Raw genomic sequence first — 288,358 nt, 5'->3', positions numbered from 1 at the left:
TCAAACAGTATGTACTGTATACTGCATACTACCTACTACATACTCAAACAGTGTGTACTGTATACTGCATACTACCTACTACATACTCGAACGGTATGTACTGCATACTGCCTACTGCATACTCAAACAGTGTGTACTGTATACTGCATGCAACCTACTACACACTCAAACAGTATGTACTGTATACTGCATACTACCTACTACATACTCAAACAGTGTGTACTGTATACTGCATACTACCTACTACATACTCAAACAGTGTGTACTGTATACTGCATACTACCTACTACATACTCGAACGGTATGTACTGCATACTGCCTACTGCATACTCAAACAGTATGTACTGCACACTGCCTACAACATACTCAAACAGTATGTACTGCACACTGCATGCTACCTACTACACACTCAAACAGTATGTACGGTATACTGCATACTACCTTCTACACACTCAAACAGTATGTACTGTATACTGCATACTACCTACTACACACTCAAACAGTGTGTACTGTATACTGCATACTACTGACTACACACTCAAACAGTATGTACTGTATACTGCATGCTACCTACTACATACTCAAACAGTGTGTACTGTATACTGCATACTACCTACTACACACTCAAACGGTATGTACTGCACACTGCCTACTGCATACTCAAACAGTATGTACTGCATACTGCATACTACCTACTACACACTCAAACAGTATGTACTATATACTGCATACTACCTACTACATACTCAAACAGTGTGTACTGTATGCTGTATGCTGCATGCTACCTACTACACGCTCAAACAGTGTGTACTGTATACTGCCTACTGCATACTCAAACAGTATGTACTGCATACTGCATACTACCTACTACATGAATGTGTAGATAGATAATGAATGGAGATTGGCAGTAAATGAGTGTGAAAGGGTGAATGTGACATGTAAAAAGCACTTTCAGTGGTCTGAAGACTAGAAAAGCGCTATATCAGTGCAGTCCATTTACTGCCTATTGCACACTCAAATAGTACTGCATAGAAAAAACGGAAAAAAGTTAAGGACACATAACAATTCATCCCAAGGGTGAAAAAAGTGTCTGTATGACTTTTAAAGACAACCCATCCAATAGTTGGCAAGACAATTTACCCAAAACCTGATGTATGGTGACTGTTTATGAACTGTTGAAGGATCGTTGTAGTAATTAGCATTGATCCTCTATGAACAATGTTTATTTATCTCATCTGTTTCTATTGATTTATATCTTCAGCAGCAACTAATGGGTCGAGGCTGAGAGCCACAGACAAGACAAGACAGGAAAGTACACAGAAAGTTCATCTTTAACTCAGACTTTGTTGACATGCACAAAAATATTGAATTCTGCGTGACTTATCCTTTCATAATCTTGTATATGCTCCATCACATGGACGTAAACAAATTAGGTTGCTTTGATGATCAAATTTGAATTCAGACATCTTTCAGAGATGAAGATCCCAGCCGCACAGAAGCCAGAAACTCAAATCTAACTGCCTGCTGATGGTGAATTACTGAGACAACTTCCGACTCCCTGTTACATCACATCCAGAGGAAATGAATGAACATCTGATCACTTGTTGATTATGTTGCTTACAGAGGTTGATGCAGGGTAAGCATGAACACATAGGAGGTTTTAATGAGTTCTTCAGGTTCCTCTGTATCCTATGCTGCCTTTCTGAAGTGTCATCCCCCAGCATGCTTTGCATGTTTTATTTAAAGGTGAACTATGAGAAGAGAAAAAGGCTCCAGTTGTTTATGTTTCCCTCACATGCTGCGTTCATGCTGAGTTCATGCTGAGTTTATGGTGTGATCCTAATTAGGCTGAACACAGCAGCCTTTGCTTTCATAACTTTACCTTAGCTACGTCATGCACACATATAGCTGCATACTCCAAAGTAAGCAGGAACAAACTGAATATTAATGAATACATTTTTGTACAACATGTTAAAACACTCGCCGTTAGGTTTCATCGGTTCCTATGGTGATCCTCAATTAGCAGAAGCTTCCTGCCGTTAATTTCCCTCTTTATCCTCTGCATGTATGTGGAACAAGAAGATAATGATTAATGATTGTACGAGACCCTGATTATCCCTTACTCTTTACAGTGATTATGGTGCTTCATTGTTACAGACTTTAGCTGTAAGGGGAGGTCAGACGAAGAGCTCACTCAAACCTCCTGTGTGAAGTCGTTTGTCTCTGTGCCCGGTAATCAGGTGTGTATTGTGCTTCTTGACGATAAGATCAGTCCATACAGAGTGAGTCCACTGCCTGTTGAATGTGTGTTTTCCAGAGAGGGTACAGGGGAGCTGATGAGAATGACGCAAGATTTTTTTGCATTTTACCAAAACTTCAGAAAGCAAACATGCACAGCTGATGCTCCAGACAGATGCAGGGCACACAAACTCCCAGTTTAAAGCAAGTTTATCTCCGGTTTAAGACACCTAAACTGCTTTTACATCCACTTGTGTTCCCGTCATGTCCTACACCAGTCGTCTTCTCTGCAGCTAATTGTTAATTAATCTGCAGCACCTCATCACAGGCTGCAGCAGAGGAGACTCTTTTAAACATGAATTGACAATTAACAAAGACTTCATAACAGGCTGCTTTTTTTCCCTCCCAAGGACAGTGTTCAGAGGCTTTCTCTGCCTCCGTGCAGATAACGTGAAAACAAATGCAAAGCTGCAGAACAAAAGCAATTTCTCTCTTTTTATTCAGCAGCAAGACAAAGGAGTTATTGACAGGCGCAGACAAACGGTCGGGTTTACTGTCACACACGACTCCAGACTGAACACTGCAGGCAGGAAGCCTCTGGCAGCCATCTGCTTTTTCATGAATTTATCTAATATCGCAGGATTGGGAGGTAATGAAAGCCCCGGCTGTGTCCGTGAAAAGGACACACTCTGGGGAGGGAATACACAACAACCTCGTTCTGAGCAATTTGTCTCCATTAAAAAAAAATCGTCTCAACAGGAGCCTCTGTGAATAAATCAAACCCTGATCGAACATCCTTCATGCCAGACGCCCACGTGCGTTTTGTCGTTCCTCGCAGCCGTTTAATAAAACAAAGGCTTCTCTGCAACCTTTGAGTGTTGCGATTTCCATGGCAACCACATGTACTGTGGCCATAAGGTTTGTGAACGCAGCCCAGATTTCAGCGAGGGCCACAGTGAAGTGAAGCTGAGGAGGACATGCATGTGAAAAAGAACACGCTTCATTTTAAAGGCAGATTGCATCAATTTTTAAGGAACACGAGAGGAAGGCAAAGCCTGAGTTTATAATCTATTTACTGTGTGGGAATCATTTCCTACTAGCTGGGAATTCCTGAACATTAGAGATGAACTAATCCTTGTCCTGACATGTCAAAAATAAAAACTATATATACTAGATTATTAATTAAATTTGCCACATAAAGCATGGACGTATGTTTGTATTTCATCATCTCTTTCTACGTTTGTTTATGATGTCATGACGTACGTTCTGTGAAAAACACGGTGACTGTAATGAGACTGCAGCAGATCATTACTTGTATAATCCTGATATATGAACCATAATAGCTATAATCTTACTTACTGTATGAAACCATTAGATTGTACAGAATGTTGGGTTAGGAATTATTTAAAGATGATTGAGGAACAGGACATCATAATAAGCAAAAACACCAGCAGCAGGACAGCATTTCTTCAGTATATTTATGTTGCAAAATCGGATAAAAACGTTTTTTATTTATGACAAAACTCAAGCATAGCGTTAGTTCAGGCAGTTCTATATTAGCTGTCAACAGCGAGCCCAGTCATCCTCGATAAGCTGATGGCTCAGCTGACTTCCCCGATGCTTCTATTGGAAAACGACATTCAGAGCGCTCTATTGAAACAGCTCTCGCCCAGCTTCCTTTGCTGCTTCCTCTGCTGGCTGATTTGCAACCCACCCCCAACCCAGCTCATCCTATCATGCTGCGTCTAAAATTAATCATTGTCATTCCTGCTGTTCTGTTCAGGGGGTCTTTGCCGCTCCCTGCTATAGCCGTTCATGATGGCTCATGACGGGCAGGAAGGTGTGCTCTTCCTCGCACTTGCGAGGAAGAGCAGGGGGTCCCAGAGCAGAACCATACCGCAAAATAAAACTTGTACAAAGTAAATAAAGATTATTTTGACAAAATGGTCCTGACTGAAGTGTAATTCTTTCATCAGTTATGCTTTATCAACTTACATAACCATTATACATCTATCCATCATCTACACCGCTTATCCTGTTCAGGGTCGCGGGCCGCTGGAGCCTAACCCAGCTGTCATTAGGCGAGAGGCGGGGTTACACCAGTCAATCACAGGGCTGACACATAGAGACAGACAACCTTTCACGCTCTCACTCACACCTATGGGCAATTTTAGAGTCACCAATGAACCTAACAAGCATGTCTTTGGACTGTGGGAGGAAGTACCTGGAGGGAACCCACGCATGCACGGGGAGAACATGCAAACTCCACACAGGAAGGCCAACTACATCCGCAACAAGATTCGAACCAGTACCTTCTGGCTGTGAAGCGACAGCGCAAACCACTGTACCACCGTGCAGACCAGATGTGCCATGATGATAAGCAAAATACAAATGTAGTCTTTGTTGGACCATCTTTATTGATGCAAAGATTTAAGGGCCTTTCAAACAACAATGGAGCCTCTGAAGAGTCCTCTAAAAATAAAAAGACTTATGTTCAGGGAGAAACGCCTTACTGTTTATACAACTGTTTTGCTAACGTGAATCTGGAGTCATTTCTGAAAGCAAACATCTCGTATATAAAGTATTTTACCATTTTAATGTGCAAGTTAAAACCTTAAACACACAGCACCCATGTGAAAAACGTGGTACACAGCGCGATCAAATTACTATGGATTAGTAGATTGCTGATTTTAAGTAAACATGAATATGGTCCCAAAGAGGCGGGCTGCAATCAATATTCAGGGAATGGAAATGCTTTTCTAAATTGATTATATCCACAGAGGAGGAGAGCAGGGCAGAGACCTCCTCTCTGTAAACTGATTAGAGCTGTCAGTCAGCAGAGACGCAGGACTCTCTGTGACCACAGAGGAAATCAGAGCTGAGCGTTTAGAAACAAAACGCATCACCTCATCTGTCTGTGTCTGAGGTCTGCGAAAAGGTCAGCTAAGACTTCAGTTGCATATCAACCTACAGACAGCAGCTTTGCAGATACTTCATTGTTCCGTGTTATAACTTTTGCCAGGCATGAAAAAAAGGGCCGAAAGCAGAGCTGACACGTGGAGACTCTTGATTTTCCTGGCTGACGGTCGCTTTCCTTTTCAGACTGTTTGCTTCATCTGAGCGTCGAGTTTGTTTCTTTTTCTTTGGATTTTCACTTCTCTTTGAAGTTGTATCTGTCGTCATCCATCTTTTCTTTGTTTGTTCAGCCATAGTAGATTACTGTTTACTCGCAACAGAGAGCGGAAAAGCAGCCGCTTAGCTCCGCCTACCCTCTCTGGCAGACCAACCACAGCTGGCTGATGGAAAACGCGTCACTAACTAGGCGCCGCTTGTGGTTTTTTCCGTGAATCTCGCGACAGTCACCCAGTCTGCAATAATACTATGTACTGCAAATGCAAAGGCTTTCATCAGTTGCACTTTTCTGTCCCAATGCTGAGCAAACAGGAGTCTACGGGTGTACTTTAAGTTGCACGAATTAATATTCATATTATTGATGGTTATATGATAATTGGTGAAGTGTAAGTGTTAGCAGACAGTTACCAACTCTGCGGTTCTCATCAGCAGCATAGAGCATTAGCCTCTTTGAGCTCATGGTTTTGGTTCCACTAAATTTCACTGATTTGTTTCAGTCCCGTCACTCTAAATGCTGTTCAAAGACCCCGCTGCAGCTTCTTTAGGACAAAAAGGTTGGATTAAGCAGCTGTACGTTGCCAGCTCCAGACCAAAGCTTAAACCAAGAGGTTAAACTAAAGAGCCAGACATTTCCTGTTTCTTCCTTAGATGTGGGTATAGGCAGGTCAAAAAGGAGAAAACTGTTTTGTTAGCCTTCAACAACTACAAATCCCACTCTTTGTTTACACCAAAATAGTGTTGCGTAACAGAATCCCATGCCGAGGGCCCTGGGACCAGTGAGAAGTCACTTTAAAAAGATGAGACAGCGTTGAGTCATCACCGACCTCCAGACACATCCCGGAATCAACGTCAGCACAAATCAACCAAACTCCTTCTGCTGGTTCACCCTGAAGACATCATGAGGACGGCTCGGGAGGGCGCGTGTCTGACACACTGCTGTCGTCAGTCTGAGCGCAGTCTTGAGCCTCCGCCACACCACAAAGCAGCACAGTAAACAACAACTGCAGGAGTAAAGGACCTGCAGGCTTGATGATGTAGGCTACTCGGCGAACTGTAGCGTAGCTGGTGAGCCAACAGCTTCACACTAGGAAGCGCTAACATGCTAGCAGTAGCCAGTCACAGTAGCCGTTGCTAACTGTCAGGTGACAAGCTAACCAGAAAGTAGTTTACATACTGTTTTCATCCTGTTCTTACATTTTAATTTAATGCATTATCTTACACACTGGCTTGCAACTCTTTGGACGTCCATGTAGCAGCTAGCAACATATTGTGTTCACTACTTCCCAGGTCGTAACCACAAGATTACCTGTTCCACTTTGAATGCAGCAAAGAAATATATTTTATAAAGTAGTTTCTACTCTTTAATGACGCCAGCTCAAATAATCATTTTGAATAATTTCACATTTCGTAGCGAGCACAGGAAGCTTCAATCAGGAGGGTGACTCATCGAGAAAAGCACAAATGACATCTTTAGAAAACACTTAATGCAATATCTGCAGATGACATGGCTGTCTCAAATCACGACATAAAAACAGCAAACCAATGTATTTCCTCTCATTACCCAGCGGGCCGAGTCAGGGCTGGAGGACCCAATTAAGAGAGGACAGGAAATGACCTGTCGCACACAAATTAGACTGAGCAGCGAGAGCTTCGACTAACAAACACAACTTTACCCTTTTCAAGAGGAGAGGAACTGCCTTAGTATTCTGTTTGAGGAAATAATAGGGAATAATCTGCCTCGGTTGGAGTTTCTTTGATAATGTGGAGCACGCTCTGAAGTGTGCTGTGAAGTGCGGCCAAACGCTCTCTGGGAGCAGGCGGTGACGAGGTCCCAGACCCGGGTATCATTAGCAAAAAGTGAAAAACGCAAACAGCATCGGACATCTGATTCTCTTCAAAGTCTCGTTTTTCTTTCTTGATGAAATGTGCAGCCACACTTTCAGTCTGTTTGGTCTTTGGGCTTGTACTCCACAGAGAGGGGCGGGCGGTATCAGAAGTCGATAGCTGGCAGTTTCCATCTCTAATACGCAGGAAGTAAAGACTTTCTCTACAAAACGCAGAGTGTAGTACTTCAGCCATGTCTGACCAGAAGCAGGCCAGAGTGTGAATAATACATGTAGTCTGAGGATTCAACCCAAGGAAATATTCTTCTATTTTTAGCTAGAAAAACCTGTGCAGAGACATTTAAAACGTGGAGGAGGAAAAGATGCTTCACATTCAAATACAATGATTGTGGTTTTTCTTTTGAGTAAAGCTAATAAATCGCTTGAGCAGGGTGTAAAAAATGCTCGTCACATAAATCTGTATTTCTGATTTCTGTACACTTCAACACAAGATCTTTTTGGTTACCATCCGTAAAAGTTCAGCAATAAAACTGTCTATAGTCTGTAAGACTGTTTACGTTCAGCTAAATGCAGCTAACAGGTTTGAGCTACATGCTAACATGCTGATATATGGCAGGTACAATGTTAACCCTCCATCCATTATCTGGGCGTGAGACGGGTTACACCCTGGACTGATGGCTAGTCTATTACAGGGCTAGAGACAGACAACCTTTCACGCTCACATTCACACCTACGGGCAGTTTTTCAGTCACCTAACAAGCACGTCTTTGTGCTGTTCTCCACACAGAAACATCACAACCGTGATTTGAAACCAGGAACCTTCTAGCTGTGAGGTGACCACAACTGCAACGAACACCAGCATTTTAGAGTTTAGAATTAGAATGCTAACATTTGTAAATAGAGCAACACCTTTATCCAGGTAATCCAGGTATTTGCAACCAGCATTGGACAATTTGAATTATTTACCTTTATGGTGGCGCTAGGTGAACATTCAGGAGATTGAATAACCAAAGTTACTACAACTGAAAATGAAAATAAATGAGCAAATTATTTAGTCGACCAAACTCCATGCCAATCCATCCAATATTCGCCAAGACAGAGTATTTCAGATTGGACATTACCATCCAAGAGTTGTTGCTAGCATGGCTTAGATCAGAGGTTACCAAACAATACTCTATTACAAACTTTCCAATTAAGTCCTGAATGTAAAAATGAAAAAGCCACTTCACCAATGATTATTAAATACTTGACTGTTTTGAGGACCTTGTAGCGGTTATGAAATTCCAGTTATTCTCAACTAAACACTGAAAAGAGTCCAAATCAGAGCATGTTCAGCTAATGCTAAAGTTACTAGTTCATGCTACGTTAGACGTCACGTCACATAAACCTTACTTTGCCAAACAGGCACATTTTAACTACAAATGATTAAAGTATAATAAGTAGGATTTGCCAAGAAAAATAAAATATAGACTTTTACAAATATAATATAATATAAATCATCACTTCTGGGCCTCTACACATGTGTGTTGGTGAGTATGTGCGCAGACCCTTGTGAGACCCTTCCCTCTGCATCTATTCTGGTGTTCTGCTTTGCACGGGACGTTTTCAGGAGGGGCGCTGTTGTGGTTCCCTGAGGCAATCACAGCGTATAGGTGAGTGTGGTAGTGGTTCAAATTAGCAGCTGGGCCCCATTCAGACCGGCGAACATGGTGAAAGAGTGATGCAGAGGTGGGCTTCTTTCCGTTGGACAGAAAGGTGCCTCAAACCGGGTAGGACAAGCTAACCGGCGGTTTGCATGCTAGGGCAATGGAAACCGGCGGTTAGCATGCTAGTGCAAAGCTAACCTTTGATGCGGTCGGTGTCAGCTCGGCGGGGTGGGCGTGGTCTTGCACGAGAGAGTGAGAGTGAGCTTCTGGTGACGAAGAGCCCAGGAGGAGGGGCCCAGTTTGAATGTGTTGTTGACAAAATGCAAGGAAAAATCCTCCTCATTATGCCTTTAACATCACATAATTGTAACAATAATGACTGTTGTCATCAATAAATCCACTAACATTGTCTTGGTTTTAAGATAAGGACTTACAGTGAGGCTCTTACATATACAGGTGAAGTTCTTGTACCACCAGTTCTCGTACGTTAACTAGGCAAAAAAATTCTGACTAATCTGTCATCAGTGTGCGATTGTTTCATACTGATCCATACAACTAATCTATGATCCACAGCTTCAGCCTGGTCAACCTCTTCTTTATTTGGTGAACCTGGTGATGGGCAGCAGGGTCTGAAAAATTAAACAGACATAACAAACCCAGCGACCTCGTACACCTGAGGCGGCGAGCAAGAGAGAAAGCTGACTGACAGAAAAGAACAGATGAGGCACTAGGCAGTGAGCTCGACCTGATGCAGACGTACAGTGTTTCCTCAGGTGATGTGTACTGCCTATTAGCAAATATCTCCTTATCTGACACAACTGCTAACTTTTCTGGGCATACTGTTGTTGTCTCATTTTGTGAGTCGCTGTTACATTAATATGTTTGTTATTCTCTCTCCCAGCTCACAGCTCGGCCGATATTGTGCATCTTTGTATGATAACGAATGTGTACAATTTGTCATTTTCCCCGCAGGTGCACCTGGTAGTCTTGTTTTTACGGCTTTGTTTCTGTCTGGTTTAGTTTCATATTCTGGTTTAGGTTAGTTGCGATCTGTAGACTGTATAAAAAGATGGACGACATGACATCTCCCTAAAAGTGAAGCCAAACCCTCTCTGTCGCCCCCTGCTGACTGGCTGCGGTATATATAGATCATAAAGCCCGCCTCCTCCATGTTAACAGATGGGACATGATTATAGTAAGTTCTTATCATGCTGATTTATGTCCAAGTGTTAATTTTTCTGTTATTTCATACTATAAAAAGGGGGTGTGACCTCATGATTGACACAAGAAGCTGTTCTGCTGCAGACTGAGCCCACCTGAGGGCTCCAACACGGCAACATGGCAGCAGCCGCTCCGGAGTTAATGTAGCTTGACTCTAAGAGGAGGTTGAGACACATTTTTCCATGCCTACAGAATCTATATTTATATACAGAATCTCAACTTTCCTAAGAATTCAGATGAAAAATGAACATAACACCAGAGAATGTGAGGGAAGAGATTGATGATTGATCGCAACATCTGTCATCCACATCTGCTTCAAGATTGGATGCAGCAGAGTAAGATTAAATGCACTCTGCTAGCATGATGTAGCAGCCGGTGTAACTATTGACATGTCTTTCATTCACAAACGTAAGCAGCTCTATGCATCCAATATGGCTGCCACGGGGCTGTGTTACATCACCTGACAGCCTGCTTTTGCCTCCATCACTTTAGCTTCTAATTATTGCTGTGCAAGGTAACACACTGGCTATTTCCATTGCCTTGTCAGGATGTTTTGACAGGTGCCTGCTTCCCAGCGTTGCACTGAGCTCATACATGAATGGATGTAGTGCTGAGGAACTATTGACATTACGTGGGATTTGTTGATGCCGTGTTATTTCCCCAGAGGCCCCTCGCTCTGTTTTCTCTGCAGCAAACATAAGCTCTGAGATTGAAGGTCTTTTGACATCACCAATACCTCCTGACATGCACTGTGCACGCTCTGCCAAGTCAGAGACCAGCCTGTTATCACAGACAGAGTGAGAGAAATCTACAATGTGGAGCAAAAGATTATAGTGATACAATGATCGAGATTCTGTGTGCATGTGCGTGTGCATTTTTAATCAAACATCCAGCGTATAAAGCAGCCGGAGAAGCTATAATGTACCGCAGCAACGTCCATAAAGTTCTAAACATTTGAAGTTTTCTCTTTCATGCAAAGAGAATATTTAATTTCTAAACACTGCCGGCTGGTAATGGGGGAATAGTCCGTTGCTGCTCTGAGGGTTTTAAGAGATTTCTCTTACAACAAGGAAAAATATGTCTGCTCACATTCTCTCCACTTTGCAGCGCTGGGTTTCCTTTTCTTGTTGCCCTGGTGTATTGACGGCTGAACAGAAAGAGAAAATACTCCTTCAGACAACAAACACACTTGAAATGGATTTTGAGTGATTCACTCGAGCTTACAGAAGGCGTCCCGTATAAATACTGCTGAGGACGGATCAACAGGAAATAAAGATCAGTCCGTTTGTAGCCTGTTAAAACTGTCAGGTCAATATTAGGATGTATTTTCCCCTCAGATTTCCTGTTAAAGTCTGTTTTCTTTGTAAGTTCACCTCATCGACTGGAATGAGAGAAATTAAGAGGCTTCTTCCGAGCTGTTTAAAGCAAACCAAGTCGTGATGCGGTCTGTGAAGTCTGGTAGATTGATAAAAATAGGCAGAAAGGCCTGTTCTGTCAGACGAGTGGGACGTGTGCTTGATGTAATATCTTTTTGAAGCCTCAGTCGGGAATCTGCTATCTTGTTAAATTATTTTGACTAACCAACAAGCTGGAGAGGAGGGAGGGGTTAGCATATGCTAAGCTACAAGCTAAAGGGTAACAAAAAAAGAGACATAAATATGCAGAGAGTGTAAAGTTGAAGATGAATGTTAAAAAGGTATAAAGGAATTAAAAAAAAAAAAGATGTTAAAAGGTAACATGTACAGGTCACTAGATGGCATATAGGCATCGTGAGGAACATTAAATACAGGCGAGCGCTGAACGTTAGCTAAAGCTGTTAGCTCTTTGTTTTCACATAAAGGGATTTGGGAACACACTCCTCAACAACAATGCTAACACTAGCCTGGTAAGCATTCGTAATTTAAAGTTAAACAGCGATATTAATTGGAATGCTAACTATTGCTTCCAAAAAACATGCTTTAAACACATTTTCAAAACATATTTACATCCAGGTTTCTTTTAGTCCAACTTAACGCTGAACAAGACATTTTTCGGGCCACTTTGGTAGTGACTTGTGAAACACACGGTAGGCCCACCCTTAATTATACCCACTGTTGTGCAAGTTCACACTTAAATAGAGCTTAAAAAATGCTTTTAAAGCTGGACCGAGCTACTCTTTTCAGTAGTAGCAAGGATTTCTTGTAGTCATCATTCACTTGAAGGGGTCAAATTTGTTGCTGATGTGACTGACCTTTGGACTTTTGCATGAAAAAGAGATTTTTCCCGTTGGAATCTGAACTGATTTGTCCATTAAACTCCTTGAAATGTTCAGAAGAACTGGTTTCAGCATTACTGGTAGCTGCACTGTTTGAATTGCTAGCAGCATTAGCCATGATGGATGCATGCTGGGGGCCGTAAATCCGGCTTCAGCTGCCGTAAAACACAGTGCACGGCCACTTGAGGCTCCAGAAAACAAGAAATAACACGACAGCAGATTCCAATTTTTACAGCAGAAACAAACTGTGTGCACGTTTTAATTATATTTAGCCTTAAATCATAGGGGCCGGATCACTTGATTGACAGGTGGATCCTGCTGGCTGTCTGCTGGACGTCAACACAGACACAGACACTGAACTTAACTTCACCTGTTTGTGTTGTTGGAGCCTATTGGGGATTTTTTCTTTCAAAGTTTGGACAAATAATCTCTCTGTGGGATTTATGGAACTTTATGGCCGTGCAGGAAGTCTGAGCTCCAGCTCATGCTCCATGCTCGTGTTATTGTATTGATAGATTTTTAGCAGCAAGTTACAGATATACTGTGCTCGCTTTAGCTGCTTGTTAGCCTGTTCAGTGTTCAAACATAGCCACATCAAAAATGTATTTAATCGTCGGCCAGTAAACAGGAGTCAGGAGTTGTTGGCTTTTCCCCGGAGAGACTACAGCGGACCGTTGTGATTAAGAGACCGGTTATTTTACGTTTCCCGTTACATGTCGACTCAACGCTCTCTCGCTTGCCCACTACTTATTTACTCTGAAAAATAAACACCTGCTGTCTGTCACCACCACAAACGGAAATGTGGGAAACACGAACTCAAACTAGCTCATACATTATTTATACAGTCTATGGCTGATAACCGCTAGCTACGCTGAGGAGCATATAGCCTAGCTTCATAGCCGAAGCTGGCTGATTCATGCGGCCCGCCCATAGTCCTCAGCCATAGGCTGTAGCTCGGTCGCGCTCCGCCTCTTTGCCTGCCTCTGGATTAGCCAGCTCTGGAATTTCCAATATGGCGACCCCCAGCGCCGGTGCAATTAGGGCTTCAAAACGCTCCTTCAGAAACCAATGTGTGACGTCACTGAGACTAAGTCCATTATTTATACAGTGTATGGTGAAAACGACACGTCGCATTGCTGAGGGCTGCGTTACTTGCAGACAGATGTTACATTGCACTCTTCAAACACACCAGACTCCATTGACAAAAACAGTAATTTTACCACGCAGAACACAAGATTTGTTGGTCTAACGCTGCCTAGATTGTTAAGTTAATTTGGTGTTACTGTGTGACTTTAGTGTTTAAAATGTTAATGTTGTTACAGACACAATATTTTTGTAACACACAATAACACAGAAAAACTAACAAATCGAGGAAGTGGTAGACGAGTAACTCTTGGGTTCTGCAAGGTAAAATCACTGTTTTTGTCAATGGAGTTTGGTGGCTTTGAAGAGAGCGATGTAATTGGTGTTTCTGTTCTGTTTCAGTTAGGACACTTCAGAGTTTGTTGCCGACGCTCGCTTGCGTCGCATGCCTCGGGACACGGTGTCACAAAGAATGCAGGTTAAAGGCACTTCCACATAGGCTTCTCATTTCACACCTGGAGGCCACTTCCACTTCTTATATAAAGTCAGTGTGCGAGGCACAGCGTTATGGCTTTGTGTTAAATTATTCCCCAAGTTGTAATGACAAATAGTTATTTCCTCCAATCACGCTACGTAACAGACACACTTGGTTACGCAAGGTATGCTTGTCCATGCTGGATGCTTAAAACCTAAAAGTAGAGGCTCAGCAGTTCAGTGGTCCACTTCACCGGGGAGCTCTAATGTACTTTTACATCACAGAATGGAAGCACAATGTTAATCTGGATTTTTTTTTAACTCTGCATCCAGAAAAGCCCTTCACGCTCACACACTCTACACACTAGCATGCACACTTTCAGCCCATGGGAGATGGAAATAGTCAAGCAAGATATAAATGTGATCTATTATTTATAATGTATCTGACGGATGTAGCAGGGAGCGAAAAGAGCTATGTTTTTAGGTCAGCGTGTGGAATCCTTTCTCACCATGTAGAATCACAAAAAGCAGCAAAATAGTTGAATCCCACTCGTCTCTAACCGGAGAGAGACACTACAATCCCATTTCTTAAGAGCGAGCGTGTTCCCGCTTTACAAGTACCAGCCCAGTCCATTACCGTGCCTCCGTGTGTCGACGTTTATGGCACAGAGAGACGCAGGGAGCAGCTTATTGGAACCATAAAACACCATCACTGTCACATTGATCCAGTTTTATCCACTGGCTGACTGGTCCGGGCACCAGCAGCCTCTATCAATCAGGGACCCAGGGGCTGCAGAGAGGTCGTCACCGCCGAGGAAAGATGCATTCAAATGTTTTCATCACCATTTGCCAAGTTAACAGACTGCAGCTTTTGGCAGCAGATGTTAACAGAGAATTATGTTTTCTTGTATTTATTTATCGGCTGAAGGTTAGCCGTTAATGTATGCTCTTTTACAGCTGGGAGTTTCTCACACTTGCGCTTTGAGTTTAACCGTCTTGTTCATAGGCCTTTAACGGACACCTGCCTTTTTCATGCTCACTTCTCTAACCTCTAAGCTGCTCATAACTGTTTAAAACAGCTCTCTGTTTCCTGCTTTGTTACAGTATTTAAGTTTAGACTGCTCACCTGGCTCTAAGGCTCTGCAAAGTGCTGGAAGGCCAATAACAAACAGAGCAAAAAACGAGCTTTCACGCGCTACGTTAGGCCGGAGCCAGGGCAAATTCTTAACTGAGGTCCAGCAGCAGTGGATTTGTCAAGTGATTTTTTTCTCACTTTCCTGCAGTGCAGAGCAGTTTTAAATGCATAGCATATTTAATCGGTGTGCTCTCGGTCATCTCTCTCTCTCTCTGCATTTTTGCTTTTTCATTTCCTTTCCACGCGCTGAGATAACTCTGGGACTCAAAGGTCTCCTCACTTCGAGATGGGGATTTTTCTTCTGTAAAAGAAATAATAAAGCCAAATACTAGCTGAATATACAATGCCTCATTTCCATTTTTCAACTTGCTTGAATATGTTCGTTTTGATTTTCCATGGAAATAAATTGTGGATTGTATGTGGTTGATTTTGTTTTGATTGAAGATACTTAAGCCGCTTCACCACTGGCTATAAAACCCGCTAACACCCGGCTGCACTGACTTACTAACATTTACTAACATTGTCTCTGGCACGTTTGTGACATCAGGCGGTGACGCAGCAGAAAAGATACCTAAAGGAGTATACTTCATACTTCAAGCATTTTTTAGCAGGTCTTCCCGGGTCTGAAAAACGCGCATCAACGCACTAATTTAGAAGGGAAAGGGGTATTAAAGGTAGAGTTAATGACCAGTCAAAATCAAGAAGAGGCGAGACTTCAGAGATCAACTTTGTCAACAACGTTGGCGGAGGAGAAGCTAATCCTTTCCTTTTTTCGAGGGTACAGTTTCGCGGTGTAGAGCTGCTGCTAACGCCAGCACACGATTTCTTTACATTGTTTTTGTGTTTTATTTGTTAAATGTTCCTGAACAAAAGCAAACAATAAGCATTCATACCGAATTTAAAACAGACTTAACCGTCACTGACGAGGGAAGCCAAAGAGCTGCGTACAACTTTCATAACATAGCAACAGTAAGCGGCGGTAAGAAGCTCTCTGAAATTAAAGGAGCAGTTTTCCCCTGGAAAAAGCCACTGTCAGTCAAAGCTGGTGTTCTCTATAATCGATAGAAGCAATGATATTTGAAATTGGCGCCATAGCTGTAGAGGAAGTTGTACAAACGGCTCGTGGTTTCGCCCATTCTACATTCCTACAACACCCAGCGTGCATTGCGCCCCTCCCTCTGAAAGGAACGGCCCAGCGTGAGATGCTGGAGTGAAATACTACCGTTTCGCTGCAGGCAACGACTCAGAGCGGGACAGAATCCGAAATACGACAAGAATATACCGGTGCATGGTCTAAAAAATCACGATTTTGAACGAGACATGACATCGGAGGCGGGCGTCCTAGATTGAGGAAGTGTAGTTTAGCTCCCTGGCGGAGGTTTTCCAGGGCCCATTGGAGAAGCGGATAGCGTCCTCTAAAGGCACAGAGTGAAACTGCATTGTTTCCCTACCATAATGACATTAGCTCCCTATAATAGCATGATAGCACTGAGGTTGAAAATCAGCGAACTGGCCCTTTAAGGTTGTGGAAGCCTCCAGCACGAAAAACGCAATTAGTGGACACAGGCTCTAAAACCTTTATTTTTTCACATCCAAGAAGTTGAAAGTTCTTCGATTAGGAGTCTTAATATGTTGACGTTTCCTTGTGACAAAGTGTGTATGAGGAGGACCCCCCACAATCTGAAACATCAAAGTATCCTGTTGCCGGTCATCTCTATGAATATTCACATCCCGTCTCTTCCCCCAGATTTCACACATCAAGTGTGTGAAGCTGCTCGAGGAGGAGATGTTTGCTGAAGGTCAGGTCACAGAGAGAAATGCAGAGTGTATATAAATGTGCTTTTGCAATCTGTTTAGCATGCACGCCTGCAGAAGGCTGAAACCTTTATTAATAAATTAAAGAGATTGTGCTTCAGTGCAGAAAGTCTCATGCTATCACTAAACTGTTTTCTTACAGTAAAAACACAGTACAGAGCAGGTGCAGATGGCAGGCCTGAAAGCTGATAAATGACTGCTCCTTATCAAGAAATGTAATGCCCATATATGAATATGAATGAGGCTGAGATGCAGTTCAATATTTCCAATCCGGCGTCTGCAGTCGAGACCTCTTGTAGAGCGAGGGTCGAGGTTTTCAGCAGGGAATTCTCTTTACAGGAACTAAATGAGGAGACGCATGGCAGGAATACAGAAGACGGGCTTACACTGATCATCCATCGGTCCTTGTGCCAGCAGGCAGCTCGACAAGGTGAGAGAGGCAAAGAGGATTTGTTTGAGCGGAGAAGATGAGCGCCTGCTTTAGTGGATATCTGACACTTTCTAAAGTTACTGAACACCTTCAGTTTGTGATTCAACTTTATTGTATTCTATGAATTCAAAGGCTACCTGATTAAAATCTCTGGTATTTAAAGTTTGGAATAAAGAGAGAAAAAACACATATACTACTACTATACAACTACAGGGTATTTGACAGATGGACGACATGTTACACAGATCAGTATCTGTTTATTTTAAAGGAGGCTTTGCTCATTTTGTGGTCATACTATAAAGACTAAACAATGTAAAAACCAAATGTTAGTTATTCAAAGAATATGATTATGGTCCAATCAGGGCAGCAAAACGTTAAAGTTGAAATAAAAAGAAAACATTATTTTTAACAGCATAAAAGGGTAACATCTTTAACTTTCTTTTTTCACTTTCAATGCAGTTATTACAGCTCTGCATAGTTCTCTATAGAGTTATAATCTCGGTTACATTAAGGGTACAATTTATAGACTTTAGTAATGCTTAACTAATGCATGACTGATGAAGATTTAATGAATAATTAATGCAGGATGTATCATGAGTTCCTGTTGCTCACCATTAAGAAATGATGAAGTCACTGTGACTTTATGTGATTAGTTTGCACTTAATAGACTTAATATACTTCACACATTGATTGATATGCGACCATTTACAAGTGAGTATTACGACGTCACGTCAAGGAAGTGATGGGGACGTCGTGTAAAGCGATGATTTAGTAATGATGACAATCAGCAAATACTGCCTTTTAGTGATGTTCATGAAGTAATCATTTACAAACAACGTGAGCAATGCAACAGCATCCACCACAGACAGAACTCGCTAAGTTTGTTTTCTAACTCGCACGTTTTCTAACAAGCTATCCATTGTTAGCATGTAAAGCTAGCTAACGTTAACGCACTATAAGCTTTGATGTGTTAGCCTATGTATTGAGTCATTTGCGGAACAAGTTTATTTGTCATATGCTTCACACCACAACAAGTGTTAACCCTGAGCGTAAATACGACACACATGACACAATACATAGGCTAACCCAGCAAAGCTAATCTGTACTGGGTTAACGTTAGCTAGCTTTACATGCTAACATTGGATAGCATGTTAGAAAACGTGCGAGTTAGAAAACAGACTTACCGAGTTCTCTCTGTCGTGGATACTGTTGGGCTGGCAACAGATTGAGGAGTGCACAGAGTCACACAGGCTTCAGTCATTGTCGGTTAGAGGCGGCCTGCGCTCAAGCTTTTATTTTGGTGTACTTCCGCTAACCAGCAGTGGACATTTGCATGTTAGCTAAATATTTAGTTTTATCGAGCACATTTATATATAACATCTAACATTTAGATTTAGATATAATATTTAGAATGTTATACATAAATGTGCTTGATAACTACTTTAAGAGTATCGTTATTAGTGCAGAGAACTTTATTTTGAAAGGAATTCCTGCACTGAAACTACGCATGCATGTAAGTACATTTTAATCTCATTGTTAAGAGCGTAGACTCCCTTTACAGAGTGTCAACGCTGCTATTGAAGGCATTCATTATAGCCAAATAGATGGTGACAGTTAGAAATACCTCTCTCAGTTCTCTCTCCCAAGTCATCAAACACAGCAGCTTGGCAGTTGGTCTAACACTTCAAAACACGAGGAGCTCGGTACCTCTAAAGCATTATTTTTGGCAAGCTGTTCTCTAGTGTTGATGTGCTGTTGGAGTCAAGAGACGTTTGTGTCTCAACATGACCAAACTGTTAATTATTGTTGTGCATCTAAAACGAAATGCAATGAAATGTTTCTAATTAAGCTTTATTTTGAAAGTCAACGCATTTTGTTTTGAGTCTTTGCATGATATTAAATTGTATATTCCTTAAGAGGGCTATAAGCTCGACTTGACCGAAATCCAAAAGGCCAAATGTGTTAATGTCTTTGCAGAGTGAACTGGAGTTTAAAATAAGTCAGCAATATTGTTGCATTATTGTTATCATCAGGTACAGTTTTTTTAATCATATTACTAAGAAACAATGAAATCCAGTTCAGCTAAATGGAGCGACGCCTGCGAGTTACTTCAAGCAGGCAACGCAAGCCGAGCGTTTAAACACACCTGACATGCGTCATTCTCCACAATCACCTGACAAACACTTACTGCAGTCTATGTAAGCTGCAATATTCCCGCTCTCTCCCTCTGCTCTGTCATTGCCACCGCTGCCCTGCACCTGCACATCCACCTGCAGGCTCCGGCTAGAGGGGGTTTAAGATATTACCTCATCACTCCTAAAATTTCTGCATGTAAAATAAATCTGCGAGGAGTGATGAGGTTGGAGCCTCGACGCCAAACACAAGCTGTGTTCTGCTGCTGCAATGAACATTTCAAACTATTACAAACGTGAGTTTTCTGACTGAACTTGAGATAACTTTAGTGTGCACATGGACTGTGACCCTTCTGTGCTCATGTACTTCTCTGCACAGAGTACAACGCTCTGCGGCCGGACACGAGCTCTGCCGTCTATAAAAAGAGAGGCTCTGCCACATGGTCGAAGTCTGCGGCACATCAGACGGACACACACTGGACAGCAGGGACTGTGTGAGGCTGGAAGCATCGAACCCAGATGGTCCAGTTCTTTGTGAACTGGCACCGAGTATCCTAATTATTATTCGTGTGAAGAGAGGCTCCTCTTTGAGTCCGATAGCTTTGGCCGACATGGCCCGAGGCGAGGCCAAGACTGACCCTGAAAACACTGCGAAACAACAGCAGTATTCTCCCTGCTGGAGACACACACACGCACACACACACACACTTTCTGGCCTGATAATTAAGACGAATTTAAAATGGAAACATAAACATACCAGCATCGACCTCTAACACCTTCTGCTTGAATATACAAGCAGAAAAAGCTCCTAAACATACAGAAAAACACACACGCCGACACATAAGTACACATAACGCACAAACACACACAGTCACATGCTGGGACTGAAATAGCAGCACTTAATTATGTCAGTGAATGAAACTTTTATATTCCACTGTCTTTTTATGGTGTTGACTTCGCAGCTCTTTAGTGTCTTTGTTCACTCACACAAAACACAGTTTAGCCTACAATGGACACAGTGTGCGAGCAGTGATGGACACATGCTCTACAGTATGTTATGTACAGTATGGACATAATGCGCTGTTGTCTAACACTAAATATTTACTATTTCTGACACAAGTCACGCTCCTTCATGCAGTTAAATGTCCTCCAGCAGCTCAATAAAAGGTAAAAGACGTGCAGTGTTTTTCCAGCACATTCCCAATGCCTCTATTTTAATCGTCTCCTTACTGTTCCTCAATGTAGAAACAACTTTCTTAAATTACTTCAAAACAAAATAGGTTTAAGTTATAGCCAGGATGTGAGATACAGGGGGTCCAAGACCCCTTGATTGACACTTGAGACCCCCTGAAAGCCTCAACAGCAAAATCTCTCTGGAAAAATCTTCAAACAATTATTCGTCACTTGCAATTGTCTCTAAAAATGTATTCACAAATATGAATAGCCGACAGAAAAATATTGTTGTGGTGTTTTCTATTATAGCATATTGAATATAACATATATTATAATATATAAAAGGGAAATACATCTTTTTTCATGAAAAAGTAATTAAATAATGGATTACTTGAATTGCAGAAGTTAAGTCACCGCTCTCCAATTGTGGTGAAATTCAAATGCTTTTATTTTGAAGTCAGGAACATTACACATCGCACTGCGGTTACCAAATCTATCCCAAAAGTGCTCCAGAAGTTTAAAGAGAGCTACTTTCATAGTTCAGCATTTTGGGAAACATTGTTACTCATTAGGAGTTTATTTATGTCTGTCTTTTAAGACGGGGAGCCGAGAGGACATTAGCTTAGCTTAGCATAACGACTGGAAGCAGAGGAAAACAGCGAGTCTTACTCTGTCTAAACGCCTCTAAAGCTCTCTAACATACTGTTTCATGTTCATTTAATCTGTTCACAAACAGAAGTGGAAGCGTCCCAATTGTTGTTTTTCAAGGAGTTACATGCTGGAACAGTTTCTTCCTTCTTGTCACCCTGAGCTTGGAACGCAACTAGCTTCATCTCTGGACTGTCACTGCTTGCTATAAATGAACTTCAGAGCGAGCCAGGCTCGCTGTTTCCCCTCAGTGAATGTGTAAAGATGGACGAAGCGTCTCCACCTCCTTTCATTGTAAAAAAGTGATGCTAAAACGCACACTCGGGTGCTGCCATCTTGAGCCAGAGTCTGTGACGTAGAGATCGGCTGGTGGAGCTGCAGTATTGATGTCCAGCCCCTTCCTCTACCCAAAACACACCTTTACCTTGTGTCCTTGCCGTGCCCTCAGGTGGGCTCAGTCTGCAGCAGAGCAGCTTCTCGTGTCGGTCTGAAGCAGATATTCACGCTTATGGAAAGTTCAATGACTGTAGTGTTAGTGTTAGTGACGTTTCCTCTCGCCGTTCCTCCTCCACTCTGCTACTCGGGAACAGAACGCTGCAGGAGCCCCATTTGTCAACAGAGCTGTCAATCATGAGGCCACACCCCCTTTTTATAGCATCAAATAACTAATTAAAAATAAACTTGTCAGAAAAATGAACACTTGGATGTAAATCAGCATGATAAGAACTAACTATAATGTAAAAAAAACGTGTATTTTGATTTTATAGTAGGCTTTATGAGCTATACTGCAGCCAGTCAGCAGGGGGCGATAGAGAGGGTTTAGCTTCACTTTTATGGAGCCGTCATGTCGGCCATCTTTTCATACAGTCTATTTATGCTAAGCTAAGCTAACCAAGAAACAAGAAAGTGAATAAAGGGGCGTAGAAGACAACATCCTAGAGCCAATAGTACAATAGTTCTTGTAGATGTTCTTGTAAAATAGAATTTGTTTCTTTGTGTATGTTACTGAAACATGGGGACACACTGCGTAACTCTGACATCCAAGTCAAGACGCTGATAATGTATTATGTTCAGGAAAAAGGATAATCAATATGTATCCAGCAACAAACAGAGAGAGAGAGAGAGAGAGAGATGGGCAGAATGTGTGAGTGAAGAGTCAAGGACATGGCAAAAGGTGGCGTTAGCAAAGGGCACAGTTAACCATCCAATTAAATTTATTACCTGCATTAAGCACATTTGGCAGTCTGGGATGCAGAAAATGAAAAATGGGGGACGAGTGTCCTCAGGCATGCCCCTCCAACACACACACACACACACACACACACAAAAACACACACACACTATACTACTCAATCAAAGCACCGGCAGCTGTAAGCACCATTTCAAGGGACGCCATTATGCAAGGAAAATGTCATTAGCGATTTCACAATTTCACGCATCGGTGCAGCTAACATGTCTGTGGAAGATGGCGGGCGCGGTGAAAGGTAGAGGGCCCAAACTCTGAAAGCCAACCTGAGACTGAGAAGGAGGAAAGTGAATTCTCTGCAGCAGACGCCCCCTCCCCTCCCCTCCACTGGTACTGCACATCACTCAGACTGGAGCCACCAACGGGCTGACATCCTGTTTGAATGATCTCATCCTTAAAACCCATACATTACAATAATGGTGGATCAAGCTGTTGTCTTTATACCTCCCATTTTTTTCTCTGTATCCGAGGAAATACTGCTAAAGGCTCCAGCAATAAGTGCTACTTTAGAGATCATAATGGCAACAAGCAAACAAGCTATAACAACAACACACTACGGAGAACTCGTGACTGTGGGCAGTTTAATAAATCCATAACAGCCCTCATCTTTTTTGTCTACGATTGGCCGTCGTTGCTTTTGTATGCAATTGCTGAAACCTGTGAACCATGACACACGTGCAAACATCCATCCAGAATGTATAAAATTAGTTGACATTGGCTCTAATAAATTTAAAGGTTGTTTAAACTTGATGCCTCAAAACTAAACCAACAGGTGGCATCATGGTGGCCACATCAGCTTCTCTCATACAGAGACCCAATCCGGATCTGCACACTCAAGGATTTGCAGACATTGAGGCGTGTTCCTGCAGACTTTTCAACATCAAACTGCAAACTTTCCATAAGTCCGCCTATCTGCAGACTTTCCTACAGGAATTACCAAGAGTTCATGTTCAACTTGGTGACATGATTGTTCAGCCCACCAGTAAATGGGGCGGCTGTCGCTCAGTTGTAGAGTCAGTCGTCTTTCAACGGAAGGTTGGTTGTTCGATGTCCGGTTCCTGCTGACTACATGTCGAGGTGTCCTTGGGTGAGACACTGAACCCCAAAGCCACCACCCTAAAGTATACAGGGGGCCCCCGCAGCCCATATAGGCCTGTCAACAACTATTGAAAAAAAAAGGATCTATCGGGGCTACTATTTAAAGACATGGGACGTGGATTTCCGGGAAAGCAAGTGTTCTGGTTTCCGTTTGTAGTATGCTTGTAGTCTGACTAATATTGACCAATCACGTATCCGCAGGCTGCGACATATGCAGGAAAAACAGTCCGTGTGGAGAGCAAAACCATAATGCACTGTAATGACATCCAAGCTTCCATCAGCGGCTATCTGACGATGATTTAGCTTCTTATTACTCTCTATAAACAGACATCTGCATGCTAACAGCTAATAATCTGTTCTAGATCTAAAATTCAACTTCAGATAAATTCCCTGTCACGGTGTCATGGAAGCCGTTCAGCGTTCAGACTTCCTCGACTGCATCAGAAAGACCCATTAATTAAAGTAATTAAAGTAAATCACAAGAAAAACAGGTTATTTATCTGTAAACAATGCAGCACACGTCGTTTCCCATTTACCCCTGCATGTTCACCAGTGTCTGCAGTGGATATATTGTCGCCAGACTATAGCCGATGGGATCCGAGATTGATCGGGGACATTTTCCTGCATACGCCGCAGCCTGCTGATACATGATTGGTCAATATTACTCTGACTACAGGCATAGTTTAAATGGAAACCAGAACAATTTCCTTCCCGGAAATCCACTTCCCATGTCTGTAAGTAGTGGCCCCAGTTGTTGACAGGCGGGGTGTACTTTACGGCGGTGTTCCTCTTCCATATGGTGTTTACATTATCGTGTCTATAATCCAGTTTTACAGTAAGTACTACATTAACCCTGCTGAGGACCTGTTGTGTGCTGCATTTAAAAATACAATAAAAGTTAAAAAGACAAAAATCTGCCTCACAAATGAGAGTCAAACGTGGGCAGGAGAGACGGAAGACTCTTCCTCCACAGAGAGCCAGACTCTGCCAGAGTTTGTGGATCAAAAGAGGTTATAATTAAGCTCAGTCCTCAGAGACGTCTTTAAGGGATCAACCAACAAGCTGTCAACGCTGTCAGTCTTTTGGAAGCAGCACAGAGCCATAATTTAGCCGAGCTGAATGGCTACAGTGGGGACACTTTTGATAAGCAGCAACAAATTAAATATTATGCACAAAAGCTTTGCAGGGAGGGAACGCGGCGCTCAGACTGAAATGAGCAGCCGGAGGATTTTCAGGAAGCTCCTGCATATTCTGTAAAAGTGACCCATCTACTCAACCAACAAAATAAAACGAGGCATTTCAAATATCTGTGATGTGCTAACTCAAACTTTCAAGAATAATGTCAGTTATTTTCACTCCTGTGTTACCTGCTGTTACACAGAGACAGTCAGTCATCAGTATTGCTGACATCGGGCTAGTCTTTGTTAGCCATGCTAGCTTGCCCACTAAGGTAATCAGTGAAGAACATACTGTGTGAGTCCTTCCAAAGTAATTACGCTCTCTGCTGTGTGAGGAGAAAAGCTTTAAAAGGTTGTTAATCAACTGAATTTAAGAATTCAACATTTAACTTCGGCAAAACACTTTATTGTCGTGGTTTTAATCACTGTTTGACGACGAGTTTTAATGTAAAGGTAAATATACATTATGAAGAACAATACAAACTTGAAGCAAGCCAATTTCCCTCGAAAGAGGTCATTAAAACAACTTGTGGACAATCAGAATTCAGCACTTAATAGGAGTTACTGTACCTTTAAATTATGAATAACAGTTCTTGTACCTCACAGCCGTGTGTCAAACATGGTGAGAGAATGCCGTGCCGGTCGCAAAAAGAAAATATTGTGTAGGCCAAACAGCCCTGACCCATCGAGGCATGGACTCCACCAGACCTCTGAAGGTGTGCTGAGGTATCCGGCACCAAGACGTTAGCAGCAGATCCTTTAAGTCCTGTAAAGCCCGGTTCAGATCGAGGATTCGCAACGCAACAAAACAGAATGTTGCAGAGAAAACTGCAGCGGTGTGAACTCGTTAGCTTAAGAGCGTCTGAAGCCGTTGCGTGGAGTTGCAGAAGATTTGACTTGTCGAATCTCCAAATGCAGTTTTAGAATGGAATGATGTACCTATTTCACTTCAGCCAATCAGGAAACAGCACAAACTGGCGTAGGCACCCTGCCTCTGGCGCTGCAGTAGCCGAAGACGGCTCCAGATCCTCTCTTTCCAATCTCTCTGTCTTCAACGTTTATTAATCAGAGTTACAGCGAACATTGTGAGCACGTCACTGTCACTGTCATCCACTTCTTTTCATAATGATAACAGAAATCCAGCTAGATAATTCATGTAACCTCGGCCTAATACTAACGTACTAATGTCGTTGCTATGGAGACGGTCAGCTGCGTTGCGTTGCTTTGATGTGAACTGCCCAGTTTTGGAACGCTTACGATCAGATGTCGAGGGATTCTTTTGGCAGTTGCATCCAGTCTCGGTGCGAATCATTGATCTGAACTGACTGCAAGTTGCGACGTGGGGCCTCCATGGATCGGACTTGTTTGTCCAGCACATCCCCCAGTTGCTCTATTGGATTTAGATCTGTGGAACGTGGAGGCCGAGTCAACACCTTGAACTCGTCGTGTTCCTCAAACCAGTGAGGCAGGGCGGATTATCCTGCTGAAAGAGGCCACTGCCATTAGGGAACACTGTTTCCATTGATCTGCAACAATGTTTAGATAGGTGGTACGTGTCAAAGAAACATCTACAAGGTTTCCTAGCAGAACATCGCCCGAAGCATCCCACTGCCTCTGCCGGCTCGCCTTCTTCCTATAGTGCATCCTGGTGCCGTGTCTTCCCCAGGCAAGTGGCGCGCACGCACCCGACCATCCACATGATGTAACAGAACACGTGATTCATCAGACGTCGTCTAGCCATCACAATGGCCTTTATCAAAGTCGCTCCCATCCTTTACACTTGCCCATTTTTCCTGCTTTCAACACATCAACTTCGAGGACAAGATGTTCACTTGCTGTCTAACATGTCCCACACACTGACAGGGGCCATTGTAAAGAGATAATCAATGTTATTCACTCAACCTGTGCATACAAACCAAACACAAAAAGTGGATTTAGCTGAATTACGTAAGCCGGAAGTGGTACCAAATAAAGATTTGGATGTTGTAAGACCTCCCTTTATTGCTGGGAACAGACTTCCTATCACTATTAGTTAACACTCAATCATTTTATAGTGATCAATACCTGTTTGTATTTTAATATTTGACACCTTTTTATTATGAACTTCCTGTATGGTCTTTAACATTGTAATAAAGCTCACCCAGCCAATAGTAGCTAGCTAGCAGTGTCGCTAACTCAGTTTCTCTCATGTGACGTTCGCTTCCGGGGTTTTGTGCCCCAATGAGCCTCTCCTGTTTGAACCCCCTCCCCTGAAAGCTTTGTGGGAAGACAGACCAACTGTTTCCTCTTATCTTTGCACATTCATCGCCTGTAGGCAACAAAGACAAACATGGTTGTTGGAGGTCAGAGAGAGGCCGGCCCTGCCTTCAAGTTTGTCCAGTTGTGTCAGACACAAACAAGTCGTTTGCTCACCTAACTTTTAATGATGACTTGACTTAATGTTTTGCGATGTGTAAGAATAAAACTTTTCCTTGATTCATCATCATGGTAATGATGGATAAGTGGCTCTTTTAACACATTAAACTCAGCCACCAAACAGCACTCCATTTGTGCATTTCTATTAACAGTTTCTATTATTAGCTTCTCCATCTCCTCTCTGACTGAATCCTTAGTGGTTGTTAAACTGTGCCAAGTCAGCAGGGGCAGAGCAATCGAATAAATAATCCATAATATATCAAAGATAATTATAGACACACGCGCGCACGCACACTCAGCGTGATATTCAAGGAGGAGAAGACAACGAGCAGGCTGTTGGTTCCTAAGTCAGTGTTTGATTGATGCTCATATCACTTTAATTATGTCAAATTTATTCCCCACTTTGGCAGACTCCCGTTTCACAGCAGTGTTAACAGCTCCACTAAATCACATGTGGACTTGAAAGCAGGCTTGTGTTTGTGTCACGGGATGGAAAAAAAGGGCTCGATAAAGCTACTGTATCATGTCTACCTTCAGGCTATGTTACAACAAGAGGGCATTGAGGGAGAGTGTTTCTATAAGCGGCTGTCCCGGGGGTCGCACACAATCGGTGTGACGTCAGAGCCCACAGCTGTGGTGCGAGAGAGGAGGAATCAGCAGAAAATCCTCCGCTGGCTCTCAAAACTTCACTGAGGGAAGGGCAGAGGGTTTAACACCCACGGGTGACAGCGTGACCTCTGCCTGCTGGAGGGTGACCTCATGAGGAGCTTTCCAGGCACATTTAGATTTGATTGTACCGTTATCGTGCTAAGTGGAGACGAGTGTTAATCTAAAGCTGCTCTGGAGAGAATTATCTGCAGTTCTTCAGAGTGAAGTTATGTGGTTCATTTTAACTAAAGAAGAGACTCTCATATGTATGTAAATTAACCTGTGATCCCCTCATGTCAAGCTGCTGTCACAGGATTCTGGATGGGACACGAGTAAACCGGTGCATTGCTCAGGAAACACGAGGAAAATATGTAACACCTGCTCCTGGCTCTCGAGTTAGAAGAAGACATAGCACATTGCATCAGATCTTTACAACCACCACATCTTTTGCAGCCCTCACAACAATACATTTTTTAATCAATCAACCTGTATTTATACTCGAGAGATCACTGAGGGGCAACCCTGATTTATAATGGTATCGAGTCCATTACAGAAGCAATTAAAAGACAGACAACAAAGTGTTAAAAGAACCAGATGAGAGATGATGAAAAGAAATGGGGGTCCCTGAGGGTCCACGAACCACAGCCTGGGGGTCTGCGAAATAATTATTATAAAATTGTGCTTTATCATTAAAAACTGCATGTCTACAGATGACGACCATTTGCACCAATGAAACAAGCATATTGTGTCCGTTACGCCCACCCACGTTAGCTTTGGACCAATAGAAACTGATCTGATTGTGACACATCACGTCAATCTGTCATGAATCACTCATCTCACTCAGGTCACAACGAACCGTTCCTGAGAGTGCTACTAGCTTGGCTTATTAGCCTGCTAGCTAGCTGGCGAGCAAGGAGAACTATTTGAATCAGTCCACATGGTCTGGTGATGCTAAGCCCAAACTAGCTAAAACAGGTATATAGAGTTTGGTTTTATTGAGAACAGTGACGGGAGACCAAAATGTGTCTTCAGGTGTTAGCGAACGAAGCCAAAAAGCCAGCCAAGCTAACGCAACATCTGATTACAGAGCACCCGGAATATAAAGGACAAAACTAAAGATCTTTTCCATCGAAAGAGAGAGGAATACACCCATCAGAACCCACAGATGGTAAACATGGCTACAGCTTCAGAGGAAGCACAGAAGGCTTCTTATTTGGTGGCTCAAAGGATTGCTAGAGCTAAGAAGCTACACGCAATTGCACAAGAGCTCATACTTCCAGCGGTGGTTGAAATGTGTGAAGTCATGCTTGGGAGGGAGTAAAGATTTACAATACAAATAGTTCCAATGGCAGCTACTGTAAGAGTGTAAATGGTAGTAAGCACATGCATAATCGATGTTACGATTATGAGGGGGTCCTTGGAAAATTTTCTCCCCTGTAAGGGGTCCCTGGCCCCAAAAGGTTTGAGAACCCCTGCTCTAAATTCTGAATCGACACAAAGATATGACAATTAAAAGGAGGACTAAAATACAGGTGTGTAAGAAAAACCCCATAAAGTACTAAAATAATTAAGTTCAGAATAAAAATTATAAAATTATAATTTAAAAAAATTAACTCATGTAAAACAATTACAAATATATGACGGAGTATTAGGGCCACAGTAAAGAAAAAAAAAAAGAGATTAGAGAATAAAGTCATAATTTTATTAGAATAAAGTCGTAATTTTAGGCTATTGTTAGTTAAATATTATAAATATCAGAAGAGCAGCCGCCTTCACTAAAATGAGGAACGTGTGAAGTATAACTTCACAGTGAACATCTTGTGAAGCTATGCTCGCAAATGATGCACCGGAGGCTTCACACAACTTGAGCCATAGCTGTATTTATTGAACACACTCGGTAGCATTGAAGCATAGCATACATGTACCTCATGAGGACATGCGAGATCTCCGGCATAGTAATGTGCAAGCACACTAAACAGCTATGTAAAATTACGACTTTATTCTTGTAAAATTACGACTTTATTCTCGTAATATATTTTTTTTTTTTGTTGGAAAATTACGACTTTATTCTCGTAATATTATGACTTTTCTTCTCGTCAAATTACGACTTTATTCTCGAAATAGTAGTGATTTTTTTCCCCTCAATGTGGCCCTGATACTCCATTGTACAAATAGAGGTTGGGATGTTTAAAGTCTGATTTGTAAAATGTCCAAAAGGTAAAAGTACTTCAAGGAGTTGCTGTAGGTTGTTCCTCGAGGCGCACTAAAACTAAAATCAGTCTTTTCAAGTTCTGACCTAACTCGAGGAACATTAAGCAGTAACCAGTCTGAAGAGCGTGACTGATAGTTCCCAACTGAGAAATGAATCAGCTCTCTGAGGTAAGATGGTAATTTACACTTTTCATTGGGAGGTCTAATAAAGGGGGTTTCTGCAGGAGAAGTTCGTGCAGAAGAAATGTAGCAATGCTACAACAAAAACAAACAAAGGAAGAGGCTGACAGCTTTTAGAGCTACTAAACTGAATTGTTTTTGCAATAGCCTGTACAATTACTGTTCATGCAGAATGCAGGAAAGACTTTAACAACGGCAGATGCAGATAGAGGCATGAATACACACTCTGGCTGTTTGTAGTAAGTGTCCAATTTTTAAATTACTGATAGTATTGTGCAGTTGCAGCTTCACTGATGCTCATCAGCTCATAACGAGGATGCTGTTCTGAATGAGACATTATGTTCTGGGTTATAAAGACAAATAGCCGACATGTTGTTTAGAGCTACTTTTGTGCTATGATGAAATTGGTCTTGGGGATCAGATAACTCTGCTAATAAAGCTTGAACACATTATTCCTGCAAGTGCTACGATATACGAGTCATGGGGCCTCTTTGATCGGCTGAGCATTAACTTAAAAGTGATGATTTGTACATTCAAAAATTATTCGTTAACAAAAACTCCCTGCGAAGCATGATAAAAGTGTGATACCTCACAGAGGGACAATTAAAGATGCATGCTGACCAGTGTTCTCCGGCAGCAGCCTTCATGATGAAACACTTCAGATGCAGCCTGATCAACAGCAGATGGGCTGAACGGTGAGCTGCACTGTGTAATACACTTCAAATGTGTGTTGAATACAGTCAGAGACGTACGACTGCCATCTGTCTGAATGTTTTCAGGTCCGACTAAAGAGAGCCGGTACTTCAGAAACCTTAGAAATAAAAGCCTGTGTACGCGCACCTGTGGTGGGCCACATCAGGTTTGACCTTCCACTTTTCAGCGTGCGCCCTCGTGTTTCCACACTGACCGCACAGAAATTTCATTTTCAGTGTCTTTGTAGAAAGTGTGAAATGAGGCCGCTGAGCCGACTGCTGGGTCCAAACCAACAATGATATATTTGCAGAGGCGATTGGGGGTTAAAGTAAACAAACTGATTGGTAAACAGCCTCAATTATTCATCAGTTTAATGCAGCAGAACTTAATCTGTGAGGCCTCTGCTGCCGTAAAACCACCGAGGCACAGTCAGACATTTAAATCCATTCAGACCATAGATGGTAATTTGTAATTTGTTCGCCACAGGCCAGTTAAGCTGCCTAATTGGGGACCCAAAGCGAAGGTTTTGTTATAAACAACAGATTGGATAAAAGCAGAGATACTCTGCAGATACTGTTCAGAGGATTACTCTTAGCAGATGTGAATATCACATCAAAAGGGATTTGAAAGTGTCAGTCGGTGCTGGATTTATTCACTGTGGGAGCAGAGGGGAGAGAGGATCTGCGGCGCGGTTTCTTTGTGTTTGTAAGAAAAGAAGCAGCTGAGCTTTCTCAAATCTGAGATCACAATGTCAGCGTGAGACACGAGCGAGAATGCAGATCAGAAACTAGTCAGCTGATACTTCTGGTAGTAACCCTGATACTAAACACACAATGCAAACAAATCATTGCTGTTTCTTTAGCTCTGGTGGTTGTTGTATTGGATGTATTGGATGCTCATTATTAGCTCGGGTAAAAAAATGAAGGAAAAGAAGACGTGTGAACAGCTCAGACATGTGTGAGCATGGGGGTCAAAGTTCAAGGCCAATGTTGTGACGAAGTAGTCTGTCCCGAGTTGCATGCAGAGTGCTTACTTTGTTAAGGCAGCCACAGTTAAATGAAGCTCTGGCGTAAGTTCAGTCAGGAGGACTTTTATATTACACTGCTGCTTCTGTCGTTCATATCTCAAACCATTCTGCTCCCTTCACGCATGCTCACTCTTATTTTCCTGCACGCCTTTTTAAATATGGCTTTCCTCTGCCTCTATCATTCATGCCGTCCATATGAGCGACCCTCCACCTTCCCATCACTGCCCAGTCTCCATCATCATCTTCATCATCTCATGATGAAACTTAGATGATCATCAGCCAACTCATCCAGGCTACTGCCATTAGGGAGTAATCCACATGACAACATCCACATGAATGGCAGGACCCAAGGTTTCCCAGCAGAACGTTGCCCAAAGCATCACACTGCCTCCACCGGCTCGCCTTCTTCCCATCGTGCATCCTGGTGCCATGTCATCCCCAAGTAAGCGACGCACACGCACCCGGCCATCCACATGATGTAACCGAAAATGTCAGACCAGGCCAACTTTTCCCATCGCTCCATGGTCCAGTTCTGATGCTCACTTTCTATCAGAACCAGCGTTAACTTTTTCAGCAGCTTGAGCTTCAGTAGCTCTTCTGTTGGATTGGATCAGTCAATAAGGGCCAACCTTAACTCACCACGTGCATCAATGAGCCTTGGCCACACATCACCCTGTCAACGGTTCACTGGTTTCCCTTCCTTGGACCACTTTTGGTCGGTCCTGACCGCTGCAGACCGGGAACACCCCACAAGAGCTGCAGGTTTGGATGATCTGACCCAGTCGTCGAGCCATCACAATTTGGCCCTTGTCAAAGTCGCTCACATCCTGACGCTCGCCCATTCTTCCTGCTTCCAACACATCAAATTTGAGGACAAAATGCTCACTAGCTGTCTAACATATCCCCCCCACTGACAGGAGCCATTGTAACAAGATAATCAAGTTTGGAACATGACGGCAGGAGGGAGGGTTGCATCATGGGAAATGTAGGATGTTGCAGTGTTATTTTGTGTCACACCGCGGTGAGGGGTGTCTCGTCTTGGGATTTTTTGTCTTGTGAATTTCATGTTTTATTTTGAAAAGTAACTCTCCTCTCGTTTCAGGTCACTTGCCCTTCCTCTTGTGTCACCGGTCTGACGTCTCCCCTGATCCCTGATTGTTTCCACCTGTTTCCCATTACCCTCATGTGCCTTATAGTCCGCGTCTCCCTTTGTCCTGTGCCAGAGTATCTCGTTTGTTCGTGTGCCTCCAGCCCCATGATCACAGTACTTGTCTCGTTCTTGTCCTCAGCGTCTAAGTTAGTATTCGATTTCCCTTGTCTCCTCTTAAATAGAGTGATTTTGTGTTGTAATCTTTTCAGAGCAGTGTTTAAGCTAGCCTTGTTTTGTAACCTTTTTTTCCCTCTGTAGGAGTGGTTTTGTTTTCATAGTTTTTTTCAGAAAGAGTGTAGCCTAAATTTATAGCCTTTATACCCTCCCTCCGTTGGAGTGCTTTTTGTTATTAAATTTTCATAGTTAATATTCCTCGTCAGAGTAGATCAGTTTTCAGCCTTTTTGTTTCCTCCCTTTGGAGTGATTTTCTGTTGCGTTTTGAATTTTACTTTTTCCTGTTCCTTATTTCTCAGATAGTCTAGAGTTGATAGCCTTTTTTCTTGTCACTCTGGTTTAAGAGTTGAATAGTGGATTTTCAGAATAAAAGCCTGCTTGATCTGCGCAAACCTCTGCATCTGAGTCCTCTTTTTAGTCCAGGCCTGACATTTTGGAGCTTTACACATATTAGAGACTAAATGCCATCAAATCACACTTTCAGCAGCATCACTTTTAACAGTGTCAAATGTTCATTTATCTCTTCTTAGTCCCCAAACTTTATGGAAGAGGTGTGCTGCCCCTTTAAGTCAATCTTAACCCACTTAATGTGCCCTGGCAAATGTTTTTCCATATTTATTACTTCTTTACATAATTAAAGAAATGACATCCCAGGTCTCCGTTTGAAATGGAAAATTTATGGTGCCATCAACAAGACGACGCCCACCTTTCATTTATTCTCATTCACACCGTACCTCCATCCTTAATTAGCCGCGTGAAAATAATTAAAGACCTGCTTCCAAGTCTAATGAGAGAGTCGGAGGAATTAAATAAGAAGCTGATAGCCACACACATTCCAACATCAATCCAATTATCCCCGTGCCCTTGTCAGTTTTGTCCCTGTGAGAATGGACAAAACAAAGCGAGCCCACTCCCTCTGAAACACATCAAAGTGTGGGAACGGGCAGCGTGCAGGAACACCTGATAACTCCTCCGGGTGCACAATCGGTCCCCGCGATGCTGCGGGGCTTCGATCGCAGTGGGAGGGACAGGGTTATTAGATTTTATCGGTATGTGTGCCATGCTGGAGGGATTTCCATCCTGAGTGCAGAGCGGTGGGGAGACAGACCATGGATGTACACGCTGCACAATGACCTGCATTTAAATTCAGTCCTAGCTCCCCTGTCAGTCCTCCGAGACACACACACACACACACACACACACACACACACTTCACACACACACTGAATCTATATGAATAGTCACGGAAATGCACACAGGCAGAGACAGACCCCTGACATTTCCGTATGGTAAAAAACTAAATATGCATGCATATGCAGGCTTCCAAAGATCTAACACACACACACACACGCACACGCACGCACACGCACACACACACACACACACACACACACACACACACACACACAAATGTAAAAGCCTGCATATAATTTTAAATAATCAAAATGTGGTTTTGCCCTAATGTGATTATTTATAAAAACACTCTGGTGCACACTGCTACACACAGATTTAACTAAACAGATATTTTAATTCAGCTCACTTTTTGTGTCGGGGTGAAAATAAAGCAAGATTATACATAATTGTTTATTTTAATACTGTAAAAAGTTCTTTGGCATATGGGGGGAAAGTTAAGGCTTCTGCTTGAGTCCGATGTTACAAGTAGACGGGCTGTAAACTTTTGTGTTGTGCAAGTGACTAGCATACTTCATGCCAACACTGAGTTTCAAAATGTAGACTATCCCTTTAAATGTAACATTTAAGAGGAGCTAAACTGTCTCAATCATAGACTGTATAAAAAGATGGCCGACATGACAGCTCCCTAAAAGTGAAGCTAAACCCTCTCTATCGCCCCCTGCTGACTGGCTGCAGTATATGTCATAAAGCCCGCCTCCTCCATGTTAACAGATGGGACATGAGTCGAACTATAAAATCAAAATACACGTCAAATACATTTTTCTCAAACATGGTTTCTGTCATTATAGTTAGTTCTTATCATGCTGATTTATGTCCAAGTGTTCATTTTTCTGACAAGTTTACTTTTAATTAGTTATCTGATGCTATAAAAAGGGGGTGTGGCCTCATGATTGACAGCTCTGTTGACAAATGGGGCTCCTGCAGCGTTCTGTTCCCGAGTAGCAGAGTGGAGGAGGACCGACGAGAGGAGACGTAACTAACACTAACACTACAGTCATTGAACTTTCCATCAGCGTGAATATCTGCTTCAGACCGACACGAGAAGCTGTTCTGCTGCAGACTGAGCCCACCTGAGGGCTCCAACACGGCAAGGCCACAAGGTTACTAGGAGTTATTTGATGCTGTCAAAAGGATGATTTACAGCTCTGTTGACAAATACAGCTCCTGCAGCTGATCTTTTCCAGATTAGCAGAGTGGAGGGTGAATGGAGAGAGGAGACTTAACTAAAACAATCACTGCAGTCATTAAAGTTTACATATCTGTGAACGTCTGCTTCAGACCAACACAAGAAGCTGTTCTGCTGTTAAACACGCCGGCGAGCGAGATACTTGCTGGGTTTTTTTCGGTAAGTTAAGTGTTTGGTTAGCGGAAGTGGCTACAGCGGCTCCACCCGCCGATCTCTACTGCGCAGACTCTGGCTCCAAATGACATCACCATGGCAAGATGGCTGGCCCGTCAAAGGCGCTATTATGGCTTCAATTTCGTACAATGAGAGCAGATGGAGACGCGTCGTCTATCTATACATACAGTCATTGATTTCATCGGGCCAGCCAAGTGAGTTATAGTTATGTAAATGATAAAATGCTAATTTGACGTGCATTCTTGATGTAATTTTTTTACGCCCAATAACCATGATGGCAGAATTGACCTTTAGGTGCAGTAACTACACGGTTTACAATTCTTTGTGTCAGTGAAAAACATTTTGAAATTGATTTAGTTATAATATAAAAAAAGATTTAACACCTCTATTTAGAGAATGTTATAAAGTGATGTCATATTTCAGTCTTAACATAATGTTTCATCTCACTTCTTTCCCTGGTCCCTTAACCAGATAAACTTGCATCATCATCTTTATTTCATGTCGTTATCTGTCTTTCTGTCATGAGTCAGTGAAGGTAAATGACCTGAGTAACTAATTAGCACTCCACCCCAGAAGAGCCCACAGGTGGTTTATTTCTACCCTCTCATTAGAACCGCAGAAGCCTTTCCTTAATGAGCGCCCCTGCTGACAGCAGGAAACGTCCTCCAATGCAAAGGACTGTTGAACGCGTGAGGCACCAAAACTACTTCATTATATTTTGTCTTTGTCATTCTACATTGGACCAAGCAACACCGGCGTAAAGCCGCCCCAGTGTGTGTGTTTTAAATAGCGTTCCGACGTTGCGGAAGCAAAACGTGCGCGAGGTGTTAACAAACAGCACATGCTTCAAATACACACACTGCGCTGTTTCGCCCTGCAGGCGCTGCAGTTTATAAGACGCCGTTTCGCCTCTGTTACTACCTCCAATGCCGGCTCAGAGGCGGAAGGACTTCGCCCTACCATTCAGCCTTGGTGCGTTTTACATAGAAGACGAAACGTTACAGAGGCGTAATAATCCCGCCTTGAACTGGCAGTGTAAAAAGGACTAATGTCAGTCCCCAGTCTTGTAAACTGTCCGTGTGACTTTTTGATTTAGAGTGATTTGAAATAGTGCCTCCTTAAAAAGATATTTTCAAATCAAATTACAGTTTGGGAAATGTCAGAACCAACAATCCACATCCTCCACATCCTCTTCAGTTTTGACAAACTCAGCACAAAAGGCAAAACTCCAAGCATATTATTTGTCTGCTGAATTTTAATTTCAGATGGACTTCAACATCTTTCATTGTGCTCACACATACGTACATAATCACATATATTCAGACTAATGCACACTCACGAACCAGAGCTCAGTGTTCAGTGTCACTTATTCTGAGGCGAGCCTCTGTCTAAGCTCCTCGAGGGGACTGGAAGCCTCTGTGTGTGTGTGTGTGTGTGTGTGTGTGTGTGTGTGTGTGTGTGTGTGTGTGAGTGATTGCACTGATCGTAAACAGCAGCAGCAGGGAAACAAATGGGTGGTCTCCCAACAGCTTCATCCCCGTGCCCAATCGATGATGCACGATAACGCAGCAGCGAGGCCTCGGGGGAGACGGATGGACTCGCGTGTCTGCAGCGGAGCCGCTGTCAGACACACCGGCAGCAGAGCAACGTGCTGTTTTGCATTTCTGGATGAGGCGGTGTTGCAGTTAATTAAAGAGCTCAGAGGTGTATGAAGTGCAGCGTGTAGGCAGAGCAGGCTGTGCGGTAGAGAGGAGTGGTGGAGATCCGGCTCACACACGGTTTTTAAAGTGTTTTTCAATCGTCAGCAACCGTTTTTATCCACAACTTTCACAGCCAGGCTTTTTGTTTTTTCATTTCTTCTGTACCTGTTTGATCCACCCTGCTTTGGGGAACGAGGGAGCAATAAACATGTTTTCCCAAAGGAATGCTGAATTCCCAATCCGAGCCAGTCACTAACAGTCACCTTGCTTTGTGCTTCTTCACGAACGCTTGCAGCAAGCGAATGCAGAACCTCAATGCACGCTAAATGCAGAATTTTCAGTTCTTATTGCATTCAGTGGTTTCTAATGTATTATGTGCCATAAAGGATCTGCTTGGAAGCTCCACCTCCTTTTCTTAGGGGTGTCATGCATCAGGGTTTTATGTTCTATTTCTCGGCTGCTCGATTTTCTGCCTTCATGTGAGAGTAGGAAGGAGATGGTAGGTGGGTGGATGTGTGGATTCTCAATCCACTGCGGCCGCACCAGGTCGAAGACTGACATAAATAAACTCCATATTTAGACATCCCAGTTTCTTCTAAATTCATCCAAATGTGTCCGGAGCCTGTTAAACAATGTACTGTGCCCAGACTCCGAATGAATATTAAAATGATCTCTAATGATAATTTGCTTTCTTGGTTTCATGTAGCCATTGGGCAAAACAAAATCCAATGAAAGGAACAATAAACAGACACTCAGGCCATATTTACACCAGAGGCCTCTACGAGCCAGTTAATCATACCCAGGGGAACCTTCTGGTTATCTGGCTTCAGTAACCCCGACAAAAGAGATCATGGTAAACACATGACGATGGTTATCAACTCGATAAGTCAACCCAGGGTTTCCAAGAGTGTGTTCACATAAAAGGAGCGGAGTCTGCAGTGTTTCACCAACCACAAACAGGGACAAGTCTGCCATCAGCTGATCAGCATATTTTACAAACTCTGAGCAAACGATGATATTAGAGAGAAACTAAGAGGTTAATCTAGACTAAAATCCACTGAGCTGCAGCTGCTGAATGCAGGAAGGACAAATTAAGTCTGTAATATCACAGCTCCATCATTAGAGCACCATGCTGACTAATGACACCTGTGTATTACCAGGGATGGGACCATGTCATTTTTGTTCAAGTGCCAAGTAAGTCTCAAGTCATTTGGTCCAAGTCTCAAGTAAGTCTCAGGTCATTTGGTCCAAGTCTCAAGTCATTTGGTCCAAGTCTCAAGTCTTTTGGTCCAAGTCTCAAGTAAGTCTCAGGTCATTTGGTCCAAGTCTCAAGTAAGTCTCAGGTCATTTGATCCAAGTCTCAAGTAAGTCTCAAGTCATTTTGTCCAAGTCTCAAGTAAGTCTCAGGTCATTTGGTCCAAGTCTCAAGTCTCAGGTCATTTGGTCCAAGTCTCAAGTAAGTCTCAAGTCATTTGGTCCAAGTCTCAATTCTCAGGTCATTTGGTCCAAGTCTCAAGTAAGTCTCAAGTCATTTGGTCCAAGTCTCAAGTAAGTCTCAAGTCAATTGGTCCAAGTCTCAAGTAAGTTTCATGTCATTTGGTCCAAGTCTCAAGTAAGTCTCAACTCATTTGGTCCAAGTCTCAAGTCATTTTGTCCAAGTCTCAAGTAAGTCTCAGGTCATTTGGTCCAAGTCTCAAGTAAGTCTCAGGTCATTTGATCCAAGTCTCAAGTCATTTGGTCCAAGTCTCAGGTCATTTGGTCCAAGTCTCAAGTAAGTCTCAAGTCATTTGGTCCAAGTCTCAAGTAAGTCTCAAGTCATTTGGTCCAAGTCTCAAGTAAGTCTCAGGTCATTTGATCCAAGTCTCAACTCATTTGGTCCAAGTCTCAGGTCATTTGGTCCAAGTCTCAGGTCATTTGGTCCAAGTCTCAACTCATTTGGTCCAAGTCTCAGGTCATTTGGTCCAAGTCTCAAGTAAGTCTCAAGTCATTTGGTCCAAGTCTCAAGTAAGTCTCAGGTCATTTGATCCAAGTCTCAGGTCATTTGGTCCAAGTCTCAAGTAAGTCTCAAGTCATTTGGTCCAAGTCTCAAGTAAGTCTCAAGTCAATTGGTCCAAGTCTCAAGTAAGTCTCAAGTCATTTTGTCCAAGTCTCAAGTAAGTCTCAGGTCATTTGGTCCAAGTCTCAAGTAAGTCTCAGGTCATTTGATCCAAGTCTCAAGTAAGTCTCAAGTCATTTGGTCCAAGTCTCAAGTCTCAGGTCATTTGGTCCAAGTCTCAAGTAAGTCTCAAGTCATTTGGTCCAAGTCTCAAGTAAGTCTCAAGTCAATTGGTCCAAGTCTCAAGTTAGTCTCAAGTCATTTGGTCCAAGTCTCAAGTAAGTCTCAAGTCAATTGGTCCAAGTCTCAAGTTAGTCTCAAGTCATTTGGTCCAAGTCTCAAGTAAGTCTCAAGTCAATTGGTCCAAGTCTCAAGTAAGTCTCAAGTCATTTTTGCTCAAGTCTCAAGTAAGTTTCAAGTCATTTGGTCCAAGTCTCAAGTAAGTCTCGAGTCATTTGGTCCAAGTCTCAAGTGTCAGGTCATTTGGTCCAAGTCTCAAGTAAGTCTCGAGTCATTTGGTCCAAGTCTCAAGTAAGTCTCAGGTCATTTGGTCCAAGTCTCAAGTAAGTCTCAGGTCATTTGGTCCAAGTCTCAAGTAAGTCTCAGGTCATTTGGTCCAAGTCTCAAGTAAGTCTCAGGTCATTTGATCCAAGTCTCAAGTCATTTGGTCCAAGTCTCAGGTCATTTGGTCCAAGTCTCAAGTAAGTCTCAAGTCATTTGGTCCAAGTCTCAAGTAAGTCTCAAGTCATTTGGTCCAAGTCTCAAGTAAGTCTCAGGTCATTTGATCCAAGTCTCAACTCATTTGGTCCAAGTCTCAGGTCATTTGGTCCAAGTCTCAAGTAAGTCTCAAGTCATTTGGTCCAAGTCTCAAGTAAGTCTCAGGTCATTTGATCCAAGTCTCAGGTCATTTGGTCCAAGTCTCAAGTAAGTCTCAAGTCATTTGGTCCAAGTCTCAAGTAAGTCTCAAGTCAATTGGTCCAAGTCTCAAGTAAGTCTCAAGTCATTTTGTCCAAGTCTCAAGTAAGTCTCAGGTCATTTGGTCCAAGTCTCAAGTAAGTCTCAGGTCATTTGATCCAAGTCTCAAGTAAGTCTCAAGTCATTTGGTCCAAGTCTCAAGTCTCAGGTCATTTGGTCCAAGTCTCAAGTAAGTCTCAAGTCATTTGGTCCAAGTCTCAAGTAAGTCTCAAGTCAATTGGTCCAAGTCTCAAGTTAGTCTCAAGTCATTTGGTCCAAGTCTCAAGTAAGTCTCAAGTCAATTGGTCCAAGTCTCAAGTAAGTCTCAAGTCATTTTTGCTCAAGTCTCAAGTAAGATTCATGTCATTTGGTCCAAGTCTCAAGTCTCGAGTACTTTTATCTATGACAGAAGTAAGTTTATGTATAATCGTGCAATTTGTGTTAACTACATTATTCTGGGCAATTAAATGCTGTTAGAGAGTTTACCACAGCACGAGTGGAGATGGTCGTTACTATATGTAACCTTAGTGCTATGAGAGCGTACGTTGCTTTGTATGGAGCCAGCCAAATAACCTTTGTTTTAATGCATGTTAGGCTGATTAGAGGGGCATTAGTTACTGTGTGGTGTTTATATTTGTTGTTATTTATGTTAGATGTTTGGATGGATAATTCTGTTTAGATAAATGTAGGAACGTACAGTATACTGTGCTTTCATTTCTTGTTTATTGGCAGAACCCACACATACACCCACACACCTGTTGTCAATACAAGCCTGTTGAACCAGCCTTCCTTCTCGACCCTTATTCTCATCCTGTATGAAGTCCATGCTGCAGAAAGAGCGTCCCGGCCCTAAGAAGTGTTCTGGCCCACACTCCAGGTTGAGAGCGGTGATAGATATGACTAGTGCCTCACAGTCCTACCCCTGACTGCTGTCTCACCTACAAATAGTAATGAAACTATCAAAACGTTGTCATATCATCTCCTTTTAGATATGGTGAACTTGTAAACAGTTGCTTATTGACACATCCAGCACTTCTGGAGCAACATTATCTTTCATTTTGGGTCGTGTTTGTAGTCAAATGATGAATCTAAGTCAAATATTCAGTCTCTTTTAGCTCTGGTTTTGGTCTCCACCAGCTCCAGAGGGAACTATCGTGTTCTTAAGCAGCTAAGAGCTTCACTATGTTCATAATGAACTCTCTAACTGTGTCTGTCTGCTGTCTGGAGCTGAGCAGGTAGTACAGGGTGAGTTTTTAGAACTTTTGAAGTGAAAGCGATGTTGGAAAAATGGTGAGAATCATCCCAAACAGTGCCGTCAAAAGTGTAACTCACAATGAAACTCACTATGAAGCTCGATATTTCTTTTGAGCGATGTAAACAGCCCCTTGAGTCACCACAGGGCCCTGTCGAGCTCTACTTTAACATAAGAAAGTTTTCTCATCAAAAATCTTCTTGGAATTCTCTCTGAACGGGGAAAAATATAACACAAACAACAGTGGAAGAAAAATGGCTGAATCTTTGTTGCTGCCAGCGTGCAGACTGAAAAACGATCCCCCTGGTTGACAGGATGATAAGAGCAGAGACTGTGAGGCGAGGTCACCTTCAGATAAACTAAGCTCTGCTAAATCATTTATCACAGAATATGATAGATGGGAAAGTGAGACCTTGATGTCAGGAATCGTGGGGCACGACTGGGAAAACGAAAAAGTGTTCAAGCCCTGCTGGAGCTGTGAAGCCAACACCAAACAAACAGCCTGGAGTCGAGCTGAAATTTCAGACAGATTTTGTGGCTCTGGATTTAATTTGTGGTTCAGTAATTATTCACCAAAAGGGAAACAAGATAATCTGAACAAATACAAGTTACCAAAACAAGAACTAAATGAATAAGGAAGCCTCAGGCATTTGGAAGAAAACAACAAATTAATTTGGTGTTTATTGCTCAGGCTTCAACTCTGGATTCCCAATAGGAGGAGACAGTTTGGTTTGATTTGAGGGTACTTTTTGGATACCTTTGCAGACCTAAAACTTGTATTAACTTAAATTAAACATGTCGAAATAAAATCAATAGTTCACCTGACTTAATTGATTAAGTTAAGAGGTTTTCAAATTTAGAATCAATGGGGAAGTACGGGGCGAAATATGTGAGAAAAAGGGAAATAATACCAGTCATGCATTTGAAAATACCTGTCTGACACGTCTCATATCAAAAGACATTTCAATCACAGACTTTAAATTTTGCAAAAACTGGGTCTAGCTGACTAGATTTCTGTTAAATTTATTACCCATCATGCTCCTGGTGGAAATGTGCAAGAATAAAAAACAATGTTGCAGAAACAGAAGCAGCTTTTGGCTGCAGCTGCCCTGTAGTTAGCTGTGTTAGCATAACAAGCTAGCATGCAGCTAGTGGGGCAATTTCTTCTCATTACCAGTTTACTGCAGCTAACTGTGGCCTAGCTTAACAACATGTCTTAACAGCAGCCGAGAGTCAAACTATCTACTATCACTAGTAGGGGTGCAACTATTAGTCGAGATTGTTGACAAAAATCGATGACGTCACGTTTCATGCTGTGCATGGACATAACATTGGGTTCTGGAACTGAGTTCCCTGAGGGGTGAGCCATCTTACATCCTTACTATCTCTGCTGAGAGTTGCGCGTGCAAAACAGCAACCAGGAAGTGACTGGTAAACCAAACATAGCAAAATGGCAGCAGCTCATGCAACACCATCGCGTCCTAAAACGTATGCCTCTGGAGTTAAAAATGCCCACATTGTTGTGCGTCACCACTTCCTGCGCGCTGGTGCCTCATGGTATATGGCAGGTGCCCCCTTTTTTTTGTTGCCCTGCCCCTCAAACAGGTCGAGTACGCCACTGTCTGAGAGCATTTCAGCCTCAACGCTGCACAGAAAAGGATCGCCTGCAGAGAAGGCATGTTGGACTTGCGAATGATGCAGACTCACCCAGATAAGATAATTAGCTAGCTAACGTCAGCTATCTGTCGTATTGGCTTGTAACATTTATATAACATGTACACATCTCTCTTTTAAACTGTGACATTTAAATTAAGTTACAGACACGCTGTGTGATTCTTATTTACATTTTCAGCCCCACACCTTAAAAACATTTCCCATAGAACAATCTTTTCTCCTTCTCATCTCTTGTTCTTCCTCCTTTTATTGATCTTTTGCATCAGTTGGAGCCAAATCTGCAGCAAAGTTTATTAAAACATATTTTTGAATGAAGAACTCATTTATTGTCTTTATTGTTAGTTAGTTGCTTAAAAGGACCTCCAACTATGTTCCAAGCTGATAGCTAAATAAGAGCCATTAAGTTATTGTGCAGTCAACTGATTAATCGTCTAACTAACTAATTGCCGCCTTAATCACTAGATACTTGAAACCTTAGTGCCTAAAGGTCTTTTCAGACGGGGCGGGGTTGACGTTAAAAGTGATTCATTTTAAATGAGAGGCGAGCGGGCAGGTTGGGAGGCGCGGGCAATCTGACAGTCCCGTGAAATTGTCGCAGTCGTGCTCGTTTTGCGCACACGTCTGCGTGCTGCCAGTAGTAACCACAAAAACCACAATGATGAGAGACTGTTCCTTGCTGTATGTGAGTCCTTGGAGATATACAATCACTTTATAAACAGTTACCTGGACATAAACAGGAGGGCCTTTGCATGGCAGAGCATCAGCACAAGACTGGACGTATTAGGTAATGCAACGTTAGTTTTAACTTAAGCCAGCTATACGCTGGTAATCTCTATTTTCAGATTCTACATAGAAATGTAGAATCTGTAGGCAGGGACGCGGATTTCCGGGAAGGCAAGTGTTCTGGTTTCTGTTTGTAGTACGCTTGCAGTCTGAGTAATATTGACCAATCACGTATCAGCAGGCTGCAGCATATGCAGGAAAAACAGTCTGTGAGGAGAGCAAAAGCAGGCGGAACGAAATCCTCCGTAATGACATCCCGGCTCCCATCAGTGTGATCTGACAATGAATTACCTTCTTATTAATCTCTATAAACAGACATCTGCAGCAAGTTCAGCTAACTATCTGTCCTAGATCTAAAATTTTACTTCAGATGAATTCCCTTGACGCTGTGCCACGAAAGCCTTTCAGCGTTCAGATTTCCCGACCTCCTTAAACACATCAGATCGATGCGACCTCCTTTCAACAAACGCGCATTTTCAAAGTTTTCTTCTCCTCTTGAGGACAGACCGTCAAAGGTAAGACCCGTTTATAACAAGTGAATCTCAAGAGAACGGTTTCTCTTCCTGTAACAATGCAGCACGCGGAAAAGAAATCTTGACGGGAGGTCGTTTATCGCTTACTGCCCGGCACGTTCACCGGTGTCACCAGAGGCTGTTTCGTCTCAGACTATAGCCGATGGGATCCCAGATTGATACGTTGGTAACAGTTAAGTTTTGCTAATTAGCTAGTTGTTATAGCCTATAAAGAAAATATAGCTGTACCGACAGGGATACAGTAGTGCGCAGAAACCGTTTCCATGGTTGCCACTCGTAGAGCGCCTGGCGTTTACTCGCAGCGCGCTTGTTTTCACGAGGGGCACAGTGAGACCCCGTGATCCAAGCGGGTACGCAGGCGGAGTGTCGCCCCCCGTATGAAAAGACTTTAATGCTGCATGACGTGTCAGAAATCACTATTATTACAGATACAACATAAACTGCGTCTATGAATACATTACAAACAGTCTGCTTATAGCAACTCAGCTAATGGTGCCAACCTGCCAGAGTGAAAGAAATTAATAATAATCATTCTCTTCTTCTACTCTTCTGCATTTGTCATTCACCTCATATCAGTCCGGTACTAACTACATGATGTCTCAAACCAACAGGCCAACAATGCGTTGGATTTGAGTCTGATTCTTTGTTCCAGGCAAACTTTTCAACATCTTTTTAGGAAACTTTTGGATTTTTTTTTCCTGCAGCACTCAGCACACACTCGATGATTTCCAGCACTAAAATCTCTCATCCTCTTCAACTTTCATTTTGTTCTTCTCTATCCTTTGTCTGTGCAGAAGTGTAAGGACTTCATTACAGCTTCCACGAGGTCTCCGCGGATCATTTTAGCCCTGAGCACCAGCCGCTGATGCTAGGGAAATGTTAATTACCTTGCCAGCCACATTCAGACACTCCTCACACACACGCGCGCAGTCACACACACTTGGAGAGCTGGTGTCTTTGCCTCTTTGCTTCCTCCTTCCTCCTTCTCTGACTGTGGATTTTGGGAGGCAGAGATTTACCAACCAGAGACAGCAGGGCTCATCCCACAGGCACAAAGTGTTCTAGAAACTTCCACAGTCTCTCATCAAGACTTCTGTTGGTGGACTGTGGCCATTTCTGATGCTAAAATAGAGACAGAGCATGGTTAATTTTGGGATGTCGACCAACGAAGTAAAAGCTGCCACACAAGAGTTAGAAAGAACACTGTTAGAACACTGTTAGCATTATTAGCAAAAGTACTTTCTGGAAAATGTAAGTGGCACCGCGTTTGTATTTCCTGCATGAATGTTTGATTTGTCTGGCTCTAATGTTTGATCACTGTTGTAATCATGAAACTTTACTCTTCCTGTTTTGTGACATAAACCTGAGTTAGCTTTCTATGCTAACCTGAGGTGGACCTGTGGCTGTCGACAGTGACGTGATAGTTTAGACTACAGCCAAGATACACTTGCTTTTAACTACCCATTCGTGTGTGCATGATGGCTGCCCCGTGTTCCCTGTATCTGTTTGGAGCGTCGACTGTGCACGTCCTCAAAGATTAGCGCTACACGGACACGAGAGGCAGCATGCACATAAACAGTAGGGGCAGTGTAGAGGCAGAGGGAATGTGACCGGGTCGACACAGCAGCAGGGACAACAATGGCAGAAAGTTCTGAAGTCACGCTCATAGACTAAGTCTGCAATTATCCACATCTGTACGATGTGTCATTACCTCTGCACAGCGACTGTCACAACAGCTGGAGACAGATAAGTTCTGTTTTAGAAGTCGACGTGGAAACCTGCAAAAATAAATGGGAACAAGTCCAGGACCGTTACGTCCGTGCACGGAGGAACATGTTGAATGAACGGAGTAGGGGCGACGCAGGCCTTAAATTCCACAGGATCCGTCTCCGGCACGTTCCGTGTGCATCGCGACCTCCGGAGTTGATCGTGCCCATTCAAGTCAATGCTCGTGATTCCACAGCACGTGCCGCGGTTCGTCTCCGGCGCGTCCCAGAAGAGTGCTCTATTGAAGATACGCGCCAGTTCGGTTTCTGACGGAGGCCGCTTCAACCACGCATCAAGCTGAACAGAGCAGATCGTTCCAAACAGGAAGTCACACACGAAAACAGCATACAGCATCCGGTCATTTCAAAATAAAACACCATGTTCAGACCGGTACAGAATCCCGTTTCTTTCCCGCTTTCACAACAACAACACACTGAAATCTTGAAAAAAGAACACTTAACTAAGTAGTGTATTGACTCCAAATGAGCAGAGAATCAACCTCGGAGGTGCAAACTGAACTGTTGTTTGTGTGTTGCTCTGTGTAACATTGATGTTATCGCGGGATTTCGCAATTCTCCCGCGATCTTGTGATCTCGCGAATCCAGCTGCTTTGGCCAGCGCTCCGCTGCAGATCAGACACACTTCCTGTGGGCGAGGGCTCGCGCCGTCTGACGGACCAGAAGTGCGGCGCAGACGGAACTGGCCGGACTCGGATCCTGTGGGATCCAGGTGTAAAGCTGTCGCTTTTTCTGCCATGATGTCAGAATGAACATCATAGTAACCTCCTCGAGTGTCGCCATGTCTGTTTACATCCCACACAGCCGGTTGTGTACGCGAATGCAAGGTTAAAAAGCAAATATATCTCCAGCCTAATAATAATAATAACAGTTGAGGGAGTCACATAAGATCAACAAGCAAGAAGGTTGAAGAGGATTTGCTGCTACAAGGAAGAAATAAAGATCATTGCGGGACTTAAAATGATGGCTACTGAGACTCTACAGTCAGATAGACGGCACAGATTTTAAAGGTCAGTTTACTTTGCATGCATGGGCAGCACTACTCAGCCCGTGGAAATGGTTGTGTAATGTCCCCTGTGGATGGACAAGCTTTCAGAAGTTTAACAAATCATGATATTGTGATATCGTCTGGGTTTTGTGTGAAAAGAGGATCCAGAATGAGCTTTAAGTTTGGACGTGCTTCAGTTTTAAACACTTGTTATATCATCTCTTTTAAGTCCCCAAACTTTGACTCATTTGCGGTTCCAAATCACTTTATAGTGAAACATACGAGGGTAGCCAGATGAGTTTTCCTGGACTGTCAAGCTGGTGACCTGAGACACATCAAAGATCCATCCATCCATCCATCATCAACACCGCTTATCCTGTTCAGGGTCACAGGGGTGCTGGCGCCTATCCCAGCTACCATTGGATGAGAGGTGGGGTTACACCCTCCACTGATCGACAGTCAGTCACAGGGCTGACACACAGAGACAGACAACCTTTCACGCTCACACCTACGGCCAATTTAGTGTCACAAATGAACCTAACGAGCATGTCTTTGGACCGTGGGAGGAAGCTCCACACAGAAAGGCCCTCTACGTCAGAACCGGGATCCAAATCAGGACTGACAATCAATTATTCAAAGGCTCACTTGCTGCTCCTTCTGACACAAACAATGTGCTAACAGTAGTTAGCTGTCATGACAAAGGGAAAGTCTGTCTTTTTTAAAGAGCTCCATTTAGCTACTCCTTCCTTCTTAAAGTGATAATCTCAAAGATTTTCCTGTAAATAAATGTCTGTTAAGTCTCTATCTATCGCCGAATGAGGTAACACAATGGTGATAGAGCCTACGGCCCACTGATGAGAGCCTTTGCATTTGCAGTGTATAGTATTATTATGGACTGGGTGCATGTGGCGACTCAAGTGGCCCCCAGTTAGTGACACGTTTTCCATCAGCCAGCAGTGGTTGGTCTGCCAGAGAAGGTTGGCGGAGCTAAGCGGCTGCTTTTCCGGAGTAAACACTAATCTACTATGGCTGAACAAACAAAGAAAAGATGGATGACTACAGACACAACTTCAACAAGAAGTGAAAATCCAAAGAAAAAGAAACAAACTCGACGCTCAGATGAAGCAAACAGTCTGAAAAGGAAAGCGACCGTCAGCCAGGAAAATCAAGAGTTACAACCGGAGCCACTGTCTGGATATCTGGGAAGTGTGCCGCCAAAGAGAATAAAAATATGCTGTGTTCATGGCATCCATGGTGTAAAAAGTTGCAATAAACACCTATAATGTGTTCACACGCACACGCATCAATGTGAGGCCTTTTTATGGGCCTCTATTTGGTTGTTTTTAAAAGGTTATCCTCGACATTCAGAGCGATTACACACAGTTTCACTCGGGGTCCTGTGCGTACAAAATGCTACTTACACTAGCAGGTCAATAATCTGCTGTTAGAGCAACAAAGAATCAGTTATAACTCTGATAGAGACATTGTAATTGTGTCCATTTCATTTCTACCTTGATATTATTCAGCTGTATGAATTCAGTTTGAAGCCAAAATAACTTTTGTTTCTGTAATTGGCAGAAAAATAACTAATAAAATAGTTTTGGCATTCAAACTGTTTCAGCTCCACTGTTTTTGCCGTCCCATGAGATAAATTGCGTCTGTAAAACGATTAAACTACTTTTATTCTGCAGTGGATCTGAGCATGTAAATGATGACATTGTTAAACACTGTATTCAAAGTGTTTTGCTTCTGTCAGCTGAACTCAAAGACATTGCTACATGCTAACTGGCGATAGACAGAGATGTAGTAATGCATGCTTCTTATATTTAATCTGAAACTGCCATATATAAAAACTGAGTCCTGACATGTAACTCAGTGTGATCAGCCTGCCACACTGGTCATAAAGGAGAGGGAGAACAGAGAACAGCAGCTGCTGAACAGAACTGCAGCGTCTGCAGATCAAAGCGGAGCAGCACGGCGGTAAAGACGCACAAAGATGGCTTTTGTTTCCTCTTCTCTGCTGACAGAAAAGGACTGAAGTCCACATCATCACGCTCACCCGAAATTGACAGCAAAATTAGAGGCTGGCAGAGAATGAGAGAAAAAACACACGGAGTAAACAGACTTTAAAGGCAGACGATGGGAAGTGACATCACTAAAGTCAGACAGACGGACGTCTTTAATGATTGATCTCTTTTCCAACAAAGTGACCCTAAACTCCGCCTCCTTTGAAACTTTACTCTTGCACATGTTCTTGTATGTTTGGTTAAATATAGCAGTCGATCTCACAAAAAGGAAACGGAACAATCGTTATCAATCTGCAGATCATTTTGTTGCTCCCGTTTGCAAAGACTCAAGATGATGTTTAGCCTGCGTGAAACACACAGCCATTAGCACACAGTATGCTGCAAACAGGTAGCATGTGGTTACAGACTAATGAGGTGCATTAGCTACGATCAGCACTTGAAGCTCATGATGCTAAACTTAATTTGCCCACTTCCTGGTTATATTTCCTCACACAGCTTGAAAACATAGCATGCAGTTTATCTAAGGACTTCAGATAATTACATATAGTGACTTTAGCGTATATACAAAAGAGTCCATGTGGCTGAAGAGGTTAAAGTCTTTTTGATTATTTTTTTTGTCTTTATTCGATAGGACAGCTGAAGAGAGACAGGACATGTGGAGAGTATAGAGTGGGGGCTGACATGCACCAAATGATCAGCAGACCGGGAGTCGAACCTGCGATCAGTGCAAAGAGGACTGTAGCCTCTGTACGTGGGGCGCCAGCTCTACCGACTGAGCTAAACCAGCGCCCCGAAGAGGTTAAATTCTTATATACAGTGTTAGGCCCCCGTGTGCACGTAGCACCTTTTTCTGAGCGCCAGCGTCTTTCTTCAGTTGTTCCCAATGAGGACAGAATCCCAGCGTCTTTTTTCAGAGCGCTCCGTCTTTTTTGTGCTCGAGTTGAAAATCTTTTCACTTTTTTTCCCGGCAACCAATCAGATGGGGCACCACTCGTCACCCTGGTTACCACCAAACATGGAGGTGAAATGATATGACAAGCCCGATTTTGGGAGCAGATCGGCCGGACACTAGATGTTGCTACAGGTTTTGTCGCCCTACGCGTTGTTAGCTTGTTGTGAGCTGTGTAGTGAGTTAAACTCATTATTGTCATAGAAACAAAACCAGCGTTCAGCGTTTTTTTTTTAACAGCACAAATGCTACATCCCTGCCAATGACAATTTTAGCACCTTGTGTCACTGAGCCGCTTTCATAGTAACTTAATAAACTGGAAGTAGAATTTTACCGTTCTGACAGTGTCAATAAGTGAACAATTAAGAGTTTTGTAAAGTAGGATTCGGGCCGGGCTGCAGTGATTGTCTCCTGGATAGTTAGGTTCCCTTTTGTTTTCTGTTTCATTTTGATACTTACCCCTGTGTCTCGTTTAAGATCCTCCACTTCCTGCTGTCCTGTGTTTCCCGTCTGTGCGATTACCTGCCCCTTCCTTAATGTGGTTTCCTGCGTCTAATTGTCTCTGTGTTTCCCTCCTTCAGTGCCAGCTGGTCTTAGTACTTGTGACCACGTACGTGTATGTTAACCTAGTGATCTGACCTTTGTGTTTTTGGACCCTGCCTTTTGCCGGACATTTTGGATACCTCCGCTTGTGTTTTTTTCTTTGTACCGAAATGTTTCCCGATTAAACGAACTTTGAATTTGTCTTCCGGTCTTGGAGTCTTTGCATTTGGGTCCTTAGCTTGGTTCACTGTCATAGCGATGATGGCATTAGCTTATAAAGCTGTATTTAACGTGGTCTCTGAGTGTACATTCATTTTAATACGAGCATAAATGAGTCCGCTTGTTGACAGCGTGTGCAGTTTTGCACATATGTGGACTCATTACACGCGTGCACACTTGCAGACAAAATAGCGGCCTCACAACAACAAGAGGATGATGTTGTTGACGAACAAAGAAAAATGGCATGTGCGACCACTACAAGAAAAGGACGAAGGACCCTCAGTGTTTTGTGGATGCACATGAATGAATTCAGCTCAGGGTGAATACAAAAGGAGCAGCAGGCCGGCTGCAGAATAATCCGATTTCATTGAAATTATATCATGTCCCTCCCAGATAAATATTATTTTATCTTCAGATAACAGACAAATCAGTGCTGATGGTAAATGTAGTGAATTAAAGCAACTTATTCATCAGTGTGTGCTGTACTGACCGAGAAAGCCGAGTTCTCCTGGTCTCAGATCCCTGCTGGCCGTGCGGGTACCAGGAGGATGCATTGCAAGCACGTTGCTGCAGCACCATCCTTGCTCCACTGCATTTCTTCTGGCTTTAATAAACACTGCTCAATATCAAGACAGCGAGGAAACTGTGGAATGCATCCTCGTCTAGAACATCCTCTGCGCTTATATTTTGGGATGCCATTCATGCTTTCTGTAGCGTAGTTTTTGCAAAACAAGCTGAGGTAGAGAAGAGAGAGAGCCGGGTTGAAGTTGGTTGTTGTTCTTCCAGGCCATCAGCTATGACAAATGACGGCCCTGGTACCAGAATAACAACAGATTCTGCAGCTTTGCCAAACCGCTTCCAGAGACACAGAACATTGATAACAACAGCATGAATGTTTCCTACTACATACCCAACTAGAATAGATAAAGACAGGGTTTAAAACCTCCCTTTAATGACCATCTTTATAAAGCGGTAAACGCCCTGCATGTTCCTCTTCCTGCCACATTATGAGAATGTCGCCTCTCCTCGTCTTTAGCTCACAGAAATGAAGCCTTCATGCGTGCATGTGCAGCTGGTGTGTGTTTTAGCCTGTGAGTCTGTCCAGCACATCACATATGACCTTCCACCACAATTTGTCCTCGTCACCTCCTCATTCTCTCAAGTTGCCCTTTGACCCCCAGCAGGAAATATGTCCTCCCCAGATCCCCTCTCTTCACTCGGGCCAAGCTGATAGCCGGAACCTCTCCGTCCTCTGGCAGTCAATCACAGGACTCCGCCACACAAGTGCAGCGGTGACCACATCCTCATAAGTCATCGCCTTCCCTGTAATTCTGTTGCCGGGAAAGAAAACCGGGGGATTTATCGCTGCTGCACGTGTGTCTGATAAGAAATTAATGAGGATGATAAAGTAACTGTAGGCCTGCGTACTTCCTGAGCGATCAAAGGAGCGTGAGATGACTGCTCGGGTGAGTCAGAGCGAGCCTTCATCCTCTCTGTGCAGCACACTCAGCGTTTCCACTGATCTGTCAGCCGTGCTTTTCCTTTTTGGGGGAATTTGTTGCATTAAAAAAGTGCTGTGGAGGAGGCAGCGCGGAGAACAAAGGACAAGTAGGAAGTATTATTTATAAAATCTTCTGACTAAAGCGTGTTATTTCACGTTACATTCTAATGCAGGTTTGTGGTTTTACTTTAATGTAAAATGTGTCTAAGGATACACTATCCTCTTTTATTCCCCTCTGCAGACATCAGGTCAGGTTCCCCGCTCACATACTGCGCACACATGTCCGGACAATGTGGCACCCGGTCGTCTGCACGCTGTGACGTGTGGGGGAGTGCTGGCGGTGGGAGCGGACGCCTGCTGTCCACATGTTTTATGACTCCAGCTGACAGTAACTGTAAACACACTCTGCTGCTGTTTTTATGGAGTCTGAGACAGCGCTGAAATAAGAAGCAGCCGGGTTTAGTTTCAGTCTCATTACTTTCGCGGTTGCCTTATCTCCAGTTCATGAATATAATCAGGGAGAAGCTCTGAAGTCTGCGCTGCTGAGGAGACAAATCTGTTCCTGGTTGATAACACTTGTTTATTTGTTGGTGCAACACCTGCTTCTCACTCCGTCCTCGTCTAATACAGCAGCTTGTCAGAAAATACTGGTACCACAGCAGTGTCAGGACTCCCCAGTAAAGTCTGCAATAATACATTTATAGACTTTCAAAATAAAGCTGCCCAAATACCAATAACATATGAGCAACGTCGGGTACGACTTTTAAAATTAAGTTTCCTGAGAAACATTTTCTGACTTTTGTACATCCAACAATTAACAAGTGGTAAATAAGAGATTTGGTTTTGTTTAGGCAACACAACTATTAGCTTAGGTTAAAAATCCTCGCATTTCCTGAACAATATTAAATTGAAATTAAGTTGATTGCTGATCTGCGACTGTGAGCGCCCGCCCCTTTGTATTTAGTTTGTTAATCAAACAACCAGTCAGGGCTAGCTTTCCACATAACTAGCCAATCACAGTGACTCTGTACAAACTAGTGTCATCTGGCTCCAGCAGCGTGCACGCAGTGTCAGTCAGAAGCTATGGCAACTTGTGGTAAATGTCCTGTACCCCCTTTACTGACAACGGCATACTGCTAAAGAAGCAAAAAGAAGCAAAAAGAAGGAAGAGCTTGGAGGAGAAAAAAGCTACAAATACCCATGTGCCATCGGAATTAGCACGCTGACGTGGGTTTTTCAGACCCAAGCTAATAAATGCCGATTGTCTGTTTTCCCATTGCCAGTGAAGTAGACCCCTGTTGGTCTCTTTTCTGCTGCGTCACCGTCTGACGTCACAAACGCACCGGAGACAGGGTTAGTGAAGATGTTACGGTGGTTAGGTCTTCATTATGTCTATTACTCATTCAGTCTGTTTATCAAACTCAGCGCTGACAAATTTGGAACGATGTTCGAGCGCTGCTCGGACGGAGACGGGTGGAATTTGTAGCTGAGATCACAAGGAGTCGCAGAAGTTACCGACAGAGCATCGCATCGCGCCGGAAAGGGGGCGGAGATTAGCATGTCGACACGGGTTTGTGTTCCCATCAATGCCGATCGGAGCCAAGGCGATAATTACCCGGATCTACCGCAGAGTGATTTAAACCGGGTCTGAATGATTGTAACCTTTCACACTAAGCAAAAAAGCCGAGTGTTAGCAGGTTTTTTGACCAGAGGGAAAACAGCTTAAGAGAGCTCTAAATAAAAAGAGGGATCAGACGAGTGTAAGGGGCTGAGGAGCGAAGCGAGGCAGAGGTTGTCCTGTTCCTTGTTGACAGATAACGATAGCTCTTACGGTAACAGCTAACGGTAGCACTAAGCTACAACACCTAGAGGTAAGAAGGTGGTCCACACCAAGAATCATAACTGTCATGATAACTTTAGTAGTATTTGAACATTTTGCCAGCAATAAAGTGTGATTTTTGGAATAAACAGCACCTCTCCTCTCTCTCTCTCTCCTTGCCTCGGTGCTGCAGGAACGGCTGCGCGGGACACACAAGTTGCAAAATGCGTGTTTGGTGGAGCGGAGTGATACGGAGAGGCAGAATGTTTTTTCCATTCAAATGTTCATGTTGCCTCCTGCCACTTTAAGGGATAATATAGCAACATAACTAAGTCTAACCAAGCGGCCGTATTAGACGATTTGGGAGTGACAGCGGGTTTGATAGTACACAATGAGTTAGTACACTATAGATACTCTGTGACATGAGTTGACATGCGGTTTAGGTATTGTAACAGGTCTTTTTAAAAAAACTAAAATTGTGTTGGTCCCCCTGTCCCCCTGTGGTTCTCATGCCCCTGGTCACGGCTTCATACTGCAGTCTAAACTGTTCAATAGCAGCTCAATTTTGTATTTTTACACCAGCTTCTTAGAGTTGTTTTTAGCCGCACACAGCACTCATAGTGCTTTTATTTTCAGATACAGATCAATACACAGTGCACTAGTGAGTGTTTCGAGCACAGTGTGTGTGGGATGGAGTCAGAGTCAACTACAGTGTTCATTATGACCGACCACGTCATCCAGTGTGGCTCACTGTTGTTTCTTCCAATAACTTAAAGACCCCCGTCTAGTGAAAACAAGTGTTTAACCTTGTAAACATCTCCATGTGGTGTTCTGCATGTGCTACAAGACGTATCAGGGACAACATCAGCAGTCGTCTCCATGGCTGGGCCTGTCTGCTTTTAAACTGCAGTGTACCAAGGACAGGCTGAACAACACGCTGGCAGGTTGGCAGGTTTGAGATGTCACAAACCGAAGGAGCCAATCCTGTTAATGGACTGGTAATGGTAATAATGGATTTTTACAAGGTCATTTAAAAAAAAAAATATCAGACACAATTTATTATTTCAAGCAGAGCATTTTATATATCTTAAAACAGGACTGGAGCTGCTCTTTAACATCTGTTGGGCGATAATGGAGCTCTACTGAAAAGAACAAAGTGACCCAATTTGAAAAGGTCTGGGGAAAAATAATACATGCTCTTAGTTTATAAAAATAGGTCTACATCAGCCTGGTTATGCTTTTTAGTTTTTTAGGGTGTGTTATGCATTTCCTTTCCCGTACTTCTTTTGGTTTCTAAGACAGATTGTCGTCACAAAGGGGATTTTAATAGACGATACTTTAAACTGGATGAATTCATTTATTTTTCCTTTCTTTGGATGGAAGATTTCATTTCAGTTTGGGATTTTTGGAAGGTGTACTCACAAGAGAGGAATAGTATTTGAGTTGTAAAATTGGTCATTTGTTATTTAACCTTTCGGCTGTCATAGTTTATTTAAGTGGAACAGATGAAAAACTGAGGTTGAGCTTGTGGGTGTGGAGTGTCGTGTGTATGTGAATTTTATTGATTTAATTTAGCTCTTTGTGTATGCGAGTGTTGTTTGGGTTTTGTTTTGTGACATTTGTGTGTGGAGTTTTGTTTTCCAGTCTTGTCTCAGCATGGGGACGGTGTGTGTTTTTGTTTTTGTCATTGATAATATGAAAAATAAAAATAAAATATTATAAAAAATAAATAAATAATGGAGCTCTACAGCTCAGAGGAATAATAAAGCAGCTTTATAAACACTGAATACAGAATGCGAGGTAAATTTGAGACGCCACATAGTTGCATATAAATCGATAGAAAAGATGTGAGTGGCAGCAAACCAACAAATTGGTCAGAGCTGTGGAAAGGTAGAGAAAAGAGGCATCCATGCAACAGAATCACTCTCATTCTTTACATCTGTTTCACCAGGAAAAGCCTCGCTGAGATTAAAAATCTCTCTTACAAGAGAGTCCTGCCCAGCAAAGATTCAGACATAACAATTACAAACATAGGTCAACAAATCGGAGGTCACACAGCGGTGACTTATTAGCATCTACAACCTGATGCATCTTCCTCCAATGCCTTCAGGCTACTTTTAAGATTTACATCAGCTCCCCCAGAAACCAAATCATCCTGCAGCAGATTCCAAGCAGCTGCTTTCAAGACGCACTTTGGGGACAGAGCAAAAATATGTCTTGCGAGTGGGTCACAGAGCGAAGACTGTAGCCTCCAGCATTTTTCAGATGGAGTTCTGGTTGATACCGAACCAGCCAGAACTCCGACCACGGGACTCTGTGAGTAAGCTAATAGCTTTGCATCTACTAGACTACTAGCTTAGTGTCCAAAAACCCGAACAATCTCTTTAAGTAAGAAGGAAGCAGGTTAACGATCGCCTTATAAATAAGGACATGCTAGTGATTTGGTACAGGTTGACGGTGCAGGTCAGCCAGCCCGAGCATACAGGGAGCAACGATGATATGTATGAACCTCAATTCTCCACGGCATCCTGAGAGCGATGGCATTGAGAAGATGTATGCAAAAAACACTGTGTTTCAATCAGGGGCGTAAAAGTAACAGCAACAAGTCGTCTTTATGCAGCAAAAGAAAAACATGAGGCCGGCTCAGAGGCTCTTTGAGTTAAAGCTAATGTCTGGACAGTTGCTGCACGTAAACATACTTCAAAAATGGTCCTGAGGTTATGAGAATAAGGCAACCAAAACTTCTATGCAAGAAAAATAAAGCTTTTTTTCACAGGACCGGTGCAAAGATGTCAAACATCGTGCATAAATATCCGACAGCAGGTCCCAAAACTGGTTCTATGAGTGTGTTTGTTTGGTTGTAGCCCGGGTTATCCTGCTGTGCTCTCCTCCTTCCTTCTCCAGCTCCCGTCAGCGAGCATCCGCCGGATTCTGATCGCGATAACGTTTGACAAAAGCAAAGAGGAAAGCGTGAACAAGCTGCTTCTTTATTACAGGAGCGGCACTTTGCTTCATGGGAGGACTGTGGTGAAATATTGACCGGAGCACGGCCTCAGCTGACCGCTGCACAGATAACAGTAACTAAATGATGGATCCTTCAGTAGGATCCCTGAAGAGAGCCTTTAGAACAGATCTCTGCTGTCTCCCAGCCTGAACTAAGTGCCGGCAGTAGCCTGGGGGATGTTAACTCTTATCTATGATGTATCAGCTGTATTCGTGACTGCTAGCAGAGCGCTACAGCCTGTGTTCCAGCGCCCGGGGTTATAATCTCACTGACTGTTCAGGCTGCAGACGGCTTCCTCAGATCTGCCTTTTTTCCTCCCTCGCTCTACCTGTCAAACACTGCAACGCCGCACTTCCCTCCAACACAAACGCCTGGTTGGTGCTGATGGACGGAGGCAGCTGTAGTGGAAATACAAAACGTCTGAGCGAACACACAGCATACTGTTTATAGAGGGTGAAACCAGAGCTGGAGAGCAGATTAACGACTTTACTTCCCAATTAGCCCACTCAGCAAGAGAGGAAATGATCTGACCGGCCTTCTGCTTCCTTTCTTCTCCGAGTGTGTGTGTGTGTTTCTACACAAGTAGGAGTGTGTGTCGGCTCTCTCTGATCTAATTCTAAAGAGTTCAGCGCTGCTCTCAGACAGCTGCCCACTGGCCGTCACATGTTGCCTTCACTTCCTGTTCATGTTAAAACTGGGAGGCTGTCACAGGTCTGGAGGCCTCGAAGGGGGGACGCACAATAAAACATGATTACTTAGAAGTCTGAAGTATTTAGTAGTACATTTAAGCAGGTTCATTCGACGTACTTTTTATTTAAATGTTTCTATTTTTAAGGTATAAAGTCATTGTTTAGTAGCTAGCTAGCTATGTATGCTGCAGCACAGCAGACCTGTTCCCAGAGTTATTTCACATTTTGATCCATTAGTCATTATAACCATTGATAAATATATTAATAATTCAATTGTCCTCATGTTCCACGCAGTTAATGGTGAGCAGCAGTCAGTGTTAACCAGAGCAACATCTATCCATCCATCCATTATCTATACCGCTTATCCTGCTCATGGTCATGGCGGGCTGGAGCCTATCCCAGCTGTCATTGGACGAGAGGCGGGCTTACACCCTGGACTGATCACCAGTCAATCACAGGGCTGACACAGAGAGACAGACAACTGGGAACTCGACTTCCCAGTCGGGGAAATGATCAAATTCAATGTTGTCAAGTTTCTAACTATCAAGTATGTACGCAGCGCAACCTGGGAGTCATGATTGGACGACTCAAAAAGCTCCCACAGATACAATTCACTGCCATACTTTTTGAACAGGTTATATAAACTGGCCAATAATATCATTATTAGACGGGCTGCTAACACCTTGTCTTTTCTCTTTATAAAGCCCGGATACTACAGGTAAGAGTGCTGGATCTTGGGTGGAAAAAAAGTGACCTGACTTGCCCAAGAAAAAATGACTTGCGACTTACTTGGGACTTGAGCAAAGATGACTTGGTCACAACACTGCTACATACTTATGTCATATTACATAAACATATTTATGTGCGATAGCTCCTAGCTCCAGGTGTGGTGCATGATGGCTCACAGGCTTGGCTCACTGGGACACTTGGTGGAATTGAGCCATCATTAACAACATTTGTCCCCCCTGTGTTCTTCCTTTTATGACCACCCAAAATATCTGCCATAAAAACGGTGGATTCCCCTGACTAGAGGCTGGTTTACACGCTCCACTATCCATCTGCCCACTGAGCAAATAGCTGCACCTGCAGAGCTGTGAACTCTAGCTGTAACACTTGATTAAAATTGATAAACCCTATGAAGCTTATGAGCCACTCTTTTAACTACACCAGGTCCAATGTAGCAACGAAACGGCAAACAAAAGCACGAAACACGAAAGGACAAAGATGGATTGAATGAAAGAATTAACTCTACACTATTAATTAATTGAAGGACTGAGAGCAGAACAAGCCAGAATAAAACATTTTAGACTTTAAACTCAGCTGTCAGCCTCCTGCAGATTCATTACCACAACCTGTAACTTCAGTTCCCAAACATTTACAGTTTCATTTAGCAGACGGTTTTGTCCAAAGCGACGTACAGCTGAGAGATAATGAAACACAAGCAACGATCAAGACAGGAGGGAACAATGTGAACAGAAGTGCCAACAGCTTGAAGTGCGATTGGATACCGAGGGAATGCACAGGGCGTAAAGAAGAAACTACGTCATCAACATACCTGCCAACATTAGGAAGTGAAAAAGACAGATTTTCCGGGGTAACCGAAAATTGGCCTATACCCAGCAACCCTGCTAGTGCTTGGCACAGTTAGCATGCATGCTAACATCATAGTTCCCACTGCTAAAGTCCGTTCTATACACTCTACAAAATGCATGGTATGTATCAATGCGGCTAGTGGCGATAAAGGGGAATTTCTCACACCAAGTGGGGTTTCTTCTTCTTTGGGCCCGTTACAGCCGTTTTCAGCAGCAAGCTAAGCGGTAGAGAGGTAGTGAGGACGGACGCACATGCACGCCAGGTAGAGTGGTTTGTGCATGCTTGACGCTGCCTCCAGTTGGGTTGCCAGGACACATATCCCACATAGAGGTTGAGGAACACCCGTTTGACTGGTATCAATGTGAAAGAGGGAGATAATCGGGAGAAATTGTTCTGGATCATCTGCACAGGTTTGATGTGCATGCAGGGAGGCCCGCCAGTCGGGAGGTACAGTTGTCAATGTGTCGTATTTAAAGAAATGAGTAATTTGCAAGGACCTAGTAATTTCATTCAAGATCAGAAGTTCCTTTTTGAAGGGAGGAAATTACTACTTTGTGCACATCAATAATCAAAAACGTCCCCTTGTTACATGACGGACTCTGAAGTTGTCAGACTCTCCGCCTCCCTGAGATAATTAATCAACAGAAGCGGAGCGAAAGAGTTCGAGAAGTCAGCGTGAGCGTTGGCGCCACGCTGATCCGATTCATTAATTTGCAGAGCTGTAGGTGTTTGCATCTATTTATACGGCTCAGTGAGAGTGTTAAAAGTCACACTGATGTTTAACACTAAGTTTTTTCTACGTGGAGTACAAACTCTCAGAAAAACAGCTATATTGCACAATGCTGACAGAGACACAGAGCTAAGAATAAGCCTGAATCATTTATCGGTGCACTTTTGCTTCTGCTGAACTCTCCCGTCTCCCCTCCCTGTGGGGATTCTCCTACCTCATCAGGTTCCCAGCCGCTCCGGTGCTGTCTGCCTGACAGAGCTCTGTCAAAACCCGGCCTCGTCTTCATCCCCTTTTGTTGCCATAGAAACCGTCAGCCGTGGAAAAGTACAGGCGAGTGGATAGTCTGGGAAAAGGACAGTGAGGGGCAGAGGTAGACGGCCGCGGCACACTGCAAGAGCTGCAAACATAAGAGAAAAGAACGAGATGGAGGATGGTTTGCTTTTTACGATGCTGAGGTTTATGGGATGGAGTCACATCCTGATATTTCTGGGGATTTTAGCACTTTAAAGCGTGAAATCATCACAGGGAAAAGTAGATCATTAGTCACACAACTTCCCCAAAGTCAGCAACAATAAAAACACCATGACAAAAGATCCACAAAGGGCAGAAACTACAAAAAGTTCTGTTAACGCTTATTTCTGTCACTTTACTGTGGAGGGAAATGAACAGGATGATGTCTGTATGAAACAAAGTGCTTGTGCAAGGTCTCTTAGGAAATTCAGCTGCTCATCTCAGCAGTTAATGGTACGAGTAACACAGACTTTTAGTAGGAAATAAAGGAACAAAATCAGAAGTAGGCCGAGTGAGAATCTGGTGAAAGAGGTCAGAAAAACAGTTGTCCAGTGGTAGAATCAGAGCATTAGACACGGGACTCGTTCATGTCAAACTACAACGCAACGGCTGCCAATCAGGGCAGGAGCTCACACCTGGAAGGAGTACGTTCTCTCATATCGTGCAGATCAATTGTGCATGATGCATACTCGTTAGTGGTCATTCTGCTCCGCTCAGCAGTGTAGCCAAAAAGTCAGAGAGGAATGCACAATGATGCACAATTTAAGATATTGAAAAAGAAGTTGATGCTCATGTTTTACTAGGAAAGAAAGACTCTCAAGATGTTTGTTAGACATTAAGGAAACACACTGAATGTTAACATGACTTCTGTTTGTCTCCACAGGGAGCTTTGACATTAATTCTTCAGCAGATGGCTGCTAACATGAAGCCAAGAATCATGTTTAGTAGGAGACGAGACTCAAAGTGCCCTGAATTAGATAAATTAATGAGCTAATATGGAATAGAGTTAATAAGAGTTTATTGTAGGTTATTTTTAGTTATTTCAAAATGATCTTTTTCTAACAGCTTGTGATGAATAGTTTTAAATTGCATAAAATAAAACATTTCAGATAAAAACAGCTGGTATTAAAAATGAAGAGCAACCAACTCTGTCTTTATAAAAATAAATATGTCAGTCCCTCCAGGAAGTTGCGATGATACCTACAGATTCACACACATTCAACCAACCCCAAATTTGACCAATCATCCTCTTTGTGTAGCTCTGTGTAAGTTCTTAACCAACCAGAGTTAGCCTCGATGTCTGTCGACCAATCATCCCGCTGCTGTCAAATTTCAAATCTGCTCTCCTCTCTTCCGCAGACAGTTTGTCGTTTCAGCTCGATCACTGCGACCCTCTTCCACCTCCAATCCATCTCATCAGTGTCCCAGTCCAGCTCCTCAGCTCATCCTGTCTTCACGTCCTCACCTCCAGTGTCTAGACACCATCGGGGGGTTTCCTATCCTGCTCTCGGCCTCTCTACATTTTCAGGTACATGAAGACATCACGATGGAGTCTAATCGCCAAAGACTTTGCACATTTCATTCTTTCAAAACGTGTAAATAAATAATTGTTCGATCTTAATGAAGTCTCTCCTGATTTAAATATATTTAGATATTCATTCAGGCAAGGCAAATTGATAGAGCACCATTCATACATAAAGCAATTCAAAGTGCTTCACATAATTAAAAACAAAGCATTAAGAACAGCAAAAGAAATGTGAAGCAAAAATAGACACAAAAATCAATTCGATTAAAAGAATGAAGTAAAACTTTAGATCAGAAGTTCTGGAGTGCAGCAGCACAAACGAATTAATGGGTATTTAGAATATTGATCCCCAAGGTCTGCAATGTTGCATAAACTTTCTTTAATATGTTTGGAACGCTGCCTGCTGGAGACATTTCTTTATGCTGTGATGCAGACAGCTGATCCGTGCTAACGAGGCTCCAGTGTGATCGTCTCTCTTTCATGAGCTACCTGAGCCGGCCTCGAACTACAGAGTCTTCAATTCGGATCCCATTGGCTACAGTTAAAATGCTCGTTTGTTGAATGGAGGTCGGATCGGTCTGATGCATTCGAGGAAGTCGGGAAATCTTAACGCTGAACGGCTTTCGTGACGCAGCGTCAAGAGAATTCATCTCAAGTTAAATTTTTGATCTAGAACGGATTGTTAGCTGTTAGCATGCAGACGTCTGTTTATAGAGATTAATAGGATCTCGTTGCGCCTGCTTTTGCTCTCCTCACGGACCGTTTTTCCAGCATACGCCGCAGCCTGCTGATACGTGATTGGTCAATAGTACTTGGACTACTAACGCCGGAAACCAGAACACTTGCCTTCCCGGAAATCCACGTCCCTGCTAAGAGAGATTACAAAGATTTAATGAGAATCTTTCCAGCGATTCCATGATAATAAATCCAACACTCGATGTCTGCTTGTGATTATTTATCATTGTTTCTGTGCTGAAAACTGTTAGCCGTCCACTTTGATGTAGATCAGTGGTTCTCAACTGGTCTCGCCTCAGGACCCACCACCACCTCTTAATGACAAATCGCAACCCAAAGTTTTTTTCAACCACTCAAATATATTTAATTAAAAATGGTGAAGTTTGGACCTGAGAGCGAGCGAAACATCACAAAGGTGGCAGTGCAGGGGAAGATGTTCCTTACTTACAGGTGATAAAACTGCAGCATAAATGCAACTACTGTCAGGCTCTTCACGCTTCATGAATGTTAGCTGGGATTACCCAGTCACTACACTACTACTGCACACACATCAACCGAAACCCATGTCCTTCAAAATAAAAGCGCAGAATTGCCAGAACTTTTTTTTCTCCCAAGCACACTTTCACGACCTACTGAAAACAGCTCCACGACCCACTTTTGGGTCCCGACCCACCAGTTGAGAACCACGGATGTAGATTATCTTGAGTGCAAATGGAAAGCATTGTAATGAGCATTTCATGACTATTAACTTTAGCTTCATTCGGTTATTTGGCATCTTGACACAGAAATCTACAGGAAGTGATGTCAGAAGACACACAGCCTTGCTCAGCCGATAGCTGGCTTTCTTGGAGCGTCTGTCCCGGTCGCTCACAATGGATGTGAGATGTGTTGCTCAGAAAACAAAAGCTGCAGCAAAATCAGACATTTTTGGCCGAAACACTTACAGATTCAAATCCTGGAGGGACTGAAATATTATACAGAGCTGAACTTCACATATATTGTATCTGTACATGTTCTGATATGGTTATTGATTATTGCATTTGCAGCATCTTATTTGCTTAATTTAGAACACTTTGGGTGTAAAACAAAGAGAAACTTAGTGGTTGAATGAATAACTTCAGGTAAAGAGCAACACCTTGCATGAGACTGAAAGAGGAGTCTGACTTCTTCAGCTTCTCGTTGACGTTGTTCAAACCAATGTTGATGTTTTTCTCTGTGGAATAAATTCTCCAGGTGATAACCAATTCAGGCCTGCAGCTCTGTCAGAAGTCTTTACACTCTCAGTGTAGAAAAGAGCACACAGCAGGCCTTTGGACAAGTCATAGCAGGAAAATCTCAGGTGTAATTAATCACTGTAACGACCACTCACTTACATTTAGATCTCCTGTGTCTGTCAGCTGCTGCTTTAAACACGATGTCAAGTAAAAATGTCTCCTGGTACAAGTGAACACAGGTGTTTTTATTCCACCTAATTAGACGTCTGACAACAGTCTGAGCGCGGCCGACCTGTGATTGACATCCCTCCGCCTGTCTGAAAGTCAGCTCGGTCTACCTGAGAGGGTGGACAGAACTTCAAAGATGATTTCCTGTTTGGTTTAAAGCTTCTGCAGGTGTCTGCTACAGGGAATCAACTTGAAAAGTTGTTTTTAAATACAGCAAAGACAATTTTTTTTAATGTAAGAACACAATCAGGAGAGTTTTGCTGGAGTTTCACAAGAAACTGTGAACAGAACAGATAAACACAGGAGTCAGGGGAGGGCTGCTTTCACTGTTTCCTGACTGATTGTGATGCTCGATGCTCGCTTTGGCCTTCACCTGCTTTTTAGACATGACGTTAGCTCCACTGAGCTGGTGAGAGTTTTAGGAGAAGTGTTACACCAGTGTTAATTTTGTTAATGAAAATAATGACGAAAAATATTCGTCAATGATCTTTCTTCCATGACGATGACGAGACGTTGACGAGCTAAAAATAGATTGTTGATAATAAAAACTCTGATAAAACAGATGTTTTGTTTTCGTTAAGACGAGACGGGACTAAAATGTTAGTGGTCGGCTGTCGGACATTCAAAATGCATATTTTCCCCCACAGTGCGTCTACTCTGTCCGTCAAAATACAAGCAATTCATTCCTGAAACTGGGTAACAGGTATCACAAAGGTGGTACGCGTCATTTGAAGCTTCTTCTGCACAAAAAGGAGCGACCATCGGCTGTCTGCTTCAGTCACACTGTTTAAATAAGAAGCAATGATGGACAGTAATCTTTAGATGTGGTGTCTTCATCGTTCATTTACTGTACGGATGATCTGCTGAGATTCAAAGTCTTAATTTTACCTGAAGCAAACGAACAGAGAGGAAACATTTTGACTAACAGTAATGACTAAAATGTGACGACTTTTTATTGAATAAAACTGGACTTAAATGTTTTGAGTTGTCGTCGTCTAAAACTGGACTAAAACTGTAAAGGGTAAAAAAGACTAAAATGTGATGACAACTAATCAGCATTTCCGTCTGAAGAATAAGACTAAATCTAAAATAGTTGCCAAAATGATGAAGGTGGAACAACCCACAAAATAAACCTAAATTAATGTAAAACACCTTAACACCCTTAAAACCATCTGATTTATTAAGAGACATACAAACACCTACATCATTAACTGAAGACCAGCTGAGGACAGAAGCATCAAAGACACCCGTCTGAGGCAACAAGGCCGCTGACCGCTGTCTGCTCATGTCACCGCTTAAGTTTTAAACACAGAGACCAGGACCAGGTGCACCTTGTTGACAGTCAGATTCACCTGCAGAGCTGGCAGCTGACAGAAGGAGAAAAGGGACGAGGGAACATACAGCTGTAAGGCTGCGTTCTGTCCCCTCTGCTCTTCTCCCTGTACACCAACAGCTGCAAGTCATCAGTCCATCAAGCTCCTGAAGTTTGCAGACGACACCACCCTCATTTGATTCATCTCTGATGTGTACAGGTGGGAGATTGACCACCTGGTGACCTGGTGTGGTGACAACAACTTACAGCTTAATGCTCTGAGGACAGTGGAGATGGTTGTGGATTTTAGAAAGAAAGCAGCCACACCCGACTGCTCCTGTTGCCTAGCAACAGGTAGCTAGCAGGCTAACTAGCTAGCATAACGAACGTCGTGTAACTTAACCTCTTATTTTAAAGATATTTTGTTTCAAGGGCCCTTTCGTTTACTTAAACATGTGTAACACTTGCTATTCGATTGAGTTGAAACCAAAAAGTTCTACATTTTAAAGTGTATTCCTCGGCCGATTAAAAGTCCGCCATTTCGTTTGACATAGTGCGCAATGCATCTTAGGATACGATGGGCCGCGAAGGATGCACCCGATGGATCCTTCACGGCCGGGGAAACGGAGGACGCATTTGTCGGCCGCATCTGAAGGAGCCTTCGAATTGGGACAGCACTTCTGTGACGCAATCGGCCTTCAAATACGGCCTTCGTATTTAAGGCTGCAGCCGCTGGATTGGGACACAACTGTAGTCTTGTAAATAGTGACCCAACAAAGTCTTTAATACATTTTAAAAACATTAAAGTCACAGACTACTACATTTTACATAATCTTATCGTAGGAAGATTCCCTTCAGTCAGACTCGACTTGTTCTGTCTTCTTTGAAAAGTGATGTGAAGGAAAAATATCAGTATTTCCTATATTTCGTTCCTGGCAGAAAATGATTCACAGTTTATCTGACCAATAGTAGAGTCACACACCACCCCGCCCCCTGTGACAGTCAGACGCCCCCGGATATGAGAGAGGAATTTCCCAAAATGTCAAACTATTCCTTAAACACGGGGAGCGAGAGCAAACATGTTATGTCAAAGCACATATAAAGGTTTCAATCTTATCCATGAAGCCTTTGTTACACAACGGCAGCCACCACAGTGTAATGTAGACATCACGCTGTCATGCATTTATCATTTCGCTGCAGGCAGCTGGGGTTTTAGGAGGCCTGCAGTTAAATCAAAGCTTAGGTATTTAACAACCTCTCAGTGATCTGAAAAGCATCTTTCCAGGAAAGCAAAGAAAGTTGAGCGTTGCATCAAGACTGACGGAATAAGTGAATTTAAAGTGCACAAATTAAATGTTCTGGTGTCATAAAACATGTTTTTTCAGCACTAATGAGCTGCAAGTTCACGTGATATAAACACAAGTTTTCCATTAACGAGCTAACAGGCTAACAAAGCTGAAGCTAGGCCAATCAGCTCCCTTTTAAACACGAGGTCATCGTATTCACAGAAAGCTCAGTGTTACAAGTCTCTCATTCATAAAAGCACTTAATGACAGACAATCTCATCAGCAGCTCACACGCTACACATTTGTTATGCAACCACACAAGTCTATTTAGGGCATCTTCAGAGGGATTTGATCATCAATAATGAATGGCCTGCCCCTGTTTCAGAGTGGGCTGGTTTACTCTTGATCACACGTTCACAGGAAGCAGCACTGCTGCAGCCCGAGAGCTAATTTACCAACATTAAAAAGGTACTATATATATACTGTGGTGGTGCAGCGCATACACAAGCTGTTACCCTGTTTGGAGTTTTATTTACCAATGTGTGAAGTTGTGATGTAACTGTCAGCTGTCCCATTTTTATAATGAGAGTCTTCATTTGAACTCATCTCCTACGTGATCACAGAAATAAACAGTTGAGGAAGTAATTGAGGTTTTTCCTGAACTCTAAGACTCTGAGGTAAAAGAGCACATCCTGTCCTGAAACCACAGATTTCACTTCACTGAACATGCGCGGTTTATTTCCTTCCTGTGAGCGCCGGTGATTGGTAAATGGACTGTACTTATATAGGGCTTTTCTAGTCTTTGCAACCACTCAAAGCTGCTTTTACACTACATGTCACATTCACCCATTCACACACACATTCACGGCAGAGGACACTTCGACAAGTGATTGTAGCAGTCAGGGATCGAACCCCAAGTCTTCCAATTGAGAGACGAAAGACTCTACCGCTGAGCCGCTGCATCCTTCGAAGTAATACGTATTTGAAGGCCTATTGCGTCACAGCGACCATTGAAGGCTGTCCTATTGTACAGGCTCCTTCATGTGCGGCCTCCATGAAGCATCCATCGGGTGCATCCTTCCTGGCCCAACATATCCCGAGATTCAATGTGTGCCAATTCAAACGGGATGGCAAAGTAAGTGATGCAAATGTTAAAAATAACAAAAGGGGCCTTGAAACAAATTATCTTTAAAGTCGAGGTGAAATGAAAACTGACATTTTAATCCTTTTAGATCACATCCCCGGTAATATTGTGCATCTATTTGACAAAATAGGCCAAAAAAAATACAGAAAATCAATTTCTTCGTATTCTTATATCAAAATCTGATCATTTTTTCTTCCGGTAAAACTAAATTTCATGCATGCTTACGTAAGTTAGCACCAAACTATTTCAACCAATCCATCTGCAACATTTAGCTGCAGAGCACCAAGAACGCTCGGTCAGTTAGCTAGCTACTGCGCTGTGCAGAACGTCTGTCTACGCCCACTTCTCAACGATCAAATCAAATCCCTCTAACGATATGTCTCGCCTGCCTGCTCTTAATTGTATCTATTACTCATTCAGTCTGTGCATCAAACTCGGCGCCGACAAATTTGGAACGATGTTCGAGCGCTGCTCAGACGGAGACGGGACAAGGAGTCACAGAAGTTACCGACGGAGCATAGCATCGCGCCGGAAAGGGGGCGGAGATTAGCGTGTTGACACAGGTTTTGTGTTCCCATCAATGCCGATCGGAGCCGAGGTGATAATTACCCGGGTCTACTGCAGAGTCATTTGACCCGGGTCTGAATGCAAATTGTAACCTTTCCCACTAAGCAAAAAAGCCGTGTGTTAGCGGGTATTTTGAGCAGTAGGAAAGCGGCTTACTTCTCTGTCGGTCCATCACTCTGTCACGTTTCACTTTGTCATTGTGTTTTGTCATTATTATTAAATGATATATTATAAAGGTCGCTTTAAGGAGTTTGTGATGATGTTTAAGGAAAAACATCGCAGTGAGTGAATTTGTTGAGTTTCTTTTGTTCAGCGTGACTTTTTTAACATTAAGTAAGACTTTAAAGTTGTTCTGAGTGCTGCAATATTTTGCTTAATCCACATGCAGAGACTTCAGAGGAGAGTGGATAAATTATACATGCAGCGTGTGCGCGCTGACTGCATCACAGTGTGTCTCCGGCTCCCAAATGTTTCATATTTTGTAAGAAAAATGCCATCACCATTTAGAGTCATCACTGTTTCAAAAGGTTACAGCACATGAAAAAAATCAGCACGAGGCCAGACAGTGAGGATTTATCCAGCGATAAATCTTCTGTTTTGTAAAACAGCATGAAAAGAGCTGTTGTTGAGGGGTTTGGGGGTACGGTTACAAAACTGATTTCCTGGCAGAGGGTAGATAAATAGTTTTTTTGCAGTAGATTTATGTCTGCATGCATTCAAAACTGTTTATTGGGAAGGTCTCTCACCGAGTATCATCTCCAGCGTCAGCTGTGATAAGTGATGTTTGAACTCGGAGGAGAGGAGCGTCTCCGGCTCCTCTTTTATCCTAAAGACAGAATATTAGACGCTGCAGTACAACGGTTCATCGCTCCTGAATATTTAAAAGTCGACACACACATTTAACTTTAATGTTGGATGGTAACGGGGGAAGTGCACCTTCTTTCATTGCTTGGTACATTTTTCACTGATTTCAGGACATTTTCCATTAAAAGACAAAACAAAGAGCATCTGTCTTCAAACCGCTCTGATTATCAGGTTTGATGGTGACGAAAACGAGCCTGTCCTTCTTTGATTCATCTGGTTCTATATGTGCTCCATCTTTGCTGAAATGGTTTTATGTAGCCCGACGAGAACAACCGAAACCTCCTGTCATTTTGTCCTCATGAGGCCCGGGGCTTATACTACAAAGCGGGTTCAACAGACCCAGGGTCTCTTTTCCTGACCTGGCTTCACTTAACCTGACAAAGGAGATTGCACTGAGCGGTCACACGACGCTGGTTATCAACTCGATAAGTCAACCCAGGGTTTCTATGAGCGCGCTCACATTAAAGGGCCGTTGTTTGGAGCAAGTCTCGGGAAGTCTGACGTCAGCTGATCGGCACATTTTACAAACTCAGAGCAAACTGTGGTTTTAGAAAGATATGAAGAAGTTGAACATAATCCAGACTAAAATCCGCTCAGCTGCAGCTGCTGAATGCAGGAAGGACAAATAGCTAAAACAAAAACGCAGACTGTGTAAATGTGCAAATGTAATAATATTTGTAACACTCGTGTGTTACATGAGATTAATACGTTGCACAGATTTATTTTTGTTCCGTATTCTCTCAGCCGTATCAAATATATAGACAAATATAAAACCACAATTTAAAGCAGTACGAATGCTTAATTTCATATCATATAAGTACAAAAGTACATCAGGCTTCATTGTTTTTATCAGTCTCTGTCGTAGATGAACATCAGTAAAGCTTGATGAATATCTTTCATGAATAGAATCACGAAACCTGGCCCTCCAGATCCATCCATCGATCATCTACACTCGTTATCCTGTTCAGGGTCGCGGGGGCTGACACAGAGACAGACAACCTTTCACACTCACACTCACACCTACGGGCAATTTAGAGTCACCAAGGAACCAGACAAGCATGTCTTTGGACTGTGGGAGGAAGCCGGAGTTCCCCGGAGGGAAACCACGCATGCAAGAGAACATGCAAACTCCACACAGAAAGGCGCACAACAGCGCTAACCACTGCACCACTGTGCAGCCCTCCTTCACGGCACGGTGTCATGCAGATGTAAAGCTTGAGATTCACCTTGTCTGATTATAAGCTCCTGTGCTAGTTAGAGGAGTTGACACCAACACTTCACCGCGCTCAGAGCCTGACATCGGGCACAGTCATCTAAAAGTAGCGCTAGCTGCACAGCTAACTTAGACTGGAGTTAACAGAAGCTACAGAGGTTATAAAACGGTGTTCTCTCCCGTCCGACAGGTCCGGAGCACTTCGGCTGTGACTGGATTCGCAGCCTGTTTATTCTGATGAAGACCGTTTGGGCCGTTGCAGCGGGATCGCCCTTGTCGGCCACCGTACTGGACTGACCGCTTCAGGTCACCGCGAGGCTGTTGAGTGCAATTAAAGACTTAATGACACGCTCTGGTTAGCCTGTATATTATAAATAACCAATTAGCTGTATGCAGAGTTGTCAGTTGACTCAGGTGTCTCTCCTCCAGCTCTAACTCAAAGCACAGAGATAATCTCACATTGAGATTCACACAGTCGGTCTCTTCTCTCTCTACAGCCTCTGAAACATTCATAAACGTGACAGCATCGTTCCTGGGAGAAAAATGCATGTACCTGTCTGCGAGACAGAATATTAAGAGGCAGGGGGTAAGAGAGCGAGAAGAGGGAGGGATGAAGAGAGGGAGGAAGATACAGGAGGGGGGATGACAGAAAGAGGAAGTGATGAAGTGTGTTGGATTACAGGGTGACATTGAAACAAGCCTCTCTGTCCCTTTTTTCCTCCATCCCTCTCTTCCACTTCTCACTCACGCTGCACTCCTCACCCCCCACGTATCATCCACCTCCCTAGCTCGCCACCCGTCCAAGTCTGTGAGTGTCCCCCCGGCCGCCTCGTGGAGCGCACGAGTGCCCGTCAGCGCTCCGGAGTGTCACAAACATTTTCCCAAGGCAGACGTGAATGAGATGATTGTCCTTCGCTGCAACGCCGCACGACAGGGGGAGAAAGAGGAGGGGGAGGGGAAGGAAAAGGAAGGAGGTGAAATGAATATGAGAGGACAGCTGACAAAAGATGAGGAGAGGGGAGGAAAGGAGGAGGCAGGGGAGGAAATGAAAGGAGAGGAGAGACAGGGAGGGAAGAGGAAATGAGAGGAGAGAAGGAGGAAAATTACACGGTTGAGTGAAGGGATAAGAGGGCAGGGAGGAGGTAAAGAGAGGGTTAAGTGGAGACGAAGAGAGGGACGGAAAATGGTGGGAGGAGGAGGAGAAATGAGGAGAAGGAAGGATAAATTAAATGAGGAATAAAGGTGTAAGGAGAAAAGAGCAAGGAAAGGAGAGAAGGGAAATAACTGGAGAAAAGAAAAGAGGGTACACATGAATGGATGAAAAATGAAGACAGGCATTGTTTTGAGGAGTAAAGGAAATGGAGCCGTCGAGTTTGTTTCTTCTTCTTTGGATTTTCACTTCTTGTTGAAGTTGTATCTGTAGTCATCCATCTTTTCTTTGTTTGTTCAGCCATAGTAGATTACTGTTTACTCGCAACACTTGCAGAGAGCGGAAAAGCAGCCGCTTAGCTCCGCCTACCCTCTCTGGCAGACCAACCACTGCTGGCTGATGGAGAACGCGTCACTAACTGGGCGCCGCTTGTGATTTTTTCTGTGAAAGTCGCCACAGACACGAGTGCTGTGTTCTAAATGCCATGCTATACTAGCAGTACGTAATGATTCGGCCTAAATGTAGTATATAGTATTAAGTATGGCATTTCAAACCCAGCCCCAGTCTGTAATTCTGCAAATGCAAAGGCTTTCATCAATGGGCCATAGGCTCAATCACCTTTGTGTTACCTCATTCAGCGATAGAGACTGAACAGACCTTTATTTACATGAGAGTCGTCCTGCGTCTGGTCCCTACATCACAAGGCCAGTGTTCTGCTGTCTTTAAGCCTTCCCAGGAAGAAATCCTCAGCACACAGAACTGTATTATAAAAGGATCCTAATGCTGTTTTTATGAGCATACAATGACATAACCTCTCTCCACAGTTCATGGTTTTCATTTGTCAGTCTTCCTCCATATTGAAAATATTCTTTTAGCTGATTTCCACATGGAGAAACTGCAAACAGAGCAGGTCTGAAACCCTGCGCCGCAGTCACGTAGAAAAGTGTTTAAGAGGAGAGATTAGTTTGTGTTGACAGTAAACAGAGCAGCCGGTCTCACCTGATCCCTGTGATAGAAGAAAAGCAACACCTTCCCATAAGAAGGATCAGTAGCATGTTATTAAAGTACAAGCTGAATTAAGATGCTCTGATGTCAGAGGAGTTGATATTTGGAGGCGGAGCTTCGTTGTTACACCACCTTTGTGTGGATTATGGAACAAAGAAAGTCTTTCTTTTCAGACACACAGAAGTTCAAGGCAGATCTTTATTGTTGGCGGTTACATCTGAGACGTTCTGTTGATATTGGTGGTTGTGTTTTTTCAGATGTGTGGTGTGTTCAACAACGCTGCTTTGAAGCTGAATCATCCTTTAGTTTTAACTTAGTGTACATAATAATCCTTTTATTTTTCATTTTGGTTTGATGTCTGAATGATCAGGAAAACACCAACACTTACAGAGTACACATGCATGTGTCTGTGTGTATCTGCCATTGCTTCGAGAAAAGCATGCAAATCGAACGATCCCAAGCCCGTGCAGTGGAGCCGACTTCACACTGCGCCTACTATTATTCATGTTTTGGAGCAAATCTCAAGAACGACCCTCTCGCCTACATTCCTACGGTGTCAGCCCCGGCCGTGCAGCTCAGAGGATGAGCTCGCCGATGCTGCACGCATGTGCAGATTTCGGAAAAGACATTATAAGTTATATGTTTCACATTAAGTTTGATTGTAGGAGTGTATTTTGTATCCTGTATTGTTATGTCTGTCTTATTGCTGTTGAGTCTGTTTTGTATTGTCTCTTGTGTAATTGTTGTTAATTTAATGTATTTTAAAGGCCCATCTAGGGACGGGCACTGCAAATTAGCCAAGGCTATAAATGCTGTAGTGTGTGGCATCCGTTTACTTGCTTCATACTTGTCCCTATACAAATAAACATTCAATTAAATAAAAAGCAGTCCACTCCGTGGTTTGGTGCGGTTAGCTTTCACACCTGATTCGTACCGTACCCGAGTACACATAAACCGAACTCGATACCAAATGGACACGGATCAAAGAAACGTGCCCGAGTGCGGTACACAGCGTTCACACTAATCAAACGAACCGACCTTTGGGGTCAAGTGTACTCAGGTCCCGAATGTGAAAGCCCCCTTAAAAGTTATTGTTCCTGAATTAACACTTCTGCTGGGATCATGCCAAACCAGATTTTTCTTTTGAACACATTCTGAAGGTTTGACCCCGATCAAAACCAAAACTGGATTATTTGATCGGATTTCGTTTTAACGATCTTTTTAAAGATTTTATCCAATATGATCCGGCCAGATTACTTCTGACAGGCCTTAATAAGGATGATAAACTCTTTTTAAAGATGGATCAAACCTTTTACGGCTTTTATCGTTAGTCACTGTGCTGCTCTGTAACGAACATGTATTCATATGAAAATGTCACTAATAACTGCCCTCATATCTTGTCATGACAAGGCAAAGAAAAACAAATGTAGAGGTGGAGAACAAAAGAAAAATCAGTCCTGGGGCTCTTTTCTGTCTCCACATTGTTTAACAGGCACACGGCGATGTCAAAGGACGCGGCTCACTTTCAACACACACACACACAAAGCAAACACACCCAGATCATATGTCTACCTGCATACGCAGATAAAAGCCGCAGCCTTACTTGTGTTGCATCTGCGGGGTGCTGACTCACCGCGTGTCAGGCTCATTCGCATTCCAGCAGGCCGAACAGTGTTTGAGTCTATCCTGAGGATACGCTAAGCAGAGAGGAGCCTCCTGCAGGGAGGGGAGATAAAGATTAGCTGTAATTGGAGAGGATTGAAGGGAAATGTCAGTTGCCTTTCAAGGACAAAAGGTTGTGTATTCGTTCAGATTCGGTAAATGTCAGGTCAGCTACTGTTGTCCCCCGAGCTGCAGCGCAGGACACGTCACCACGGGGTCTGTGCGTCTTAATCAATCATATCAAACACACTTCTTAAAGTGAACCAGGTCAGAGTCAAGCAGGCAGGAGGAACACGAATACATCAAACTGGTTAAGTAATAAAACTATGTTAAATATATTAGAGTCAGGAGGTAAAGGCCAGGGATACATCTGCCTTCTTCATCTATCCGATTAACCTCACTTGCATGTGGCCACCGTCCTAAAATCTCCTCTTTAAGAAGGATTTTAACGTCATCACAAAATGATAATGCGACTTATCTTCCTTCAGAAACACCCCTGTTGATATGCTTTCACTTCCACCTACATGTAAGTGACAGACAGGAGGGTCAGTGCAGACTTTCAGCCACCACAGTCGTGGGCTGGTCTCGCACTGTTCTCTCAGAGCTCTGACACAACAGTCACCAACAGCTAACGTCAGGCGCTGGTGAGCATCTGTGGCTCTAGTTTTTTGCCGTGTGTCCTGCACTGTTGGGGGCAGTGCACTGTTGGCAGTAGTCGGCCCTCGTCTGCAGCTTTTGGACGATTGAGCGTGATGAATTAGAGATGGAGGGCATTAGTGAGAGAAATCGTCTGATTGGCCGTTCAGCAAAGAGAATCAGGGCACAATATTAGAAACCAAAACAAGGACAGGGAGCAAACGACTTGTCCTTTCTTATTCAACAGGCAAAACAAAACTCAAGTGCCCCCTTTTAGAAGACGATAAGAAGAAGGAAGAAACCACCTGAGAATAAGTGAGATTTTTCATAATGATTTATAAACCGCAGTCCTGTTTACCCTTTTTATGAATGGTGTGTAGTATACCATCTGCTGTGGTCTTTTTTACGGTGTGTTCAAGAGCACTTGTTTCTGTCTTCGATGTGGTTTGATGTATCTGAGGCCATGTCTGCACATACACAGGTCTTTATTGTCTTTTTCTTGATTTGCTCGTATGTCTAAATTAAGGCACCCTCTCATTCAGGTGGATTTCCAGTGCAACACATGAATACTTCAGCTACGTATCAGCAGTCTGCATGGAGAGGCAGCAGCCACACAGACAAAGGAGTCCTACAATCCGGCTGCGGCTGAACGATCACGTCTCGTGCACACTTCCTGCCTCAAATCAGGCAATTTTTCACGCTTAAGTCAACAGTGTCTCAGCGGCTGCTGTGTTCCCTCCTCGACTCTGCCGTTACTCTGAGTGCACGTGGAGACAGACTGGAGAGCAGTCGTAAGAATACTAACTTTGAATGCGTCTCAAGCACTGAGGGGTTTTTATTAATGAAGACGGGACATCTTCTTTTTATGTCATTTTTTACATGAGGCTATATTGATAGAATCAGAAAACTGTCCATTCAGGCAGGAACTCAGACGTTTACTGACACGGGGACACATTGAACCGGAGTCATGTGGCTGAAAGGAGAGTCTACCTCCAGGAATATTTGTGGCCTAAAATGCCTCATTTGGCTACAGATTTTTGAAAAAGTTGCAATGCAGGTGTCAGTCCTTTTTTTGTCTGTAACATGTTACACATCTGCTGTGAGGCGATGGGGACAAACGCTCCAATAAAGCCATCTATTGGCTGAGCGAGCTGTGTGTCTTCTGACATCACCTCCAGTCAATTTCTGTGTGAAGATGCAAAATTAAATGTGTAAAAACTGAACGTCACTAAAGGAAATTACCATGGAATAGTAATTTCACACCGCGCGTGCCTATTTCAATGCTATCCATCTGTCCAAAGAAGAATCGACACATTATTTATTACATTTAAGCTGTTCTACTTGTTATTTTAGGTGCTACGCTCGTATAAAACCACTGATAGGAGACGGCCCCTTTTACACGGCCAGTTCAAGGCGGGATTATTACGCCTCTGTTACGTTTCATCTTCTATGTAAATTGCACGGAGGCGGAATGGTGGGGCATCGGAAGTAGTAACAGAGGCAAAACGACGTAAGTTTAAACAGTGGAGCCGGCAGGGCGGAACACCTCGTGCAATGCCAGAACACTACATGCATGTGAAAACACACACTGGGACGGCTTTATGCGGCGATGCTTAGTCCAATGTAAAATGGCAAAGGCTGCATGATAGCGGGGCTTTGTTACCGCACTGAGGCGGAACCGCAGTGTGAAAAGGGCTAGAGACTCACATCTGTAACAAAGCCTCTGATTGGTGGAAAGTTAAAAGGCACCAGGAAGTGGCTAAGGGAACTGGTAAGAGATTGCAACATAGAAAAATAATCACAAGAAGACATTGAGTGTTGTGAATATAAATTCACTGTATAAAGATTCACTGTATAAAGTCTCATTAAAGACTCTGTTGGTCGAGGCTGGATTAAGAAGCTCATGAAAGAGAGACGATGGCACCAGAGCCTCGTTAGAACAAATCCGCTGTCTGTCTCTATAACGCAGCATTCTGGAGATTTAAAGGAGCAATCCGCCCCTGGAAAAAGAGGCAATAATATTTGAAATTGGCGCCATAAGTGTGGAGAAAGTTGTACAAACAGCTCGTGGTTTCGCCCATTTCTACATTCCTACAACACCCAGCATGCATTGCGCCCCTCCCTCTGACAGGAAAAGCCCAGTGAGAGACGCTGGAGTGAAATACAACCGTTTAGCAAGGCAGGCAAGGACTCAGAGCGGGACAGAATCTGAAATAAGACGAGAATATACCGGTGGATTGTCTAACAAATCTTCCGGTCTGCAGTCTACATTTCAAACCTGACGATTTTGAACGAGACATGACATCGGAGGCGGGCGTCCTAGATTGAGGAAGTGTAGTTTAGAGAGCTCCCTGGCCTCCACCAGATGATGTGTTCTACGTAGTCTAGCCGGAGTCTAGTCAGAGGTTTTCCAGGGCCCATTGGAGAAGCGGATAGCGTCCTCCAAAGGCACAGAGCCAAATTGCATTTTATTTTCCATGATGGCATTAGCTCCCCATAATAGCATAATAGGACTGAGTCCTCAGGCACAGTAAGCAATACTTTCCGATGTTTATACAACATTGCAGACCTATGAAGATCAATATTTGGTTGTACACATCAATGCCGGATGGGGAAATAGGATGATTGGACAAATTTGCGAGGTGGCGAAAGAAGCTGCAGGGATTGGTTGAATTCACGTGAAGAAGAAGATCTCCTGCTGCGGTTCAACCTTCAGAAGTTTAGTCAGAAGAAACTATGAAAGATAAAATGTGAAAAAGTACTTAATTGGAATCATTGCGAGGAATCCAAATCCCTCTCCACTTTAATTTAGTTGCTTTTCTTTTGGCCACTTTAGGGGAAGTAAGATCTACAGCTGTTCAAACTCAAAAACATTAGTTGGCAAACGCGTCCACACCAACTCTATATTGTGTTTTCAATTTGTCTGCAAAGTGGTTCTGCGTGTCCATTTGCATTGTTTTCAACTGCTGTGTGGCTCCTGGGAGCAGATAATCCCAGTGTAGCAGCGGTGTGTTATCTCATGCAAAAGAGGAACTGAGCTTTTCACACACACAGAGGGCGATCACCGATTGGCTGAGAGACAGCTGTCCCTGCTGCTGCCGGCCTGCCGCTGACCTTGAGGGAGCCAGAAGGAGGTCGAGTCCGGTGAGCTGCCCGACTGCTGGTATCACTGGCAGACACCATGTCACCTGTGTGTGTGTAGACGAGTGGGCGGCTGCGTGTGTGTGTGTGTGTGTCCGCCTGTCTACGTGTATTTGTATTCAGGAGTCTACAGCTCACACCACCTGCATATTCATACTGATAGGGGAGAGGATATCTACTCTGTGTGCGTGTGTGTGTGTGTGTGTGTGTGTGTGTGTGTGTGTGTGTGTGTGTGTGAGAGAGAGGGTTTGAGGGTCATAAATTCACACTGTGTGCTTCCTGGTTTGCTGACCTTGTGTCTTCCAGCTGCTGACAACAAAGGAAACATTTTCCGCAGAAAGAAGTGCGTCTGAGGTGTTTCTTCTCGTACCTGCTGTGCTCACTAAACACCTCACCAACAGCCCGAGGAGCGAATGCAAATCCACACCCACTTTGCAAATTTAATGAGCTGTTTTGTACGCTTTTATTTGGTTGTTAATAGACTCTCTTCTGTGAAGCATCCTCCAGCTAAACACACATTTCTTTCAGAGCTCTGACTCTGCAGGGTCAGGCTCCTTCCTTTACCCTGTTCACGGATTTCAGTCACAAGTTTTTGTTTAGTCATATTTCTGCCTTGTGGATTTTATTGTTTCTGTTTGGATTATGTTTGCAGACGTGTGATGTGCTGAATAAGGCCTTAAATTCATGATGCAAATGGCACAAATGTCACAAATTCACTTCCCTAACCCAGATCCCCTACCTATGATGATCTTATCACAGTCTATCAACTGTAAGCAGGACTGTTGTTGAAGTGGTGTGCGTTGGCTTAGCTAATCCCTCCTTTCAAAAACAAAACACGAGAGCAAAAGGCAGGATTATAACGCCTCTGTTATGTTCTGTCTTATATGTCAAACGCACAGAGGCTGAATGGTGGGCTGAAGTCGTTCCACCTCTGTCAGTGAGAAGGTGTGACATTTTGCAGACATGCTATGAGAGCGATGATACAATGAGGAAGAAGTTAGCAGATAACCGACAGTAACCTCAAAAACGTCTGCAAACACACACAACGAGGTGCAGGACGGCCACCATAGGAAACAGGGCGTATGAGACGTTATTATATTATACAGCAGCTGTTGCTACGGTTACAAATTTTACAAGCATCCACGCCGCGTCAAATCAGACCGGGGCAGCAACACGTTGGGGGCATAAGGAAAGGTGGCATCATGACAGGCCTTCTTTAGGGAGTTGTTGGGGGATCACTGTATGAGGTATTTATGATTGTGGTTGTTTAGACAAAGTTTGACTGGTTTCACTTGTTATTTGATTTGTTTATTCAGTGTCGTGTTTGTGTGTATGGCTGCTCACTGTTTGTCTGAAACGTCTTGAAAAAGAGATTTCTAATCAAGAGCTTTTTCCTGATTAAATAAAGGTTGCTTACTGGCTGCTTACTTTGCTAGTGATCGTTGTCAACGGTCACCAACTAGTAGCCTAATGAGAAGCCTGCTGTTGTCCACCTCCGTCTCAAACCAAACACACTGAACTGAGGTGAGTTCAGTGACGAATGTGAAGAGAACGTGTTGAAATAGGTTATTAGTAACATTTATTCTCATAGCTTTACAGTCATTCTGTGCGTGAGCTCTCTGTCGGGGTTTTATGGAGTTCTCAGAAGCAGCAGAATCAAGGTGACATTTCTGCTCTTATCACCAACTTCCTGCTCTAATCGCTGAGAGAGGCTGAGCCGAGCAGCTCTGCCTCTGCCCGGCGCTTTGGCAACAGGTGCTGCAGAGTGTGTGTGACACTGTGTGTGTGTGTGTGTAGAGGGAGCGGGAGGTGGTCTAGGAGTAAAGCCAGCAGGCACAGTGAGGGTCAAAGGGCAGGGAAATGTAGGAGAGCCAAATCTACACGCGCTAACTTTCTCACAAACACACACACACACACACACACACACACACACACACACAGAAGGGTGTGGTTGGAGCAGCACAGGGCTGCTGTTGGTGCACAAATAAAACCTCTTTTTTCCTTTCAAGTTTACTCTGTAGTGGCGGGACTGTTAATCAGTTTTGGACCAAATATCTGAACAATAAATGTCTTGCTGAGTCATCATGATGATGACTCATGTTACGTTGTGATAGTGGAAGGTCAATAGGCTCCCTTAATACATTACTAACTACAGGACGAGTAGCTCACATGGTTCTTTTCAAAGAGGAAGGACAGTTACCTTAGTAGGCCGCTATGCTAGCATGCTGCTAAGCTAGCAAAGTTAGACACAGAGGTACAGATAACTGTTTAAAGTTAGAACAGGTCAGTGTGAGTTCCAAGTTCAGCTCATTAATATATCTGTTCCAGGTTCATTGGAGAGAACAGATACTGCGCAAATACAACATTCAGACGGGACATCCATTGGACTGAGATGTTTACCATCCTGTAGGAAGGAAATGTTTTCCTGCTGTGGGACTGTAGATGGTTCCTATCATGCATTGATCATTTATACATCAGCTACATAATTTAAGCGTCTCATGTAAGTGTCTGTGAAGGCTGTGGTCGTTTAATTGTTGCTGCGTGTGTGAGTCTCAGTTTCAGTCACACAGAGGCTGCACCCTGGCTTACTTCAGCAGCATGAAGCCCAAACAGAAACAGATTTTCTTGTGATCAACTTTAATTAACGGCTCTTCAGTTTGCTGAAATAACAACATCATGATGCAGATTAGGAACAAGTCAGCATGAAGCTTTGTCAGGTCTGTCCTCAAGAGGGGAAGAAGCCAGAAATAGATTATCACCTGAAAACCTACAGAGGTTATTTGTGTTTGGATCTAATGAGGACGATCATAGACAGAGCTTTAATGTCCTTGTGCTCTACATTAAAGCAAATGTGTTCAGTTTATGGAGTGAAATTGTGGATTTCTCTGGATAATGATAAAAAATGTTGCTCAAATATTTTTCAGTTTAAAAGAATGTATAAAGAAAACGTAATGGGAAACTATGAACGTACTGAGTAAATCATTATTTGCTTGTTTCAGTCTTGTTACGGCCGCTGCCGTTCACCTCCCTGTGTGTGTGTACTAATTATGTTGGAGTGTGTCTGACTGTGTGTGTGTGTAGCTGCCTGAGGAGTCGTAACTCTTTTTCACCTGCGCTGCCGGCTGGAGGAGATCAGCAGCCGACCTCCCCTTTAAGAGTACGGCCAACTCGTCATTCAGCACACAGCATTTTGGTTGGAGTCAGCTCGTCGCTGTGCCTGTGCCTCTCGTTTGCTTGTAATATTGAAAACTGTACGTTCTAAGCAGAACCAGTGTTGACTGTGTTCTGAGGCACTCTGTTATGGCGCCTGGACTGGACCAGGGATTAGTTAGTTAAGTTGACATATCACATACACAAGATTTAATAGTTAGTTAGATTTTATTTGTGCTTTTGTTTCAAACTAAGATGAGGTTTATTAGCTCTAGTTAAGAGTCCTCTTTATGTTATAGTTATTGATCTGATCAGCACCTACAATTTTCAGTTGTACATCTTTTGCCTCACTTTTTGTTTGTTATAAAACGATCACACTTCTTTAATAAATAAATAAAAATAAAAATAAATAATAAATTTGTTTTACCAAGAACAACTGGTTTTATGTTGCTTCCCGTTCCTCCTACGAGCTGGGTCGCAACATAAATGTGTTGTTGAATGTTGATATTGTTTGTTATCAAGAAAGGGGGCAGGAATTATAAGTTGTTCTTCTTCCTGCTCCTGTTTGTTCATGGACAGTGTTTAGTATTTGAGAAAGTGTATCTTGTGTGTTGAAGTAAGCAAATAAACTGAATATGAATGAATAAAAACTACTTTAAAAATGAGAAGTTTGTTGAACGCAGGTCGGAGCTATCATTTGTGATGCATTCATGGAAGTCGGGAAATCCAAACGGTTTTTGCGACACAGCATCAAGCAGATTCATCTCAAGTTGAATTTTAGACCTAGAACAGATGGTTAGCTGTTAGCATGCAGATGTCTGTTTATAGAGATTAATAAGGCGCTAAATTGGTCGCTGTCAGATGACGCTGATGGGAATCAGGATGTCATTGCTGTGGATTATGTTCCGCCTGCTTCTGCTCTCCACACGGACTGTTCTTCCTGCATACGCTGCAGCCTGCTGATACGTGATTGGTCAATATTACTCGGACTACAAACGTACTACGAACGGAAACTAGAACACTCCCTATACTAAAAATGTAGAATCTGTAACTAGAGATTAGTCCCACGCTATCTTAATATTTAAGTGTTTCCATTAGTCAAGGCTTGTCTAAAGAACAGCATTCAGTTATTTCATGCTACAGCCCACTCACTGGCATCAATCAATGGTCCAACCTTTGCAGCTGCACTGGAGACTGTGCAGATAGGCACGTCTTTGCAGCTTTATTATTGTCCGTGGACCCTCTCCCACACTGAACGCTAAAAATAGGCTTACAGCCCAGGATTTGAAGCGTTAGGTGGTGTTTGCCTGTTTGGTTTTGATAGTCCTGTCCAGTATTCACTCTACTTCAGGAGGATGGAAGCGAAAAAAAGTGGTTATTCACAAAATCAGGGACGTTTGAAGTTCAGGGGCTGGCTGCACAATGTGAGCATCCATTAGCAAACACACCGGGTGTCATTAGCATTAGCCTCCTCTCCTACCATGAGATTATATCAAATATTCTTCCTTTTGAATCTGAGAGACCCCGAAACGAGCCACTACGTCTGTGAGTCACAGAGATGCTGAGAGATGACCTTGTACGCCAAGGCGGCTCTGCCTCCCAGACATGTTTGTATAAATCCAGTCGACAGCCTTACACACTCACACTCACGCACATTGAAACGGGCAGAATGACGAGCTGAAATACTTCCTGAAAACGCCAGCTTGCATTACTCATCATTTTCAGTTTGTCTCATCATTTGGGTCATTTACATAGAAAGTATTCAACACAGTTTACAACTGAGCAGATGGCTAAGTATTTCTGACTTTATATCCCTATACCGCACTGCACAGACTGCTAATGGCTAATTACGTTAAGTATAATGGCTTAATAATGCTGGAGAGTGACAATGGAGGACTGAAGAATGGGATTATTCATTTTAGTGCCCCATAATCCTCCACTGCAGGACGACAAAACATTTTTTAATAGTTTTTATCAGATCGACACAAAGGCAAAAACAAGTTAGGTTTGACTCTGATGCTCGGTCTAAATAAAGCGATTTTACAAGCCTGCACAGTTAGGACGGAACAAAACAGCGTGTGTGAGAACAACCTGCTCTCCTCTCTGCTGATGAGCTCCTTCAGCGTCTGACGGAGCCCGGCGAGTCGATTAACGCCAGATGTCCCAGAATAAAGGGCCTTTTTCTTTGTGTACCTGTTATCTCCTCTCCAGCCACTTTGACTGATGGAGATCTGACGGGCAGCTTCATCCGCCTCTCTGAGCGTTCTGTGATTACGGACGTGACGGCGATAAGAGCAGCAGCTGAGTCCCTGTAATCTGAGTAATGAACATCCTGAAGATGATTGTAGCTTTTATGCAGCGGTTAACAACGCCTTGTGTGCCGTCTGAAAAGTTTTTTGAAACAGAGAGAGCAAACAGAAGAATATACAACCAGCACAAATGAGACCATTATCCCACTGGTTTCTGCAAAGGTTGGCATGGCAACCAATCAAGCGCATGGAAAGCAAAACATTAGCAGGGCTGGAGGCAATCTCTGACTGTCAGATTGCTTGGACAAAATTACATGCATTAAAAAAAAAAACCTAAAAAAACAACCAAACAAATAAATGTCAAACAGTTACATGGAGCATGCTAACGCTTAGCATAAAGTGCTATAGCCTGCATGCGTCCGTTTCAGCACATTCAGATTCAGCAGATGCTGCATGATGCTGTGCATGTCTAATGAATGAGGCATATACTCATGCAGACTGCATATGTTTCATGCATCATGTTCACACATTAGCAAAGTGTGTTTATGCGTCATGCATAACAAGGCTGAATAACCAAACGGGCAACGTGAGGATCTCTGCAAGTCAGACGGGTAGACCAGGGGGTTCTTTTCAGCCTGGGAATATAATAATGTAGTCTGCTGTGCTCAGTGTATTCAAATGGAAACTTGGAGAAGACGGCTTAGATAGACCATGAAATCTTTGCACCTAATCACCATGAAGTGTAGCATTACAGCTAAATATTTAAACATTTTATGCGAAATGTTGCTCTAATCATTATTTTCATGCTATAGCAATTTATTTATGTATTCTATTTGGTGATATTTGGTGGTATTTGTGGAAGTTGCTTTAAAAAGTCAGCCCAATCATTTTGGTCTACCTGTCCGTCTACTAACTGTCTGCCTACCTGTCTGAATCTGCTCATGCACCTGTTGCTTGTAAGTGCTAAAACTAGCGATTTTGATGCGACCAGAAAACGTAAAGCCTAGTCCACACTAAAAGATTTTTAAGATCTTAACAGATGTTGAAAATATGAGAGTCCACACATGACGACAAATAACGACAGATTCCCTCAAGATCTGGTATGTTCTTACCGGTTTCTTCAAAGTTGCCTTCCCCGGTTTTAAGGATGACTCAGTTTACATTGTGCAATGTGAAAGTGCTAACTCAAGGAGACAAGCCCACACGGAGTTATCATTTCAGTCTGCAGCTCCACTAAGCTCTATTGTTTAGGCTGTACATCCTGCAAATATGCTCTTTAGCTTCAGTCCAACCATTCTTATACATTTCTGCAGCGGCTGTTTGAGAAGAAAATCGAATTAATCACAGTACCCTGCACCAAACAGCAGATCGGCAAAGTTAGCAACTAGCTAATAAATGTACATTTGGATTTTAAGCTGCTAAAGAGCCTGATATGTTTTCTAAGAGGTTGCTGAAGATGAAAACAGAGCGAAGAGGAGATCGTATACTGGATTCACGTCCACCAGGTGGCCTGAATCAAGGCTCCAAAACACTGTTAATACTGCCCTGTGTGTACATAGACTTTTGTTTGCTAACTTTCATGACATAAATGCAGAATCTCTCCTAACAACAACAGCATGAAACACAAGATAAAAATGTGTTTATCAGCAGAAAACTATTACCAAACTGTCCATCACCAAACAAATGCAGTAACATTTAGTTTGGTTGTTCTTATGCAGCAAAAAACATGACAGAAAACTTAAAATATGACTTCTTATCATGCATAGTCACAAGCAAAGAAACTGGCCATGAGTTCAGCAACTTTAACATGAAAATATTCCTGCTTGTGTGACAGATTTGACTCACCTGTATCTGCAGGACTGGACGCTGCATCGCCCACATGATGTCCTCTTGAAAAGCTGCTGGTGGTAGCTGTCCGGCTAGTTAGCGTACAGGATAATAATGGTGCAAATTTTTCTAATTGTTACACCATCCAAAACAACAAATCAATACACACTTTTCGGAGCATCTTGGCCTGTTGCAGCTCACCATGTGCTCAGTCCTGGTCTCTCCCGGGTGTGCTGCATCAGTGGCTAACGAGCCAGTTGTCATCTGTTCCCACACGTTCTCTTTTCTGCCAGACTTGTGTTTTAGAAATGCACACAATTAAATGGCAAATTGATGGCAACACTTTGAATTCATACACACTGATAGGCAAGCTGCTCTGCCTGTGCACTGTCTAATGCTAATGCTAAGCAGATAGCTTTTTACCCTCTCGTGTTAGCCATTGAAGCATTAGCATAGAGACCGAGGAAAGGTTACTTCACTTCAACACCTCTCACTTATATTCATTTATGGATCAATAACATCTGAGGCTCTGTTGTACTGCAGCACTCATCATGTCAGTCAGCCTAGTCAGATACAATGGGTCCTGGAAGGTTATTGATTACTTGGAATATCCTGGGATTTATAAACACATGAATGCAGTGCTATTAAAATCAACAAGGCATGACTACTTTCATGCGCCGTTGGACAGGCGGAGCTGTGCTGCACATACAAATGGTCTGTTTGTCGAGCTCGACTGGATTTTTATACCCACATTTTAGCATTACATGCAGTATCTGAGTCGGTCTGTCCGAACAGATTTCAGTCCAGTTCTGCGGGGAACATCTGAAGAATTCATCTTGAAGGCTTGAATTTTTTAATGTCAAGGAAATCAAAGATACTGTGTGAGGGAGAAGCTGTGTCATGTCTCTGACAAGATGCCACAGGGAAGGTAGGAAGAGAGGATTTTATTCAACTCGCCGTGCGTTCTTGTCTAGAGAAGAGCAGGAGGCTCAGAGACTTCCTTTTGATCGCCTGTCCATTGACCACAGCTACCACATGACGTAAACCAGCCCGGCCAGAGCTATCTATCTATTCAAAGTGGTTCACGATGGTTCCCTCCCTCAGTGGGCCAACAAGATCCGCTTAGAGCGGCTACATTTTCTGACTTGTTTAATAGTTTGGGGATTTGAGACTATTTGGGGCATCCGGCTGAGCCAGCAGTTTCTGAAGCTGTCTAACCATCCTGACAGGCACTTCTGATGAAGCATACTGGTTGCTCAAATGGGATTTCTGTTATTTTGGAACCTGCGTCAGATCAAGTAGGTTTAAACCATTTTAGAAGAAGCAAGTCTACAATAGCTGAAACATTATCCTCGGGGGCAAATTCGCCTGATTTAAAGGGGGTGTATTATGCTTATTTCAAGCTTCATATTTTACTCTGTGATAGCTTAGCATAATTGACAGTTAAAACTCCTCATTTTTCTCACACTGGTGCTCTGTGCAGGCCCTCATACAGCCTGTGCTAAAACGACTCAGTCAGCTCTGTCCCTTTAAGAAACCCCGCCCCTACAAGCCCGCTTTCTTGTGATTGGCCAGCTCTCAGAACTCAGCGTTTGAGGCACACCTCCTACCCTGTGGCCGTGTTACAGAGTTGTCGGCAAAGAGTAAACCTCTGGCGCTCTTGTCTTTTGGAAAAGTAAAGTCTGATGTCTTTCCTTCACAGCCAGAGAAACACAACACATTCTAAACCAACCTGACGAGCAGAGCTGCTGAGCAGAGCGGTGGAGTGAAAAACATATCTGAGGCAGACTGAGCAGCTGGGTGGGCGTGTCCTTGAACTCTGCCTGGGGCAGGAAGTTCTGCTGTGTCTCGGGCAGATACCCAAATACAGAGTTCCTCCACTTTGTGACATCACGAAGTGAAGCGCCTGGAGAAGTGTGTCTGAAAGCGAGCATTCACAGCAGCATGCAAACTGAGACTGTTTTAGCATTCAACATACTTTTACCTACAGATCTGAACTTTTCACCCTTGTGTAGTCTGAACATCCAACACTGTAACATCATATTTGTCTTGAGTCAGCATAATAAGCCCTCACTGAGTACTTACAATTATATTGTTTGTTTTTGTCCCTGACAGGCTCAGATTGTTATTCTAATAGTGTGACCATATAAAGGAAAAGATCCCTCGGTAGAAAGACCATTTGGTTAAACAACAAGATGCTGTTATTGCAACCAGAAACAGCCGTTACATTACTCTCTTTAAAGCCACCACACTTTTTGACATAACAGTAATTTAACCTTGCCTAAACAGCACTTAGTTGGTTTGCTTGTGTTACTGTGTGTTACAAAAATATTGTGTTACATCAAAATTAACCAATTAAGCGTGTTTTCACACCTAAAGTCTGTTTGTTTGATCCGAATCAAGGAAACTGGAGGAAACTGCTCTCTGATTGGTCAGAATTTTCACGTGGGAAAACTCCCTGAAGTAAACAGAGAGAGATGACACACTCCTCAATCACACTCAACACGATCGCAGACTTTAATGTTTTGTTTTCTGAGTTTTTCTTACTTTTAACCGACATTGTTCCACAGATCAATCAGTTCCATCCTCCTTTAGTTTTTCTCTTAACACTTTGAATACCTTTGTGTTCTTGTCTGTTTCAACAAGCATCTCTATCAGAGCCCTCACCTCGTCGCTCCCCGACGTCTGTCCTCTGCTCATCTTGCGGCCTGGCTGCGTGGCTGTCTCTGCAAGTGTCAACCACCATTAACAACCCACAATGCACTGTGTTTTGGTTTGCTTCCTATATTAGGTCCTACTCTAAGTTTGTTCTAACCTGAATCAAACGAAAGTCAGAAAAGTCTGGACCAAAGCTGCCAGGTGTGAATGCACCATAAGTCCCCCGATAACACAAACCAATTTAGACTCAGCGGTAGATCACAAAGTCCCATCTTCTGCAAGGAAATAAGGACTCTTTGTCAGTGGAGTCTGGTGGCCTCGAAGAGAGCGATACGACGAGTTTCTGGTTAAAAAAGGAACTTGCTTTAACAAAAAGGTCCATCTCTGTGGGAAGCCTTACAATTCAGAAGGTAGTTCATGTCCATCACTGATTTTATATCTATTACTATTTTAAAAACTAGCTTCAGACCGGTCGATAACACCACAAATTGTTCTGAGGTTTCCAGATGGCAGTAGGTCAAAGGTCAAACTAGGTCTTATGTTGAATCAAAGGTGACGAGGATTCAGGACAGATCCCATTAATCTGGATTAAAAACTCTTCAGATGTCCCGTGCACCTGCTTTCACACGTTCCTCCCTCTTCCTCCCGATCACAGAGAGATGGAGATGTGAGGAATAAGTTAGCGGTCAGCCTACATGCCAAGACGGACCTACAGAGGCCCCTTATGTAATGTTTGGAGAACAGCTGCTGCCGGGGTTCAAAGAGAAACACCGCCATGTTGGACAGGTGTCAACAACAAGAGAGGCTGTAACTTAATCACGCCCCTGATCCTCTCTCCATTTATGTAGGTTAATATACACACAGCTACAAAGAGAGAGATGATACGGGTCATGCTTTATTGCAGTTGATGGATCTGCTTTAAAAATGTTTAAATACCAGTAAAAATACACTCACCATTTATATAATTGGAAACTTGTAACTGCGTTAAAATTATTGCAAAATGTTTCTTAAACATGTCCCAGTGGCCTGCAGTCGTGCACACACGTCAAAAGCGGAGCCAAGAAGACGTACACAAAAGAAACATCGTTAAAGTGATCAATACATTTCTCTAAGCCTCACATTCTGAAATCACTTAATGTATATATATATAGATATATTTATATATATATACTGTATTTTTAAAATTGAGCCTTTGGGTGCAGTAAAAATTCAAAACTCAGGCAGAGCTGTGTGGTATTGAATTTTTTTGTGCCTGCAGCAGAATGTCAGTCAACTTCACACCAGCCTTGTTTAGTCCGACTGAAGCGAACCCTGGAGCGTTTGTCCCCTCGGTGCGGTTTGTTTAGGTGGTGTGAACGCTGGAATGAAACTCTGGTGCGGACCAAACAACCGGACCGTGGTCCACTAGAAAAGACGGGTCTCGGTCTGTTTCCAAACAAACTACTGTCCAGTTTGATTCTGGTGAGAACGTAAACAGACTTAAAGCAGGACCAAATGCAGGAAACAAACCATACAACTGTGCATTGCAGTGTTTACGGGTGCTGACATTTGCAGAGACACGCAGTGAGATGAGTAGAAGACTGACGTGGGGGAGCTATGAGGAAATAGAAATATGGGCTGACCAAACAATTTCACAAATGCTTGTGAAATGCACGAGAACACGGAGGTGTTCAAACAGTTCAGTTGAAAGCTAAAGGAGAGTGGAACTGATCGATCTGTGGAACAATGTCGGTTAAAAGTAAAAAACTCCATCAACAAAACATTAAAGTCTGTGATCATGTTGAGTGTGATTGATCAGTGCACTCTCTTGCTTTGTTTACTTCAGGGAGTTTTCCCACGTGGAAATTCGGACCAATCAGAGAGCAGTTTCCTCGCGCATCCAAACTTTTGGTCTGCTGGTAAAAGCTGTCGTTTGAACACAAACCAAACTTTAGGCAAAGTGCAACTTTGTAACAATTTGGTCTTTGACTCTGATCAAACTAACAGACTTCAGGTGTGAATGCACCCTTAATCAGCAGCAAGAAAAAATGTAAACACCTTTAAGAAATGGCTCCAAAAGCTAGATTCAAATAGACTACTTACAGAACAAGCTACCTGGTACTGCAGCTACCTGGTTAGCCTGTTGCTAACATACTGGTGTCAATAATAACTCTTATCTGGCTACCTAAAGAGATAATGTGGTTTATTCTTATTTGTTACATTGACCCCTTTCTCATAAAATCATGCTGCTATTTTGATCCATTGAAAAGTTAAACGTCTGTGAGTATCCTTATGACAAAGTAGTCAATATAACTTATATATATGTATATGCTATATAACTATATAGCTTATAATAGACTTGCAATGCTTCTAAATTCGCAGACGCAGCAACTTAAGAACCTATACAATCAAATAAACTCATTACCTTTTACCCATAGACTGTTTTTAAGAAGTAGATGTAACCACTGTTATGCCCCCCATGGTTTGTGGCCTCCTGTTTTTAGACGTTTGTCAGTCAAAGGTAGAATAAGGCATTATCCTTTTATCACATCTTTTTTATTCTTATTTACCTTTAATGGATCGGACAGCTGAAGGGAGACAGGACATCTGGGGAGAAGAGAGTTGGGGATATTTCCAAGTGAAACAGGACGTGCAGGCGGGACATATTATTGGAGGGATTTGATTTGATCGTTGAGAAGTGGGCGTAGACAGACGTTCTCCACAGCGCAGTAGCTAGCTAACTGACCGAGCGTTCTTGGTGCTCTGCGGCTAAATGTTGCAGATTGATTGGTTGAAATTGGTTGGTTCTAGCTTACGTAAGCACGCAGGATTTTTTTTTTTAACAGGAAGAAAAAACGATCGAATTTTGATATAAGAATACTATATATTTTTGGCCTATAAACTCATCAGGAAAAAGTTTACTGAGGTAAGAAATAGAGAAGTAGTGCAAGTTTCTGGATTGGACCTCGTTTTGCAACCAGTGGCGTCGCCCCCTGCTGGCCATGACAAAGAAAGCAGATTTAAGGCACTTCTGCACCGGCTCAGCTTTTAAAACCAAAAGGCTACGTCCACTTGTGTACAGTGTATGGTTTTTAAAATGTACAACTTTCATGTTATTGCCACTTGTGCACACAGTGGCAGCTGTTCAAAGCCTTTTTAGCTGAGTAAATGCAAGTGCACTTCTATTTAGCTCTACTACCAGTGAGTCTTTGCTCTTGTGAACTGCAGAACAGAGCAAAAGCAGTGTTCAAGGACTGTGGTAGGTCCAGATTTCAATATTCAGAGAGACGCGCTACCGCCTGACACAGCGATGTTCCTCTGCAGCAGCAGCAGCGAGCCCGTCATGTGTCAGAAAGGATGCCGTCATGTGCGCGGCGTTTAATTGAATTAGCTCAGCTTTAGACAGGAGAGCGGTCGGAGCCACACGTGCATTTGACATTACGCGCTGGCAGTTTATCTGAGCGGCAACAACTGGCAGTGAAACCCAATTCTCCACACGGAGGCTACTTTTAGAGCAGGAAACAGGAGGTGAAAGGTTCAGTGGTTATACAGCATGAAAGGCAGGAGGCCGACGGAGCAGCAGCTAGTTAAACAGGTCACTTAAATGACCCCGCTGACCCCGCAGGGCTCTGACATTCATCTGTGCAGGAGCAGGAAAGAAAGCACACCACACACCGTGCTGTTTTCGTTTTTTTTAATGGAATGTATCTTTTCGAGGTATGAAAATAGATCTCACGTTGAAATAAGAAATTGGACAAGGGCAGAGCTATAACTGTGTGTGTAATGATGGCAACAGGAAGGCATGTCAGAGAAGCATCACACCAGTCGCATTAGATAAAGGGCACAGCTATTACCCAGTGTGGGAGATGACAACAACACAGAGGCATGTGTTGGTTGGCAATGATACACTGGAGAGGAGGGAAAGCAGTGGGAAACACTTCCAGACGACAGGAAATAACATGAAACGGAGAGAAGTAAAATGTTTCCTGACAGCAAGACATCCCTCCATCATGAAAACAACAACACTGAGGCCATGACTGAGACGGTTAGCGGCACAGTCTACTAAACATCGCCCTGTGTAACAACACAGCAAACACATAGTTTAGTCTGTCTAGGAGTATTTCACGCCTTGCAGTAAAAAGAAGCTGTAGTTTTCCAACCATTTCTCAGAGGCAGAGCTGCTACAGAGACAGAAATAATCTGATTGGTTGAGTTAAATGTCAGTGGGTGGAGCCAAGTCTTTGTTAGCTTAATTTAGCTAGTTGGAAAGCTTAAACTGCTTAAAAACTTAAGAGTAGGAAGAAAATGAATTAAGTGTGATAATGGAAAGTTAGCAACTAGCTAACTAGCAACATTTATATTTTGTACTAAAACATTCCCAGCCCTTGTAAAAGAATCATTGAAAATTTAATCAATCAGACGTTGATTCATGAACGCTCAGGACTAGCCTCATTACTGTGAAGAGATTTTGCCCCAGTGGCCTGCAGACGTGTACAGCAGGAAGACTTGCACAAAAGAAACATCTTTAAAATGATGAATACATTTCTCACACTTTTATATTTTTAAAATTGAGCCTTTGGGTCCAGTAAAAATTCACAACTCAGGCAGAGCCGTGTGGTATTGAATTTTTTTGTGCCGGCAGTAGAATGTCAGTCAACTCAGTACAGAAGGACTCTAATGTCCTATGCAGAAAGTAGTGCTCACACACCTTCAAGAAATGGCTCCAAAAGCTAGATTCAAATAGATTACTCACAGAACAAGTTAGCGAACTGCTACAGCTACCCAGTTAGCCTGTTGCTAACATACTGGTGTCAATAACAGCTGTGTCCCGATCCAGGGGCTGCAGCCTTCGAAGGACGCATTTGAAGGCCGATTGCGCCACAGCGGCGCGTCGAAGGCTATACAAATTCAAAGGCTCCTTCAGAGACGGCAGACAAATACGTCCTCCTTTTACCAGGCAGTAAAGGATCCATCGGGTGCATCCTTCGCGGCATAACGCACACCAATTCAAACGGCCAAGGAATACACTTTTAAATGTAAACGTTTTTGGTTTCAACTTCAGTCGAATAGCTAGCGATAGACATTTTTGAAACATTTCTATCACTAACTATTAAACAAATTATCTATAAATTAAGAGGTTAAGAAACGTGACTTTAGTTATGCTAGCTAGTTAGCATAACTAGCGATAATAGCGTTGTTTGGTAACGCAAGGGTAAGGGCGGGGACAGCTGGTGACGCAAACAGGAAAGACCTCTGTAGACCAGACCGTCTCGTTACAGTTCAGCTTTAATGGTCTACGCAGGCTATGAATGGCGCATCCTCCGCAGACCGCCTCTTTCGAAGGCTGCAGCGCGTGGAATGGGACACAGATAATAACAGAGCTCCAACAAGCTAGCTAGCTAGCATGATAACGGTGAGGTGGCAAACTTTCCAGCTTATCTCATTAGCTAAAGAGATAATAAGTTCATGGGGTTTATTCCTTTTTGTTACACTGACTCCTGTCTCAACTGTCTACTAACCATGCTGCTATTAAATGCAAGGCTAGATAATGCTTACTTTCTACAGACGCTTTTGCCCAAGAAGTTAAAACACAAAGGAGATTTGGAGGCTGCCCATATTCCAAGCCAAACACATTTGTAAATTATCCCCACTGAGAAAGATTCAAAGCAGCCAATGAGGTGGTCTTTAAAGGAGCACGACCTCTGAGATTTGCTACTTAGTAACCTAAGTTATGTTCGGTACATGACCTAAGTTAATGTTGACTTCTGGTTTACACATGGGACACTGAAACAGGTCTCCTGGGTAAAGATCATAGCGTGGGCTAACTTCCAGTCTTCACATTTTTGACACTTGTGGTCGAACCAAACGCTCAAGCACAGGCTGCTTGCACAGACTACCTGTACGGCCTATAACGTTGAAAACAAACTGCGGGTAGTAAGACGGAACCTTATTCAGATTTAAGACTCAAAAGAAAGACAGATAGCTTCTGTATCGACAAACACAGTCAAATAAAATGATGGAAAATTATTGAAGTACACAATGAAAGATGCACAATAGCTACTAATAAATCAAACAGTCAAACAGAGCAGGTACAGGTCATGCAGGTGTCTCATCATATATCTATAGTATGGAAGTATAGAATATTCTGAGCTGTGACTGCATGAGAGAGAGAGAGGTGATGAAATGATTCTTTGGTTCAGTTGAAAAATGAAAACATGGACGATGAAACATTTAACCTGTAATGATCTGACTCACCTACAACCGTTGTTAAATATCTGTTTGTTATTCCCAGTGGACTTTGTGTGTAACTTGTAGGAACCTCCACGCGAGTATTTCATGTTCCACTTTAGCAACAACCACACTGAACATTCATCAACAACATAACGTTTTATAGAAAATATATATACACTTATAATAAATAAGGGATAACCAATCGCAGGGTAGAATACAGCTGTTTCTCACATGCTCTTAGTCCATCAGTCTTTGTGAAATCAGTCTCTGTATTGAAAAGGAGGACGGACAGGAGGGGGCGCTGGTCAGTGGAAACCACTACATGGAAGAGGGGTCTCCTGGAGAGCGGAGCGCGGCGGAGGGGAGCTGCAGCCCGGCTCGATATTCGTCCTCCGGCTGAGTGTCCAATTAACCTGTGGATGCAATCAATTAGACAGACTGCAGACTGATGGGGCCCGACACAGGAGGCAAAGGAAATCTAGGGTCGCTTGAAACATGGACTCAATATAATGGGACCTCCTCGGGCTGCTCGTTTCATTTCAGCTGTCTGGGTCAAAACATTGTGCTAAGAAATCTTCCCCTCACTTTATCTAAAAAGACAGAGGACATTTTATTATTTTAAAACATAAACACAAGCCTGCATGTACGAAAGAGTGTTCGGGCCAGCCGTCGGAAAGAAGAGAAGGAAGGTTGTTTTTTCATTTTGCACCTCGAGAATTAAGTCAAAGTTTTGAGAATAAAGTCAAACTTCCAGAATCATTTTATTATCTTTATTATAGATATTTTGCTGCTTCTCTTTTTGAGAACAAAGTAGAAATATTCAGATTAAAGGTATTATCTTGAGGATTACAGTGGATGTCACACATGCACCACTGTCTGGATATCTGGGAAGTTTGCTCCCGCAATTACCGTTTATCGTCATAGGTGCCGCCAAAGAGAACGAAACTGAGATCTTCGGGATTAGCACCAAGTTAAAATACAACTAAGAATAAAGTTACAGAAAAAATAAGTTATTGAAAGTTCAACTTAATACTCAACATTTTGACTGCATCCTTGAAATGCAAAAGACAAAATGCATGGCTCTAATACTCTTTCTTACGTCTGCAAGTGTGAGACAGTGAGGATTACTGCTCAGCAGGGCTGTAGCCACGACTCTGTAAGTACTCAGGGTGTGATGTACAGCCACCTCGCCCTGTAACCCTTCCTCTGCAAATCTTATTCACAAAAATGTATGTATATCACACATCCTATTACACCTTATCTAACCCGCCAGTCACCACATTTTAGAGGGACATACTCAATCCTTTAAATTTCTGATTAATTTATTCCCTCCAGTTTACTAAAACTAGTAAAATTAAAACACACTAAGCTTTAAAAGATTCTTGTCAGTCTAAAATAAACAATACATATGTTAATTTAAACTGCTTAAATCCTCCAATTCTTGTTAACATGACCTCTGACCTCAATTGTAGCTACAGCCCTGCTGCTCACTGAAACGACAGGAAACAGAAGCTCTGAATTCCAAGAGTAATACTCAAACATCTGCCCTGAAGGGTTACTGTCCAAATGCCTTTTAAACCATTCACTGAAATGTGATTTGATCGGCAATAAAAAAAAGTCTTTGAGCAAAGTTGATTCTGTTTGAACATTTCTGCTTCTTAAAGAAACAGTGCTGTTTAGTAAGAGTGGTGGGGGTCATGTTACATTGTCTTCTTTGCAGGATAACTGTTTCTATGTTTTGAGACTGACGCCTGCAGTGTTTTACAGTAACTGAATTATAATATGAGGCCACATTATATCAGATTATTTAGTCCATTGATTTGTTTGGCTGCAAACGTCAGCCTGACAACAAATCCCCACGTGCCACAGAGAGCCACGTGCACGGATAAATTGTTATCCAAACAGACACAAATTAGCATAATGACCGATTTACACACGTTCGAGTGAGAGGAGCTGTTTGGGTGATCAGCTGCACTGAAGCTGCAAACACTTGGCTCTGATGAGGCTGAGACTGTGATGCAGTCCAGATTAGAGTGTCAGAGTAAATATGGGAGTCGGTGTATGAGCATGAAATAAATAACACCTGGGTTTACCTGGACGTCAGTGAGTTTTGTGCGCACTCTGTGCGTCTTTACGCTTAATTCGAAGTCCCTGTGGCATATTTTGTGCCAGTTTTCATATGTTTGACTTTAACACTATGCCTTTAAACATGTCGATAAGATGATTCACTCCTATTTTAAATTGATCATATAGACGACTATACATCTTCCCAGTTATTACGCGGCCTGTGGAATCTAAATGTACATGTATCTGCGCGTAAAGTCATATGTTTTGGATACGGAGGAGCCCTCCTTGTATGAAATGTGAGACCTGCCTGTGAGTGGATATCCGGCAGGTTTCTCTGCGGAGGATTTCACCTCCATGAAGGGGTACTTAAAGGCAGGCCTGAAGCTGGGGCTCCAAACTTTCTTTACGTGAAAATAATCCACATTTTGTCCCCTTCTGGAAGAATACTCGCTCAGTGTTTGATCTGTGAGGACTGAGAGCTAAGATGAAAACAGACGTCCTCGTTCATGGCACAAATATCCAGGGAATATAACAAAACCAGAAAAAAGGGTCCTTATTATGCGAGGGGATCCCCAGGTGGTCCCCGGACCTGGGGACCCCCTCCTCAATCACGCTCTCTCTGTATCTGTCTTACCGCTAATGGCGCACCAACGTCCGCGGGACTCGCCGCAGGTCACGCAACGTTCGGCGCGCTGCGGACCGTCTTCTGTCCGGGCATCTGCACCACGAGCAGCTGCTGCTTCTGCCGGGTGGACTTGACGGCCAGGATCGCCTGCCGGTTCTTGTACTGGACCATCTGCAAGGTGATCTCCGCGTTCCAGCCCTCGTCCTGCGGGCACCTGAAGTCGATCTCCTTCCCCTCCGTCATGACCACCGTGAAGTACACGTACTTGCCCTTCCGCTCCACGCAGTCCACAGTCTTCATGTTGGCGAAGTGCAGCTCCTTGACTTTGCCCGGGTCCCCGTGGTGGTGCTGCTGGTGGTGGTGCTGCGGCGGGTCGTGCTGTTTGGGCGGCAGCAGCAGCACGCCGTCCTCGGTCAGGACGCAGTGCTTCTTCTTCCAGAGCTGCAGCAGCCCGTCGCTCCGCTTCTCTAGCAGACCCTCTTTGAACACCTTCCTCCCGTTTTCCAGCATCTTCACCTGGACGCTTCGGGCTCCCAGCTCCCCGGCAGCTTGACGGACTGATGGGCAGATGGAGAGAAGGACGGATGGACGGAGGTCTATCCGGGAGCAGGTGGAGGCATGAGCTGCTGCTGTGACTGCGGTGGGTGTAGTAGCGGTGTCGCTGGTTGTAGTGAGGAGGCAGCCTGCCTGTCTGCCTGTCTGGCTGCTGGTCACAGTGTGTGAGGGGGGCGGGAGGGGTCTGCTGGAGAGGAGCACCGCCCCCCTCAGTGACACCCAGCCCCCTGAGACACTGACAACAAGAACAGCCTTCTAATAAGAACAGCTGCTTTATTATTCTAAAATCTGGATTTAGTATTTTAGAAGAACATTAATATCACACCCTATTTACAAATGAGTTACTTTATACTGCCACGAGTTACAGTTTATACTGTGTGCTGTATTAATGCAGACACTAATAGTTCTAACTCTCTGTCATACTTACATTTTTATCGTTAAAAAGACTTTCATGCACAGACATGACGCTTACAATACAAAGAAGTGGACATATCGCTAGTTTCTGAATGGGACATTTTAATGTGGAATAAACAGTTGGTAGACAAAGTAACACCTAACACTAATTCCATTCATTTCAATAACCATCATGTAAATTAGGATAAATTAAATAAGATATTGTTTGTTGTTTCACTTCATTAGAGAGGTTCATTAAATTATGTAGTTATTCACGTTTAAAACAGCAGTTTGATGTGTTTGTTTGTAGACAATAAGTACGTTTATTTCAGCGCAACTTTGTGCTTCTCTTAAGTTAACAAAAAAACCAACAAACTTTGTAAAAGAGTCCGTCGGTGATCACCGATGTAGGTGCAGTAAACAAGTCCGGGCAGGTCTCTCTCACTGCCGTGTTTCGGGGGGATGCGCTGAGACAAGCTGCGTTCAGGTATGCTCAGAAATGTGAGTGATGAGACACGTGAACTTTTTTATAGTGGAGGGTTTTAATGTTGCTCACAGTCGGCACTATGTTGTGGTGACATGATCCCGCTGCACGTGACCTAGTAGAGCAGAGCAGCCTCACCTCCGACTCGGTTCCCGTCGTTCGCACCAAAGAGCCGTTCAAAACAACCGGATGGTTCGCGAACGTCACAACACTAGCCTGTAGCCACTGCCGGGGGTGTCAGACGAGGCGGTTAACTTCGCTCTGCCAAGTCAGCCTTTTTTCTACATTTTATCCGGTAACAATTCACAGCGAGTGATACTTTGAATGGTAAAAGAAAGCAGATGTTTTTTTTGTTAAAAAAACACAACTTACACGCACAGGACAAAGAGATAAGTGTCCACAGGGGGCGCCATACAATCAACACAAACTGAAAGTTCCTCACAGGAGCGTTTGACATAATAGTTAAATTAACTATGATCAAAATCCAGTTACTTTATAATAATGTAAAAAACTCAACTTTACTGATGCAGGACTCATGACGATTTAACAAAGCAGGATGCATCATGAAGTCCTGTTGCTCACTGTTGAAATGATCAAGATAATATGACTTTATGTGACTAGTTCACACATAGACCAGCTATATATGTATGCATTCGTTGATATGCAGCCGAGTTGCTGGATTTCAGCATCTTAAACTTTAAACACGTATTCGCTCTGAAAGCAGAACAGAAATATGGAGCTTTAGTTTTAATCATGGTTGCACGAATAGTTACATAAATAATACACTGTTATGTGACTGAAGCCCATCTAACTGGAGCTATATAAATGAATGTACGGTTACGTTGTTAAATAATCACTGAAGGAAAGAAAATACATGTTATTCAGTCGAGGTGATTCGATCATATTTTATTGGAGAACAAAATAAATTCACGTCACATCCTGCAATAATTCATGCATTAAATCAGGATGAGTCATGCATTAGTGAAGCCTTACTTAGGACTATTATTTCTACCTTCATATTAAGTGTTACCGTACTTACACTCAGTCAGATCCTGAATGCAGATCGTTTTACATATAATGTATTATTTTAAGCTTTTTCACACTCCAGGCTCGGTGTTATAATTAATACAGTCTGAGCATCTAATGTAACTGTGGGAGCCGGTCTATTTTTAAGCTGCTTCACTGTTGCTGCCCTCTCTGGGGTTAAGTGAATCTAACGGCTCTCTCGGTGTGCGTGTGGTATCTGATGTGGTCACTCTTTATTTCATTACTAACCAGATTCCCCATAGAGGTCAGCGAGTGTCAAGTACTGCACACTCCCACAGCAATGGCGCCCTCTAGAGGCCTGTGGTTGTACTTAAATCTGTCTATACTATGTTCAAAGGATCAGCTGCTTGTCATGTGTAAATATGTGTTAAAGTTAATATGCAAAGAAAAAGTAGTTAAAGTTTGTGTCCACATTTAACCCATTAATGTCTTTAGTTGAATTTAAAGTACCAGCTGAGTTTAAACCAAATCCATTCACCTTTTTTTTTTAACTTTCAAAGTATGAGGCCACTGCTTTTTACATTTTCAAATAAAAGAACGTTTAAAACAAAAAGGTTATTTCATTTTAAACAAACACATAACCTGGATTCTTACAACTGAGACTCAAACAGAATCTGCTGCGTTTTCTTGGACCAGTTTTGACGTTCTTCAGACCGTCTGGACCCTCTACAGAATATTTCCGTACAGTGTTACTGTGGTGGTTTTCATTAAGAATAAAATTACTATTTCAATCTCAGATTTTCATCCCATCTCAACATCCCTGACATCAATTTACACACAAGCACGCTCGCTCTGTGTCTCAGCTGATGCCGTGCGCTGCATGCATAGGTACACAGGAGTGTGTGGAGTGAGATATAGAGCTGAGGGAAAGAGCTGTCTGACGTCAGTGTGAAGCGGTGACAAAAACTGAAATACAGCGTACACTTAAAGTGAAATGTTGGCTTATATTTAGGACTCTATGTGGCTAAAGTATGTGGTACTCCTGACCCCGTCTGCAGCTTAGCTTCTGTGTAGGAACTCCGGCCGGCTTCTCCCAACAAGTCAAGTTTTCTTTGTCATTTCAACCATATACAAGAATACAGTGAGGACATTTAGTTTCTCTAGGACAGTGATGGTATTTAAAGAAGGATAAAAACAAGGTTACATACGGTGCAAAACTCAGTTAAAGTTTTAATGTTTAAGATTTTCATGTAAATAAATGTCTGTTAAGTTACTGTCTATCGCTGAATGAGGTAACACAATGGTGATTGAGTCTATGGCCTACTGATGAAAGCCTTTGCATTTGCAGTATTACAGACTGGCTGTCTGTGGCGACTTTGGCAGAAAAAAAGTTAAGGAGCTAAGCGGCTGCTTTTCCGCTCTGCAAGTGTTGCGAGTAAACAGTAATCTACTATGGCTGAACAAACAAAGATGGATGACTACAGATACAACTTCAACAAGAAGTGAAAATCCAAAGAAACAGAAACAAACTCGACGCTCAGATGAAGCAAACAGTCTGAAAAGAAAAGCGACCGTCAGCCAGGAAAATCAAGAGTTACAACCGGAGCCGACCGTGGACGTCACACATGCAGCACTGTCTGGATATCTGGGAAGTGTGCTCCCGTAGTTACCGTTTATCACCATAGGTGGCGCCAAAGAGAACGAAACTGATATCTCTGAGATTCTAACTTTAAAGCTCTTTGTTGTCTGGAGTGGCCGCAGCGTGACTTCGCCGCGTCGCCATCTTGGTATGGGCCGTGCTGACTGTATGTCGTACACTTACTATTGATATGTACCTCATAAAACCGTAACACTCCCTTTAACCACTGACCCCAAAAATCTGTGTTTACCAACTGGGGACACGGCTTTATTCCTCGCATAAATCCTTCCCAATCAGAGAGACTGAAGTCCGGTTGGTGTCCCTGAAAGTGGCTAAAGTCAAATATTTGCTTTGTTTGGTATTTAAGATATGAAAAGAATATTACACGTACTTTTGTGAAGTATAGAAGGATACATATGAAACTTCAAAATGTTAGTTTCTTTGTTTAGCCTCAAAAAAAATCTGTAGCCTTTTCTTTAAAATACTAAATAGTCGTTTCTTATTAATGATTTAATGAGCCCCAAAACAAACTGAGTCAACCACACTACACATGTTTAACCAATTTATTCATGAACATACACGTACAGTTATTGAGTACATTAGTATTTTTGTAGCATAGCATTTTGCCTTGACAACAGCTGCTCAGAAGGACCCTACAGAAACCCTCTCGCGTCCTTTTCCCGATGATGATGTGAATACTCCCTGCAGAATGAGAAGTACCCTGCTCTCCACTGTGGACACGATGCTGCCCGACGCAACCGACACGTGGCCGTTTCCACGACTCAGAAACAAAAAGGCATTGAAGAATGGACAGGGAGGAGGGCAGGCTACGGTTTCTTCTCGGTCCCCCCTCGTGGTGCTAAGTATTGCTCTGACATGCTTCTCTGTGGCCTTCTGGGTAATGGAAGGAAGGGGGAATGGGGGGGGAAGGAGGGTGGTGGTTCATTGGCCAACATGATGGCCTTATCACGCATCCCCTCTCTTTCTTTCACAGTGATTAATAATGACGCGAGACCTCAGGGGTCCGTGTTGGTCACATTGACGACACAAGAGGTAAGGAGAAGGGGGGGTTTTGTTTTTTTCCTCGTCGTTTGCTGTGCTACATCTGCCCAAAGCCTCTCTGGACAGGCCAAGTGTGCCTCCCCCGGTAAAGAAACGCTTCCAAACCAGTGAGCACAAGTTGGACTCTCCACAGAGCGCGGTTACAGCACCGCCCCCTGTGCACGTTGAGCTAGGAGGGGCGTGAAACAAAGTGCTGCTCACAAGGAATACTCAGACAGCTAACCGATGACAGGACGCCACTGGTACACCACACACTAGTACAAAGTGCTATAGAAAAGACGACAGCCACGTCACTGCGAGCCTACGAGGAGCCTGAAGCACTGGGTTATCTAAAAGGCCCTGAACTGGCCTTATTTTTCCACGATTGAAGAATCCTCTGGAATGTTAAAGAGACTCGACCAGGCTGTACCAAAGCTCTGGGAGCGATCACTCATTTTTGTTCAATTTAAAAGTCCAGTCAAAGAGGAGTGGAGCCTCGACGACGGTGCCAGCCAGTCTGCTTACTGGAATGTATCAAGAGCGGAAAGTATTTGAGCACAAGTGGCGCAGGAAGTGGCCAAAAACACCAACTCCAGATCCCATGCTCAGCAAGATTAGATAGTGGAATAGACGCCCGGCTGCAGGTCACACGTCAGTCTGTCCTCCGCCACTCGACCTGGAAATGCTACAGTGCTTTTACAAGTGCTAAAGGCCCTGCTAAGAGTTTAAAAAAAAAGATTCAACCAGAACAGACCAACCTGGAGCTTTGGTAGGAGGAGGAGGAGGAAGTGAAGGGGGGAGGGATTATTAGAAATCGACGCGATGCAGTCTAAACCACAGCTGTTGTCTAAGAGCAAATACAACAAAAGACTTCACAAGAACCCAAACTAGTTTTTTAGCAGTGAAGAAACAAGTTCATGCTGTTCGAGGGAGATTTTTTTCCTGTATTCTATCTATTTATTGTACAGAGAAGGAGGAAGAGAAGGAAAAAACAGGTCTAGTAAAATACTATGTATATTGAGCGACACAGCTCCCAGTATATTACCATGAGTTTTTGTAACAAAAATCTTGAAACTTTTTTTTTTCTTCAAATTCTCTACCAAGAAAAATACAAAACATTATAAGGCGGTAAGTAACTATTTTTTTTAAATCTGTTTTTTTTGTTTGTTTTGTAATTTGAGAAGCCGTTACAGTGCAGTTGATCCTCAAGGCAGCCGGGCCGGGCTTCACTGCTGCTTACACTCAGCTGGGGGGGCTGCATCCTTCTGGAAGGAAACACAGAGGAGGGGGAGGGCGGCGGTTAATACGACCAAAACATAGAGAGACACACACACAGAGCAAAGCCATTTCAAGACCTAAACATCCGTCACGCAAATCTAAAGTACATCTGAAAAGTTTCCAGACGATTTCGAACAAACTGAATTAACAGATATGAATGTGGGACTGTGACGCATCCAGATCAGACGGACTATGACACCTATGGGCTGTCGGAGGAGCATCCTCATCGATGAGAGTCTGCTTTTAAAACACTTTTATACTTTATATACAAACTCACTGGAGGTGAATAATTTGACAGTTTTAGAAATACACCTGCTTTCAAAATAAAAACACTGATGCCTCTGTTGAGTATGAAGCTGGAGTCAGGAGTAGGGATAAGCACTGGGAACTATTCGAGTGTGATCCAAAGATCATGATAAATGCGGTCTGTGCTGTGCATAGTTGTTGTAGACGTGATATGCCAGTTTAACCTGGCAAAGTTTGCACCTGTCTCTGTTTCTTTAGTTTTTTCGAAGGAGTTCCTCACAGAACTCTTTGGCGGCTGCAGAAGTCTCTGCATTTTTCTCCGGTTCCAAATCTCACAGCTCCGCACCCGTTTTACCGGCACCTGGCGCTAATGCTTTCTTCTTTTGTTATTTAGTGGTGGTAAGCAAACAGCTTTCAAATGCGCTACAGCCACCGTGTAGCAGCAGTACCACATTAAGACTAAGCCCTGGTAAGAACAATGGAACAAATGTATTTTTAAGATGAGATAGTTGTTACAGAAGCCCTTATTTCCTTATTTTCTTGAGATTGACTTATTTTTCTCGTAATCAAAGCTGGTTCTCGTGATAACGGGATCTAGGAAACAGAACAGGCTGGTCACTGTGATATTTCAGACCAGGCCATGCTGCTATCGCCCACACTGATGAGGTCAGTTTCTATGTTTGTTTTGTGCTTTTGCAGCTCAGAGGATACAAGTAATGATCAACTGACGTCACGGTGGTGCAGCGTCGTTATAGAGATAAATAAGTCGAGATCTCAGGAAAACGACCAGAAATTACTCGTTATAACGGGAGTAAATATAATGTGCGGATGGATGTCTGCTTAGGGCTTCTGTAAAGAGTCGCGTGACCCAAGTTCAAACGAGTCAATAAATAATTTAAAATATAATAGTTTATGCAACCATCGTCTTCTCCTAAATAATCAAAGAAAAAACCTTTATAAAAAAAGGTGAAAGAAACGGGAAACGGACTACTGAACTCAACTCGTGCTGCTAGGACAAGCGGCAGCTAGCGCTGCGATGCTAACAGCCTGACCCTGCTTACCCTGGGTTGAGCACATGATCCCCTTCCAAGCAAATTTCGGGTGCTGCCCCAACACTAACTCGATAACTTTGATGCACACAGAGCAACAGCATGGCAGGCTGTAAACTTTGCAGAGTCTCGAAATGAACTCAAACCATAAAACTAACTGCGGTTAAGGGGGAGATAGAAATGAGAGGGGTGTGACGACTGTCTGGTGCAGAAGTGGTTTAGCTCACCGAGTGTGAGGTCATCTACGTCACCCTGTCAGTGATATGCAGCGGTTCACTCTGATTGAGTCTTCAAATTACCGCACTGTCAGCCCCCCTGCAAGGAGGCGCTCTGCAGGACTCCAGGTTTGTCACATGAGCAGGACCTACAACTAGCTTCCGGCTCCAGCTTCATATTTAGCATAAAGACATGGAGGATATTGATCTTAACATCGAGCTCTCTGCAAGACAAAAAAAAGACAAACTGTCAAACTATTCTTTCAGCCAGTCAGATTGATGCTTGCAGGCTGAAGCTGCTGGGCTCTTAAGTGTCAAGTGAGGTTAATCTAGACCTTTTAAAAAGTACAGAGCAGCAGGAGAGACTTTCCGATATCAGTACAGCAATTCCTTTCTTACTCTCCATCTGACTGACTGTGTGTTGTGTTTAGTATAGCACGGAAAATAAATGGAAACACTTCAAACAGAGCCTCAGGCCATTGTGCTAAAATCAATTAGCTGCCGAAAACAAAGGAAACACTGGAGTAAATAAAAGATGAGAGGTGCACAGAAAGATCATTAACAGCCCATCATACTGAGGGGAGGGCGTCCTTCCAGCACACATTAGACACTTCTGGAGGTGATGGCACACCGCAGCTGCTCTCCATGGCCTGACGCCACACTGACTGAGCAGTGTAAGGTCGTTTTAGTCATCGTGCATTACGTTCGGCTGCAGATGAACTCATCACACTTTGGAGTCTAAAAATAGATCGATGTGCGAGACACCAAAATGTGAGAAGTAACAGCTCTGCTACGATGTAGCATCTCTTAGAAGACTTGTTCTTATGCGCTGAAAGCAATAAAGTTTCTCATTAAAACCAGAAAAGAAACAGGCCCTCAGGGAGATGTAACATTAAGTTGGCTTTTATTGTACTTTGGTGATCTGCCAACTTTAAGTTAGGCTTCATTTTAAACACAAACCGCCCTTTAGAAGCAGATCGATAGAGAAAATGCAGCTGAACAGATCTAATGTGAACAGGAAGGAGGGTAAAAACCATGAACAGATGGACACGTGATGTTTAAATGGGTTTTAAAAACAAACATCCAAGTAAGAGAAGCACAGAATTCATGGAAGATCCTGAGAATAACTGAAAACTAGCCCGCGTTTGTGGACGTTCAACATGGTGGAGACGAAAAGAAAAGGGAGGGTCGGACTGGCTTCAACATACAGAAATAATACAGGTGCAAATGCAGAACTCACTATGGGTTAAACTGCAAAAAAAAACAACAGCAAACCGGTGGGTTAGTAACTGAGGAGGGGTGCAGCACGGCGGCAGAGGAGGAGGGGCGGAGGGGGTGCGGAGGATGGAAAAACAGGAGGAAGAGGAGGGTGAGGGGGGTGTGATGGTAGTAAGCTGACAAGTCACAAGCTGTACCTACCAGGATAGGGTTATTTTTCTACTGTCACCACTTAAACCTAGTGAGGAAAAATTTAAAGAGTAGCTGACAAAAGATGCCAAAGTGACCGAGATGAAGAAACATTAATGAATAGGAGAAAAATAAAAAGCAAAAACTAGCAGAATACAGAATGTCAAAGGCGTTCGTTTGTTTAGCAAAGAAGCAAAGGTCATGCTCGCTTATAAGGTGGAGAGGAAACCGTCAAGTCTGCTCCAGGCTGGTTCAAAAGTAACACTCCAAACCAAGTGAACAAACGGTTACATCAGGACATTTGTCTTTGTCTTATTGTTGCCTTCTCTTTAATCGCTGGTATTTGCTGCTTCACTGCCCTCCTGATGGAGGTAACGCAGCTGAAACTATAAACAAACAGGAGGTTGAGCTTATTTATTTGCCTCAGCGGGATAACTGCAGGTTTCACCTCCATTAAGTGCGCTTTCATTTACCTTTTTTAAATGGAGGTTTTCATGGTACCACGCAATTAAGAAGCTGAAGAAAATATATGTTGATCAATTATATTTCACTTGTGCCCTCATCGTGTCTGAGGCTACATCCACACTGCTGTGTTAGTGTCAAAACAACTACTGCCTCAATAAGACGAAAGTTTCAGGAAATTATTACCAATACGAACAGGCTTGAAAACACATAACGTGACCATTCACGTACACTGGACATGTGCGTGCAGGTGTACACAGGCACAAACAGCAGCGATGCATGCACGTCTGATACTACGGCCGTTCACAGCAGTAGTGTTAAATGTAACTGCACTCAAAAGCAGCTATCATAGACAAAAGGGGTCAGCAGGTCCTGTAATTACTTGTGCATGTTTAGTTAACCTTTTCTAATCAACGCTGATGTCATTTGAGAACCAATGAGGGAAGGACACGTCGTGACTGATGAGACCCAATCAGCAAGCAAATGTGAGCGTCTGCGTCATCATTCAAACAGTATCAGTAACAAAAGCTTCTGCCCATCGATGAGAGCAACCCCACTGGGGACTTTGCCCAGAAGTCGCGGCCCCGCCCCCTTTTAGATGAAAGCTGTCCCTTTAATATGGTTAGCGGTAAATACAAATCCTGGAGTCTTTGACGCTTTAATAACTTAAATAATATAACGCTATTAAGAGCGCAAATCCAACAGTCAGTCAGGCAAACAGATACATGTATATTATGACTTTTCTGATCAACGATCAGCGTCGTGTCCTCTCATGTCTCATGCCTCTATCATAAATGATGAACGACCCCATCCTGCGATATTAATAAAGCTGTAGTTACGAGAAATATAATAATATTGTCGAGTATTTCCTTACACAAGCTCAGTGTAACCAGGCGTTTTCTATCCAAATAATTATTTTACATTTAGTTTTTGCAAGAGGCTTTGGTGGAGTGCGCACTTTACAAGGATTTTTGCCCGGTTTAATGAGACGCGACATGAAAATCGTCGATTATATTCGCGAATGTGTGAAGAATCTAAAAACAGCGAGAGCTGATTTAGGGATACCAGCTGCAGGGTTGCAGTCTCCTGCTAAAGGAGCTGCTCAAGGACCCACAGTCTCATGCAGGGGGTGAGAGGAGTTGTCCATGATGGATGCCAGTTTTGATAACATCCTCCTTAATCAATCTGTGTATTTTATGATGCTTTTGGCAATGGTAGCAATGCTGTTGGACGGCTGTTGGGCTGGTTTTGTCACTCAGACCTGGCAACCCTGACCAGTTGGTTCAAAAACCAGTAGGGAACACGACAGTATACCACACCCAAGCTCTCTGCATGAAGCCATAGAGCTCTTTCCTTTACCCTCCTTTGCCCTTCGTGGAAGTACAGAAAGTCTTAAATTGTTTTTTTCACTGTTTGAGACACAAAACTTGACGCAGAAACTTGTTACTGCAAGTGATTTCTAATCTACTGCCAGCACTTTAACGGTGCTTGTTTTGACCCAAAAGGGGGCGTGGTGTTCTGGCGAACGGGAAGTGACGTTTGGCCGTTCTCATCTGTACACACTAAAACAAAACGCAGAGTTTTTAAACTAAAGGGGGTCATCAGCGTTTCCTACGACTGTTTAAAGGACTCTTAAACACAGCAGTAGTGTGGATGTAGCTTTAGGCTAACTTAATCTGTGCGTTGATTAGAGTTAGGGTTCTGGTTCAGGTTTTAGTACCAACATGCAAAAGTCAGACTTCACTGACCGGTGAGAATTAATTCTGAAAGTTGAGGATCTGTTAGGGCAAAAGGGTGAGAAGAGAAAAATATCTACTGGGGTTTTTTTTTTGCCTGGATCACAACAACAAAATAAAAGCTGAAGCAAAACCAAAGCTGGTGTAAAATGAGATGCATTTGACAGTATGTATTCTGTATGTTGAAATCTTAATAAATTTAGGACAGCTGTTCTCGACCTGCAGCTCAGGAACCCAAACAGCAAAACTTTGTTGCATTAATATTTAAGTTAACTTCAACGACCTCCAGGAGGAGCTGCTTTACTTTTTGGACGGGGCATCCCGAGCCAGCAGAGTTGAGAAGAGCTGAGTCAGGTCTTTTGAGAGACACCAGAGATTTTCAGAGGGGGAGGGGCTCTGTGTGTGTGTGTGTGTGTCTGGAGAGGTGATCTCACCTTGGGATCATAGTCGGGGTCGTTCTCCTCATCAGCCTCCTCCTCGCCTTCCTGCACACACAGCAGAGACACTTCAGACGACCAGGTCAACACATTCAACCAACATCCACATGTCAGGGCTCCTACACATTTCACGTCTCCGGAGGTTTTTCAGAACATATTCCCATTTTATATGTGCATGAAAGGTTTTTCTAAAGGTTATTTTTGGGCCATATGTGCCTTTATTTAGAGGACAGTGGATAATGTCAGAAACCGGGAAGAGAGAGTGGGGAATGACACGCAGCAAAGGGCTGAGGGTGGGAGTCAAACCTGGGGCCGCAGCATCGAGGACTGTAGCCTCTGCACATGGGCCGCCCATTTAACTGCTGAGCTAAACAGACGGCATAAAATGTTTTTTAATTTAGAAACTGTTTCATCCAGAAACTAGCTGTGTCCAAATTCAGGGGCTGCATCCTTCGAAGGACGCATTTCAAGTCTGATTGAGTCACAGCGGCGCGTCGAGAGTCGCGAAAACGACTCTCACCAGCCTAAGGAATAAACTCTTCGACTCAGCTCAGTCGAAGAGCTAGCGATACAAATGTTAAAAACAAAGGGGGCTTGAAACTTCAAATGATCTTTAAAATAATAGGTTACGTGACATTAGTTATGTTAGCTAGTTAGCCAGCTAGCTACTTGTTGGTAGGGGGAAAAAGGAGCGGCGCTGTTAACGCTAACATGTAATCCTCCCTACTAGGCTACGAACGACGCATCCTTTGTAGCCTGCGTCCTTCAAAGGATGCAGCCCCTGAACTGAGACACAGCTCATGTATGCTGTTATGTTTCCAGGCCTTTAAACTCAGGATTGTCTCGTCTTGAAACTTGCCTTTACACGCTAAAGCCGTTCGATCCACTCTTGTATGTAAAAGGTTTAACAATGTTTCACCGTCAAATAACTTAAAGAGGACGTTAAAGGACTGCTGCAGCCTATACACGTCTTACTTATTAAAATATAATTTAAAGACATTATACCGGTGTTTCCCACATATTTTAGTCTTTTATAAATAGGAACCAAAAATGTGTTAAAAATTTCAGTGTGTTTTCACTGTGTCCATGGGAACATCCAAGAACGCCACCATCAAGGTTTCCTTATGGAGAAAATTCTGTTTACTTTTCTGCTATTTGTTTATGCATAACAAAATAATGCTGCACTTTTCTCTCAAATTAATTTGGTTGCAGATGTAAGGCACTTGGAGCAGAGCTTTGTCGTAGTGTGTGACGTGCAGATGTAGAAGCAGCTCTGAGTCAGAGCGTGTTTAGTCACAGGCCACTTTACTTGCATTAGCCGACATCAAGCTCTAAAACGGCGCTTAACATCTGCTGGCTTCAACAAACGCATGACTAACAAGCAGTCTCAATGTTTTCGTTCTGAATATCCAGGACTCTTACTTTTCTTTGATATCTATACCTGCACATCTCTTGCATGCTCGTTTTCATACATTTATTGTGGCCCTAAACGGTCTTACCTCATCATCGGCCTCCTCTCCCTCTTCATCGTACTGTAAAACAAACATGAGGAGTACAAGGTTAACTTAGCTTCATGCTAATCCAGCTACAAAGAAATGCTTCAATGGAACAGTTGAAAATTATCTTCATTACTATGAAGGCAAATTATACAGTAAACTAATACGTTCCTTATAACTTGTAACGGCTGAAAAGAAAGCTAAGCATGTTTTTCTCTCTCATCTGTCAAATGTAGCTGCAAGCAAAGTGAAATGGTGGCAACTGATCCAATATGGCCCCGTTTACAGCCACACTGAAGAGGATGCCAAACTTTGAGCGGAGATGCCAGCACTCACATCGTCGTCGTCGTCCTCGATGGCCTCTCCTGTGAAGTAGAGCACAGCCCGAGGAACGATCCGCTCGCGGATGAAGTGGCCGATTTCAAAGTCTGCAGCCAGGACCGCCTCAGAGTCCTCATCCTGGAGACAGACGGGTGACTCAGAGTTCATTCATGCACTTTTAATCACCACTTCAAAACAGGGCAAGTTGTGTTTTTATATGTATATTTAAGGAATTCAGAATTGTACAGAAGTTTGTCACAACTTCAGTTTGAGTTAGGACCAGATTTGACTTTTACCTGTCGTTTAATTTAATTTTAAGGAATTTAACTTCATAATTTAACTTTTTTTTAATGCACAATGATCTATCCTCGTCTATGATCTTTCCATGTGCTGCTATGAGAATCACTTTGGGACGCAGGTTTACACAGTATGTAGGTGCTTTAAATAAAGGTTGAGTAGATTTGTAGCTTCTCAAATAGTTAGATTTCTTAAAGGGCCAGTTTGCTGATATTAAACCTCCTGTCCTGTGTCCTGTGACGGTGGCTTTTTCCAGGGTGAACTGCTCCTTTAAGATGGAAATCCACATCTTATACTGACCCAAGCTTTGACCCAGAGAAATCCAATATGATTAAAGTCTTTCCATCGATGACTATTGAAACAAAATGCGTTGAATGGGTACTGTAAGAATGGCATGGTTGTTGTTTTCCTACATTGCACTAAAAAACATCCTTTTTAGGTCTTATGTTACAAGTTTCCAATTCAGACCATGACAACGACATTATTCAAGATTTATGGTCCCAAAACTAAGAAACCCAAAAGATTCTTATCCATGGATTTTACTTCTGTATGTTTTATGTATTTAACCTTTATGTTACCAGGAAATAATCTCATTGAGACACAACATCTCTTTTACAAGAGGTACCCAGTCATTGGCTTCATCCTTCAGCACAGCCCGAAGAAATGAAGTTTCTATTTTTTTCCTGAAACATTTGTACTTTCTAGTTTTTAAACACCAATCAAACTGGAGGAAAGAGTACAGCCGGAGAATAATCCACATGTAGTCATACAGTGAGTATTTCAGGCAGCAGGACAGCTTATGTGGGCTTGAGTCAAAACAAACAGCTTGTGTTTAAGGTATAAATGAACATGTCAGCCACTGCAACAGTGTGACTCACTGATGTATACTTAATGGTCTTCATAAAACAGCGGAGCTCTATTGCGCACAGAAGCCTTATTAAGCTTCTAAGCACTATACCAGTCAGGAGGATCAGTTCATTGTTGGTTCGGTCTTTTCGTGGGATCTGTAGATAAATACTTTATCACAACATTCATCCCTTTAAGCTGCTCGCAGTGCAAGTTAATTGAATGTTGAGTCAGACTGGTGCGAGTAGTGAAACTTAAAGCTTTAAAGCTAAGGAATAAAACGACTCGTTTTTTGCTGAGCAAAGCGGGATAAAGGCTTCAGCTGAGGACTAATTAACGGGCTGATAAAACATGGACATAAAGACAAAGAAGATCAGAAACTTACCAACTCTCCATTCTCTGGAACTGTAAACAAGAGGAGATTATTCCAGTTAGTTCAACTGCACACAAATGTAATGATAAACCATGGCCCTTAACACACCCGGTATCAACATGTGCTTCTCGTGATCGGATCACAAGTGGACAGCCTTAACTACAGGAATGAAACACACCCAGGATGGATTGGAGACGCATTCAGATCCGATCACTCAGGCCACATACGGAGGTGGTCTGGGACGCATTTACTCACATACGTCTGGTAGTGTGTACGCACATGTGACCTGGGCCACATTAAGCACCACCCACTCTCCCCGTAGCCACGTGACCCCTCCTTTCATTCCTGTCTGATTTAACATTTCTCCGCTGCGTCTCACGAAAATCTTATTTTTATTTATTTCTCATGTCACTCCAGCGTGTGTGTAAACGTAGATTAATGCATGAGAGCGGAGTGTGCACGGAAATGCAGACAGATCGTGTCTGTGTTTATTCAGTGAGAGAGAAGCTGCATTTAAGTTTTTAATACGGGACGATGCTGAACCAACGAGGGGGGGGAAACGGCGCGGTTCGGAGATATGATCCACCAGCATTTTATCACACTTTGATAACTGCAAGTGGATCACTGGATTTTTAGAGTCTAATAATGCAGCGCAGTGAGGATACAGATCTGTGCGTGTCTCTCATGTGCTGCCCCTAACTCAACAGGGTTGCGATCTGTCCGTATTTCCGTGAATAACCTTTATAAAGAATAAACTACACCTTGCTGTGAATGAGATCTGTGATCCGCGTATAGTTCAGAGTTATCATGCCGTGCGGGGAGGAGACAGATCTGTGTCATATCTGCTCCTCTCCCAACGTCTGTGTGTTTCTCGTGCTCTGTACCTGGCTCAATGACGTCTGTGCACAGTTACTATAAAGTCTCCACATGCTGTCATATGTCCATATGCTGTGTAGTTCATATATTTCACTGAGGAGCATCAGGCTTCATAATCACAAGTTTCATTTCTGATCATCACTTCAGTCCGTACCCGCTCCCTCCCTCCCTCTGTGCTCGTGCGCAGCAGCTTTCCCCCTCTCTGTGCTGCGTGTCTGCATCATGTTTTTGTGTTATGACATTTTTAAAAAAGGTGAACGAGGCTCCGTGTTCATTTGCATACAGAGCAGGAAAGTGAGATCCGATCGCAAGTGGTCAGTGGAGACGCATTTGAAGACACAAGGTGTGAACACTAGTACTAGCTGACCACTTGTGATCCGATCACGAAAACCACGTTAATACCAGGTCTGTGAACGGCCCATGATTTAGCTTTAATCATCTTACCCTCTGGTGGAGTGAAGAAGTTGAAGAAGGAGTCGTTGGGGACCGTCTTGGTGACCGTCCTCACCGTGCCGCGGCCCTTGTGCTTCTGTTTCTTCTTGATTGTTTTCAACGTGACGTTCTTGCCCTTCGTCCAGTCGATCGTGCAGCTGTGGTGAAACACGAGGAGGCGGCAGCGGCAGCGGCAGCGGCAGGAGGAGGAGGAGAAAGCAAGGTCAGTATCCCAACATTTTAAATGTCAATGCTTAATGACATTTTGGGTTTATTTTGAGAGTGTAGCTGGAGAGGTCGTTGATATCTACTCAAGCGATGATTCAGACAGAGAAGAGTCAGAGACATAATGGAGATACAGAGAGGGTACAGGTAATGATGGTTGTTAAAGGCTTTTATCATAATGAGACCAACATTATAAAAAGCTATGAACAACTTTGACATCAAATAAACAATCCTGACAGTTCCCAGCTCTTTGATCTGACGCAAGACCACTCGAATTAGCATGACAATCATTGTCTGTCTGTCTGTCTGTCTGTCTGTCTGTCTGTCTGTCTGTCTGTCTGTCTGTCTGTCTGTCTGTCTGTCTGTCTGTCTGTCTGTCTACTCCTCTAAACTCCATCTCCACATTGTAGCCTGTTAGCGACCTAGCTTACTCACTGAGGAGACACCACTGAATTAAACACGATATACACGTGAACAGGTACCGCTCACGACAGTTAAGAGTTAACGGTTACCGACAGGTTCCCATGCTGAGGCGAGGAGCAAGTGTTAATTTCGGTAACGAAAATGATGCAGAAAAATGTTCAACAACCTTTTTTCGATGATGAAGACGAGACGTTGACGAGACGGGACTAAAATGTCAGACATTCAAAATGCATATTTTTCCACACTGTGCGTCTAACCTGTCAAATCACAAGCATTCATTCCTGTAACTGGGTATCCCGGTTAGAGATAACAGGTATCACGAAGGTGGTTGTAAACTTTCCGTTAACTCAGGCTTTCTGCTTCAGTCTCAGTGCGCGCTCACAGAAAACGTCATTTGATGCTTCTTCTGGACAAAAAGGAGCGACCATCGGCTGCTTCAGTCAGACTGTTTAAATAAGAAGCGATCATGAAGAGTAATCTTTGGATGCCGTGTCCTCATCGTTCTTTTACTGTATGGAGGATCTGCTGAGATTTAAAGTGTTAATTTTGGCAGCTTATTTAGCTTGTTTTGTACCTGTTTGCTTCAGGTAAAATTAACATTAGTTTGTGAGTAGCAAGATGTTAAGTTTGTCTTCTGACAGCTGATTCACGTCAGAGCTCCTGCGCAGGCGAGAGCATAATGTAACGCACTTAGTTTAACAGTACCTGTATTGTGCTGAACATCAGAGTCGGTCACATCAAACAGAGTTATGTTGACATTTTGTGCAGTTGTTATTTATAACGTGATGGTATTTATTTATTCCTGTGCAGGTCTTTCAAAAATCTAATTTAAGGCTTTTATTGTTAATTGATTCCATCAGTCTGAGCTCAGACTACATTAGATAGAAAGATGTTGAAATCAGGTTGCATTAAGCACAGAATCGTCCATGTTTTTGTCTCCAATGTCAAACATTGGAACACAAACAAGAACTTATGGCCCATCACTAAATGTAAGATACTGTTGAGATTATTGTGTTTGCTTGTCAGGAGCAGTGTACCACCTCACCCGATCTCACTGTGATCTCAGGGGGAGCAGAGGTAAACAACAGAGCCTGACGTGGTGCACTATCAGTAATTTGCAGTGAGGAAAAGCAGATGGCTAAACAAGTCTGTGTGGGGAAATGGATGAGAAGAAGCAGCCCACAAGGGTGGTGTTTTCTTCTGCTGGAGCTTTAGGTGAGATTTTAAATGACAGTTTAAATGTCTGTCAACATTAATGTGCAAGGCGCTGTCGCCTCACAGCTAGAGGGTTCCTGGTTCGAATCCCAGTTCGGACGTAGGGGGTCTTTCCGTGTGGCAGTCCAAAGACATGCTCGTTAGGTTGATTTGCGACTCTAAATTTGGCCGTGAGGGTGAGCGTGAAAGGTTGTCTGTCTCTATGTGTCAGCCCTGTGATTGACTGGCGATCAGTCCAGCTGTAACCCCGCCTCTCGCCCAATGACAGCTGGGATAGGCTCATGCCTCCCCACAAGCCTGAACAGGATAAGCGGTTAGATAAAGGACGGATGGATGGATTAATAGGTGAGCTAACAGGGTTAGAATGTTTACGGTTGCTTGGAAAAACTCTGCGGCTCGGTCTTTGCTACTGTGGTCTCACGTAAACATCTACATTTTAAATGCCAAACATGTTAAAATTACTGGGCCCGCCCTGATAAGTCTGCAAGACTTGCGGGAGGTTTAAGACTGGAGCCACAAACCCCTCGGTTTATCATTCATACAGACTGAGCCAGGGTACCTGCACAATTTTTACTCCTTTTGCCCCGAGGGCTGGATCTGGGATAAATTAGGAAAATCTGTATTCTCAGCACAAACATCCTGACTTATTTATGACTTTGACAACAGAATACAAAAACATGAATGAGAGGCAGCAAACTGAGGAGCTGCACTCACCCTGTGCAGCACATGATCTCTGGTCCGTCAAAGGAGAAGGGGTCGCTCTCGTCTGGCTCTGACCTCATCTTGTAGGTTTTCGTCAACACTGTGTTTGTGAAGAAGTCGTTGGCCTCGAAGTGGAACTCTAACGTGAAGCTCTGGATGGGAGAAGAGACAAAATAAGGACAGTTAGTGACAGTTAAAAGTAAGAAATCGGTTAAAGTAGTTAACAAGAGTCTCTCACTCACCATGGGCTGCCCTGGATCTGAGAATTTTACTTTAATATCTTGTAAATGTTTAAGGATGGGTTCATCGTGTTCCTGAGGAGAAGAGCAAACCACAGCGTTTAGGCGATCATCCAGCATGTATATTTTTGTCATATTCCTATACACAACTCGGCCAGCAGGTGGAAGCAAACCCTGAGTTTTCATCGCTGGGAGCAAACACAGCCTGTGACCCATTTTCAGCGGCGGTGTGGAGGAACCTACCTGCAGCATGTCGCTGAGCAGGTCCACATTTTTGAAAACCGTTAACCAGAACTCGGGGATGCCTTTGGGGTCTTCCTTCTCCTCGTCCTTCTTCTCCTCCTCTAGCTTGGCCTTCTCCTTCATCTCATCCTGATTGAGGGAGACATTTTCTCTTCAAAATAAAGCTTGCTCAAAAATTTTTCACCCCATGTGATCGAGCTTGTACACCCACAAAAAAAACTCAGTCAGGATTGGAAACTAGATGAAGAGGAAAAACAGCCTAGCCATATTTAATATTACCAAAAAAAGAAATCTGTGACAGTGATGAAACACCATAATCCCTTGTTCTTTTTAGGCGGCATGCAGTGTTTGCGATTTTGTGATGTCTTCTGTTCTGACCGAAACTCTAAGTGACATGCGTGTAATGTGAAAACAGAAGGAAAAAGGTGCGAGACAGGAAGCATGCAGGTGTATACGTCACCTGTACCTGCTTACTTACTGTCAGCTCTTCCTCCTCATCTGCCTTCCATTCGCACTCCTCATCTGTGGGTTCATAGGCTGCTTTCACTATGTCGCTTCTCTGCAAGAAAGGGAGAAGAAAGTCAAGTTATACCCACTGCCCTTAATGGTTTATGCCTTCTGTTCTGCTGTTACATTTGCAATATTATTTTATTCTTATTTGCGGGTTTTAATAATGCAAGTTCTTTCAGTGACATGTTTGTGGCTCCAGTTTGTTTACATGAAAACAAATAACCCTCTAGCGCTGCTGCACTGGTCGCTCTTGTATGATGTAAACATTCAAGTGGCTTTTCAGTCTTTCACAAACATCAAATTGATTTCAAACTAATTCTGCCAAAACAACCTTTAGACTGAACATGAAGTTTAAAAAAATACTCTGATCAAAGCAAATACACTGCCAGACGTCAGTGTTCTGAAATCATGCGTTTTAAACAATACAAACTCCAATATATTTACGGTAAGTAGTACAGAAACGTACCGAAGCTTCGAAAAAATAGAGAAAACATCTGAGATCAAATCTACCACAAGACAGAGATCTGTGGTTGAGTGATATAGGCAGGAAGTGAACAGAGCGAGCGCAGTTAATGAACAGAAAGCTGTGAAATGGAAAAATAAGACATAATTTCTGAGTGTTTCACAGCCTGTTACGCTCTAGACAACAAACTAACACGCCTACACCTCCGCACAACCCCGCAGGAAGGTACAGGGTTTAGTTTGTCTGCAGCTGAAGTCGCTTCATCCTGCCGACTGTGTGCATCTTTCTGCTCTGCCCTCCATCACCTGCAGCTCATAGCAACCACACTAGGGCTGTCAGTTTCCCCAAAAATCAAGTTAGAACGAATTCAACGCGATATGGAATTTGTTTGATCACATCATTACAGTTCAAACTATTAATATTTCACCAGGTTCGAACGATATATCGAATTTAGATTGAAAAGTGACAGCTCTAAACCACACAGCGGACTGTTCCATCGCAGGTCAAAAACACCAACGTTTTGGCGTCTTATAAAAGACGAACAAGTTACGTTGGCGTCTGTTACAGAGAGAGAGAGCAGAGCAGAGACGGCGCTGTCACCTGGTCTCTACGGTTTCATTTAATCCCGACCTGCAGACTGTTGGCTGTGAGCTGAACACCCCTGCATGATTACACCCAGACATGTCCCAAACAGCAGAAATATACAGTTAAATAAGGGCAGATTCTCTGCAGATACAGACACAGCTAAACACTTTTTATGTTTATGATTGATAATTGAGAGGGGAGGTGATAATTTAATATGAGTCTAAACAATATCAAATAGTTAGGGATGCACAATATTGGATTTTTTGCTGATATTCGATATGCCAATATCGATATTAGACACGTTTTTTTCTACATAATTGCAGAGAACATCAAGTCTCCCCTGTAGTGGAATTGATATCATGCCTACTCTTATTGTAGTGGCCAAAAACTGCCGTACCGCAGACATCTCGCACCTTCTTCACGCTTGACGGAAGAGGCGCTGTACAAAAGGTCACATGTCTGATCACTCGCGTTTCTGAGCGCACCTGAATGCAGCATCCGCCCCCGAAACGCGGCAGTGAGGGAGACATGCCCGGACTTGATTACTGCACCTACTACAGAGGTCATCAGTGATCGCCGACAGACTCTTTATCGTGTGTGCGTCCATGAATATGTACGTTCATTTTGCACTGATGTTTATGTTACAATCACGGACAAAGCCGACGCCAACAGAGTATATTTTCGGTGTGTTTGATGTTATTAAGTCGATAAAATGATGAGAATGTTAGCTAACTGTTAGCTAGTTAGGAGTTGTGAAAGTTGTTTAACTTCTATTCACTGGCTCGTGTGACTTTTTAGTCTTTATTTGTATAGTGTTGATAACTTTGCACAGGCAGTGCGCGCACACGCTCGCCGAGTTAATGTTGTAGCATTACGCCAAGCTTCTTCAGGGAATCATTGAGCATTTAGGCAGAATTAAAGCGTTTTTCTGCTGATATCTTCTACCAATTAAAAGACATATCTGCCGATGGTGATATGTCATTTTCAAGCCATAATCTGCAGATACAGATAAAGTTTTTACTTTTATTACTGTAAACAGTCTGTCAAAGGAGGCTGTTTTGTGATTACTAACTTTCTGTTGCAGCAACAAACAAGATAACACAATTCTTGGTATCTAACAGTTCTTTTTTTTGTTGCCATGGTAACGAAACAGGTATAGAGTACCGTTTCTTTATTTACTAGTGTCGTATCAAAGTTTTAAATTCTGGTATTGTGACAACCATAGATGTATGGTGTGTTGTGGGTTGAGGCGGGTGGCTGTTTTGACTCAGTGTACAGGAGCACAGATGAACAAAGATGGCCGCCCACTCAAGGAAACAGAGCGAATGCATGAACCACATTTTATGGACAGACAAAACATTTATCAACTGCCTCTTGTTCACTTGTCTAGTTATACAGAAAACTGATAATTCTGTGAAAATAAATCTTAAAATAATTTCATGACACATTTAATTTTAATGCTAATCTTGGAGTTAAACTGCATTTAGGAAAGGTGCGCACAAACAGTACGGCTACAAAACAATTAGAGTTCTTAAAGTCACAGTAAAGAAAGTGCATGAATTACGTACTTTGTCGAAGAGGGGCTGGTAGAGGGCTGCGTACTTTCTCTCCAGTTCATGTACTTCTTCGTAGAACTTTGCCTCGATGTGGGCACATTTGACCTGCAGGTTCTTCAGGGCGTTTACACGTCTCTTTACAACCTTTGGTAAACTGTGGGAGGACACACAGAAGATGCAGGTTAGACACTGGAAAAATACACACATCAGGTGAAAACAGCTTTATACAAAGCTAAAGATCTTTATGCACATCAATCATTTTGCTGTGTATTGTTTCCGGGCTTTTACTTCTAAAAAAGGAACAGGAAATAACGTGCTTAATGGTGAGCAAATGGTACCAGAGCGGGCCCCAGCTCAGAGGTTAATCTGCTGAGAGCTTTAGATCAGAGGAACACACTGCAGAGCGGCTCTGTCCCAAGAGGATCTCCAATAAGTCAGGGTGGCTTTTCACACTCTGTAAACAAACTGAAACTATGCCAAGAAGAGGTTTTATTGAGATGTGCTTCATTCAACTGCAGAAATTATGTCTTGCTTGTACACAGATTTATTGGTTTGCGCTCGAGGAGTTCCCAGCCCGGTTTCTGGTGTGGATGATTCTGTGGGATCCTCACGATTTTAAAGCTGCTGAAATTTGTCTTGAAATAGTAAAAATGTAAATATTATATCAAATTCGAGTTCTTATTTTGACCTGCCTACTTCTGCACACCATTGTACAGCATTTTACATGATGTTGGAGTCGTCCAAAGGTGCTTTTTCGACAGCAGGAACTTTCCCCAGGAACTAGGAACCTTTTGGGGAACTCTGCATGAACCAGGGTCTATTGATATACCCACTGAAAAGTCCCTGCTCGGAGGGTCGTACTTTTCAAAGGTCCAGGAACTTTCAGGGCGGGGCCTGTAGTGCTGATCGTTTCTGATTGGTTCAGTAATCTCAGTCATCTTCGTCGTCTTCTTACCACCACCTACTGGACTGGCGGTGTAGTGCAGTTACTTTTATTGCTTCTCATTGGTCTGATTTGCACAATCTTCCCGGGACTTTAGGCCGCTGTGGAAACGCAGACAACAATGGGCCACAGGAACCATTTAGTTCCTTGAAGAGAAGTTCCTGGAACTAAACGCTCCTGGTACTTTTGGTCGAAAAGCAACTTAAGTCAGAAGCCGTATTTATTTCAAATCGGTCACTGAACTTAGCGGTGATGCCCTAATTTATTTTCCAAGCTTTAAATGCAACGCTCAGTGATGTCTCTGTAGCTAGCACCTTATTATCATGGAACTAAAGTACCTTCAGCAACACTCAACATCTACCTACGAACATAAATCACATGAAGACAGTATTTTGCACGTCGCGTTAAGCTAATTTTTGTCAGTCTCAGATTATTGTTCAAGGCCACAGGCAACAATTCCCATCTATTCCTTTGCAGTAATTCCAATGATAGTGGTCACCTGGTTTTGGGAACTCCAATGAGCCTGCACAGAGTCAAGTTTCTCTGCAGTAAGGTTAAAAAAAAACCTGCACTATCCTGGCAAGGGAATACAGTACATGTTTGCTCCAAAGCGCTAGGATGTCGTAACTGGTGGGTTTGTTGGTGCCAACACTTGACAAGTTGATCAAAGAGCTGCTTGCTGATGGTTTTGCGGAGTAAAAGGAGCAGTGGGTGGCAGAGCCCTGCAGCCAAGACAAACGGCAACACTCGCAAAGCATCTCAGAGGCCACCACCACTGTTCTTTTAACATTTAGTTCATCCAAAATGAGGATAAGCTTGTGAGGCCTGTAGAAAATGTATTCACTGCATCTTAAACTCTGTATAAACTATAATTGAGCACTGAAACACAGTGGCAGAAACTGACACAAATGGCTGCAGCTCAGGAGACTCTTCGGTAAACTCGTGAAGTTTGCAGATGACAGAACAGTAGCTGCCCCCGAGGTGCAGTCATAACAACCTGCAGCTAAACAAGACTGTTGAGTTCACTGCCCCCTCATCACCACAGTCAACAGCTGTTCTGGAACAATCTCCCAGTACCCGAAGTGGGCGTCCAACATTAACATAATCTTTGAAAACGGCCAGCAGAAGATGTTCTTCCTGCTCCAGCTCAGGAAGTTCAACCTGCCTCAGGAGCTGCCGATCTAAGTCAACTCCACAGAGATACAGTCTGTTCTCTGCACATCCGTCAATGTCTGTCTGAAGTCTGTTCCTGTCTTGTTTGGTGACTGATCTAGACCAGACAGGACTGAAGAAAAAAAGCCTTCGGGGCCAGCATGCCCTTCTTCAGGACTTATCCATCAACAGAGTCAGGAAGCATTACAGCAGACCATTCACACCCTGCACAAAAACTGTTACAACTTCACCTTCTGGAAGGTGCCACAGAGAGTCTGAATCAAACTAACACTGAATAATAAGTTGCACCTTTAAAGGTTACATCTACAGGTTGCTGAATGAGTTAGGGTTAAACATGTTAAAGTGGATTTCACTGTCAAAAACCAAGCCCTGTATATAGACATGTATACTAAACATTACCAACCATTTCAGGTTAATGTAATCTATTACATTACCCACGTATTACTGCAACATGTCAAGCTACTACTTTATTGTTGCTTGGTGCAAAAGGAGTACTTTCAATTTTCTTGTTTTCCATCATTAATCTACCACAAAAGTCTGTCTGATATCACATTAGTGCAGCTCTTCACCAGAGCACAGAATGAACTGACACTGAGCTGCAGAGACAGTTAGTCACTTGGCTGTAAACCGCAAACAAGTACGAAAACTCACGTCTAAAAGTAAACCCTCGCAGCACGTTTGTGTAACCACAGCGTTAACCAGCACCGGGACGAGGTGACGCTGTTAACGGGAATACTCACTTATAAGCCACCCGGCGTAACAGATTATGTCGACGGGATGATCGAGGCTCCGTGACGTCAGCGGCTCCGTTCCGCGATGCTGGGGCTACATAAACAGACGTGCCATTTACTTTTAGCGGCTACACCTGCAGCACACACAGCGCCTGAGGTTGTGTGCGCCGACAGGAACGACAGGAATCAGGAAACGTTTTTAGTTTCATAAAGCGACTGTGGGTGATCGCGCTGATTAGACATACAATTGAAAACGGTCAGAAATGGTAGATGACGTACCGTATTAGTGAAGCAACCGCAGCCCACAAGTCTGTTTGAATCATTTTATTAAGAAAAGTGTCGCTCCTCCTGAACGCTCTACTTTTTCATGCGGGTGTCAAGTCTGAACCAAATGTGGTAAAAGCAGGAGGGGTTTTGTTTTGTTGGAAGAAAATAGACTGAAAATGTATGATTGTTAATTGTTTATATGAATTTACACACATCGTTTCTGGTATAATTTCCTGTATTTTTTTATTTGGCTATAAATGTCACAGAACAAAAGTTCATTGCAATGTCACTTTTTAATATGGTGCAGCCCTAAAACTGATTCTGATCAATTATAATCGGATTTGAAATTACATCTTAAAGCATTTTGTGAACCGCAAGTAATTGCAGACAAAAGGCCAATGCACAATTTCCTGCACAGTAGCCTGTTAATTTGCATGGTGGCTTTTTAAGGGACGATATTAGAGTGTATTTTATGAGAAGGCTTTATAATCCAGTGTTTGCAGAGCAGACTCGTGGTGCTCAAAGCGACAGGAAAACGTCTCTTTTTAAAGTGTTTTTACATTTTACCGCCTTATTGCCGAGTTAATGATTCTGTTAATCAGGTGAAAAGTCAACAACTAACAGCTAACACTCACACCTGCTGGTTTCTTAATAAACTCCTGCGACCTGACATCTTTGAGGCGATAACATAAATATCTCATGTAGAGGATTTTGTCTTTGTTTACTCTCAGGTCATCAAATTAAGCTAAACAATGGCCGGGTGTTTAACAGCCTTCAGCCTGACTGCCTGTTTAAGCGGCTCTATACAAAGTGATGCCTGTAAGCTAACGTGGGCTGAGACCTCACATCATCCTCATGTGCGCAGCTCGGCCATTAGGCATCAGGTTGAAAACTAAAATGCATCCTCAATTCAGGATTCAATAGTTTTATCTGTTACCAGAATAATGCTGCTAAATATGAACACGACTGAACTTCTCTTGAACTTGATTTGCATAAAAGCGTTGCGACTCAAAAAGGCAGACCTTCCACTTAGACTAATTATCATGTAAATGTGCGATGGGAAAGCAAAAACATCCACTTAGCACTCAAATGCGTGTAAATGATTACAACCCACGACTGATGGCCTCCAGCAACAGTGTTCAGCAGCGTGGTTTAGAAATATCCACTGTGGAAGTTACTCAAGTTTAAATTTCAACACAAAGCTTTTAGCTTGATTTCACGTTCTACACTATTTTAATCTTTAAACACAAATACTTGACAGAAAGTAAAGACATTAACAGACTTTTCAGAACTAACATGGCACACTTATTTTCTGCATCTGTCGACGGTGCGCCTCTGCCCCGCCCCTTTTAACCAGCAGCAGATCCTGATTCTGTTCGTTTAAAAAGTTAAGAGCACAGACTCTGTCAATGCTGGACCCCATTAATCACAAGCCACATATCGTCCTCACGCTCCAACACTGAAATTGCATTTTTCAAAGAGCAAATTAACGTTTCAAACAACCCACCCTCGCATGATCAGGCAGCACAGATATGCAGTCTCCCTGTTGGGGCAGATCCCTGAGTGCTGCAGTGTTTGCTTTAAAACGTCAGCAGCACTGAACTTTTATAATTTTATAACTGTTTTTGGAGGCAAAAAGAGACCTTACTTATTAAGAAGACAGGAAGTATAAAAATAAAATCTGTCTTTGTTAAGTGGGGTACAATCTACAAGATCATGAAGCTGATGTCGGGCCAGATTCCCGCCTTGAGACAAAAGCGAGAAAAGTCACGATTTTTTGATGGTTCTTAAGATGTTCCTGTAGTTTGAGTGATTTTTACTTCCCCTGATCTGCTCGGAAGAACGTCGTGGCCACACCGATATTAAACATGTTCAATATTTACGATCCCATATCGTGCTGTGTGGGGGGGAAACCCCGAGGACAGCAGAGCATGCATTCTGTGGATTGTCACGTGGAACCAGACGATGGGAAGCAAGTTGACTGAAGCTCGTCCGCCATGTTTGTTTACTCTAAAGTCTTGTTTGACCACGAGAGACTTAGTGAGATTTCCAGCTGTGAGAGTCGGAGAGTTGTTGGTGAATGAATCCCTTAGTGTGTGGTCGGGCTGCTCAATTAATCGAATCTTAATCTCAATTACGATTTTGGCTTCCAACAAATATAAAAAAACTTTTTAACACTGCCCCTTTCCCTCAGCAGTGACCTTTGCCCCGCCCATACTTACTCTCCAGGCGGTAGCTGCATGTAGTTCAGTCCGAGCCGAGACGACGGAGAGAGAGCCTTTGGTCAACAGGAAAGGTAAAAGTAATTCTGTTGTTGGGGAACACTTTGTTGCTGCTCCTCATCAGACTCTTTGAAACCAAATACTGTGACAGTACACGGTGGTGTCTGCACCACAAAGGAACACGACCAGTTTGTTTAATCACCTGAAATTCAATCACCGAGTTGCTAATGACTTTATTTTAATATTAATTTATATATTATAAAATTAATTTATTTATTTATCATTTTACAAGTTTTTCAGGTGAATAACGTTTGCAAAAAACGTTAAATAAATGGTTGCTGTTCCAAAGTCGATGAGGAATCGTTTTCAATAATCGAGATCTCAATTATTGACTAAAATAAATCGTGATTACCTTTTTTTTCATGACTTCGTGGCCTTTAAACAAACACAAACCTTTAAAAAGGCAGTTTATGTTTGGAACCTTGTGTTTTTTTTTAATGATTATGGTTTTTGCCATCATCGAGCAGCCCTCGTGCGTGGTGTGCTGTTTGGGTCATATCGTTGCTCTCCACACACGATAGGAACAAAACTGTTCAATGCATCATTATTGGTCGTCATGTGTGGGCTCTCTAAGAGATTTTTAAAATCTTAACAGATGTGAAAACAGAAAATGTTAGTGTGGGCCAGCCTTTACGGAAAATATTTCTGTTTATTATCAAATCCAGTTAGGCAGAGGAGATGCTTTTAATGGCTGTGAAGTGGACACAGCTGCATAAATATGTTCAAGGACTAAATAATCACTTAAGACTAGTTCAGGCCTCACCTCTCCATGTACCCCGACGGTGAGCCGTTCAGACCGTCCAGCCTCTCCTGCAGCGCAGCCAGGATCTGTGGATTCTGCATCATCTGCACGGTCAGCTGACGAGCTGAGGACACAAACGCACACATATAAAGTCAACAGTACAATATGAAGACTGTTAAATCAATTCAGATCAGATGAGAGCTGAGCTGATGTCGGAGTTCTGATTAAATCCGTGTTTTGGCTACACAAGAACACAACTGTATGAAAACTTCATCCTTCCTGCACCTCTCATCAGCGTGCGTGTTTACCAGAGTATTTGTGCAGGGTGGAGCAGAGTACGTGAACAGTTTCCTGCTTAAGAGCATTCAGTCATCTCTCACATCTATTTAAACTTGTTTGCTCCCTGCTTATTTTGCCTGCAGGGTGTTTTGAAGTAAATAAAACCCTGAATGTCGTCTGGTTTATAAATTGCATGGACTGAATCAGCACTTAAAGGCTGCTCTCCCTTTGTGCGAGCAGACAGGTGACAGATGGTATAATCCCAGTGTCCGACACGTTGGTTGCACCTATCAAAGCTCAGCGAGATCGCTGCTGGCAGGTGAGAAGATTAAAGAGATTGGAAGTCACTTTTCTCTGTTGGCATTTTGCTTGTAATGTGTTATCAGCTAGCATAGATCAGCTGTCCAAGGCTCAGCATCCAGTCAAATAAATACACCTACGCTTGTCTGAATTCACACAACACAAGCTGTTGGCTGGATGCTTTGATAGGAAATGCTGCTTTTGGTGAATACATCAGTGAGGATCAGCTGCCACAGGCCTGCTTTTCTACCAAACACTGTCCCAGCTGAATACTACTGACGACTAGAATAACAGGGACTCTAAAAGGGATGCTTTACCGTCATTAAATAAACCATTAGGCTTCTAAAACCTCATGTAGCATGCACGGTCACATCTGAATCCAGGACAACATAAAATTAGAGTGTTTTAAGATTATAGGTGGATTATGGCTGAAGTTGCATCCCCCATCTAATGAGCTAGGAATGCATAAAATTGGGATTTGTAAATACCTTATTATTATGCCATCACTCATTGGGATGGACCACAGGCAGATGCAGACATAAAATAGAACACCTTTCTACGTGTGCAAACCGTGCAAAATAAGAAATCTCAAAACTTAAAGTGACAATGTTGAAGATTTCCATGTGAATAAAAGTCACTATCTCCGAAAAAGGTAACATAATGGTGATTGAGCCTATGACCCACTGATGAAAGCCTTTGCATTTGCAGTATTACAGACTGGCTGTCTGGTGCAACTTTCACGGGGGAAAAAAATCACAAGCGGCGCCCAGTTGCCAGTAAACAGTAATCTACTATGGCAGAACAAACAAAGAAAAGATGGATGACTACAGATACAACTTCAACAACAAGTGAAAATCCAAAGAAAAAGAAACAAACTCGACGCTCAGATGAAGCAAACAGTCTAAAAAGGAAAGCGACCGTCAGCCAGGAAAATCAAGAGTTACAACCGGAGCCGACCGTGGACGTCACACATGCAGCACTGTCTGGACATCTGGGAAGTGTGCTCCTGCAATTACCGTTTATCGCCACAGGTGCCGCCAAAGAGCACGAAACTGAAATCTTCAAGATTCTAACCAAGTGTTTTATAAGACATGACGGTATCGGGGAGCTGGTTTTGCTCAGTTTGTAGAGCAGGCGCACCATGTTCAGAGGCTACAGCTCTCGACGGACTGATCGCAGGCTCGACTCTGTCTGCTGACCCCCCCCCCCCTCTCTTCATCTGTCCTATACAATAAAGCCAAAAAAATTATCTTTACAAAAAATGAAAAAATGACACCATATTTATTTTATGCAAGATTTTTTCACAGCCACTGACTGTATAGATTAGATTCACTCAGCATAATTCCACTTTATCTTATTGAACTTATTCTGCAGCATATCGTTAGCATGCCAAAACGCTCGGCTAAAATACCCTCAAGACTTTGATATTCAAAATGTGGCTCGTTTCCTCCATGGGCTTCCATCCACTTGTACATGTACACTATAATAATGCTCTAATGATGGCCATGTTACATCACCACAGATGCTGGAATACCTATAAGCATATTCACCGTTACTAGATGTCAAAATATGTGCAAAGACTACAAATTTAAAAGTCAACATAGACTCTTAGCTCAGCGCTGTACTGCTTTGCTAGCGCACATTCATCCTGCTAGTGTCCGTGCATCAATGTACTTATTCATTTGGTGTTAGCAGGATATAATGCATCCTTGTTTTCTGAAAGTGAAGACCAACAGTGAACTCAAGGATATTGTAAAATTCACACGGTGGTGGCAGCAGGCTCAGTTTCACCTTCCACAACCCCGTATTCGCTGAGCTGTCCTTTGCCTCTGAATTTGTTCCTGTTGTCTCACAGTCGTTGAGATGTGCAGTTGAGATACGCGACGTTTCTTAACCACAGTTTGCACTGCATGTTAACACTGGCAGGCTGTAACTGTGTATTACTCATGCATTTATAATCTGCCTCAGCTTCCAGGCCTCATGTAAGGCTTTCCTCAGAGTGTGGTCTCGATGACGGATCAGTCGTAGGCAGCCAGAACGAGCTTTACTTCAAGTGTGGCTTTAAAAAGATTAATCAAACTGGCTATAAATAGAGAAACAGCTATCTATATCCATCCACAATTAGCTGGGAGTAGGCTAATATATGAGAGAGACTGTCTGAGCATCAAAGGAGACATAAACAGCATCAAGATCCCAAAATAAAAATGGATTAGTGCCTCCCAGCTCTCAACTACAATCCAACATCATGACATGCAAATAACTGTGCTGTTCTAATACCAGGCAGAGGCACGCAGAGTTCAGACTGCTAATCTGCTGCTGGAATTAGTTTTAAACACCTGAATGATTCAAACTTAGACTAAAAATTCCACATTTAGTATTTTTTAAAGTTTTAGTGCAGCTTTTAACTCCAAGCATCTGTGCTGTAGCATTTTTTAGAGACACCAACCTTTGCTGTTTTCGTCTTCTCCCGTCTCCTCCTCTTCCACTTCCTCCACGTCCTCCATATCTGCCGGGTCCATCTCTGCCTGGTCTTTGCTGCTCGGGGAGACACACAGACGGGAGAGGAAGACAGAAGGGGAAGGTCAGCCAAGACACAAGACACCTCAGACTGTTTATGAGTGCGCTGAATTAACACCGGCCACAACTACTCCTGGCATGTGTCGTGCAAGGCTGCCAGCAACTTAGGCCACCATGCCAGCTGCTTCTGCAGAATCACCAAATATTTAACTCTGTTTTGATTAAAAAACCAGACAAATTAAGCCAGAATAGTTTATTTTCAGTGGTGAAGACCCTGACTCACTTTTTATCAGTGGAATCTCTACACATTTTTTTGCTGCGTCACCGTACGCAGAGCAATGCAGGAGCACTATCATGGTAAACTTAACGAAACGACCCTTCTGTGTTCATAGTTTACAATGTTTTACACCAGTAGCAGAATTATCTCCTCATTTTTTACAGAACAAACAGACAAAGTGATTAACGGGAAAACTGAATAAAGCAGTTTCATGTTTAAAATCTGTGCATCTGCTACGCTCTGAAGCTGTTATTTTCGTGTGTGTGCGTCCTTGAGATCTGAAAGTCGCATCATTTAAGTCGCATCGCATTTCATATAATTTGTCTTCCCCCACCAACCAGACCCTCCGCCGTTTTCCAGCACTTTTTGTCTGACTGCCGAGGTCAGCTCTACACACTGTCAGTCTGTATGTGTGGAGCATATTGGACCTCCACTGACGCGACTCTGTCTGTACGGCTCTGGGTACTTTGTTCGGGGAGTAGGCGGGGCTGCTCGTCCGCTGCCCTCATAGACGTCCTCAGCGCGCTCCTGCTTTCAAACACGTTGTCATCGGCCTCATAAGGACAGTCCTTGTAATACATTACCCACAGAAGCGCACATTGACCTGATGAGCTCAGCCACATACTAGGTTTGACCTAGTCTTGTTTTCAATACCCTTAATACTGTATATCCCGGAACTTATGGCAAGATACTGCCGAAGCCTTATCTCCAGATAAACTTTACAGTCAAAACCAACACTGATGTGACTGAAAACACAGTGAAAAAAGTAGCATAGTCCAATCTTCCTATTGAGGAGCTAAATCTGTGTCGACTAACACAATTCTGAGTCGGGTGCAGCCCGAGAATGTTGTTTGGTCTTAGATTAGCAAGGAAAGACTTAACACTAAGCTTTACAGCATCAACTGCAGAATGATCAGAGGACTATTTGACTAGGCAGAAGTTGCAGCTGCCCTGCTCGCACGCCTTTTCCAATAACACATTTGATTGTAACTGAAGGAGGTCAGTCTGATTGAACAATATTGCCACCCTCAGCAGTTAAAGATCCATGTGCACCGGCTGAACTCCAGCAGTAATCAAAACTGCAGGCCTTTGTTTTCCTACCCATGACGCTGTTCCAAGCACTGAAACACGACACCCTGCTTTCAGATGCGGCGCAGCAGAGCTCACTCTGAACACAGATTCATCAACACGCCCTCCTGTCTGTCTGCAGGACGAGGTTAAAATCAATGTTCGGCAGTGGATGAGCATGTGTGTGAGAAGGAGGGAGACAGCATCTTAACTACTCCTGTTTTAACAATGTTAACGTCCATCGCTCCAGTGTTTGACGTGTTGTGTATGCAAGTCAAACTGTGACAATGCAACCTTTGCCTGGGCGTGACACCCAGAACAGCTCCAGGCTTTGTAAACAACCGTTACCCTTTTAGAGTCAGAGCCTGCCGCTCCTCCCTCTATCGGTTTAATCATGTTGTACATCTGACCATGCCAAAATCAGTCGTGTCACAGCCGGGGATCCCTGGCTGCACAAGCTTTAGACGGTTTGAAACAGGAGCAGCACTGGAAGAAGATTACTTACTTGTCAATGTCTGCCATCTTAGCTGAGTCTCAAGTGATGCTAAAGGGAGAAAGAGGAGAGAGTGATTAGTTAACTTGAGGACACAGACTCATTAAATTTTGACTAACATTTGACTGCAACAAGATCTGGGTCAAACTGTGTTTGCAAATAGCTCCTCCTGCTAATTTTAAGCTGCTTAGAGAGAGACTACTACAGGGGTGATGCTAAAGTTAGCAACACATAAGAATGACGGATAAAAGCAGCCTCATCTTTTTTTAACAACAACAACTAAGGTGTTACAAGCGCAGCCTTTGCTTTTGTGCCTCAGAGCTCGGTAAATGTTTCATCATTGTACATCTTTGCTCTGTATAGTTCTGTATATTTTAGAGATGTCCTTAGTAGGGATGCAACGATTATTATATCGAATAATCACCACTTCACGATCGTCACGATTATTACGCATTAATTAATTTGATAAGCACGGCACATTAAGCCGGTGCTGCAACACAGGGGTCACCTTGTTTTCGCTCCGTGCAGGGTGCACCAAAAATAATGTACCGGCCCGTGTTGTGAGAGTGACAAGAGAAACACCCGGTGTAACAGAGCCTTTGTGATCAAATACACTTTACGTTTTAAAGTGCGGTTAAAGGAGCAGTCCGCCCCTGGGAAAAGCCACTGTCAGTCAAAGCTGGTGTTCTCTGTCATCAATAGAAGCAATAATATTTGAAATTGGCGCCATAGCTGTGGAGAAAGTTGTACAAACAGCCTGGGTTTAGCCCATTCTATATTCCTACAACACCCAGCATGCATTGCACCCCTCCCTCTGAAAGGAACGGCCCAGCCAGAGACGTTGGAGTGAAATACTACAGTCTCGCTGCAGGCAACGACTCAGAGCGGGACAGAATCCGAAATACAACGAGAATATACCGGTGCATCGTCTAAAAAATCTTCAGGTCTGCAGTCTACATTTCAAACCTGACGATTTTGAACGAGACATGACATCGGAGGCGGGCGTGCTACATTGAGAAAGTGTAGTTTAGCGAGCTCCCTGGCCAGACTACGTAAAACGCGTCATCTGGTGGATGTTTCCCACGGCCCATTGGAGAAGCAGATAGCGTCCTCCAAAGGCACAGAGCAGAATTGCATTTTTCTCTACCATAATGGCTCCCTGTGATAGCATGATAGCACTGAGGTTGAAAATCGGCAGCTGGCCCTTTGATAGTGAAACCAGTTAATCGCGGCGTCCCTGGTCCTTAGCTGATTATTTGGTTCTCCATCAGGGCCAACAACAGAATATTTAAACAGTGATGTTTATGAGTTTGTGTTTGTATCCTGAGCAGGAATATGGAGAACGAAACTGCAGCACCAGACTTGGCTACTGGTATTGTTGTCAATGTCGATTTGTTGGGTTTATATGTAAGGCAACACAAACTTCACCTCTGGGACAATAAGGTTAACCATTAGGGCAACATGTCCGCAGGCGCTGATAAAAGCACAGAGTTTGTTTACCAAAAAAAACGCCGGAAGTAGTTTAATTTTGCAGCATCTGACAATGAAAAAACCACTATGTCGTTATTCCATGGCCATTAAAGGCAGCAGCACAACTTCTCTTTTCCAGACGCACAAAGGGCAAGAAGTGTGCGGCAGCGAGTTGCAAAAAGACAAACGCAATCTGAAAAAGCACCTGCTAAAAAACAGCCATCACTGGCAGTATTATTTCCCCATAGTATCCTGTACGAGAAGACGGGGGCCATGATGGAAGACATAACAGATATGGTGCAGGTGGTACCAGCAGGATTATATTTCACAGTACACAAAAGAACCAACCCGCATGTACGCTACCTTGAACAACAAGGTTCCCACATATGCAGTCAGGAGGAAGACACTGATTCATGTATTTTTGCCATTACACTATTGAAAAACACCATTAAACTCATATTAGCTTCATGCAAAGCAAAGACCAAAGTACTTCCATTGTTTTCAGTAATTTGTATAAAAAGATAAATATTTGATATACAAGAAATCTGCTAAAAATACTGCTGCGAGCATGGACTCCCATTCAAGAGGAACCTTATCCAGTCGCCAACACTTCACTGACAGCCTGAATCCAAAGGAAGATCAAAGCGAAGCAGAACTTTTCTTCAACTGGCAGCTGAACAAGTTTCTCTTTGAGATTGTCTCAACAAACTTTATATGTCATGTCAGCAATATAAAAACATTCCTTCAAATGTATGCTGCAACGAAAAAAAAGTCTGGCTGTCACTTTCAAAGACTTTCTCCAGGATGTGGTCTGACTCAGCTCTTATGCAAACGCCTCCTTGAATTTGAGTTTATAAAACAGGTATTACCAAAAGCGAAATTAGCACCTGCAAGGTTAACATTGGCTGTGGCAGGGTAAAATTTAAAGTCAGCTGCTCCTATATCAAGCAAAAGATTATGTTTATCAAGCAATTTTCACACGAATAAGGGTCGAGGATTAAATATTTAATATTTCTGCAGTCAGGTTTTCGGTGACTCAGTGTTTACAATTCTAAAGCTTTTAAGTCAGCAACTGAGTGGCAGGTAAAACAGGTAAAAACATGCAATGACCTGCCACAGTGGCAAGCGAGATATCGCGCTGAATTTCAGACACTGAAACTAAATATACTTTCCAGTTAAAAACAGGAGGTACAGTTGTAAATCATAGTTGGGCGCTCGATTGTTCCAATCATAGTTTCCCGAGTATTGTCATTGAAAAGATGTAGTACCGTAATATTCGGCGTATGAGATGCACTTGAAAAAAAAAGGTATGTAAAAGTGGGCTGCGTCTTATATACCAGTATAAAATGCAGAGAGAGGTATGTTACAGTGTTCTGGTATCTTACCCAGACGATGGCGATATAGTCAAGCTAAAGCTTTGTCACGGACATGCGCCATCGTGATCGCCGGTGCAGTCGCCATCCTCACAACAATCAACGTTACCGTAGGCTGAGCTCAACTACCGCACCGGTAGCTAGCAGGATTATAAACTCGACAAGGTGAAAACAGATGGTAGGCTGTAATCTGTGTGTTTTGAATGAGTTTCAAATTAAAATAAATCGAAATCATGTTTAAATAACTTCTATACATGTTATTTTTTTATTAATAAATAGCTATATATAAACACCTTTTTCCCCCTCTGGGACACCCCAAAAAACAAACTGTTTTTTAATCTGGTGCGATTTATATTCCAGATTTTCAGGTAAATATAATTTTGGCATTGGGGCATTCTTGACAAGCTTTTTTGTTGATATTTGCGTTCGTCCCTCATTTTAAAGCTTTCCACTAAAAAGCTAAAGCACTGCTAGCCACAACAACAAGCACACAGTCAGCTGTGGTTCACCATTATCAACCCCCAAACAATGAGTAGTGTGCACTGATGAGTGATTAAGTTTAATTGTGAGACCCCTTATCTAAACGTATCACAAACTTTAAACAGAACCTCCTGCTCTCAGTGGATGAAGAGCAATTTTATAAAAACCCTGATATTGGGTAAGTGTGCTTACAAAAGAAGTCCCTGTATTAAGTAACCCCGACTATTACTCACACACCCATCACCCCCTCCCAGAGCCTTTCCCTTTAGATGAGATGGATAACTACGGCAGTCTTTTCAGGGGGGGCAGATAAGAGAGACTTGGAGATCGGTGCACAAAAGACAATGGGGTAATAGATCACGAGTAGAAGTGAGAAAGGTGTGAAAAACTTACAATCGCTAAGGTGGCTGTAACTCAAACCCAAAGCCTGGCAGTGCTGGTTTATGGATGGGGGAGATATTTGCTAACAGAAATATGTGCAGTTCATTTGAAGTGGAGCAGTATTCAACATTTATGCTTACCTCACCTTCCATACCGGCAACCTCCATCAACAGACCACCAGGTCACTACCAACCTCAACAGGCCTCTGTTAAGCATGTGTTGATTTATGTTAATTGTTTGGCTTCCTTTTGCCCCACCTGTCTTTAACTCCCACATCAACAAACCACTAAATCCGTCACACCCTCTAAACTGGCCCAACAACAAAACGGCAACCAAAGATGCCGAAAAAAACTCAAATACAAGCCAGTCAACAATGGGGACAGTGAAGAGCCCCTCTAAATCATTTGTCCCCTGATACATGATACAACCTGGACCTGCAGCTAATCATTACACTAAATGTATATATGGCCTAGTACTAAATTATAAGAAAATCCAGTATAGTAAAGTATAGTGTGCATTCAATATTATATCTCCTTATATCTCACTTTCTTTTCTCATAATTAGGAATAAATCAAAGACTGACTTTGGCCTACAATTCAGCAGGGAAACTGAAAGAAAATGTGTCAATTAATGCTGGACATGCACCAAAGAACCTCGAGCTATATCACTGTCCAAGACAATTTCCCATCAAAACCACGAGTTTTCCAGTCATCTTCGTGCTGTGGTCTAAAGGGGTTACAAAACTCAGTGTAAGCCGTCTTAGGTCTTTTTCAGGACTTGACGTTCACTACAACAACTACAACATAGTAATGGTAAGCCTTGGCTTATGCAAATATATAAGTAATAAGTAAATTGTCAACAACCAATCGCTTTGCTCTCTCCACGAAACAGGACTCAGTAGGCTAAGTAGACAGTAAACAAGGAGGGGACTCCAGAGAGGCACAAACCAATGCACACAAGTTCTATTAGTTCTGTTCAACCTCGCTGGCCAGAGTGTCACACTGCAACTTAAACCAGTAGGGCATTTACCTTTTAATCCAAATTAATATAAGCATGACAAAATGTATATTTTGAATCAAACGTCTTTGGTTGGTAGGCACGGAATAAACGGGATAATGTACAGTGAGCAGGTTGTTATAAAGGAGTGGAACACCGACAGGGTGAGCAGGACGCTGATGCAAATCCTTTCTTAATTACTGATTCATGAAAAATTGCAACTGTTATTAGTAAAGACAGCTTTAAATTTAAATTACATATTTAATTATGTAGATTGGCACGTAGAGCATCAATGTAGCGTCTGAGAACAAAGCAAATGTCATTTCAACAAAGGTTCCGAATCCTGGTCTTTGACTGCCACCTTCCTGCTGACATACCATCCTGCCAAGTCACTAATTGCATTCACCTGTCATCACAAGGGTATATCAATACATTACTAGATGATGACACTTCACAGATGCACAGATCTGAGTCCCGAGGGCCCAAAAACGACAAACTACTGGATGATCATGAAATCTGCTCGAGATAAAACCGAGGGGAAGCCTAAGATCGTCTTGAAATGAGCCGGACGGATCCTCGTGCAGCAAAGCCGTCATATCAACAGCATCTCTCTATATATTAGCTGGCCTACATTCAGCTAATACAGCAAGATTATTCAGCTACAGAGCTGATGTGACAGTTCACTGAGCTCTGTGCACAGTCACGTGGCAGATCAAATTGTTTCTCCCTCCACACTGAGATAACTGATCAAAAGAGCCGTCTGTGCGTTGACTGTGATTTGTGGCTTTTATCAGGTCCTATTCCTCAACTCAGAGCTGCATACTGTCTCTTTTTAAATATGGAGACGTACTATAAAAGCTATAAGGACGGTCCTAATGCATGAGTATTAAAGAGTTATCAAAGCATATGCCCCATATCACACTGCAACATCTAAAGGTGACACACAATAACCCCCGCCATCTTTTATTCTCCATTATTCTCTCAAATTATTGATGGGAACGTACTGCAGAAAGCTCTTAGCAGCAGCACGCATTTCCCAAATATACTCTTACGTAAAATGTGATGACAGGCCGTTTCAAGTTCAGGTCAATAGTTGCTTTTTAAAATGGACAAAAATAGTAGCAGGTGGACAATGTAATTTGGACAAAGTGCTCTACTGGGAGACAAGGCTCCAGCATTTTTTAAAGAATATAAATGATGACTGTTAGGAGTTGCAAGTGCATGAATGTCATGTTTTAAAGCAGGAGTTGCAGGAATAACGGCACATGCTCATGCATTCTTATGCAATATTCTATTTTCCAAACGTTGTAAATAATCTTGGCCTGCCTGTGGCCATCAAACTCTTCAACTCCTGAGTGTCTGACACAGACTTTTACTTTAAACTGTGCACTCTTAATGTACAGCTGGATAATTGTGCAATAATTAAACTGCAATACGTTGACATAAATACTGCCTTATACTGTAAATAACACTTGTTTCATACAACTATTTTGCAATGCAACTCTTTATTCTTTAAAACTTTATTCTGAAACTCATATTTAAATCACCATATACCCACTTCTCAGCATTTTATCTATATTTTACTGCATATATAAAATGCACATATGACATATTTCTTACTTCTATATGTATGCCATATATTTCTCCATGCTTCTCTCTGCACCAGGGCAGCTGCAACGCCCGAATTTCCCCCCAGGAAGTATTTCTGATTCAAATGACACACCTCATGTATTTCACAGCTTTTACCGGTCATGTTTTGCATGCTAACAATGACGGCACACATGAGGAATTTGGCTTGGTCAACTAAAGCTACTTAGAAAAAACATTCACACCGCTTTAGCAATAAATAATCAGCTTTAAATTGAACATGTATCTTATATAATAGAGTCACATTCCAGCACCAAAAATCCCACTGAATGCAGCGCCTAGCTGTTCACAGGTCGAACACAACACTAACATTTATTACCCCACTATACATGACGTGCACAGTGTCTATCAGCCAGCCTTCTAGAAACTAGGGTACAGGTTTGGATGTTGCACCAAGCAAGATAACTCTAAAATAGCATGTCACAACTGCTCTCAACATTTTAAAACAAGAATAGGGCTGGGAAATATGACAATATACACTCACCGGCCACTACATTAGCTACACCTGAAAAATCTAATGTAATCCAATACACCAGCTCAGCCTTAAGGTTTGCTTTTACGCTGCCTGTAATGTAGAGGCTTCTTTCTAAGCGGTCATAGAGGTGTTAATTCAATGATGTTTCAGCATCAAGGTCATTAATGGTGGTGGGGCTGTACTGAGCTGCATTATATTCAGAGGTGTTGCTAATACTCTGGCGCCCTCATGTATGTAAATAGGGAGGCCAAAAAATTAGACACACATCTCAATATAATTTAGCTCACCACAACACCACCTTTAACTACGGTCTCAGTTATAAACATCACTGAATTTACACACTTCAGACTCTCATCGAAACAAAAACTAAACTGGTACTGAACTGTATTAGTCTTCAGGTGAACCCAGTGAAGTGGCCGGTGAGTGTATACCATGTGTGTTTTTCTATATCTTCTCTTGCGCGATGTCACAAAACCAGTAGCTGAACTGCTTTACAGCTATTTTTTTCATTTTGACGACGCTTTCGGTTCAAATCCTCGCACGTGGGATTGAACCAAAGAGGGAGGCGCTGTAACATGCACATAAACGTGCAGAGAAGGAGTCACACTCAGCCCAAGCGCAAACTGAAACTGTACTTTTCATATGTCAAGTGTTTCATTCACCCAGGATTATCCAAAAATAGGCTTCACCATGTGGTTATTTCATATAGACTAATTTGTTAAATTACCAGAAAACATGCTACATCGTGAAAGAGATAGGAAAAATCCTATATTGTGATAGAGCCCAGGCCTGAATAAGAATGATCAATACCAGGGATGCATGATATTAACGGCACGTTATCGGTATCTGCCAATTCTGGCTCATTATACGCCGATAAAACAACGCTTTAATTCTGCCTAAATGATAGACGATTCCCTAAAATAGCTTGACGAATATTAGTTTTATTTGAAAGGCATTATGGCATTTTGAACATAACATAAGTTTACATACATTTTTGATCTTGCCCAGTGAATGTGTACATTTTAAAAAGCACTATGTGTTATTTCTGCATATATCAATATCAGCAAAAGGGTTAGAAAATATCGGCATATCAGATATCGGCAAAAAAATCCAAAATCGTGCATCCCTAAGCAATACTTAAATTGTTGTAGTTTCAGTGGATAACTTGAAAAAATGTAAGTAGCAAATTTAACTTCTTAAATCACTTGACTGCAACAAAATGTACTTAAACTACTAGTTTAATTACATGTAGTTCACTACTCCCCATCACGGATAATACATATAGAATAGACCGTTTTACCACCTCAGCTCTGTGACAAAAAGCCAACAAATGCTTTATAATACATAATATCCACGAGTGAATTAATGTTTATCAGGTCTGGGTACATGTATAACTGTAACAGTGGTTCAATAGACCTTTTCCTTTCTGGGACAGGCTTTTTCCTCTAATCCTACCCAGAGACCACGTGTTGCATGCTCAGGTCCATCAATGACTGACAATACGCCCTGCCTGCCTGCTCACTCTGGAGCCACATTTTTTAACTTTATTTAGTCCAAGCGAGCCAGACAACCTGTTGAAACATTCACCTTCCGAGGTCGAGCAACAAACGTCCACTCTCTCCCTCCACAAACAAGCCGAACTCAGGGCCAGTATAGGAGCTAACTTTAGCCGGCCTGTCACAGCACTGCCTATATGTGTACGGCTAGTTAAGCTAGCTTATGTGCTGCTAGCTTGATGCGCACTCTTGGGTTGAGCAAGTGGGAGGAACAGCTTCTATGGACACGGTGCTGTGGCTCGGAGATATGGGCCAGTTAGGAAGTGATGCCAATGCACCGAACCCGTGGTTAACCTAAGCAAAATGATCTGCCATACAGTTTTGCCCAACAGCTTTGTCATGCAGACTCTCATCCACAGTTCCCCACCCTGAGTATCATCCTCCAAAAAATAAGGTCAACTCCAAAAAATACAAGATACAAGACACGTGTCAACAAATGTCGAAAAACGCCGACATTGAGAAATTATCCGACATGTTTTCTTTTTTATCAACGCAGTGATTGTCAAAACAATCCGTGGGAAACGTGCAGACGGGATTATCCTTTTTTTTATTATTTTTTTAATCGCGTGTAACGTGAACACACATCATGGTGGAGCCAGTCTCAATGGCTGCGGCCGCTGTCTGACTCCACTAGCATTAGCAGAGCGCAGCCGTCTTCCTTTGCCGCTGATAATTCAAGCAGCAGGACATAAAATTTAACTTCTGAGACGACGCACAAGTTCGGGGCGTTGTCGCCGAAGCCATTTCCATGTGCTGTCCCCCTTACCTTCGCTCTCTGATCCGGAGGCTGGGCTGGTGAGGCGGCGCTGCGCAGTGAAGAGGTCCCGGGGAAGAAAGAGACTCCGCTCCGATGGCGGTAAAAGGGGAGAGAGATCCCGCCGCCTGCGCTCATATACATCCTACGTCATCACGTAAACCGGCAGTCACCGAGGCAACGCTGCTCATGGGAGGGGCAGCAGCGAGGGTGCCCCTATAGGGGGGAGCAGGGGATGAGGATCACAATCACTACAACCATCGTCTTCTTCTTCTTCCTCCTGTGCTTCTTCTCCACAACTTCCTCTTCATCCTTATCCTCATAATCATCTACCATCTCCATAACACCATCACAGTATTTTCAGCAGCAGTAGCTCCGTCGTCGTGCTAGTGTCTTTTTTATCTTCTTAGCTGGTACAAGTGCTCATCCCATCATCATCATCATCTTTGTGACCACCATTGTTATGGCTATCATCCTAATCTTCACTTTCATCAGCAAGAGCACAATCATCTCCATTTTTAAACACCCTCAGCCATCGTCATCATCAAACCCTCATGTTCTTCATGTTCCCATCAAATGTTCCCTTAAATATCCTCAAAGACGCTTTTTTTCTACACTTTGAAAACATCACCACATATAACCCTTATTTTCCTTGTGCACTTCCTCACCAGTCATTTATGATACTAAACAGTGTAAGTAAATATGTATAAAGTCTTTTGTGCCATCAGGGATGTGGAAGTGAAAGTGTGTGATTGTCCTGTCAGTTAGAGAGAAGCTGCTACCTCTCTCACGCACTGGTGACAGACAGTGAAATATTGAAGTGGCACCTGCCTAAATGCTGCGTGTGCCAGCTGTTAACTGCCTTCGTGATGATTAACTTGGGTGTAATCACACTTACAGCTCAAACGTCCTCTTTAATTTGTTGTGTTGTATTTAGTTCGTTAGACAAATATCATCACAACAAAGCCTTTTCGTGTCATTAGCAGCCTGATTATTGGACTGATTTTTGCTGTTTGAGTTGCAAGGGAAGTCCTGTAATGCACCGTCCCCCCTTGATATTACTGCAAGTTAAGAAACCTCTCAGGTTTTGTCCAACAGGATTTTGGCAAGTAGATAATCATCCTCAATCACAATCCTGGACCAACATTGTGTTTAAGAAATCGCAGCCCTTTCACATCTTGTTCAAATTTCCTTTGGCCTTTAAACTCTTCCAAATACGAGTATAAATCGGAACATTTTATCACAAACATCTGCATTTGTTACTTCAGTCTAATGTATTTGAGGAGTCACCATCATTTATGGCCGCCTTCCCAACATCATGACCTTTTTTAATTGGACAGTACATCTTAGAAAAGCAGTTCATTGGTGTATCCATCAGTGCCTATCAGGCACGACAGATATGACATATCAAAAACAACATAAAAGGTGAAATTGACAAAAGAGGGAAACTGTGGAGAAGAGGAAAAGGAACTCCATGGTGGCAGTCTTATAATATGAACATATCTTTGCACGGGAACAGTCAGTAGAATTATCTTGCTGTCTCGAGATAACAACGCTGCACCTCCGTAACGTCAGATGCTCATAACTCGTATCCCCAGAGCTGCAAAAAGCATGAAACAAACAGGCTTAACTTACCTCATTAGTGTGGGCGACGGCAGCATGGCATGTTCCTGCTCGGTAATGTCACAGTGACCAGCTACTGTTTGCCAGAACATCTTCCCGAAAACAAGCATTGTTATCTCAAGATAATGACAAAAATAAGTCCAGATCTTGAGAAGACAACCTGAAATTATTCGTTATCACGAGAAAACAGAGCAAATAAAATGTATGGATGCATGTCCACTTAGGGCTTCCGTAGCTGGTCCTTCAGGGGGACACATTTTCCTTTTACGCTGCGACGACATATCGGAGCCTGTACTTTAAAAATGTTTAACAAGTACTTTCTTCTTTTACAAATCCAAGCCAAATCCTCGTTAAAGCAGAACAAAATCCTTAACCGCCGTAAATCAGTAATATGTCATCTTTATAGTCTCACAGCTAACTACTGCACAGTTAGGGAGTTAGCTTGTTAACCAGGTAGGCTATGCTAATAAGTAAGCTAGCTTATAAACCATAATATTGTTCCAGATAATTGTGTTAAGTTGAATATTATTTACTTAAAGATAATTGTACTTACTTTACTTAGCATAAAGGAATCTGGAAAGAAGCGCACAATGATTATGGCTGTGATTGGTCAATTTCAATGTTGCTTGTTTGTCAAGGTTATTTCCTGCAGATTTTAAAGAATTTTAAAAACGCTCATAATTTTAGGAGGTCAAAGCCGTCATTTGGTGCAACCTGAGTTTAACTTGCATTTGTTAAACCGGACATAACTAACAAAACTACAGCGTTAAATGTTCCAGAGAGAAAATAAATGGCACTAGCATTAGTACCTGTTCCCAGGGGTCCTACTAATCTAAAGTGTCACCTTGTGTTCATCGTCCAAAAGAGAAATTTGCATTTGTTTCCAGGATAAAACATGTACCTGAAGTTGTTAATACATAGAGAAAACTCCTGAGCGACATCACTGATACGACTCTGAGTGATGACGCATCTGAAAACTCTGATGGACTCGCACAAAATGTCTCTCTCTTGACCCTGAACAAAGCCAGAGGCAGAGACTGTGAGGATTCCAGTGTGATTCATCCATCAGGCAGCAGCAGCCTCAGTGTTACTAACACCGGGCGCGCTGCTCGCCGCCATCTCTCTCCGAGCTCGGATGTCTGGCACGAGCCCAAAGGTCACATCTGTCATCCTACGCTTTCCCACCAGAGGAAACATTCCCACGTGTGTCTCCATGTCAGAAACTCATAACTGAATATTTCCCTGAGTCATGCCAGCTAGTAACTCAGGAATAGACAGCGGACAACATAAGTGGAGGTGTTCGGGGATGATTCTTTAACCGTGTGATCCCGTCCCCCAGGAGGTCGCTGGGGGAGATAGAAAAGAAAACCAGTTAATGAGACTCTAAAATGTGTTATCTTGTACTTGTACTTACTTTATTTATTCATTTATTCATATCTAAAAATATCAATTAATATAAAATTTGTTTAGTGTTTGCTAAACATCGATAAAACGTATAATTTTTGAGTCTAAAAAAAGACCGGCTGCCGCCACTTTTATCTCTGTGCTGGACTATGATGATGTTTTATACATGCCTGCCTCTTCTTAAAGCTTCAGGTTCATCACTCATTTCAAAGCCCTCACTCATCACTGTTTGCTGTACGTACGTGTTGGATGGTCTGCTTTGTCCACACGTAGACTAAAACATGGCGTATTCTGATTTACAAGTTCACTTAGGTATGCTTCCCTCGTACCATCTAAGCTACATCAGACAGTACTTACTGTCCGTCCCAAAGGTCAGAAGTGAACTGGGGAAAAAGGCGTTTAAGATGCTTTTAAGGTGCTCTTAAATAACTCGGAGGCAGACACATCTGGCTGTAGATGTTCTGCTTGATGTATTTACTATTGTGGTTGTTTTAGACAAAGTTTGACTGGTTTCTCTTGTTATTTAATGTCTTTTATTGTGTTGTGGGCATGTATTCTGTGTTATGTTTGTATGTTTGGCTGCTCAGTGTTTGAAACGTTGTTAATGTGCTGATGCCTGTCTCGGCCAGGACACTCTTTGAGATTTTTAATCTCAAGAGCTTTTTCCTGGTTAAATAAAGGTTAAATAATAATAATAATTATAATAAATTAACTGTTTATTTATACATTTGCAGGAGATGATCACATGTGAATAACATTCTCTGAGTTACAGACAAAACATTTCATTACTAGACATTCTACGGAAGCCCTAAGCGGACATTCATCCTTACGTCTTATTTACTCTGTTTTCCTGTGATAACGAGCAATTTCTGTTGTTGAGATCTCGACTTATTTATCTCGTTATCTCGACATAACAAAGTAAAAACAGAACAACAGGCTGGTCACTGTGCCATTACAGACCAGGACACGTTTGTGTTGTGCCTCTGCAGCTCTGCGGATACGAGTCACGATCATCTGATGTTACGGAGGTGCAGCGTTGTTAGCGTTGAACATTTCGTTCATTTTTATGATCGCCATTTTCCAAACCACAGACCATCCAGCTAATTGAGTGCACCCATCTTTAATGCTTTAACGTCTCAGCCATGCTATTAACTCTCACCATACAGTCCTTGTTCCTTCTGTCCTCTGTGATTTTTAAGTTCAAGGACTTTTCCGACATTGTAGATGATAGTTAAGTCGTGAATGGACCTGCACTCATTCAGGAGATATTTTACATTGGTTGTTGTAGACAGTCACTGACTTGTAGGCGAGAGGAAATACTCTACTGTACGAAAGGCATCAAAATAAACAGACAATCAAAGCAAACAGTGAACAAACTGTGTCAACAGCAGACAGAGAGCTTTCACAGTACCACCCACACAGTTTGGAAAAAAAGGATACAAGCGCTAATGAACACCTGTCACCAAACATCTCCTGCCTTCAATATAACAGCCTGAAAACAACCTGATCATTTACAGAGATGATCTGATGAAGAAAGTGTTACTATCTGACCAGGAGTGTGTTGATACTTAATATCTGAGATACTCTCATCACTCAAACAGTCCTGTTAATAAGCTGCTTTTTCAGCAGGCAAAGTAATCTCTAAATTCTCATCTAAATTCTCTGCATGCTGTTTTAAACCATTAGCAGTGGTGTCTGTGTTTCAGTGTCGTCTGAAATGCTGCCATGGATCCGACTCGACTCTGACAAAGTTGCTCTAAATGCATAGTTAATAACAAAGACATGATCTGAGAGTGTCCCTGATGTGTTGCAGACGGCGGAGAGTTATCTAGCACACTGTCGCTGCCTTATTTTCATGCTCATATAAAGAGAATGGCATATCTATACTAAGACTCCTCAAGTCTAGCGATGGCTAATCTTAAATGCTAATAGCAAGTATTGCGCTGTTTGTCCGTGGCAGTACTGACACAATTAATCAAGATATTTTAAGTATCAAAATGTGACACACATGGATGACAACACAACAGGTCTTTCTAACCCAACTTCCGTTTTTATTTGCACTTCAAAAAGGCGTGTCGTGCGCTGTCAGATATTAAATAGATCACAGGAATCCATTCATGTAAATGTACAACAAACCTTATGCATCCATCCAACCATACATGAGCGAAATGTTGTTCAAATAAGGTGCTTCAGAGGCTTTTAAAACTTGACTAGAATAAAACTGCTAAAGTCAGCAAGCTAACATGGACAATGATAATGTTAGCATGCAAATATTTAGGATGTATTATGTTGTTTACAGTCATATGCTGTGTCTGAAACACTTAATAATGTAATGTGTACAACTTGCACTTACGTGCATACTGCATGGATTTTCATCAAGGTAGCGTTGCCTCAAATCAACAAGAAACATTCATAACATTTGAGTCGTATTTTTCTTCTTTTAAATTGCAGATTGTTACCATGCAGAGCTTTAACTTTGATCACAGTTGTCGCCATTTTTTCCACTTGACTTTTTGTCTGCCCCTTAATTATTAATTATTAATTGTCAGTGTAGGCGCAGTCGAGAACTGAAATTGTAAGGAAGAACTTAAATTAAGACAATGACTACGTCTTAATTCAGGGGCTGCATCCTCTGAAGGACCTGGTCCACGAAGGATGAGTCATTCGTAGCCTGTGTAGACGCAAAGGCCGAACTGAAATGAGACGTTCTGGTCTACGGAGGATTTCCTGTTTGTGTCACCAGCTCACCACCCATACCCTTACATCACCAGATGCGGCTCCTGTCGCCTAGCAACAGGCAGGTGTTTTTAAGATTAATTTAAAGTTTCGAGGCGTTTAAACTTTCACATTTAAAAGTGTATTCCTTGGCCGTGTAAGAGTGCACCATCTCGAATCTCGGGATACGCTGGGCCGCGAAGGATGCACCCGATAGGATCCTTCGTTACCCGGGAAAAGGAGGAAGCATTTGTCAGCCTTCAAATACGTTTAAAGCAAATTTCATTGAAATCCCATTGAAATATTTTTTGGAGTAATGTCAGTTAATGGACCAACTAACCAACCAACTGACATTGTAATCACTAGTCTCACTAGTTACCCTAATAAAGAATAAAATATAGGCCTACATAGTGTATGTTTGAGATCCAGTGCAATCTCAGTAGAATATCTTAGGCCAGAGTTATTCTTGCTCTTTAACCTTACCTAGGTTAACCTAACCTTACCAATTACCTGTTCGCATACACAACCTGCTGCTTCATGAACATTAACGCACACAAACTTGATTATGCACTATTTTACTGGATACATGTAGAGGGCACACCAGAGAGCTCAGGCCGTATGCAACAGACATGGCGACACTCGAGGAGGTTACTGTCATGTTCATTCTGAGGTCATGGCAGAAAAAGCACTGTCTGCACCGTCCCCGCTCCGTCTCTCCAACATGTTCCTCCGTGCACGGACGTAACGGTCCCGGACTTGTTTCCATTTAGTTTTGCAGGTTTCCACGTCGACTTCTAAAACAGAACTTATCTGTCAGCAGCTGTTTATCAGGCATGTTTGTCTCTGTGCAGTGGCATCGACACATCGCACAGATGTGGATAATTGAGGACTTGGTCTATCAGCTCGTCTTCAGAGATTTCTGCCATTGTTGTCCCTGCTGCTGTGTTGACCCTGTCACATCCCCTCTGCCTCTACACTGCCTCGACGTTCAGGTGCATTCATTTGATTCATTTTTGAGGACGTGCACAGCCAACGCTCCAAACAGATGCAGGAAACATGGGGCAGCTATCATGAGCATGCGAACGTGTAGTAATAAGCAAGTATCTCTCCGGCTTAAGACACAAATCCGAGTCTACAGACTGATGTATCAACTCAGAGTTCAACATTTACCAAGCAGCATTTTGGCTTCTGTGTGGGACAGGAGCAATGATCGGAAGAAAGGCTGTGAATTAGCTGAAAAAAGAGGAAGTCAGACGTATTAGGAGAGCAGTTATTTTGAAATAATTGGGAAATAAATTGGAATTTGCAAAGTGGTCTGGGTTTGGAAACACACCCTTGCTCATATTAATTAGCCGGGCCTCCAAATGTTATCGAAAATGTCACAGCCCTCCCTCAGCAAACTATTTCAGTCGTGGCGTCTCGTTCTAGGATCCACTATCACATTGTTCATGGACGTTCACGAGAGCTATCAAGTTTGAAGTGTATGAATAGTCCCGCTTTGTTTGCACACTGAGACAGTGACCTGACTGTGAGAGGAGGGAAACGCACACCCGATAGTTACTGCAAATGCATTCAAGTTGAAAATTAAAGTTTCACCATCCCTCTGCATTATTAACAGACGGAGGACACTGCGACGGAGGAGAGACACGCCTGCGAGCTCCTGCAGCCAATTAAGCGTGAAATAAAGAATAACTTGTTGACAGCGTGCGAAAATTGTGAAGTTATTCCTCGCCGGCTTTGAGGATATAATTACTTCTGGCAGGAACGAGGAGATTCAGGAGGAATGCAACTGAAATATCAAACATTTCTGTCCATTGAGCTCTGCAGGATGGAGAGCATTTGCCCTTTAAAGAGTCAGCCTGTGGTGGGCACTTTCACTCCTCGGTAAACTTTGACCTCTGTGGTTGAATCAGCAGCTTCTGAATCCAGTGGAAAGCAGTGACCCAGAAGGAAGAGGTCACACTTTGTATCGGATGAGCTCTCTTCGGTGAATGGAAGGCGTTCGACGAGAAGCCCACACTGGAAAGTGCTCTTTATTTGTTGGAGAAGTTTTCCCTCCACTCACATCTCCCCCCGCCCCTCTGGTGTGCAGCACAAACTTCACAGTAACTTCTGGTGCTTTCTCTGCATTTCTTTACATTAAAGGCCTTAAAAGCATCCTGTTTTGTACCAGTCTGAGAGTTCATGCATCCCTGAAAGAACGAAAGTTGTTTTTCCAAGACTTTTTTGTTCACCCCTGTAAGAATCATAAAAGTTTTATAAACTGAATGTTGGCGCTCTTGTTACAGAAAACACTTTCTGTTGACTCATACAAATATTCTATCATGAGGAGGCGTTGGTATAGCTCAACGGTTAAGTCGTGCGCCCCATATACAGAGGTTAAAGCTCTCAAAGCGACGCCCCGGGTTCAACTCGGCCCCTTCCTGCGAGGTCATCCTGTTTCCAACACTATCCGCTGTCCTCTCTAAAAGGCATTGGAGGCCCAAAAAACATGTATACTGTATATATTCTGTCTTGAGGTTTATGCACTGCACAAATCCAAGAAGTCAATTCAAACCGTTGTCATGGTTTGTATTCATGAGGAATGTGTGTGAGCTTTATCGTGGATGTGATGGAGCCAGGTTTGATCTCTGAATCATGTGGGTACAACAGTCTCTGTGTCCGTTAACCATATTCCTTTGATGAAGCTCAGAATGCTGGTATAATGTTGGACTGCTCAGTTTCAGGATGTTAGTCGGGTAGATTTAGGCTTTCTGACAATTGTTATCAATTCACCACTTCCAGGTATAATCCATCCAGCGAGCTCTGGGCCTACCCCGGGGTCTCCTCCCAGTTGGACGTGCCTGGAAAACCTCCTCAGGGAGGTGCCCAGTAGGCATCCTAATCAGATGCCCGAACCACCTCAACTGGCTCCTATCAATGTGAAGGAGAAGCGGCTCTACTCCGAGCTCCCTCCGGATGTCTGAGCTCCTTATCCTATCTCTAAGGCTGAGCCCAGACACCCTGCAGAGGAGACTCATTTCAGCCGCTTGTAGCCACAATCTCGTTCTTTCAGTCACGACCCAAAGCTCATGACCACAGGTGAGGGTTGGAACGTAGATCAATTGGTAAATTAAGAGCTTCACCTTACGGGTCACTTCCTTCTTCACCACAACAGCCCGGTACAACGCCCACATTACTGCTGACGCTGCACCAACCTGTCTGTCAATTTTACCAAGACCATCTCTTGGGGCAGTACCTCTCTCCCCACCCAAAGGGAGCAATCCAACGTTTTCAGACAGGAGAGACACTGAACAGTGAAACTCAGTGAAACTGGCTAACCCATCAGCTAAGATCAGAAAACAGCTAACGTTAGCATCAAGCCACTTACTAGATAATATTACAGTTAGCTAAGAAGTGGCTGAAAGCTAATCTTACCGTTTGGTAGTTTTACAGGATGCAACAGAAAAGGCATAAATTCCAAGCTAGCAAAATGTTAGCCTGGAACAAATAACCAGTTCATGTAGCAACTTGCTTACTTTATATTACCTCAGAGGTTTTTGAATGCTAGCTGTTGACTAAAGGTAGCTAATGGTAAATAGTTAATGTACTGTACTTATATAGCGCTTTTCTAGTCTTTACAACCACTCAAAGCTTCTTTTACACTACATGTCACCCATTCACACACATATTCACACACTGATGGCAGAGGCTGCTACGTAAAGTGCCCAACTGTCAATCAGATATCACATTCATGCCCGTTGGCTATGCCACCGGGAGCAATTTGGGCCATAATTACGCCCTTGTGCCATGGTTACGCCCTTGTCCCATGGTTATCCCCTTGTGCCATGGTTACGCCCTTGTACTATGGTTACCCCCTTGTGCCATGGTTACCCCCTTGTGCCATGGTTACCCCCTTGTGCCATGGTTACGCTCTTGTGCCATGGTCACGCCCTTGTACCATGATTACGCCCACGTACCATGGTTACGCCCACATACCATGGTTATGCCCTCGTACTATGGTAAAGCCCACATACCATGGTTACGCCCTCATACTATGGTAACGCCCTTTATTACTACAACAAGCAGTAGGCTCGGCAGTAGAGCAAGCTAAGGTGGGTTAGCTTAGCTCCTTACCTGGCTCTCTACGTGTTTACTCTCTACTCTGTTAAACTAGATCCCTGTCGCCCTGTATGGAAGCATTGAAATCTATTTGATTTCCCCGATGGTTGTTTCACTTCACCAGGGTTTTCTATTGAAACAGCGCTGTAAAATAAAATATCAATAAAATAACAAAATCAGAGCCAACATCGTCTATTGTGTCAGAACTGCAGCCTAATGACAACACCTCAGACGAAACAATGTTCCTTAAAACTGTAGAGAAACGCCACAAACTCCTCAAGGGCACCTGGCAGAGCAGCAGAAAATGCATCCCGTGGACATCAAACTGCAAACTGCACACACAGAGCCTCCGTCCTCACAGCGAGCCTCCCTAATGGGCTGTTTAATGAGACCATCAAATGCTAATGGGACCTTAGTTGTGACTCTTGGGCGCCCAGGCGGGGCATTCAGCCTCAGAGCGTGTGTGGGTGAATATTCCACCTCAGCAATTTTCCATTCAGGACTAGACATAACATTTGGCCAGAGTGATCGCTGTGGGAAGCACAGAGGGATGTTAGTGCACGTTGATAAGCGCTGTGTCACACCTACGATCACTGAAGACTCACCGGCCAGCTAATCATAGCTAGAATGTATCAAGTGCTAAATAAGCTCTACCTTTTGTGTGTGTTGGCGCGTGTCTCATTTGTATTGCATTTAGCTGTACTAATTCTTGTCACAGAAATGCACCATCTGCTCACAATCTGCTCCCAGATTCAGCCCTCTGATCTCTCCTACCTGGGAACATATTCCTCCTTTATTATCTCGATGAAGGACACGCTATAGAGAGTCCATGAAAACAAAGTCTCGATGAAAGGAAATGTTAATGAATGAACAAAAACAACGGTTTATGATAGTATACACAGTATTATACAGCTACACTACACTACAAGGTGCATTTACATGTGATATAATTTGTTTCAAGGCCCCTTTGGTTTGTTTTTTTAGGATGTGTATCGCTAGCTATTCGATTGAGTTCAAAGTATATTCCTCGGCCGCTTGAGAGTCCGCCATCTCCTTTGAGTTGCCGCACAATGAATCTAGAGATACACTGGGCCCCAAAGGAAGCACCCGATGGATCCTTTGTAGCCCGGGAAAAGCAGGACGCATTTGTCGGCCGCATCTGAAGGAGCCTTCGAAATGGGACAGGCTTCAATGCACCACAGTGACGCAATCGGCCTTCGAATACTCCGAAGGATGGAGCCTCTGAAACACAAAACACATGTCGACACGTTAATCTCCGCCCCCTTTCTGGTGCGATGCCACGCTCCGTCATAACTTCTGTGTTTCCTCGTCATCTCAGCTACAAATTCCGCCCGTCTCCGTCCGAGCACCGCTCGAACATCGTTCCACATTTAGCGGCGCCGAGTTTGATAAACGACTGAATGAGTAATAGATACAATAAAGACCTAACCACCGTAACATCTTCACTGTTTACTAACCCTGTCTCCAGTGTGTTTGTGACATCAGACGGTAACGCAGCAGAAAAGAGACCGACAGGTGTATACTCCACTGGCAATGGGAAAAGAGAGAATCGGCATCTATAAGCGGGTCTTCCCAGGTCTGAAAAACCAGCGTGGGAAAGGGGTAAGAGAGAGGCAAGCAAAGAGAAAACCAAGCAACTAAAAGGCGGAGTCGTCACACTGTTAAGTCGTAGTTAGGCTTAAAGTAATGCATTGTAAAGGGCATGACCACTTTGAGTGACAGTTGGGTGCTGCTAGCTTTCTGCTAGGCAAGCCCTCCATGAATTCGAGTCACTGACTGTGACATCTTGGGAAGCGCTCTGGTCCAAACATGGTCACCGGTCAACGGTAGTCCACAAAACAATCAGCGCCATCAAGGTAGCTACTTCCTTTTTTCCCCTGGAGTCTATGGTGCTGATAACGTGCATAAAAACCATAAAACAAAGTATGTAAGGTTGAAATATCAACATGATGGTGGGACTACATGAAAACTCAACATTGAACTAAACTAAAACATTACAAAACATCCAACACTTGATGAGATATTTTACTGACACTGGCTGCTAACAAGCAAAAAAGCCTGTTAATCAGAGCTCAGAAGTATGACATCACATTCTTCCAGCAGAGCACAAATATGAAGGTCCCCACAGCTCATAATAGGAAGCTTATAGAGATCATAGTTGAAGGGCCTTTAAATACCAAGTTCATTACTAAGGATTACATGAAGACCACTTCTGCACCAGTAGACTCTTAAGTCTGAGGTCATATTCTAAGTGTTTTTTCTCTCTGGCTCTGCAGGATAAAAGTGATGACAAACCTGTCAACAATGCAAAGATGTGACTCCACATCTTCTGAGAAGCTGTAAGGCGAGACGGCCAGCTGAGGTGCCAAATTTAAATATTAATGGCAGCTATGTGCTTTTTCAAGCCTTTCCTCGGGGACGGACGCTCCCCACTTCTCTCTCGTCTCCGCTTAGATAAAAATGAATCAGTATAAAGGTGTTGGCTCCTCTGATGGCTGAGCAAACACAGCAGGAGGTGACGAGGAGGGAGAACAATGTTTCATCTCTGTGTCTCAGTTTAATTTTAGCCGCAGGGCTGATGTTAGCACAGCAGCAGCCCGGTGGTGACAAATAACCTCGAGGAAAACTGACAAAGAGAACATCCTGTGTGATTTCTGGAGGATTTCTAGAGAGTTGTTTGCATTTGAGTTCCTTTTTTCTTGAACAAAATGGATATATTCAAGATTAAACATTTCATTAACGTGTTTAATCGTTACTCCAGCTTCCTCCCACAGTCCAAAGACACGCTCGTTAGGTTCACTGACTCTAAATTGTCCATAGGTGTGAACGTGAGCATGAAAGGTTGTCTGTCTCTGTGCGTCAGCCCTGAGATTGACTGGTGACTTGTTCAGGTGTACCCCGCCTCTCAACCAATGATAAGAAGAATAGATAATGGATGGATGGATGTTTAACCGTAGATTCTTCGGGGAACGGGGGATTTCTCCCTTCGGGTGAGAGATATACTTTCGGGTCTTGTTCCTGAGTGAGGGTAAAATGGATCATGAGATTTGACAGACAGGTTGGTGCAGCGTCAGTAGTTTAGCGAGCGTTGTACCTGACCGTCGTGGTGAAGAAGGATCTGACCAGTAAGAAGAAGCTCCTAATTTACCAGTCGAGCTACGTTCCAACCTTCACCTGTGGTCATGAGCTTTAGGTAGTGACTGAAAGAATGAGGACGTGGATACAAGCGTCCGAAATTAGTTTCCTTCAAAGGGTGGCCTTCATGGTCAGCCTTAGAGAGAGGGTAAGGAGCTCAGACAGAGGGAGCTCGGAGTAGAGCAGCTACTCCTTCACATTGGAAGGAGCCAGTTGAGGTGGTCCAGCCATCTCATTAGGATGCCTTCAGGGCGCCTTCCAGTGGAGGTTTTTCCGGCACGTCCAACTGGGAGGAGACCCCGGGGTAGACCTAGAGCTCGCTGCAGGGGTTATTTATCCCACCTGGAGCCGGAACGCTTTGGGATCCCCCAGGAGTAGCGAGTAAACGGTGCTAGGGAGAGGGGTCACCGTGCTTACCCCTTGATCCCACAGGATCCTTCTGCGGCGCGTTTCTGGTCCGTCACCGGCACGAGCCCTCGCCAACAGGAAGCGTGTCTGGTCCGCAGCGCAGCGGAGCGCCGGCCCAAGCAGCTGGATTCGCGAGATCACATGACCGCGGGAGAATTGAGAAATCGCGCAATAACATCAATGATAAACAGAGCAACATACAAACTACAGTTCAGTTTGCCCCTCCGAGGTTGATTATCTGCTCATTTGGAGATCATTCTGTCATTTTTGTGCCTCTACCATGGCTGAGTACACTACTGAATTAAAAGTGTTCTTTTTTCAGGTTTGAGTGTGTTGTTGTTATAAAAACGGGAGTCTGTACCGGTCTGAAAATGGTGTTTTATTTTGAAATGACCGGATGCTGTATGCTGCTTTCGTGCGTGACTTCCTGTTTGGAACGATCTGCTCTGTTGAGCTTGACGCGTGCTTAAAGCGGGCTCTGTCAAAAATAGACCCGGCACTTATCTTTAGCAGAGCAGAGCGGAGACACGCTTCTGGGATGCACCGGAGACGGGCCGCGGCGCGTGCTGTGGAATCACGATCATTGACTTGAATGGGTGCGATCGACTCCGGAGGTCGCGGCGCAGACGGAACGCGACGGAGACGGATCCTGTGTGATCAAGGGGTTAGCCTGCTGCCACCACGACCTGACCCCGGATAAGCGTAAGAAAACGGATGGATTGAATGGGATGGGACGCCTTTGCTTCTAGTCACAAATGAAATGTTTAATAAAACACTGTATAATTAGCAACTTTGTGGACAAGCGTTGTTAGCATGCTAACCGTGCTAGCTAAGGCAATAACAGTTTCCAACCATACCCACACAACTCCCTGTCTTCTTTGCTTCCCTTGCTCCAAGGCACACAAATAAATTTAATCCAAAAGTTTGACAACAAGTAACATTTTAACAATAACTGACTTATTTCCAGGATTTGTCCTTGAAGACAGCCTCTGTCCTCCGACATCCCGACAGTTGTACTCAGCCTGTTCTGCTAACAGAAGTGCCGAGGTGACCAGTTACCTTCCCCTCACTGCTCTGCCCTCCTGTAGATGTCTCTGCTGACAGCGCTGTGATGGGTGTAACCCACCAGGCCCCAGACAGACTGGATCCCAGCCTGTGCTCTGTCTGCCACCACAAGGCATCATGGGAATTTAATTTTGATTTGCAAGATTGAATTTTAGTCACACAGCTCTGCTGTAAAACTTGTGACAGTGACTTGTAGCAGTGCAGGAGCTCAATCACTGCATGTTTGATTTTCTGTCTCAGCCTCTGTGTCGGTGTGATGAACGGCTGGATGTGCACTCGCTTTCTCTTCCTCCATGAGAGGAGGAGGAGGAGCGAGGAGCATCACTCAGGGGACAACAGGAGGCTAAGTTATGATGCTGCATCACAATCGAGCATTATCTCCAAAATGTCACGCTTGAAGCTTCGCACGCGCACGCACACACGGGCGAGGATCGGTCGTGACATCTGGGTTTCCTGTGAGCACACACACACAGCAAACGGGGAGGAAAATAGATCAAGCCTGGCAGGAGAGAGAGAGAGAGAGAGAGCGCGAGAGCAAGAGAAGGGGGAGAGGGGAGAGGCAAGTGGCAGCCGCCTGCCATCCGCAGCTTACACAAGAGGCCTGATAAATACTTAACTAGCCTGTAGCACATGGCACAAACCCCCTGTTGTGTAACAAAGCAGTGAATAAGGCTCGGGAGGCTGACAGCGGGGTGCAGGTCAGAGTGGAGGGATGATGGTTGCTGTGTGTGTGTGTGTGTGTGTGTGTGTGTAATACGATCTGTTGGCTCTCCTCTCCTCTTTGTCTGTGTGAAGCTTCCAGCGATGATCTTGTGGATATTAATCTGATGTTGCGTCACAGCCTCATGTGTGACCTGGATGATGTGGCTCTCACTTCTTATTGTAGCAGCAGACACGTCAGGGCTGCTGAGTGAAAACCCCACAAACTATTGATGAACAGATAAAGTTTTAAAATCTAGACCCCATTATGCTTACAATTATTGGTTTAGTCGTATCTTTTTAAAACAATAAGCAGAAGAATTCAGGGCTCAAATTTGCAACAACTAGACCACAAATTTTCTCAACAATATTCTTAAAGTTCAGGGAACAAGAAGGACTGCTACAGTGAATCAAGCGTCTCTATTTGTGGCACTGATGCAAGCATCATAACAGCAGTGGTGGATCCCAGACTGGCATATACACTAGGTGACACCGCAAGACACATATGATTAAAAAAAACGTAAACATATATATCTATATTCAGAGGGGGCGAGGCGAACTGTTCGAACTTGATATGCAAGGCCCTGCTCATTGACGTGCATGCCTGCTAGCCTCGCACACCTGCTCAGCCACCACATCTCTGGAAGAGTTGACAAATATATCCAGCGATCCTCGCAGTGACTTCAAATCTTCCCTATTTTAAAATTACTTTCCTTTTCTCAGCATCCGACTCGTGTTAAAGAAATCCTGACAAATCGTTTCCCCTTCTCCTTCGTCCTTGCAGTGAGCAGCCAGATGGAGCACTCACTACGTAACGATGCAACGATGCAAGAAAAAAACAGCATAATTTGTCAGTTTAGATTTTTGAGTATGCATTAAGGAATTGACAAACAGGAATTTCATTTCGTAATCATGGTGGGTCAACAACAGTCTTGAAAAAAAATTAAATACAGTAAAAAAACCAATGCAGGATGCAAAGCCAGGGTTGCCAGGTCTGCGGTTTTCCAGCGGAATTGGGCTACTTTTGAAGTGTTGCTGTGCAAGCCCTTTAGAGGCGTGAGGCCCTGCTGTGCTGTTGCACACTTCACACAGCCTAACGAATCTGTCTATATTTCTGTCTCTATTTCATGGGTATTTTAAAAAAATGGCATCTACAGGGGTATTAACAGATATTACTGGATGTTTGTGAAATTGATAGTACTTGTCATTTTTTTGTTTTTTCAAGCATGAACATTTCAGTCAGACAACTCACGTTGTAATAGTTTGAAATGTTTCTTGCAGCAGCAGAACAGCTTGTGTTTGGTGTCTCGGCTCCGACCTCATCACTCCTCACAGATTTAATTTACATGCTGAAATCTGAGGAGTGATGAGGTAATATCTTAAACCCCCTCTAGCCGGAGCCTGCAGGTGGATGCTCGGGTGCGGTTGGGCTGAAAGTAAGAGCGCAGTTCTGGTGCAGGGCAGCGGTGGCAATGACAGAGCAAAGGGTGAGACCGGGACTCTTGCAGCTTAAATAGATCGCCAATTGGGAGGAAGTGTTTGTCAGGTGACTCTGGAAGTGACTAAATCAATTACTAAATCAATGCAGCTCGAGTTGTCTGCCTGAACTAGCTCGCAGGCGCAGCCCCATTAGCGGTGGTTTAGCTCAGTGGTAATCTCTATTTACAGACGTGGATTTCCGGGAAGGCAAGAGTTGTGGTTTTCGTTTGAACTACGCTTGTATTCCGAGTAATATTGACCAATCACGTATCAGCAGGCTGCGGGGTATGCAGGGAAATAAGTCCGTGAGGAGAACAAAAGCCATCCCGGCTCTCATCAGCGTCATTTGACGACGATTTAGCTTCTTATTAATCTCTATAAACAGACATCTGCATGCTAACAGCTAACAATCTGTTCTAGAGCTAAAATTCAACTTGATGAATTCCCTTGAACCTGTGACCTCCGTTCAACAAACAAGCATTTTAAAAGTTTTCTTCTCCTCTTGAGGACAGACCTGACAGAGCTTGAATTTTTATGTCTTATAAATCTGCATCATGATGTTGAAATTCCAGCAACGGTAAGACCCGTTAATAACAAGTACATCACAAGAAAACGGTTTCTTTTCCTGTAACAATGCAGCCGGGAATAGGAAGTCTTAACGGAAAGTTTATCACTAACCGCCCAGCACGTTCACCCGTGTCCCCAGAGGCATCATCGTATCAGACTGTAGCTGATGGGATCCAAGATCGGTTCAGCGGTAAAGACACTCGCCCCATGTACAGAGGCACAGCCCTCGACCCAGCAGCCCTGGATTCGACTCCGACCCTCGGCCTTTGCTGCAGGTCAGTCCCACTCTCTCTTCCCACACCTCCGTCTCTATCCGCTGTCCTATCTAATAAAGGCAAGAAAAGAACATAAGATCTAATTTAGGTCCTTATATAGATTTTACTGCATTGTTTCAGCAGCATATACTTCACCGGATTCCCTTTTTGTCTACATTAGTAAAGCTTTGGGGAAAACACACAGGCTCCAAATTAGACGCAAAATCAGACTAGTGTTGCAGAGGAATTACACGCTGGGAACAAAGAGGGAATAAGGACTATGTGAGGAAAAACAGAGGGGGTTCAATCCGTCACTGTCACTGCAACAAAATGATGTCGTATTCATTATCATTAAAAGACTGTCTCTCCCTCTCTCTGTGCTCAAAAATAGCTCTACAGTGAAATGAAAAAGCTCCTCTTCCAGAGCTCTGGTTTGTGCCGTCAAGCTGCTCCGTAATCCAATTCACCACTGTCGCTACAATGTGTCGCCACAGTCGGCGGGCAGCGGAATAACCCGGCATCACTCCTGTAAACCCCCCTCGGCTGACATTATCTGTGACACAAGCTGCCCGGGATGACTCCGGAAATATTAAAAAGCCATTTAGGGAGTCGATACTTAATATGTATGTTTACTTCCAAAGAGAGGAGTTGGAAAACCGTGACTCCGTGCAGCTGTTTACTGTTCCCTCTCAGTAAGGATACGTCTCATCTGCGTCACATTTAGGGGGGGAATAATCAGAGTTATTTCCAGCTGTGGCGTAAAGAACAAAACCTGCAGGACAAAAAGAACACGGTGAAATACGATAGAGCGTCTGAAGATCCCGAAAATGACAGTGGAAATGAAAATGTATTTTATTAAATGTGATGCACAAAGTGTACCAGTTCTGTAGAGATGTTGAGTCACAAACATCCAAAGAGGATTAAAAAAAGCTCTGGAGGTTCAGTCTCCAGATGTCTGTCAGTCCCTGAAGCCCTCACGTATCAGTGTGAATAAAGAACAAATTAAGCCCAGAATAATTTGTTGACGACAGGAAGCAGGATGGCATTTAGCTCGCGCTCCTTTAAAGACAGAAGAGCCTTGAAGAACAAGCTGAATAAAAATATTTCAGCTCCGGTAAAAGGATGTGCGTCTGACTTACACAAAAGCGGAGTTTCAGTGAAGCCTCCTCGAAGCCGGAAGTCATTTTTTCGAATTTACCTTCATGCATTATTCATGTGCTGGCGGCTGCGTTGGCCGGCTCCTGTGCCATGGCCTATTTACAGAGCCACTCGTGAATCCATTAGCTGTGAGCGCTGGAGTGCCAAGGCTCATCTATAAGCAGCTCCACAGGCGCATGAATCCATTCATAACCTCCAAGACAATCAAAACAGCAGCAGCAGGCCTTCCTCTTACCTGGATCATTATCATGTCATTATCCCGACGATAAAAATATGAAAACAGAAATTCAAAAAGGGAAAGAAAATTAGGGAAACGGCCGACTACATTCATTGACTTTCAAGCAGTAACACCCTGTTTGTTGGTGTGCTCACAGATGCTCATCCTCCTGAAGAGATAAATGTTGAAGTTCTGGAGATCCCCTGGCTCCTCTCTAGTCTTGCAGCAAAGTAAGGTCAAATTTTGTTGATTAAATACATCAAATTACTTTTTTTGTGCGTTTTTACAAATTGATTGGACTGGCCATTTTACAAGTCTCATCAGCGGGAGATTTTCTGTGTCGGACATGTTTTCGACCACTGGAAATACTGGTTTTGGTTGAAACAAGGGTCCGTAACGATGACTGCTTTAGACACAATATACAAGCGAGCAGAGAAAAGTCTGAATTAAGCAGCTACACTGGGTGCAACGTGAACAATGTCATCAGCATGCCCACCTGCTGTGAATGGACTTTGTCCTGAACTTAGCTGTCCTTAGCTGTCATGCTAAAGAGCAGCTCCAGTCATGTTTTAAGACATATAAAATGCTCTGCTTGAAGTAATAAATTTTGCCTGACATGTTTTTTTTTTTTTTTTATTAAAATGCATCTCCTCCTTCTCCCTTGTCAAAAGTTCCTGAATCTGCATAGTCCCCGCCCACTATGCACATTTCCAAACACCCCCTCCGTCGCAAAAACAAAACACGTCTCTGCCATCGTTTAGTGGCAATGTGTTGAAACTTAGCTAGCTTGAAATGTAGTAATTAGTAGTAACATTAACGTTGGTAGTCAGTACTGAGTTTGCAAAAATGACGATGATGGTTACAGCTGGCTCACGCATCGCCGGAGTGGTTGCCATAGGTTACACATAACGATATGCACAGCGTCACCCCGTCCATTAACGGGATTGGCTCCTTAGGTTTGTGACATCTCAAACTGCCGATCTGAAAACGTGTTGTTCAGCCTGTCCTTGGTACACTGCAGTTTAAAAGCAGACAGGCCCAGCCATGGAGAGGACTGCTGATGTTGTCCCTGATATGTCTGGTAGCACATGAAGAACACCACATGGAGATGTTTACAAGGTTAAACACTGGATTTTACCTGGAGGGGGCTTTTAAGAGCTCCAGGACACTTTTTGCTTTTTTCATGAAGTACCTGGCAAGTAGAGTGATACATTCATGCCGGTAGTGAAAGGTACGTTTGGTCTGTGCCAAAAGTATGTGTGGAACAAAATAATATATCTTAATTCTGACTCGTGCAATACAATTATCAATTGGCTGTTACCAAATATCAATAATTTAATTTACAAATATTTGGCGCTCTAAACAGATTTCCCTGTGATGTTGACTCACAGCCTCACTACTTCATGACTCCTCACGGTGACGCTTACGACATGAATGAAGGTAAAGTAAACAGAAATTAGCCGAAGAAGTTGATAATTTATCGTGATGTATCGTTATATGATGTCTTGCAATTTTATCAATTATCTGTATCGTGGTATCATATCGCAAGTTATTCCCACCCTTAGCCACTAAGCCTGTAGTGTGTGCATGAGAGCATACATGTGCATGAATGTGTGGAACTCTAAAGAGCCCCAGTTTGGGCGTTAACCGTCCCGCTAAGCTCTCATGGACGTCGACTCTTATTCTTGTTAAACGTGTGAATAAAGCGATTGAACCTTCCCTCACACGCCCCGCACGACTTTAACCTGAACTGAACTGCAACATTGCAGCATTGTGAGACAATGAGTGAGCGGTTGTCCACAGAAAGAGCAGCCCGGGCCTCTGAGGAGACGAGGGACAACCGGCTCTTAATCCTCAGGTTCAATGAAAAGCGCCACGTCGGCTGGTTTGGGCGGAGAGAGAGCGGGGTCATTGTCAGTGACAGGCGTGTGTTCGGCCGGCTGTGGCCTTCAGAGCGCTCTCACGCTACATCCAGAGTCTCTGCTGAACGCTGCAAACCTGCAGGCTGCTGGACGGTTTATTAGAGTGAAAACCGAAAACACACTCCAAACAATAACGCGAGAAAACAAAGGCAGTGATGCAGATCTGAGGTCAGTGTCAAAGTGGGAGAAATGAGTCACTGTTTTCACACAGCTGCCCACCAAGGCCTTTCTCCTATAAACAACTTCTCTTATGATTCCAGAAATAACAGCTGAGAGGTCATTTATCACCGTTATTATTGGTGTGGGTTAAAGATAATTATGCCCTTTAACACATCTGTATTCATCTGCTAAAAAGGGTTTTAGAAAGCAGCTAGAAACGACTGACTGAGCACTCAAAATATGACCTCACCTCATTCATTACTTCATTAAACACTTTTCTAAACAGTGTATGGTCTCAATCTTTAATAGAGCATGGTGTTAATTATGTAAAGGATGGTCCCATTCAGGGTACAACAGACGTTAAAACAGGGTTCACGCTTCAGGGCGTGGCTACCTGTGATTGACATGTAACTACCACAGCAACCTTAACCAGTGCTTATATCAGTGTTGTCACCAAGTCATCTTTGCTCAAGTCCCAAGTAAGTCTCAAGTCATTTTTTCTTGGGCAAGTCAAGTCACAGGTTATGTCAAGTCGAGTCGAGTCCTTAGTTAAGGCAAGTCAAGTCCCTTTTTCCCACCCAAGATGCAGCACTCTAACCTGTAGTATCCGGTCTTTATAAAGAGAAAACACAAGGTGTTAGCAGCTCGTCTAATAATGATATTATTGGCCAGTTTATATAACCTGTTCAAAAAGTATGACAGTGAATTGTATCTGTGTTATCTTGGCACAGACGCAGCCATGATGATGGTCTGCTCTGAGACCGTGTTGAGGAGTAACGAGTACGACTGATGAGGCTTCTATCTGGGGGCTTTGATGTTATGTGTTGCCATAGCGAGGAGTTTGACGGCCAGTCCTCCAATCATGACAATCACATACCGGGGAGCTTTTTGAGTCGTCCAATCATGACTCCCAGTTTGCGCTGCGTACATACCTGATAGTTAGACAGAAACTTGCTTGATAGATAGTGACTTAACAGACATTTATTTAAATGAAAGGCGGCACCTGTGGTGGTAAGCTGTAACTACAAGTGTTTTTGGACCTTGGTGTAACAAAGCTGACTGAGGACTCTTTGGTTTAACGGCACATCACATTTGTTTCCTTTCTTGGGTGTTTGCATGATCTGTTTCCTCATCTGACGTCATACAACTTTTCTTTTCTTGTTCAGAACAATTCTATCCAAACAGAACACCCACCCTCTCCGACAGAACAACCACCGCTTGGCCATGGATGTCGCTTGTGATTTTTCACGTAGTATACAAAAGAGTACTGCAAGTGCAAGCGCTTTCATTGGTGGGCCACAGGCTCAATTACCATTGTGTTAAATCATTTTATTACACGGCTGTGTTAAATACTTGATCATTCCAAGGTCTGCTATTTCTCTGTAGTAGGCCGTTGCTATGAAGAACAGACCGTTGCTAGGGATGCGGCACTAATCACAGAATCCAGAGGACTAACTGTAATCATATCAATCCGCTGAAAGAAGTCCGGTTATTCTGACGTTTGTCTGTTTACAGAGGGAAAAAAGAAAAGCAATAAAGGTTAAAAGACGCAAAACATGAAGCAAACAGAACACAGTACGGATACGGAGGTGTTTAAAGACGGTGAATGGAAAAGAAAAGGTCAGCAGACTCTGACAGTGACTAGACAGAAGACCTTCTCTTCACCGTGTCTAACTTCTACATCTGACGAAATGTTTCCATGTTGTGTGAGTAAAAACAGCTAGCTTAGCTCATTTTAAGAACCGTTGCTATGGATGCAGCTCTAGTTCTTTTTGAAAATAGAAACACTAAATCTACATAAAACAGAAGTAGCCGTGTTTATTTCTGGAGCTCTTTCAGCTGAGGACACATTCATCTACATGAGACAGATTTATAGCCGTGCCCACATCAGCCACTGCCTTTTAAATAGTCCCTGCTCTTCAAAAAGGACAATATCATTTTTGTTTCTCTACCTGCCAGAGCTTCTGCTACCTTTTTGTGCCCACTTTTAAGTTTAATGCTCCTCATCTCATCCTGTGGGGACACCTGGAGAGTTAAGGGCTCTGTGCTCTATCACAGGGGGCGCTGACCTTTCATTAAATCGATCCTCTCTTTGTGTTTTATGCAACCTGGAACCTCTGTCTACCCAAACGTCCTCGTGGTCCCCACCATCTGCTGTTAAAAAAAGCTAAATTTAATCAAATTAATCTCCTGTGTATTTAATCTGGACATTGGTGCAGCAGCATGTAGCTTCTGTGCTCCACAGTACGAGAAGCATCTGGAGCTTCAGTAATGAAAAGCTTCCCCAGTCCAAAAGCTCTCAGCGGCGTCCTCGCTTCACCTCTCCTCCCACATGGACTTCCTCCTCTCTCACTGACTCATCCTGCCATTGATTGTTAGCTTTCAGCGCTCCACCACCAACGGCAGAGCTTTATACATTTTGCATTGAATCTGATTCAACATAATATGCTGACATTCTTTTAATCTCCTTTAAGGACAAACTCTGCGTCTCTGCTGCGATGTTTTACTGCTGCGTTTTTTCACAGCGAGGAAGAGCCTCCTCCTTTATCGCATTCAGATTATTTATTGCATTTATTGCACCAGAATAGGAGGATGACAGGTAGTTGGTTATTGTACCACAGATAGATTACTGAATGGGCTGCAGGGTTCAGGAAAATGGCACCTGAACTGGAGCCTCTGTGTAAAATGCGAGCAGTAAGCGCTCAGGCTCTGTGGAAACAAACTGCAGTTCCCTGAACGGCCACTTGAGGCTGACTAAAAGTGAGTCAATCCCCATAAAGCACCATGTTAGAGTGCCTGACTTAAAATTTAGAATTTTCAGTCCAGTAAATTTAAAGGTTTTAATTAAAGGTATATATTATATAATATATAATTAAATTATATTAAGCTTTAAAGTTATGTATAAATGAGGGTTAGCATTAGCTTTACTCTTATTCAGTGTTTGTGTTGTTGGAACCTTTCGGGATTTTTCAGGCAAATATCAGACAAAATATTTTAATGGTGTGTTAGCATGCATTAGCAGGTATCTGTGTCTGCACACACCATACGTAGCTTGTAAGCTTGTTCAGTGTTCTAATAGTGATTTATTTGTGGTGGCACATTCATGGGAGTCAGGATTATTTTTGACATTTCTCTCCGGAGAAGTCCTTATTGATGACAACGTAAGTTCTGTTACCAGGTTCAATTTCCCATCAAAGATCCAGGTGATCAAGTGAGTGAGCTACATTTCACAAGCTCTCTTAGCTTTTAGTCTAATAAATCAACAACTCCCGTCAAATCCCGCCACATAAAGAAATGTCAAAATCAAGAAGGGCCGGGACTTCTGGTATCAACTTTGTCAACAACAACAACAACAATGGCGGATGAGAAATTTTTTTCGAGGGTCCAATTTTCAGTTCCAGAGCTGCTGCTAACGCCAGGACACGATTCACTTGTTTTTATGTTTTATTGTTACATTTCCGCAAATGAAAGCAAATATTAAGCATACAGAACGATTTAAAAGACTTAACGGTCACTATCAAGGAAGTGCTGCTAGAGAACTTTCTTAACCTAGCAACAGTAACCGCCGGTGGGAAGCGCTTTGAAATCAAGGTTGTGGGCGCTGCTAGCACAAAAAACGCTGTTAGTGGACACAGGCCCTAATAAGCCAGCTACGAACATGCCATAGACTGAATAACTTTGATAACTTTGCGTTAACTAACCCCTCTGTCTTCTGCAGCTCCACAGTCTTATCCAAATATGGTGACATCCACATTTCACTCCCACTGCAATGTTACTGATTTAACAGATATGCCCCCCTTTATCCAAATCTGCCCCCTTATATTCAAAAGCTTTTAATGCTACAATAAGGCTCCATCTGCTGCTATAATTAGACAAGTGACACATCAGAGCATGTGACGGTGATTTCAGCTGTTTGAGGTTCAAAGTCGCGTCACGTCTCTGTCGCTTCTTTCTTGTTTTCCTTTTACGGACTGTTTTTAGAAGGTCTTCGTTTCTCACCTGCACTGATCACATGCCTCTGAGTCACAAAGCACAAATTAGATTCCCTGCTGGACCTACTTCTAACAGTAATACAGATTTTAATCAAGGGAAAGTTAAACTAACACTTTTCTGCAGCATCATCACGCTTCAGGGGCTGGCACTGTGGCACTCTGACCTTCCCTTGCCTTGCTAATTGCAGGTGTTTTTCAGTAATTAATACCAATGATATTTTCCCACATGTAACTTCTGCACCCTTTTACAGATCAAGGATTAAAAAAAGATCTGATTTCAGAGCCAGACAGTTGCGATGGTTTGTTGTTGACCAGCGCAGACAGCAGCGTGGAATGACTTCCTCAGAACAGAGCTGACAATAACACCACTTCCTGCTTTCACAGGTTGTCAGCTTGGTCACATAAACAGATCAGAACCTGTAACGTGTGAATAAATACAATGATAAAATGTGTGTGATAACTTTCATCGTAAAATGAGCCAAAACACAGGCCAGGAGTGTGTGACATAACCTGTAGGTTGCCAAGGGAACCTTTAAAGACGGCATCTGAGTTTGAAGGTATTCGAGCGTTTCAGGAAACTTGCCGCTGCAGGGCAGAGTGATTTGCTGAAGCACCTGTCAATCAAGCAAACACACAGCAGAACGTGTTTAAAGTGGGGTTGAATGAGTGTTAGTGTTATACCTACAGTGCATGGCAGTAACCACGACAACTGTTTGGAAAATCCACCTGAGTTCAGGAAGGAAGCAAAGTACGCTTTACCTTACCAAGAATCGCAGGCGTAGTGATACTGGATTTATCAAGAGAGTAAAAAAAACGACGCAGTATATGAAACTCTAGCACAATGATTTTGTGTTGGAAAATCATCATCGCCTGTTGGCGCCTGTTGGACCATCGCCTGTGTGTTTTTGTACGGTAAAACTTTTTTGGTTTCATGACCCTGGCATCTCACTGGAACTACTTATGCTACATTCAGAAGCCAGAACACCGACCACGGGACTCGGTGAGTAAGCTAATAGCTTTGCATCCACTACACTACTAGCAAATTACTTTTAGTTCCAGGAACTTCTCTTCAAGGAACTAAATGGTTCCTGTGGCCCATTGTTGTCTGCGTTTCCACAGCAGCCTAAAGTCCCTGGAAGATTACCCAAATCAGGCCAATGACGTATGAAGAAACTGTAAAAGTAACTGCACTACACCGCTAGTCCAGTAGGTGGCGGTAATGCAGCTTTAAGCTGGTTTGCCATTCGGCCATTAAAACTCAGAGAAGAAGAAGGTATCATCATTTGTGCAACACTACAGTTAGCCTGTTAGCATGGAGGGGATTCAACTTGTGCTGTGTTTGATGCTTTATTGCATCGCAAATGAAAAGCTCACGTCTCACGTCTCGGCACACAACCTCACGCCGTGCGAGCACACACACGGCGTGAGGTTGTGTGTGTCAACAGCAAGTAGGAGATGTGAGTTTTCACGTTGATTAAATTTAGATTTCAACACCACCAGAAACGGTTGATTACATACCGTATAAGTTACACAACAGCAGCCCAAAGGTCTATTTGTATCTATTTTATAAGGAAACGTGCCGCTCCACCTGGACTATCTGAACTGTCTTAAGTAAAAGGGGGGATTTGTTATGTTAATGGAAAATAGACTTAAAAGTCCCAAATAAGTTCTTGCTGTCGAAAAGCTCCTTTAGTGTCCAAAAATCCGAACTATCCCTTTAAGGCGTCTCACACCTACCTCAGCCTCCTCCTCCCCCCAAAAAATCTGAACTATTCCTTTAAGTATGGAGCAAAAGGCTGTATGGCCTCAGTCTAGTTGTTACCCCTAGCGTCCAGTCTTTGTGCTAAGCTAAGCTCTAGCTCCACGCACAAACAAGAGAGTGGCACCATTTTTTCTGCAAGAAAGCAAACATGCACGTATCAAAAATGTGTAGCTATTCCTAAAAATGTTTGCACACCAGTAACCCAACAGCCGAAGGACGTAAAGGCTGCAGCAAACATTCATTCAGCTCCGTCTAGATAATGTTTAAAGATGCATCAGCTAACGTTTCCCTTTTTCAAGGCCAGACGACTCCATGAATGTCCAGTGTATGGTAAAATAGAAACAATAAATTCCTCTAATTTAACCAACAGTTAAAGTGGCACAAATGTCAGTCCTTGACATGTCTGTCTCAGGATGGAGCGTAACCAGATCGAGCAGGGACCAACAGAGGTGTCTGATAAGGAGCAGAGGAGTCAGCAGATTGTCGACCACAAAGACAGACAGACGACAGACAGACAGACAGACAGACAGACAGCGTTTCAAAATCTCTGAGTCATCGCCCGGCTTCCTTTGATTACTGCCCCCCTCCTTCTCCAACACTCCTCCTCCCCCTCTGTTGTTTCAGCCATCAGTCTCAGTGACAGCACATGCAAATAAAGCAGTTAGGAGTCAGACAGCAGTCGCACACAGAGGTTAAGTGGGAGGAACCTTCAAACCGCACGAGTACAAGAGGGAAACAGTGACGACTCAGACAAACCAGGGAGCTCATTCAGCCGTTAAGAGGTCCTTATATCTGTGGCCGTATGACAGAAGGTCTCTATAGGCTTGTCCTGTGGCAGAGAAAGTGCAAAAACAAAATCCTCTGAGCTGAATATAAATCAGAGCGGCTAAAGAGTCATCGAGCCGTTTTATGTAGCTTTTAATTATTTGCTGATTAATAAGAGACGATTCATGCCGTGACGTCTTTGCAGGTGAGACAAAAAAAGCCTCATCACGCTCGCAAAAGAGACGACAACAACTCGGAGACAAAAGGAATCAGTTTTCACCAGCGATGTGAAAGTGAGTTTCTATTTATAGCAGCGAGCTCCACTAATGCAGCCGGCCAGAAGAAAGACGATGAAGGGAGAAAGACAAGAGACGTTGTTTACTTGGAGTAATATTTCCCCATCAGGCCCGGTTCAAAGTCAGAGCGTGTACAGTGAAGCCCGGCCCACACTGAAAGAGAGATCAGACAGTTTTGCTCCTGTAGTGCGTGGAGAGCAACAATATGACCCAAACAGCACACCACACACTGATTCATTCACCAACAACCAGAGTCCGGCTCTCACAGCTGGAAATCTCCTGTAGTCAAACGAGACTTTAGAGTAAACAAACATGGCCGACGACGGGCAGGAAGAATTGGTGATGACAGTTTCTCGACAAACTGTGGATGAAGTGGTGGAGACGGCGTGAACACGGGCTGTTACTTTCGCTTTTGCCGCCTTGGCTGCGGTCGTTGTGCTTCCTTCTTCAGTCAGCTTGCTTCAGAATCGGCTGTCGGAGCGGCCATGACGTTCTTACGAGCAGATCGGGGGAAGTAAAGTCACTCTCAACATCCCTCACACCACAGGAACATCTGGAGAGATCATCTTTAGAACCATCAAACAATCAGGACTTACTTTTGTCGAAGGGGGGAATCGGGCCCAAATTTGCCTGATTATCTTGTTGTGTGTACCCCGACTTAGAGAAACTATAGGCCGGAGCCTATCCCAGCTGTCATTGGGCGAGAGGCGGGATTACACCCTGGACTCATCCCCAGTCAATCACAGGGAAGACACATAGAGACAGACAACCTTTCACACTCACTGGGAATCTACACCGACACTGGAGCGTCAGACGAACGTGTGCAACACGTAAGCATCTATTTTGCAATCTACAGCAAAGATGTGTCTCAAAGTCAGCCAATTTATGGCCGATTCCTGGCCATAAACAGGGGCGGCAGTGACGCCAAAATGTGTGCAGTCTGCTGGAAACAGTAGAAGAAGAAGACTTTGCAACCGACTTGTAGACTTATTTCTTAATTGTGCATAAATTCTGTATTTCTGTAGGATGTAGAAGTCAAATGAGAATGAATTAATAGATTTAGTTTACCCACATGTTGAGGAAATGTACTTATTCATAGCTGTTTCAGATTAATCTTGCCTGCTCATCGAGCTGATCAATAACTTCAAAAGGAAACTGAAATCGAAGTTGGCCAAAATGAATGAAGAATGAATGTAGAATGGCTTTCTACGCTTCACCGAAAAAATAGACTCGACGTGTAAAACGAACGGAGCAGCAGAAAATGGCTCGCGTATTGTGCCCGCCTCCTGCACAGCGAACACGGCTGGGGGAAATTGCAGAACTGAATAACATTGGAGCGGCTCTGTCCCGGCACACGCGCGTCAAAAATACGCTTCAAATACGTTGCCTGTGCAGGTTCCCTGTCACACTCACAATGAACCTAATGAGCATGTCTTTGGACTGTGGGAGGAACCCACGCATGCACGGGGAGAACATGCAAACTCCACACAGAAAGGCCCACCACGTCTGAACTGGGATTCGAACCAGGAACCTTCTAGCTGTGAGGCGACAGCGCTCCCCTAAAATGTTCTCCCTCTTTATGAAGTGTTGCTCCGACTTAAAGGGGCGTTTAGGGTTGAAATGTAGTTGTTTAATACGTTTGAATCATAACAGAGGAACATTTAAAAGATGAAAGCTGATACGATATTTCTCTGTTAATATTTAATAGCACTTATCACTCTGACTCTGCTTCCAGTGTGATGATGGCTCCAAAAACAGACCTATCTGAGAACATGCCCAACCTTTGTCTAAACCTCAGTGTTTATGGCTGATTTAAGCAGCTCTAATTGCGTCTTTGGCCGGTAATGCTGCAGTGCTTTTCACAGGAAACAGACGACAGACACCCACACGGAATCTGTAATCTGTCGATGTTCGCTGGCTGCAGGAAACAAAGACACGACAGGTGGGAGAAACAAAGCAGGACGACGCAACAGAAAATAAACATTCAGTTTGATGTTCACAAAGGTGGAGAGTCAAAGTATAAGAGATGCTTAATAGAGTCATAATGAAATGTGTATCTCCAACATCCTCCAGAGGTCAAAGGTCATCAAACCACACAACTCATGCTCTGTTTGTGGAGGAGCAGATCCACAGCACGAACTGTCTGAGGCCTTTGTTTAAAATGCTGCAGAGGTGAAACTGAAGCTGAACACACTGTGCTGTGTCGGTCATCTCGCCCGTCAGATCGGCTTTGTTTTTATTGTGATGCCAAGCTAAATGAGGGAAACCTGAGACAGGGCCGGGGGAGTCTATTAACAATACAGAGAGCGATGTGTGCAAAGAGTTTGTCTTTGTCGTGTTTGTGGATCAGGAGGAGAAGAGTGTCAGACGAATTCACAACCTGCAGACATTTAAACCACTTTAATTATCTCATTCCAAGTGAGAATCATTTTACCAAACTCAGAGGGTTGCAAGCTGCTTTAGGAATGTTTACGTCCGCCCGTCGTCCACTTTTTTCAGATACTTCACCAACAATCGGATGGATTATCATAAACTTGTGAAGACATTTATGATGCCCAGAGGATAATGAAGCACGAACAACAGGTACAAGTTCATTTATCCAGTGAAACATCTCAAAGCTACCTGATGGATTCATGGACATTCAAGGAGGCCATAAGATGACTTTCCCTTGAATGCCACCATAAGGTTGATATTCGGGGATTTTGGAAAGATTGACACGACGTTCGGCACAAACATTAATGTCCCTCTCAGGATGAACTTATTACTTGTGTCATCCCTGTTTTACGCCATCATCAAAATCATCATCAAAAACATTCCCATAGCCTTAGCTGTGATTTCTGTTTAGTACTGATTAGCAGATGTTAGCATGCTAACACCACAGTGGCCGACGAGGGCAATCGTGCTGCAACGGCCTCAACCTTTCCATCAGAAGAAACAGGCTGCAAATACAGAAGCGATGCATATTCAAAAACATGCACAAGTAAATGGACTGTACTTATATAGCGCTTTTCTAGTCTTTGCGACCACTCAAAGCTGCTTTTACACTACATATCACATTCACCCATTCACACACTGATGGCAGAGGCTGCTACGTAAAGTGCCCAACTGTCAATCAGATATCACATTCATACCCGTTGGCTATGCCACAGGGAGCAATTTGGGGTTCAGTGTCTTGCCCAAGGACACTTCGACATGTAGCCTGAGGGAGCTGGGGATCGAACCTCTGACCTTCCGATTGAAAGACGACCGACTCTACCACTGAGCCACACCCACACAAGTCCAAAACACATGCAACGACGATAAAAAAACAAACATGATAATTCATTCATTCATTGTCTTGTCTACCTCTCTCTCCCCGTCAATAATAAACCTGTACCATCAAGCGCCCCCTACAGGCCTGGAGCACTTCTGTTGTGTTGACTGGATTTGCATCGTTTCTGTATTTGCAGCGTGTTTGATGTTAATGCATTTGTTTCAGCTTTTTTTCATTTGTAGCATGTTTCCGTCGTTGCATTGGTTTTGGACTTTTGCGTGTGTTTCTGAATTTGTAGCTTCTTTGGAAACCGATTTGGGCCGTTGCAGCAGGATTGCTGGTGTCGGCCACCGTGTAACACCCACCAGAAAAGTAATAAAGGTAACATGGTGCCCACTAATCATCAACAACAAACATTTGCTCTATAATACATACTTTGATTTGATTGATTGATTGATTTTAACACTGAGTATTTAGGAGACTCATTTTATAAACTTATTACAAAACAGCCGACGTTATTGATGATCGGAAACCGCTTCATGTTGTCCATGCAGTACAGCATATGTCCGTTTGTTTCTGACATGCCTTGTACATTTCAACAAAAATAGCAAAGATAGGTTTTCAGAAGATGCTGTACAACAATTCTGTGGTGTGAATATGAAGAATACGAACACCCAAGGATGTTTTATTGCTCGTTGCTGTCAAGGTTGAATTCTGGGCTGACCAGCACGGGCTGGGTGGTGTAGTGAAAAAGGATAAAATACTGGACATGCCCTGACTACTGAGCATGTGCAGAACTGATAGGGCAGTTGGCATTGATTGGGAAATGACAAGCATGTTAGTATGCTGATGTTAGCATTCTTCAATGACAGCAGGCCCAAGTGCAGCCTCACAGAGTAGCGTCGCCGTTTAATTCTCGACATGTTGAGCTTTGAGGCACGATGGTGGATGAGGGGGTTTATTAAGATGTATTTCATGTCACTCTTCTGTCAGCACATTCAGATAAAGTAATCTGCAGAACCCTCGGAGCTAAACAAAATATTCTACTACTAAATAATACTTTTGGGGTGACAGATTTGTAGTATTTTGACAGCCCTTCAAAGCCTTCCTGTGCTTTGTTGAGTGTTAAAGTTTCCACAGACATAAATACGGCAGAACTGGCTGAACAGCAGAACCACCATCATCCCGTGTCAATCACCTGTCATGTGTGATTGATTTTCCAACAAAGCAGCATGTGAATGAAACGCAGCAGCATTTTCACTGCAACTATTTAGCATGCAAACACTATTCAAATGAGCAGCTGATGTGAAAGTCAGAGCACAACAGCTCCTGTTTGTCCGTCAGCAGCACGCCTGAGTGACACACAAGCTGCTCAGCTGTCTGAGCTAATGTCGCTCAAATGTCACATTTAAAGGATAAACATCAGCGGTGCCTGTAAACAGACGGTCCGTAGGCAATCCATACGTTTCCACAAACACGTATGTTGCTTGCACGGCTTCCTGCCTCCTGTCAGCACTCGCTTTTTGTTCTTCTTCTTACTGCAAATCAAAAATATATACATGCACCAAAGTCTGAGGAGAACCCAGGAAGGGGTTACCCTGAGCCGCAGCAAATCTGCATTCAAGGTGTGTGTGAGAGCGTATGCAGCGTTCAGAGAGACGGGGCAGACGGAGAGGCAGGCAGCTGTACTTATAGGGGTTCCCCAAAGCAATTCCTCTTTCTAAAAATAGCTGCAGCTCTGCCAACCTGGACGAGAGGAGAAAAACCCATCACCATCCAAGGCATGCACTCAAATGAAGAGAGAGAGAGGGAGAGGGGGAAGACTCATCTCACTGCAGGCTGTTACTGTAGGGCATGTCAGCATGTGGTGAAATCTGATTAAAGTGAAGGTCACACATTGTGGGGTGTCGTTAAAGGTCCACAGATTCACTTTTCACCTGGAAAAATAACCTCAGCCAAAGAATGATGCCATGGAAAATGACACTAGCAGGCTTTCACTCGTGTGTTTTGCAAGTCCCCTCATTTACCCGTCACCCGTTTCTTATCTCTGACCCAGATGTTAGCGAGGAGCAGAGGAGCAGACGGGATGGGGTGTAAAGAGCCGGTTATATCGACAGCCCTGCCCCGAGAGTCAGCGCGGTCACTCGATAAGAGTGTTCATGTCTGTGTTGTCTAAGGCCGGCAGAGGAAAAAAAAACAGAAAATCATACTAAAAAGACAACTAAATGCTCCACTAATCCGGCTGTGAATGAGAGCGGCTCGCTGCAGCAGTTCTTTTATGCTCTGTCGATTCCACAGGGGGATAAACACAACGCTGAGCCAGCACCCAGCACAACCTCACCAACCCCGCTGCACTGCAAGCGCTGCACATTACCTCATGTTATGTCTGTTAACCCATTTAAGCCTGCTGGCGTATAGAGCTGCCAGAGTGGGCCGAGGGCATTCAGGCGATGTAACACACCCTCTGTTGGTCAACTGGAGGTCTTCAGCTCCTCATCTGCAGCTTTTAACAAGGCAACATTTAGAGAGAAGAATTAGTTTAAAGAGAAAACCCTTCCTGTTCGACACTAGTCAAGTTAGAGGGTAGAGAGAGGGGAGGCGGAGCTAAGCGGCTGCTTTTAAGGAGTAAACAGTAATCTACTATGGCTGAACAAACAAAGAAAAGATGGATGACTACAGATACAACTTCAAAAATAAGTGAAAATCCAAAGAAAAAGAAACAAACTCGATGCTCAGATGAAGCAAACAGTCAAAAAATGAAAGCTACCGATAGCCAGGAAAATCAAGAGTTACAACCGTGGACGTCACACATGCAACACTGTGTGGATATCTGGGAAGTGTGCTCCTGCAATTATCGTTTATCGCCACAGGTGCCGCCAAAGAGAACGAAACTAAGATCTTCTGCTAACCAAGCTTGCGCTAGCATTATCTGAACTGGTTGTACTGGTTGTAAACTGGCAGTTGTAAATCTCTTTCCTTTCCGGCTCGTCCAAATTCGTCACTTCTGTCTTCAGAAAATACCAAGATGTTGTCTGTGTTCGAAATGCCATACTATACTTACAGTACGTAGTGATTTGGCCAAAGTGTAGCATGCAGTATGCATACAAAAGCTAAATGTGCAGTACGCCAAAAACACCCGGATGTCGTACTGATTAGGAAAAAACCTCCAGTATGCATCGGAGCAGTCTACCTCGCCTACTGTATCCCACAATGCAAAGCGCTGGATCGTCACAGCAGCAGTTGACATGGCAGACGGCAGCAGAGGAGGAGTAGGGGGCGCTATAGCTAAAGAAGCAGCTCTTTGCTATTGGCGGGCTGTTGGTTACTTCTGCTTTCCAAAACCAGAAACTGGCGCCTGGAGTTGCATACTGCAAAATACATTTGAACAGCTCCGTACTACATACTACCGCCGAACGCAGTATGCAGTATATAGTATCCAATGTCGAACACAGCATCTGACTTCCAAACTTGGCTTCAAACTTCCTCAAATGCACCGAGTCAAATCTCCAAGGAGCGAAAATAATGTGGAAAATGTGAGAAAAATCAATGTTGTTCGATGTATATTTGAACATTCAGGCTTTTTAATATGCAAATTAAATGTGAATCATTTACTTCTTAATAAACATGTTTTTTTATGGAGCACTTATTTGCATTGATACATACAGACTAAATACATCGACTGTAACTCTGAAGAACCACCCACATGAAGAAAATGTTGGCTCCATTATCCGTCCCTTCCACATAATTGAATAACCTTGTACTTTTCCACACAATGATTGTGGCTCTGAATGTAAAATGTAAAAAGCAGATCATTATGTAACAACTCACGCACGTCTACCATCTACCACAGTATAGATGTTGTAAATATTAATACGCCTCGCCTGATGAATAAATAAAGCCTCGGCTATAGGAATGCAGAGAAAGCTAAAGTGTGCACACTGATCAGGCTCTCTGTATGATTATGTAAACGTACCTGCATGTTTAACTGACCTCGTTTTACAGTGTCACACGGTGCCGAGTGTCCGCTGATGCACACATTCACCTCAGAGTCACGCCCTGCAACATCAGCCTGATGGTCTGTTGTCAAGACGATGCCAAGGGGGCGGAGTCTGAGGAAGATGACATAACAGAGAGGAGAGCAGATTACATAATCATAAACAAACACGAGGAGTTTCCCGTATCATCCACTACAGCTGCCTCCTCTTCTCTCCATCCTTCTTCACTTTCTTTTACTATTTGCTCTTCATATTTTTCACTCTCCTTCATTTTACTCACTCGTCCCACTTATCATCTCTCCTAATAAGCGTCTCCACATCCTTCTTTCCTTTCCATATTCTTTCCTTACCTGTTCTCTTCCTTCGTTCCTTCCCCATCCTCTCCTCTCCCTTTCTTTTTCTGCTTCTCCCCTTTTTTCCTTTTATCCATCCTACATGGCCTCTTCTTTCTTTTCCTCCATTCATCTCTTCATACCTTCTTCTCTTTCTCTATTCATCCCCACCCTTCTTTCCTTTCCTACCTTCCTCATACCCCTTCCCTTGTCTTTCTCCATTCCTCTCGACCTTATCTGACCCAGAGTCTTCCTCCCATCTATCCTCCCTTCTTTCCTTACCTGTCTTCTGCCTTCTCCATCCTCTCCTTATCCCTCCTTCCTTCCTTGCTTGTCACCTTCTTTCCTGTCTTCCCTCCTTCATGCCCCTTCCCTCTCTCTGCCTCCATCTCTTCCTCTATTCTTCCATACCTTTCCTTTCCTACCTTTCTTCATGTCTTCTCTTCTTTGCCTTCTTTCCTTCTCAATCCTCTCCTTCTCCCTCTTTCCTTCCCTGCTTCTTACCTTCTTTCCTTTTTTTTCATTTCCTTTCCCTTGTGTACCTCCTTTCTTCTCTTCCTTCATTATTCCACATGATTCCTTTCTTTCTTTGTCTTCTCTTCTTTCCTTCCCCATCCTCTTCTTCCCTCTCTTTCCTTCCCTGCTTGTCACCCTCTTTCCTCTCTTCCTCTGTTCTTCCACATCCATCTTTCCTTAGCATCCTTCACATCTTCTCTTCTCTCCTTTCCGTCTCTGCCTCTACTCTCCTTTTCTTTCTCCCTCCTACGTGCCCTTTCCCTTCCTTCCTCTTCCATTCTTCCACATGCTTCCTTTCTTGCCTTCCCTCTGCCTTCTTTCCTTCCCCATCCTCTTTCTCCCTCTTCCTGCTCTGCCTCTCATCTTCTCTCCTCACCTTTCTTCTACATGCTCCTTCCCCTTTCTCCCCCCCTTCTTGCCATCCCTCCTTCTCCCTCACCTTCCTTCCTTGTCACCTTCTCTGCTTTACATCCTCCATCCACCCCTCCCTGTGTCCTTCCTCATTCCCTCCTCCCTCAGTCCTCTCCTGCCGTGAAGGAAAGCAGCCAGTCGACAGGATGATGTATCCTAGCAACAGGGACATCCCGCCCATTCGGCATCAGGATGAACCAAATTTAATTTTTGGATGGAGAGGGGGAGGCTGTGATTGGAGGAGAAAGGAAGAGAAGGGTAAACCAGCAGCTGATAGCAGCCTGTTCTGTTCTTTATTGTAACCTCTCTACATTCACGTAAACATCAGAGCAGTCTACTCTGTAGATCAGAGGGCAGATTTACTCTGTGTGAAGATCTTGTCCTTGTGTCTCTATTTAAGACTTTTCACAGTCAGATGAACACGTTCAGAACTCAGCAAAAACAAGCAACCGATGGAAGACAAGTTTCCTGCCCCCCGATGGATCGCATGTTCTACTCATGAGACTCAAATGTTGAAATCTGTTCTCGAAAGGAAAGCCCAAAAACTTAGACAGACAGGCAGGCAGGCAGGCAGGCAGGCAGGCAGACAGACAGACAGGCAGACAGACAGACAGGCAGACAGGCAGACAGGCAGACAGACAGACAGGCAGGCAGACAGACAGACAGACAGACAGACAGAAGGGGGGGCGGGCGGGCGGGCGGACGGACGGACGGATGGACGGACAGACAGACAGACAGACAGAGAGACAGGCAGACAGACAGAAAGACAGTTAGATAGGCAGATTGACAGACAGACAGACAGACAGGCAGTCAGACGGACAGACGAACAGATTAACAGACAGTCAGACAGACAGATTAACAGACAGACAGATTAACAGACAGACGGACAAATTAACAGACAGACAGACAGACAGACAGACAGTCGGACAGAAGGACAGACATGCAGACAGACGGACAGACAGACGGACAGTCGGACAGACAGACAGACAGACAGTCGGACAGACAGATTAACAGACAGACACAGACAGACAGACGGACAGATTAACAGATAGACAGGCAGACAGACAGACAGACAGACAGACGGACAGACAGACAGACAGACAGGCAGACAGTCGGACAGACAGGCAGACAGACAGACAGACGGACAGACAGACAGTCGGACAGACAGACAGACAGACAGTCGGACAGACAGACAGACAGACAGACAGACAGACAGACAGACAGACAGTCTGACAGACGGACAGACAGACAGACAGACAGGCAGACAGTCGGACAGACAGGCAGACAGACAGACAGACGGACAGACAGACAGTCGGACAGACAGACAGACAGGCAGGCAGACAGGCAGACAGACGGACAGTCGGACAGACAGACAGACAGACAGTCTGACAGACAAACAGACAGGCAGACAGACAGACAGATTTACTAGAAAGTACATAAACAGAGCAGAAAAAGATTTTCGTCAGCAGGGTGGAACGTTTGCTGCTAGAAACGATGAACACATCGCCTTTTATACTCTGAGCAGATAAACGTACTGGGAAAATTAAATAGTTTGACGCCTGCTTGATGAATACAGTTTTAAGCTCTCACACCTCTTAGTGCTTTTATTCAGCTGCAAAGCTCAAACTACAGGGACGCTCGGTCTGCTCTGAGAACAGATTGTATTAACCCCTCCTACATGCAGCTCTGAGGTCAACCTCTCCTCTCTGTAAGAGCTTCTCAAATAAAACACATAAAAAACTTTATTACTAACACCTCTTCTAAAAACTGGCTCTGAAAATCATCACTATTATATTTGGCTAACTTGCTGTTAGCTTGTATCCAGTCATATTGTAGAAGGTCTGCTTTGCATGGCTGGAGTATGTACGGACAAATATCGTCTTATTATAACGATCCTGTAGCCACTTCCCATATTTGTACAACTTATAGCCAACTTTTTTAGTAATGTACCCAGTTTGAAATCATTATAAAGGGGGCGGGTTTTGAAAGAACAAATAAATCTTTATATGAGTTGACTTTTGAAGCTTTCTGTAAGACCTGTCTGTGAGAAGCACCAACAGAAGCAAATGGAAGGTTAGCTGTATCGTTGTCTGGGGGTTACATAAACAGAGAATGACTATCACACTTTGGAGAGACGTTTCATGAACTTAATTGAGGTTCAACTCCAAATAAAAAGAGTTGCTTGATTCCTTCTCTTTGCTTCCTCTTCCTGTACTTCCTTTAAAATCACTATCTTTCCCCTCCTATCTTCTCCCTTCTTTCCTTTAAGTACTCTCTCCTCTCTCAGCAGAGTGTTGATGCCAAGCAGCGGGGAGAGTCTGGAGGGGACAGAGCTGGGATTGATATCAGATGTTTGGTTATCTGAGATGGACAGGAAGGACTGTTCTCTTCCATCGACCTTCTTCAAGGTCCTTGACTGAGGAGACGACACTGGGGGGACGCCGCGCCGATGGATTTAAAGAACCGTCAGGATATCTACGAGGGCTGCGTCACTACATCACTTTTAAAGACGGTGATAAAAACGAACAGTGGTTTTCTTACATTCTAACAACAAGAGGATTTCACAAGTTAATTTCTTCTCCTGAAAGATTTTCATTGTCAAGCGTTTGATGTTATTATTCTCAAACCTAGAACAAAAAATGTAATAATGTGTGTGATTTTGATACGTCTTGTACTCCTGGCTTAATCCCTTATTACATCAGAGAGTTGACAATTATAATTATGTTTGTTATTTTTTAAATTAAACTTTATTCAAAGGATTTATTGGAACAGTTTTAGATTAATTTTGCATCAAAGTTGGTTCACGTTTGATCTTTTTGTTGTCCTTTGTAATGCCTTTGGAATATGTTATAAGAGGAGCCTAAAGTCTTCTCTTACCCTGATGCTGCTGCAGAACAATCACATCCTTCTACATGTTGTTATTGGAGCTGCTGGGGGTCTGGTGCTTCCCACAAAGGCGCTTTAATAACTGCTGAAGGTCCAGCCTCGACCCGCAGAAACCTGCAGACTACAATGACAGGTGTAGTGTGTTGGAAACTGGTGCTAAGCTTGAAGAAGACTCTATCTCCCTCTAAAGGTCACTCAGCTGTTCTACAGTAAACTAAAGGATTTAAACTGTGGAGTGATCATTACTCTTACTTGAAAAGTACAACAGCTGTTCATGTAAGAGGCCAAATGGAATTATAATCATTATTGCATTTGATGATTTAAATATTTTACACTAGCTAACTAAGGGGGCGAGCACTGCGGCCTCACAACGAGAAGGTTCCTAGCTGTGGGTTCCCTCCAGGTACTCCGGCTTCCTACCACCGTCCAAAGACATGTTCGCAGGTTCATTGGTGACTCTAAATTGCTGGTGAATGTGAACGTGAAAGGTTGTCTGTCTCTATGTGTCAGCCCTGTGATTGACAGGCGATTAAGTCCAGGGTGTAACCCCGCCTCTCGCCCAATGACAGCTGGGATAGTCTTCAGCCCCCAGAACAGGAATAGATGAATAGCTAAGGAGGGCATGTATATTATTAAAGCAACACTTTATCCTTTTTCTTTTTCATTATTCCAATGTTAAAGAGCAGCTCCAGTCATGTTTAACGACAATACATTTGTCTGATGTGTTTTTTTCTGCAAAATACGTTTAATTACCTTGTAAAAATCCTCCCAAGGCCTCTCCTCCTTCTCCCTCATTGAAAATTCCTGACTCTGCGAAGTCCCCGCCCACTTTGCACATTTCCAACCGCCCCCTCCGTCGTGATAACAAAACATATCTCTGCCATCGTTTAGTGGCAACTTACTAGCTTGAAATGTAGTAATTAGCAGTAGTAACGTTAACGTTAGCAGTCAGTAGTGAGTTTGCAAAAATTACAATGGTTACAGCTGGCTCGCTAAAAGTTTATGAAACTTACATATCTGGGGCGCCGAGTGCCCAATGCGGAGAGGCACAGTCCTCGATGCTGGAGGTCAACCCCACTCTCTCTCTCCATCTCTGTTCCCTCATTTCCAGCTCTATCCATTTTCCTCTCAATGAAGGCAAAGATATGGAAGCCCTGAGCGGACATACATCCATACATATTATTTTATTTCTGGTTGTTTTCTCGAGTAGTATTGTTTTTAGTTTTTAACTCTGTCTTGTAAGGTGACCTTGAGTGATTTGAAAGGCACCTATAAATAAAATGTATTATTATTATTATTATTAAATAAAATGTATGGATGCATGTCCACTGAGGGCTTCCGTACAAAAAGCCCCATAAATAATAACAAAATAATCAAACCCCCCACCCCGCCTGTCACATTTCAGTTGCATCATTAAAAATGGCTGCTCTGAGGTCATTCTGGTGTTAATAAATTAGTTCCACATATTTGACCATCTGCCCAAAAAACTAACTATTTTCATACCATCCGGTGAGCAGACAGATGAGAGCAGAACTTGATTTTGAAATGCACATGAAAGTCAAATAAAAGATATTTTTACTGACGAGATTAAATTGTTTATTTGATGATAAGATGGAAATCAAATAAACAATTCAAACAAACTTAAATAAATCTGATTTAAATGCATCAAATCACAAACCAATTCTCCTCTCTCTTTGTGTCGGGCTGTTTCAATCTATTTTCATTTTTTGCTTCATTTATTTTCTCTGAAGTTATTAAGATTCTCCTCTCGCACACGGCTGAGTCTCTGCCTGGATTTGGATTGGGGTTTAATTTTGTTTTCCCATGTGCACTCGCTTTGACCTCCTTGCAGTTAAATAAATACAACTATCATTGTAATGGCCGCTTTTTTGGGAACTGATTATTTGAACAATGATTTTTACACTGAACACACGCAGAAGACCGCAGGATGTCATTTGTTTTTATTCTGTGTTATGTTACATGTGACCATAAGCTTCCAGGAAGTTATAGTTACAATGATACAGTAAATATATTCAGGTACTTGGATAGGAAAACTGTCGCAGTGTGTGTGTGCGTGTGTGTGTGTGTGTGTGGGATAACTTCAGGGGAGGGGACGGGGGAAGTTGACATTGACAGTGTGCACAAGTTGAGGACAGTCGCGTGTGTGTGACATCGAGTGTATTAAAACCAACAGTGTGTGATTTTAAAATTGAAAAACAAGAACAAAGGAACAGTGACGTTATGCTAAAAGCAGAAAAAAAACAACATAAACCCACATACAAAAGAGGAATAAATAAAATGTTAGTTATTTTACAGAAACAGCAACAACAACAGACAGCAGAGATGTTTATTTCCCTCTGAATTTGGTGTGTGAGAGAGCGAGAGAGGGACGGGGACGACGATGCAGAGGAGTGGTGGTCTCTCTCCCCTCTCTCCCCCTCCTGTGGCAGGATTTAGCATCCGGAAAACCAACGGGTGAGCTGCTATTCAGGAGGGGAAGCAGGGGCAGGGTGGGACGGTGAGCTGCGGAGCTGGAGTCAGACTCTAAGGCTTCGTATGGCACGTCCGCTCTAAAACACTACAGTGACTACAGCCGCCGCCAAGTCCCATCCTAGTCCAGGTCGACACCTCCTCTTAATCCTTATGTTCCAACATTCCCTTCATTATTATCCTTGAGACCCTGGCTATGTTTGTCTGCTCCACATCACACCCCCAAAACACCCCTACCGACCTCCTTTCACCTCCGCTAAACCCCCTACCTACCCCGACTCTAGAAGGCACTGTTATAATCTGAAATCTCCACATTCTAACATCTGGTTTCTCTGTTTTAGATGAGCGAGATCGAGGCAATGAGGATACACAAAAATACACGTACAGATACACACGGGCCAGCCGGGTAACTTACGGGGGGGTGGGGGGGAGGGGCGTACAGCTGGCTCCCGACCGTGCTACAAGTCTCTCTTTTATACCTGTTGTTAAGTTTTCATCGCTCAACAGTCTGCTGACGGCGGAGGCAATCGGATATGTAAACGTCGACAAGGCTGACATCATGACGCGACATGATGATGGTCCGAGAGTGTGTTTTAAAAAAATCGTTTTAAGTTGCCTCAATTAGGAGTTAGTTATTCAAATCTGTGCAGAAAATTCATATAAGGGGTAAAATGTTCTAGTATGCTGCCTTCATCCTTGGTTTATGCTGAAAAGATAGCTTTCAGTATACAAACATAAAGCGAACTGGAGGATAAACTGCATATAAGAAGTGGACCCAGCCTTAAACCTGCAGTCTTTCTAATGACCAGCAGGGGGCGACAAAACTCGCATAAAATCGACTAGAAAATTTAGCTCCTTCTCAGCTGATTTATTACCTCAGTTAACGTTTTCCCAGCGAGTTCATGATCTCAATCACTAGTTTCAGGTCTTCTTCATCACAGCATGGTGTTTATTTGGTAAATTAAGGTCCCATTTAGATTAAAATAAATCATAAAGCAGGATATCAAGGGCTTGGATGTATACAGAATGCAATATATACCATTTTGTCCAAATATGGTTACTTCAAGCTCCAAAAAAACTAATTGGGAAGGCCAAAATCCCAAATTAGATGCTTCAAAATGATAGTTTACAAACTTCTAGGTGACATCACAGTGACTACATCCACTTCTTATATACAGCCTACGGAGCACAGTTCTATTCTGTGTAATAATCACATGCACAGACTCCAAAGATGAACAACAGACTGGAACATTTCCAGAAACGTTTTTATATTCTGCTGAGTGACAGGAGCTGCTTGATACCAATTAGATTAAGTATGGATGAGAATCTTAACAGTGTACCCCAGTTTGTTCTTTAATGTGCCCATGTCTATGTGTATCTACAGAGCAGTGGACAGAAAGACACACAAGGTTGAAGACTGGCTTGTGCACAGAGCGTGGGAGTGTCTGAATTGCAAAAAACCTTGGTGTTGAAACGCCGCGAGCTCCTCGTGAAGAACAAGTCGCCCGATTGGATATTTACACAGTGAACGGGGCCGACTCTACTCTACACACTGAGTTTGGCTGGTACTCGCGTACATTTGGAATGGTTTACTATGGTGATAGTAGTAATTAGAAAAAGTCTATATTCTCCTCCCTCTAGTGGATTACTAAAGTGTCTAGTCTAGTTTTCCTGAGGCGCAAAAGCACTGGAAGTGATGATTGATTTTCTGCCATGACGGCGTGCAGTCAGGGTGTTTAGGCTTTTCTCTTCCATGGCTTGTCCTGGACCTGTTTTTTAGAGAGTATTCTTTAGACCTGCAAGTCTGTACAACTAATGTGTTGTGACTGCTGCAATTTAAATGAATTATTTTAAGAGTTAGTTGGAGTGTGCTTTGGGAGACATGCTGGGTTACTTAGAAAATTGATACCACCCTCACGTCTCATCTCTCATTTGATTTACTACTTCAGGAAACGTTTTGGTCTCATCGCTATTTCTAAGTCTTCTTTATTACGGCATGATGTTCATTTTGTAAATCATTGTCCCATTTAGCATAAAATAGAGCAGCTGCTTTGATGCCAACTTGTCAACAAAGAAAAATAGGAAGCTATGCTCTGCTATTGTCGTTGCCTAATATGCCAAACTTACAGCTTCAAAACAGTTGACGTCATGGTGGCTACATCTACATCTACACAACAGTCCATGGTCGACATGTAACAACATCCACCCATCAGCACCTCTTTGTTTATAAAGACTCAATCTCGGATGCCATCGGCTATAGTCTGTCGACGATGTAGTTTCTGGGGACAACAGTGAACATGCCGGGCGCATCAAGAATTCCTTTTCCACGTGCTGCATAGTTACAGATTTACTTTAATTAATGGCTCTTAAGTTTGCTCAAATTTCATCAAAACATCATGATGCAGATTAGTAAAAAGTCAAAATGAAGCTTTGTCAGGTCTGTCCTCAAGAGAAGAAAACTACTTGTTTGTTGAACAGAGGTCGGATTGATCTGATGCATTCGAGAAAGTCGGGAAACGCTGAACGTCTTTCGTGACACAGCGTCAAGGGAATTTATCTTACGACTGTTAGCTGTTAGCATGCAGATGTCTGTTTATAGAGATTAATAAGAAGCTAAATCATCATGAGATGATGCTGATGGGAGTCAGGATGTCGTTACGCCGGATTACATTCCGCCTGCTTTTGCTCTCCTCACGGTCTGTTTTTCCTGCATACGCCGCAGCCTGCTGATACGTGATTGGTCAATATTACTCGGGTTACAAGCAGTACAAACGTACGACAACACTCATCCATTACTAAAATCCACGTCCCTGCCTACAGATTCTACATTTCTATGTAAATAGAGATTAATAAAGATGTAATGAGTTAACTAGGAAGCTTCAGAGGCGCTGGACAGGCTAGCCATGCTAGCTGTTGCCCTCTGTTTCGAGTCTTTGAGCTGAGCTAAGCTAACGAGCTGCTGGCTCTATTGAATGGACATATATACATGAGAGTGGCATCAATCCTCTCGTCTAACTCTCTGCGACAAAAGTGATTACCTATTTCATTTACTTAACGTGCCATCAGGTCTAAGAAGGCAGTTTATCATTTAAAAAATCAACTCCCGTTACCTGAAGCTTGGGCAGTGGTCACTGAAGCTCGTTTAAAACAATCACATAAATCGACGCTCTGTTGACGCTCCAAACCTCCTCAGAGCAGAAATGTTAAAGTATTTTGAACTTAAAGGATGAAAGTATTAACTCTACAAACATCTGACATTTCCAGTGCATTTGTGCCTTAAGACAAAATACTGTACATCGGGCTAATATCCTAACCACGCTCCTCGGTCTGTACATGCTACCTACAGTTTACAATGACTTTTCAGACATTTTTCTTTTTGAAACACTCGACTGCAAAAGGTGAAGTTTTATTATACAGCAGAAATTATAGCTTCTGTTCCTTTTCACACATCACTTGTGTTGTTTGTCTTCCTCAAACCCCGGCCAATATGAAAGTTATCAGATAATAAAAAAATAAAAGTCACATAGATTGGACCACTTTGTTTTTCTCTCCCTTATCGCCGCTTTTTGTTCCAAGCAGACCTCCATATTCACAGCGGACACACCAAGCAAAGAAACGAAACAATAAAAAAACATGAAAATTAAAGGTATTCTTTAAAAGTCTGTTACCATCTGAGTCGTTGTACTCGTCTCCGTGTTAAAAGGTTCCCTGTTGTTTGAGGTGAAATGTGAATCGACAGAGTGGTTTTACTCCATCGGGAAAGAAAACAAACAACAGCTAAAAAAAATGGCTGCTGTCTTTGCCTCTTACGTCAAGGCAAATCAGTGAGCTCCGGAGTGGCAGTCGAGGCTTTATCACACCAAAATGTCACCTCCCAACGTTTCCTCCTTATCGCCGCTCCTCTCCTCTTTGAAATCTGTGGATCTCCCCAGAGTTTTTGGAATGAACTTGTTAAAAATAAAGTTTTAAAAGTCTCCTTTTGTGTGGCAGTCTCCACTTTTCTGGACGTGTGTAGGTGGATTTAATAAGGACAGAGAGGAAGAGAATTTGAGGAGACTGCAGTAGTTGTGAAAGGTCGAAGTTCACCTCTTTAAGTGATGCCCAGTGTTCAGAGAGTGTGTGTGTGTGTGTGTGTGTGTGTGAGGGCACCACTCTCTCTGCGGCTTATGGCTGCTACTTGAAGACATAGTTAATCAGGACCTGAAGGAGGACGAGGAATACGATGATGACGTAGTCGCGCTGCTGGAGGAAAGAGGCGCCATCCGCCCTGCCGGCTGCACGGCTCCGCAGCACACTGATGCTCCTGCAAACACATGGGGGTTTATGTGTAAAGGCTCTAATGGAGGATATTATATCAGGCTCACTGTACAGTGTGGATAACGCAGCTCTCACCTGTTGATGTCCTCCTGCGTCTGCTTTATAGATTCAATGGCACTTTGAAGTTCACTGAGGTCTGCTCCTTTTTTCCTCAGCCGACTGTTATGCTTGCTTTTGTGTCCTGCAAGAAGAGTGTGTTGAACAGGGTTTCAGCAGACGGAAAAACTAAGATGTTTTTAAATACATCCTGGCAAAGAAAGACAAAACATTAAGAGAAAATGGTGTATTAGCTTAGTTAAATATATATACATATATGTTGCGGGGCGCCGGTTTAGCACAGCGGTTAAATCGCTACAGTCCTTGATGCGATGACCCCGGGTCCGACTCCAACCCTCGGCCCCTTGTCAAGTCATCCCCACTCTCTAATCCCCCCAGGATTAAGTGGTAAAGATAATGGATGGATGGATGAGTGTCAGTGCCTCCTAAATGTAACAGCAATCTGGTAATGTAATCAACTAATTTATGTGACTCGGACCGAGATAAGCAGCAGATAAGTGATAGATGTTTTGTTGATAAAAATATCCCAAAGCCTCGTAATCCACTGTCAACATCAACTCAATTATAAACATCTCTACATACAAAAAACTTTTCATGCTATTACATTTAAGAAGGCCTTTATGGAGACATAATTAACTCTAGATTTTCTGGCTAAAGTGGACAACTCTGCAATACGTCCGCAGCACACGCACGGCGTGAGGTTGTATGTGCCGACAGGAAGTAGGAGACGTGTTCTTTTCATAAAGTTACTGTCACGGTGCAGATCACGCTGATCAAACTTGGATTTCAACATCATGAGAAACGGTTGATGACATACCGTATAAATAACACAACAGCAGCCCACAGGTCTATTTGTATCTATTTCATAAGGAAACGTGTCGCTCCACCTGAACTATCCCTACTTTTTCACAAGTCTTAAGTAAAAGGGCGGATTTGTTATGTTAAAGGAAAATAGACTTAAAAGCCCCAAATAAGAATTTCTGTATTTTTTTATTTCACAATAAATATTGCAGAACAAACAAAAAGATATTTATTTGTATTTTTTTTCTAATATCATGCAGCCCTTGTGGGTTAAATAAAAGGCTGTGAGTATTCGACCAATCAGAAACGATCAGCACTGCAGGCCCTGCCCTGAAAGCTCCTGGACCTTTGGAAAGTACTACCCCCTGAGCAGGGACTTTTCAGGGGGTAAGTCAACTACCCTGGAACTAAATTTAGACCCCGGTTCCTGCTGGTTCCTCAAAAGGTTCCTAGTTCCTGGGAAAGTTCCTGCTGTCGAAACGCACCTTAAAAATACCTGATTAGCTTTAGAGTTTATAATCATTTTGGACTTTAATGTTTGGTGTGGAAAGTAGAACTTAAAAGAAACAAAATGATGAATGAAATTTAATATTAAATACAAGCAATTTCCAACACTGAGAAGAAACATAAAGGATATAACTTCTACCAGCAGAGGGTGCTGTTTTAACCAATCTGTACTATTTCACAGGTGTTCGTGTGAGACGTTCAAGTCAAGTCTGAGCCCTCATTTACAGCTCTAGAAACTCGGGCCACATTTAGTTGAAACGGGAAACTTTTAAGGATTCATATAACTTTGTTTTTGTTGATATTTCAACATGTTGTTCCAACATTTTTTAAACTTAAATGTGGGGTCATCTGATTATTTAAACATCTGAAAACACTATTTTAGACTCACGCTCGCTGCCAGATGAGTCTTGGCGGTCGGGTTCGGGAGACGAGCAGCCACTCTCCGGGCTCTTGGGCTTGTCGCTCTTGTGTTTCCTCTTTGGCACCGTTACCTACATGCACAGGGACACACATACGCACACACAAAAGAGAAGCAGGTCAAACAAAGGGGCCACACACAACAGCCACAGCTAAATAACAAAACAGGAGATAAACAGAATCGTTAAAACATACATCCAACAAAATAGTGTCTTTCCACGCAAACATTTACATGCGAGTCGGTGTCGGCACAGCTGTGCAAGGCATGCTGGTACATCAGTCAGCCACATCCATTTAAAGCACACAGAATGAACCAAACCTGCCAAGAGCTGCAGGGAAATTAAAAATAATTTAGTTCAAAGGGATTAAGCTCTGACTGGATTACAGCTGGTATTCCTAATGCTTTATTAAACGTGATGCAATTTACAGACCCGGAGGCAAAAGGTTTAATTGCAGGTTTAAATAAGGTCTCAAGGTTCATTTAGAGTTGGCAGCACAAATTCATCAGGTCGAAATGTTAAAGGTATTTATAAAGAAAGGAGCTGAAAGGAGGCCATGAGTCTGCTATACCTACCAAGAATTAATTTTAGCATCACTCCACTGGTGGTATTTCACAAGCTAAACTACAGAACAACAGAGGTGAGAGACTTTACCAACATGGGCACTTGGCAGGTGGTTACATCAAACACACACACACACTCAGATATAAAAATGTGATGAGGAATTCAACCGACTGCATCACAGCTGCTCTAGCAAAGCTTCTCAACATAACACAGACCAGAAGTGGCTGAGTAGAATTTGAGACAAAGGGAGCAACACAGAAACAAATGAAATGAACATGAGATGAGCAGGTGAAGGAGGAGGAAGATGACAGGGCATTAATGCTGGTAGTTTGTTTATGTGAGGGGTGGAGCTGTTCTGTCTCTTATGCTTTGTAAAGGAGAAAACTAACTTAAAGGAGCAGTTCGCCCCTGGAAAAAGCCCCTGTCAGTCAAAGCTGGTGTTCTCTGTAATCGATAGAAGCAATAATATTTGAAATTAGCGCCGTAGCTGTGGAGAAAGTTCGCCCATTCTACATTCCTACAACACCCAGCATTTATTGCGTCCCTCCCTCTGAAAGGAACGGCCCAGTGAGAGACGCTGGAGTGAAATACGACCGTTTCACTGCATGTAATGGCTCAGAGCGGTCCAGAATCTGAAATACGATGAGAATATACCGTCTAAAAAATCTTCCGGTCTGCAGTCTACATTTCAAACCTGCCGATTTAAAACGAGTCATGACATCAGAGGCGGGCGTCCTACAGCGAGGAAGTGTAATTTAGCGAGCTCCCTGGCCTCCGCCAGATGACATATGTTATCTACCATAATGGCATTAGCTCCCCATAATAGCATGATAGGACTGAGGTTGAAAAGCAGTGAACTGGCCCTTTAAGTGTACCAGTCTTTAAAATGTATTTGAAAACAAAAATAACCACTATCATGTCATTAAATTTCCCATTAGGAATTTGATTTGCAGTGATCACCATAGACTGCACATCAGAAGTGGACGTAGCCACTTTGACTTCATTCACTGGTTTATGGGCGGCTGTTTTGAAGCCTTGAGTTTGGCATTTTGGACATCGCCATGTTGTTTTTTGGAGCCAGAGCAGACCATATTCAGGGCGTTTTCACATTAGGTACGATTGCTTCATACCGTACTCGAGTACGCTTGCCCCCCCTCTCCTCTACCCGCTGGTCAACTTTCACATTTTTAATTTCGTTCCGTACTCGAGTGCACTTGCGGTAGGACTCTGAAGCAGAAGGTGGCGGTGTAACATTGTTTATGTTGTCGTTCCAGGGTAGAAAAGCATGCAAATCGCATGATCCCAAGCCCATACAATGGAGCAGACTTCGCACTATGCCTTTTATTCATGTTTTGGAGAAAATCTCGACCCTCTCACCTACATTCCTACGGTATCAGCCCTGGCCGTGCAGTTCAGAGGATGAGTTCGGTGGTGCTGTGCGCATACGCGGATTTTGGAGGAGACATTCTAAAAAGCAGTCCACTCCCGGGGTTTGGTACGGTGAGCTTTCACATCCGATGCGTACCGTACCTGAGTACACATGAACCGAACTCGAGACCACCTTTTCAAGATCAACAAACCGTGCCCGAGTACGGTACACAGTGTTCACACTAATCAAACGAACTGGACTTTGGGGTCAAGTGTACTCGGATCCCCTTAGAGACAAGGGTGGAGTCCACTCCACGGTGTGCTGGTTAAGCACAGGAGCATGTTCATTCCCCCGAGGTGCACCACAGAACGCCACAGGAAGTCATTCCTGCCTCAAACTCTACAACTCCTCCCTCTGACTGTCTGACACTAAACACGTATTCTCAACTGTGCGCTCGACACTGTACATAAACTGTAAACAACTTGTGACGCTGTGCAATAATCTGATGTATGGCATTTATACTGTTAATTAAACAATGTTGTGTTGCTGTACTTAACTATTTAACTGTATTTACTCTTATTCTGGCAGTTAAATTTAATTCTGACTCATATTTAAATAACCATAGAGCCCATTTCTCAGCATTTTTATATTTTATCTTTCTTTCTTATTATTGTACACATACTGCACATACTTGACATATTTCTAAATTCTAGTATTTCCTGAGTTGTTAGCTAACTCCAGCTCTAGGTTGGTTATCAAGGTTCAAAATCCATGATGCAAATAGGAATAAGAATTATGGCTAGCGAAAAACTGGTGTGTGTGAGAGTTTTTAATTACAACTCTTGCGTTTACAAATAAGCATCGTGGCTAATTGGATTCTGTAACTTCTGGATGTGAATGCCCTGTGAATTTGCACACACTCTACCATGTACTTGAAAGAATTGTGCAGAAGTTATTACACGTAGTGTAAACTTTATATTTTTTTTAAATTAAGATACAAGAAATTCAAGAAAAAATCTGAATAAATGACAAATGTAAAATGATTTCTCATGACAAGGTGGGAAAATGAAGGAGAACACCTGGTTATTGACTTACTTCAGCATGCAGTTTGACAAACAGAGAGAACAGCAGGTGCCAGAGTGGAAAAGAAAAAAAAGAGACAAAGAGAAAGAAAAAGACAAAAAAAAGGAGAAGAGGCGACAACGGCGATGGCTGCACAGCGATGGCGACACATAGAGAAGAAGCGACAATGGAGACGGAGCAGCGGGTGCTGCGTGGAAGGTGGCTGAGGCGGCGAGCTGCGTTTTTTTTTTTTTTTTTTTAAATGGCGGTTTTTCGATCGGGACGACCTACCTGGCACTTGCAATTGTCCCTCCGCGGCGCCTGGTTACTCAGACTAATAAGACTGCCAGAACGTACCATAGGGGTGCGGTGTCGGACCTTGGTCTGGATACAGCCGTCTTTCTCAAACTGGATCAGGTCGTTGAGCGGATCCCATGGCCTTGTGCTGAGGAGAGAGACGGACACAGAGGGTGAGATGCGGAGACACAGGGAAGGAGAAAAGATGAGAGGATGTGAAGCAGAGCGGCAGATAAAGAAGCAAAGAAATAATGGATATAGGAATTACACAGACTTCATTCATCATTAAATTCTGCCACCTAGAGGACTGTCCTGTCATTTATAATATATCACAAGCTGTTGGCTACATCAGCAGTCTTATGGCAGGTTGTACAACAGCACTGCAGTTATAGGGAATCAGCACTAGATGGCAGTCTTACATAACGGAAAATGTAATACTGAAGAAGTGGGGAAAATAAACCGCCCAGCATAAATACCAGTTTAAAGATGTGAGTACAATATATTATGTTCTAGTCAGGGTTTGAGGGAGACATATGTGACATTCAGGTCCTTGGGGCTCATTACAGAAACTTCCTAAGTCAGTCTAATAGTTTAGGATGACATTTAGGACATATATAAGCATTTGTAAGCATGGTCACTGAACAGTATGATCTGTTTGTGATTTCTAACCACACAACCTCACAGGAAGTAGCTGAGTCACTCACTCGGCATATCTGTAATGCCACTCTCCGGTGACAGGGTCCTGCTCGAACAGGGCGGGGATCCACTCCTCACACTTGGCTTTCCGTTCGCGTGCAGACTTCCTCTGAACCTCCTCCAGGATGAACTTCTCGTTGGTGGCCTCGGTCTGGTCCTTGTTGTTGATGGCTCGGGTCACGTGCTGCCACAGCCTGAGGGATTGAGAAGGAAGCAAAGTTAGGACGATAAGCGGCACCCACGAAGGGACAGAACACAGGAAGCTGTAAACACTATCAAAGAGAGTCTTACTAATATATGGAAATGCAAAAGAGTGACAGAGGTAAATGTAGGCAAATGAACTAAAGAGGTAAATAATTAAGACACTGATATGAAACAATAAAGCGTGCTATCATGAGTGTTTCCTAATGTGGCAACTGTAGGACAAATAATATTTAAGTAAAGTTGCACCTTTCTGATTCCAGGTCTCCCTGCTCCTCTGGTGGGACGGTGCAGCGCGTCAATCGACTCTGCCTCAGATCTGGAGTCGGGTTCCAAAACGTGTCCGACGTCCCCGTCTTCTTGTCATTGATGAAGATCTCGCTGTCCTGTGATTAAGAAGCAAAAAAGAACTGTCAAACACGTCAGTATTGATTTTAAAGAAAGAAATTTGAAGGTTATAAAAGGGTCAAGCCCTGTAACGAGGGTTGGGTTTCAAGGACAGATACTAAATTGGTACCAAGACTGAAGAGTGTAAAGTGCCTGGACAATCTTTATAAAGTAAAATCATTCCAGTGTAGCCGCATGCAGCTGCCAATTTTCCACTCGTCCCCTAATCATGACATGTAACTGCGTATTCACAGTGCTCTTCATTACATCTGACAGAGCAAATGTTCAACAGAGTAGGCTTTAGTAAAAGAATATATCTTATAAGTACCTGTAATTCGGTGTATAAGAGGCACTTTCAATACAGTTTTTCCATCTATGAAGTGGGCTGTGTCCTATATACCGGTGCGACCAATATACCAGTATATAATGCAGCGAGAGCTATGTTGTTACAGTATTTTACCCAGACGATGGCGCTATAACCTAACTAAAGCTTTGTCACAGACATGCACCGTCATGATCGCCGGTGCAGCCGCCATCCTCACAAACAATCAATGTTACCATTGGCTGAGCTCAACGACCGCACCGGTAGCTCGCAGGATTACAAACTCGACAGATGGTAGGTTGAATGTGTTTCAAGTTATAATCATAAATTGAAATAGTAAATAATAACTTGTATAGACGTTTATATTAATAAACAGCTGTAGAAAACCTTTTTTCCCTCTGGGATATCCTCCAAAAACAGAGTGCGTCGTATATACCGGATTTTAATAGTAGTTGTGTTTAAAGGGGGGTACATTAGAAAAACTTTTTATAAATATGACACAGTGCAGCAAGTTAGACTGCTTGACTGGCTAAAAAACTTCCACCCTCAGCGCACTAAAGACTAAACTCCTAATGCTCCCCATATGTAAAAGACGGAGAAAGCATCAGATATCCACACAATCAGAGGGAGTACAACCTGCTCACATTCAGATATAAAACCCCAGCGTACCATGGATTGTCTCTCCTGCGATGCTGTTGACAGCACTGTGAAATACTAATGAAACCCATCCCTAAATGTAGCGCAAGTTTGTATAAGTCCAAGGCATGGATAGAGCCCTGCGTGTTGCATACTGCATGTACATCAGAGTTTATTATGAAGAATGTGTGAGGTCTTACCCAGTGTCCTTCTAGCGTGGCCAACACCTCCTTTCCCAGCTTGATCTTTCCAGAGACCTGATTCACACTGTCACTGCTGCCCAGGAACGGCTGGAGGAGAGAGAGGGAAGAGGAAGCAGAAGCAAGGAGAGAGGAGAGCAAGGGGAGGAAGTAAAATAAAGGAGCGCAGAAGGTTGGACAAAAGGACAGAAAGGACGGAGCAGAAAAGGAGGAGGGAGAGACGCACAACAAAGACGTGAGGGATGGGAGAGGAAAGAGAATAATGGGGTTACAGGGAGGGAAGATACACGCAATTACTGTGAAGAAAATACTGTGTTGTATAATGCGGCCTTTTATCTGGATTTGTTTGTTTTGTTCATCACAGCCTTTCCTGTTTATATAAAATAAAAGTCGCTGATGGAGCAATGGAAAACAGGGCGATAATAAGCCTTTAATGTGTACCTGTAAGGCGTGTTTTAATTTACAATTTAACAACTAAATAAATTAAGGTAGCAATCACCACCAGCTTCCAATTAAAACTAGTTAATTAAAGTACTTCAAATTAATGGTCCACTAATCTGCATGAGCAAAAAGATACAACTGTGCTGTGAAAATAACAAGAGGTCTAATAATAAGGGGAGACTATCATGATTTCTTTGGGGGGTTAGGGTTCGCTTTCTTTGACATGTACCTGTCGCTAGTTCATGACAGGAGGATGCAGACGATGAATCGTGGTATGGCGGATGGGGGAGGAGGAGTGGAATGGTTGGCGATGGCGTTGGAGAGCGAGACATTCAGAAAAGTCGCATGAGAAACTGTGTTTTTAAAGATGACTCTAAGGGTGACTGTATCTCTAAAGGGTTTGAGGAGTTTAAGACGTTTATGGCTCAACAGCTCTAAATGGCTCTATCAACAAAGGATTAAAATTGTCCACTGAAAGTTTCAGAGCACATACCTTCAGTTTGAACTCCAGCTGAGCACTGTAGCCCGTTTTCTCACACACGATGGCGATCTGACCGCCCAGCTCCAGGGTCATGGTGCCGTACAGGATGCCTGCCAGATGACAAAAGAAGAAAAACATAAGCACACATAAATGGCTTAAAAAAAGAATCTCGTTCTTGTAGGATCTGCAGCTTTCCAAATGAGCAAACAATATTAACAGATTTTTGTCAGGAAAACATGTTTTTGATGTTGTTTTGATGCAATTTGACAAGTCTTTGTTTGTATATTATTTAGCAGTATTTGCAAAACTGTTTGTTTTACTTCTGCATAGTCTACTCTGTGTGAGTGCTGAAAACACTTTCGGGGGAATTCACTATGAATTGCAGCTGCTGATAGCACCATAAATTGTACATCATTTGTCCCCGCTATCTTCTCCGTCTCAAAGTCCAATTCACAAAGCAAATTGCACTGATGATATTCAAGCGCAAACACACAGTTTGCTCTTGTTGTGCGTCTGATCGTGGAGAGAAGCTGTCTTTACTTCCCCTCTCTGCTGCGCGGTGCTGCACTCTCAGGCATTAGTTGAGCGCACACTGACGGATCTCAACTCATTGCACAGATTGCTGTCAGCCTGGCGTTTGTTAATTAGGTTCTTTTTGCCACGAGGCTCATTGAAGGGGCCAAATTTGCCCGAATTTCTGCATAATGACTCATTTAAATACACGCAAACAGCACCGGAGCACAGAGATGCTTTAGGGTGCATCCAACTGCCTGCATGTGCTTCGAGGATGAGGTGCAGACTTTTTGTGTCATTTGCACAGGTTTTGCAAAACTCATGTTGCATTGTGAGTTGTGTTTGTTTTACTTCCACATCAGTCTACTCTGTAACAAAGTTTACTTCTTCTCCAGAGTTCACAGCTACATGAAAGCACGACTGAGGTGAGATCATATTGTTAAAAAAGTTGCAGGTTGCACTCTGACCTTTACAGTGAGCGTAGGGCATGTTCATCACATAGTCCTCTCCTCTGTTGAGAAAAGTCAGCCGGGCCTCCCCGTCCAATATGGCCGACAGGGAGTTTCCTAAAATGTAAACAACAGAAGTAAATAGAAATATTTACAGACCTTTTTATTAGAATTTTAGGTGCGTGTCGGTGAAGTTATTTTGATTTTAGACGAGTAAAGTGGGAATGTACCGTAGAACTTGGACTTGGCGAGGATGCTACCGCTGAGACAGAATCCGTCCTTCCTGTTGCTAACATAAAAAGCTGACACTGGAGGATGATGGGATACCTGAGGAAACACACACACACAGATTTAGTCAACGTGAATGTTACTTAAAATCAATGATGCCATGACCATCAGCACAGACAACCATATGTATTCCAGAGGCCCACCCCAAAGCAGCTTCGTTATAAGAGTTATCTGATACAGGTGGAATGAGCTCTTGACCAATCAGAGAGCTAGTAGTTTATACGTTTTGTAGCAGAGCTGTTGTTACCTGTTCAGCGATGTAGAATGTCTTGCTGTTGGTCTTCTGGTGGAGCCACATGCAGCGGTACGTCTCCCCAATTATGGGGTTGTAAGGCTTCTTAAGCCCCTGTGGATTAAAAACCAACACAACATACGAGCTCAGTATTATGAATTGTATGTTAAAAGCATGTTCACTTATCAATATCGTGGGCTGTGTTTGTCTCCTGACCTTAGGCTTTTTGTAAAATCCAGAGATGTACCACTTCACCACCTTCTTCATCCGGTTGTAGGCGTTCTCCTCGATTGCAGCCCTGAGAATAAAACAGACTTAGACTGAAACGCCTCTACAACACCTGCTGTTTACTTCAATCTCCTATTATAAAATGTATTGCATCATCTTCGTAGTCTTTCTCCTTCCTGTCATTGTTAACTGAAGTATTCACAGAAGTACTTCACAGTGAACACAGACACCATGAACATGATTTGCTTTCTTATGAAGGAATTCAAAGAAGTAAAGATGTCACATTTTATCGAACAATCAGTCACTCAACTTCACTTTTAAAAGCAACTTGCAAACACAGGGAGTAAATATTTAAAACCAAGTTATTTAATAAAAAAACATGGAAGGAAGACATCACAAAGAATAATCTCTTAAATGTTTATTTCATTACATATTGTGGAAAACGTCTGTCTTGAGTACTTGTTGGAGCAGGTAACGTTTTGTTTGCTATTCTTATTGCTTAATTTTCTCTTTTTTTACAGAGGCCTCAGTTCAGTGGGATGTGGTAAGGCTGGGCAATAACTCAGAGTTTATTTTTAGTTCCAACTTTGGCTTCTTGCACGTATAAAACTAAATAAAAAGTTTACTGTGTGCATTACATTTCACAATAAGGCTCCTATTTTGTTTTGTGCTATATATCTGTCCATTTCAGCAGTGTGCTTTTAACCTCCCTTACGTTGTCATATTACATTTCTATCTGATGATATCAAGATGGAACAAAACATTATTTTGGCAATGATCTAGAAGCCCTAGTACACAGACTCGAAGTCTAAGGGTGCTTTCACACCTGACAGTTGGGTTGTTAAAGGATGCTGACACTTGCTGTAAGAGCCATATAAAAGATTAGGTTTATATTAACATTGTGCCTCATTTGAATATAGTTGTAAGTTATATTGTTTAGTATTTATTTATATAATATTTGTTTTCTTATTTTTATTGATAACATAGCAGATTTATAAGGATATTTGTGCTCCCTTAATTGCTTTATCCTGCTGTTATAAATGGTTGCTGGTGTCGTAAAGAACAGCGAGTGTAGTATAGTGCTGCGTGAAGCACATGTGGGCACATGCTCCGTGTATGAGGCATTCAGGCAAGCAGGACGGGGAGCACCAGTTTTTCTAACCGTTGCCAATACGATATGAAAAGGCATATAGGTTTAAAGTAAAGAGAAAAGTAACTGTCGACTTTTGTTTATTAAAGTTTTCTTCGGTCTCCTTCGTCTTTTGGAACAAGTGGAAGTTTGCCTTTTAAAGAACACGTGTCAGAAACCTCTCGTCCTGCAAGAGTCGCATAGGAAGTTTTTATTTAAAGTTGCGACTACATTTGCAGAGACAGCAACGCAGCCAGGCAGAAAGATGAGTAGAGGACAAACGTGGGGGAGCGACGAGGTGAGGGCTCTAATAGAAATATGGGCTGACCAAACAATTTCACGCACAAGAACACGGAGGTATTCAAACTGTTCAGTGAAAAACTAAAAGAGCATGGAACTGATCGATCTGTGGAACAATGTCGGTTAAAAGTAAAAAATACTCCAGCAATACATTTAAGTCGGCAATTCTCTCTCTTTGTTTACTTGAGCAAGTATCCTCACATGGAAATTCTGACCAATCAGAGAGCAGCTTCCTCGCACATCAAAATACAACATTGTAACAATTTGGTCTTTGATCGGATCAAACAAATGGTCCAGAGGAATTTGCAAAAAGAGGACCTTATATATGCAATATGAAGTCAAGTTTGGACTTTGGACAGACCCGGTTTTTCCCCTGTTTTCAATCTATGCTTAACTATGCAAACATCCTGCTGGCTCAAGCTTCATAATCAGCAGAGAGTTATTAATTGTACTGATCCTCTCGTCAAACTCTTGGCAAGACAGTTGAAGCTACCTTGAGGAACTTTCATTTCATATGTATTGATCTTGGCGACCCCGGCTTATCTCTTTGCTGATCTTGTCCTGTGCATGAGTAAGTAATATTCTTTAATGAAAAAGGTCCTTCTGTTTTCAGCCAAACCCATTACTCACTGTGAATCTTTGCCAAAATGCAAATAAAGGCACTTTATGCTGTTCATCTCCTTGTTAGACACTGACCCAGCGGTAGGGGTAACAGGCATTAAAAAGTACTATATGGATAATCAATCTTATTCCTGACGGTATCATTTGCTTTTGTAGGTCACATAGAGGCAGAGAGAACAAGCACACTTCCCAAAATATGAAACTATTCCTTTAATGAATAGAAAATAGGACGTGCTTACTCTGACAGGAAATCTGCGTGGTAGTAGTAGTCGGAGAGTTTATCCAGAAAGGACCTCGGCTCCAGGATGAAGGTGGGCAGCACCACCTTGGACAGATCCATGCCGGGTCGCACCTGCTTCAGCAGAGTCCAGATCAGAGATTTATTCTCCTCTGAAACCGTCTCTGTCTGTGCAGCCTCGCCAGCCTGCCGGAGGAGACACACACAATGGTGGAGAGGTGATAAATTTAGCCCACATGTCGCCTAAAACAATCCAGCAGACATCTTAAAATACACAGAACCTCAAAAACATTCACGTTCTAACACGCCTCCACATGCTTTAATATTTTATGCGACTGTTTGTGCAAAGTTTTTAATTAGCTCCAACCTCTAAACATTTGGCCTCGGCTTCAGTAGGTGTGTATTTATAGAGCTGTCAAACTGAGATTTCATCAGTATGGAAATGCATACAAGTACTTTCACACTTGTCATGATGCAGACACCCACGCACACCAACCCCCACAGATCGTGATCAAAGCCTGTCCATGGTACAGCTTTCCTAATAGCCCCAGCAGAGGAACATGCTAATTTCTCCTCATTAGGCAGAAAACTTTAGGACAAAAATAAGCTTTTAGCTGAAGTTTAAATCAAAGATAAAGACGAAAATGGTTATTAGAAATCCTTTGAGAGTATGGTGTGATGCTACAATCACCACATTATAAGAAGTTTTATAGAAAAACAATGTGGACTTGAATCAAACTCATTGTCCCGCACCTCTCCGAGCTCCTCATGGGACTGCTCCAGGTACGGAGTTTCCCTCAGATGCTCATTAGGGTCCAGGTCGATGTATGAGTCATCTTGCCGCTCTGATGTGTCGCTGTCGCTCTCCTCACTCTTCTCCAAGCCTTCAGGGTCCGACTCCTCGTGGTCCTGCTCCCCCTCCCTGTCCGACTTGTCGGAGTACAGGTCTGGGTCTTTCAAATGGTCGCTGTCATTGAACCTGAAGGAAGAGCGGATTGGGTTGTGAGAAAATCTTTAAAGGGAATAATACAGCTGTAGCCTGGATTAATTTTTCTACTCACTGGAAACCGTGGATGTTGTGGGCTCGGAGGAGGCTGTAGAAATTAATGGAGTGTTCTCCACCAGTAGCTACTGTGCTCATGTCCTCCTTCCCTTCGCGGATCATGGTCCTTTTCAGCAGGCTGGAGCACTTCAGGGCCAGCTCTAAGGCATCCATCCAGCATCGACCTGGGAAAGAGATTGAGTTAGACAGTTGCAGCATATATTTTCAAGCTTGGCTGTTGATTTATTATCTTTCTTTTACTTGCCTATGAAGCACTAAATAGTCTTGGACCTGACTGCGTGTCTAATTTATGTGTATGCTATGAAGCATCCAGCCATCTCAGGTCATCTGGGGCAGGTTTACTCAGCGTTCCCAGCATCAAAACAAAGCAAAGTGAAGTAGCCTTCAGCTTCTATGGTCCCCAACTATGTGGGCAGCTTCCTGCATACCTGAAGTCTGCTTAAACTGTCAGCGTATTAAAATCTTCTTACTTATACGCCCAAATAAGATGGAGTAAGGTGAATACAGCATACAAGCGTTGAAGTTAAGATAAGATGAGGTTTATTGATCCACCACAGGGGAAATTTACTTGTTATAGCAGCTCACAAGACAGGCAAAGTAATAAAAATAGACAAAAAGTAGGTGGCATTGAAAAGATAAAAAACAATATAAATCATAACACTTACAAAATAATAAAAAAAAACGATTCCCACTATGTATACAAATAAGCAAGTGATTTGGACACTGACATTTTCAGCACCACGGAGAGAGACTCAGGCAGGGAATGACTGGATTAGTAGTTTCAGCACCATGGACAGAGACACAGAGAAAGACGGCCTGTGGCTAAAACCAGGCAGTGGGTCCTTATTCAGTGAGGCTACAGATATTTTATATCGAAGATAATGTAGGTCTATAGAGCATGAATCTATCTGTCTGTTATTCAATGTTAATAGAGACTTAAGTCTGCATGTTAGCTCATATACTTCACAGACAAACAACAGAACTCTAAAGTTGCGTTAGAACGTTTTTATATCCTGTTTTTAATTGTGTCTCTATTCATCCGCTCTCTCTCTTTCGCCTCATGGGCGCAGGTGTTTTCTAACTCTCTGCACGTAGGCAGAGGACTCAATTTGCAGTACTGTAAAAAAGGTAACTATGAGGCACAGGTCTCCTTTTTGGCTATCCGAAAAGACACCTACTCACTCAGTCGAGACAGTTTAAGGTGGTTTTGGGCACCTGTTATACACGTAATACTTTCTAATATTACCTATATATTAGATTGCAGGTGTAAAATAGATGAGGTTAATAAGTTAAGATAATGAACCTGTTTAAAATAACAATTGCGGATAGAGTCACCTCCACAAAAGCCCAAATATTAAACAGAAAAGTAGTTATCGTGTGGTCCCAGTGCTAATGCTAATTAGCATTGCTATTCAAAGACGATAAAAATATGATGACAAGTTTTTGATTTATCGTTGTCACTCAATTTAAATTGATCTGTCAAGACTCAGATAAATAGCTGACGTTTGATTGACAGCCTGTCTCTTACCATCAGACTCAGAGGCAGCACGGAAGATGAGGTGGCTGCTGGGTAACGGCTGAGTGATCGAGCCAACCGCTTCTCCTTTAGGACCCTGATGACGACAACAAATAAAGGGAGGAAATACACGTTACACATCTTATTCAGTGTTTCAGGTGGGTGTTTGTTTTTGATCATCATTTTTCATTTGAGGTGGTTTGAAGTGTTCCCTCGTGGTTTCCTTGTTTAAGCCGCAGAGTTTGTGTTGCTTTTTCCATGTTTTTAATCATTCATGTGAGCAAACAGAGGAAATCTGGACGCCTGAGTTTGTCATTATGCAAATGAGTTATGAGAGGGGACAGAAGCTGATTGAGTGAAGTGTTTATTCCAACAGTGAAGAGGACGATGGGGACAGCAGGAACACAGTAATCTAAAAAAAACAGACTGCTAATTTTCATTCATAGCCAAAACAAAAAGGAAAACACTGGCAGAGCGAGGTCAGCGATGAGTGCCAAATCACAGATGGAGTGGAAATCTGAATGGAGCACAAAACACAGGAACAAATAGAAAACGAGCGCTGCCAAATATGAAAATGGCTTAAATTAAACAAAGATGAGCTCTTAATTATACAGTTAACATCCACACATATGTTTGTCTATTTGTTTTAACGGCAGGGGAGAAAGAAAGACCAGATAATTCCCCTGATAATCTCTTTGTGTTTATTTAGTTCTGTGAATCACTGCAAACAAAAGAGGCTGCATTCAAATTCATCCGTCTCCATAACAAGCCTTTTGCAGTTTTCACTTCTCTAGCTTTGAAACAGTTGTTAATCTATCATTAAAAAAGCTCAGAAACATTTTCCATTGCATATAAAAACCATTTGGTAGATATGGGCCGATCACAACTAGATTGTTATTGGTGTCTAGGTTTCCGATATGTGACAATATAAGAGCATATTTTACTGAACATAAAATGTAAAAACAATGCTTGGGATCACCTGGCTCTGTCTAAACGTAACAAAATCCAAAGTTAACACTGTTTAAAAAGGAGTTACACGTGAGGCTCTCTCTTCAAGAATGCTGCCGTGCCAAGAAACAATCTGTCACTTATGTACAAGCTGCTCTAATCCAATTGCCCCTAATGGGATTAATACAGTTGTTTGATTAATTTACGTGACCCCTCATCCTACTCAAAGAGAATAAGTGTATTTTATAAAGTGTATAACTTTTTCTTAAAAGTCCTTTAACTTGTTTTTAATGTGGGGAGTGTATTAATGACATTAAATTTCCCTCTGTGTTCCTTATATTAATTTAGAGATAAGAGGTCAGGAGGTCATGGAGGACAGGCTGTATTTATCTTAAAGACCGCCTCCAGTGAAAATCAAGTGTTTAACCTTGTAAACATCTCCATGTGGTGTTTCTAATTTGCTACAAGACATATCAGGGACAACATCAGCAGTCGTCTCCATGGCTGGGCCTGTCTGCTTTTAAACTGCAGTGTACCAAGGACAGGCTGAACAACACGTGTTCAGATTGGCAGGTTTGAGACGTCACAAACCTAAGGAGCCAATCCTGTTAATGGACAGGGTGACGCTATGCATATCACTACGTGCAACCTATGGCAACCACTTCTGCGATGCTTGAGCCAAATGTAACCTCCATCATATTTTTTGCAGACTGACTACTAACGTTAACGTCCCTACTACTGATTACAACATTTCAAGCTAGCTAAGTTTCAACAAGTCGCCACTAAACGATGGCAGAGACGTGTTTTGTTTTCCCGACCGAGGGGGCGGTTGGAAATAGGCATAGTGGGCGGGGACTATGCAGATACAGGAATCATTAATGAGGGAGAAGGAGGAGATGGCTTGCGAGGATATTTACAAGGTATTTTGCAGAAAAAACATATCAATGTATTATGTCAAGCAGAGTATTTTATATGTCTTAAAACATGACTGGAACTGGTCTTTAAATCTGCTTCCAAGCAAGCTCAGAGGACAATGTCCTTTCACCATGGTGTTAACCTGTTAGTGATAGGGAAATGCTGATATCTTCATTCATTATTTGGCAAAGAAGATCCCCTTGAGTAGAAGATCTACAGATTTAAAAGGAAAATTTGGAGAAAAACTACTCTTGATTTATGATAAAAAGTTGGAAAGGGATATGAGAGGCAACTTTAACAAGTCTGAATATAGCGCTGCGTAATTTGAGGAGGAAGAGGCTGCAAAGTTTTAAAAAGAGCCCCTTTTTCTGGGGTGAAAATTCTCTTTAATGTTACCAATAACTGTGCAAAAAAAACCATATCAGCAGACCAAATTTGCTTGCTTCATTACATTTACTATTCTATTTGACAAGCCTTTCATTTAGTCGTGTTAGTGCATTCGACTCTTTTTAATAACCAACACTGCTGTCACGAACTAAACTTTTCAAAGTATTTAAAAGTTTTAATGATTTTTCTGTCTATTAAAAGTCAGACCAATTTGCACTGCCTATTCAATTTATCCCCACTAGTTTATCGATGTTTTCTACAGGTGAGCAGATGTCTGTTTTTTTCTCCTGCTGTCCTGAACATCTAATTCAATAAAAGCAGAAATAATGGGTTGTGTAATACTCTTTTGGAGGCAATCTGTAAATTCAATTGGACATGCAAACTTTCAAAGATGATTTCTATCCTCCTCTTGTCCCAGCGTGTAATGCACCCCAGATTCTCCTTAACTATATCATAAGGTTTATTCTGACCTTGACGGCCCAGATGGACTGCTCCAGCGGGTGGAAGAGCTTGAAGCAGAAGCCGTCTTTCTTGGAGGGCCTCTCTATGAGCTCGCAGGCGTTGAGCAGCACCGTTCCCACCCACTGACCGTTTTTGTGGGTTTTATAGATGAGCAGGACGCCCGGTTTCAGCACACACCACAGCTTGGTCCAGCTCTTCAGAGTGCCACGGATCTGAAACAAATGCAGATAAATGTCAGAAAGTCTTAAAGTAATAATTAAGATAAGGTAACTCAATGGTGATTGCGCCCATGGCACACCGATGAAAGCAGTTTGTATTTGCAGTATTACAGACTGGGTGTCTGGTGCAAATTTCATGGAAAAAAAGCACCAGTTAGCGACGCATTTTCCATCACTCAGCAGTGGTTGGTCTGCCAGAGAGGGTAAGTGGAGCTAAGCGGCTGCTTTTCCGCTCTCTGCAAGTGTTGCGAGTAAACAGTAATCTACTATGGCTGAACAAACAAAGAAAAGATGGATGACTACAGATACAACTTCAACAAGAAGTAAAAATCCAAAGAAGAAGAAACAAACTCGACGCTCAGATGAAGCAAACAGTCTGAAAAGGAAAGCGACCGTCAGCCAGGAAAATCAAGAGTTACAACCGGAGCCAACCGTGGACGTCACACATGCAGCACTGTCTGGATGTCTGGGAAGTGTGCTGCCGCAATTACTATTTATCACCATAGGAGGCGCCAAAGAGAACGAAACTGAGATCTTTGAGATTACCATTTTGAATTTTAATATTCATCTGAGGTCTTGTCTGAGGTGGGGTTAAAGAAAACACCCGAAGAACAGGGTGATTTAGACCTATGTTGACCTATGAATAAATAGGCCCCTGCCTCCGATGCCATATCCAGTTTTCCATGGAGGGAAGTCGAACCAGCAGTGGATAATAAGGCAAGGTACACACATGCTAATATTTGGAACAGTCAAATACGTTAAATGATAGTATGCTCTACAATCAACAACTAAAATCAGCAGGAAATATTGGCTGTAGGGTGGAGGAAGTGTCCCACCTTCAGCCAGTCGGCCATGACGATGACGGAGGGATCAGTGATGGTGCTGAGCAGCTCCTTGGTCGCCCTCTTCTTTTCTTCCCTGTAGTTTTTCTTCTGCACCTACAGGAAGCACAAACAGACACAATTCATACAACTATGAACACGAATCCTCCACACTTGCTTTCTCACTGAATTAAATTTGGAGGCATATAATTAGACTGGAATCACACTTCTTAGTGTCACTGTTAAAATAAAACCTGCTATTGTAAGATAAATCTGCTGCAGTTTATTCCAACTTTTAAATGTCTTCTGACTATCCCGCATTGCTGTGACACTGGTGCACAATATGAAAGGACAATTATTCATGATAATGACGCACCAGATGACATCAAAGTTAACACAGTGTACAAAAACAAGCATCCGTAAAAAAGCTGTCCACAGAAGGGTAAGAATCGTGCCTATCTTGAGAATTAGTCTCCGGATGAGCAAGACTTAAGCTGATTTAAGCTCTTTTACCTTGAGGGACTCCTTTTTGGTGAGCTTTCCCCCGGACGCCGACACATCCTTGTCAGAGCCATTATACAACTTTGTTTCAGACTGTGAACACACAGGAGGGAGAATAAGAGGGATTAATGGCAAAAATAGCACAAAAAGACATGAACATCTGTATTATTTCTTCACTTCAGATTTTAAGTGCACATCTTTCATGATTTACCTGCCATGTTGAGCTGAGCACGAACTACGTAAACAAGTCTGACGATAAGAAAGAAACCTTTCCTGTGAGGATCTGTGTGCAGTTTACTAATAATCATTAGGTTGTTTTATTGCTTCTCTGTGTAAACTCTCTAGAATAAAACCACCCACTACTACTAAATATAGTCTTGGCTACAAAGCGTTTGCTCCTTAAGATAAATCTATTTCCACGAAAGCTAAAATCAAATGGAATTACATCGTATTGTTCACAACTACATAAGCGACCTGAGTGGAAAAAACATCCACAGGTGATTGTTTTCTTATTCCCGTCAGGCTTGGTCGTTCCCTGGTAGACCAAACTTAGCTCAGTTAGCCGATATGAAGCCTATAAATGTCAGCGCAGGTGAGTCTCTGCCAGCTCCCTTCACAAGCCAATTGGAGCGATTTAAAGCGGAGAGACAGACGGTGATGTGTGTGGATCCTAAAGCAGGAGCACTTAAGGCTTTAAACACCCACTGGCAGAGTCACACAAACATCAGAAGGCACATCAGAACCAAAGCTCAAATCTTTTCTTTTAAATCCTTCTTCTTGAAACCCACAGAGTCGCATCTTCTAGGAATAAAACTGTTATGTTTAGGGTTCACTTTTGACGTTTAATTTCATAACTGAAGTAACAAAGTTTTAAGACGCATTTAAAATGTAAAGCTCTTGGGTAGAGCACTCTAAAGTACTTAATTACTAACTTTTCAAATATGTTCAAAGCATTTAGAGACAGAGGCTATTATAGATGAGGGGTGGGAATCGCAGGGTAACTCATGATACGATACGTGGCCCACGATAATATCACGATACAGCGGTAATTGATATATTGCAAGACAATCATATGATGAACATCATGATATCTGATGTCCCAAAAAAGGTGAAGAGCAGAATAAATGTATTATTCACTGCAATTGGGAGTCAGTTTCACAGATTTTGACACAAATCACAAATCCAAAGAGGATCTGTTTAGAGTGCTGAATTTTTAAATTTGACAACGATATATTGCATATCGATATTTTGTCCTACCCCTACTATAGACACAATGTTAGTATGTGTGTATATGTGTGCAGGTGCATGTTTGCTTGTGTCAATAATGTGTATGTAAATGGGCAAGTGTTTGTGTGTATCAGTGTATATCTTTATCTGTATAGAAAGAAATGTTTAATATGATTTGTTGAAGTTAAAGTTGGTTCTGTAATGTTTATACTGTTCTGATCCAGGTTAATTTAATCTGTTAAATATATGATCACCTATATAATCTCTTTTATTAACTATGTTAATCTACAGTATGTACCCTGTGTGAAAGACATATTATAAGTACTGAGAAGCAAGTGTGAAATATGCCTTGACAAAGCAGCCTGTGAGGCCTAACGAGCACACAGGGAATGCTGCGCTGCTTCAAATCTTGTTCTATTATCACTGGCTTAGGGAAGCAGCACAGCAGTGAGAGAAGGCATATAATGAAAGGGTGGGGGATAGAGCATAGGCATTACTGACCACAATATGAATGATTTCTACAAAGGAAGGTACTTCCTCTACGCTGACACTCACATGGCTACCCTGACATTTCCATACACGGACAAGTTGCTTTGATGTCTATGTGAGTGTGTATGTCGACCAGATGCCTAACCCAAGAATGACCTCTAAACACGTTGTTAATCAAGATAAGCTTGACACACGTGGTTCCTTTGATTCTTTGTTTGTAAAGGGTATATAAGCAGAGTGAATTCAGCACAACTCCAGAGTTCTGCTCCGGCTTACTTGGTGTTACTTGCTGCTTACTTGACAGACAGCTCTCTCTCTCTGAATACATCAACCTGAATTTTGCCTTTACATATTTATGAATGCATTTGTGTGACAGCATGTGTTTACAATATATTTTTAAACTTTGTCTACTTGCAAAAGGCAAAGAACAGCAATAGTAAAATGTCAAAGCTACTCTCCAAACATATGAGTATGTGCAGGAAGACAGGTAGGTATGTAGACAAACACACCTTTTTTTTGTCAGAGAATTTGTTTTGATTGATGTTTTTTGATTTCATCGAATAAAACAAAAAATGCTTCTTAAATCATTTTCATAACCTAGTTTTAACATTGCCTCCAGGAAGAGTAGAAGCTTCTTTGTGACAGCTTATAGTCATCCATTTATTCCTCTGTAGATGGATTAAAGTCTCAATTCTGTGTTTCCAAAGTTGTTGTAAGTTCTTGATAGCAGAATCTAAAGATCGAGTGAAGTCAGTAGATAAGGATTCATCTAAATCTCGCTTGGTTTCGGATGAGCCTCGCTGATAGACAGCTTTTGACTATCTGAAATAATTATTGTGTCATCTGTCTTCACACTTCAAAATCCTCACAATACTTTAATAGGATGAGAGCGCGTCTGCTGTGACACGAGGGAGTCTCAGACACCCACGTCTGCGCTGACAAACTCACTTGATGAGGACCTCGACAGATAAACTAGACGGGCCTCCTCCACACTGAGCTCGTTTGAAAGCTCGGCTGTGTTTGAGTTTTCAGTCGATGAATGTTTGATGTCTTCAGTGTGTGTGCTGTCTGAGTCATCTCAATGTGGGCTATCACGAGCCTGAGGCGCGAGGATAGAAGACGGGCAGTAATTCCCACATTCTCTGGTCTCATTACAACACGCACACTAAAAAAGCCAATCGCTCCCTATTCAACACGGAACAAAGACTCAGAGGGGGGAGTTTTTTCTTACCTTGCTCTTAGATATGGAATGTGTGTCCTCTTTCAAAGGCAGAGACAACAAGTCCTCCTTCCCTCTCTCGAAACCTGTAACATAAAACGCAAAAGCATAAATAAATGCTCCTGTCAATCATCATTGTCCAGGTCACCTGCAATATTTCACAGCAGTAGAGCACTAGAGTAGAGTGCTGGGGTTGGACACCAGGAGGGACATGGCACCTTTTGATCTCACACTCTGATGAGCATTTTTCACAGTGGATGAAAAGGCTATTTGATTGATGATAAAAATAACTACTGAAAGACTGAAAAAACTGATGCGCTAGTGCATACATTATTTTCATTAATGTGATGTAAATATTGGAGTAATTTCCAATGTTCATATCCCTGTGTGTAGCCTAAATATTTTAAAGATTCTTTTTGGCCATTTGCCTTTATTATATAGGACAGCTGAAGAGAGACAGGCATTATTGGGAGAAGAGAGTGGGGGATGACATGCAGCAAAGGGCTGAGGGCGGGAGTCGAGCCTGCGGCTGCTGCATCAGGAGCTGTGGTCTCTGTATGTGGGACGCCCACTGAGCTAAACCAGCAGCCAATGTACACCCATGTACATTAAGGGTTTTGTAAATCCACTACTACTAACTATTCAAAAGTATTTAAATCGTGTCATAATAAAAGAAAAAAACTAGACTACAATTTTTAAACCACATTTTGCAAAACTACAAAACTATTTAATATAAAGAAACACGAACATAATATTTCTTAAAGACCCCCGTCCAGTGAAAATCAAGTGTTTAACCTTGTAAACATCTCCATGTGGTGTTCTTCATGTGCTACAAGACATATCAGGGACAACATCAGCAGTCATCTCCATGGCTGGGCCTGTCTGCTTTTAAACTGCAGTGTACCAAGGACAGGCTGAACATATATCGCACAACAATATCATTATGTGTAACCTATGGCGACCACTCCAGCAATGCGCGAGCCTGCTGTAACCGTCACTAATCACTACTAACGTTAACATTACTACTACTGATTACTACATTTCAAGTTAGCTAAGTTTCAACAAGTTGCCACTGAACGATGGCAGAGACGTGTTTTGTTTCGTGACGGAGGGGGCGGTTTGAAATTTGCATAGTGGGCGGGGACAATGTAGATTCAGGTATTTGTAATGAGGGAGAAGGAGCAGAGGCCTTGGGAGGATTTTTACAAGGTAACTAAACGTATTATGCAGAAAAACATCAGACACAATTTATTATTTCAAGCAGAGCATTTTAAATGCCTAAAACATGACTGGAGCTGCTCTTTCAGGATCATTTAAGTTATTCTCTAACTAATACAGATTTATTTTAAATAATTATATAATTATGTAAACAAGGATCTCCCCCAGCAAGATCCCAGTCGCCCCCTTCTGCACGTAAAAGAAACATTATGCTACCATCAGTGAACGTATAGTGTGACGTTGAGAAGGAAGGATGGCTTAGCTTTCTGTTGCAAAAAGAATGAAGACTCCAGCTTGTATAGTATTTATTTTAGATCTCCTTAAACAGAATAATGCAAACAACAATCTCTCGCTGCTAATTAAAAATCACAACAAAAACAAAAACAAAATGGGATTCTTGGAACTTCCAATCAGCACTGTCATAATGATTACTGAGGATGAAAATAATTTGCTGCAGTCTCAGTTCTCTCTGAACAACATCCTATTTGTTTCCTGTCTTCATTTCTGTTTCGTGATCCCTCTAGCATACACAGCTGAGATTAACCGGCCACTGGAAATCCAAAATGTTTGAAAACACTTGCTGGGTTTTCCGACCCGAATGTCTGAGTAGCTGAACGGAATCTCGTTACATAATCTCAGTCACGGGAGCACGCTGGTCTTCCAAGTGAAGGAATCAAGCCACAGAATCTGGATGGCAACATGTTGGTGCAAACAAGTCCCTAATCTGAACTGAGCTCTAAAGTTAGATAAATTGGCTCGTGAACGGAGGTTCCCTGCTTTGATCCACAGTTTGGCTGGAACAACGAGGGCATGGAAGGTGAACAGGAAGAGAGACACATAATTTGGACATTCAATACCAACAGCTCCAGTGAAGTAGCTGAAGGGAATAAATGTGAAACTGGACTACATTTGAGCTCCACCTTAGCGTTTCTTATCTTTATCAAGGAGCCAGTTTCTAAGCAGTTAGTCTAACCTTAGCAACAGATCCCCCACTGAGACCCCGACAGATGGTGACGGTGGTGATCTAAAGGTGACAGAGAGCCTGTAAATATTTGATAGTTTCCGCCTCCTATCCAAAGGGCATCAGCATTCAGCCATGAGAATGAAGGAAGAGCTGCTGAGTTTCATTACCTATTGAGATAATCATTATTTGGAATGATTTACATCTTATTTTATGAGCCATTTCCTTTAATAAACAGCTGTGTGTCTGTAGATGTGAATCCTGCAGACTTGAATGACAAAACCCAAGTTTTAAGCTCCATGCTTGGATACACTTCCACACAACATAGTGATGCTTCGGGCATTACAGGAGTGGTTCTTCGCAGAAATGCTTTTGGCATATTGGCTGTTTATTATTCTGTCTTTTCTCCGCTGCTTCTTCAAATCACTTTTATGCCTTTCAACAAAGCCTATACAAAAAAGTGTATTATGTACACAGAGAAAGTGATAATGATAGTGATATCAAACAAACACCAAAACAAATGTACCTAGAAATGGAAGGTGCAGTACTGCCAAACAGAAATGTTGCATCGCTTGAAAAACATCATCTCTTACCCTCTAACAATACTTCATGGGAATGAACGAAAGGTGCAATAGGTCAACAACACAGCTGGAGAAGTGGCCACTTGAGTAAGAATCATTTGCATACATGCATCTCTTTGAGAACACTTCAGCTGTTTGAATGATTGGTGCCATGGAAGCAAGAAACCAAGCACTGCAGCTGACAGACCCATTATGTTTCGAGTCTTTTCATTAAGCTGATTGCATCAGAGCTACACCGTGTTACGCCATCCTAACACCATCCATCCATCCATCATGATCATAAGAGTTTTGCTAGAGTTGTGGTGCTCTATTCGTCTGAATAGTTTGGTGTAAGGTGGTCATAAAAGTCAGTCTGAGCTGTATTCAGTCTGTCCGCGATAATTGGATGTTTGCTTGCTGTTATGGTGTAAGCACAGCAGCGGCACGCTCAAGTGAACCATTGAAAAATTTAAGTAGGGGAAATGTCTCGCTAGCAGCCCCTTAGCTTAATTTATTAACCCAGTTATGGTTACAGCCTCAGTCCCTGCAGATAACATCGACCACATCGCACATGTGTTGTCTGCAGCTGTCGCCAGAAGCTGCTTCTGTTTCTGCTCCATTGTTTGTTTTTCTTGTAAATTTCCACCAAGAGCATGATGGGAAATAATCTCGATGGGAATCTAGTTGCAGTAATAGTTGTCTGACTCTTTAAAGGTTCCCAGTCTATGAAGAATCTTGAAGTTAGTGACTATAATGTCTTAAGATGTCATAAGGCATCAGTTTGAATTATCTACATCTGCATTTAAGCACAAATAAAGATAAGCATCGATCAATGAGGGCATATAGTTGTCTGTCTTGCCCTATGAATGATCCCTCTATCAATGTGGGTTTGGTTTCAGTGGTAATTTACATGTCCCGCCAGACCATCTGTGCCCACTTGATCTCCATGCCAACTTCAGCTGGAAAACAACTCAAGGGCAATTCACTTACATCGCGAGCATCAAGTGGTTATGTAACTCATTGTCCCCTTCCCTCAATGTCACATATAGAGAACCAACTGGATGATCACAACAGAATACGTCGGTATATTTAAACATAATGTTGCCACAGTGTGAATAAATGAATCTTCCTCTGCTCTGTTATTAAAGGAACAGATTTAAACTAAATCTTAAAGTTAAAGAATAATAACTACTTTAAAAAACTCATAAATGTGTCAGCCGTCTAATTTGCAATCAAGCAGGGACATAATTAATGCAATCCATGGTGATGAAGTGTCCCATTTCAATTTGAGACATCTTTAACGGCCACTGCTCCACTCCAATAACACGCCCGTTCAGAGATCCACTTGTGTTACCAGATTGCACAACAGAATTATTAGATATATACATCAGGCCTGAGGGAGCCTGTGGAAGAGAACAGGCAAGGTGACATAATGAAAAATGGAAGAATAGAGCTGAAAATATGGCTTCCAAACATATAAGTAAATAAATGGTGTGCACCAACATTTCCAATGCTTTCCCAAGATTTTTTATGTTTAAATGATGTGCCATTACTCATTTCAGGCGCCTCCTCCAGCTAATCCTTTCATTTCTTTCTTTCATTACTGCAAATCATTAGCTTCAGAATGAATCCACTAGGGTATGAGGTATCTCTCATGAGGAATATTCATCCTAATAAGCCCACATGAGGCTTTTGGGTATATTTTTGAATTATGCAGAATGATAGGGACAATCACTTGGCTTAAAGATAGACTTTGTTTTGAAGGCTAGAGGCGGTTGCCAATGGTATAGCAGGGTAGCAATCATCAATCACGAGTCGATTTAAAGTAAAGAGGGTTTTAGATGTGTGATTCCAAATAGAAGTGTTAGAAGCGCTTTAATTTAGGCAAATGTTCCAAATGATGGATTTTTCTCGACACTATTTCAAAAACAGTCCCTGCGCTCTATATTCCATGCTTTTCCTCTTACTGCATGTATCCTAACAAAGTACGTACTTTAAATGCAGTAGTCACACAACTAGGACATACCACTCTGTCATAACATTGCACCTTGAATTTGCATCCACCTGCTCGTACATCTGCTTCTGTCTGTGCTCTCCCATTGCTCACAGTGGCTGTCACGCGTCTTCTGCTGGGCAGAGGATTGTAGGATGGAATAGCAATTAAAGCATGCCCGCATAGAGAACAATGAGACCAGATATAGTAGGACATACTAGTATTTTCAGCATAATATATCAGATACACATGCATTGGGATCTCCTAAAAAATTTAAGGGGACTGGAGCCATTCTTAGCGGTCATAGGGCGAGAGGCAGGGGTACACCCTGAACTGATCACCAGTGAATCACATGGCTGACAGACAACCTATCATGCTGACGTTAACACTCACACTCAGGGGGAATTTAGAGTCACCATTGAACCTAATGAGCATGTCTTTGGACTGTGGGAGGAAGCTGGAGTAATTTCACAAGCTGATAAAAGTGATAAAACACTTTGGTATTTCTAAATGTAAGCCTTCAAGCTTAAACTTACAGGAGCAAAGATCAGCTGGCAAAGACTTGTATTGTTTTTTAATAACCTGTCACATAGATAATGGTGACTCTGCTTACAGATGCCACTAGGCCTGGCTGTGGTCATTGTCCAGTCTCACAGACTTCTCCGATGCTGCCATGCCCCATCTGCTTTGTTTTGTGGGCGTCTCCCTTTGCCCACAGCTGTCAGTGAATAACAACTGCTTGTAATTTAAGGAAGCAAGGAATTCAATTATTCATAGAACGTTTTATATTTGTGGCATGGAACCAAAACTCCTATCCACCATAACCTTTAGTCTTTAAGGAGCTGTGTTTTAAGTGAGACAGGCCGAAATGTTGTCATAGCACAACATAGAACTGTTGCACTGTTAGAAAAAGTTGCATTTTGTTATTGCAATACACAGATTATCAGCCAACTTCACAAACTTGAGTCAGCATCCTTATTATTCGAAACTTCTCAGAGCAAAATACTTGGCTATGGCTCAGAAATGGAAAGCTGCCAGATAAATGAAAAGCAGAAGACAGCACTTACTGAGAGTAAAAAGGGCACGAGACTGTAGGATTGCTTAGAGAATATCCTTTGAGAGATTTCACTGCATCAAAGCAAAATAATTAACTAACGGTTCAAGTCTGTTTTAATTTGTTGTGTTTTTTTGCTTGCTTTTGGTCTCAATCACTGGATCAATTTACAGTACATCAGCTCTAGACTTTCCATGCACAAATTGTCTAAATGTAACCATTGTGTGTGTGAATGAATGTGAGCTTGTGTGTGTGTGTTTGTGAGTATAGTGGAAGTTGTAGAAGGCTCACGTCCCACTGCAGGCTGACTGAGGTATTTGCCTTCAGAGTAAAAAAAAAAAAAGAGCTGCAGTGATCTCACTCTGCATCAAACATCGCAGACAGGTGAGAGAGCGAGGGAGACAGAGAGAGTAAAGAGACTGAAAAAATAAAGAGACAGAGAGGAAGAGCTGCATGCTGCTACAATGACTGTCTTTCCACATTAATGCTCAGCCTCACAAAATGAATGCAGCCGAGATCCCCTGAAGCATTGCACCAATAAGCCTTGGACTACAGACACAACAACATGGGTGAAAGTTAGTGGAAAGAATGATTTAAACACTTCATTAACTTCGATTCTACACAAACATAATGTATGTTAAGAATGTACAAATACTCTTTAGTCTTTATAAACATGCATGTTGTATTTTCATTGAGGTATAAAGGATCATCTCTATCACTGACGGTCTCTGCTATCAAGTCACAAACATGGCAATAACTTTGTGATACTTAAACAAACAGAAGGACGAGAAAATACTGCTCATTGCGAGAAAGTAAGGATGGAGTCTAATGGATATATCATCCAATCATAATTATCTGACAATATGTCCCTATCACTGATATATCTGTATCTGCCTATATGTTTTCCCAAATGCACCAATATGAATCCTTTTATTTTACAAAACACATAATAAAGAAAACAATGTTTAGGGTGATTTAGAAATTGTGTCAACAGAGTTTTTTAGTCTTAGCACTCTTGGCAGCACATGTAGGAAAGCATCGGCTTATCAGACGGTGGTCCGCAGTGAAGTGGTTACACCGTCAAAATTGTAATGCAGCCTTTTGTCCTTGTTATAGTCATATGCGTTTAAAGTCTGCAAAATCCACATAGAAAAGGGGTATGTTCTTTCCAGGCTAACAGTTAACTTCATCAGCCATCAAATCTGTAATGTGTGAATTTCTCATCCCTCAAACTGGCATCGTTATCATCCTCAAAAGAATCCTGTTTTGTTGGGCTCTGCTATGTAAGGCAAGTAAACACCGAAATAATCATGGCTCAACAGACATTTCACTTGAAAACATCACGATAAATGTCTTTAGCTACACGACTTTAAAGATTCATTAACTGAACCCTGAAATCATCTCATCCCAATCATGATAAATGCAATACTGAGGCTGTCCTCCCACCAGAACCACCTTATTACAAACCAAGTGTGTTGAAAAATAGACTCTATCCAGTGAGCATCCTCATTATTTCAAACCTCTCACAGGCAAAGTACTTGGCAATGGCTTTAAATTGGAAAGCCTGAGCAGTGAACACGCCAAAACCAGTTCATTATCTCTCTTTTGGAAGGCTCCAAGGTAGTATCTTTGAGTCTTAACACACCGCAGATTGAGCCAGTTATTCAAGTCAGATTCATATAAAGCTTAAATTTGTAAATATAACATTATTATTTGAACGCAATGATGAAGCTATGCGCAACACCATGCTTACACTTCTCTTTATAACCCTTTTCCAAAGCAATGTATTATCATGGGGCTATATTTTGTATTACGTGTGAAGGTTACTAATGGAGGTAAAAGCTGTTGTGAAAACAATTTTTAGGGATAAAATTGCAGATTTGCAAACACTGAAAACTCACCATGGCAACTGTGAGTCTTTTATTTTAGAGCAAAAATCATAAATATGGAAAAATGTCTTGTTTGTCAAAGGAAACAAAATACGAATAAGAAAATTGCACTCATGTTTTTGTAATTTTAGGGGGTTAATCCATTAAAATAGCCTGTTTAAACTGTAAATCCAAAGAAAACAGTATAAGCACAAATCTGTTAAGTAAAATCAAGTAGATATCTATAATTATAAGGATAGTTTTTTTTCTTTTTTAATTGTAGAAAGCTCATTTAGAGCCACAGAAGACATCATACAACTGGTTTCAATGGTTAAACATTACTCTGAGATAAATAAACTGATCCTTGTGAAAGAAGTACAGTGTTAGTCCCATTTAAATCTATTTTAAGGTAATAATACTGGACTTTAATATCCCTTCAGGTCCTTCTCTTCTAACCCGAATCTCACTTCTGTTCTTATTAAAAACATTCTTATCTTACACTATCTTAATGGTCAGACACTGCCCTGAATTTTCCATAATGATGTATGCAAAGTCATGCCGACCCCAAGAAGAGCCATGACTCCATCCAATTATCAGCCACAAAGTGTAGACCTTTTTCCACTCCCTTAATAGCTTTATAAAGGCCACGTTTTCAACCTCCTATTTAATTTCCCTCGCAGTAACTCCCTGGCTACAGAGGATCGGCAGTAAACAACCTGATGGAAAGTGCGTGGTCGACATGAAAGGGTGCATCGACCTAAAATGGCGCATTAATTATATAAATGAACGACATGATGTATTTATTCGGGATTAAGTTCGTAGGTTTTCGCAGTAGTTCACACCAGCACAGCTAAACCCAAGCCTGTCCCTGCACTTCACCATTTAAAGCCTCATTGCTGCCCTTCAAACCTGTTCTCATTCAGCCTGTCAGAGTATTGTACAAACAATCATAACAACGGAAAATAAAGTGCCGTTTAGATGGATGTGGTTTGATTGTGTTTTCCATTAGGCAGCATGACGAGACAAAAGCGCATTATCTCATGGAAGAGGTGATATTAAAAACAGGATGTGTTTTGATGAGAGTGGGGACATTAGGAGGGTTGTATTACCATGGCTGCTGTTCTGTGTTGGCGTTCTATTTATAGTTCACCGGGGCTAAGTTCACTGTCAGACGCTGATCCTTTGCCTTTGGTAAAGACGATGATGGCAATGGTGTTTCATCTTATGAGATTTAGAAGAAGGTTTGGGAGACTTAAAATGCTATGTTTAGCCAGGAAAATGATACCAGAAAAACTCTTTTAAACTTGGCCATTAAAGTACCTAAAATACAATGTTATAGTAAAATGTAACTGAAAGATAGATAGCAGATTAATTTCTGGCACAATTAGTGGCTTGGTACTGAACCTTGATACTTTATTGTACCGGCCAAAAAGTAGAGTAGAGTCTGAGTAGCACTGGGTAAAGCATATAAAAACAATAAATTTGATTATTGATTCCCTGATCTCAGTTGCTCAGTGTCTAGTACGATGTCTAGTTCAAGAATGCCTTGGTGGACGGCTTTGGTAACCCAGGTTGTAGGTACTGAATCATCCCTGTTTTGATTTTGGGCAGCAATCTCTGCACCAAAGTGCAAACCCTTTCTGACTGGTGGGAAGAGCCCTGTGTTAACAGAAGGAACAAATACTGTGTGCAAGAGATTCAAAAATCTAAGGTTAAAAGCTAGACACGACTCACAGCTGTCTTAGATGATCACAACATATTCTACTAGTGTGACCAGCTTTAGTTTGGTGTCTGTTGCTTGCACTCAACATACTCTTCTCAGAGTAATCTGGATCTCAGTGCTGCTTTTGATTCTAGGTTGAGAGGCTAAGGCACCAGATGGGGATCTCCAGATCAGCCTGAGAGTGATTCTCTCTCTGGAATTAAACTTTTGGTGTACCCCAAGGTTGCATCCTGGGTCCCATTCTGATTGCATGTTGTATGCTTTCTCTTGGGCATGTAATATGCAGATGACATTCAATTATATGTGTCATTTAAACCTGTAAAACTGTCTGTTCTGCATAACTGCAACTCAACTCTTCTTATCAATTTTATTTATATTATTACTTTTTTAGCAAGTCTAGATATTTCTCAAGGTAAGGAGGAACAAAGTTTGGATATTGCTACAGGAACTTTTTATAGGCATTACACAGAACTCCAATCATAACAGGAAGAAATAGCTAAAGAAAAGAAGTTGACAAGCAAGCACAACCACAGCAGAGATTGAAAACACACAAAGTTATCTTACAGGGCTTGTTTCTATGACACAGCCTCAAAAAGTACAAACCCTGAATATCTAAAAGTGAAGCAAGAGTAGGCACAAACAGTCAGTAAGCAGACTCAGTGGAGTTGAAATGGATTGAAAGTTGAGGAAGATAGACGCAGAACGATGATGTAAAACAAACAGAAAGTGAGTCAGTGCAACCTGTCTGCACCAGTTGTCTCCTGCGTCTAAAATAAGCATGAATGGACTAGAAGGAAGTGGTTCTGAGAAAAAAAATAAAACATGACTCAGACGATTTCTTGCAGCTCAAGTTATCTGTATTGCTGGAGGAGGAATTGTTTGGAGGGGCTTGTGGCCAAAAGGTCACCATCCTGAATCCCCGGACACGGAAAAGTCTGAGGAAAGAAAGGCAATGACGAACAATCCCCCTCCATCAAGAACTGCTGAAAAGAAGCCCCTGGGCAAGGCATTTATCTGACTGAGCTGCTCATTGGCAAACAGCAGAGAACTGAGGTTGTGCTAGGACACGTCCGTCTGAATTACTGCATGAAAGTGTGGCAGTATTTGTGCACAGTCAGCCTTTCCTGGATTAATAAGGTTAAAAACAGTTCTCTGCAAAGGTGGAACAGGGAACATCCAGTCTTTCAAAGCTCCAGGGGCTGCCAGCTGTCTGCTGTCAGGTCTGTGTCCTTTTCAGCAGGACAAACAAAGGCAAGATCACAGAGGTAGGCCTTTTATTTAATCCTAAATATTCAGAGGGATTAAATGTGCTTCTAAATATGAGGATTAACACTGCCCTCTCACAGAGGTATCGCTGTAACCTGAGTAAAAACAAGGCAGCTGACCTGAGGCCTGAGCCTCTCATTTATCAGTTTACACTGGCCTGCAGCACACCACAAATGCTTATCAAACTGCGTGGCTGGAGGAGAGATAATCCTTGAATTAGAATCTCACAGCTATGATCAAGCAAAGAAAATATTTGTACTTAGAATTTGACAAGAATTTGCTTGATTCAATGCAATTAAAGCTGATTTAATACCTTCTTAGCCAAAACATTTAATTGAATATATAAGTTTTGACATATATTTTTGTCGTGATAGTTTCCCATATATGTATGTCAGCCATGAGGCATTAATTTACGAGGAGTTTCATCTGCTAATGACACAGTCTCAATTGAACACTCAGAAGTCTATTTGACCTACAAAAGCAGACCATCACAGAGAAGACCGACTATTTCTATACATCTATTTTTACCACCTGTCACCGCTAACAACTGGTCCAGATTGGAAGAGCCTATGTTGACATTTCCCATGCAAAATGTTTGCAGTATTATAGAGTACCTCAGTGCGCTGTATCCTGCAACGAGTTTAAAAAATAAATTAAAAAATGTGCTACTTTCTTTCACTGGCTGCTGAAACAAATGCAGATGGTTGCCCGATCAAGACCTTTAGGAGAGCAGAATATAACACTTTTGTCCACAGGGGTCGCCGAAATCAACACAAAATGATTTATTTCCTCATATCTGCTTTAATATACTATAACATATTCATTTAACAGCAGAGACAGGCAGTTAACCAGCTTCAGGGCGACGCTGTTGGCCATTGCTTCCAACCCTATCTTTGATTGTGGTACTCTTTGAGTTTCACTGTGTGGACATTTGAAGTTCAGACAGTCTGGTTGTTGTTGTTCCAGTGTATAAGAGAGGCAGGCAGGCTAGACCACTGTCATCGTGTTACTACAGCTGCAGATGATTCAGCAGGTGTTTAAGTAACATGAGCAAAAAGTGTGAATTAGTGCTAATTTTTATCAGCCGGGTTAATTAGCTTCCACTTTGAACATGGAAATGGGCTAACTTGCCAGCTCACACTTGTGTTGGGTGTTGTTGAGTAACAGATGTCTTAAGTCCAGGTTGACAGCAACACTATGTTAAACAAGAGAGGGAGACAAATCTTGTGTTTGCAATCATAGAATACACAATTAGCACTTCCCGAAAGCTGACATGCACATCCTAGCAATGTAAGCTCGCAGCTGTCACTCAACACTTGCCAAGAGAAATCTACAGTCTTACAGTCTTGCTTACAGTCTGTTTCCACAATTAGGTCCAAAACGATTTGATCCTCTTCGAAAATGGAAATAAAAATTAGGCATAAAAGCTGCTTAATCATTGAAGTTTATATATATCAGACAGAAGATATTTTAGATCTTTATATATTGTATTCATTGTTTGCAAGTTGTTGCATGATGAAGCTTCCTTGAAGTGCTTGATGAAGTAAGCTGCTCCAAACCAGTTGCCCCTGGTGGGATTAATAAAGTAGTTGATGATTGCATTATATTTGTAAGAAATTGTTACATAAAGTTTCTACATATAGAATGCATACAGTTAGGGAAAGCTGGCCTTCCACAGTGTTCAAGCAGACTGGAGCCTATCTCTGCTGCCATTGGGCGAAAGGCGGGGTTACACCCTGGATGGATCGCTAGTCAACCACAGGGCTGACACACAGAGACAGACAACCTTTCATACTCACACTCACACCTAGAGGCAATTTTTAAGTGACCAATTGACCTAACGCCTTGTGACTACCCGGAGGGAACCCACGCATGCACAGGAGAACATGTAAACGCCACACAGAAAGGTTCACTTCGTCCGAGCTTTGAGGCTACAGCGCTAACCACGGCAACAAATTCTCCGAAACCTGAGCAGACACAAATCAGAGTCTGAACAAGCTTACAGGATATTGTACACGAGAAGTCTTTTCATTTTAACTTTGAAAGTCATCCAATATAAGCTGACAGTCAACAGTGCATATGAACAAACTTAGCAGCCACAGAAGAGACGTATCAGACGACTCTTCACCGCCAATCAGTCCAAAACACTTTAAATAAGTAACAAAGTTGTGCTCTATTTTCATCCACTACGACAGATACACTATACTATTCAACAGGGTCTACTAATGCGCAATACAGAGCTCCACAAAATACAGTCTCCACCCGATCATTCACCCACCTGGCAGCGAGATGGGTGACAGCTCATTATAGCCCCCAAAGGAGGCATTGCGGATGAGTTTGCGTCCGTCCGGGTGTGGCGGCCGAAGTGATGCTGTCCCGCCGCACGTGGAGAAACGGCGACGGCTCAGCAGGCCCTCCTCCTTCATCATCGGGCCGGCGGGATCTCCCTCAGTGTGTGGGAGGACGGGAAGGAGGAGGGGTGAGGGAGTGGTAAGGAAACTAAAGGGTGGAAGGTCGAGGGGGGTCGGGGATACAGTTCGATCCGTCCCGCTCAGCTAGTGAGCCAAGCGAAATAATCCCAGCAACACACGAAAACAAACAAACACACAAAGTAGCTCAGACAGCAGGCATTGGAGCAGTGCAGTATGCTGCTTTCCTCTACGCTTCCCTCAGCCGACTGCTCGCTCGCTCGCTCCCTCCCTTACACACACTCTGCCTCTCTGCTCTGTGAGTGTGTATGAAAGCAGCAGCCTGTAAGTACTTAATAACGAATAAGCTGAGCCCCTCCTACTCCCTCTCCTCCGAATGGGTAGGAGAGCTGCATCTCAGCTAGAAAACAGCTCTTATGTTCCACATCTTATCTCTCACTTCTGCTCAATCTCTAATAACATTTTTAATTCATGATTTTAGATACAAAGGGACACTTCACGCTCTTCAACCTTATTTAAGTGGATGAGTCATTGTGGTGGCACGTCTATGACGTCAATCATTCCTGTTAATATTGTCTAACGATACAGGAAGGATTTGTCTTTTTCTTTTCTCATAGCAGGTGTGGACGTAACATAACCAAAGCACTTGTTCGAGTGTAAACAGATTTTTATATGCCACAGACAACAGACGAGAAACTGCAACAAGCAGAAGCTCAAGCTGCTGCTGATAATGCTGCCGCCCAGCTTGTGTCCAACACAGCCAAGTGCTGTAGCTGCTAGTGTGGCTGATGGCCAGCTGTAAAAAAAAACACAAAACTTTGAGACTCTATGCGTCTTCCTTTTCAAAGCATTGTGAACAATGGAGTCAGAGCGTGCTCAGCAGGACATATTATCTAACGTCTCCATTTCGTCTTCGCTTCAGCATCTTTTTCCTCACTATGGTGCATGGAAAATAGAAGTTATCATATAGGTGCAGACTGGACGACATGTAAGCCGATACTGTTGTGGTCCATTGTAAATGGATTGCACTTATATAGCTAGTCTTTAAACCACTCAGGGTGCTTTAACATTCACCTTTTCAATGCAAAGCATCATCAGCACCTTCAATATGGAGGAGGTTTTAACATGCGGCCAGCTCTACCTCTGAGCCACAGCCACCCCACACATTTGTCAGAGGCTAATATAAACATTAGCGCCGGAAGCTCTATCTGTTGGCAGATACTATTGGCCTATCCAGACATATTAGTTGGGGGCATTTATGTGTTCCAATATGGGTAAAAATGTTTTTTTTGACCGAATTCTTAATGCAGAAAACAATGCATCAATTGAGTCACATGTCTCTCAATCAGCAGGTTGGGGGTTGGATCCCTGACTGCTCCATCACATGTCGAAGTGTCCACACGTGACACTGAAACCCAAATTGCTCCTGAAGACATAGCCATTGGGTATGACCGTGTATGAATGTGCATAGATGTGGATACTGGTTGGAGATTGGCACTTAGGCCTCTGCCATTAGTGTGTGAATGTGAGTGTGAAAGGGTCAATGTGACATGTAGTGTTAAGGCGCTTAGAGTTGTCTGAAGACTATTTAAGTACAGTCCATTTACCATTTATATGAGACATGGTGCCATCGCATACTTTGTCGAACTGAGCGAGCTCTGACTCCAACGTTTACAACACTCTCAGCACGGTCTGCAGCACATGTAGCAGAGCCTCACAGCTGAGCACTAGAATTGGTTGACAATGTATTATAATGTTAGATGTTCTTCAATAAAGATATTTGTTTAAGACAGCAGCCTTCTGAGTACTTATGCATAATCATATTGGTTCATACTCTGTGCACAATGCAAGTAGAAAGGATCTATTTGCATTCCAGCTGAAAAATTCTCTCTTTCACATTCGTAATCAGGGAACTTCCCCCCTTAAAATCAGCTTTGGCATCAACCTACAAAATGTCATACTGTTTAGGTAGGGTAGTTAGCAGAGTCAGTGTGAGGACAATGGCACATATTGTTTTGTTTCACATATTTTGATGCAAATGTACCTGCTGTTTGACTGTTGCGCATAATCAAGAATAAAGTGGTGCCGACTTGATCAGGCAAGCAGCAAGGCAGCTCTCTGTGGGCGGACAAGCTTGCAGTCTGGCAAACACATTTCCCAGTCTGGTGTGGCTTTACCTCTGAGAATCCAACGTGAATACGTACATTAACTTGGTTCTGAGGTTTAATCTCCGTACAGAAGGAGAGGGAGACTTTTAAGAGATTGTTGACCTAAATAGACGAAAACTTTTCTTCCACATTAAAGGCTGTGAAATGTCCCTTTGAGACACTGTATGTAAATGCTCTTATTTATTCTCATCACCCTTTGCTTTATTCTTCATCCCTCAGGTAATCTGCTTGTAAACAGTGACTGCTATGCCTAGAACCGCACACCCACACACAAACACAAACAACCACAAAACGAAAGCTCAATTGAGGACAGAACGAAGCATTTAATCACACCAGAACTCAGCTGTCCAAGCTACAGCCCCCAGATGCTAACCTCTGGCTACTTATAAGACCAACAAATCCCTATAGGAGAGTTGCTCCATCAAAGTCCAAATTTTGTCATATTTCCAATTTGCTATATTCAAGTCTTACAGCTTACAGCATCAGAAAGAAGACTCCAGTGTGGTGTAGGTGGTCACTGAATGCTGCATTGAAACGTGTTTCCATTAAGTACAATACATATTGCTGAAAACAGATGCTTTGTCTGCGACAGGGCAGGTGGTACCGACTGTAAACTGCTTTGTTTGCAGACATCGGTGACGCAGCCAGGATGCTGTTTCCCAGAAATGTTATCTCAACATGCAGCTGTATTTTCATGGAGATGAATGTGGCTTGTGTTTTTTTTTTTATGTTAAAAAAGGAATACTTGTTTAGTTTTTGTGCTGAAGGCCATGAAAGATAATTAATAATTGATCATAAAGAGAATACATCCCAAGTGACTTGGATGTGTGTCTTTAAAGAGGATTCTACAAGGGAACCAACCGTTACTCTATCTCTGCACGAATGGCCGGACATTTGGGCGTTATCATTGAATCCCAATCTGCAAATGGTCTGCAATTTTGTTGCTACCTACGTAAACAATCCACTGCCATCTTTATCTCCCTTTCCTTCCGTTCCTACTGGCCTGTCACATCTTACTCTTTCATTGAGCCCTTGCATAAACCTATAGGATTCTGCTGGCATCATACCCCCTCTCCATGGAGACATTGTATCTAAGATAGGAGAGGTAAACATTGCCACCCCCTCAGAAAACAACCGAGCAAACGAAAGAATCTTAATACTGATAAATCTGCAGCTGCCTGCGTGTCTCACATGTGCTTTTATTACCACAGGTAATTAGTTCTGGATGTAGAATGCAGAGCCCAGACCTAATTAACCTGTTTGCAGAGGAAAAGTCAATTTCATCTAGTCCAATAGCTTTTGAGAGGGACTTGAAAAAACCTTGCTAAGTATAGTCTTCATCTGGGCCATTTCTCAACTTTTTTCCAGTGAAGTGAGGACTGACTCGTGGACTGATTCTTGGCGAATCCCAACCTCACCTTGTGCAATTACTGAACAAACTAATCCATAGCTTAGCATGGCTTTAACCTACTGTAAACATTCTGTCAGGTTTCAGTCTGTCATCCACTCCTGCCTTTTGCCTTCTCACAGGCACCGTTTCTGCCTACACTTGTTTCTAGCAGGCATCAGTAAATATTCTCATCTGTGCAGTAACATTAAGCGTACAAATGTGGGCATTGTTTGATTATCAGCTCTTTGGCTTGGCTGGCTGGATGGAGATACTCGTGCAGCATGTCTACCTGCTCCAGTGCTTTATGTCTTGTGTGTATCAGGTGAGCCGGTGTCAGGTATACCGAGTGCTGCCATGCCAGACGAGCCAGCGCCGGGGTGAATGAGGTCTATGGCTGCCCTGTGGAGCAGTAACCCAACACAGGTGTTGAGTCTCACCGAAGAGGCCAAAATAAACTGTCCATCGCTCTGTTGTCAATAAAAAATATCTGAACAACTAGAGTATGGACTGCCATAAATTTAAGTACAGATACAGGACAAGAATTTTAGTCATTGAAGCTTCCTGTATTCAGTTTGTAACGACCAATCATGTTTGAGCGTGCTTTAGGTGTTTGCAGCTAAACAGTGTTTGTGAAGAGCAAAAAAGGCAGAACGATTGGTCCATTGGATGACCATTTTGTTGGTTTTGTTTTTCTCCTCTTTAAACAGATAGCTGCATATGTGTGCAGATAACAATCCAGACATAAGCTGTGTCTCAATCCAGGTGCCGCAGCCCTCGAAGGATGCGGCCTACGAAGGCACGGTCAATCATAGCCTACGTAGACTGTTAAAGCCGAACTGAAATGAGACCGTCTGGTCTACGTAGGATTTCCTGTTTGCGTCAGCAGCTGTTCCCGCCCCTACCCTTGCCGTCTGCAAAGTCGTCTAGCAACAGGTAGCTAGCTGGCTAACTAGATAGCATAACTAATGTCACGTTATTTAACCTATTTTATTTAAAGTGATTTGTTTCAAGGGCTAGTAAAGCTAGATATTTGATTGAGTTGAAACCCAAAACATTTACATTTAAAAGTGTATTAAGAGTCCGACATCTCGTTTGAATTGGCGCGCAATGAATCTTAGGATACGTTGGGCTGCAAAGGATGCACTCCGTGGATCCTTCTTGGCCCGGGAAAAGGAGCATGCATTTGTCGGCTGCATCTGAAGGAGCCCTAGAATTGGGAGGCACCGCTGTGATGCAATCGGCCTTCAAATATGCCCTTCAAAGGATGCAGCCCCTGAATTGGGACACAGCTATAGATGTCATCGCTCAACTACAACTCCTGTCTCGTATCTTACGTTGCTCGTCAGACTGTTAACAGTGGACTAGAAGAATCCGTCTTCTAAGATAGGTGATTCTCTGACTTTTTGCGTTGCACCATCATCAAGTTTAAAAATGCAATCCAATACTTTCTTTCCCATCAGCCACAGCTGTCGTGTTCTGTTTAGTTATAATTATTATAATGAGAAGATGTTCACATGCAAACAATTTAAACCAAGCTTGAACTCTGAAAACACACCTGCTTAACATGTTAGCATTGTGATGATGTTAGCATGTTGATTTTGGCATCTAGCTCAAAGCCTCACAGAACTAACAGTACAGCTGTAGAGTCTAATTTATCCAGTAGACTTTTCCTTAACCTGAAAATAAAGCAAAGCTTTCTGAGCTGACAAGCAGCACTTTGGTTTTCAGAATGAACAGTGATGGGAAAATACTTTTATAGTGACTTCCTGAGCTTTAACAGAACACTAAGCTCAAAGGAAGTACCTTTAAAGTCACATGTCAGGCACAAAAACGTGACCACACTACAGACAAACTATGACACAGTAACCCACGAGCCGCAATACATCTGATACCATGCAGTGCAAGTGATACACACACTGCAGACAGTAGGTCACATGCAGACAGACATATATATAGTGTTATAGTGTTACATAAAGGCTACAAAGAGACCCTGTAAGCCTGGGATTAGCTTTGCAACAAAGAGGCTTTTTGAACATTGGCCCCAAGGCATCTTCTGCTGTATCCCTCTACTCCTAGTCTCACAGTAAGAACAGCCAGGCACTCTGAAGAAAAGAAGAATCGCGAGTCAAGATAATGTCCACATGACACATTTTGTGAACAAAAGCCACGTTACATTGGTGTGATCTTCGTTCTATCCTCATGAGGCACCCAACTAAGAAAGGGTAGAGCATAGAGCCACGAGACAGAAGAGATCAGAAATCGTCTTGGAAGAGGAGGGAGGGGGCGGGAATCTGAAGTTGTTGCTCTAACTGACACACAATTAAGCACTAGCTTGCCAACTGGTGCTACTTCATACTGTACCTTGATTTCTGTCAGGCTAAAACTAAAAGAAAAAGTGTCCCAAGGTCAAATGTCAGGACTCTAATCTCTCAAATCATGCTACAATCCCTCCGGCTTTAGATCCACGTTGTGTCAGTCCATGCAAGCCTCCGGCTGTCCGAGCAGAGCTCAGGCCCCACGGCAAAGATATTCTCCGGCATCTTCGTCCAGTCCTCCTTTACTTCAACACAATCTACAGTAAATATCTCCACTTCCAGACTTGTGCCTCTTAGCGTTCAGGCCTCACGGGGCTCAGCCACTTATTGGATGGGAGCATAAGCGGAAGAAGGAGCGCTGGATTGCCAGTGGCTGAGGGTGCTGATAAGACCGGCCCCCTCCATGTTGTTAACGCCGTCTGGCGGAGCATAATCCCTGAGGCTGAGCTTAAATCCATGATGACCCCACCTGCTCTCTCTACCTCCTGCACTGCCTTGCTTTACACCTCTCAACTCACTACCATCTGATTTTTATATTCCTCGGTTCTCTCACTACCTTACCACTACACCATTCTCATCTCCACCCCTCTCTCACTAAGGCAGACTCTCTGTTTACCTGGAGACAGGACTGCAAGTCAGTGAAAGACGGTTAAAGCGAGAACGTCTTCAAAGCCGATTGAAGAAGTCTTATCAAACAACCTGCCGAGTTTATTTTTATTCTTGATGAGTCATAAAGACAAAAATAAAAAAGCTAACTTGGCAGCCAGACCCCAGACGCCACAGTTTGTCTGTGCGTATGTGATGACGCTACAAAACACACAATCGACTAAATAATTCAAACAGTCCAGCTAGATTATGAAAGCAGTCTGCAAACTAGTTTACACAACATTTTACTATTAATAGCTTTTTGCTTTCAGACTAGTAGCACAGACAGGTTTTATTTTGGAATATTCAGATAGCATCAAGAATGGTTCCTGAAAGATTGGAGAGCACAAAAGCTCCGCTGGATGACACGATTGTTGGATATCAAGATTTTTCTTGATATAAATCTTTATCAAGTAAATGGATCTCCATTTCCCACGCTTCTGCTTTGGAAAGCCAGCAGCGTACACCGTAACTGACGGCTTCATCGTGGTTTATGATGTCTAGACACTGAAAATCCAATCTTAGAAAAAACCAGGACAGACAGTTCATCACAAAGATCGGATTTTAGAACCAAATCAGGTTTGCCTGCTGTCTGAACAAAGCATCAACGTCTAAACAATAGTGGAATTTTAAGACAAACATCAGACATCAGACAAGAACAAAAATCAAACATCAAATCTTAAACTTTATTGGGAAAAATATAAGGAAACTTCTTGTGACACGTGAGAAGCTAAAGAATTATTAAAAAGCAAATCAAGTGTACTGTATGCTTCAGATATACATTCACGGTTCTGCCCTGCTGGCTCCGCTGTTCACACAGACGCCGTTTCGCCTCTGTAACTGGCTCTGATGCCGGCTCAGAGGCGGAACGACTTCGCCCCACCATTCAGCCTCCATGCGTTTTACACAGAAGACGAGACCTAACTGAGGCTTAATAATCCCACCTTGAACTGGCAGTATGAAAGGGGCTATTGTGATTCGCAAGTAACAACACTGTAGAGACTATTAGATTGACAATTGTGTTTTCTAAACCCCAATTTTCTTTACATTAAAAACCTGCTAATGAAGATGTGAGGTCTTTCTTTGGAGAATTTGATTACCAATTAAACACCATGTGAAGAAGTGTTTTAGATGGTGATTGCTGCTGCATAATTAGAGCAAATTGGACACTCAGAAGGGAGACACTACACTCCTGAGGTCAATCAAATGTAATTACGTTCATACAGAAATTATGAGAATTATCCTCGAGTGAATGTTTGTACGAAGCAGCATCAAATGAGCTGTGGAAAATACACAGGAGAAAGCAATCTTCCTGATCTATCACCTTAACTGCAAATTTTCACACCACTTCAATCTACATCTCAATCCAGGAATAACTACGTCACTGCATCAGTCATCACCCTGTGACTCTACAGTGAAAAACACAACCGAAGCCCATAATCAACATCTTATTCATTCATGTCTGCAGTCTCTAAACTATGACAGATATTACCAGATCTTTAAACATTGGTCAAGAAAAACACGTCATCACTTTGACGCATAAACAAGGGGCTAGCTGGAGGAAAACATCAGTTGCCATGGATACCCATTTTGTGCTGCATGGAGTCGAGGGTTAGAATAAAAAGCTTTGGCGCTCTCTCACTGGTTCTTGTTTCACAGATGCAGTCGCTGGATAGACAACAGCCGCTTATGCTTGTCGGTTTTACGGCTACTATATCATGCTTACAGAACACTAAAGTATAAGCTGAAGAATAAAGTCTCTTAGTGACACTAGTATGATTCACTTTGACAAACAGTGTGCAGTACAGAAGCACGGCACCAGCAGAAAGGTGCTCTTGACTACTAGTCCCGTCTGTTTACAGTGCATAAAGCGTGTATTATCCTGATAAACAAACATAAACACAGGAAGAAGTCTGACATTTAGTGCCGAGAAACTGGACAGCAGTTAAGCTAAAAAAAACAATCACCAAGCTGTTGAAGAAGTTATGAAAAGTGATGGCTGACTCAAACATTTTTCACACGTACAAGTGTGGGAAGGGGAGTCAAACAGTATAATGTGTGTCATTTGTTGAATGGAGATAAAAAATAAGGGATGTCTGTCTATTTCGATGTCATTCTTACTCCCCCTTGTGGTAGACAGTAGGCATACAGGGCTCTTAAAACACAAGACAATGTAATAACACAAAAGGATTCAACTTGCTGTGACAATAAAATACAGACTTAAAATGTTACAATTTCATTTAGTAGAAGCTTTTGTCCAAAGCGACGTTCATCTGAGAGTTAATACAACACAAGCAACGACCGAGACAGGAGGGAACAAAGTGAGTGAGTGCCAACAAACAGCTTCAGGTGCGATCAGACACGAGGTGCTGATCGCACAGTGCACAGGGGGTAAAGAAGTACTTTTTTTTTTAATCATCATTATCATGAATATCCTAATGAACATCATCAATTCCCTCAATATCATCATCAATAGCATCTATGTCATTAAGTGCGGAGCTGCTGAAACGTGACATGGAAGTTTACAACCACTCATAAAAGCCAACACTCAAGCTTGGATAATCTGCATGTTTGAATAAGACACTTTCATTATTAAATCTTTGTGCACCTGACACCAGGAGCAAAATAGAGTTCCTCATTTAATGCAATTTTAACTTCTGATCTTAAACCTCCCGACCTCTATTTGTAATTGTTTAACATCGCTGTATTTTATTTTATGTTTTCTTTACTTTAATGAATCCATCAAATTATCTTTCCTAATTGCAACGTTTATTAAAGAACTGTATTTAATTTAGCATTTCATTTATCCATCAAATGATCTTCCCTGAATGGAAAATTAGAATGCCACTTTATCTAGCAAATTGTGGTGTTATCTTTCCCGTTCCTTTTATCATTTTGTAGTTTTGTTTTTCACTTTGATGATGTCTCATGAATAAATAAAGGTTGACTGATTGGAATAGTGCAAAACTGCAGCTTTAACAAGATAAAGCAAGTCCAGAGACAAACGCATGCCCTTACTTCTTCAAATCAAAAAAAGTGAGTGAACGTGGCAGATTATGTGTCTGGAGGAAATTCTCTGTATGGATCCAAACGACCAGCAAACAGCAGACCAAACACTGCTAATCAAATTTACTTGGTTCAGATGCAAAGAACAAAATCTTGCAGTTCACTAACAACAGCAGAGAATCCACAAGAGGGCGCTGCAACACAAGAACAAGCTAGAAGCAGTGTGAAGGGTGATGTAAGACCCTTACCTAAATGTACCCTTGAGCTTACTTCTCCACAGTCATACATCCTCTGTTTGATCTGTTCCTAATCTGCAGTCTGTGGATATCCAGTAGTGTTACTATTATTAGACCGCAATCAGAAAACCAAAGGATTTTCAACCAAACAGACGGATTCTGGTGACCTTTGAAATGTCAAATCTTGAGGGTTACAGGGTTACAAAAGCAGCACAAAAAGATCATCATCCTGCAGGTTCGTGGCTGAGCATGAGTAGACGGGCAGGATGAGAGTCACTCTTCAAATGAGTATGAGTCATTGTTTGTCCACCAGGACTGTCTGGGAGAGCTAATGGCCAAACATAACTGTGACAGCTGTCCCCAGGCTACAAATGTCTGCCTAAAAGTACGCCTTTAATTATCCCAAAGTGTTATCTTAAATCTAGAAAACCTTTAACAACAGGAAACAAAGACAAAGGAAGCTGGATTATAAAAGTTTGGAGGCTCGGGATACACGAAGGACTATGTAGGTAGAGTGAATAAATGGAATGGAAACAGGATGCTTACATTCTCTTAAAGTGCTCATATTTGTTGCATTGTACAATCAGTGGGATACCCCTGTTTAGTTCCTGCTCTGATCCAGTCTGCGACCTTTTGAATGCAGAGGAACTAGTATATATTTGGAACTAAATGATGTCCTTCATATACATTAAAAATGAATAACTGCCTTTAAAAAAAGCGTCTATAAAAAACATATCGGAGTAAAGATTAGATTTATGCCATTTTTCTATCATTACGACATCCTTTCGTTTTTTTAGGCAATTGTGAGTTTAGATACTGATGTGTGTCTTTTAGGGGTGCAGCCATTAGTCAACATGGTCGACAAAACTGTAGTTGTCCATAATTACAGAAGTTTTCTGTAGCTGGGTTGCTGAGGGGTAAGCCATCTCGCATTCTTACGATTTCTGCTGGGAGTTGCGCATTCAAAACAGCGACCAGGAAGCAACAGGTAAAAAAAACATAGCTAAATGGCAGCAGCCGATGCAACACCATCCTAAAACTTGTAAAGAAAAGGATCGCCTGCAGGATCTGTTTATCAAAAGACATATTTTTGAATGAAGAACTCATATTTATTGTCTTTATTGTTAATTAGTTGCTTAAAAGAACCTCCAACTACATTTAAAGCTGAGAGCTATAAAGTCATTGTGCAATTCCTTATCCGATTAGTCTCAATCATCGATGACTAGTCCACAAATAGTTGTCATTAGTTCCTAGTGTCTTTTGATATTCTCTCTGAAATCTCAATTAAACATTTTAAGGAAATATGACATCATTATACACACAGGTACAGGTCTTGTCTAAAAAGGGTGCAGCTGTGAGCGTATTTTACTCAACAAATTTTCCATGGAGCTTAATTTTAAATAGTATGAAACAGAGCTGAGCTCTGGGGATTTTAAACGTTGTACCAGTGAAGCACCAGCAGCAGCAGTAACCTGTGGAGTGAAAAAGAAAGCATGTATCTCACCATGGCTGTAGCTGACCCCCGGGCTGAGGGTGGAGGGGGTGGCGACGTGTTCCCTGTTGGGCGTTTGGAGGCCCGCCTCCTTCTCCCTCTCCTTGTCCCGCTCCTTCACCTGGCGCTGGCTCATCCTGCCTGGGGTCAGAAGGAGGGTGTCATCCCCGCTCACCACGACAGCTAGAGTCAGAGAAGAAGAGAGAAAGGGGGAGGGGCCGAGGGAGGTTGGAGATGAAAAGAAAGGACATGAGAGGAGAGATCAGACGTGTTGCCGTCTTACTTCACATCAGAGAACATCAAAGAGCCCTCTTGTGGAGCATCTTCTGGCACATTTTGACAACTTATATAACATTTATTTTCATCTATGTGTCACAATTGTAAAAAAAAAAAAAAAAAGGTTTTGATGAGTGCTGATGACCTCGATGTGTGTGCTTTTCGCTTATCACTCCACCTTGTTTACGTGGTGCTGATGAAGCAAGCTGGCATGTTATACTTCGGCTCATTTTGGTCGACAGAGGACCAAAATAAACGTATGGAATTAAACACAAGTCTTATCTTTCTTAGACAAGACACTCGCTCTTTATGCTTTATTGTGTTGTAGACCTGTGGATTTATTTTGATTAAGAAGTGAATGAGGAAGCCAGTATTCGTTTGGAGTTAGGATGACTCTTTGCACATTCTTCACATTTTGAAGGTTATCCTGAACAAGTTCTTTATTTTCCTGAACAAGTTCTTTATATTCTCATTAAATAACTGAATGACTGCCTCCTTCTCAAACAAGGCCATGGAGAACTACTGAAATCTTCTATGTATCTATTCTTACAAAAAAAGAAAACACCAGTGAGCTGCTTTTCAAAAGTGCACACGACGAGATAAATGCCCGACAGCTCTGACAGACGAGCTCAAGGACACCTTCAGCCACACAAATTCTTATGTTCCAATCTTACAAAAGTGAATGTTTTTACGCTATTCATTATATACAACTCAGCTTTTTTATGGTTTAAAAGCTATTACTGGTATTGGACTTTTAGATGTGTAGGCTTGCTCTCTGTATTCAGTGAGTTGGTCCAGTTGGCATATATATAACGTGTTCTTTATTTTCCAATTTAATGACTTCTCTTCACACTAACTAATTTGTTTTTACACACTCTGGATTGCAGTTGACGATGTTTTATGGCTACAGGTTACAATGTATTCCTGCCCTTTCCTGTGCAGGTGTATTATAGATGTATTTATACACCCAAAGGTAAAAAGCTCTGCTATGAATTCCACTTTTACAAAGCTTATAATGTTTCAGGTTTTGATGACACTGTAAGAAAGCAAAATATTAGAAAGAGAACTCTCTGTATGGTTTAACAGCACTGCAAACTACTCATCAATAATAAATGTGGTTAAATGAACACTTCTCATCAAATTGAACATTATCATATTTGTAGAGTCAGAAATGTTTTGTTAGGTCACTATTTTTTTTTTTAATCACATCAGTAACTTTTATTGTGAGTTCCATTAAAAATGCAGTACGTGGCCGCTGACGGTCTTTCCAACCTGGCAAAAGAGTAAGCTTTTAAACCCTCCACTGGGATGTATCCTCAAGTTAGAGAACAGGTTGTATGTGTTGCACACTGGTTTGCGCACACACACGGGTACATTTGGTGACAAAGATAAAAAATAATCCGGATCATAATCCAGTGACGTCGGTGCCTGTCTATCCTACCAGATAGCAGGGTTTTGTTGTTGCAGATGAAGCTGTGCACATACATGTATAGTGCATTGCATAAGTATTCGCCCCTCTCGGACTGTGCCACATTTTATAGGTTAACAACCTGGAATTAAAACAGACTTCCCTCCCACTACAAAAATTAAAGACTACGTGTTGATCCATTAAATACCAACCCAATAAAATCCCTTATAATTTGGAGGTGTAACATGACAACAATTGGAAAAGCTCAAGTGGTCGAGTACTTAGGCAAGGCACTGTATGCATTCATGGGTATGCACCCTGTCAAATACTGACAGCTTTACAAAGCGACAAACACATACAGTATATGGCCACTTATGTTACGCATGGTGACACTTTTCAAAAAGTGCACTTCACTGCAGAGTTTAAAGGTTGGAATCTCCACAACAGCACTGAGAGACCAGGGGGTAAAAACCTGCAACAGAATGTACTTTCTTCTTAAAGAGGAAGCCATGCTGTACAACTTGAAAAACCTGCAAGTATAAAGGAAGCTCGAAGCTAAACTGTCTTAAAAGAGACAAATTCTGCTGACTGACAAGCTGCAGTTAAGTTTATTAATGAGATCAGACCTTTGCAGGATAAGCAAAGGTGCAGGCAGAGCAATTAAAATAACTATAAGTAGCCTAAAAACCTTCTAGGTGTACAAAACCTTTAAAAAAAATAACACATTTGTGGGGGAAATAGTGGAAAACGGGTGCATTATTTTGAGATTTTGACCTATTTGTAAAACACACATTCCCTTATGTTGCATCTACCCCTAAGAACCAGCCCTGAGTCCCCCCCCCAACTGTGTGAACTGCCCTTAGTCCTGTCACTGAAAGGTCACTGGCTTACCGGCGGTGGCATGGTGCTCTCTCAACTCTGCATGGTGCTAGCAGGGGGAAAAGGGTGGAGACAGAAAAAGAAAAGTGCAAGAGGGTTGGGGGAAAAAGTGATAGTGGGGGGAACATAGAGAGATCAGAGAGTGGGAGGGATTGAAAAAGTGTGTCAGAGATTTTGGACACAGATTAAAGGAGGGGAAGGGAAGAGGGTGCGTCCACCATGTGTTGTTGACCAGATGTTGGCAGTGGTGGGTTGTGCGTGACAGCAGGATGGGCGATAGTGGTGCAGCATCAGCAGCAACAGCAGCAGCAGCAGCAGCAGCAGCAGCAGCAGCAGCGGGTGAAGCCGCAGCCAGACAGGACAACAAATAATAAAAAAAGAGGAGACAAGAGACAGAAAACAAAAGAAAAAACAGACATTAGTTTAAACAAAATGTTAACAGAAGACAAAACTTGACACAAAACTGGCAGCAATGGGAACAATAGTAGATGAGGAATGAACTGTTACCACACATACACACACATTTTAAATAGTAAACAAGACTATAAATAGCTTAAATGTTGACTGACATGTTTATTCCTATAATATCAATTCATAAAAACACTGATGAACCTTACTATATCACCTTTGTCTCATAACGAGAAGCGTACTGTATCACCTTTTTAAATTATTAATCTGATGATATATAATAAGGGATGCTCTATATTATCAGCATTATCAACAGTGTCTGCATATAAAGGCTTTACAATGTAATAACAGCATCAGACAAAACACATCTGTCCATTTGCAGGCCGCTAAGATGAAGCTTTTATTATGCTCACGTGACACAAGCCACCGACCGTTCAAACTGTGTCTGTCTGATATGTTTGTTCTGCAAAATAAATTTAATTACCTTATAAAAATATGCCCAAGGCCTCTCCTCCTTCTCCCATTAAAAGTCTTTAAACTTTTTTTATAACCTTTTTATATTATTATCAAGGAAAGTTTATAATTGTAAGATGTAAAGTAAAAATCCATTGACAGTTTCTATCTCTTTAACTCAAGGCAACTGCCAAAAGAGGTCCAACCCACAGAGTAGCTCCAGTCCACACACAATTTCCCTCCACCTGTTCCTGTGCACAGCAGATAACAGAGGCGGAGATAAACCCAATCTGATCACATTTGCTCACTTTTGCTATCCCCTGTCCTCCTGCAGCAGTTGAGAAGTAACCACACTGATTCAGTTCAGTCACACCCAATTATCTTTCAGAAACACAACATGTCAACACACTTGTGGATTTCCCATGTCCTCAGGAGCACTATGGGTCTGATCAAGGTTTACCTGGAACTGGACTTTTAACAAGATGTCTTCTGGCAGATAAGGCCATCCGTAGGGCTGCAGCAGGTAGCGCACTCAACTGACTTACACCCGTACCGCTGCTGTACCTGGAAGAGCGCCCGACTGAACTAATCTCCTGTCAGACGCAACAAACCCACAGGCAGCTCAGTAACGAGGAAGACAATGCCACTGATTGGATATTGCTCAGTTAATCAGGAAGTGGGAATCAAAATCGCTCAGTTGTGATTGGTTCCAAACCTTAGAGCCACAGTCTGAGAGGATAGACAGCACTAATAGCTGCTTACAATAATAGGGCAAACGGATTAGGAAACTGTCACTGAACGTCAGAGGTCGATTAACAAGGCTTTGTGGAGAAGCATCAACACAGTGGTTTTTCTAATTTAATCTTGGCTCAGCTCATTTTCTCGCAGTGGGGAAACACGGTTACACTTAAGCCACTCCCTCTAGGTTGCAAAACACTGACCTCAAGTCACGGGAGACAGTGAGGTCAGAGGAGTTTGTGACCGGAAAACTTGGAGGATTCCTAGATAGTTAATCCTAAATAGTCCAGGGATTCCAATCAGCAATCTAATGTTTTTCTAACCTGTGAGATGATGCTGCCAACGCTGATCACAGCCCGAGTCTAATCCCAAATTGAAACATCTTGTCCGTTAGGTTCAGCGAATCCCCGGTTCCCTCGACTGACTGACTGACTGATGTGTGAACCCGGCGTGGATGCTCTCTATAAAAGCTTCACCTGATGGTTGGTGCAGATTAATTATGCAGATGAGTGTGTGGGAGACAGGCGGAGACTGACAGCGAGACAAAGTGAAGAGCTATGAATAATCTGAGAGTGTCACTAATAAAAATACAAACCGTGACAAGCTGCCGGATAACAGTTTTATTGCTACAGTGTAATGAGAGCCACACTGTTGGATCACTGCATGTGGCAGGCCCACATTAACAAAGCTCTTTGACTATCATTTGACGATCGAGCTGTGAAGGCTTGTTGGTGACTCGGGTGGAGGGGTAGAGGAATAATCACATGACGGACCAATCGACATGGGCCTACTTCCTGACTCGATACTGACTCATTCAACACTTGCAGGAGTTTTTACATAAGCATTACAAAATGTTAATTTTATGATAATGGCAGGTCATGTCCACCCCCACTCACACTCCCACCCACCACCACTGGTGATGGAACATGAAGTTTTTGTTAAAAGTAACTGAACAAAGGAAACAGTGCTTACAGATGCGTACAACACAAGATAAGATTTAGAATAAATAAATGAGGATGATGACAAAAGGAAATTAAGATGAAGAACAATTACAAGACAAAGATAAAGAAGATCATAATGATGATGATACATATTGAATACAAATGTTGGTATGTTATATATAATGACTAATGGATCAAACTTGAACCCTTAATTGCAAAAACACATTTGCTTTATTATTTATTTCACTCTTAAGTGATTTAGACTCAAATCGGAAACTAAGATTTGAACTCAAGGATGTTCTCTGAACTCATCATATTAAGTTTCCTAAAGAAACATGCACTTTTGCTTCCTTCTAGTAGTCTGAAGAAAACATACGTCACAAACTTAGGTCATTAAAAATTGCTAGCTGTCTTTCAGCACAAATCAAGCCATGTCATGATGATTTTCTTGGACAGTACTTGTAACAATGCTGGAGGTAGTATTCTGTTCATACTCCAATTAGGGACAGGTCATGAATTTCAAATATTCAAAACAGAAAGCTGAAGCGATCATCTTAAAACAAAGAGTTAAAAAACAAAAATGAGTATAAGTGCAAACTGTGAAAGGATGGATCTGGGGAGGGGAGGGTTCAAATAATAGTCTAATACCCTGGTTCTCAACTCGTGGGTCGGGACCCAAAAGTGGGTCGCAGGGCTGTTTTCAGTGGGTCGTGGATGTGTGCTTGAAAAAAAAAAAATCTATGCTGTGCTTTTATTTTGAAGGACATGGGTTTCCTGTGACGTGTGTGCAGTAGAGGTGCAGTTTATTCACACTCCATGTGTCCACCGATTGGGTAATCCCAGCTACAGTTACATTTACATTCTTTAGTTCAGTAGTTGCATTTATGTTGCATTTTAAGTTTATTTCTGTTGAAAAAAGGCTGTTAACTGAATGAATTGTAGAGGGAATATGTTCTTCTAATGCAATCTTCAAAGATTTTAATTAAATAAATTTGACTGGTTAAAAAATGTGGGTCACAACTGGTCACTAAGGAGGTGGTGGCGGCTCCTGTGGCTACACCAGTTGAGTATTGTGTGTGACTAAACGGTTATTGATTGAACTCAACTTCTAAATTAGGTGAAGGTATGTTTTTAAATTGAACTAGCTTGCAGAAATGTGTAAGCAACATCTTACATACTTTATACCTTGTTTAAATAAGTCAATATTTACACCTGAGACATTCACTCGCTTAGAGGATGATCTAGTGTTGAATAGAAAATATGACATTGCCGTCACAAGCATTTGCCTTTCAAAGACATTCTTATACTGCAGCTTCTTTTCATCTTGTTAAGATAAAATAGCCAGGAACCTTCAAACATTCAAAGTGAGTTTAAAAGGCTCTTTCACGTCTGTGCTGTGTGATGCAAAAAGCAGGTCTGACTGCAGACACTGGGAAAGATGACAGCTGACAATCATGCAGTTTGTTTTAACAAAATCTAGATTGTTTCCATTCTTGTTCCCACACATACAGCTTTCCACTAACGCCCCAGTCTTTGGACAACAGCTGGAGCTTCGGTACCGCTAGTTAGTGTGAGCAAATTTCCACGTAAGTGTAAACTGCAGATCTGAGATAAACTGGAGGAGCTGAGCAAACAATGTCACAAGGATGTTATTAAACATAATCCCGGTCAGAGTCAGACGTGATGCCACCAAGTGAAAATGAATAACACACGGCTGGACATGGCAGATATTGCTGCAATACAGGTCGGTGAGCGAACCTACACCTGGTGTGTTAGATTAGAGTGAAGCGATTATATGACTCAAAGCAAATAGACTCCCAATGACAGCTCTCGCATCCAGACCCCAAAGCAGTCTGTTCTGCTTTTGTTCAAAGAACAAAAGATGATGGAAGTTTGAGGCCCATTATTTGACTTTGATCGCAGATGTATTCATATGAGCTTCTTATTATACTGTTTGAGCAACTTTGAAGTGAGAGTGAGTTGAATTTTTAAGCGTGTATCGTTACGTGCATGTCAAACACGCTCCTTGGATTAAGAAGGCAGAATATAATCATCATCTCAAGGTGAAGTGTTGATGCCCAGTTCTGCTTCAGGGGGCGAAATTGCTGTTTTTTGAGACAAGGTGACATTTTGCTGTCTGGGTCTGGTGGTCTGCCTTTTATCTGGCTTTCACACCAAAGCCAGCAGCCTGCTGTGTTGATGAGATGACAAACAGAGGGCAGTGGAGGAGACGCTCTGAACTAAAATTGAAATATTTCTATCTGAAGCACACAGACATGAAGCAAAAGAGGAGAAGAGAAACCATGTCTTTTCATTTCTGATGACGTTTGGACTCTTTATATTTTTACCTGTAAAAATAGCAATTGTTCCCCAAATATGTGACTTTAATCTTCATATTTTGTTCCTGTTTTGATTCTGTTTGGGACCTTGAAAATAATTGTGGATTAAAGGAGCGCTTCTAGGGCTAATAGGTCAATAACGATAGCTGGCGAGCTAACCACAAACATGCTAGCTATGAAGACATGAAGCTCCTTTACTTGAATAGCTCCAAATAGCTTCTTTTGATTTTCTCTGTACTGTGCTGTTTACTTGTCCCTGACATTTTTCTCTTGAGTGTAAACAGTATTTCATTCAGTCAGAGTTATTTTTTATTAAAGATTATTTTCCATTTTGCCTTTATTTGAAAGTTAAAGACAAGATATTTGGGAGAAAGAGAGATGAATGACACACAGCAAGGCAAGGGCTGGAATCAGCTTGATATTGATTCATCTTTAAATGCAGGTGTGCTACCAAGTGAGCTACTAGGGCGGCCCACGTAGAGTGTTTGAACACAAAGGGGAAAACTCTTAGAGCTAACAAGCATGCTTTGTTGCTTGGTCACAATTGGCACAATTTATTCCAAATGTTAAAAGATGCGTTTATACCCTCGACACCTGTCTCCTAACTGTCTAAAATTGGAAGTTGCAAGAGAAATGATGAGCTCAGATAGCTTCCCTCTTTTTGGATTCCCCAGCTCACACGCCTCGAAGGTCAGCAGAGTTCTTCTTTCCCATAGAGTTCTGCCAGGTAACCTGCTGTGCTGTGATTAGCTAGTACTACTGTGTTGTGACTTGGTCGGAAAGCAGATAGGGTAAACACAGGACAAACACTCAAGAGGGTTGCTGTTCCTGTCCCGTAGAACCAATAGTCCTCCTTGATATTATATATATTATAAACGTATACGATTAAAGTTTTTATTCCTATACTGAAACACATAGTCTAACATCTTTTCCAAAGCTTCTGTACTAGGAAAACACTGCCTTAAACACAGCACATTCTCTCTCCCCTGAAAAGATGAAGAGTGCTTACGCAGGATAAAACGCCGTGACATATTACATAATGTTTAAACATCACTCGCAGCACATTTCTGACCCAGTTTCTTTTTAGTAGCTGGGAAAGAGGAGATAGCAACAGCAGCTCTTTTTCCCATTTTCTATATCTGAAGGGCACCTTTTGCCATTTATTCAACTTACAATGACAACACAGTTTTTGAAGGCAAAACCAAAAAGCTCGCCTAACAGTGAATGGGCTGTCCTGGGAGTTTAAGCTACAAATATATGGCTTTTATAGTATATATTTTGTCATGGAAATATCAAATACTAAGGGGAATAAGAAAATATAAGGAGAAGATTTTTCTTTCACTAAAGTGCTGCTGAGTTATTACTGGTAGCTATTTGTTTAGCCAACACTGAGACAATACATTTATAGAAGTCCAGTCAGAATGTGGTTCCATTTCATTCAGTTTGTTTTGTACCTTTAGGAGAGTGTAAAGTTGATGCCAATGGTTATAAATGAAAGGAAAAAGAACATCAAATGTCTTTAGGGTGTTTTTACGTAATCCGTCAGGACAGCTTCGAATACATTTTTCCGGTCGATGAACGTTTTGATGATGGTGGGGGAGAGAGCTGTCTATCAATTCCATCAAAAATCCTCCGTAGAGACGGCGAGTGCAATTAAGTCCCGCCCACACAGAAGGGAAAAACAATGCATCACTCTTCAGTGCCTTTGTTTTAGAAAATTGCCTAAAAGCTGCTGTGTGGTTGAATACATTAACAACAGAGTGAAGAACAGAGACAGTTTTTGAAAGGATAAAAAAAACAACAACCGAGCCTTAAAGAATAAAGAGCTTGAAATGGGCAATACCACTTGAGACATCAGCAGGATGAATGGGAAAACCTGAAACACAATCATTTGTCAACACAAATTGTAGAGGTTGAAGCTAAACTTTGCGAGGTCTGGTTTTGGTCATTGTTTGGTAAAATTGTGATCTTACCTAGCGATTCAATCACACAGTTGTAAATATAAAAGTACTTCACTTCTGGCCATTCAGATTTTCCCCTCTAAATCTGTATTGTCTCGATAATTCCATATCAGACTGGCTCTAAGCCAGTGAGATCCTTTCTCCCCAAACAAACGGTACTCCTATCGATATTTGACATTAACATGCAGTCTTATTTAATGGTATTTTCAAGGTGCGCTGGTTTAGCTCAGTTGGTAGAGCAGGCGCCCGTGTACAGAGGCTACAGTCCTCGATGCACTTACCGCAGGTTTCAACCCCCGGTGTGCTGGTGCACGTAATCTGCCACTATCTACTCCCTACGCTTCCTGTCTCTCTTCAGCTGTCTTGTCAAAATAAAGGCAAAAACCCACAAGATAATCAAAGGTTGTTTTTTATTCAATCGTTTCATTCTAACGTAGGTGGCATCAATAAAATCCTAACGATACCCATCTCTAAGGGACACTGAGAAAGACCAACAATAATGAGTTTGTAAATATATATTTTCCATTTAGGTAGACGTGGGTTGCTCAAATAATCCTTTGACCTGATGAAATATAATGGGGTTTTTATAGCTAGGGGCATTAAGTTATCGTTTCAGCCCTTGGTAAAATATTGTGGCGCAGATTTTCCCCCTCCTGTGGGCATGGTTTATAGAGCAAGATGTGTTTAGCTCTGTCTCCATAGACGTCGGGATAAGATGATTTGACTGTGAAGGCCATAGCCTAAGATTCACAGTCTTTCATACTCATACTGTGTGGAAGCAAATAGTCCATACCTGCGTAGCTGCATCTTTGAAAGCCAAAAATGAGGGTCATATTTACAGCAGAAGCCGAACAACACAAGCATTAATTTGAATGTCTTGTTTCAGAAAACATTGCAAAATGAAGTGCAATATTCGCTCTCCTTTTAGATCTATTTTGATCTCCATAAACTCCTGAGAAAAATATATAACTCTTGGACTAAAAGCTCCACTATATTCACAAGCTAGCTGCTAACTTTGTCTGTCAGCTGATCAGTACTGGGCAGGTAGTGTACAGAGGGTTTATCTGAGCTTCTAGTAGAAAAAGGTGACTGCTGTATCTCAAACCAATGCTGATCAGATGCAAGAAACAAAATTAAAGTTTAGAAAGACAGCAAAACACCCCATAAACCTTAGAGGAACTGCAGTCTTAATTATGATTATCTGAGTGTGTCAGCACACCAATGATTTCATCCATTGTGTAGACAAAAATATCGATTAGAGCAGCTTTTCAAAAGAAAGCAATTTTGAGTTACAATAGATCTAGCTGATGTAATATGTATCCATGTCATATATTTAGTTATTTGACAGCACATGCACCTCTGCAAACCTCAAATTTAACTATTAAGTGTTAATGGAAGGGAGTGTTAAGGAAAGTCTCCCGCCTAGCACACACTATAAAGACGTTCATCACAACAGCTTTTGAAAGACTGGATTAATCAGCAGTGTGTTAGCAAAGCCGACCTAATAGCTTTGTTATTTTTGAAGGCAATTACAGGGTTTTATCTGTTGTATTACACGGTATAAAGCCAAATATAATAATATGTATGGTCCATCATAGCAGCAGTAAAAAAGAGCTCAATCTACAGTGTCTGGACTCCAAGAGCTTCCTGTTCTGAGCATTTCCCTTATAATACAATTGCACAACTCCTGGTAATTCTAAACAGTGTAATAAAATAGCTGGAAGTTGTATTTTATTTACCAAAACTCAATTCCAAATAAACTCAAAACAACCTTAGTGGTTTCCAGGAAACCACAGAACACGACGTATCTCGTTTCATCCACTTTGCCTGCCTTAATCAAGCAACCTGATACAACCAACCCGGCAGTCGACTTCACTGAAAGTCTTGTTGTCTGAAAGGTCGAGTACTCATCAGAATCACAAGAACACATGAATCTAATCAGCCTAATTTCCTGCATGAAAAAAAGCACCATCCGTAAGCCCCTGGTATCAAACAAGGCACATTAGAGCTTCAGCTGGTTACAGTACAGGAGTAGGGAGGCTTTCAGGCTGATGTTAAGGCTCCTGGGAAAACATGAGAGTCGCATACAGGAGACATGTTAGATTCAAATCTAAGAGGTTAACTGATGTCATGTTTCTATGCAGGGTAATGTTTCTGATTAGTCTTATTTTCCAAAGAATAAAACCAGCTTTATTGCTCAACAGTAAGAAACACTATCATGACAAACTCCTTCCTCTTCTGGGTGCTGAAACCAAAGTCTTTGAGCACGTTCACTCATGGCAGATGGAAAAGCCAAACCCTTCCACACTCTTTTTTATTATCAGTCACCCTCATACACAACAAGACTATTTTTAGTTTATTCCTTAGCTCCATTTGCTTTGTGCTTTTTAAATTGTATGTACACAACAGCAGTTTTCTACCTGGAAGAAATTAATGTACATAAACATGTTTTCTATTGGCACCAGTTTCAGGATTATTCACTGATAGTGTATACTGCATGTCTACATTGTCTACATGTCTACAGTTTACCCTCCTTTTACTGTTTCTGTTTGTCCAAGTGCGTTCTTTGCATTGCACTCAATCTTAAGTACAGAACTTCAAACTACTGTCCTCCTCTCAATCACAATATGTCAAACAGACACGTTTGTTGCTGTGCAAATATACTTAAGAGGTTAAATCCACAGTCTATAGGCAGTGTTAAGGTGATCAATCCAGCTTGTTCAGACTATTGCTGGAGGCTGTGTTCATGATTGTTTGTCAAATAGACAAATGGCTTCATGTGGATCAGCGCTTGCAACTTTGCCGGACAAAGCACCATAGAGGTACGATGGTAACTATAACCATACAGACAACATAAAGAAGACTGAGACTGAAAAATCATACAGATTATTCCACTTCTTTTAAGGGTTGAATTTGTTGAAACATAAAAAAATAACTCCACTGATAACTTAGGTACTGATGAAAAGACAACTGATCTGGATGATTACATAACAGCCAAAAATAAAGGAATTGAATTAAATGGTCTGATAACATACCTTTTTCTTTGTGTTTTTTAATAAAAAAACGTTTGTTTGAATTGTCACAGACTTCAGAAGGTCATAGAATACAAAACAATGTATTCATCAGGAAAAAAGAAGCAGTACAGGAACATGTCATACTCAATGCCGAAATCCTCCTCCTCTGCATCACTAGCTGAGTGTGAAAACTCACAGTCAGCATGTGGTAGTGTCACAGTGCCTTTATCCATCAAAAGGTTGACACATCTGTCAGCACGAGGTGGGTCTGTGGCCAAAGCCGTAGTTCAGGCAGGCGGGGAGCTGCTGTGTGAGGTGCAAATTTTGGGTGCGGCCCATACGGTGGTTGATTTACAGCTACAGTGGAATTGCAACACACGGCATAAATAAAACAGCTAATGATATGGGCCTAAAGAGCGTGGCCAGAGCCGAGTCTGTTTGCCAAGTTTCTGTCCGAAGTGAGACCTGAGCCAAGATTGTAAACACTCCACACTGTGGGACCAATTCATTTGAAAAGTAGCTAGAAAGGTTGGAGTTACAATCTTGTCGTGCATCAGAGGGAGCAGCAAATAGGACCCAGAGTGTTTTATGTATCAGAGTGTTGGTGTCATCCGCACAGGAACACAAACAGGGCGGGTGAGAGTTCACATTTCTTTCCTCTGGTTGAAACCAAAGCGACACCGAGCAGGTCTGACTCATCCTCACCTTTGCACCTGCTAAGCTTTAAACACGTTCTAAAACTTTGACTTCTATGGTAGAGCGGTGTAAGGCAATTGTCTACTATAGAGCAAAACTGGTTAAATGAGTGGAGCTTTACAGCACTGTGCTGGGCAGCAGGTGTAAAGACTGAGGAGCTTGACCAGTGTGCTGCCTCAGAGCAAGCCCAAAAGCAGCCCCCGTTAATGAGCCTACTGCATTGAATGTGTTAAACCTCACAGGACATGAAATCTTCAACTAGGAATGCATCGATTGAAGTGAATCGGAGCCTTGCTGACTTGGACCCTATTAGGGGAATCAGGTAACACCCAGATGTACCTATCCACAGTAAGACAGTTTTTAGTTCGGCTCCATTATTTGCTGAGGTTAGAGCACAAACTGTGCTTTCATGCTGTTTTCAGTTCTAGTTTCTAGTTCTAGTTATACTCATGTGCATTAGAGTAAAGCTACAACCAGAGTAATAACAACAAACCTTTCGCTATGTTTACGCCAACCAGACACACTACTCAGGTGTTTTAGAGCCCCTAAAACTTTTAGAAACACTGCTGACCCTGTTAAAGTTTGAAAACTTTCAGGTTGCGTTTCTAATGTGTACCAGCAGAAATAAAGATTTTGGGAAATAATGAAGCGCTTGCTGGTTGGGTTTGATTATTCATGATGCGTTCTTTCCTGATTCGTCAGGCCCCTATCATGTGACCCTTTCGGAAAGAAAGCAAACAATATGACTCTTAACCATGGTCTCAATGAGTGCACGTACAAACGCATCACTTCATGTCATACAACACAAAATTCCTATATAACTTTTATTGTGCTTTTTCTTACTTCCTTTTGGGGGATTATTTTCTAAATTTTGGAAGTACTGTTCTAATAATTTGAGGGGTTTGGGGGATGAAAGAAGGAAATATATTCTTGTCATTTTATTCTGTGGGCTAAAACTCTTTTTAAGTCTATATTTGTTACAATATGACAAACTGGCACTATTAAAAGTATCTGGATAAGCTATTAGCAGATCCTGTTTGCACTGTACCCACGGACATGTGCAGGCAACTATCAGTGGATTATTTTGATTCTGAAAAGCATTATCCCCACGCACGTACCGGAGGTATGAAGAGCCTCTCTTAGCTTCTATGATGTGTAAGCAGAAACATGGACTTTTGTTCATGATGGACAGGTCAGAGATAATGATATCCCGGGGACGTGTAAGTCACACTGAATCTAAAAATATGGACATCATGCCCGCGTGTTGAGATGTGACAGAGTTATGACTCAGAGAAGGAGTCTTATTTTGGGACTCAAATTGTGCCAAATCACCTCATGGAGTATCTTTGCCTCCCCCCTCAACATATCCCATGCCCCCCTGGGACGGTGCGCTTCTCAATTTTAAAACCACTGGTCTCAAACCTGTGGTGTATGAACAGCACCTCTGAAGAGATAATGGTTTACATAGAAACGAAGCCTTTATGAATTCTATCACAGGAGGAAGCAATATTAGTTTTTAAATGTGTGTCAAAGTGAGCACTGGGATCAGATTGGTTTGATACATGCACATATTGCAGGTTTAGGTATTAAAAAATGTGTCTGAAAAGGGACCGTTAGATATGGTGTCACGTCGATATCATATGTAGCAAGCACAAGAGTAAGTAATATGATTTCACATGCATGGTCTTTAACTGCCACTCGCACAATATAATTCATTGCATACAAATTCAACAACCAAGGCCTTTACAAACTGGGAAATAATACTTTATTATGATTAAGTTATATTGCACTCCAGACATGTGGTAGTAATCTGACCCAAATTGGATTGGTGCAAAACTGTCTCATACATAAAGTTATTGCCGAAACAGTAGTGAGTGTACAGGTGCAGCTGTAGATGAAACAACACTTCTTTTCACTTGTGCTTACTTAGGGTCATGAGTGGTCACTTAATTACTTAATTGGACAGAATTAAAAAATACTTTCCAATGAAGACAACATGTACATGTACATCCTATTAATAATAAGGATACTTTAAAACAAATGGCTCTTAAAGTGTTCTTGATACATAACATGTCTCGCTAGGTGCTGAACTACGATTAAATGTAGAGTGTTTAACCTCTCCATGATGTAAGGCGAGAAGAGGACAGAAAGGAAATCGATGTCCTTGTATGGTCTGACAGGAAATCCATACAGAGATCATTTTCAGCAGCAGGGCATTTTTTCGACACACGCAGCAAACAGGAGCAATCCCACTAGGTTTCTGTTTTTCATCCTTTACATTGAGAACATAAAACGTAACGATGTCAACTCACCGGCCACAAGGAAGGAAGCAGATAAAAGCAGATGCCTGTTGGTTTTGCACTCGACAGTTGTTTGTACAATTGTGTCCTGACCGTGTTCTTTAATGAGGAAGGAAGGAGGAGGGTGTTGTGGAGGGTGGCTTACACTCAACAGTCGACCTCACACAGGCTGCATGTCATTAGACTGTAGCATTTTAGCATTTCAGCCTTCAAAACAAGGGAGGTGGGGGGTATCTCAGAGGGTCCATGGACCTCACAGAGCGTGGAGTCTCAGTTACATCCCTGCTGGGGGGCCTTATGGCTCAGGGACAGCACAAGGGCGATATGGTAAATGTTCTTAACAGAAGGAATGGGAGCAATAAGTAAGATCTACAATGATAATGAGGTAGGAATCATGATAGGTACAGTGCTAAGCTTTCACTACAGAATAATGAACTCAAATGCTATTTCTTGGGCTGTACACCCATCAGACAGTTGGATCGCCAAACTCCATCAGCCAAGTATTATAGACTGGCTGTCTGGTGCGACTTTCACGGAAAAAATCACAAGCGGTGCCAAGTTAGTGACGCGTTTTCCATCACCCAGCAGTGATTGGTCTGCCAGAGAGGGTAGGCGGAGCTAAGCGGCTGCTTTTCCGGTCTCTGAAGGTGTTGCGAATATCAGTAATCTACTATGGCTGAACAAACAAAGAAAAGATCGATGACTACAGATAAAACTTAAAAAAAAAGTGAAAATCCAAAGAAAAAGAAACAAACTCGACGCTCAGATGAAGGCAAACAGTCGAAAAAGGAAACTGATATCTTCAAGATTAGCACATTAAGACAGACAGGAAATGTGGGGAGGAGAGAGTGGGGATGACATGCACCAAAGAGCCAAAGTCGGGATCGAACCAGCAGCTGATGCAGAGAGGATTTTGCCTCTGTATATGGAGCAACTGCTCTACCGACTGAGCTAATCCAGTGCTCCAAGTCACTGTAATTCTTAACTATTTAATTTTAAGTAATGTTTAGTAAGATAGTGAGCCAAAGACAAGTTTTTACGTGAAACTGCTCAGCTGCACAAGTTGCTACTTCCCCTCCAATAAAAACCTTGTAGGAGTCCAAACTGACGGGCCTTGGAGATACACTAAATTACAAGGTGAAACTACTTGATACCGTGTATTTTTCTTGTCTTTTTAAAAAGAGTTTAATACCCAAATCCCTTTGTATTGGAGAGAAGAAACCCTAAGCAGATAATTAAGGCTCCCTGTAAAAACCTAAGTGTTCACTGTACTCTGAAGGGTCATTCTGAGACTTGTTTTGTGAAGCGTAGAGTCTGCCATGCCGTTTCTCCTGTAAGTACAGACTTTCAAATGACAAAGTGCAAGTCAACTCTTGTTCTTCTCGCTTGATGATTGAAATTGTTGACTTTTAGGTGGAAGATCTAGCTCTTGCCATTATTTACATTCATAGCAACTTATAATAGTTCAAGTGAATTCATTTTTTATGAACAGGCATAGTGGAAATGAGGTGCCCTTTATTATATTAGCACAATGCACAACCCATTCATCAAAGGCGGTGCAGTATGCAATTTGTCTCAGCATGGCCAGGCTGAGAGCTAAGCCATCAGTCATATGAAATTCAAACCTCGTACCGCTGTAGAGGATTTACTCATCAACTAGGAAAAGGATCCAGTGGCTGATCCCAGCTGGATCTTTTTCTTGTTGGGGGATTTAGAAAGCTGAATTGTCTTGTAGGAGGTTCAAACTGGAAGATTAGATTTTTCCGACAAGTTGAGGTGTTGTCTGCAGAATCTTTAATTAGTTCCAAAACTGAGAAGTTTCATTTCAACAAATGGGTGGTGTTCTAATGTGTCAGTCGAAATTGAGGCTACACAAGAAGCATTAAAATGATCTATAAATAGGAGACTACAGCTTCCGCTGTTAGAAGAACAAACAAGATAATCTGAGTTTCCTTACAGCAATAAAGATTGAAAACATCATCTTTCTGTGCAAAAGCCAAAAAAATAGCCATGAAAAAATGCAGGCATGGATGAGATGGATCCATTTATAGACAGATAGATTGACCTTGTAAAAATTCAATCAGCATAACATAACAATAAGATACATGACAAGACCTGCTAATGATAATCTCTTCTATGTAAACTCAAAATGACAACAGAACAGATCAGTACATGGTATATCAAAGGAGGCCACCTGCTGCTGAAGCACTGTTCATAAGCAGCCATCAGTCAGTGGTGGAATGTAACTAAGTTTACCTCGCGAATGTACTTGGCTTGACTACAATTTTCTATTTCTAGATACTTTCAATCATATGTTAATTTATACTTATACTCCGCTACACAGATGGAACTGTGGTTCTACCATTCTACACATAACTGCATTTTTATTTTAGGTGTTATTATTTAGAAAGCCTGTACTGAGCATAATAAACCAATGCATTGCTTTAGGCGATTCCCACGTGTATTAATATTTGAGTAAGCTTCACCTTGGGTTGGTTGATATCAAGGTATAAACCGTGCTAAAATAGAAATGTTGTAAATACATCTTTCAAAGATGTATGATCTTTTAGATAAACAGAATAATTAAGAATAGTATCATTTTTTCTAAATGTATTTGCTGGCACAATGTGCGAAAAATAATAAATCAAATTGGAGAGATTTTAAATAGTAAATTCAGATTCCAGGAGGAGGAATCTCACCTCTTAACCTCAAAACCTGTTGGACTTGAAATGATTGTTTTCAGGAACCTTAAAGCTTCTGTGCAGGAAGCATTTTTGTTTTACTATTTGAGTCTTTTGTTTTTAACTGTGTTGAAGTGTCTCATGTGAGGCAGGCGTCTTCATTTGTATAATTGTTAGAAATAAACGATTATTATTTATGATGATTATTAATTCAGATTATCTCAGAACATTTCTCGGTTGCGATAGAAGATTCCCCCTAGCCTCATCATCACATGCTGTTAGAATATTACGGCATCACACATTAAAACATACTTTTACCTAATGTTTGAGGTTTAGTTGTAATAGAGTGTTTTTGCTAAAAGGTTTTGGCTACTTTTACCAAAGTAAGGGAATGTATCTACCGGCACCGGAAACAGCCAACAGGGACAGAGTGTCAGACTGAATAATGGAATGAAAACAAAACAGTAATCTAATCTTATTAATGCCTATGATGAATTTAAATGATAACACATAATTGCTTTGGTGGTCTGCTGTGAAAAACCATTTCGACGCTTGTTTAAAAAATGATTCCCTCTCCTGCTGTAAGAATCGGCATCAAGTGAAGAATTAGACTCTGCCAGCTGTTCACACTGAACCAATGCACAGACCTCAGATAGTACTATCAATCTGATTACGCTCTCTGCAGCCCAGCTGCCTGCTGCACCGCTGTGCTGCAGCCAAGATTCCTGCCTCTTCTGTGGGGACGAAATGGAAAACACAAACACCAGTCCTGTAAAACTGTTACATAACTGCATCCCAGAAACAGATCATTTGTTTACTTCCCCTCATTCAGTGAGCACGCACATCGTCAGACATTTAGGTCACAAATAAGAATCTTTATCGTAGTTTTTGCCGGTAATTTATTGAGTTTTGTATCTTGACAGATTAGTTCGGCTGTTAAACGAAATTAAGAGTGTTGCATTAAGGAGCTATCATGTGTTTATAATGTGTCCCTGTTGCTCAATCCCCTGCTGCAAGCAACCGGAGATCAACCTCTCCTCTGTCATTAGCCTCCATTAGATTCCATGTTTTGGCTATGAGCCGGAGGCAGTCTGCCTGGTTCAGATACATGCAAGAATATCTCTCTGAGGAAGGACACAAGCCTGACTGATACAGAACAATTAGGAGGGATAAAATTAATCGATTACCAATGTAGCCGCTGATATATAGTGAATTTTTGAGCTGGTAGGAGAACCAGAACTTGTAGACTATGCTACAATTTTGCAACGATATTGCTGTGCAGATGTACTCAGAAAGCTAATATTGTAAACAAATAACTCATTAAACATTGTCAAACAATTCTGTGGCAAAGCAGCGCCTGCTCAGCTGTGATGCTCTGCTACATGTGCTGCAGACAGTGCTGAGAGGATTGTAAACTATGGAGTCTGAGCATAACCGTCCACCGCTAACAAACTATAACATTTCTGCACCACCATGAGAATTGTTCTCTGCATTATATATTCAATGATAAACGCATTCTAGGAAAACACAGACACCGTTACAGAAACATCAATGATAGACTCATATCAGCCGATAATATCAGTTCCGGCTCTATTAAGCAACAAAAATTGAGCAATACAAATGTCTCCGTCATGCTAATGGACTCAGCATGATTTGTGTTAGCTGTACACGCAGCCCTTGAGCAAAGCGTGGCAGTGAGTGTTGGCCTTCATTCTGTGACAACATGCTGAGCAAACAACAAGCTGGAGTGGAAACAACACAGCCGAGTCCGTGTCCAAGCTTGACACCTTAGTTATCACAAACACAGGTCTGAAGCTTAACTGTACAGCCACACCACATGACAACAAACTACTTTCAACATCTTACTGCACAACAAAATCCTTCAAAAGTGACTGTACACCTTATGATCGCCTCAGTCTGACGTGCAGTCTAATCCGCCCACTGCTGCTTCCCGTTTTCACACTTGACAGAGTTAAGTTTCACTTACAGAAGGAGAGGAAATGCGTACCGTGTGTCAGTCAGTCGAGGGAGGTGAGCTCGTCGCTGCTGCCGCTGCTTCGTGGTTGGACTAAAACCTGGTACGACGAGCCACTGAGCTCAGCCTGTATCTCCCGTACACACAGACACTCACATTGAACACTGAAGGGAGGAGACAAGGCAGGGAGAACAAGCATGCGAGAGAATTCCAGCCTCCCTCTCTCTCTCTCTCTCTCTCTCTCTCTCTCTCTCTCTTTGATGAATACTCTTTTCTGCTCTGCTCTTCTTCTCAATACTCGGAGCCTTCAGTCATTTCCTTGTTGTTAAACTCTGCAAATTTGTTACATCCCTGGCATTTGTTTACTCTTCCTCAGCAATAATATGCCTTCAAAGCACTCACGACTTCCCCTCATTCTGTCTCCACATCTATAAATCTCCTTTCCTCTTTTCCCTCATCTACTTTTCTCTTTTTTGAAAGCCCCTTATCAGACAATTTGACGAAGTCTTATAACGGATGTTTTTCAGACAAACATCATGTGACACACGAACCAGCAACACAGCACACAACCAATAAACAAGGAAGTGGGCTGTCGCTCTTTATAAAGGGCTGAATGTAGTGTAACGCAGCACTTATTAGTGCAAGTCAGAGCTCTGAGAACACCCTCGAGGGCAGCTACTGTAACCACACTGCTCTTCCTCATACGCTTGTTGACCGAGGCCCCCCTGCACCAATAAACCAAAGAGCCAACCTCCCTCAGCCATCATGGAAAATCACCCCAGAGGACGACGCATGCACGACGCAGCCGCCCTGCAGCCTCATTATAGGGCCAGTAATGCAAGCTTTAAAGCACTCTCCTGTGCTGCGGTTTCCATTAACCTGCTGAACTGTTCTCCACCCATCATTTGACAGCAGTCAGTTACACATACAAAGCTATATGTAACATACAAACAGATAAACATGTTGGAGTTTATCTTTCCTATAAATGCATTAAGCTTACAAGCTCTGCAAAAGAAATTGCCCGCCAGTGTCTACAGTTTATGTTTGCTTTATGTGATGTCGTTTCTGCGAAGTATTTTAATTGATACATATTAGGGCTCGGCGATGTGGCTAAAATCCTATATCATGTGCACTGTATCACTGTGCAGGCGTCACGTTGCTGCCGCCGATGTTTTCTGAAGCAGCACGTAATGACGATGGCCGCTCTCTGTGCAGTAAAATGCAATTTTTGTTCTTGTCTTTAATTCTTTTGCTAATATCTATCAAACACTGACGTCTGCTCTCGGCCAAACGCTCTCTCTGCTCTCAGCTGAGCGCCACCGCATCTCCACACACACACACACTCTGCACATGCAGAGGCGGGGTTTACACGGACAGACAGGCATCTCTGATGCTTATATTATTTAAAGCGGAGGCGAGTGCAACAACAAACATAAAACTTGGTGACGCATAAGGTGGACGTTTCAGCCTTGTTTTGCAAAAAGAAAAGAATGCTCAAGATGTTATGGTTTTTATATTAGAGTGATTTAAACAGGAATATGCAAACAACCATCTCCCAATCTTACCAAATGTGATGAGGTAATCAAGAAACATACAATGTGATGTCTCCAGATATTATAGTTAATATTTTAGATCAATTGTCAACAGGGTTATGTAATGATCTGTTTTCATGGTGTTAACTTAAGGTCATTTTGTAGATGCAGCGACACACTGCATTCAAGCTTTTTGTCACCAACAAACAGATTTCGTCGCCTCAGGCAAGGTGAAACCGAGGTCTGCTGTGTTTACCTGTCACAATGATTCAACATTTTTGTGAGTACAATGGCAAAGATGATGGCTGATGGTACAGCATCGTGTACAAGCAGTTCAGTGAGCAGTCAGTAGTAGCTGCTCCAAGAATTGGTTTTACAGGCTGCTCAGCAAATTTGTCAGCAGCTTGCATGAAATATGACTTCAAACTTGATAACAGGGTTGATGACAGCACTATGAAAAAAACTTAAGATTGTGTAAACAAATTAGTGTCACCAGTTTTGTTTTCTCTCTAGCAAGTCACTCCAAAGCTACCATCTGCTCTGGCACATTTTTTGTTCGCTAGATAATGTCTGTTGCCCGGTATAATGTTTTAAGGAACAGTTTTTGTTTGAGAATTGCGTGCCAGAATATTTCCTGGAGTCTTTTTGTAATCGAGAGGATGCCAGGCAACCCACAAAGAGACAAGGTTTGGCTAATAAATAGTCCTGCACACCAAAAAACAAACCCCAAATACTTTGATTTTGTATTGATTAAACATGGAGCAACAAAGCATTCATTTTGGTCTTGTGTTTTGGGCCACCTGAGTAATCTTTACCCTCCGTTTAGCTCCTTTTTTTGTCCCCAACAACCCTCGAGAAAAATATCTGCTTCATTAGCTGCAAATGCTCCAGCATGTTCACTAGCTAGTTTCTTACGTGGGTGAATCAAGCTTTATTTAAATGAAGGACGCTGGAACATAGTGTGTCATCTTTTCAGTATTTTGAAGAAGTTGTGCTTTTTTAAGTGAATCGTGGAAACTATTTTCCATGAAGTAGTAGCTATACACTTAAAAAAGAACTATATGCTCTTTCATGCAGGCAGGCGTACAAAGGAGCAATTGTAATGGGTAAAACTACATGTAGCCTGCTGAGGGAGATGGCCCTGATCCACATCACGGGTTAGATTTGATGAAATTATCTCACGCATCTTGAAAAAGCTGTACGGTTGTGGCAAAGAAAGGACAAAAACTCTCCCCAAGAGGACTGAAAATAGTAGAACCAACCAAACACTTCATCCAACACATTGGGAAATGTAAAGCTCATTTGCAATGGAACACTGGCCATTTTAATTAGGCTACAGAGCTCAGCTGCAGGCCGGAAACTCCTGCTGAGTGTGATTCAGTCTGACTTTATTTGTTTTTTAAAAGAGGACCGAATAACAAAGCACCCATTAATGGAAGTAACAAACCAGTAATTCAGTTTAACATTACATAATATTTCAAAATGCTTCAGGCATTGCAAATGAGGCAGAACTTTCTAAAATCAATTTTAAAGGCCCTGATTTAGTAACTTCTGCAAAAACAAAACTGTAACGACCCCAATTCATTATCTTTGGTTTCTAAATAATGCGTCTGAATGGAGGAATTCATGGAAACAGAGGGTAGTGAGATGCTGGCCAGCATTAGTCAAGCCAGACTTGCGTTGGCTGCTCTGACACTCTCTTCCCTGGTAATGAATGCCCACAAATAACTTGGATACCATGATTTTATTACTTAATTATGCCCATGACACACAGCTTTTCATGACTGTGTGCTTAACAATGTACTAGGTACTGGTCAAACCCCATAAACAAATCTATTTGTAACCAATTATACGAAGAATTTTAGGAACAGAAAACCCTTATCCCAAATATGATCAGTTGGTCCCAGTGGGGACGAGAGTTAGCCTAATGCTACAAATGCTAATGCAAGAGTCAAAGAGGTGGGAAAAACAAACAAAAGGGAATCAGAGGGGTGGTGTTGATTTGGCTAGTTAAACTCTTGTTTAGTGCTCGAATATTTAAGGTTTGACATGAAACAGAAAGATCACGAAAACTGCTGACTTGAAAAAAATGGACAAGCATTGACAGAAAAGGCCACAAACCTTCACTGACTACTTTAAAAGGTGTAATACTGAAAGGATTTAAATATTTCTTGTTCATTTTTGTACATTTAATTTATTAAAGTAGATTCTGAATGTACTCCAGGCCTTAAAAAGACCTAACTGTTGATATATTTCAACATGGAAAAACTAGTGAAACTAGAATACTCTGTAATGAGAAGCTCAGAGAACTGGGGTTATGTAAGCAACCTTAAGTTTAAATACATTACTTCTGGAACCCTGAACTTTTTCCTTTCCGAAGAGGAAAAATTATTCTATACGCTCCTATCGTATATGACATTCTGTATATTTTGTAGAAAATGGACGACAAATCTATGAATGCTTCAATGACTTCAACAATTGATACTACTGTGTATGGAACTTGCAGAACCCAAGCATAATAGCAAAAGGGGACAGGTACACTACATGATGCCGCACACGCGTTGCCAGTATGCCTGCCATTCCTCTCTCTTCACTCTATCGAAGCCAGCGGAAAACATACATCAGCATGTGAGCCGACACACAATATATCACTCTCCTCGAGCCAAAGGAACTGGATACTCCAAGAGGGGATGAGTGTGTGTGTGGTGCAGTTTGTGTGTGCACTGATCGATTCACACAGCCAAACAAAGGAAAGCTAAACGTGTTTCCTATAGGGTCCTGTGGTAAACAGCATCAGTGTGATTGCTGCATCTTTAGGGGGAACACGCACACTAACAAATTTCCAATCCATGTGATGCCAGCACCTGCCTTTTTCATTCCCAGAGTTGATAAATCCATACTATCTTGATTAGAGCCCACCCACCTCCTTGGCCAAGCGAGAAAAAAAACCTGATTAGTTCTCTCAGGAAAGGACTGAACCATCCTCTTTTATGAAACCTGCAACTTCTCTCATAGCATCTGACTTTCTGTATATTTACAGATTTGCAGTTTTTCTGCATCTGAGGCCAGGCTAAAGCCGTGAGGGATAATCTTGCTTTCCTGTTTACTCTAACTTTAGTGGTGAGGACGCGTCTCATCAGCCCGGGCTGTCAGCTCAGCTCTGTCAACAGCACCCTGAGTCCGACCGCTGATGTACAGAAGCTGATGCAGCCTCCGTTTCTCATTCCCTAAGAGCAGCCTGAAGCCAATTTTCACCTTCTTGCAGGCTCCTGCAGCTTGTTCCTGTCACATTATGTGGCACTGGTGGTCTAAGAAAGAAGACCCTGTACCTCGCTCTGCCAGTCAGACATTATTTTTAAAACAGCAGAAGCAAAGATAATCAACACTGGGATAAAATTTACTCAGGGATTATTTTTAGCACTCTTTTTTATTTTGCTGATACCTGGGCATAGACTTCCATCACCTTTAACAGTATCTGGCAGCTTTAGTCTATGACATCAAGTTTCGGCTAATAATGCTTTGTCATATTTATTATTAAAAGAGACAAATCAACTCTATTAGAGGAATAGACATCAGCTTCTACACAGAAGACAGTCTGAATTGAGCCTTATGTAATGCAGCCACAAGACGAGTTGCATTTCAAGGAACAGGCGTGGTCAGCACCACATCAAAGCCAACCACAGCTTAATGATTGCTTTCATTATAACTGTGTGGGCATTCAGCTACCCAAGGGAAGCTACAAGTTCATGCCAATACTATTGATGTTGTCAAAAAGTCTATTTACATCTACTATGAGTGCTGCTTCTCCTCTGCTGCCAATGTATTTGCTGGGGTCCTAGCTTAGACAGCAATCTGTGAGCTAAAGTGCTCTTTAAATACCTTTACCTCATGATTTTGGGCAAACCTAAGACTCAGTAATCTATATCAGTTTAGACTTCTATGTTGATGATTCATTGGGCAGCAGAGGTATTTCCGACACGCACGAAAAGAGGCCATTAAGGGGCTACATCGTTTGTCGATTTCAATTATGAAAGTAATCCTGGCCTTCAGATATCAATAAAGGTGTTTAAGGGCAGTAAACAAGAAGAAATGAACACCTAAGCAAGAATCCTCTACATTTTTGTCAATAAAAAAAGACTGGAACTCAAGTTCTTTATCGTCTTGAAGTGAAAAGGTCGGGCTTCTTTACATTTGAGTTAAAGAGGAATTGACAGAAACATTTTAGGATATGAATCATGAGCATTCTGGAGGAATTACGGGTCTCGTAATGATTAATGCAAACTGGTAAATAATGCCAAATGTAGTTTGTAGTGTGGCTGAGAAACTGCTGAGACTACTTTTGTTCCTTTTATGATATAGGAGTACACTTTAGACAAGCATAGACTCCATGACTTAAAAGTCTAAACCGAATAAGGAGAGGCCTAAGAAGAAACTTACAGATATTCTTCTCTCCCTACTCTTAAACATTACATACTACAAGATGTGAAAATAATGGTGCTACAACCACTGCAGGATATAATGTAATGATAATGGTGGGTATCAGAAGGGTCAATGTACCAGCTCACGCGATCTCATATCACATGATGAAAAAAGATGTAAAAAAGATGGACATAGACTACAACCCCCTGTAGTTATTCTTTGCTGCAAGATAACAATAGCAGAAGGCTAAACAAGCCTGGGTGAGAAAATGGCCGTGGAGATGGGGTCACCACAGGGTGTCAATTCCTCAGTGAGAGGATTTAAAAACCTTTAAAAGTAGTTTGCTAGTTAGCCTTGAAGCTAGAATGTTTACAATGGATTGGCAACACAGTCAGCTCCATCTCTTTGTAGACTCCCAGATGTAATCATGCAGATTTTAAATCCTAATTATAACAAAGCATTGTTGAATACTTAATCCTAGTTGGTTTATGGTCTGTTATTTCTATATAACAGACTGCTGGTATAAATAAGTCTTCAGAATAAGTCTGATAAATTTACACATTGGTACTGACTAGGGCTGGGTAACGATAGGGATTTCTCCAATTGATTTGATTACCGATCTGATTCGATATCGATTTGGTATCAGAATTTTTAATGTATACAATAAGAATTGACCTGAAAGAAGTTACATCATATACTTTTTATTTAACACGACCAACACACGGTAATTAAACCCAATATTAACAGTTTTATGAATTAGACAGCTTTTAAACTTTTTTTCCAGTTTCAGATTTTTTAGTCTGAACATCTGGCTCATGGTTTTCATTAAACCAACTGCGTTCAACTTGCACGAGATTTGGCCACGAGATCTCATAGCGCGAAGAACAAAACCAGACGAGATTAAGAGATATGGGGAAAGGCATACTGTATAACAACATTCCGAAAATACACTCGCGGCCAAAGCCGACACTAACAGAGAGCGACATCAGTGCCAAACTAACTTAAACTTAATAAAAAGAGTCTGTGGGCGATCACTGATGTCTCCGTAGCAGGTGCAGTAAACAAGTCCGGGCATGTCTCCCTCACTGCCGTGTTTCAGGGGGATGTGCTGCGTTAAGGAGCGCTCGGACACCTGAGTGATCAGACACGTTTCTACACATATTTTTAAAGATCTATGTCAGGATTTATAAATCGATATTGGGTCATTCAAATGAGAATCGATTCGGAAAAATCGATTTTTTTAAACCCAGCCCTAGTACTGACCAAGGTCCCAGAATATAATTCACCTCTGATTTTAGGGAAGGTATCAATCCAAAACTATTGCAGTGTGAACCAGGCAATATCTTGCCTTCTATTCATACCTGTGAGCTTCTAAGCACAACAAGTTTCATTCGGTTGGCAACTGCAAAGCTCCTCTGGAACAGATGTGGGAGAAGGGCCTTGCCAAAGGGCATTTCATAGAGTATAAAAGTTTTTTCTCATTTATTTCAGCTGCTCATATCCTCTCAGTCAGTGGTCTCCTACCCACAGATCCTCTTTTTCTACTTCTTAGCTACCTAAAACCTATTGTTCCAGTACATAATGGCTGTCTATGTACCTTTCACTGCTGCGTTTTCTGAACAGCAGGTCACCAGCTCTTTGATTACAGTATGCACAATGCAAATGACAGCTGACTGAATGGTGGTGGGTGTTTGAAACAGGAGGGGGGGCTGGCTGCCATAAAACCTTGCTGAAGCGCCTCCTTGCTGTGAGGATGTCGGAGCAAGGGGAGAAGCAGCAGACACCTGGCGTGCTTCCCAGAGCCTTTCATCTGGTGTTGGGAAGCCATCCTCTCTACCAACAGACCCTTTCAGCAAACGGCAGGATATGCCAGCAACACAATACGTCCCACGGTCGAAGTCTCACACTATCCTGGCACTGTGGTCGCTCATAATGTGTGATCAAGGGATAACACACTGCTCTAGAGTCTACTAAAAGAAGGTTTATCTCTTAATTTGCAGAGAGGAGCATTCTCATCAAATTTTATCTAAAAGAAACCATTAACTGGAAACTGTAAATACAATGATGTGGCTTTCAAACTGATTTATTCATCAGCAGTTTAATTATTCAGCCACTAAAATAGACTCCGGAGAGGGCGGGCAAAGAAATTAGCTTGCACTCCTAACAGTTATCGAGTGTCATTAAAACTCACTCCCACAAAAAGCAAGACTTAAAGAAAAGCTTTTAGCTCTGCACACATACGATCCCATTGTATGTCATTTTGTGTGGAGGCCTGTGGGAGAGATGGCCCGCACCGTTATCACCCCAGTTATCTGCAATTATAATTGCCCTCCTGCTCACTGCAAAAATGGCTACAGGGGATTATGATGAAGGTGAAATGAAAGGGCAGAATCACAATCCAGGGAGCTGAGAAGAGGGAAGTGGTATTTAATGTGTGGGTGTGTGAATGTGTGTGTGTGCTGACTAAAGGTGCCACCGGTTCCTACCTGGCTCTAGATGTTCCTGTATGAAATAATAAGTGAGGATATGGTTTAATGCTCCTACTGAAGACTGGCTTTGATTGGACATTGGTTAATCAGTACTGACCATTGGTTGATTAGCACCGACCAATTAGATTCAGGTGATGTTGGTCAGTAGATGTTGGGATCACTTCCCATCCGGCCCTTGACGAAATTTACAAAAAAGAAAAAACTGACAATGGCACAGAAACAGAAGCTCATGGCCACCGCTGCCCTTGTCTGCACAGTGGTTTGTGTTGTCTGTGGTGTCTCAAGCTGAAACATTTGCTGGGTTAGCATTACGTGCTAGAAGGTTGCTAGCGATGCAGTTCCTTTCTCTCTACTTGAAACTATCACCGGTTTATCAGAGCTAACAGCCACAGCGCTAACACCGGTCCAGCTATCGTCTAGCTTGCGTCACATTTAATTTGGGCACCGTAACAGCAAACATAGAGTATTAAGTGGTTTGTGTCTCACTGGAGTCTCCTCTCTGTTTACTATCTTCCCAATTTGCTGCGTTTTGTTTTGTGCAGGAGAGATTGGAAAAAAATCTTTGGTTTTAGGTCGACATAAGGGGTACCACAAGGTTCTATACCTGGACCCTTAACATTAACAATCCACATTAATTCTATCACCCCTTACTCACTACATACATGCATATGGTTGTTTCAGATGTGGTTTTAGTGTATTTACTTTATGTGTCAATAAAATGACTGTTCCTCATTAAATAAAGATTATATGTCATGCAATGTTCTGAGCGGTCTAGCCCAAGACAGACGTGTTTCCTACCTTACTGTGTACATTTATATGTGCGAGAAAATCATATAAAATATACAATATGAACTCTATTTGTGGCCAAATTCTCCTGAATGCAGATCTTATGTATTTGTAAAGCAGAATTTGTGTGTAGTAGTGCACTATTAACCTGTACCACTGAACAGGAAGTTGCAACAACATTACTAGTGCAGTAAAAAACTGAGAAGAACTGAGGAAGGCTGTGTCCTTTTCACTCTCAGTGCTCTGTTTCATCGAGATATGTGTTCCCTGGAAAGAGGATGTAGCAAAAACACAACTCTGTGTGACCTTTAATCGCTCGAAGCCAAAGTGATTTTAGCTGTCTTCTCTATCTGCTGACAACCGCACAGACACACACCCTGACACAAGTTTAATTACAGGCAGCAAAGTGCAGTGTCTGCCACAGAGTGCCTGACAAGCCTGTGGAAGGTTAGCAACATTAGCACCTTTAGCTAATCATTAGGGTTCAGAGAGTGTACTCCTGGAGCAGACATCCCACCACTGATGCCAGCAGGAAACAGGAGCCCTGTCCAACTTTAGACTATACATGGAGGCTGAGTGAAGACCCCCAATTATTAGGGGCAATTATCAGTGTCTCAGAGTAAAGGAGGCAGGGTGGGAGGAATTGGGATTACTTGTGAGATCTTAAGGAAACCTACTAAATAAAGTGCATAGATTGTATGCAATTTATGTGCAATGTATGTTTAATTCCAAATTGCTTAACCACAAATGTTACATTGAATTCATCAGTCTAAATACTTAAACAATTAAAGCAGTTACAAGGACGTAATGTAGGTATCCTTTAGAAGCACCATTACATATTTTTGATACATTCCTGGTTATTTCCCAGGTTCTATTTTGGATAGAGGTTAGACTCTTGACTCTGCTGGAATGAAAAACATGTTCATGTGGGACTGTACCACCATATAGGAGCCTTTTTTAACTCACCAAAGTTTTCTCAGGCTCCTGCTGGGACTCAGAGGAGGACTCCATGGTTGTGTTAATCCAGAGTCAGGCCTGTTAGCGCTGCTATGATGACTGCATATCTGTCGGGAGAGAGAGATAGAACATGTTACCACAATAGGCCAATATTACCAATACAACTGCATGATTTATAGCTTGAGTCAAGCTTCTTACATGCAAAGACTTGCAGCATTTTTGAGTGTTTTGGTTTGGTTTTGAGAGTATGAAGCAATTTCATTATTTATCAACAATTAATCAATTTAGCCTATTTTTCAATCAATTGCAAATGGAAGTGCTGCATATTCACGCTATGCCACAAATGCATGTCAAGAGGTGCGGACACTATCGTTTCACCTTTACCCAATTACCAATGACATTGGAGGCGGGCCAGGACAAACACCTGGTAACAGCCTACATGTACAGGTGCTGAAACGACAACAATGGAGGAGAAATAAATACTGCAGGTCCCTGAGTATCCCACACACATGTGGGTCTGTCCGATCTCCCTGCTACAGCCTTCACTTCATCCAAGGGCCAATGCAAGTACTCTAACTTGTGCAGAAATGACAGCAACCCAACAGAGCACCTCCAGAAGCACTTAAAGCTCTCACAGTGTACAATGTGTTCAACATACAGTCGTCTAAGCTTTGGAGTTGGTTTGAAATGCAGTTATTATTCGCCTTGGAATAGCACTGAAATTTTCAAAGTGCCCTTTCACCTCATGTAGGAAGGCAAGGCAAGACTGGAATTATTAGCAACATCATGCCTACTCATCTATCACATTACCACACAGAAGCACATAGAAGGAGGTTCATTTCTGTCCTTTCATACTAACGCAGCTTAAACTCCGTTTCTCGCTGCCTTCTTTCTACCCAAACAAAGGCGCTGCAGCTCCAGGCCTTTAATAAACAGCTTGTTTCAAGTACATGCAGCGAAGAGTGGAGGAGCAGCCAGCCTGTCAGCTCATTTCCCCAGTGAGTCCTGAAAAATTCATTCTTTCAATCTATCTTTTTCTGTCTGCCCTCAGCTTGTTTTCCCTATAGAAGCATTGGAGCATGACACTGTTTTTAACCTTTATCTGTCCAGGGAAAGTTTCTGCAGGCTGCTTGTTGGCCGCTCCACTGACCTGCTTAGGAATTACTCAAGGGTGCAGTGAGGATACCTGTTGCAGGTTGCCCAATGAATGAACAAGAATTTGACCCTATTAATCCTTGTATACTTAGGGTGGGATTTTACATTACAGGTTCAGAGGAGGTATGTCCTTGACTTTTATTGTCTATCTCTGATTTAACATGTCAGATGCTTTTAGCACGCTGAGTATGATAACACTAGAGTCTAGTGACTGGGTGCTGCAGATAAAAAGAAAAGGCATTGCCTGGAAGAAAAAAACGATAAAATCATAGCAGCAAAGTGTCATGTCTAATAAACACTAGAAAAAGCAACAAAGGGATAGAAAAAGCCTTTGAGCACACATAAACCTTTTCATTATTACACTAGAAAGTTCCTTCATCGATTCCATATCCAGCAACTACTCCACTATAACCCCAATTTTATTGCCTAGCCACAATCAGAAGCTCAGAATATATAGAAGTAAAACTCAGAACTGTAACGCCCAAGAAGTGCCATAATTGACTTGACAGCCAAGTCGCACAGTAAGCGAAAGTGAGTCACAATGGAACATTCCTATTTTCCCAAACTGTGTATACAATTTGAATATACATATTCATCATATTCTGGCACTTTTAAGATTAATTAAAGAAAAATTATCAGTACAATCAATGTTTAAGGGGTTGTAGCTACAGACAAAATACAAAATAATTGTGCTGTCTGACACCAGCCTACCCAACATCTAGATCTGACTGTTAAATTGCTTTAAAATAAAAAACTAAAGACTCAGATTATAACTAAGGAGAAAGATAGAATTACTAATGCACACAGATACAACTAATAAGACCACTGTTTTTTAGTATTATCCATGTTTAGAACGGTAGCCCTATAATATCACAAATGAAAATGTAGGATGTCACTAATTAACCCACAAATTGATTGGTCTCGCCTTTAACACAACTGTGGTGTATAAGATGCACTTTTAATACATTTTTTTCCATCTAAAAAGTGGGCTGCATCCTATATACTGGTGCGACCAATATACCAGTATAAAATGCAGAGAGAGGTGTGTTATTGTGTTACCATGGCGCTCTACGGTTGTTAAGTGGTGACGTCACATCTCTGCATTAAACCATTTCCGGTTCCAAGCCGCTACAACGTCTCCTATTTACAATATGCCGCAGTACCGTTTTGTGTTTTTCTCGCTGTTTTAAGCGAGGAAAACTAACTTGATTGTTGCTAACGCTTCGTCACATGCACGCACCGTCATGATCACCATTGCAGCCACCACCCTCACAACAATCAGCACTACCGTAGGCTACCATCTACCGTACCAGTACCGGGTACAGACCCGGTAACTAGCAGGATTGCAAACTCGACATGGCGAAAACAGATTGTAGGCTGTAATTTGCGTGTGTTTAAATGAAAATAAATTGAAATTGTGCTGAAATAACTTGTATACACGTTTTAATTAATAAATAGCTATAGAAAACCCTTTTCCCTCTGGGACACCCCCAGAAACAGACTGCGACTTATATTCTGGATTTTACGGTACTAACAGTCGACAAAAAGGCTATCTATATTCAAAATCATAATCAGCTGAGAAACACACAAATGCTCATGTGATTTACTGGACACAAAGCTAACAGGCCCCACTAGAGCCAACCCAAAGAAAATTGCATGCATCCGTCCATTTACATTCACTACCACTCTCCCATGTCTCTACCCCTGAATGGTGTAACTCATGACATACTGGTTCTCTATGTGATCACTGTACTTGCATACAATTACAAATTCTGGCCTAACCCCACTGTTTGAAATGGCAAAACCACTGTCAGCTGAATCCTCCACATGAGTTCATGAACAAGTGGGACCATCTGTTAATTACGCATAACGCTTCCGGGGTGATTATATTTGGGTGGAGCAGCTGCCCGCCAACATGTGGTTGTCCTAAAAATGCTTTTAAGATTAAATGAGGCTGCCACATGTGGCGATTGCTGCTTTGTGTGGATACTTTAATGGTATGGACCCTGTGGTCCCAAGTGAGATTACGCAATTTCAGACAATGTGGCAACAAGAGGACACTTGAGAAAGCAGTAATTTAACACCACTGTGTTAGAATGGCTATTCTGTAGGGCTGTGCCCAACCCAGAATCTTACTCTGTTGAATAGGATTGGGCTGTCAATGATTCAACTATCTGTTCCTTTTTCTTTCAGTTAAGCACTAAACTCTTCAAGCAGCCAAGATGATTCTTATGTTTTACATGTAAGACGCAAGTTTATCAGTGTTTCCAAAAGCACCAGCAACAGCCGGACATAAATACATTTCCTGGCGCCTACTTTCTTATTGTTTTCAGTCACGTCAACGTCGCCGTTAGTTTTGACGGGGTTAAGGCTTTCATTTCATTCTACGTCATTCATCAGCTGAAGCAGCAGATAGGCTCACAGCCTCTGAAGCCCCACTGAAGAGTGCCATGGGAACTGAGGTTTTTCTTTATGTGAAACAACTATATTTTTCATTCTCAACTATTTTAATCACGGGGTCGTTTTTTTTTAGAGACCTCTGATGCTGCTCTATAAGTGTTTTCACCAGTTTTAATAAGTGGATCCATTAGTTTTGGAGGAGAGGAGGCCTCTGGGGATAACTGAACAGTGAAGGGGGATTTTGAATATCAGTTCTCTCAAGTAATGATTCAAATCGTTGACTTTTAGGAGGCAGGTCTACTCTTTCAGGACTTGGTTTGTAAGTACATTGAAAACTTAAAGGCTAAATTGAAGGTGACATACTGTCGCCCTCTTGGGGAGGGTTTGTCATTGGAACATGGCAGTAAAATGCTTCAGTTGCACACCTCGTAGGTCTTCATTTGTGAAGGAAAGTGGTGCGAGAAAAGAGAACTTTTAGTCACCATTTTCCTGAATAAATGATGATTGAAAATACATAACTCGATTTGCCCCCTGCTTGCCTTTATCACTAAGACCAATGATTTGATTACATGAAAGGACAATCCAACCAAGAGCATTCAGAGCTCTGAAATAGGGCCATAATTGCCTTATGAGGACATGGAAGGGCTCTTTCAAGCTCAAATCATGACAGCCAGAGACTACTGATAAAAGAAAATTGGGTGAAGGGGGTCAGATTTCTTGGAAATCAGAGCGGACCGAAGCTGTTTCGTGCTGAGAATCAGCACTGAGAAAGCGGGACAACAATGGTGATACTCCATTTAGTTGTTGTTCAGATCATTCGATTCAATCCAATAACTGTTTCTATGGACTTCTGATGGACGAGAAAAAACAACCCCTCCTAAATATCTACTCTTCACATAGGCCAGTTTTTAGGACAGCTATAATCCAATGTAGTTTCCAAAACAGTTTTAACAAGGCTCTGTTGTAAATCTGAATGTCTATGAAGTTTTGCTTAAAGCAGCAAAGTGTTTATTGAAGCAGACAGGAAGGAACTTTGGGAGACTTTTAAGAGACAAATAGTTCCTAATATTACACAGAGGACAGGGAGACATCCTGACAAAGAGAAGGTCACTAAATCCCCCCACCACTCATTCTCCTAATGTAACGCTCCAATGCTCCAACAGCCTCTTGGCTCTAGCCAATACACACTTCATCTGGCCTCGACTCTCAAGGACCCGTCACGCTAAGACAGATGCTCTCCACTCTTTCTCAAAACTGGCTTTAGCAATCAGTCCATGGCTCAGCCGGGAGGGGCAGCAGCCACACAGCTGAGGTGGGGGGGAAAACACAGAAATAAGGGCCCCAAAACTACAGGGACTGTTTAATAGCAGCGTAAAGGAGGTACACTTTTATTTTTGTCTCTGAAGCGTGTTGCAGCAATGACAGTTAAGGACTTTGCTCTTTAGCCACTGACTTAAATTTTCAGTATTTATTTCTCTCAGGCTGTTCATTGTGTATAATACCAATTAGCAGAGGTTTGCATTGTAAAAGCCTAAACTAACATGGTTAAATGGTAAACACTGTATCTTAATATCTTTGTGGGCAAGTGAGCATGCGGGTTCTAGTATTTAGTTCAAAGCACTGCTTCACCTACAGAGTACAGCTAGTGTGGCTGTTGTGTAATAATTATTTTTGTATATAATTATTGCCTATCCAAGTTTTTTTCCACTATGAGAATCATTTTGGACACTTCACATTATAAACAATGGACAAGCCAGTGACAGGCAATCCACTCAGCAATGTTTTATTGTCTTCACTTTCTCCCACACTTTACTGACACTCTGCCCGAACAAGCTGGCACAAAACAATAGGTCTCAGTCGTACAACAGCAGACTGGGAGCTAAGAGCGATGAATCATTGCCAAAGATAGAGGGCAAACACTCGGGGAATCCTAAACTTGTGGCTTGGCAGTGGCCCCAAAACACAGCCGGAAACACAAGCTGAGGGGGTTCTCCAGCGAGCCGAGAGATAGCGGGGAACCTCTGGGAATAGTGTGTGCTGCAGTTGAAAGATTTTGTATCTTACAACTGCAGCTCCAGAGAACAAATACAGGGTATGTGGATATGCATCAATTGGCTATAAATGTTTAGTTTTAAAGTATTAAAACAGGTCTTGCATCATGACATCTAAATTTCTTTTAATACAAGATTTGTTTTGGCTTTTTATGCCTTTATTTTAGAGAGAGGACAGTGGATAGTGGCGGAAATGGGGGAAGAGAGAGTGGGGATGACATGCAGCAAAGGGCCGGGAGTTGAACCCGGAGGCCGCCGCATCGAGGACTATAGCCTCTGTATGCGGCCGCAAATGTGAGAAAGTTACTTTTCAAGGAACTAAAGGTTCCTACAGCCCACTGTTGTCTGAGTCTCAACTGCAGTATAATAATGTGTGAAGATAAGATGACTTAGTCTGCTGACATATGAAAAAACAACAGCTTTTTTTAACACGCTTACATAACTCACACCCATGCACCAATATTAAATTTAACAGTCCCAGCTGCGTAACTTTGTTATGTTAACTTATGAACACATAAAATGCAATTCAGCACCCAGGGCATTTCTTATTTTAACTACTACCCCCTCAGCAGGGACTTTTTGGGGCGTAAAAAATGTCCCCAGGACTTAATTAAGTCTCTGCAGTGGAAACGCACAGGGCTCCTCCAAAGGTTTCTAGTCCCTGGGGAAAGTTCTTGAGGTGGAAACAGTTTAAGAGAAAAAGGATATGATGGCTGTGTGGTGAATCTATGAGATAATATCCTAATAACTAAAATCAAACCAAAATCCCAGAAATTATACACAATTTACCTCCCTCTGAGATTATTTATGTCAAGAAATATCCAACTGGTTCTTCTAGATTAAGAGTTAGGCCAACTGCTGCTTACTTTCATACTTTCTAGCTTGCTCCTTAAAATACTATTTAGTAAAAATAAACAGAGGTTGACCTAATCATGGTTCCTTTCAGCAATTTTTAATAGGAGTTAATTGCCTGGAAGAGCAATCGTGATCCACTTGGAGTTGTGGTTTAATTACATTGACCTTTTCATTTTGGATACACAATCCTAACTACAGACTGTCAAATATGACAAAATGTCATGTATATAGGCTCTGTTTTTAAAAGCATAGGGTTTTACAAATAAAAATGGAAAACGCTTGGTTTCAAAATAGTTAAAGGTAACCAGAAAATACTTGTTGTCACTATTGTTTTGAATCCGAGCAGTGAAATACTTTCCGATTCTGATTGTTTTTAGATTAACATCAGAGCTCATTTCAAGGGCAGGCAAGGACAGCAATCATTTCAGCATCCTAAGCTGATTGTAGTGATGTAGCTGTCCACTCTCAAAAGGGGAGGCAGCTCTCTGACAGCCCGAGAGGCAGATCTATACAGGCCCATCACTGCTGTCACCGCCGAGTGTTTGGGGATTGACTACCTGTGGTTAAGTGAGACATACGGTGTGCTAGCATGCTGGATGAGTGATAACAGCAGAGGATGTGACTGTAACAATGTCGCATGTTGGTGCCCGATAACCCACAGCACAGACAACTGTCATTTCTATGCTTTTGTCTGAGGATTCAGTCTCCTTCATTAGCAGTCCTTGAAGAGACAGCCAGCCGATCTCAGAATTTTGAAGTAGGTCTTTGTTGCCTTCACTCCTGCAAAGTGATGAAGCTTTTAGCATAATCTCCTACAAGAATCTCTCACAGCGAAGGTTTCTTTTTCAAAACGTATGAAAAGGAAAAGATTTCTATTTAAATAAGCAAAATGTAAGTATTTCCACAGATAATAACATATCAAATATATCAGAGATTATAATTTTGTGATGCTGTGACCATGTTGAAATCATTTATTTGTCTGAATCCTTCATTAAATCACCAATACACACACCATCCTTTGCACAAAAGTGCTATGAGCTAAAACCAGTTCGGCAAGCTAACATGCTCACAATGGCAATGCTAGCATGGCAATGTTCAGCATGTTAGCAGGCCAACATTTCCTTATAACACTAAACACAAGTTCCTGCTGTGGCTGATGGGAATTAGGGATGGGCATTTCCAGTGATCTCAATATTCGAGTAATCTAATGAACAAGTAATCGAGTACTCGCAAATTATATATTTTTTACCAAAAACGTCGGACACAGACGTCCCGGCCCAGAAATAGTAGGCTGTATGCCTGTAAGAGAACATGACTATGTGACACTTTCACATTGATGTAAATAAATTGCCAACAGAAGAAAGCAAGTGCAATTTCAAATGCATTAAACCTTAACAGACCCTTCAATTAACGTTGTTGTTGTATTCCGTTGTCAAACGTCACAGCGGTAGCGGACTGTATGGACTTCTGTTCTGTGTTGCTTAACACGTCACTCAAATGTTTTCCACTCTCGTAGCTGTTCTCCGGCGTCATGGTGGCTTGAACTCCAGCTCAACAAACGCCATCAGCCCACGGAAGCCTTCTCCTTTCACAACACTTAATGAGAGCATATCTCCAGTCGCCATGTTCATTATTAGCAGGCTAATCTTCTCCGTTCTGGTATCATCACAACGACGTGTGCTAACAGGGCTAGCAAATGATGTGAAGCGAGACGGTCTGACTGTCTGTCTCTGCTGGCTTCTCCTTGTGTTTAAGCACGTGTGGTTAAGCATCGAACTGGTATTTCTAGGATTTAACACCACATATCTTGCACAGCACAGTACTTCCAGACATCACCTTTCCTGGTCACGGCTGACATGGTGCATGTAACTGAGTTAAACTACTTTATCCGAAAACAACGCGTGCGCGAGTAGTGTAACGTTACTCGAGTAATGAGTCAACAACAAGTACGCAAGTACTTGATTATTCGTCCCCATCCCGAATGGGAATGTTGTTAGTTTGGGTATTTTGTCGTAAACCATGGTCAAAAGAAGTACGGGAATTATAGCTTTATTGCTACATAGCTACGTATGGCTTATTAGCTTCTTATTACAATAAAAGCAACAGACAAACATGCCATTGAGACATCTGAGTTGTGTAACACTTAAAGCTCTATGATTATTGCACCATCATCACCACTTTCACCTCATTCACAAAATCAACACAGGCATGTTACGCTTTGTAATATGGTAAGTATCAGATTGTTAAAGATAAAACAACCAAGGCAGGCCAGCTGTAATGTCCTGTAGAGACATGAAACATGAGGCTATACTAGAAAAGTAAGCTTGTCAAACTAAGTTTTCAAGCTCTCTATTGAAATGAAAACAACAGAACAAAGACAGGACAGAAGGGGACATTAAATTCACTTGGTCCAGTGTAATCTACTGTCCCATCTCCCAGGGGGAGACTTCTTTAAACAGAATTAATCCATGTAGGTCAGAGAGTGAAGAATATTAATCAACCATGTAAGTAGGGGCAGAGGATTGCCTTGCTAGAGAGAATCCAGCACTGTTTCGCCAGAATCAAAATCACTTTTCATGTCCCTAAGAAGGATAGAAATGTTGAAATGACAATAAAAATGTATAGAAAGTAATACTATGAATGTAGGACACTGAATCCCTGAGTAGATCCTGTTTTTAGAGACACAGGAGGCTTCTACAGGCCTCCAAATGTCAGCATCCTTCAGCATCCTGCAGGTAGGCTAGAGAGGTCCATCTAAAAGCAAGTTAACACACTCTGAAGCCTTGTGTGGGCTTCACCTGTGCCAAATCTGACCAGAAATAACTTGCGGTAATGTGGAGAACAGCGTTTAGGTTATACCCCTACTTACTATTAATCTACTCTTGGCCACAGCCCCTCCCTTAACAGAGACGATGGATGCCGGCCAAACACCGACTTGCTACCTGCCAGTTTTTTGCTGGATGGGAGTTACTTCTAATCAACTTAATTTCAGCAAAAAGAAACAGCAGATGCATCAGTGAAAATATATCATTTGCAGTGTCTGGCATCACACCATGCGAATGTAAAAGGTAGTGCCAAATCAGTGCTGATGTTTGAGGTGAATACTGTTGTCAATATTTCAGGATATTAAGTCCATGAAGCTTCTTGGCTCTTACCAAAGAAAATGGATCTCTAAATATGCAATTAAGATGTTAAATATGTTACAAATCTGGGGACTTTTTGAGATGTTAAAACTGGCGCTTCTTGGGCACCATCATCCGGCTTTCTAGAGAGTAGCAGGACGATTCATGTTTATAAGATGGACACCAATGGAGCTCTATGGCACAGAGAAATAAGGAATCAGATACAAAACACAGCGGTGCATTAACTGAATATTCTCCATCATGACTGAGTTTGTTTACAGATGTAAGAAAAAGCTGAAGGACGTCTCTCGTTTTATTATAATGTTATGTAAGTCATGGTCAAATATTGTCATGAGCTTCCTGTCAAGTTGTTGGTAAATGTGTGTATAAATATTAGCTTGACTCAAGCTTAACTTTGTTGTCTAGCTGGCAAACTATGACAAAATGTTACGGAAGCTGAATGTGCAAAGTGTATTTAGACACACAATAACTGTTGTGGTCACTTAAAGAGGTGCAAAAAGAGCGATTGACTTTGTTGAGGTTGAAGGACAAGCGAGAAATACTGATCCGCCAGCTGCTAATGCCAATAATGTGTAGCAAGCCAGAGGCAGCAAGGAGGTCAACAAGAGGGATTACAGAGGTCAGTTGGAGTTCACTTGGCCTAGGAGAGAGGATAGGTAACAGGCTTGTTCGAGGGGGCAAAAGGATGCAGATATTGATACTGAATGAACAAAAAAATTGGCCACATAGAAGTCTTGAGGGTCCAATCATTTATCTGATCGCGTTGACAAAAAAATAATGCATTTAATAAATATCTAACATAAGTTATTATTTCTACAAATAAATTTGTATTAAGATCGAGTATTTGTGAAAGTTAAACAGGCATCTCGGGTAATAGTTGATTAGAACAGAATAATGGAAACTAGAAGAGCTAGGAAGAGGAAGCAATTATTGTCTTTTACGTGTTTGTAATGTTTCTAACTGATAGATTCCCGTTTCTTTCTACTTTAATACAGCTCAAACTTCCTCCCACACTTTGGTTTGATCATCAGCTGACAGGAAATCAATAGCATTTTGTCTCGTGGCACATTCAATCGATTAAAGCAGATATCCACGCTCTTGCCGCTCCACAACATGCGGCACACCAGCAGAGCTAAATGAAGCCCTGCTCTCTCGACCAAAGACAAGACCATTATTGTGCAGAAAAAAAACATGATTCACAATTATATAATCAGTGTTATTATTGGTTCTTCATGCTAAAAAGGAGCTTCTATGCTGCATTAAAATCCAACAAAAAAGAATCGTTAATCTTAATATAGTATCCACCCGTTATCTTGGGAGAATGGCAAGTGTCACCTTGCAAATTTTAAACTGTATTACTCCTAAACGCAGCAAGGTGACTCAGTGCTCACTAACATCCATTTATCTGATCCATCAGAGCGACATGAGGATGGGAATGCTGATGAGAGGGAGGAGGAGGAAAAGGTCTGAACTCCAGCGGTGTCAAGGAGACTGTGGTGACCTCGGAGCGTTCAATCCCCTTATAGGAGAAACACTGCAGCTGCTTGGCTTTTTAACTAGCCCAAAACGACCGCCGCTACAGAGCCAGAGAGGAAAATCACAGAGAGAACACAGACACGGCTCCACTTCAGAGCAGCACAGTGAAAATGTGTATGACGCACACAGCCCAAGTTGAATAATGTGTGTCTGTTTGTGTATGTGCGATACCTCTTGCATAACCGAAAAGGGAGGAATGAAAAGAAGCTAAAATGCCAGCACATGTAGCCCAAATTTCATTCATTTCTTCTAAGAACTGCAGACATCACAAGGAAGTGCAGAGGTCACAGCGGCAGACGATATTCCTGTGACCCAAGAATGACCTCTTGCATTGGAAAGCAGGCTGAGCTGGATGATCGGATTCTCGTCATCAAATCTACATGATCAGTGCAGTCAGAAGCTGGACAAGTGTGATTCAGCTCCTCGTCTCCGCCTGGGATTTCAACAGCTATCTGCAGTCTGACACGAGCAGACACGTTCCGTGTAGCTAGCCGGATATCAGGACACATCATCAAGCTGTAGTGTGATGTGACCTCAATGTATTAGCATCTGTTACCCTACCGGAGCCTTCCTACACATATAGACAGCGTGAAAACACGCGAAAGAAGCCTCAATAGTGAGATTATCCTTCACACAGGAACATAAAATGTCTCTATTTATTCAGATTGAGCACAGGTATATTTGAACACATGGAGGCGACTGGAGAGATGCAGCATGCACATGTGCAAGAGAGCGTACAGAGAGGTGAATGAAGGACCTACCTCATGCAGCTCCGGCAGCAGAAAGCACCATTACATTCACAACCCAGCCTCTGAGAGAGGGCGAGAGAGAAATAGAGAGAGGGAGAGAGAGGGAGGGAGAGAGACATAGAGATGACATCACCATATTTTTCTTCCTCCTCCTCTGAAATGTAGGCTAGTGCTGCAGGGCTGCCGGTGTCGGAGCAGCAGTGAGAGCTCCCTCTGTGTGTGTTTGAATCGACAGAGGAGGAGGCTTCAGGTAGAAGCATTTCCTACAGGATGTGACCTACAACCCCTACAAAGCCCTCACATAAATCCCTTTCACACTTGCACTGCACTCAGTTTTTTCGCCCCGATTTTATCCAGACTTCTTCCTGCCAGCCTCCTTGTGAAATGTCAACAAGAAGTTGGGGTGGGCTGATGTGTTCATGCGAGTGGGCGGGGTAATGACGTTTATTTCATGCGACCGGTGCGAAATAAGAAGAGCGACGCATAACAGGATGATTAAAAATATCCGAGGTTGAAGAAGAAGGATCATTTACAAGAACAAAGTAGCAAAGATGTCTGCAGATTGGACAGATGAAGAGATTCATGAGCTTCTGGCTGTGAGGGCCGATGGCGGAAATGTTTGTCAGGGAAGGGCTATACACACACACACACACACACACACACACACACACACACACACACACACACAGTATTAGCCTAAACAAAGTTGGTCTGATACTAATACAAGGATAGATAGTTTGTCAGATCAGGTCTCAGCGAGTACGCCTGTGGCTGCACCGATCCAATAAAGTAACACCCGGCTTTTTTGCTTATTGGGAAAGGTTACAATCGGCATTCAGACCCGGGTCAATAACTCTGTAGTAGACCAAGCTAACTATCGCCTCGTCTCCAATTAGCAATGATGGGAACACAAAACCCGGGTTGACACGCTAATCTCCGCCCCCTTTCTGGCGCGATGCTATGCTCATCTCAGCTCCCGCCTAACTCCGTCCAAGCAGCACGTGAACATTATTCCAAATTTGTCGGTGCTGAGTTTGATAAATAGACTGAATGAGTAATAGATACAATAAAGACCAAACCACTGTAACATCTTCACCGTTTACTAACCCTGTTTCAGGCGCATTTGTGATGTCAGACGGTGACGCAGCAGAAAAGAGACCGAAAGCAGTATACCACACTGGCAATGGGAAAAGATACAATCTGCATTTATTAAGGAGTCTTCTTGGGTGTGGAAGACCCGCGTCAACACACACATTTCGTTGGGAAAAGGGTATAAAAATCTGTAGCCTGCAAAGCCAGTTGTGCTGTTCTGCCATGCACCTTCTGTGTATTATGGCTGCAACTAAAAAACTACAGTAATAGGGTGGGGAAGAAGAAATGATCACAGGTCATTTTTCACAAGATGATAGAAAGCAACAATGGTGCAATGCCAGTCAGAGCTAAATTAATGAAGCATGTCATGTCAGCATGTTTAAATCTGTATTTCTCCAATGCTTTAAAAAGCACATCCGGAGAAGCAGCAAGGTAAGCTGTCACTATTTTCAGCTCAGCTTGTGTTTAGGTGTCTGTTTATTTTAAGGAGCATTTAACAGGAGCAAAATGATCTGCAGAGGTCTGCTCCTCTCCACAACAAACGGAGCTTGTGATTAAAACTGCTATCAACGCTAAATAAAGGACTTTTATGTAAAAAGTCAGTCAAGGGGTGCTGTTTAAGCTCTGTGGGTGGAACAAGACAGCAGTCACAGGTTCAACTCCCGACTTTTGCCCTCTGCTGTGTGTCATGCCCCACTGTCTTCACCCCATACTTCCAGTCTCTCTTCAGCTGTCCTATAAATAAAGGCAGAAATGTCCCAAAAATCTTTAAAAAGTGACTCTCTGGCGCTCAGCAGACATAAGAGAGAGACTACTGTACCCAAAATATCTTCTCCATCAAGAGCTGTTATTTATTCCTTGATGTATTTATTTATGTCTGCTTATGTTCAGTTATGACTGACAGTCAAACTAGATCATTAGTTCTTTATGTATTTGATCATGTTCTACAAAGGGCGTAACTTAAATCAGGCCATAAGCAAATAACAACAGATACAAAACATTTTGTTTTTTGGCAATCGCACTAGTATCACATCAGTTCTCAGTTTGGCCAATTTGCAAATTCACAGTGGAGCTGGTATTGTTAAACCTGAAACAATGAGGTTTGATAGACCCAGCTGAAGACAGCTGAACATGCATTACCAGCTAGCTGTTGCTTTAACTTAATAGGCTTAATTTATGTTTAGAAAGTTTTGATTCCACTTGTGGCTAACGTCAGATCCCTCTCAGCAGTTTCCTAGATGTAACAAAACGTTGCTTGCTAATGAGCTTTAGAAAGAGAGACTGGAGGAGCTCGACCTTGCTGGACGGAGAATAAGTCTTGACCATGTGAGGAGATTACACCACTGCAAAGAAAAGTCATTTTCAAGGGGATTAAAGAGAACGAAGAGAGCGACAGAGACCAAAAACTTGTGATGTGGAGTTAGTTTGCAGCAAGTGGGACACACACACAGTATAAAGCGAGGTGGCCTCAAAGTTAGCAATCTCTTTATCCATTCTTCTCAACAAATAACAGCAGTTCAAAACCTGGCCCAGAGTGTCAGAGTGTCAGTAAAGCCTGTCAGTAAAGCCTGCCCAACCTGAACAGAAGGCGTGGAGATGGGCCCACAGAGATATCTTATCTAAACAGTGATAAGGCTAAAGGAATGTTAAAAAGACAATAAACTGTTGATAAGGACAGGCCAACTGGGAAATAAGAGAGATAAACAAAAGTTATCTCAACAACACATCTCAAAGAAGTTCAAAGGGCTGCAGAAATATTCATTTAACTAACTTCTGTATTGACATTCACTCTTGCTTAGCTTTCCTAGCACTTCAGGGGAATCAGTGATATTACTGCACCACTCACACTGACCTCTGTATTATGAGTGCTTGTAACAGGGGATATAGGCGAGACATTTACTTAATAAGAGCTAAATATCATCTAGTCATTCAGCCCCCTCCATCACGATTGGCCAAAATCACCTGTGTCTAAGGACGTCTCTTCGAGAGATCTGCATGTTGAGATATGCGAGCCCCAGAGTAGATTTCTTGTGTGAATAATGCAGCTTAGACTGAAGGGCTTATTACAGCCAGATCTGTGGTGATTTTTGGAGACCTCTGCCAAATGTCCAGTAACAGTATAAACATCTTTGAAAAGCTAAATTAACAGAAGAGTAGGTGCTTACTTTGTGGTATGAGCGGTAACCTCAAGGGCTGAAAAATGTGCCAAAAGCTGCATTTCCACAAATGGCAACTTGAAGCTGGCTCTAAAAGCAAAACAATCCCCATAGAGCCCTGTGTTAAAATGCTCAATTTTACAGGCGGAATAAACGTGTCAATCCTGGTACCAAAAAATGGTCTAAGTAGGTCATTTCCCCTTTCATGAGAACTGTCTGTAAACATACATCCAAGGAGTCTGAGGTCTAGTTTTTTCAGTGAGTGAAACTGCAGTTTGAATTATCATGTATATGTGATTCATCGCCATACCGGGCTAATTTATTTGTAGTGGCCCGTGCATGGGAGTCAGGATAGTTGTTGGCTTTTAGAAACTATGAAGCCGTCCTCCATCACTCTCACACTGAGCGGCGTGCGAGATACGTTCCACAAGCTGTTTTAGCTCTTTCAGTTAAATAATTAAAAAACTCTGGTCGGCTACAAACACAAACAGAATCTTATTCTGTGGGAAAAACTGCAATTAACTAGCTTATAAGCCAAGTAATGAATAAAACGCTAAATATGGTCACAAAAAAGGCAAGATTGGAACAGCCAACATGCTGAACTCAACACTTTGAAATGGCAGTCCACAGACCTATTGAGTACATCACTGTGTCTATGTCCAAGTCTTATATTGTATCTCTGCTGTAGAATCTCTGAGCATGAGCTCAGTAAATCAAGCATCATCATCCCTCTGCATCAAACAGGCTCATCAAAGAGCTGTAGCTCTGCACAAGCCTCTGGAGTCTGAAGGAGTGAGTCAGGACACTAGAAATAGGACCATGTACAACACTTGTTAACTCCTTTAGCTTAGCAATAACGCTTGGGATGGGTAAAGGCTGTAACTGTATCCCTGACCAGATCATGTCCTGAGTCCTATAGAAAGCTGGACTGCAAACACTTAGAAATGCAGTCGTTTTTAGCCTCAATAATCACATAAAACTCTGTAAGACTATAAAGGTGCTTCGGGGAAATTTGCATAATTGTGACACACAGTGTTAAAATAGAGAGAGACACAAGACAAGGAGTGGAAAATGGGAATGTGACAACCCAGTCAGTTCAGTCATTTAAGTACCTACAGTCCTAGATTGTTGCCTTTGTTTCTGCGGGAAAATATCTACAGCAACTACATCTAAAGAGCGTCAAGGATTTTGCCTAAGGTGCATTTGTAAAGTAATAGAACAAAAGAAAAGGCATACTCCAGTTCTTTTGTTTCCATTGTATTCAAAGAACATGTCTTACGCAAAAGCATGCTTCTCTGGTAATTATCTGCGCTGCCTGCCAGTGTTTTATCCAGGATGATTGTTTGCTTTTTGTCTCCTCTTGCAGATACTCTGCGGCACAGCTGAAATGCCCTCAGGACAGTGCCTGGTGTGGTCAAAGGCCACACCTACAGGCTTGGCCAAGCTTTCATGAGTCAGCTCATGAGCTCAGACACAATGGTTATTTTGGGGTGGACTGGAAGTGGTTTCTTATGCAGGTCTGGTGGCTGTAATGACTGTTATGCAGCAAAGCAAGTTTGTTGTGTGAGGGCAAGGCCCAGGTCTGATTCATATAACCATTAGCTAATAAAACTCAGGTCACAACTAGTGCTAAGGATGAAATTCCTTACTCAACTTGCACATTAAACAAGGGTAGTGAAACCTGTCTAAAACACTTCACTGGTAGTGAATGTATTTCCAAGGAACATGTGGCCTCACAGTTTCACACTATGTTTTGATAGAATGCTTCTGTTTAATTTTAAAGGCAAATAACCTCGCAAACACACAAGTGCCCCGCCCCAGAGGTTTTTACCACAGCTAAGCCAAATTGATCTACAATGCCAAACAGGACGGGAACTTATGGCAAAATATGATCACTATAATCTTTTCTATTTTCATCAACATCTACCACAGTATACAATCTGGTGATGCTTCCAGTTTGAGTAGTAGGCTTTGGCAGAAAACAGGCGTTAGAACTGTTAGAGTAGCCTATATTATAATCCTTCATAAATCCTAAATTGCAATTCTATTAAATGAGAGGAAATAATAAAATTCTTATGAAAAGTGAAATGAAAATGACATATTTAATCAGTTATGTGGATCTGGAAACGACTTTAATGAGAAGAGAAAATATGTCATGATCTGTCTGCTCAAGCTCAGCAGGTGATCGACTGATCAATCACGTCATATGTTCCCTTTGCACAGATCAACCAGATCCCCGTGTTGCAGTGACGGGGGGGAAAAAGGGATTGAAGCTTGTGGCCTTGACTCTCTAGATTTATGTAGACACACGTGTGACATGATTTAAGCCTCAATTTGTTGTCAGTTTGAGTGAGCTGGACTCACAAAGCTGGATATCTGGACATCTTTTGTTCCTCTGTGCATTATGGAAGCTTTAATAACAGCAGATCTCTGTGTAATATAGAAGGAAGCTACAGTTCAGACAGGCAGTAATAAGGTTCCTGAAGTTATCCTCCAGGGGCCTGACAGGGGCCGACAGAAGTTAATGGACTGAGACACTCATAAAGACCTTGACACACCCACGCTCCTTTATCAAACAACGAATCCTGTTCAGCAGTGGACGTCGTGCAAGGCTGACACAAGAATGAACGCTTAACTAAACCCTTTCATCGCCGGAGACAGGTGCAAATTAAATGTTTGTTTGGTTTGTTTGATGTATGGGAGCCAAGGGCAGCCAGGCTCCTCAGAATAATGAGGGCAGACTCAGTAAAATGAAAGGTACATAATAATACGCTTTCATTGTAATAAAAACAGCAGTATTCATTTGTAAGCCTCAGCTAACCTCCACAGGAGGTAATAAAGGCCAAAGCATAACCTGATTTGTGTGCTGCAGTTGGATAAATCCAAGTACAGATACACAACTATCTCACTTGGAGCACATCTGGCATTTGTCAGAGCAAATGCATCCAATCAGCCAAACAGCAGCCAGTGGCCTGAGTGTCCCAGCTGGGAAGATTACACAGCGCTGATGCACTGGCCTCGGCATTTGTTATAGCTCCTATTAGTGTTACCGTCTGGAGGCAGAGAGAGTCGAGGCTGTTGTGGGACTGACTGGTGAAAATTTGCTCAGTGAGGGTCTGAAGTTGAGTGGGTGGTTTTTATTACATCATAATGGGCTGCTGTGAAGCCCTTTAAGGTCTGTAGCTGTGTTTAAGGACTATAAATGCATATTTCACTGCACAAAGCTTTTAGCTTTATTGCTATCAGCTGAGAAAAGGACATAGTGTTCTGTCTATTTGTATTTATGAGCATGCTAGATTTTTTAAACTATTCAGTACTGAATAATTTACCATCCGAAAGCTCCACTCCAATAACAAAATGCAGACAAGCATTGGGAAATCATGCATTATACCTTAGGTACTAAATTGTCATTTTGGTCCATAGGGTGAAAAAAGGAAATCATCAAACATAATCTTTGGATAAACATATATATTTTGCTATAAATTAACGCACTATGTTCCCTGTTTGAGTGCACACATGTTGGTTAACATAAATTGGTCATAGATTGTCAGAGAGGGGAGGAATCTGTTGATGTGAAGTTGACCTGTTTTTCTCTTTATTTCTCCACATGCTGCTGTTGAGTAACCTGCCCAAAAGATGAGTAGGCATTTGAGGCGGCCTTTTATACTGAAGTATGAAATGGAGGAAGTAAACATCCTGTGCTGTGCAGGGGAACTCTGAATCACTCATGACTTTTTTAAGACTTGAAGCTTTTGGGTTTTGGTGGTGCTAGAATTATCAGCATTTGAATCAGTTTGTTATGTTACTACTTATTGCTCGTTGGATTCATTTGAGGTTTGACAAATTGTATACCGTTATTCATATTGTTTTAAACGTTTGTAACTTGGTTCCCTCTGTTGATTGAATAATTCATTTTGCGAAATGAGGAACAGGGTGGTGTTGATAAAGATCTGTCATGCTTAGCAAACTAAACAATTATGATAATCAAACTTGCTCGGTACATTTTGTTCTACTCATTAGTTTACCCACGGTATCTTGTTACTCATGCATGTGCAAACAAACGCATAAAACAATAAACTGCAAATGACAGCTACTGTGTACACAACAGTCCAACCATCATCTCTGTGAAAACAGGTGTAGAATTACATATGGATTTACATTATTCTGTCGAAAAACTAGAAGATTGATTGTGCATATTCAGAGTTTTAAGCATGCATCTAATTACTGAATATATATAGTAAAGTCTGATTCAGAAAGCAGGAATAATCTATCTCAACACTCTGTGCAGACAAGGCCTTCTTAAAAGGCTAGTATCCAGAGAAAGAGTCTCTCCCCTTGCATCATGTAGCCCTGCACTTGGCATAATTAATCATCTTCATTAACATAACTGTGCATCTCAAGGTAACTGTTCCACTAAAGCCCTATTTTCCATAGCCACAATTCTTCAGAAAGACCGTCAAATAGACTACGATAAATAGAAATTGCAAATGTAATGTGATTTTTCTGCATACAAAAGGTTTGGAAAGCTGTTGCTCGATATTCACTCTGTCGAAGTGCTTTCTAGTCTCTCGTTTCAGCCCATATTAATATATTTAAGAAACATGCTGAGGAGACACGGTCCGCATTCATTTCAAAATGGTTTTCACAATTCAATTCTTTTTACAGCCTCTCAAAGGTGGATTTTTTGCACTTTCCTGTTTTATATCCTTGTAAAATTGATATATTTTTGACATAATCGTGGAATTGGAACTGGAATATTTAACAATTTTCCTACATTTTACACAAAAATACAAGTAATTGCAAAGAAATCTAAAGTAAATTAATATATAATGAAAATACTTCCTAATTGCAGTACTTTATGAGGCTGAACTACAAGTTGCATCCATATTCAGTTGAATAAAATCACTTGATTCTACTATTTGCACAGTAATACTGACTGTGTTACCATGTGGGAAACCAATTCAGTTCTAGTTTTCCTTCCATCACTGTGAAACAGCCCAAACTAAATTAGCTATTGTTATTTTCCTCTCAGTAATAATACATTGTTTATGATCCCAAAATAGATTCTGCATTCAAATTTAGAGCTATGTGTGTCTGAGCAGTGCACAGGAGACAAGCTGTGGTTCGAGAAGGGCAGAATGGAAACTCCATTTGGCTGGCAAATAAGCTGGTGACGCTCTTGTGACCCTGGATTGCGCTCCTCACCTCAGCAAATGTTTGGCACGGAAAGCCAGGGATTGATATGCAAATAAGGAGAAGATGGAAAACATGGAAATACAGTATGTGAGTCGAAGAACCTTAGTTGGCACAGGCACAGAGGATGAATTGACTGGTGTTGTCATGATTGCTGTTAATCACCTGTGGTCAATAACAAGTTACATCAACTCCTGTGATCTAAACTGGTAGTTATGTATGACAGTCTTTTTAAATACGTTTCTAGTAGCCCTGGGGGATTTTTTAAAATGTTGCCAGGCTTTGCACCTATTTTGCAGGACAGAAATTAGGTAACAGTTTCATGAAGCAAGGGCATCTCGAGAAGTGCTTTTATTCAGTTACAAAGTTGTTGTTGAGTGAATCAGACACAAATTACCTTTTTTCTTACCAACAATATAATATAAAGTTTTCAAAGGTCTTCAATAAAGAATAAGATTTCAACTACAAAACCTTGTTTAGGATTGATATTAAAAAAGAAAACAAATACAAGGATGAGGAAAAGAGAAAGCTCCATGAAAGCTCAGGTGGACAACTCGACAGTCTGATATCAGATATCTGATAACAGGCCTGGATGTGCCGGATGCATCAGTTGTCTGACACAATTAGGAACAGTTCCTACAGCCGGTCGGTCTCCTGTTTCTGCCCCTGGCTCCTGCTCAGTGAAAGTGTAACAGAGCACCAGAGCTGAGGAGATTGGAGACATGCAACGCTGCTGCAGGGTCATATGCTTGAAGATGATTCAGGGGGGAATATGTAGTCACAGCAGTAATATTTAGGATACATGCTGAGAAAAACCACATGACATGACACCATCTTGCAATTTGGAAACTTCTGTTTTTGCATTGGAAACTTTAACTGGACAGAAATAACTAGGCTAAAGCAAATGATCACATGATTTGCCATTTATAAGGAAAATAGTTTGCACTATTTTTTGAGGGTTTCAAAGCGCTTTTGAGCAAAAATACTGCTTATTATTTGTTTATAATCTCTCATATGTAACGATTTTCTCCAATTTCTGTTTTATTTAATTTACAAATGTATGTTTTTCTTGACTTATTTGTTTTTTTACTCATTTATGTTTGCATTTGTATTCCTATATTCCTGTATTCCTATTTGTATCTATGGTATATTGTGGATTCATGATACATAGTTTTTCGCTGGTTATGAAACAGACTGAAATTAATTCTGATTACTCTACATGACCTACAAAAGCAAACCAGACCATCAGCAACAAGATTGATTATTTCTATATAGTTATTTTAAATGCCTGACACCACTGGTGCGAGGTAGGTGTCAGATGAAGCGGTTAACTGCACGCTGCCTTTGTTTACATTTTCCAGAGCAAAAATTTAAAGCGACTGATACATATGACTGTTTAAGAAAGCAGGATGAGATTTTTTGTTAAAAACCACCACTCAAAGCATGTACAGGACAAAATCAGCAAAGAGATAAGAGGCATGGCTTTGTCCACAGATAAATCACCCTATTCCTAAAGTTTCTCACAGCACCTTTAAACTGGAATATATTAACAACTGGAATCTAATCAATTACAGATATAAAGTATTTTACAACAAAGATGAACTGCTGGATAATAGCAAACCATAACCACCACTACTTCGCTGAAATGTAATTTTCAAAGGAATTCTGGTACGTGCATTGTATTTATTGTATTCCTATTCGTATTGATGGAGTATTGTGGGTTCATGATACTATCTGGCAGTATACTTTAATTATAATTTTCATTAAAAAAATCCTATAGTATACAGAATATGCAGCCACAGCACTGTCGAAAACGAAAACAAAACAGCATTAAATATCACAGCGAAGTGGAAGGAAATTAAATAAACCATTAACCACTCATCTCTTTCCTGCAAAGCACACCGCGTCCCAAGTGCACGTTTGCAAACAAGCTAACGTTACACACTTATAAATAAATTAAGACTATTCCTCGAAATGTTCACACTGGAGCTGGAACCGATGCAAGGACGCGAGAGAGGCATATGGTGATGGAGAAGCTGCGAGATTTAAACTCAGCTAAAGCTAACCCTGCTTTATTACATAATAGTACGCACTGCCCGACTGCAGAGTCACGGCTGTCAACTCGGAACAGACACACACAGCGAATTAGCAATTAAGCTAGCTGCGTTTTATCAACATTAGTAGCTGGTGAAAGACAACGCTCATTTAGTGCTTTTAGTGATTTTGTGCTTACCTTTGCTTCGTTGGAGTCTCCGGTTACGTTGTCTGACTGGCTCACGGAAGGAAAACGCTGGCTGTAAATATTCAGTCAGCCCTCCTCAGGGACGTTTGTCTGTCTGCTAACTGTTAGCTGACGACGTTTTAATGTTTATTTAAGAGTCTTCACGTCCGTTGGTGGCGGCTCGACTCCTCATCAGCCCAGCGGCGCCATGTTGATCAAATATTATGATTTTCACGGTTAAAAATTAACTTCACATTACTGGTACGCTTTCTACTGTCTATATACCGCCGATATTCAGTCAACTTGTTAGCCCCTAGCCCGCCTGCTCGATTCTGTCATGGGTTTGATTGGTCAGCGGTGAAACAACCGGAATGAAGTATACTTCCGGTTACAGACTTCAAAGTAAAAGCCACAGCTGATTTGCGACCTGGTGATTTAAAATATCTAAATCAAATCAATTCAATTAGATTGAATTAATTAAAAAATTACATCTTAAATTTAATTTACTGTCAAGTAAAACTGCGTTCATGAAATGCCCATTTCATATTTCTGCTTTTAGTAGACATTGTTCTTACATTGCTGTTTTCATGATATGTACTATTCTTAGTAGTATTTCTGCAGGTTTATTGCCTTCTTTTAATTTTTATTATTGCTTTAATTCATAATGCTATTGTTCAGTGACACTGTTGTAGTACTCACCATTTATTAGATTGTTCTCCCTTTCATGGATGACTATTCTTCCTGCATAGCATGTTTGGTTACTTTTGTGGTTTTTAATACAAATAAATAACAATTAAATATATTATTATCATCCATATTATTATGTGTTATTCTAATTAGTATTATTGTTGTTGTTTTATTATAATAATTATTATTGGTGGTGGCGTTGTCATGACGAAAATAACAACACTAATAGTGATAAACTGATAAAATATTTTTGTAATTACTATAAATACAAAGTTTTAACTAGTTTTTCAAGAAACAAAAAATTGTAGGTAGCTATTAAAAAGTGTACATAAGGATACATTTTAAATAATTCAAATGTTCAGTAATAAATCAAATATATCTTAAGAGAATTCCTGTGTATTATAATAGTTTGTAGGAATTTTGTTAACATGATGATCAATTTAATTTTAAGATCAATTATAGAAATATGTTTAAGAGAATCTGATCCCCTCGGGGAGATAGTTTGTAAAAGTATTAAATGCAGCAGACATTTAACAAAAAAATTGTCACCAAGCCGCTTGTTCTGACTTTATTTTGAAGGCATACCACTCAATATCCGTTTTGTGATTCATACCAGGCTAACTTGACGCAATAACAAACTTCCCCTTTTCAGTGTTCAGTGATGATCTGATTCGCCTGGCTGGACAGAACACTGTAAACATGTGATCAGTTCAGTGTACTTAAAACGCTGTCCAATTGATCACATCATAGGTTATCACTGATAACTATCATTTATTGATTAATTATCATGTAATTTTAGTCAAGGACTGTGAATATGACCCACTTCACTGCATGTATTAAACACAATAATTTGAGTAGTAAGTGTCGTAAAATACACTTTCACTTTGGTATTTGCGTATGGAATGTGGAATGAGAATAGTTATTTAAAACTGTACAGGATTATTACAGTGGTTCTCAGTCAGGGGTCTGCATGCATGCATGTTTGGGTAAAGAGTGACATCCAGTGGCTGATGGAGGTTTAACAGATATGTGTGACTAGACTTGGGGGACATCTAAAGGCGCAAATGAGTAACTGCCTGCTGTTCCTGGCCTTCTTGCAAAAGTTCAGCCATCAAAGCCCTCTTTGTCTATTATTATGGAAGTTTCCTCGAAAACCTAGCTGACTTATTTTGAATTTCTGTATTTTGTTTTTTATTTTTAGTATGCAAAATATATGTCTTTATTGTACATTAAATTGTCATGTTTTGTTTGTGTGTTTAAATGCATGAAATTTCTAATATAAGACCTACTGCATATGTAGTACAGTATATGTTTTATGTACATAGTATAAGAACAAATAGGATTCTCAAACTGTGTAGAGTAGCTGTATGAATATGCATTCTCAGCGTGCATGCATGTGCGCTGTTGCGCTGTTTACATTTGAAACAAACAAACATGAATAATGTCTGCATAATGACTTTTGAAAATGTTTGAAAGCTTGATGGCAGAAACTGAAATATTTTTTCTCTTACTCTTTAAACAATAAGTAATTACACATACATGTATTTCAAATGATGTTGTCTTGCAACAGAATGTAAAAAATAAGGGTAAACTTATTATATTGAAAATGATTTAGTAAGAGTAACAGTTTAAAATGATGTGTCAACACAATTAAAGATAAACAGTGCAACAAAAAATACAAGGATCTACTATTTGGGCTGAACCTATTGCTCATGGATAATGTCAATATTGCCCTCAATGAAGGCAGAGTGAAATAAACCTTGGTGATATACCCTATACACAGACAGAAAAAATCAACACTATTTCTGTTTACTGTAGAGCAAGTCTGGTGGAGTCTTCAGCTGCCAAATTAACCAACAACCCCAGGGACAGAACAACACTATAGGCTCATTTTGACGCTGCTTAGTCGTGCAAATACCCTGTATTTTCATGGTGAGTGCAGTGTGTGGACTGCATATGGGATAAGTTAATTATAGTTCTTTGGCTCTTGATGGTCAGTGCATTGGCCCTATTTGCCCTGTGGGTAATTGAGGCATACATGGCAGATGATGTCTAGATCATGTTAGATACA

The 288,358-nt window shown here is 42.3% G+C and overlaps 3 protein-coding genes across 15 annotated transcripts; all 3 read right to left on the bottom strand.

Moving 5' to 3' along the window:
- Positions 1-97,443: 97,443 nt before the first annotated feature.
- phlda1 (pleckstrin homology-like domain, family A, member 1) lies at positions 97,444-97,905 on the bottom strand. Its single transcript, XM_069671637.1, has one exon. The coding sequence runs from the start codon at positions 97,903-97,905 to the stop codon at positions 97,444-97,446; it is 462 nt and encodes a 153-aa protein (XP_069527738.1).
- A 4,097-nt stretch (positions 97,906-102,002) lies between these two features.
- nap1l1 (nucleosome assembly protein 1-like 1) lies at positions 102,003-176,649 on the bottom strand. Of its 10 annotated transcripts, none has more exons than XM_069670807.1 (16): positions 175,935-176,649; positions 175,316-175,434; positions 131,211-131,249; positions 129,290-129,378; positions 126,286-126,388; positions 120,139-120,280; positions 117,479-117,571; positions 117,013-117,141; positions 116,773-116,844; positions 116,543-116,682; positions 113,978-114,123; positions 112,670-112,689; positions 111,157-111,279; positions 110,824-110,856; positions 109,322-109,372; positions 102,003-103,759 (listed from the first exon to the last, which is right to left on the bottom strand). In XM_069670807.1, the coding sequence occupies exons 3-16, from the start codon at positions 131,225-131,227 to the stop codon at positions 103,721-103,723; spliced, it is 1,197 nt and encodes a 398-aa protein (XP_069526908.1). In that variant the 5' UTR covers positions 131,228-131,249; positions 175,316-175,434; positions 175,935-176,649; the 3' UTR covers positions 102,003-103,720. The 10 variants fall into 10 exon arrangements, with proteins under 10 accessions (XP_069526908.1, XP_069526907.1, XP_069526906.1 ...); XM_069670806.1 differs by having other exon boundaries at positions 175,299-175,434; positions 176,078-176,649; XM_069670805.1 differs by having other exon boundaries at positions 176,078-176,649.
- Positions 176,650-181,411: 4,762 nt separating this feature from the next.
- osbpl8 (oxysterol binding protein-like 8) lies at positions 181,412-285,906 on the bottom strand. Of its 4 annotated transcripts, none has more exons than XM_069670788.1 (23): positions 285,613-285,906; positions 263,059-263,156; positions 232,810-232,980; positions 208,486-208,559; positions 205,551-205,631; positions 205,053-205,154; positions 204,007-204,210; positions 201,299-201,383; positions 199,769-199,934; positions 199,461-199,686; positions 198,709-198,893; positions 196,408-196,489; positions 196,207-196,305; positions 195,902-195,998; positions 195,690-195,788; positions 194,722-194,819; positions 193,788-193,877; positions 192,492-192,628; positions 192,050-192,235; positions 191,340-191,493; positions 188,026-188,128; positions 186,348-186,453; positions 181,412-186,258 (listed from the first exon to the last, which is right to left on the bottom strand). In XM_069670788.1, the coding sequence occupies exons 3-23, from the start codon at positions 232,931-232,933 to the stop codon at positions 186,129-186,131; spliced, it is 2,628 nt and encodes an 875-aa protein (XP_069526889.1). In that variant the 5' UTR covers positions 232,934-232,980; positions 263,059-263,156; positions 285,613-285,906; the 3' UTR covers positions 181,412-186,128. The 4 variants fall into 4 exon arrangements, with proteins under 4 accessions (XP_069526889.1, XP_069526893.1, XP_069526890.1 ...); XM_069670792.1 differs by having other exon boundaries at positions 191,406-191,493; XM_069670789.1 differs by lacking the exons at positions 263,059-263,156; positions 285,613-285,906 and adding an exon at positions 252,900-253,584.
- Between the last annotated feature and the right edge of the window lie 2,452 nt (positions 285,907-288,358).

This window comes from Semicossyphus pulcher, unplaced genomic scaffold, assembly GCF_022749685.1.
Source record: "Semicossyphus pulcher isolate SPU_LCO1_2020_fin unplaced genomic scaffold, fSemPul1.0.p SCAF_20, whole genome shotgun sequence".
NCBI classification, from domain to species: domain Eukaryota; kingdom Metazoa; phylum Chordata; class Actinopteri; order Labriformes; family Labridae; genus Semicossyphus; species Semicossyphus pulcher.
Note: the sequence above shows the minus strand (reverse complement) of the source record. Positions and strands in the feature narration are given on the sequence as shown.

Bases quoted from the DNA above. Each gene is read 5' to 3' on its own strand.
- phlda1 (XM_069671637.1), bottom strand. From the start codon at position 97,905: ATGCTGGAAAACGGGAGGAAGGTGTTCAAAGAGGGTCTGCTAGAGAAG.
- osbpl8 (XM_069670788.1), bottom strand. From the start codon at position 232,933: ATGAGCCAGCGCCAGGTGAAGGAGCGGGACAAGGAGAGGGAGAAGGAG. The intron at 208,560-232,809 runs GTGAGATACATG...TTTATGTTACAG, and splicing joins GGGGGTCAGCTACAGCCATG to GTTTCGAGAGAGGGAAGGAG. The intron at 191,494-192,049 runs GTGAGTGACTCA...CTCTCTCCTCAG, and splicing joins TGGCATTACAGATATGCCGA to CACAAGGCCATGGGATCCGC.
- nap1l1 (XM_069670807.1), bottom strand. The intron at 114,124-116,542 runs GTGAGTGCAGCT...GTTTCACCACAG, and splicing joins GAGATCATGTGCTGCACAGG to CTGCACGATCGACTGGACGA. The intron at 103,760-109,321 runs GTGAGATCACCT...GTTTCCTTCCAG, and splicing joins ACCCCGACTATGATCCCAAG to AAGGATGCAGCCCCCCCAGC.